This window comes from Megascapheus bottae, chromosome 17, assembly GCF_031878675.1.
Source record: "Megascapheus bottae isolate mThoBot1 chromosome 17, mThoBot2.hap1, whole genome shotgun sequence".
NCBI lineage: Eukaryota > Metazoa > Chordata > Mammalia > Rodentia > Geomyidae > Megascapheus > Megascapheus bottae.
Window position 1 is genome coordinate 11,632,819 of NC_143525.1, and position 268,254 is coordinate 11,901,072.

The following is a 268,254-nucleotide window of genomic DNA, read 5'->3' on the forward strand; positions in this document are numbered from 1 at the left end:
CCTCTCCCCAGCTGTGCATCGGTCCCCAGGTGTCTTCCTGTCTCTCCGCATGATAGAATGTCTTGGAGGTAACTGTCACAGGGACTATCTCCACTCCTCTTCCCTCTTGTCTACCCACCTGTACCCCTCGATGTAGGTGTCAGGGGTACTCTCCCTCGGCTCCCTTGCCCCCCTCACACATACAGCCCTGCCCCATTCTTGGACCCCCTCCCTTTCTCAGTAGGCCCTGTTGCTGGGCTCTGTGTTGCCATAGTGACGGTTGCCAAGTCCCTGAGGCTGATAGCCAGCGATGGGGCTGTCGGCTCCATCCACGCGGGAGTCTGAGGGGGGCTTCCCATTGTGTGGAGAAGGGGATGTTGCCAAGACAACCAACCCCCACTAAGGGCCAGGGACCAGCCCTTACACACACACACACACACACACACACACACACACACACACACACACTTTGAGCCTCCCCATCTCGGGCAGCTCCAGTGTGGGCTAAGAAGGAAAGAGTAAATTCCAAACAGCCCAGTACCTGGCCACCCAGTGTTCAACTCCTCTCCTTCAATGTCTGCACCCCTCAGGACTCAGGTCTTTCTCTTATTGAGATGGGGGGACAGGGTCCCAATGAACAGAGGAAGGGAAGGGGGACCCCTTGACCTCCAGGCAGATGGGAGACAGCAGGAGGGGACCTAAAGTTAGGGGAGGGATAGGAAGGGCAGAGGTTGTGACCCCTACTGACTCGCTCCAGTGATGCTCCTGACGGCTGCTTTTGTGGTTGGAGAATGGGGTTGAGTCTAAGGAGCTGGGCACCTGGGTTTTTTTGGTGGGAAGAGCCTGGATTAGGGGAGGGGGTGGGGGGAAGGCAGCCAGGAAATAAGCACTTGACACCCTGGCCCTTGAGTCTTCCCTAAATTCTCCTGATCAGTTCAATTCCTTTTTTTCCTTGCGCCCCCAAGAGCAAAACTGGAGTTAGAGGTGCCTTGAGGAAAGGTGGTAAAGTGGAAGTTAACTATGACATGTTTTTACTTTGTTTCCTAATTTCAACTTGCTTCCTCTCCCAGGTGTTTGCTTTCTTATTCTCTCCACACATCCTCATCTGAGGGTTCTGTCAGCCCCTCCTGCCCTCCTGAGTCTTTTCTCTTCATCCATGATCCCCTCCCCATGCACTGCCCCCCCTCTCCACCATCCCAACCAACCTCTATTTTCCCATCCCCTCTGTTTCATGTGATCCAGCCCTCAGGTGGAAAGCCACCGTAATCACAGATTCATGCCCATTCATGCTCCAGCCTTTTCATCGTTCTTAGTTTTGTTGGTTTTTTTTATTTCTTTTTTGTTTTTTTGTTGTTCAAATTTCCCTTTTACAGTAAAACTATTGAGGTGACGGCCATACCCCGCCACCTCCCCCATGGCAATATCAACTTCCTGTTCCCCGGAAGGAGCTGGGAACTACAGCACCAGAGAGATGATTTGATCTCTGGTAGACAAAGCAACCATCTTGGCTGGTGATTGAGGTGGCCAACTTGGTGCCCGAGGGCAGCTTTGATCTAATAAAACGGAGCTGGGAGGAAACTGAGGCAACAGCTGATTGTGCACTAGAGAGCAGGAAGAGGTATAGGCTGGTCACTATAAAAACAGTGGCCCTTGCTAAGTACCACTGTCAGCTAGACCAGTTGGTAAGCCACCATTTTGGTTACTAAGAAGGGAGCTGTTTGAGTTTGAAGGGAGAATAGGATGAACAAGACAGCCATGTAGTCACTGGGGGAGAAGACATGGGCTCTTGGGGGGGGGTAGTCCCATTGATCAACAGAGATTATACTGGGGCACAGGAATGGAAGAACAAGACAAAATGGGCCTGCCACAGTAAATGGTAGCCATCTTAGTTGTCCTAAAACCACACAGAGCACAGGGGAAGGGAGATTTGGGGGGAAGTGCCACTGAATAGTAGGAAAGTTCAGTCCGCCTCTGTCCTCTCACAGTCATTAAGTTCCAGCTTCCTCCTGAAACAGGAAGTTTGTCCCCTTTCTCCACAGGGTAAGAACCATCTACCTCCCACCCCTCCCAAGTCCCCAGACTAAGCCACTTGGAGTTCCAGCCAGACACCACTTCCTGTTTCAGAAGTGCTACTTCCTGTCCTGGATGAAGGCACTTCCAGTTCCTGCTGCACTGCTTCTGCCACTTCCCAGGCCATTTCTGTCCAGGCCTGGTCACTTCTTGTCTGGACGGAGAAAGTCACTTTCTGTCCCAAGTGGCCCATTCAGCATCAGGCCAAGTCCATCATGTCCCCACCGGTTCATTTCTTGCTATCAGCCACTGGATAAAACAGGACACTTCTTCCCATGGTAGCTGTCGTGACCCAACCACCCCAAATGGCTGGAGTAAGTATGTAGAGGCCAGAGGCAGGGCAGAGAAGAAGGGCCTCTGCCCATACTCTGAAGCTGGGGTGGAGTCCCACAGCCTTCCCTATAAGGCCCCCATGTTAGGTGGACTGAGGGGAGCAGTTGATATGAAAGGTCAGAAGGAGGGGCCAACAGCTAAGGGGGGAAATGCTTTGGCACCCCACCCAGGAGATGGGAGAGGCACAGGTTAAGAAGCCGAGAGGGTAAAAGGAGGTGTGAGGAGGAGGATGCTAGGGAAGAGGAACAGAACAGACCTAGAAGCAGGAGAGAAAGAGAGAGAGGGGGAGAGAAAGAAGGAAGAAGAGATGGAGACAAGAGAAAAACTGTGAGAGGCAGAAAAGACAGAGGTGTCAACCAAAAGACAGACTGTTCCCATCCCTACTCTGGATGGGGGAGGGTGACAAGGGGCTCTGGGCCACGATCAGAGAGGAGGCTGAGCCTGTGCCCCTCCCCATAGGTTAGAGATAGCCAGACGGGAGCGCAAGGGGGTACAGTGGTACTCTTAAGGGATCCTAAAAGTTGAGACAAGGGCAACAGCCAAGAGGAACACAGGAGTTGGTGGGGCAGAGGGGCCCGAGGAGATGCCAGAGGTGTCCTCACACCACGAATTAAACTGGAGGAGCACCCCCAAAGAGGGCTGGATTCAGGAGAGCCGGGAGGGAAGAGCCCTCATACCTTATAGTAAATGTTTGGAGGGCTCTGGGGAGGCCCATCCTGCACGATGTAGACAGGATGCCCATAGTCCCCACTCACCTTCTCATAGTGGGGGCAGAAGGGAGGATCTGCAGCCCCACTGCCCCGCAGAGCAATCCCTAGCTCCCCAGGCTCAGCCTCCCGAGGTCCCAGCCCCCCTCCACCCCCCAGACCCAAAGACCCTCCCCTCCCAAAGGAGCCGGGACCAGGGTGGCGACTCTCCGAAGGCTTGGCCCGCCGTCTCCGCCAACACATGGCACCCCCAGCCCCTGCCGCGCCCAGCAAGAGCAGCGCCAGCCCCCCAGCTGCCCCTGCCACTGCAGGCATGCTGGGAGGGGGCAGGGGGCCTTCAGCACCCCTGGAGGTTGCATTGCTTGTGGGGTCACCTGGCAGGGAAGGGGTGAAGGAGGAAAGAGGGGGAGGGGCTGAAGGAGCAACCTGGACATCTGGATACCCAGCCCTGGGGGGGGGGGTCCCCACAGTCTTCCCCAGTAGTGCCCGGCCCCTTGGGAACCCCATGTCCCCTCCCAAGCCCAGCTCAGAATCCAGGTGTCCAGCCTGCAGCTCCCTGCCACGTCCTCCCCACTTCTCTGACAGCGCTGATTGAAGCACTGACTTGGCTAATTAGTTCTAATTGAGTCTTTTCCTCATTTGGCTCCCATTCCCTTCCCACCCTCCCATCCTCTCTTCTCCTCTTTCCTGTATCACCGCCCCCAAAACAGGAGAGGGAAAGAAGGGAGCGGGTGCAGGCAGGGCAGCTGGGGTCTGAGAGCGGAAAAGGCAGGGCCTGGCTCCCCAGTTCCTACCTGGCATGCTCTCCTTCCCAGGGTCCAGGCTGTGGGCTGCCCCTCGGTCTCTCTCCATGGGCACTTCAGACACAGGTTTGCGGGGAAGAGTCCCTCCTCTGGGACCTGGACCCAAAAGAAGAGGGGTTGAGACAACGGCTCCTCATCATGCTGGCATGGCTGGTGACCCCCTGACCAGCCTGGCACTGCTGTGCCTCCCTCAGCCCCACTCACTTTGTCCCACTCGGAGAAGCACCTTCATGCCTCTGGTTAGGCACACGCCTCCCTGCAGGCTTTCCAGGCCTTCCCGAGTCCCATCTGAAGTGGCTGGGAGAGAAGAGGAGAAGGAAAAGTGGGCATTCAGAGGTCCGGCCCTTCTTCCTTCTGTCCCCACACCCTGGCATAGGTCCCCATTGCGGCCACCCTGCACCCCAGGGATAATGGCCCTCTTGCCCCAGCCCAGCAATACCAATTATGTAGTAATCATGATGTGAGCGGAACTCATGGCCCCAGAGGTTAGGGCTGTACTCCTGGAATTTGATGGTGAAGCGGAGATCCAGGTCTGGCCGGTCACAAGTAAGAAGGAGGTTTGGGGCAGGGGGTGCCTCACAGCGCCGGCCTTGGGCACCCCCTACCAAGTACAGCTTGTAGAACTCATAACTAGGAGAGGAGTGGGGGCCAGGAGGCCGGGCCCGGGGACAGAGCAAGTCTAGCCTGTCTCCAATCTGAGGGTAGAGCACATAACCACCCTCTGCCTGGAACCTAGAGGGAAATGGGCAAGGGAAACAAGGAAGATATGTCAGGGGTGTGGTACCTAGAGCCAGCCCTCCCTCGCCCACAACAATTCTCAGCTCCCACCCAATGCCTTTGTCTGGGTGGAAAGTCGGTTCTGTGAACACAGGCACCAAGGGCTCTGGGCGCTCACATCAGAGGCTGTAGGAGGCCAGGCTCAGAGGTCTCTTGCCCCTTGGTGTGCCCAAATGCACTCTCCAGTCCGCCCTCACCACATGCACACTGCCATCTCCCGCTCCATCAACGGGCGCCGTTGTCATGGCAACAGGATGCCAGTTACCAAGGAGCTGGCCTCTCTGGAACCACACAGCCCACCCCTCCCAGGTGATTTCACTATTCCATGGCAGTCAACCATAGGGACACATACTCCCCTTCTCCCCTCCTCCTACCAAATCTCGGGGGCTTGGAGGCAAAGAGGACAAGAGGGTGGGGGAAAGGCGAAGAGGGTGAGCAGTGCCCCAAGTTAGCCAGGTGATGAGAGAGGAGAGAAAAATGACCATCAATGGAGCTGATGAGGAGCCAAGGTGTAGGGAGCAGTGCCCAGCTCGTCCAGGTCATCACCTGCCACTCCCCTGCCCCCAGACTTCTCGTGAAAAGTGTTCTATTGCTTTGTAGTTGAAGTAGTTGACTTTCTCTAACCACAAACTGACAAGCAGCATTTCCTTGGCCAATGGGCCTGAACACTCATGGGTCTAACACAGCCTCCATTTGCTAACAACTGCATTTCTCCCTGCACATTCATAACAGATAGGATCCCAGGGGACTGCTGCCAGGTACCTTCCCAGACTTCCAAAGACCTCCCCCTCCCCTCATCTTCTAAAAAAGCCCTAGCATGTCAACTCTATCCAAATAAGCCGATTTTATGTGTGGATGGCATGCGTATCAGGCCACATCTGATACTAAACTCCAAGCCAGGAGTTGACAGGTGGGAGATATGGGAGGGAGAGAGGAATGCCGGACAAGGATGTAAGAGAGAGGCTAAGATTAAGAAGCAAAACGAACAATAAGTCTGAGTCTCCTGTTGTGAGTGCATCATCGCCCAGGCACCTTACCTCTAATCCTCATTCACACCTGTAAGAACTGAGGATACAAACTCAGAAAGGTTAAGTGACAAACCCTAGGCCACGCAGCTGAAAGCAACAGACACAGGAGTAAGATCAAGGATGGGCTAATCTCAGAAGTCCACTCCCCTTCCATGGACTCCCCCCGCTTTCTCAGAAAGGGGGAGAAGGTAGAAAGTTTTCAAAATGCAAGAAATCTTTTCTGCTAATGGGAATAGGAACTACATGGAGGTCAGGGACCCAGCAGACCTCTCAAAGGTCCTGTCCTATGCTGTGAGGCTTGAAATTCCATTTGACCCCTTGGCCTCTTTTCAGAGCAAAGCAAGCATGTCACAGGGCAGAGGCCCTGATGGAAGAGTATGCAGAAAAGAAGGGGGTGGGGTAGCAACAGAGTCCTGAGGACTTGAGGCCAGAGGGAAGGAAGAAGGCTTGCCAGGGACTCAAGACTTCTTCCAGAAAGAAGTCTCCAAGCCAGGATGGTAGGAATATGCTCTGGCTGCAAACTTGTACAGTCAAGGAGTCATACATCCTCTGGCTGGAAACAAATAGTGAAGTTGTTCCCAGCCACCCCCACTCCCCAAACAGAGTCCCTGCCCTCCCATCACCAACACCAAGTCCTTGTTGGGAGAGAGGCACCTAGCCTGTCCCCTCATCGCCTCAGCGGCACCTACTCAGCGGCTCTCTCCTGAGAGCTGACAAGAACCAGGCTCCCTTCAAGCCTGACACAGGTCTCCCACAGATCCAAATAACCACCCCACCGCCCTCCTACTACCCGTGAACTTTTCCCATCTGCCCCTTTGGGGTCTCCAAACTCCTGACACATGGCCATCACCACCCACCTCCGGCTATGTGGGACCCAGGGCTCTCAAGATCACTGCTCCATAGGAAGCAGGCACTGCACCCCCACGTCAGGGCTCCATCCCTCTCCCTGCAGGCCTCCTCCCTGTCCAGAAAACCCAGGCCCCTCGTCCCAAACCCTTCCACACCCCCCCCCAACCCCAGGAGTGTCTGGGGTCTCCCCAGCCTCAGGCCGCTCACCTCTTATTCGCCGAGTTCCAGTAGACAGGCTCCAGGCTGAGCCCAGACACCAGCCCCCAAAACCCCAGCAGCAGCAGGGCCCCGACTTGCACGCCCCCCGGCCCAGAATGGGGGGCCCCCATGACCCCGCCAAGGCCTGGGGGGCGGGGCACCAACTCCCCCAAAGTCGCTCACCCCCCCCAGGGGTGACTCCCCTCCGGCTGCCTGGCTGTTGAGCCGGATCACCCCAGTGGGTGACTGGCGCCCCCCAACTCCCACGAGGAGCCGCTTCCCGCTCTGCCCGCGCCCGGGGTTCCAGAGCGCTCAGAGCCCTTCCCGGGGCCGTCTGCAGGCGCCCTGCGCGCCCCTGGCCCGTGCGCCAGCACCCCGGGATTCGTGCGCTAGCCTAAGTAGGAGACTGGGGGGGCCGGGGGCCGGACGGGGGCGACATGAGGCGCCGGGCTCGGGCGCGAGGAAGGGGGACGCCGAGCCGGAGCCCCAGCCTCGCCGGGATTGAGGGCAGCGGGCTAAGGGAGGAAACCAGTCCCGAGCCCAGGAGGGGGGAGTTAAAGGAGAGGCGGGGAGGGGGAGAGGATGGCGGAGGGAAAAACCGGAGCTGGAGCTGCGCCGGAGCGGGCGGCAGCATCCCGGGCCCACGCCCCCCACATCTCCCTCACCTCGCGCACCTCCCGCCCGCGCGGCCGCCCCGCCTCGCCGCCTGGCGCGGTCTCTCGCGCCCCCTTTGTCTCTCCGAGCGTGTCTCTGGCTGCGCGTGTGCCTGTCCGCCTCCAGCCCTCCGATCGCCCGCCCGAGTGGCTGCATTCCTCCTCTCCCGAATCCTCGGAGGCTCTCGCCCTTTCCACCCCGGGGACGCCCCCCACACACACACCTCGCTCCCGCAGCCTCCGCCTCCTCCCCCCACTCCACACCGCTGGCGCCCCCGGGAAGGCCAGGCACCCCACGCGCAGCTCCCCTGACAGGAGAGACCACCTGTGCCCCAGCCCATTGTAGTGATGGGGAAACCGAGGTTCAGGGAGGCCCCGGCTGATATGCCCAAGGTCAAGCGGGGAGTCTGGGATACAGTCACACACCAACCCTGGGTTGCTCAACCTCAATTCCTGGGGTCTCTGGTTCACCGGTCCTGGACCTGTCTGAAAGGCAGACTAGGGAATCAACTTGGGCCTTAAGTGCTTGTTGTGAGAACTGGGTACCTACAACCCTAAAGCCGCACTCTGCCTGAAGGGCTGTTTCCAATTATCCTAGGGGAAGGGAGGAGTGGCCTTTTTGGGGTCTAAGAACACAGGCTTTCAGCACCTCCCAGCAGGGGCGACATTCCTCTCCTTCCAGCACCAACCTCCACAGGCCTTTTCCCTTCCCTTTGATTGTGAGGTCCCCATCACATCTCCTGCTGACAGCAGCTCTTCAAAGTCCCCCTTCACAGTTCTTGGCAAGGTGTGTGGGGCGAGGGAAAAGCAGACAAATGGAGAAGCAGCAAGACCAGCACCAGCTGTGGAATGAGCACTCCTCTCGCCCTGCTCCTGCATCTAACAGGAGACAGACAGTGATCACTGTATTTTTTGGCACCTGTGTGTCCCTAACTGTGGCTACTGGGTTGTCTATCTCTAGGGGGAGAGAGTCCAGGGGAAGGGAAGAAAGGGGAGTGCTCCCACCCCTTCCCCAGAGCTGAATAGTGGTCCCTCTGCTGCTGGATGATGGTAAATAGTGTGGAGTGAGCGTGTCTTGTCTGTCACTGTCTGCACAGTCTCACGCGGTCACACCCAACAGTCTGACACAGAGCTCATACCACTCTTGCTCAGCCCTGCTCACCCTGACCCCTGCTGCCCACCTTGGAAGTGAGATTGCAAACAGGTTTCCCCCCCTTCAGTTTACCTAGTTGCCTAGCAACCAGCTAGTCAATGGCATGAGGGCCCACCCCCACTCACTTGACTTCACACCAATCTCCCATTGGCTCCTGCCTGGTCCCACCTCTCAACCCCTGGTTTCAAGAACAATATGCCAGTCCCTGCCACAGCTGGACAAGGGACCCCTCCACCCTTCCCCCCACCCCGGCCTCCAACCATCATGTGCCTCCCTAGACAGACAAAAAGACTGGAATATCACATAAAGCCTTTTATATAAGCTCATCCCCAATGCCTTCTGTCCCTCCTTGTCCCTTCTGGCCCTGGTGATCATCAGGGCAGCTGGGATCTGGCCCCCTCCCACACCACCAGAGCTGCAGGTGACATTCAAGGTGGCTATGGCGCAGGGAGAGCAGGGGAAGGTCTGCCTCCTGTTCCCCTTCATCCTCACTGGCGGTGGGCTCAGGAAACACACGTTGACCGGAAGCAGTGGCCAGCAGTGGCAGGCTAGGGTGCAGGCTGGAGGAAGAGACATGCAAAGTCTATCAGCCGCTGAGCCAGGATGCTTGCTCCCCAGATCGCTCACCTTCCAGCCCCAATCCCAAACTCCAGAAGTTAACTGAGGACCTCACTCCGTTGGTACAGTCTTTCTGGGGCAGAAAACTCAGCACAGGCTCCGGCTTCCCATCATCACAGGACCCAGTGATGTCCCACACGGAGACGACCCCATTGGTGCCACCGCTCACTAGGAACTGCCCGCTCCTGGGAAAGAGACGCCTTGTGGGCTGAGAGGCATCACCCCTGGGGCAGAAGTCTCTCATGTCCAGGGCCTGGGACTCGACAGGGGCAGCAGGGTCTTAGGCCAGAAGGGGTAACAGTCACTCACGGGTCGAGATCAAAGTAGATCCGCTGATTGGTGGTTACCTCCCGATTCAAAGACCATAATGGGTGGCCAGGCTGCCGGAGATCCCAGCAGAGCAGCTCAGCATCCTGAACACACAGAAACAAGGGCCTGGAGTGGCTGTATGCCCTCCCTCTCTTCCCCCTGACTCATATACCTCAACATCCCTACCACCCTCAAGCCTGGTATTTCCCAACACATTGTAGACTACATTCCCACTTGCACCTAGAGCCCACCCACCTGAGTTGGGCTCTCAGTATGTGACCCTTACCTTTCGGGCTCCAGAGAAGAAGCGGTTGCCATCTGGGTGAAAGCAGAGGTGAGTGATGCCCCCTTGGTGCCCTCCAAACAAGGCAAGAGGTGTGCCATCCTCCCGGGCATACAGGCCCAGAGAGCAATTATAAGAGCCACAGGCGTAAAGGGGCTGGGTTGGGCTGAAGGCTATGCAGGAGATGATGCCACTCTGACCTTGCTTTTTGGCTAGAGAATGAACAAGGAGAGGGTGATGGGTGATGGACTCTGTTATTACCTAACTAAAGACCTCTGTCTGCTACCTCAGCACCAGCATTCTGGGACTCCACAGCTCACCCTGTTTCCATAAGCGCCATGAGGACTTTTGATATTTCTTAGACCCTCAGAGCCCCCAAAGGACCCAAATATCCAAGGTCCCCTTCTTCCCTCTCAATTCCAGATTTTCCTGGTAGGGACAGAGAGCTGAAGAGCTATGGAAAATGGACTCAATTCACCACAACTTTTCTACAGGAATGGTAGAGTGCAGTGATAAGAGTGCTTGCCTAGGGCTGGGAGTTTGGCCTAGTGGTTAAAGTGCTTGCTTAGCATGCACAAAGACCCGGGTTCTATTCCTTGGTACCAATACATACAAAAAAGCTGGAATTGGTGCTGAGGCTCAAGTGGTAGAGCTCTAGCCCAGGACTGGCCCCCCCCCAAAAAAAAAAGAGTGCTTGCCTAGTCGGGTGACAGGGGCTCCAGCCTGCAATCCTAGCTACTCAGGAGGCGGATATCTGAGGATCAAGGTTCAAAGCCAGCCTGGGCACAAAAGAACCTAAGACTCTTTATCTCCAATTAACCTCTAGAAAACAGGAAGTGGAGCTTGGCTCAAGGGTAGGGCAGTAGCCTTGAGCTGAAGAGCTCAGGGACAGCACCCAGGCCCAGGCCGAGTTCAAGCCCCGTGGCCTACCAAAAAAAAAAGAGTGCTTGCCTTCTGGGCACCAGTAGCTCACACCTATAATCCTAGCTACTCAGGAGGCTGAGATCTGAAGATCGTGGTTCAAAATCAGCCCAGACGGGAAAGTCTGGGAGACTCTTACCTTCAATGAACCACCAGAAAACCACAAGTGGCTCTGTAGCTCAAAGTTGTAGAGCACTTGCCTTAAGTGAAAGAGTTCAAGGATAGGGCCCAGGCCCTGAGTTCAAGCCCACAACCAAAAAAAAAAAAAAAAAAAGTGTTTGCCTAACACAAGTTCCAGGTTGTTAATCCCCACCACTACAAAAAAGAATACTGCTGGAAATCAAAAGGTACACATCTGACAGGGAGCAATTGAGTTCTCTAGCCAGCTGACAGACCCTGGGACAATTTTGTCCCTACTTTTTTCTCCTGTACAGCCAGATATACCATGTCTCCCAGATCTACACTGAGGATGAAGCAGAACCCCAGAGTGGCCCTGGGTCTCAGAAGGCCCCTTGTGAGTGATAACCCAGCTCTTCCTCCCTTGGAGGCACAGAGGCTTACCAAACGTGGCCCGCACCTCACAGTCTCGGCCAGGCCTGGAAGTAGAGAAAATCCGCACAGTCCTGTTGAAGCCACAGAAGAGCTGGGAGCCATCCGGGGAGAAGCAGAGTGAATGGGCTGCTGTTAGCTCATCCTAAGGGCAGAAAAGGACTGGGAATAGGCCTTGCAAAGCCTCAGCTTTCCTCAAAGGAGGAGAACAGGGCTAGAAATGGTGCTGGGCTGGATGGGAAGATGGGTACCAGGTGGTTGTAGGCGCGAAAGGAAGCTCGGAGCTCTCCAGTGAATGCATCCCAGATATGGATTGGGTTCTCCCGACTGCTGCTGGCCACGCTGAGAGAAACATGGACACTGAGGTCCTGGTGCTGTCAAAGGAATGGGAGGAAGCCAACTGACCAGCCCTCTCAGCTCCCATCAAAAGGGCACAATGACCTCCTTTCTTCTCCCAATACCCCCAGCAACCCAAGTCTCAAGAGAAGTCCTTTCAAAATTGAAGAAAGAAGCCCAGCTGGTGGCTCACGCCTATAATCCTAGCTACTCAGGAGGCTGAGATCTGAGGGCTAAGATCTGAGGATCAAGGTTCAAAGCCAGCCCGGGCACAAAAGGACCTGAGACTCTTATCTCCAACTAACTCCTAGAAATCCCCCAGAAAATGGGAAGTGGGGCTTGGCTCAAGGTAGGGTGGTAGCCTTAAGTTGAAGAGCTCGAGGACAGTGATCAGGCCAAGTTCAAACCCCAAGACCCCTCCCCCCCAAAAAATGGGGAAAGAGGCCAGGCACCAGTGGCTCATGCCTGTAATCCTAACTACTCCGGAGGCTGAGATCTGAGGATCACGATTCAAAATCAGCCCCCGCAGGAAAGTGATGCTGTGGATTAAAGTAGTCAAGTGCTAGCCGTGGACAAAAGAGTTTAGAGACAGCTTGAGGTCCCAAGTTCAAGCCTCATGATTAACAAAAGGAAAAAACAAAACAACTGGGAAAAGAGAGTGTCAGCAAAGGACATTACTTACTAGGAGGTGTCTGGCTGGGCTGAGGACATCAGAGAATACCAGCAGTAATCATAAATGGTGTCACCCTCCATCATTCGAAGGACAGGGGCCTGGACAAAAGTGTGACCATGTTAGTGTCACTAATAGGAGAAAGAAATCAGAGGCTCATGTTCCCAGAATCACCAGCTAGGAGAAGGCAGATAGGGTATATATAAAGACAGAATGGGGCTGGGAAGGTGGCTCAGTGGTAGAGTACTCACTTTGCATACATGAGGCCCTGGGTTCAATTCCCCAGGACCATATACACAGAAAAAAAAAGCCAGAAGTGGTGCTGTGGCTCAAGTGGTAGAGCTCTAGCCTTGAGAAAGCCCAAGGACAGTTCTCAGGCCCTAAGTTCAAGCCCCACACTGGCAAAAAAAAAAAAAGATAGAATGACGATGATAACATTATTAGTTTAATTAGTTGGGAGAGGGATTCATTGTTACCTTTCCACATATTTACAATGTATTCTCACTCCCTCTCTTACTTCCCCCTTTCTAAAACAATTTCAATACATTTTCATTGATCCATTTTCATAGTTGCAAATAAACTATTTCCACCTAATCCAACCTTTTTCAATTTTCAAGTCAGCCTGAGTCCCTCCCTCACTAGCACCCCCCACAAAGACTGTCAACAAATACATGCTAATATGGATGTGTTTTTATATGTATACACACACCAAAAAACTGAGTGTATCTCAAGCAGTGTACATCAAGTAATATAGCTTTTGCCCAGTGTCTAAAGCCCTGGGTTCAATCCCAAGTCCTAGAAACAAACAAAAGACATAAACAAACAAAAGAGTTCATAATTTACGTTTTGTTTTTTTTTTTAGGAATATATTCATACAGAATGAAGCAGTATAATATAGCTGGGTCGTAGTAGCTCATGCCTATAATCGTAGCTATGATCTCAGCCTCCTGAGATCTGAAGGTTAAAGTTCAAAGCTAGCCTGGGCAGGAAAATCCATGAAACTCTTATTTCTAATTAACAAACCAGAGTGGAGCTGTGGCTCAAAATACTAGCGCACTCTAGCTTTGACCAAAAATAAAACAAACAAATAAATAAACGGCTCAGGCCCTAGATTCAAGCCCCACAACCAACCATATACATACACACATACATACATACATACATACACATATGTATATGTGTATATACACATACATATACATATGTGCATCTGTATACAAATACGTGTGTGTGTGTGTGTATCCTTATATTGTTTGACTTTAAGTTTAAAATTAATGGAATCACATTGAATGCATCTCTGACCATGGTAAGGATCACGACACATTTTGTTCTAATTCACACAATGCACAGCTGCACAGAACTCTGCTTTTGAATATAACTAGATTGATCTCACCCTCCTGCTAAGTTATTATTATATCGTTTATTATTATCTACTTTGTGTACTTTAAATTATTGATGTCAAATTTGTTTCTAAATTTTACCCATCCAATGACAGGGAGTAAAAAAAAGTGCCTGGTGTTCTTTCTCCTCTTGGGCATTGCCAAGACTTTTAGTTGCCCTTTTTTTTTTTGGTGGTACTTGTGTGCATGCAAGGCCAAGTGTTCTACCACTAAGCTACACTCCTAGCACACTGCCAAAGTTCAAATTCTTCTCAATCTCAAGGCTGTGAAATAGTATTGTGTTATAGCATAAATAAGCCATTTCCTTCATACTATTAAGTAAAGGTTTTACAGTTTTTCATTGAATTTGCTTGCCGTAAGACTTCCTAATTTTTGCCTACTTTTCTACTAGATCTTTTTCTTAACTGGTATGTGGAACCTTCAGTCTGGACACCGGCCTTCACTGGCTATTTCAAGGTGATGTCATGCAGCCATAACTTTACTCTAAATCTGGCATAATCCACAGGCACCTCACGCTCAATTTTTTTTTTTTTTTGCCAGTCCTGGGACTGAACTCAGAGCCTGAGCACTGTCCTTGGGCTTTCCTCAAGGCCAGTGCTCTACCACTGTAGCCACTGCACCACTTCCAGCTTTTCTATAGATGTGGTACCGAGGAATTGAACCTGGGTCGTCGTGAATGCTAGGCAAGCACTCTACTACTAGGCCAAACTCTGGGCCCCTGTTTGTTTTTTAAATAACAGATGCAACTGCTGCTGCTGCTCCTGGCTCCACATTTTTAAGTTTAGAGTATGTACCCCAAATCTTTACCTCCAGTCCTCTCCACTCCTGGCCCAACCCAATCTGTCAATTCCTCCTCTGGGTTTCCCTGGAGTCTGTCCTCTTTCCATCACTCCCCCTCCTACAAAATCTCACCACAGGCCAGGAGTGGAGGCCAGTACTCACTACAGCACCCCTAGATGACAAGGGAAGACTCTTGTCCTCCCGATATCTAATGTACCATCAGCAGTCAGTAAATGTTTTCATGAGCAAATGGAAACGGAAATCCATTTCTGTAACATGAGGTCCAAAATATTAGGACCTTGAATTAAAGTTGTGGAATAGAATGAAGTAGGTGGATTAGAAAGATTAAGTAGACTTAATGAGATTTAGTAATTAATTGGATAGAGGGGATTAGGAAACAGAAGCTGAAAGAATGAGATTCAAGCTCTGGCATGAATACCTGAAGCCATATAAATGGTAAGACTAGGGGAACACAGGCTATGAGGTGCCAACATCCTCGATGTCAGAATTAGACAGCAAAATCCTTGAAAGAAAACATTTTGTAGCTGGGCATGATACGGCATTCCTGTAATCCCAGTGCTCAGGAAGTAGAGGCATGAAGATCTTAAATTTCATGCCAGCCTTGACTATATAACGAGTGAGAGGCTCACACCTGAAATCCTAGCTATGTAGAAGGCTGAAATCTGAGGATTTCAGTTTGAAGCCAGCACAGACAGGAAAGTCCATGAGACATCTCTAAATAACCAGTGAAATGCATGAAGTAGAGCTATATAGTTCAAGTGGTAGAGCACTAGCCTTGAGCAAAAAAGCTAAGGGACCCGAGTTCAAGCTCCAGTATCCATTAAAAAAAAAAATTCAGATTTTATAGAGATGAAAGACTGCCTGGCTCTAGCACTGAGCACCTCAACTCTGAGACATGATGGGCACATAGCTCATAATTCTACTCTGGAGGGAACAGAGGGCAACAAGAGCCACAAGGCAGTGTGAGGACTGAGGGAAGAGGCTAGAAGTTTAAGGAGTTCTCCAGAAAGTTTTATGAAAAGACGAAAGAGAATCGGCACCAGTGGTTCACCCCTGTAATCCCAGCTACTTAGGAGATTGAGACAAGAAAGCCTGTGAGATTCTTATCTCTTATCTCCAATAAACTACTCAGAAAAAGCAGGATATGGCACTGTTGCTCAAGTGGTAGAGCACTATCCTTGAGCAAAAAGGATCTCAGGGACAATGTCTAGACTCTGAGTTCAAACCCTAGGATGGACACATGGGGGAAAAAAAAAAGATATTGGGAAACTATGCTAGGAAGAGGATGTAGTTCACACAGTAATCATCTCTCAGTATTAAGGGGTAGTGGTTCTAGGATCCCCTACACTGACACATAGATATCAAAATCTGCAAATGCCCCAACTCCTTGTGTATGATGTAGTATTTGCACAGAACATGTGTGTACCCTCCCATACAACACTAGTTACTGATTACTATTATTTACAATTCCTAACACAATGGAAAACCCAAGAAAGCAACTGTCATACTACAGTTTAAAAATTTTTTTTTTTTTTTGCCAAACTGGGATTTGAACTCAGAAATCATGTTCTTCCAACATTTGAACCATCAAGAGGGAAGGGGGAGGGAGGAAGGGGAAGAAACTTTCAAAATACATGAAGAATTTTTTTTTTTTACTTTTGTTTTAGGTTACGATCTCACCAAGTAATCCATCTGGCATCCAACCCTTAAACCCCTTGCCCTCCAAAGGCAAAGATTACAGACACAGACTACCACTTCTGTCTGAAGAATAATTTATGGTATTAACAATCCTGGAAACATTCAAATGTCCAAATGGGAGAAAAGGTTAAAAAATAATATATCAAAAGCACTCGGGGCCAGGAGTTTGGCCTAGTAGTAGAGTGCTTGCCTAGCATGCACGAAGACCTGGGATCGATTCCTCAGCACCACGTACATAGAAAAAAAAAGCCAGTAGTGGTGCTGAAGCTCAAGTGGTAGAGCTCTAGCCTTGAGAAAGTCCAAGGACAGTGCTCAGGCCCTGAGCAGGCCCAGGACTGGCAAAAAAAAAAAAAAAAAAAAAAAGCACTCAACGCAATATCACACATCATTAAACACAACAACTATGAAGACTAGACCACCATGAAAACAATTTAGGATATAATTGTTCAAAGGGAAAAAAAATCAGGAGACAAAAATATTTCCTATAAGATTAACCAGTGCATAAAAAGCTTCAGTACTCGCTCCAGGGTTAGGGCAGTAGCCTTGAGCTGAAGTGCCCAGGCCCAGAGTTCAAGCCCTATGACCCATCAATGGAAGAAGAAGAAGAAGAAGAAGAAGAAGAAGAAGAAGAAGAAGAAGAAGAAGAAGAAGAAGAAGAAGAAGAAGCAGCAGCAGCAGCAGCAGCAGCAGCAGCAGCAGCAGCAGCAGCAGCAGCAGCAGCAGCAGCAGCTCAATACCTGGACAGAGCTTTGGAAAGAATTTTTTTTTTTAATTGAAAGGACTTAACTCTGGAGTGTGGTGGCACTGCAGTTTCTCCAAAATACTTTTTACCTTCCTGCATTTCCAGAGTCTGTTCTAACCCCCGCCCCCCCCCACACACACACACATTTTTTTTTCCTTTTCTTTCTGTCTCTCTTCCTTTCCCTCCCTTTCCCCTCCTCCCTGTCCCCTCTTTCTTTTAGGCAGTACTACAGTGTGAACTCAGGGCTCATACTGGCTACTTGAGCTATTCTGTTAGCCCAGTTAGCATGCTTGTACATTGTTCAGTGTATATTTTTCCTTGTTTCTAAATGACGATGACAATAACAGCGTTGCCATGATAATTAAAAAGAATTAATAATGCATTCATATACAGTACTTAAAACAATGCTTGGCAGATATTCATGTAGTCTTGGCATTAGTTACATACACAGGAGGATGTCAGCTTGGGGTTTGCAAGGAGAGGAGAGACAAGAATTTCTTTTTCTTTCTTTCTTTTTTTCTTTTGCAGGACTGGGATTTGGACTACTTGGCTGCACTGTTACCACTTGTGTGCTGTATCACTTCTAAACTGCCTTCTTAATGATTATTTTGGAAATGGAGTCTAGTGAACTTTTCTACCCATACTGATCATCTTCAACCGATATCCTCCATATCTCTGCCTCTTGAGTAGCTAGGATGACAACCACGAGCCCCTAGCACCTGGCTTATAAATGTGTTTCTGGTGAAGCTGAATAATTATAGTGCGGGAAGCAATAAAGCAAGTGAACTGGATGGATTGTAGATGGTAACTGGAGGCTAAAATTGAGACAGGCTGTCTTGGTGATGACAGCCCAGGGCTAACCTGTGCAGGAGGTGGCAGAGGCAGGCAGAAGAAAACGTGATTGCTGAAGAAGTAAACAGGTAAGATAGGCCCAGGTGTTGAATGGAAGATGGATCTATTGGTTCCTTTAGCAATTTGATCATTGCTTTTTTGGGGGGGGGATGGGAGGTGGGGGTTTAACTCTGATCCCAATACACATTAGGCAACCACTCTACCACTGAGCTTTGCTTTTTGTGTTTGTGATGAGGTCTGGGGGTGTTGCCCAGGATAACCTCAAACTCCTGGGCTCAAGCAATCCTTCTGAGTAGCTGGAGCTTCCTCAGCTGGAACCACAAGTATGACCACTGTGCCCAGCTAGCTCACTGTTTTTGTTAAGCACGTGCAGTCAAAAAGAACTTGTTTTAGGTACAGAGGACAAATTTGGCATAAAATAAGACAAAATTTGGGGCCAGGAGTGTAGCCTAGTGGTAGAGTGCTTGCCTAGCATACAAGAAACCCTGGGTTTGATTCCTCAGTACCACACACACAGAAAAAAGCCAGAAGTGGTACTGTAGTTCAAGTGGTAGAGTCCTAGTCTTGAGAAAGCCCAAGGACAGTTCAAGCCCCAGGTCTGGAGAAAAAAAAAAAAAAAAAGGCAAAATTTCTTGTCCTTATAAAGCTTATATTCTAATACAAAAAACTAAAGCATAGCCAGGTACAGTGGCTCATGCCTGTAATCTTAGCTACTCAGGAGGCTGGGATCTAAGGATTGCCGTTCAAAGTCAGTCTGGGCTAAAGAATGAGAGACTCTTATCTCCACTTAATCACTAGAAAAACAAGAAGTGGGGCTGTGGCTCACTGGGGCCTTGAACTGAAGAACTCAGAGACAACACCCAGACCCAGAGTTCAAGCCCCATGACCACGAAAGAAAGAGAAAGAAAGAAAGAAAGAAAGAAAGAAAGAAAGAAAGAAAGAAAGAAAGAAAGAAAGGAAGGAAGGAAGGAAGGAAGGAAGGAAGGAAGGAAGGGGCTAGTCGGTGCAGTGGCTCACGCCTGTAATCCTAGCTACTCAGAAGGCTTTGATCTGAGGATCAAGGTTCAAAGCCAGACGGGACACAAAAGGACCTGAGACTCTTATCTCCAATTAACCCCTAGAAAATGGGAAGTGGGGCTTGGCTCAAGGGTAGGGTAGTAGCCTTAAGCTGAAGAGCTCGGGGACAGCGCCCAGGCCAAGTTCAAGCCCCATGACACACCAAGAAAGAAGGAAAGAAAGAAAAAAAAGAAAGAAAGAGAGAGAGAGAGAAACTAAAGCATATAATCTTAGCTATTCGGAAGACAGAAATCGAGGAATAATGTTTTGATGCCAGCCTGAATATTAAAAAATAAAAAAGGTCCTAAGACTCTCTCTGCCCTTCATCTAAGGGATGGCACAGTAGCTCACACCTGTCATTCCTGTCACAAACTGAAGAAGTGGCACACACCTTGTTCCAGCTACTCAGGAAGATGAAGCTTGTAGGGTCACTTGAGCCCAGGTACATGGGCAGCCATGTCTTTAAAAAAACAGGGGGGAGGGGGAGAGGGCTGGGAATGTGGCTCCGTGGTAGAGTGCTTGCCTAGTATGCATGAAGCCCTGGGTTCAATTCCTCAGTACCACATAAACAGAAAAAAAAAAGTCAAAAGTGGTCCTGTGACTCAATGTTCAGAGTATTAGCCTTCAGCAAAAGAAGCTCCAGGGTTGGGGCCGGAGAGAGCGGGGCCGGAGCGAGCGGGGCCGGAGCTAGAAAGGGGGCCTAGCCGGGCCGGAGCGAGCAGGGCCGGAGCGAGCGGGGCCAGAAAGAGAAAGGGGCCAAAAAAAAAAAAAAAAAAAAAGAAGAAGCTCCGGGGCTAGGAATGTGGCTCGGTGGTAGAGTGCTTGCCTAGCAATGCCTCAGGACCACATATATAGAAAAGCTGCAAGTGGGTACAGTGGCTCAAGTGGTAGAGCTCTAGGAAAGCCCAAGGAAAGTCCTCAGGCCCTGAGTTCAGTTCCCAGGACTGGCCAATAAAAAAAAAAGAAGCTCAGGGACAGTGCCCAGGCTCTGAGTTCAAGCCCAAAGTTGACCAAAAAAAAAAAGAAAAAGGAAAAAAAAAAGTCTGGGGTACAGTTGAATTCTCACTGATAGAACCCTTGCCTAGCACAGAAGAAGCTCTATGTTCAATCCCTAGCACCACCTACTACATATGCTGCTTTAAAAAAAAAAAATCCAGCCAGGTGCTGCCCCTTGCTCACATTTGTAATCCTAGCTATTCTAGCTACTCAGGAGGCTGAGATCTGAGGATCATGGTTCAAAGCCAGCCCAGTCAGGAAAATCCAAGAGACTTATCTTTAATTCACTAACAGAAAACCAGAAGTGGTGCTATAGCTCAAAATAGCACAGCACTGGCCTTGAGCAAAAAGAGCTCAGGGACAACACCCAGGCCCTGATTTCAAGCCTCACAATTAAAAAAAAAAAAAAAAAGAAGAAGAATCCAAACAACACCACCAACCTGGTGGACACTGAGCAAAAAATAGCAATATAGACTGTCCCTTATAATTCAACGCTGTGTCTTGCCACCACACAGACCCTCTATCATCAGATGACAACCTCTTTTTATACTTCACTGAATTAGATGTGTGGCTCAGGCAGAAGAGTACCAACCTTGAGCAAAATTGCTAAGCAAGAACAAAAGGACTCAAGTTCAAACCTTAACTCTCTCTGTTCCTCCTTTCTGTCTCTTGTCTCTGTCTCTCTCTCTGTCACACTCACACACACACACACACACACACACACACACACACACACACGGAGAAAGAAGACCCAAGTTGATGCATTCTTGCCATATGAAATCTTCTGTTAGATTATGCCATAGATTAGTAAAATGCAGCTCCCTGGTCTTGAACTTTCTAGTCTCTGCAACTAAGAAATAAATATTTTCTTTATGAATAACCCAGCCTCACATATTCCGTGATGGCAACACAAAATAGACAAGCTAAGACAAGGATCAATTCCTTCCTCTGCCAGGAATATCTGACATCATTAAAATGCCTAATCAACTCTTCTTTGGCCCCAAACTTCCTCTGGTCACATTTTTTTAGTTCCTTTCACAGCAAGACTTCTCAGATGAATTGTCCACACTTTTTCTTCTACCCATTCTAATGGCTTCTGCCTCCACTGTTCCTCTGAAAGTGCTCTTCTCCAGTCCACCAGCCCTTTGGGTCCTTCTCCAAGTCTCCCTTACTCCATCCCTTTGACAGCATCCACCTGTTACTTCTCTTGGATCCTAATCCCAGATGGTGATGAACTCAAGGCCTTGAATGCACCTTCTCTTTCTCCATCTACACCCTCTACTGAGGCTGAATCCATCCTCAAAACATGCTATTTCATCTACAGCTCTAACACTTCCCATGGATATTTCCAACCCTAATCTTTCCTCTTAGCTTGACACTGCACATTTACCATATTTAAATCCCCAACTTCTATGCCAATACTTCTTCATATCTGTTTCCTCTGTGCATAATCTCTTCTCCCATCTATCCAGATGCAAACATCTGAACATCATTTGATTATTTCTGTCCTTACACTTCTACATGCAATGGATCCCCAAGTCATATACAATATATTTCAAACCCATCTATATTTCTCAGTCTCTCCACAAAGCTCCTCATGCAACTCGCTATTACCTTTCCCCTGGCCTGTGATGAATGCGTCCTAACACCTCTCCCTGATTTCACTCTTGCTCCACAATCCCTTCCCATGGCTTCTCAAACTCCTCCACAAGTCTCTGCCCCAGGACTCCACAGGATGTGGCTACAAGTCACCTCTCCATCCTTACCCTATTTTTTCCACACTGGTGTTCTTGCTGTTCTGCAAATATAGTCATCCCTGTGGTTCACTGACTGCAGCTTCACCGTATTGCCTGTTTTGTTTTTTAATATGTAAATAGTGATCGTTCACCTTTGGAAGGAGTTAGGTTCCAGAGACGCCTGCGATAGCCGAAAATCTATGGATTGGCTGTAAGTGAACTACGATGCGCTGCGATTTTGCAGATTTTCAGCTATTATGGGGTCTCTATAACATAATTCCCACAATAGATGAGGGATCACTGTATATGAAGCTCTTTTCCTAGATATATAACTGTGCAATATTATTGCCTCTTCCTAGAAGGCTCTTTTCTTTCCATGTCTTTTCATGGGACTGATCCATTATTATTCCTCATCACCTCAAAGGTCTGCTTCATAGAGCATATTTCAAATGGAATTTTCCAGTCTTTTGTCATTCTGTTTGTTTTCTTCAGAAAATGATTTTTATTTATTGAAAAAACTGTTGTTTGAAACATCCTTGCTAGGGCCCATCATTTGAGCTATGCCTCCAGCTATGTTTTTTGCTGTTTTTTTGTTTTCCAGTCCTAGGACTTGAACTCAAGGCCTGGGTACTGTCCCTGAGTATCTCAAACTCAACACTAGCACTCTATTACTTAAGCCACAGTACCACTTCCAGCCTTTTCTGAGTACTTTATTGCAGATAACAGTCTCACAAACTTTTCTGCTCTGGCTGGCTTTAAGCTGTGATCCTCAAATCTCAGCATCCTGAGTAGCTAAGATTATATGTGTAAGCTATTAGGACCAGGCTTGCTTTTTTTGTGTGTATGCGTGTGGGGGCCATGGGACTTGAACTCTGGGCGTAGGCGCTGTACCTGACCTCTTCAACTCAAGGCTACCGCTCTACTCCGGGGCCTGGGAGTTGTCCTTGAACTCTTCAGCTCAAGGCTCCTGCCCTACCCTTTAAGCCACAGCACCACTTCTGATCTTCTGGAGATAAGCATCTCATGGTCATTAGTGTGCGGCTGGCTTTGAACCACGATCCTCAGATCTCAGCCTCCTGAGTAGCTAGGATTACAGACGTGAGCCACTGTGCATGGCTAGGCTTGTTGGGTTTTATTGTTTCTGTTTTGTTTTTCTTTTTGACAGGGGTCAGTCATTGGGTTCGAACTCAGGACCTGGGTGCTATCCCTGAGCTTTTTTGCTCAAAACTAGCGCTCTCCTACTTTGAGCCATTGTTCCATTGCTGGTTTGGGGGTCATTCATTAGAAATAAGTCTCCAAGGCCGGGAGTTTGGCCTAGTGGTAGAGTGCTTGCCTAGCATGCACGAAGACCCAGGTTCGATTCCTCAGTACTACATACATAGAAAAAGCTGGAAATTGTGCTGTAGCTTAAGGTAGAGCTCTATCCTTGAGAAAGCCCAAGGACAGCACTCAGCTCTGAGCTACTGGCAGAAAGAAAGAAAAAAATGAGAGAGAGAGAGAGAGAGGAGGAGGAGGAGGAGAGGGGAGAAGAGAGGGAGGGAGGGAGGGAGGGAGGGAGGGAGGGAGGGAGGGAGGAAGGGAGGGAGCGAGGGAAGAAAGGAAGGAAAGGGAAAAGGAAAGGGAAAGGAAGAGGGAAAAGGAAAGGGAGGGAAGGGGAGAGGAGGGAAGGAAGGAAAGGAGAAAAGAAAGAAAGAAAGAAAGAAAGAAAGAAAGAAAGAAAGAAAGAAAGGTCTCCAACTATACAGCTTGTGGGTAAAAAAAGAGGGGAAAAACTGGGAGACAGGAAAGAAAGGGGAAATGTATTCTTTGTCCAAAATGTACTCTTTGCCTGACTTATATAACTGTAAACCTTCTGTTTAAAAAGGATTTAAGAGGGGGGAAAAAGTCTCATGGACTTGCCTGCCTGGTCTAGCTCCCAACTGTGATCCTCAAATCTCAGCCTCTTAAGTAGGGATGTGAGCCACCAGCACCTGGCCTTTGCTGGTTATTCAGAAGACAGAGTCTAGCAAACTTTTATACCCAGGCTGATCTGAAGTGAAATCCTCAGATCTTTGCCTTCTGGGTAGCTAGGATTACAGACGAGTCACAGGTGCCCAGCTTGTTCATTTCTTCATCATTCCAGCACCAACCATAATGAGTCATGTTGGAGTCACTCAATAAATATCCAGAAACACCACTGCCACAAAAAACAACAGTTTGTTTCCTACAGAGATCACAGTTCTGACTAGATAGAATGGAACCCAAGACTTTGCACGTGCTGGGCAAGCACTCTATCAGAAGGCTAAACTTCTGGCCCTGACATTTTTTTTTTTTTTAAGTTCAGAATCGGGGTAGAAAATGCTACTACATGTAAAATTCACATTGAAGAAAAGTACTGTAGCACTGTTGGTGAAAAGCAAACCTGTGGACTACATACTCTCCATCTACTCAAAGCACTTACATATGCAATGTGTGACAAAGGGGCAGTTAGCTCCTACACTTACCATTTCTGCATATTCCATCTGATTCCCATCATGGTAGAGCTCCGGAGGCAGATTGTAAATCCGCAGAATGTTATCCGCACTGTTAGTCAAGATGCAGGAACCATCAGGAGCCCTAGAGAAACAGCAAACAATTAGAATATATATACACCCACGTCCTCCAGGTGTAGGCAAGGATTATCTCTGTGGTAGACATGTTCTTGAGAGAAGACAAAAGTCTTAATAAAACAAGCTCAGCTCAAACCAGTGGCTCACGTCTGTAAGCCTAGCTACTCAAGAGATTGAGATCTGAGGATAGCAGATCAAAACCAGCCCTGGCACTGAACAACGTGAGAGTCTTTTCTACAATTAACCACCAGAAACTGGAAGTGGGTCTGTGGCTCAAGGGGTAGGGCAGTAGCCTTGAGCTGAAGAGCTCAGGGACAGCACCCAGGCACAGAGTTCCCATGACCAACAACAACAGCAACAAAAAACAAGCTCATGCCCAGCACAGTAACCCCTGTTACTGTTGGAGCTGTGGCTCAAGTGGTAGAGCATCAGCTCTGAACAAAAGAAGTTATGGACATGCCCAGGCCCTGAATGTAACCCCCAGAACTGGCACCAAAAATAAAGTAAAAAGCTGAGCACTGGTGACTCATGCCTTTAATCTTAGCTAGGATCTGACAATCCTGGTTAGAAGCAGACAAATGAGATTCTTTGGTTAACTAGCAAAAACTTGATGTGGAAATGTGGTTCAGCTGGTAAAATGGCAGCCTTGAGTGGAAAAAGCTAAGTATGTGACGCACTGAGTTCTATCCCCATGTGCATGTGACACACACAAAGACTGAGGCCATACCTCAGCAGTGAGCCCTCATCTAGCATAGTCAAGACCTTAGATTCAGTTTTCAGTACTGCAGTGAAAAATCCCTTAACTACCCTCTTTATGGGGGCTCTTATTCCTTTGTCCACCTCTGTTGAATACTTCTCTAGATAAGGGGAATGAAGATTTTCTTTTTTTGTTGTTGTTTTCTTTGTCTTTTCTGCCAGTCCTAGGGCTTGAACTCAGGGTCTGAGCACTGTCCTTGGGCTTTCTCAAGAGTTCTACCACTTGAGCCACAGCACCATTTCTGGCCTTTTCTATGTATGTGGTACTGAGGAATCGAACGCGGGTCTTCGTGCATACCAGGCAAGAGCTCTACCACTAGGCCAAACTCCCGGTGTGAAATTTTCTTCTCAGAAACAGGATCTCATAATATGGCCAAAGCTGGCCCATGAACTTCCTATCCTCCTCCTGCCTCGGTTTCCTATGTGCTGGGATTACAGGGGTGCCTCACCTAAGTTGTCCAGAGAAGTGTGGCAGTTTAAGGTGAAAGCAAGGATGGTTATCTCCCTGCCCCATTGCTCTTACTTACCACTTACATCCTTTCAAGAAGTTCTCAGGTTGGGCACTGAACTCAGACCAGGAACCACTGAGAAACTGAGGTGGCTGGCAGAAGCTGTAGTTCCAAATGCTGGAAGGAAGATGAAGGAACAAGCCTGGGTCTCCACAGCAAATGGGAAACGGGCCTAGAGAAATGGGGCTGAGGACTGATGTATCAGGCCTGTGTCACACCTCCACTCTCAAATTCGAGTCCACTTGCCACTTACGTGTCTCCCTCGCCGTCTGGAGTGGGTTCCTCAGCCACACCTTCCAGGGCTTCTTCAGTCTCCATCTCTGGCAGGTCCGTTTCTTCTGCAGGAGGGCTTGCATGTTCAGAAAGTTCCTGCTCCTCGATGGGAGGGCTCGACTTCCCCAGAGTACTAAACTCCGCCACCGGGGGAGTGGGGAGAGAAGCGGCGTCTTCCTCCCGGGGCTCCTGAGACTCGGCTAAAGCCGTTATGGGATCTGGGGACACCCCGGGCTGTCCATCCCCATCGGGTGGCGGTGGCGTCCCTTCGGGATCTGTATTTTTCTCCCCCGGGGAACCCTGGGGAGGGAGAGGCACTGGATCGGGTCCCGGGTCTGAAGAGAAGCTGCTCGGAACCAAGAGTTGCTCCTCCGACGTCTTCATGCTGCATGGGGAATCGCAGCAAACATTGGCCTCGGCCTGGCAGCCCTCTTCACCTGGCCAGGAAGGTTTCCCAGTTCTCAGCGATCCGGATCCAGAACCAGAGACCCACCTGCGCCTTCTCCCCTTTTCCGAGAGGAGGCAGAAGATTCCCGAGAGCAGAGCGGAACCCCGAACGCACCGCGCTCCTCAGCGCCTCGAGCTGGGACGCTCCACTGGCTCACGCGAGAGTTAGAGTCCTCTTCCGATTGGATCACATTAGTAATGGCGGGGCAGGAAGGAACGAGTGACGTTTCCGTTCCCAAATGCGTCTAAGCGCTTCCAGTGATTTCTGGGAGTTGTAGTCTGAACGCTCTGCCTTAGCGAGAAGTGCCCGAGCGCCCCCTACAGTCTCCCGAGGTAATTTTTTTTTCAGCACTGGGGGATGGAATCTGCCTGAGCCACGCCCCTCTGCCTTCGGCGGTAATTCGACTCTGCCTTGCCTGCAGAGGGTGCTGGATTTTTACAGATTTCGCACCTCTATTGCAACTTAGTCGCCAAATTCCTCCGACTTTTTTTTTTCTTGATTCATTGAATAAACATTTTTCTATCGAGCTCTTAAAGTCCTACTAAAGCACTGTAGAAGTACTGGGGAAGATGACAATGAATAAATATAGTTTAGAAGTTCCCTATCCGCAATAAGGTTTTCACTGCAGTGTACTGAAAGCAATGAACACATCTTTTCAGATAGTGATTAAGATGTTGCCGGAAGTTAAACAGGGCGCTGTGATATAAAGAGCGGCCTAAAGGAACAAGTTAAATTGAGATATTAAGCCTTAGGAAAGCCTTCCTAAAAGGTGACATTTTTGCAGGGGGCTAGTGACTCACTCAAGAGGCTGAAATCTAGGGTTCAAAGCCAGTCCCTGCAGCAAAGTCCCGTGAGACTCTTATCTCCAATTAACCACCAGAAAACCAGAAATGGAGCTGTGGCTCAACGTGGTTCAGCGCTAGCCTTGAGCAAGAGCAAGAAAGCTCAGGGACGACGCCTAAGCCCTGAGTTCAAGTCTCATAACCGACAACAACTAAAAAAGGGAGACGGCCGGAAGTTTGGCCTAGTGGTAGAGTGCTTGCCTAGCATGCACGAAGACCAGGGTTCGATTTCAAGGTACCACATACATGGGGGGGGGGAGGAAAGCAGGAAGTGGTGCTGAGGCTCAAGTGGTAGAGCTCTAACCCGGAGAAAATCCAAGGACAGTGCTCAGACTCTGAGTTCACGGCCCAGAACTGGCCAAAACCAAACAAACAAAAAAAAGTGACATTTTCGCTGCTGAAAACCGAAGGTGATTGGGGGCGTGGCTTAGCCAATGAGTGAAAGTGTCAGGTGCCTAGTTCAAGTCCCGATCTCGGACCTAAAAAAAAAAAAAAAAGAATACAATCGAACCAACTAAAGGGCAATATTCCCAGTCGAGTCGACAACAGACGCAGCAGCTTTCTTCCTTCCACCCTTTTTTACTTCAATCAGAAGTAGATTTCCAAAATGGTTCCCACCGACTCTGCCCTCGCGGCTCGGTCCCCGCAGTGCTTTCCCAGCCCTTAACAATAACTCCTCCCCCAACTCCATTCCTTTCGCCTCCGCCCGAGGCGAATGACTTGCCCTTACTTGTCATGGCGACCGTCCAGCTTTGTGCCAGGAGCTTCGCGAGGGTTGCTGGGATTGGGACTTTCCCCTCCCACGTGTTCGGACTGGCGCTAAAAGTTTTGAGCAGCTCAAAAGTCCGCAGGCACCATTGTAGATACAGGGTGGTGTCTGGGCTCTGGGGGGCCCTGGCATCCGGGTTCGGAGCATGCTTCCTGGGAGAGTGACACGCTCCCCCGAGGACCAGGTAAGCTCTTGACGATGCCTGAGACGTCCTGTCTGAGTGACCGACTCTCGATTTGCAGCTCGGAACAGTTTTGGGGTTTGGGGGTGGAGCAGTAGGGACGTAGCCAGTTTCGGTGGGGTGTGTGGAGGGGGAAATGGAAAGCTTGGCTGGCGGGATAAACGTAAGAAAACAGTATTAGAAGGCTTGGGTATAGATGGTAGGGGTGTTAGCACAAGGCAGATTAACAAGCCGAACGCCCCGGCAAGGGATTGAGACTTCTGGGGACCTTCTCTCGGCCTAAGGCACATCACACACACACACACACCATCACGATCTACCTAGATCTACCTAGTGTTGGGTGGTGGAAGCCCCTGTACGGACATGCACAACGCCCTGAGTCTGAGACTTGGGAATTCCTCAGTCGAAATTGTAAGAGCTATGGGATCCCAGGGAAACCACGGCTCCATTACGAAATTAATTGGGGGCAATCTGAAAAACCCTTGCTCTTAAGGTCCCACAACTTCCGGACCTTTGTCTTGTCCGGAGTGATCAGGTCAGCCGGTTGGTTCCCAGCTCCGCTAGATGGAGAAAACCCAGTTAAGGACTATCGACCTTGCTAGCCGCAAGTGCTCGACCAGAGGTCGGCCTGTGCTAACCCGCGGCCCGGCCCGGGTCGGGGACGCGGCTGCCGGGTTATTGTTTGGCCGCACATTTACATTTCTTAGCCTCTTGCAGCCCCATTTCCGGTTTCTCTTTGTCGGAGCAGCTCACCGTCCACCCGAGCGGAGGGGAGTTCAGAAAGGCAGAAAGATGTCTTAAAATGATCCCTCTTGCTGGCCTGGCCGAGCGTGGCGAGGGCTATTATCCTCCATTCCGTTTCCTTTTCTGGACTTCTCGATGTGTTGTTTTTGCCCGGGAAGGGATGTTTGTTTTGGTACAAACCCCAATCCCTCCCCTTCGGAGTGGTGTGCTCCACCCCTGGGTCTTCTGCTTCCTTTTGGACGCAGCCATTGCGGGGGTGGGGGGGGTGATAGTGGGGAGGGTACACCAGGCGAGGCTGGGGTGGCCTGGATCACGGACTCGTCTGCGAACCAAACTAAAAATCGAGAGTGCAGTGGTGTGTGTCGTTTGTTTGTGTTTAGAACACAGCTTCCCCCAGTATCCGGTGTGGGGCGAATCCATTCCAAATCCGGACGCAGAGTAAACGTCCTGCAAGCGGAAGAGGCGGGGCTTGGTGGGGGCGGGGCTGGGGCGGGGGGCGGGGCAAGCTGCCCCGGGATCCTCGGTGCAGCTCTCCAGTCCGGACCAGTTCTTTCCAGCGGGAGGCGGCTGAACCCCGCCTAGCACCCGAGTCTCCCTCTCCATCCTTCCTTAACGCAGTGATCGCACACCACTCTGGATGCATCCTACTTTTGTTTTTATCCACACACTGCAGGGAAGTTTAAAGTCTCTTGTCCCTCCGAAGGTTCCATCTCGCATCCACCAAATGCACCATAGATCGACCAGGGGAAAGTTAGCATTTTATTAGCAAGCTGCGTGTGAGTGGTATTGCATAGCCACACCTCAACAGTGTAGAACTCAAAGCCGGGCTAAATCGAGTTCATTTAAAGCTAAACAAAAGGCTGTGGGCGGTTGAGGCCCCGAGGGCGCACATAAACTCTAGGTAACAGGCACGTGTGTTGTCTGGATTCTAATGTCAAAAATCTCAGTCTCAAAAAATGGCCGGGCTGGCGGCTCTCACCGGTAATCCTAGCTACTCAGGAGGCTGAGGTCTGAGGATCGAGGTTCAATGCCAGCCTGACACTAAAAAGTCCCTGAGGGGCAGGAAGTTTGGCCTGGTGGTAGAGCGCTGGCCTAGCATGCACGAAGACCAGGGTTCAATTCCTCGGTGCCACATACGTAGAACAAAAGCCAGAAGCCCCGTGAGGCGGCTCCCGCCTGTGATCCTAACTACTCAGGAGGCTGAGACCTGAGAATCACTGTGGAAAGCCAGCCCGGGCACTACAAAGCCATGAGACTTACCTCCCATTAATCCCTAGAAAACGGGAAGTGGTGCCGTGGCTCGAGTGGTAGAGTCCTAACCTTGAGAAAAGCCCAAGCACAGTGCCTAGGCCCTGAGTTCAGCAAACTTTCACACTCACAGACTTTCCTTACCAGGCTGGCTTCAAACCACAATCCTCAGATCCCAACCTCTTAGATAGCTAGAGCTACCAACAAGCGATCCTGGCATTTGATGAATTGGAGATGGAATTTCAGGAACTTTTTTTTGTCGGTCGTGAGACTTGAACCGTGGGCCTAGGCACTGTCCCTGAGTTCTTCAGCTCAAGGCTTCTGCCCTTCCCCTGGTGCCACAGAACCACTTCCAGTTTTCTGGTGATTAATTGGAGATAAGAGTCTCTGGGTCGGGCCGGGAGCTTGGCCTAGTAGTTAAAGTGCTTGCCTAGCATGCACAAAGACCCGGGTTCGATTCCTTGGTACCACATATATAGAAAAAGTAGAAAGTGGTGCTGAGGCTCAAGTGGTAGAGTTCTAGCCTTGAGAAAGATCAAGGACAGTGCTTAGGCCCTGACCTCAAGCCCAGGACTGGCAAAAAAAAAAAAAAAAAGAGTCTCTGGGTCTTTAGTGCCCGGACTGGCTTTGAACTCCAATCCTCATATGTCACACCTCCTGCTGCTCTACACAGCAAAGGCTTTCCTAGGAAGTTGACCAAGAAGTGGTTTTGCTGAGGAGTTAAAATGTGTGTTTTTAAGTTTTACCAGACATTGCTCTGTTATACTCTAGAATTAGAAATTTTCCTGATTAGGTAGCTTTCATTTGAAAAATGTTGGCCCAGCACTCTACCACTGAGCTACATTCCCAATTCCAGAAAGGGTTTCTCATCCAGGATTCAGTGAGTGGTTAAGAGAATATATTTCATATTTGAGTAGTTTTTGTTGTTTATGTTATTGTTTTTTGGCGGTGACATTCCCTGCACACACACAAACTACTGGGATTTGAACTCAGAACCTCAAGCCAGACTCTCTGTTACTTGAATCATACCTTCATTTAAGAGTAGCTTCAATCAGGCCAGTTCATCGCTGGGGAACTTTTAAGAGAGTAGGTAAATAACTAACTTCCTTGAACTTGCAGTTACTAGTCTGCTAATACTATGCTTAATTTTTCTGGACTTATTCTCCCCTCCCTCCCACCTGGGGCTTGCCTGGCCACTGTCCCTGGGCTTCTTTTTGCTCAAGGCTAGCACTCTACCACTTGAGCCACAAAGCCACTTTCAGCTTTTCTGTTTATGTGGTACTGAGGAATCAAACCAGGGCTTCATGCATGCTAGGCAAGCATGCTACCACTAAGCCACATTCCCAGCCACAAGATAAGAGTGTCATGGAAACATTGGCTTCGACTCTCAATCCTCAGATCTCAGCCTCCTAAGTAACTAAGATTATAGGCATGAGCCACCACTGCCCAGCTTTGTTTTTGTTTTGTTTGCTTGCTTTATAGGATGGGCAGGGAGGTGATCGTCAAGATTGGGGCTTGAACTCAAGGCCTGGGTGCTGTCCCTTAGCTTTTCCTGCTCAAGGCTGACGCATACCACTTGAACCACAGCTTCACTTCCATGTGAAGTGTCTACTTTGAAAAAGGTTGTTAAAGGTGACTTTGTTCATATGTGTGTGCATGTGTGTGTGTGTGTATATGCTCGCACTTGGATGCACAAGCATGATCACATGTGTGTGCACATGTGTGTGCTGGTCCTGGGGCTTTAACTCAGGGCCTGAGCACTGTCCCTGAGCTTTTGCTCAAAGCTTGTGCTCTGCCACTTGAGCCACAGCTCTGCTTCCTGTGTTTTGCTGAGTAGTTGGAGATAAGAGTCTCATGGACATTCCTGCCCAGGCTGACTTCGAACCGAGATCCTCAGATCACAGCCTCCTCAGTAGCTAGTGCTACAGGCACAAACCACCAGCACCCAGCTTTGTTCTCTTTAAGGAAATTTTGGAAAAATAGTTGCTACTGTAGACTTGAGTGGTAGACTGATACAGTTGGGAACCCTACATCTGTGGGTCTCCAAGTGGGGGGTGATACCTTGGACCTCATCTCTGAACAAACCTCTTTCCTTCCCCCACCCCCCAGTCACTGAACAGCATTCCCTAGGAGGTGAACTTGCATCAGTGGGGTAGAAGACAGTATCACAAAAACTGCACTAGCTCACAGTCATAAAGTAGTCTCTAAAATAACAAAAATAGGACAGATAGCCAGTGACTCGGGCCTGTAATCCTAGCTACTCAGAGGCTGAGAGCTGACTATTTCAGTTTGAAGCCAGCCCGGACAGGAGAATGAGGTAGGTATTTATCTCCAATTAACCACTACAAAGCCAGAAGTGGTAGTGTGAGTCAAGGAATAGAGTGCCAATCTTGAGTGGAAAAAGCCAGGCAAGCACCCAGGGCCCTGAGTTCAAGCCCTAGTATGGGGGGGGTGCACATGCACTCTCTCTCTCTCTCTCTCTCTCTCTCTCTCTCTCTCTCTCTCTCTCTCTCTCTCTCTCTCTCACACACACACACACACACACACACACACACACTTTGCCATGAAAGGAATGGCCATAAATTGGAAAGGAAATGGAGGGAATGGGTCAAAAACTACTGTATCCTGGGCCCAGAGCATGGCCTAATGGTAGAGTGCTTGCCTAGCAGTTATGAAGCCCTGGGTTCAATTCCTCAGTACCACATACATAGAAAAAGCCAAAAGTGGTGCTGTGTCTCAGGTGGCAGAGCACTAGCCTTGAGAAAGCCCAAGGACAGTGCCCAGCTCAAGTTCAAGCCCCATGACTGGCAAAAAATAAAAGAAAGTAAGAAAAAAAGAAAGAAAATTACTGCATCTTTTTTTAACAGGAAGGAGGGCAGAAGTGGGGGGCAAATTTTGGAAGACCTGTAGATTTTGTGGTGTGATTTTAGAATTTTTTTTTTCTTTGTGGGTCATGGGGCTTGAACTCTGGGCCTGGGCACTGTCCCTGGGCTCTTCAGCTCAAGGCTACTGCCCTACCCCTTGAGCCCCAGCCCCACTTCCCATTTTCTAGTGGTTAATTAGAGATAAGCGTCTCACATTCTTTAGTTAGTTCTCCATGCTGGCCTTGAACTACAATCCTCAGATCTCAGCCTCCAGAGTAGCTAGGATGACAGGCGTGAGCCACCGCGCCGCACTGAGTTTAAAAATTCTTCTCTGGTTATGTTCCTCAAAGAAGTATATGGATGGAATGTGTAGGCAGGGCTACTCTTTTTTTGGTCAGTCCTAGGGCTTGAACTCAAGGCCTGGGACACTGTCCCTGAACTTCTTTTACTCAAGTCTAGCACTCTTCTGCTTGAGCCTCAGCACTATTTCTGTTTGTTTGTTTGTTTGTTTTCTGTTAATGTGGGACTGAGGAGGAATTGAACCCAGGGCTTCATGCATGCTAGGCAAGCATTCTACCACTTAGGCCATGCTCCTGGTCATAGGGCTACCTTCTTGAAAGCAGAGGAGCTGTTCTGTTTTCCTGTTTCCCAGAAGTGGCTGTGTCCCCATGTGTCACAGGTCTTCAGGCTGGGTCCCAGGCTCACTGCTCCAGTGTGCAGGATGTTTCACCCGGTCCTCTCTTTTCTCCTCAGAGCAGCCAGACTGCCTTTGTGGCTACAGTCATGGAAGACCTACAGTCAGATCTTAACATCGAACTCCCTCTGAGTCAGGAGACATTTTCAGATCTATGGAAACTGTGAGTAAACCTCATGGCAAGTACAGGCTTGCCGCTACCACTCCACGAGTACCCTCCCTGCCCTGTCACCCCGGTACCCAGACCCCTGTCACTTAGTAAAGGCCTAAGGGAAGCAAATATCAGTAACGCTGACTCTATGCTCTTCTTTTTCAGTCTTCCTGAACAAGCCGTTCTGGTAAGAATTGGGCGGGAAGGGATCGGAAGGAACTGTGGACTTGCTGCCTTAGAAGGCTGGGACCCCAGCCTTACAATACTCTTTGTTTCTTTCCATCCAGACTACCCCAGTCTCTTCTCCCATCAATGATTTCTCAGACGTCGTTGTAAAGTGGTTAGAAAGTCCAGAGGAAGCTGCGCAGACATCTGCAGATCCTACTCTGGAGGCCTTGGCCCCCGTGGCCCCCACACTTGCAGCTCCTGTACCAGCCACCTCATACCCTCTGTCATCCTCTGTCCCTTCCCAAAACACCTACCGTGGCGATTATGGCTTCCGCTTAGGCTTCGTGCAATCAGGCACAACCAAGTCTGTCACATGCACGGTTAGTAGCCTTGAGGAACTGGCTTTCCTGTGATCTTAGGATACCTGGCCATATTCCCCTGGGTCTTTCTGTCCAGAACTAGGGGGAGGCGGGGGATTCCTTGACAAAACCATTGTATGTGGTACTGAGGCGTGGAACTTTAGCCTTCATGCATGCTAGGCAAGCAGTCTACCACTAGGCCTACCTCCTGGACCCTACTTGTGGCTTTTGGCTGGTTAATTGAAGATCCTCAGATCTCAGCCCCCTGAGTAGCTAGGATTATAGGTGGGAACCACTGACACTTGCCTTCCCCCCCCCCTTTTCTTTGTCTTGCTTTGTTTGCCAGCTGCTTCCCTGACTTTCTTCTCTCTCCTCCCTACTCCACAGTACTCCCCGACCCTCAACAAGCTCTTCTGTCAGCTGGCAAAGACCTGCCCAGTGCAGCTGTGGGTGGACTCTCCCCCTCCACCTGGCACACGTGTCCGCGCCATGGCCATCTACAAGAAGTCACAGCACATGACAGAAGTTGTGAGGCGCTGCCCCCATCATGAGCGCTGCTCTGATAATGACAGTAAGTCCTCACGGCCGGTGAGGGGGGGTCTGGGTAGAGCTAGCTGCCCAGGGTCTCCAAGCCTCCTGACTTGTCACTCACGCTTGTAGGTACAGCACCTCCTCAGCATCTTATCCGGGTGGAAGGGAACTCGCATGCCGAGTATCTGGATGACAGCTACACTTTCCGACACAGCGTGGTGGTGCCTTATGAGCCACCTGAGGTCTGATTACACACCTGGGTCTCTAGGCGGTGTCAGTAGCCATCTAGGTGGGAGGTGAAGGGAATGGTCCAGGGTGTGTGTGTGTGTGTGTGTGTGTGTGTGTGTGTGTGTGTGTGTGTGTGTGTGTGTTTGCGCGAGAGGCATATGCACAAGCGCACTGGGGTAGGACTATGGGGTGATTGGCTTCACTCCATAGTTAAAAAGCAACTGAAGCTGCCAGATACCAGTGCCTAGCTACTCAGGAGGCTGAGATCTGATGATCACAGTTCAAAGCCAGGCTCAGCAACATCCATGAGACTCTTACCTCCAATTAACCACCAAAAAACTGGACGTGGCACTGTGGCTCCAGCACTAGCCTTGAGTGGTAAAAGCTCAAGGACAACACCAGGCCCTGAGTTCAAACCCCTTGACCAACAACAACAACAAAAAGGCTTCATCCGGGCCTCTGTCCTCCCCCAGGTTGGCTCTGACTTTACCACCATCCACTACAACTACATGTGCAACAGCTCCTGCATGGGGGGTATGAACCGGCGGCCCATCGTCACCATTATCACACTGGAAGATTCCAGGTAGGGAGCTGTTTGCCACCCTTCACCCTGGCATGTTCCTCCTTAGCCTTTGTCTGGCCCTTTTCCCCAGACCCCACCCCTATCCACACCACTGCCCCTCCTAGCTCTTACCTGTCCCTCTAAGAAGACTCTCCTCTGCTGTTTCCTTTCTGCTTTTTGGACTTCTCTTACCTGTGGCTTCTCCTTTGTCTCTGGAGCTGGAATTTAGGCTCCCAGACAGAGGTGGGGAGCAGGTAGGCCCTGGTTATATAGAACGGTGTTCGGAGGGCCCATTTCCTCACCAACTGCATTTTCTGTCTTCACTGGGGTAGTGGCAACTTGCTGGGACGCAACAGCTTTGAGGTGCGTGTCTGTGCCTGCCCTGGAAGAGATCGGCGCACAGAGGAGGAAAACTTCCGCAGAAAAGAGGGGCCTTGTTCTGAGCCTCCACCTCCAGTGGGGAGCACTAAGCGAGGTAAGCTAGTGAATGGAAAGGAGGGGTGGAGGAGGGAGTGGGAGGAGGAGGAAAAGGAGGTGCCATTCCGTCCCATATTGACCCTTTTTGCTTTTCCTGGTCTATTCCCCAGTACTGCCCACCAACACTAGCTCCTCCTCTCCCCAGCCAAAGAAGAAGCCGTTGGATGGTGAATATTTCACCCTTAAGGTACCAAGCTCGGGACAGACATGTGCAGTCTCTTGCATATGCTAAGTAGGGTGGGAAAGGGGGAGAAAAGATATATCCATTTTTTCTCACAGTTCACGTCTCTTAACTATTAGAAAGTTCATAATACCAGATTGAAAGGTGAAGTCTAACATTCAGTGCTATGTTGTTTGGGGCTGCTTTGGGTAACATTTTAGACATTAGCCATCTGTAGGCCTTGATGACACAGAAGCAATGGCTGGGGCTGGGCATGTGGCTTTGTGGTAGAGTGCTTGCCTAGCATGCATGAAGCCCTGGGTTCCAGTCCTCTGTACCACATAAACAGAAACAAAAAAAATGCACAAGTGACACTATGGCTCAAGTGGTAGAGCGTGAGCCTTGAGCACAGAGAGGCTCAGGGACAGTGCCCAGGCCCTGAGTTCAAGCCCCGAGATTGGCAAAAGAAACAATGACTTCTGGTTTTACTGAACTTAAGAACATCAGTCTGTATCAGAATACAAGTACTCCTCCACTGAACATGATCACATCTCAGTGAAGATCCTAAGTTGAGAATGTGAATTGAAAGCGTAATTTGGGCTGCTAACTACTGAGGAGGCTGAGATAAGTAACTGTGCTGGTGGGTCACAGCTATAATCTTAACTACTGAGGAGGCTGAGATCTGAGGATCATGGTTCAAAACAAGCCTGACATATCTCTCAAATGGTAGAGCATCAGGGCCAGGAGTTTGGCCTAGTGGTAGAGTGCTTGCCTAGCATGCACGAAGACCCGATTTCGATTCCTCTGTACCACATGCATAGAAAAAAAGCCGGGAGTGGTGCTGTGGCTCAAGTGGTAGAGCTCTAGCCTTGAGAAAGTCCAAGGACAGTGCTCAGGCCCTGAGCTCAAGCCCAGGACTAGCAAAAAAAAGAAATGGTAGAGCATCAGCCTTGAGCAAATGGAAAAAAGCTCAGGGACAGTGTGCATGTCCTGAGTTCAAACCCTTAGAACCAGTTTAACCCCCCCTCCTAGTCCTCCCTCCCCCCAAAAAAAAATATTTATTAAAGGGCTAGAGGTGTAGCTTAGTGGTACAGTGGCATGTCTCATGCACCAAGCCCTGAGTTTGATTCTTAGCATCACAATAGTAAAATCAATACATTTGCTCCATCTAACCTACTGAACACGGCTAGCTTAGCATCATTGGTACCCTGTAGGATGTCATTTGTTCCCTTCGTGGTTGTGTGGCTGCAGCTCACTGCCGCCGCCCAGTATCAAGAGTGTCACCACATAATCCCTAGCTGGAAAAGACCCTAATTCGATGTATGCTTTCTACTGAATGCCTGTCGCCTTCAACGCCATTGTAAAGTCAAACAATCCGTAAGTCAACAAATCGGCAACATCTATGTGCTTAAGGACCCTTTTTCAAGAAGCTAATTGTTAAAAAGCATGAAAAGTGGTTTTGTGACTGTGCCCAATTCCTCTGTCCCCCTCGACAGATCCGTGGGCGTGAGCGTTATGAGATGCTCCGAACGATAAACGAGGCCTTTGAATTCAAAGATGCTCAGGCTGAAAAGGAACCAGAGGAGAGCAAGGCTCACTCAAGGTGAGTGACCTGGACCTGCTTCCAGCCTTGCCCCTGCCTTCCTGGGATAAAAAACCCTTAATACTCCCTTCTAGTCCTGCCTTCTGTGAGTGCTGACCCTACTCCATGTTCTTAAGTCATATCTCACAACCGCTTCCCTGCCTCAGGGCTCCCAAAACCTGGAGATGAGTAGATACTTTGGAATTTGAGGTTACTCAGCCCTATCCAGTATCGACGGGTCCTATGTGGCTTTATTACTCCTCTGAGGCTCAAGTTCCTCATTTTAAAAAAAGGAGTAAGAAAGAATGGGGGGGTCCGATGGCTTCCACTTGTAATCCTAAGTACTCAGGAGTCTGAGATCTGAAGATTGCAGTTCAAAGCCAGCGCAGGCAGGAAAGTAGGAGAGACTTCAAATAACCACTGTGAAACCCGAGGTAATGCTGTGGCTCAAAGTGGTAGAGTGCTAGCCTTGAGCAAAAAAGCTCAGGGAGAGTGCCCTTAAACACCAGCTGTAGGTGGTAGTCACCACCTTAACTTATATTCTCTTTGTTCCAGCTTTAGAACCTTTTTAGGCCTTGATCGAAGAGCTTTTACATCATGTCTTCTTCCTTGTGTCTCCCCTACAGCCACCTGAAATCCAAGAAGGGGCAGTCTACCTCCCGTCATAAAAAACCGATATTCAAGAGAGAGGGGCCTGACTCAGATTGACACCTTCTGCCTCCTCTCCCCACAAACAACCCCTTCCCCTGTCCTCTTTCCCCCGGGACTCAGGTGCTTGCCTCCCTGCTTGGCATCAGTGTGACTCAGAGATACCCAGAACCAAGAACTCTGCTGTTTCCCGTGTCGTGGGACCCCAGTGCACTTGTGTTTTGGGGGTGGCAGTGGGAGCTAGGACACACCAGCTTAGCTTTTAAGGTTTTTAGCCATGAGGAATATTTGGGAGAAAAGAACATGTAAGGGTTAGGGTCCTGGTAGCCCAGATCTCCTGTGGAACTAATCACAGAGCTAACTCACGTTAGTTTAATTTCTCCTAAGTTGTAGGAAACACTGCTCATTGTGCCTACCTCACAGGGTCTTGTTGTGAGGATTAATACAATATGTGGCTGGCCTTGAGCCACCAGTTACCACTTGGTAACTGGGGCTTCCTCACCCCCCTCGGAGGTGCTAGTTTCAGGGATGGGCTGAGAATTTCCAAGACTGGGCAACTAGTTGAGAGGGAGATGTTGCCAAGATTCCACCAGCCCAGCCAAAAGCTGCTCAGTCTTCTGTTGAACTTTGGCAGTAGAAAAATGTCACACGCAGGAGAGCTCCATCTTGGGCTTTATGTAGGGTCTGGTGAATCTACCAAGACCCTTTTTTTTACTTCCCTCACCCACCTACGTGTTCAGGGTCCACTTCTTTTTGCATTCTGCAAGGCACATCTGCATTTGTCACGCCCCCCCACACACACACCCCTTCTCCCTTTTTATATTCCCTTTTTATATATTGGTTTCTTATTTTACAATAAAACTTGATTACCCACCTGTGCCTATGAGGGGTGGATGCTGGCTCAGACTTGCTGAGTTCCCAGGTGCAGGGATGAGTAAGGAGGTAAAATTGGGAGGCAGCCACCTGAATCTATAAGCAATGGGGGGGAGGGGGGAGGAGGGACAGCGTCCCAAGTTCCAGAAGAACAACAAAGGCTTTGGGGACTGGGCCAGTCTGTGGACTGCATGACAACAAGGAAAAGGGGTGACTCCATTCTCCATTCATAACTTGGGAACCAACTGTCTCTCCCCCCCACACCAGGGCTGGCACACAGTTCCTGCCTGCCCTTGTTCTATGGTTGGGCTGTCCCCTGGGCAGCCTCTCCTAGGATTATGAGATTTAAATGTCTGATTTAGCAAGCCTGAGCCTTTCTCCTGTGGCCATCTGCTTCACAGCAAAGTAGCTGGGTACCTAGGTCCCAAGGGGAAAGGGGGTGGGTGCTACTACTGGATGAAGACGGGCCTGTCAGCTGGGGTCCCAGGAAACTGGGGGCAGCTAAGGTAAGGGTTGGGGCCTTCCCAGCATCCTCCTATCCTGGGCCTCATGCCAGATTACTGAATGAATTGAAGCTTACGCTGCCAGAAAACGGGGGTGGGGGAACCCTTTGAAAGGGCTTCTTGGGATAGGAAGGAGACTTAGGGTTGGAGAGCCCAGCATCCCCAGCCTACCCTACTACTCAGTGCTGCCAGCTCTCAGAGAGGTGGGGCTGAGCCGGGGCTCTCCCCATTGCCTGCTGTTGCCTGAGTGGGTGCCAAGAGGGAAGGCCAGTCACTGGGCATGTGGCTTAGCCTTGTCTCCCTTGTAGTGGACACAGAAGGACTATGATCCACAGGAACTTTGGGATTTCAATCCTCAGCCTGTCAACTAGGCTTAGAAGTGACAGCAAGAGACCCTTCGCCTTGTCCCCTAAATCCCAGAAAGCCTCTGCCCTCAGAACCCCATGGTTTTCTTGCCCATTAGGAGGAAACAAATGCTCTCTCAGGAGACTTCTGTCTTCTTGTCCAAACCACTCATCTTGTTTCATTTTTGTGGTCAAACCTAGGCTTTACACATCCTAGGCACATCTCCAGCCCCATAATAGACCCTTCATTTACTCATCTCCCCCTAGCCACCATAAACGGGCAAAATGTGCAACAATCCAGTTTCTGAAGTATAATTCCTATTCAAGGCCCACAAATTAAAGACCAGCCTGGGCAACATAAGACCTGTGAGAAAGTGTTTGGTTTTTTTTTTTGTGGCACTCCTGAGGCTTGAACTCAGGGCCTCAACACTATCTCTCTGAAGTACTTTGCTCAAGGCTAGTACTCTACCCGCTTAAATCATTTCTCTACTTCTGTTTTTTGTTTTGTTTGTTTTTTTCAGTGCTTAATTGGAGATGCTTACTAAATTAATAGTGCAATTTGTAAAGTTGTAAACAAAAGCTGGATTGGTGTGTGTGTACCCACATATGAGTTACAGGTACACGTGTGCCAGTCCTCAGATTTGAACTCTGCATATGTACGCCCTGGGGCTCGAATTCAAGGCCTGGGTGCTTTACTGTCTTTATGCTGTGTGTGTGTGAGTACATGTGTACATGTGTGCACCAATCCTCAGGCTTAAACTCAAGGCCTGGCCACTGTCACTGATATTTTTTTTTTGCCAGTCCTGGGCTTGAGTTCAGGGCCTGAGCACTGTCCTTGGATTTTCTCAAGGTTAGAGCTCTACCACTTGAGCCTCAGCACCACTTCCGGCTTTTTTCTATGTATGTGGTACCGAGGAATCGAACCCGGGTCTTCATGAAGACCCGGGTGCATGCTAGGCAAGCACTTTAACCACTAGGCCAAACTCCCAGCCCTATCACTGATATTTTTTAGCTCAGCGGTAGCATACTTGTGCTACCACTTGAGCCACAGCCTGCAGATACGAGCCTCATGGACTTGGCTGACTGATCTGACTTTGAACTATGATCCTCACATTCAGCCTCCTGAGTATTACAGGAGTGAGCCCCTCACACCTATTGTGTGTGCCAGTATTGGGGCTTGAATTCAGCTTTGTGCCCTCCCTCCCTCAACACTGGTGATCTAACACTTGAGCCACAATTCCACTTCTAGAAAAGCTGTTTTTGACTCTTAACTCCTTCCTATCTCAGCCTCCCAAATGTAGGAGTTACAAGCATACAACATGATGCCTAGCAGAAAAATGTGCCTTTTGAACGATGGTCCAACACCCCTAGCCTTCACCATTTCCTTAGATTATGTCCTTAGCTGTTTTACTGCTGTAATCCAGAAAACAGATCCACTCTAAGGCCATAATTAAGCCCTTTCTGAGTTGATAAGGCACTGGACTGAGGCTATCAAGGCTTGGAAGCTGAGTGCCAGAGGCCAACGCCTGTAATCCTAGCTACTCAAGAGGCTGAGATCTGAGGATTGTAGTTCAAAGCCAGCCTGGGCACAAAAGGACCTGAGGCTCTTATCTCCAATTAGCCTTTAGAAAACAAGAAGGGGAGCTTTGCTTAAGGATAGGGAAGTAGCCTTGAGCTGAAGAGCTCAGGGACAGCTCCCAGGCCTAGTTCAAGCCCCTCCCCCCAACAATACATACATACATATGTGTGTGTGTGTGTGTGTGTGTGTGTGTGTGTGTGTGTGTGTGTGTGTGGCTTGGGTCTGGAGGCCTGCTCTGCTGTGAGCTGTGTGACTCTCCATGAACTGCTCTCCCCTTCGGTTTCCCTTATTGACTTTCTTCCCTGTATTCAGTCAAGTTCACCCAAGTAGTCTGCTGAATTCACAGGTTCTTTACCAGGCACTGGTAATCTATGGCAGATAGGATCTCTGTTCAGCTCTGTCCCATGATAGGCTAGATAGGGTGGAATCAGATTCCCAAATTTCTTCATGGTTCTAATCCAGGTTTACAATTTACAACTTTTCCATCAAGTAAGTGAAACAAAATCAAACTGAGAGCTGAGGATGGACAGTTCAGCAGTAAAGTTCAGACCTACTACATATGAGGCTTTGGGTTCCAGCCTCAGTGCCAAAGAAAATTATGCTGGCTTCATTAATATTAAAGGCTTTAAAGACTTTTTTTTCATCTAGAAACTCAGGACGATCCCAATGATGTAACTCCTCTGAACAATCAACTTACCATCTAACAAAATAAATACCAGGAAGCGGGGACATGTGCAGTGGGAGTCAGGGGAGGGAACAAAAAAGATGAATGGAGAGAGAAAGGGAAGGCAAATGCAATCATTATATTCAGAATGGAATCATGTAACTTGAAGGTATGGATGGGGATGGGAGAGTAGGGAATGATAGAAGAGATGACATTGAACAAGATGTACTTAGAAACTGATTTGTCAAATTAAAACTCCTTTGTATAGCTACTTAAAGACAATATTTTAAATCCAGAAATAAATTTTTAAATAGAGATGGAACATCGTTAGAATATCAGAATACATTGCTGATTTTTCTTTTTTAAAAGAACATTACGCTAATCCAATAGGGGTTTCTTCCAGGAGCACAGAGTTGGTTTAATAGCAGAATCTACCAACGTAATTCATTATATTAACAAATTAAAGAAGAAAATCATGATCATATCAACAAATACTGAAAAGAATGATTAAGTTTCAGCTGGCATTCCTTTTAGGAGGAAAAAAAAGGAGGGAGTGTTCATTAAAAATACACTAGTAGTGGAATACCAGTAAGTCAATGTTATCCTAGTTAAACACACAATTAAAATAAAAACTAGGGCTGAGAATTTAGACCAGTGGTAGAGTGCTTTCCTAGCATGCACCAAGACCCAGGTTCGATTCCTCAGTTCCACATACATAGAAAAGGCCAGTAGTGGTGCTGTGACTAAAGTGGTAGAGCTCTAGTCTTGAGGGAAAAAGCTCAAGGACAGTACACAAGCCCTGAGTTCAAGTCCCAGGACTAGCAAAAATAAAAATAAATGAAAATGAAAATAAATAATAAAAATAAAAAGTACACAGGATGGTGATTAGTGTGGATTTTAGTGAATTCAAGAGGACCAAAAGAGAAATCACTGACTTAGAGAAACAAAAATAAGGGCTGGGAATGTGGCTTAGTGGTAGAGTGCTTGCCTGGCATTCATGAAGCCCTGGGTTCAATTACTTATTACCATATAAACAGAAAAAGCCAGAAATGGTGCTGTGATTCAAGTGGTAAAATACTAGTCTTGAGCAAAAGAAGCTCAAGAACAGTGCCCAGGCCCCGAGTTCAAGCCTCAGGACTGACAAAAAAGCAAAACAAAACAAAATAAAAACACCTAGGCAACATTGGTTCACTGTACTCCTAGCTACTCAGAAAGCTGAGATCTGAGGATAACCCCAGGCAAGAACGTCCATGAGGCTCTCATCTACAACTCACTAGCAATCTAGAAATGGAAATGTGGAGTCAGGCACAGTGGCTCACACCTGTTATCCTAGTTATTCAGTAGGCTGAGATCTGAGGACCGCAGTTCAAAGCCAGCCCAGGCATTAAAAACTGAAACTCTTCTCTCCAAATAACAACCAGAAAACCAGAAGTGGCCCTGTGGCTCAATGGGGTAAGGCGATAGCGTTGGGCTGAAGAGCTCAGGGACAGCACCCAGGCCCAGAGTTCAAGCCCCATGACCAACAAAAATAAATAAAAAAATAAATAAAGGAAATGTGACCCAAATAATAGAATCTTTAGTGGAAAAGCCAACCAAGAGTACTCAGGCCTAATGTCAAGTCCCAGTACCAGCACAACTTTTCCCCCTTGAGAAGTGTGGCTTAGAGCTTCACGAATGCTAAGGATGTACCTTACCACTTAACTATACTCCTAAGCAAAGTTATAGGTGATAAGTGCCCAAGAATAACTACTTCTGGATTTTTGCTTCTTCTTGTCATTGTTTTAAGGAATGGAGGCTAGAGTTGGGCGCTAGTGGCTCACATTTGTCTTCCTAGCTACTCAGGAGACTGAGATCTGAGGTTTGAGGTTCAAAGCCAGCCCAGGCAGGAAAGTACATGAGACTCTTACCTACAATTAACCACCAAAAAGCCATAATGGAGCTGTGGCTCATGTAGTAGAATGCTAACCTTAAGCAAAAGAAGCTCAGAGACAGCACCTAGGCCCTGAGTTTAAGACCCAGGACTGGCTCGCGCGCGCGCACGCGTGCGCACACACACACACACACACACACACACACACACACACACACACACACACACAGAATGGTGACTGGGCATATAACTCAGTTCTACTCATCTAACATGTATAGATGTACAGAGCCTGGACTCCATCCTAAGTTTTGAAAACAGACAGGTTACTATTTGCTTGCCAGAAATCAAACATCAGAAACTTCTGGACCAGATAGATCATTATGGCCTGGAATAGACAAGTTAGAAGAAAAAAACAAATCTAGGAGTAACACCATGGGCATATGGGAATATCATTATATGGCTAATGTCAGCATTTTGAGTCAATCAGAATACATCATAGGGTTTTTATTTTGTACCAGGCCTGGCACTTGAACTTAGGGTATGACTACTATTCTTTAAGGATTTTTTTTTTTCTCAAGGCTAGTGCTGTACCACTTGAGTCACAGCTCCATTTCTGGCTTTTTGGGGGTTAATTGAATATGAGTCTCATGAACTTTCCTACCTGGCTGGCTTAAAATCTCACATTTCTGAGTAGTTTCAGGATTATAGGCATGAGCCATTGGCACTCAGCTTTAAAAGTAATTTTTTAGCTGGGTGCGGTGGCTCATACCCCTTGACCAAAGGGGGGATAAAGTTGTTTTTGTTTTGTTTTATTTTTTGCCAGTTCTGGGCTTGAGCTCAGGGCCTGAGCAGTGTCCTTGGACTTTCTCAAGGCTCTTAGCCCTATGTATGTGGTACCGAGGAATCAAACTCGGGACTTCATGCATGCTAGGCAAGCACTCTACCACAAAGCTAAACTCCAAGCCCTGAAAAAAGTTTTTTAATTAATGAATCTTGCACAACTGCAAAAGAAAATACAGTATAAAAGCAGACCTTCCCCCCTCCCCCCCCTGCACAGTGGCTCACACCTCTAATCCTAGCTACTCAGGAGGCTGAGATCTGAGGATTATCATTGTGGTAGGGTGGTAGCCTAGAGCTGAAGAGCTCAGAGACAGGGCCCAGTCCCAAAGTTCAAGCCCCACAACAGATAAAAGGAAAAAAAAAAGGAATGAAGGAGGGAGGAAATAAATCTGGTTAGTGCCTTAAGTCAAGAGGGAAATATGGCTAAGGAAAGTTTTGCTGTTCAGAAAGTTGATGCTGAAATTGTCAAGTAGTTCCAACAAATTCACAAAGAAGTACCAAGCCCTTGTGAAAACAGGAAAATGAAATATTATGCCACCATTAAAAATGAATTAGCAGCTAGGCACCAGTGGCTCAGGCCTATAATCCTAGCTACTCAAGGGGCTGAGTGAAATCTGAGGATCAGTTTGAAGTAAGCCCAAACAGGAAAATTCCGTGAGGCTCTTATCTCCGATTAATCACCAGAAAACCAGAAGTGGAGCTGTGGCTGAAAGTGGAGGAGTGCCAGCCTTCAGCAGAAGCTAAAGGACAGCAGGTAGTAGGCTCTGAGTTTATGCCCAGTACAGGCACCAAAAAAAGAAGAAGAAGAATTTGCTCTCTACTAGTTGAAACAGACACATGGAATTTATTTTGAGTGGACAAAATGTAAGATGTACAGACATGTGCAGTGTAAGATCCCCCAAGCCAGGCATTTTCTTATTTATAAGATGATATATGTGTGCATGTGCCTATTATAAACTTAAGGTTGTATATGTATATGTAAGTTTATTTTTCAAAGCTCATACTAAGAATACCTTATCATAGAAACAGAAGGCAAAAATTAACTCCAAAAAGAAAATCAAAATTAGCTCTCCATACATTCCTCCCATATATCACAATAAACATATATATCCACCCATCCTTTATTTTCCATCCTTGTGTATTTTTTTTTATAAAATTAGAATCCTATAGTTTTCTTATTTTGAAATCTGATTTATTTATTTATTTATTTATTTGCTAGAGCCTCGACTTATATCCAGCCTGGCCTTGAACATAGATTTTCCTGCCTCCGCTGTGTCCTGAGTGTTGGGAGTCTAGGAATGTACTAGGCATGCCCAGTGTTTTGAAATGTTCCTTTTGAACAACTTTTCTAACCTGTCTGTAAGCATTCAAAGTTGTTTTCTCCCAAACCATCCCGTTGTCCTTTAAAACCCAACTCTGATGCTGCCTCCTGCACAACTTTTTCTTGAGCAGAGGAAGGAGAGGTGCAGAGAGATTCACTGGTGCTGGGGCTTGAACTCAGGTCCTGGGCACTGTTCCTGTGCTATTTTGCTCAAAGCTACTGTTTTAGGGCCAGGAACTGGGGACCTGTAATCCTAGCTACTCAGGAGGCTGAGATCTGAGGACTGTGGTTAAAGTCAGCAAACGCATGCAAGTTCGTTAGACTCTTATCTCCAATGAATCACCAGAAAACCGGAAATGATGCTGTGTCTCAAAATGGTAGGTAGAGTACTAGCCTTGAGTTGAAGAGCTCAGGGACAGTGCCCAGGCCCAGAGTTCAAGCCCTATGACCGACAAAAAAAAAAAAAAAAAAGAGGGGCCAGGAGTTTGGCCTAGTGGTAGAGTGCTTGCCTAGCATGCACAACACTCTGGGTTCAATTCCTCCATACTGAATACCCTGAAAAAAGCAGGAAGGGGTGCTATGGCTCAAGTGGTAGAGCGTTGGCCTTGAGGAAAGCCCAAGGATGGTGCTCAGGCCCTGAGTTCAAGCCTCAGGACTGGGAAAGAAAGAAAGAAAGAAAGAAAGAAAGAAAGAAAGAAAGAAAGAAAGAAAGAGAGAAAGAGAGAGAGAGAGGGGAGGGAGGGAGGGAGGGAGGGAGGGAGGGAGGAAGGAAGGAAGGAAGGAAGGAAGGAAGGAAGGAAGGAAGGAAGGAAGGAAGGAAGGGGAGCGGGCCCTTCTGAACGTGGTCACCATCAGCTTCCCCTTCCATGAGGCACATCTCAATCTACCCTACGCTCTTCATTCATCTTGTTAAAGTGGGAACTCCAGCAGGAATCTTTCATACAGGTCTTCAAGGTGCCTAGAATGCTAGAATACACACCGTAGGCACTTTGTAAGTCTCCCTATGCAAAGAGGATATAAGCTTCTCTCTCTCTCTCTCTGTCTCTCTCTCTCGCTCTCGCTCTTTCTCTCTGCCAGTCCTGTGGTCTGAACTCTGGGCCTGGACACTGTCCTTGGGCTTTCACTAGGCTAGCGCTCTACCACTTGAACCACAGTATCACCTCTGGGTTTTTCTGTGTATGTGGTACCAAGGAATCAAACCCAGGGCTTCATATATGCTGGGCAAGCACTCTATCACTAGGCCACGCTCCTAGCCCCTCACACTCTTTTGTGCCAGTACTGAGGGTCCAAGTGCTGTTCCTCAGCTTGTTCACTAGAAATGAGCCACAGCTTCACGTCTGGCTCTTCGCTAGGTAACTGGAGATAAAGATCTCACACTTTCCTGAGTGGGTAGGCTTCAAACATCGATTCTCAAACTCAGCCTCCTGAGCAGCTAGAGTTCCAAGCCCAGTAGCTTCTTGCTGCTCGCATACTGAGTGATCTCAAGATACTTTATGTTCAATTAGTTGAAGTGAAGCGAGTGGATACGTGGATGCTGAAAGGAAGAGATCAATACTGAGGAACAATCCCCCACTCCCCCAAACCTCAGTAACCCATGATTTACCCCAATCCACACTCCCAGGGTTCTTCCAAATCCTCAGAAAGGAACAACTAGCACACAGGGCTCTGTGTATGATATATATTTATATATATAATTGCTCTCATTTCTTTCTTTTTTTTTTTTACAGTAGATCTGACACAGGCATTAAATAACTGTAGAGAAAGAGATCGCTGGAGAGAAGAGTGTATAGGAAAAGAGGGTATAGGAAGAGACACGGTTCCAGTGAGTGGAAAAAGGGAAGGATCTATTGCGGATGGGGTGTGAGAAGGCTGAAGCATTGAAAAAAAAATGGGTGGTTAGATAGGTCAAGGAAGAGAATCAGAGGAGAAAGTTAAAAATGCCTCTATAACTAAACTGTACTCACAGCAGGAGGCCCCTCATTTGACTTTCTATGGGCATTATTTTATTTATTTTTAAAGGCAAAAGGGTCTAAAGGAGGTGGAGCAAAAAAATTCAGAGGCTAGACTGAGGAGGGGATGGGAAATATTCAGGCTGGCATGCAGAGGAAAAGGGAAGGAGTTAATGATCAGTCGGTAACTTGCTAGTAGCCAGAGAGAGGATGGTGGGGGCAGATGTGGGCTCAGGAGAAGGAGGTGGACTAGTCCCCCAGCCAGCTGACGTTTCCAAGGTGGCCACTGGGGATAGAGCCAAGATGGCTGCCCCTCCCCCAGAGCTCCCTGGGAAGTGGAACTTGAAGGATATTCTCGGAAGGCAAGTGGGGGGAAGGGAGTCATTGGAAAAACAAAGTACATAGTCAGCCTAAAGCCAAGCCCACCTCTCTGAGTAGTGACTATTGGGATGACAGAAGGAACCCAGAAGGAAGTGGAATGTGGGGGCACTACCGAATTCTCTGGAAGAATACTTCTCTTCTAGTCCTTCATTTCCCACTTGATGGAGTCACCATAGGGGGAGAAGCAGGATGTGCCAGGAAAGAGGGAAAAGACCACAGAGCCAACTTGTACTCAGTGACAAATGACTGCCTTTCAGAAGAGAGAATAGGGATGGGCAAGAAGAGGGATGGTGGACCCAGAAAAGCCAAAGCCACCAACATAGGGGCTGTAGAGATGGACAAAAGGAGAAAGGAAAACAGAAAGGTACAATGGCTGGAGCTTGGGAATGAGAGAAGAGAATCAAATCTGAGAACTGTGTGTGTGTGTGTGTGTGTGTGTGTGTGTGTGTGTGTGTGTTCACTCACTTTCTATAGCTCTCAGAAGATGGGCAGGAGAAGTGCAGGAAGGGGCTGTAAAAACATGTCCCTTTCAGCTAAACCCAGACTACAAAGACTCCTAACTCCTCTGTAGCCATTTTGGTTGCTCATTTCTGTCTCTGGCTGGGAGAGGGTTGGGAGAAGATGGCAGAAAATAGGTGCAGTCAGGAATCACAGTGCACATCAGGCTGGGTCGAGAAGTCAAGGAAGAGGGTGTGAGGAAGACAAGTCATAGCTCTGTTATAAAAAATACCTTTAGGGCAGGTGAGGGAGGGATCAGGCAGGGTCAGGGACATTCCAGAAGCATCCACAGGAGAGTGGTGGGGGGAGGAGGAAGGGGCCTCAGGTTTTGTTGATTCGGAGTTTGAAGGCCACACGGCCGGCGAACTTGTCTCGCTCATCATCTGTGGCAATGTTGGCGGCATTGATGCGGCATTCCACGTTCACCTCCACATTGGGCGTCACATTCAGGAACTTCACAGCCACCAGGGGCTGTGTGTAGTTCACCTGGGCCAGAAGAGGGTGAAGATCTAGGCCAAGGGCAGCTACACCTCCTTCCCAAGAACCCCACTGTGCGCCTCAGGAAGCCATCATGCCAGCCCTCCCATGGGATTTACACTTACATGGAACTTTTTGCCATAGTAGGGGAAGTACATGAGGTCAATGTTGCCATTAGCAGGGAACATGACGTAGTGGCCGAGATTCTCGGCGTCTTCATCTCGCTGCAGAGGGGTGCAGGAAGGTAAAGAAGGGAGCGTGTTAGACAAGCCAGGTACTCAGTGGCTCACAAGACTTCTCTTTGTACTTCCTTCAACCCCCAAATCAACTCCACTCGCAAATGTAATCAGGAGGCCTGGGAGTTTGGCCTAGTAGTAGAGTGCTTGCCTAGCACGTATAACGCTCTGGGTTCAATTTCTTGGTACCACATACATAGAAAAGCCAGAAGAGGTGCTGTGGCTCAAATGGTAGAGCACTGGCCTTGAGGAAAGCCCAAGGCCAGTGCTCAGGCTCTGAGTTCAAGCCACCGGACTGGCAAAAAAAAAAAAAAAAAAAAGTGCCGGTGACTCACACCTGTAATCCTAGCTACTCTGGAGGCTGAGATCTGAAGATCACCATTCAAAGCTAGCTGGGGCACTAAAGACCCTGAGACTCTTATTATCTCCAATGAACTACCAGAAAATCAGAAGTGGCTCTGTGGCTCCAAGAGTAGGGCAGTAGCCTTGAGCTGAAGAGCTCAGGGACAATGCCCAGGCCCCAGCCCCATAACCGACATTAAAAAAAAAAAATGTAACCAGGAATCTCTTCAGCCATATGTGCATGTGTGTGTGCACTTGCATGTACGTGTGTGTGCATGCACGTGTCTTCCATAAGAAGGGGAGTTCTGAAGGATGCTAGTACGATCCTCCTACTCCACTAGCTCTTACCCTGTCCTTGGGAATCGGTCTCTGGAGCAGAGCCAAGAGAGAACAGATAAATAGTGAGAGCTCCGTAGGAAGGAGGAAGAGAGTGAGTGGGGAGGGCCAGCATGTTTCTAGAGGTCAGAGTGGGAAGCAGAGTGCTATGCACAACTTAGTGGTAGATGGTGTTAACCCAACAGCAGCTACCCAGATGTCTAAAGGGAACTGAGGAGGGGAGGCAGGCGATATGGACAATCAGGGGCACAGGAGTTGTAGAAGGCATAAGGGGAGAAGCCAGGGCTTTGGGACCCAGGAAGGCAGCATTCTGTATCTAGAGAAAAGCAAGAGGGCTGGAAGCCCCATAGAATTCTAGCCACATTAGAGCCCATTCTTACCCCCTTGTCCCTATAGTGTTGGAGTTTCTAAGAACAAGAAAAAAAAAGAGAGCAAGAGGGAAAAATGGATAAATTACATGGGGAATCATGAGAGACAAAGGGGTGGGCAAGACCCCTAAACTCACCTTCCCAACACAGGTAACATTCATGCTCTGGTTTGCTCCTGCATAGAAGTTGATGACCTAGAATGAGGAAGGAGGGACGTGAGAGCTGGGAAAGAAGTCCTATCCACAGGCCATCTAGTCTTCCAGCTACAGAGCTGAGTTTCCCACAAGCCTATCTCTTTTATTCTTCCACCTTCTCAAACAACCAAAAAAAACTCCAAAAATCTCTCTAATGGCCATTAACCCCCAGTGGAAAGACACATCCTTAATAGAGGGTGGCCCCAGCTCCCTCCCCCGCCCCCTGCACTGGGGAACAAGGTCATGGGTACCCGGTTCATCTTGATGAAGACACAGGGCTGTCCAGTGCTGTAACCATAGTGAGTGGGGTCCCCGATGCCAGAGCAGTTGCCCAGCTGAGTCCGGTTGAATTGGCAGGCACGTTTTGGATAGTTGAGGACCCCGTTATCTGGCTGTTCATAATAACGCCCAGGGCGGCAGATATCATTCTTTTGGGCTTGGATGGAGTCGTTGTAAGCTAAGGAGTGGGAGGGAGAGAATCACAGGCCTGATGTTCCATTTCCAGGGGCCTCATTCCCAAGGTCCCACTTCCCAAGCTCCTGGACTAACATACTGATAGCCCCAACACTCACGCTCCAAAAACTTGTTGAGCTTCTGAACATGCTGATCCCAACTTTCTGTGTCACTCACGTTAACAATGACATCAAGGTTCTCCGTCTTAGGGCGAATCATCAAGCCTGTAGCCAATATGTGCAAGAGTAGGAGAGGCATAAGTAAATAAAATTATTAGGACAAAGGACCAGACACAGAGAGGGAAAAAATGGTTATGGGAACACCAAAGTGAGGGGTCTTTATAGGAATGAGCTTCATATCTGACATTTTCCTGGATCACATAGCTCTCGGGCCATGAGAAGAAAGACAGATCCAAGAACTTCCTACTACGTAGTGTTTTGATCATCAATGCCCATCTGAAAAGAGCAGAGTTCCTTCAGAAGGCTGCAGGATCCAAAGGCAGGTAGAGTGGCAAGGAGGAGGAAAGCTCGTCACTTACCTGGGGTGGCCAGTCGGTCCTGATACTTGGGGGTATGGTCAGAAACAGTCTGCAACATCACCCACATGGTGAGGGTAAACATGGCCGTGAGGAAGCCATAGAAGACGAGGTAGAAGAGGAGGATGAAGGCTATGGAGGAGGAAACACAGTCAGCAAGTCAGCAAATCTCCTGTCATGAGCTCACCTCTCTTTCCCTCTCCGAAGTTCTCTATTGGGATAAGGCCACACAGCTACAGGATGTCTCATCACCTTCCCCTGGGATCCAAAGGAAACAAGCAGCAAACAGACAGCGTCCAGCTTCTAGCCCAGCCTCCCAGCCTCCTAATCCTAGGGCAGACCTTGCAGAAGCCACAAGAGACCTAAACTCTTGTTGCTGGGACAACCCCAAGAATAGGCCACTGTCATTGTGCCTCTAATTACATTTCCAACTTCTCAACCACACATGGTCCTAAAAGGGCACAAACATCTGTGAACCTTGCTTTGGTACTCATGCTTAAAGCTATTGTAGCCATCCATCAGTCACACCCTGCAGTCTGGACCCTCATACTCGAATGGCAAGATCTAGACTCTCTAGTGCCCTGCAAGAAGCCAAACCTTGAAGTAGCTCTTAAAATGAGGAGCCTGACCTAGCTGTGAAGTCGCAGAGACAGACGTTAGACGTCAAGAGTCACCATGTTCTCAACTCATATGCAGGACCCTGAGCAGAGATCTGGAGAAAAGGTAGAATTCCTCACAGCTTTTTCTTGACACAATCTCACCATTTATCCTCTCAGCCTCTAGTAGAGACCTTTCCCTCCCAGCACCCTGACCTGTCAATCCTTCCACCTCAGAAGCCAGGCACAGGTAGCTCATGCTTATAATCCTAGCTACCTAAGAGACTGAGATCTGAGGGCCCCAGTTCAAGCCAGCCCAGACTGGCAAAGTTCATAAAACTGTTATCTCCAACTAACCACTAAAAAGTCACAAGTAGAGCTATGGTTCAAGTGGTAAAGCAGCAATCTTGAGAAGAAGAAGGAAAAAAAAAAGCAAAACAGGGAGAGTGCCTAGGCCCTGAGCTCAAGCCCTAGTACTAGCAGACACAGAACACTTTCCCCTTTGGCATCTCAGACTGTGCCAGGCATTCAGATCCCTCACATGGCAGAGGATGACCCTCTAGGACCCTGAGGACAAGAACAGCATTAGACCCCCTTCATGAGTCCTTTAAATGAATGGACTGACGGGACAGTGTCCAGTCGGTGCAGATAACTTGTAAATTATGTCACACCGTGTCCCCAGTGCTTCATCTCCCCAGTTTGACAATCTTATTTGGAAGAAATCTACCTCTCATCTCACCTGCACCCAGTCATCAGATCCCAGCCACATACAGGTCCCTCTACACCCGCCATGATAAGGGTGGGAAGGTTTCCCAACCCATCAGAGTCCCAAGACACACCCGGCCTGATGATGTATCCATCTCACCACAGTGACCACTCCTCCCGGCTCGCTGACATCGGATCAGAACATTCAGCCAGGAAACCTCAGTGTCCCCCCCCCTCCCCAGCAGCCCCCACCCACAAAGCAACCACAGGAGGCTCCAAACCCCCGATGGTGGAATATAGACAAACAACTTCCTCTGTGAAGGCCACCCCCCCCAGTCCCCCCTCTCAGACCCGCCCCCTCATGAATGTTCCCAGGGTCCAGGGGGTGGGCGCGAGCTAAAAATAGAAGGGGCTGGCTAGCTAGTGGGAGCCGAAGGGAGGGCGGGTGCACTCTCCAGAGGTGGAGGGGGTGATCGTGCGCAGTGGACAGGCCCCGAGGCGGAGCGGGAGCTCCTTGGCGCGGACACGCGCGCAGAGCCCGCGACCCCCCGCCCGAGGGGGCTCCGCGGGGGGCGGGAAGGCGGCAGTGACCTACTTTCTCCGCCTCCGCAGCGGCCAGCCTGGAGATTAGACCTGTGATTCGGCCCCCTCCCAGCCCCAAGCCCGACAGGGGAGGGCCCCGGACGCCAGGGACCCAGCGGGAGAGCTGGGGCCCCGCCAGCGGGACCCTGCGCCCCCAAGCCACGCCAGGCAGCCTCCCACCGCCTTTCCCGCGTCAGCCCCGCGTACCCCAGCTGGTCCCGGTGCGGCCCATGAACTGGTGCGTCCTCGGGTTCCACACGAACTCCTTCCACTCCTCAACCACCTGCCCGCAGCTCTTCTTCTCTTTCTGGATGACCATCTTGGCGGCGAGGGCCGAATCCCCGGGCGAGGCGAGGGGCTGCGGAGAAGCGGGGGCGCTGCGCGCTTGAAGCCCTCCGCGTACCCGAACGCGCGGACAGCGAAGGCAGCTGGAGCTGGGGGGGGATCCCGCTCCGTATGCAAATCCCGGGGTGCACGGCCACACGCTGCGGGGTGCTGGCGATGCGACTGGAGGTGCGTGCGCCAATACTAGCCCCCCACAAGTGCGATGAAAAGGGGGAGGTGGGTCAGAGCAGGGGATGAGGGGAAAAGGGTGCGGGCACAGCTTTACCCCACAAACCGACTAGAAGCACAACAAAAAGGAGTGCAAAACAGACGGCGGCAAAATCCGAGCGAAACGCAGAAGAAAGCGGGGTGCAGAGCAGCAGGGAAAGGCAGGGGGTGGGGGGGTAGAAGGAGCAGCCCCGAAATCCGAGAAGCAAAAAGGATGTGGAACGGCAGGTGGCCGCTCAAAGCTCCTCCGCCCAGCAGAGACCACCGGACCACCGACAGCCCAGCCGTGGGGGCTGGGGCGGGGACGCGCAGTTGAGGGACGGCTAGGAACTGGGGTCTCCCCGGCGGAGGCTCCGCTCCTCGGCAGTGCAGGGCCCGCGATCGCCGCGCGCGGTCTTTATACTCGAGACTCTCAGGGTGCCCGCCCCGTTCCCACCCCCAGAGGCCCCGCCTCCTCGGTGCCGGCCCCGGCGACCTCATGCATATGCAAATATGGGTATAGCGACTAGCCCCGCCCCCGCCTCTTGAGAACTAGGCGGTCTCTTCCCTACCCCCACCCCAGGTACTGGTCTGGAAACAGGGTGGGAGGAGGGGACAGAGGGCTTGTCTGGGTGAAGGAAAAGACAGGATTTACCCACTCAGAGAATCAGAGACTAAAAAAGATGATGTATACTCAAAGGTGAGGACCCCAGCAGGAGGTTAGCAAGAGAGCAAGCCAGAGATGCTGAGAAAGCCTCTCTGGTACAGACATGGCAGAATCGGAGAGAAATAGAAAGAGTCAGAGACAAAAATAAATAATGAAAAAGAGCCTAAGGATGCTGAACCAGTGAGGTTGGAAGTTACCTAGATGTACATACAGAAGCCATCACAAAAAAGCATACTATCTCCAGTTCTGCAGCTGGCATCCCTTTCACCTGGTTCTCTCTGCACATAGGGCTTTCCATCTTTCCCAAACATACCTTCCTGAAAACTTTCCAGTACCACATCCCCAGCTCCCAGCATTATCCTGAAACCCTAGCCCTACAATCAGTTCTGCTCTGTATTAATTGTACCAAAGAGGTTCACCATGGTCATTCACATGTACACCTATTGCAACTTAGTCAGCTTAACTCCACTTATTGCTCTTTTCTCTTTCTCCTTACTCCTTTATGGTTGATACCCTTCAGTAAGTTTTCTCAGGTCATATTCATACATAGGCATCCATACATAGGCAGGGAACGGGGCCGGGAATATGGCTTAGTGATAGAGTGCTTGCCTGGCATGCATGAAGCCCTGGGTTCCATTCCTCAGTACCACATAAACAGAAAAAGTGGTGCTGTGGTTCAAGTGGTACAGTGCTACCCTTGAGCTAAAAAGAAGTTCAAGGAATGTGCTCAGGCCCTGAATTCAAGCCCCAGGGCTGGCCAAAACCAACACACACACACACACACACACACACACACACACACACACAAAAAAAAAAAAAACAGCACAAGTGTCAGGTGTGGTGGCTCACACCTGTAATCCTAGCTACTCAGGAGGCTGAGATCTGAGCATCAAGGTTCAATGCCAGCCCCGGCCACAAAAGGACCTGAGACTCTTATCTCCAATTAACCTCTAGAAAATGGGAAGTGAGGCTTGGCTCAAGGGTAGGGTGATAGCCTTGAGCTGAAGAGGCCAAGTTCAAGCCCCATGACCCACCCCCCCCAAAAAAAAATCGCAAGTGATTGTGAGGGGAACTGAGGGCCAAAGGAAAGTCTTTTATGTTACACTGCCTTTAATGAGATTATTTTCCTATGAGCAAGAAGCTACACATTTTCATTTTGAACTAGGCAGTGAATCTTATACATCTGGCCCTGCTTTCTCCTATTCTGCAGCAAACTCCTAATTCATTTTCTCAAAATACATCTTTAATTAGGCCATGCCTCAGCTCAAGGCCAGGCCTTGAACTTTCTTTGTTACCTAGTAGCATGGAATCCTGTTTTCTCAATATATTCTATAGGACACTCCACAATCTGTATCCAGCCAGCAAGTTGCTTGTGTACCCAACCCACAAGTTCTCTGCTGGAGCTGAGCTGGCCACACCTGCGACCACGCTGCATATCCCTGACCCCACACTTTCTCCATTTCTTTCCATCATCTCAGAAGATTGCCCACCCTCAGGAGGCCAACCTCTACCTCCATCCACCTATCAATGTGAATCTAATGAATGCTTGCCTAGAGCAGGAACTATTCTGATCCCTGGGCTTCTGGGGGTCCCATTCCAGCAGAGAAGAAAAATAAACAAGCAATGTAAGTTATTTTTCGCACTATAATAAAATGGGATGATGTACTGGAAAATGTTTGGTTAATCAAAGATGACCTTTCTAAGGAGGTAACTTGCAATACAGAACATTAAATTCAATATGTCAAGCATACTTGATATTAAACTTTCACCCATCTCTTGTTATTTATTTATTTATTTACCAGTCCTGGGGCTTGAACTTAGGGCCTGAGCACTGTCATTGGGCTTTCTCAAGGATAGTGCTCTACCACTTGAGCCTCAACTCCACTTCCAGCCTTTTGTGGTTAATTGGAGATAAGAGTCTCAGGACTTTTCATGCCCAGGCTGCCTTTGAATTGCAATTCTTAGCTCTCAACCTCCTGAGTAGCTAGGATTCCAGACATAAGCCACCAGCTCCTGGCTTCACTTGGCTTTTTCACTCAAGTTTTGTGCTCCACTGCAGCTCTACTTCTGGCTTTTTTTTGTGTGTGTGCCAGTCCTGGGCTTGAGCTCAGGGCCTGAGCACTGTCCTTGGACTTTCTCAAGGCTAGAGCTCTACCACTTGAGCCTCAGCACCACTTCCGGCTTTTTTTTCCATGTATGTGGTACCAAGGAATCGAACCCAGGTCTTCGTGCATGCTAGGCAGGCACTCTACCACTAGGCCAAACTCCCGGCCCATACTTCTGGCTTTTTGCTTCCTAACTGGAACTAAGAGACGCACAGATTAATTTTGAACTGGTGGAATCCTCAGATCTCAGTCTCCTGAGGAGCTGGGATTACAGGTGCAAGCCACCAGTGCCCAACTGAGTCAAAAGTTGAGCAATCTCATTCAACATAATGAGACAGGGGCCCATTACATGGTTTAGACTGAAATCAAACTGTGAGCCTATTGTTTCCATATCCCCAGTGCTGGGATTACTGGTTTGGGCCATCATATCCAGCTGATTGTTTAATTTTAACCTAGATACAATGGAAGTAATTCTATGGTTTGAAACTGATGACATGATTATGTTTAATGGAAGTAATCCGTCATGGTAACATGTACCTGAAATCCCAGATCTGTTGGAGGTGAGGCAAGAGGAACATTTGAGCCCAGAGCTTTGATCAGCCTGGGCAAAATCGCATGATTCTAAGTAAGAAAGTTTAAAAAAAGGAAAGAAGGAAAAGAAAATAAGAGTGTGATGGTTTGTGGCTATGATCTCAGTGTTTGACACTTAGAAGGCTGAGGCATGAGGATTACAAACTCAAGGCCAGCCTGGGCTCAAAAGTCAAACCAAGCCAGGCACCAGTGGCTTATGCCTATAATCTTAACTACTCAGGAGACTGAGATCTGAGGATTAAGGTTCGAAGCCAACCAGGGCACTAAAGTCCATGAGATTATCTCCAATTAACCACCAGAAAACTGGACGTGGCACTGTGGCTCAAAATGGTAGATCACTAGCTGAAGAGCTCAGGGACATTGCCCAGGCCCAGATTTCAAGCCCCACAACTGACAATATTAATAAATAAAACCAATGGCTTGATGAAGTGACATACATCTGTTCATCTAACTACTCAGGAAGCTGAGATCAGGGGGATCAAAGTTCCAGACCAACAAAGACAATAACATATTCATGAGATTCCCATCTCAACAGAAATAGCCAGGCATGGTAACATACACTAATTGTTCCACTTAGAGTAGGAAGTGAAGTTGGGACCTCGAGAATTAAGACCAATCAGGAGGGCTTTGCAACAAGCAATCCAAAAATGTGGCTGGCTTGACAAGTGTAGCAGAGTAGCAGGAGGAGACAAGAGTAGAATCTGGATCTATTTCAGAAGTAGAATGGAGTAAAACAGGGCCAGGAGTTTGGCCTAGTTGTAGAGTGCTTGCCTAGCATGCACAAAGACCCAGGTTCAGTTCCTTGACACCACATACATAGAAAAAAGCCAGAAGTGGTGCTGCGCTCAAGTGATAGAGCTCTAGCCTTGAGAAAGTCCAAGGACAGTGCTCAGGCCCTGAGCTCAAGCCCAGAACTAGCAAAAAAAAAAAAAAAAAAAGAATTTCAGAATGGAGTAAAACATAGGAATGAGACAAAGAGAGGAATATAGGCTGTCACCAAAGTTGTTCTCCTGAGCAACTGGATTAGAAACTTACTGTGAACTAGGCATTGCTGGTTCCTAGCTGCTTGGAAGGCTGAGATTGGAAGGCCATGGTTTGAGACCAGCCTTATATATAAGACCCTTTTCAATTAATAGCTGGGTGTGGGGTACATGCCCATCATTCCAGGGTAACCCTAAAATAAGAGGATTAAGGTCCAGACATGCAGAAAGCCAATGTCTATCTCAAAAATGTTCAATATAAGAAAGGACTGAAACCAGGTACTGGTGGCTCACACCTGTAATCCTAGCTACTCAGGAGGCTAAGGTCTAAGGATCTCTGTTCAAAACCAACCCAGGCAGTAAAGTCCATGCAACTCTTATCTCCAATAACCTACAAAAAAAAAAACAAAAACAAACAAACAAACAAAAAACAAACAAGAGTTGAGCTGTGGTTCAAGTGGTAGAGTGCTAGCCTTGAGCACAGAGAGGCACAGGGACAGAGTCCAGGCCTTGAGATTGACCCCCAGGACCAGCACCAAAATAAGGATGAAGGCATGGCTCAGCAGTAAAGCAACTGCCCAGTAAGCATGAGGCCCTGAGTTCAAATCTCAGTACTGCCAGAAAAGAAAGAAAGAAAGAAAGAAAGAAAGAAAGAAAGAAAGAAAGAAAGAAAGAAAGAAAGAAAGAGCGAGCTGGGTATGGTGGCTCACGCCTGTAATCCTAGCTACTCAGGAGGCTGAGATCTGAGGATCAAGGTTCAAAGCCAGCCCAGGCACAAATACACCTGAGACTCTTATCTCCAATTACCTGTAGAAAACTAGAAGGGGCTTTGCTAAAGGGTGTATTAGTAGCCTTGAGCTGAAGAGCTCAGGGACAGAGCCCAGGCAGAGTTCAAGCCCCATGACCCACAAAAGAAAGAAAGCAACAAGAAAGAAAGAAAGAAAAGGGGGGCTGGGAGTTTGGCCTAGTGGTAGAGTGCTTGCCTAGCATGCATAAAGAACCAGGTTCGATTCCTCGGTACCCCACATAAATAGCAAAAAGCCCGAAGTGACGCTGAGGCTCAAGTGGTAGAGTGCTAGCCTTGAGAAAGTCCAAGGACAGTGGTCAAGCCCTAAGCACAAGCCCAGGACTGGCAAAAAAAAAAAAAAAAAAAAGAAAGAAAAGGAGAAAGGAAAGAAGGAAGGAGAAAAAGGGGCAAGGACCAGAAGTATGGCCTACTGGTAGTAGAATGCTTGCCTAGCATACATGAAGCCTGGGTTCAATTCCTCAGGACCACCATACCCAGAAGACTCTGGAAGTGGTGCTATGGCTCAAGTGGTAGTATGCTAGCCTTGAGAGTAGAGAGACTCAGAGACAGAGCCCAGGCCCTGAGTTCAAGCCCCAGGACTAAAGGAAGAAAGAAAGAGAGAGAGAGGGAGGGAGCACATGCACACGAAAATTGTTTTAAATCTTTTCAACTATCATCTAAGGTTTTTTTTTGTTTTGTTTTGTTTTTTAAATTTCTGCAGAACTGAGGATCAAAGCAGCTTATGTGAGCCTAGCACTTTACCTCTAGGCTACATCCTAAGTTCTAGACTCTAAGCTTTTTTGCAAGCTTTGCCTTTGTCTTGAAACTTATACAGCCTCCATAGCCAAGCAGCCCATAGAGAGCTATCAAAAGTAATGCTTGGTTGCTGAATTCGTCTCTAACAGAGGCTAGCTCCTTCTGCAGGAAACCCCAGGGAAGCAGTTTACTCCACCCGCAGCAGGAGAGAAGCCTTGAAATGGTCCAACCTCCATCTGGAGCCAAGAGACCCTCTCACACCCAGCTGGGTAAACACCACCTAGGGGTAGCCTCCAGCTTCTTGGCTCAGCCTCTACTCTGTACCCCAGGCTCATTGGGAAAGGAGAGTGGGAAGGTCTTTGGTGCACTGTGGAGAGATTGTGGACTAAAAGTACAATATCTATCACGCCCTTCCTTGTGTTTTCTATAGATTAAGAGGGTACAGTGGGTGGGAAGAAATCTTTTTTTTTGCCAGTCCTGGGCTTGAGCTCAGGGCCTGAGCACTGTCTTTGGATTTTCTCAAGGCTAGAGCTCTACCACTTGAGCCTCAGCACCACTTCTGGCTTTTTTGTATGTATGTGGTACCGAGGAATCGAACCCGGATCTTTGTGCATGCTAGGCAAGCACTCTACCACTAGGCCAAACTCCCGGCCCCTGGGAAGAAATCCTGAAAGAAAGGTATCATCAACTTTAAAGGAGAAATAAGTAAAGAAAGGGTAGACTCAGAAAGGGCCTCAGCACTGTTAAAAAAAAAAAATAAAATGAGACAGAAGAAGAAAAGAAGGAGGGAAGGGAAAAGAGGAGAAGGAAAAGGAGGAGGAAGAAGAGTCTTTGGACTGTGTGGTAAAAGTCTTCGTGTGTCCTGCTGGGAGTTTGGACTCCATCAGTGCTGGAACATCTGTTTGATTTTGCTTTGTTTTGTTGGTGCTGGTGATCGAATCTGGGGCCTCATGCTTGCAAGGCAGGCACTCTGTTTATCTGAGGTATAAGATGATCTTCACTATTGTCACGTTCAATGGCAGAAGTAGAAATATGGCTCAAGTAGTAGAGCATCCGCCCTGAGTGAAAATACAAGCAAGCGCACAGTGCCCTGAACTCAAGCCCTAGGACTGGCACAAAAATAAATTTGTTGTTGTTGGTGGTGTTTGTATGTGATTTTTCTTCTTCTTTTGCTTCTTAGAGGAGGGGAAAGGGGGGCAGAGAAAGAGAGGGAGAAAGGGTGAACCAAGCAATTGTGGTATTCAGTGGATACTACGTGGAAAATGAAGTATGCAACTTGTGGGCAGGGATGGGAGGGAAACGGGAAAGGTGAAGGAAGAGATGACATGATCGAAAAGAGAAATGCATGCATTACGTGAATTGTGAAAAGATAAGCCCTTTGTACAACACCCTAATAATAATAACATTGTTTTTAAAAAGTAAGTAAAAGGCCAGGAGCAAAGCCTAGTGGTAAAGTGCTCATCTAGGTGCATGAAGCCCTAAGTTCGATGCCTCAGTAACACATGTACAGAAAAAGCCAGAAGTGGCACAGTGGTTCAAGTGGCAGAGCACTAGCCTTGAGCAAAAGTGTCCAAGGACAGTGCCCAGGCCCTGACTTCAAGCCCAGGACTGGCAAAATAAATAAATAAAAATAAAATAAAGTTCAGTGTTATCATGTTTATCCATGTGTTATACAACCACCATCACCACTCATTTACAGGATTTACTACCCTTTCTGCTGGTACTGGGGCTTGAATTTAGAGCATCAGGCTTGCTCTGCTTGCTTGTCTACCACTTGAACCATGCCTCCAGGCTGGCTTTTTTCTTGGTTATTTTGGAGATGAAGTCTCCCATAAACTTTCACAGCAACCCTATGAGCAGAGTAATCTCCCCATTTTGTAGGTAGGAAAAGTGAGAAAGGGATTTGTTCTACTTGACACATCTAATAAATCATCTCTGATGATTCTTGGCTGAACAACTAAGTCCTTAGTGTTTTCTATTAAAACTTTTCTTTTTCCTTATTTCTTTTTTTAGGCCTGAAACCTGGACTCAAACTGATGCCTTTGCTCATTGCTACTACTCTGTACTAACTGAGCCATGCCTTCAACCCTGTGAAAGCTTTTGTACATGTCTGTCTCTCAAGACACAGACACCCCGAACCTCATTCTCCAGGGCTAAAATACCAAGTCTCATTCATTCTTACAGTTTCTATGCTAGCACAGTGCTTGGCATACTGTCAGCACTCAATAAATGTTAGTTGAAAGAAAGAGAGTAAGGACAGGGGCCTGAGGGATTGAGGGAAGAAGAGAGGGAGAAAGGGAGGGAGCGGGCAGGCCAGGCCCTGGAGACTGCAGGGTGTGCTGCCAAGCTCTGTAAAGTTTTTGTGGGGGTGTGGGGGAAGTCAGGGGACATTGGACAGGCATTGTAGATGCCCTTGGTAGAGGACTGGCAAAGTTTGTACCAGAGACAAGTCAGTCTTAATGAAAGAGTGTAGACAGTTCTGGATGGTAATCAGGAATTGTGGAATCTAGGGCAGGCTGCAGAAAGAAAGGTTGGAGCATAATGTCCTAGAGAGGGGCAGAGTGGAGAGAAGAGAGAAAAACCAACCCTGAGAGATTCTAAGGCCACAAAACCAGGACGCTGCTACTCAGAACAACCCCATTGGTGGAAGCCCAGGTATATCCAGGCTCATTAACTTCCTTCCATTTCCCTCAGACAGAAGGGCTTCCTTTCATCATTTAGGTATCTAAATGACATCACCTCAGAGAGGCCTTTAGCCATCACCCGACCTCCAGACTAGTGTTATCCTTTGTCTCATTCTGTCTGCGCTCCACCTCCTCCCTCCACCCATACAAAAGCTTCAGTTCAGGACCTTGAACTCTTGCTTCATGTTTTTGCTTCGGGATGGAGCTCTACCTTCTGAGCTACAACCTCCACTTCCAGCTCTTCTTTGGTTGGTTAATTAGAGACAAGAGTCTTTTAGAGAGCCTGGCACCGGTGGCCCCCACCTGTAATCATAGCTACTCAGAAGGCTGAGACCTGAGATTTGCAGTTCAAAGTCAACCAGGGCACAAAACTCCAATGAAGGACCAGAAAATCGGAAGTGGTGCTGTGGCTCAAAGTGGTAGAGCACTAGCCTTGAGCTGAAGAGCTCAGAGATAGGGCCCAGGCCCAGAGTTCAAGCCACACAACCAACCAACAAAACAAAACAAACAAAAGTCTCTTTCTGAGCTGGCTTCCGACTGGGATCCTCAGATCTCAGCCTCCTGAGCAGCTAGGATTACAGGCTGAGCCACCATGCCCAGGCTCCTCCTTCTTTTATAGCACAAGATTATATTCCCTTTGTAACACCAATTACTATCTGCAGTGATGGTGCTTATTTATTTTCCTTATGGTGTGCTCTCTCCCCCCATAGTGTAAGACGTGTAACAGCAGGTGCTGTGTGTGTTTTGTTCACCAATGCATCCCCAGTGCTCAGAACAATAGTGCTCCAGACATAACATTTGAAAGAACATACCTAGCCTAGGTTGACCTCAACAGGGACCAGAGTTGACTTCAGGCTCCTTGCGGCCTCTCCCACAAACCCTAGTGGCTGGGTGGTAGCAGCTGGAGACCCCAAGAGGGTCTACAGGGTCAAGATCAGGAGGTATCCAAGAAAAGGTCTAGAATCTGTTTCTGTAGGAAGTGGTGCTGTGGCTCAAGGGGTAGGGCGGTAGCTTTAAGCTAATGAGTTCAAGGACAGCGCCCAGGCCCCAAGTTCAAGTCCCCTGACCAACTTAAAAAAAAAAAAAAAAAAAGAATTTGTTTCTTTCACCACAGAGACTCTCCTGAGGCCCTCTTTGCCTCAGGTCATTTAAGTACTGGATGATCCTGCAGAAGGGGACAGAGGACTCTAAGAATGACACCAATTACCTGGATAAGTCGTAAGCTAACTAAACCAAAAACTCACAGTTAAAGGTAGACACTGGTGGCTCATGCCTGTAACTCCAGCTACTCAGGAGACTGAGATCTAAGAATCATGGTTCAAAGCCAGCTCTGACAAAAAAGTATGCAAGACTCCATTTCCAATTAACCATCAAAAAGTCAGAATGGGGGTATGGTCAGCTGTGATCAAAAAAAGCTGAAGGAAGAGCCGGGCTGGGTGGCTCACACCTGTAATACCAGCTACTCAGGAGGATAAGATCTGAGGATGGAGGTTCAAAGCCAGCCCAGGCACTAAAGTCTGTGAGACTCTTATCTCCAATTAACCAGTAGAAAACCCAGAAGTGGTCCTGAGTCTAAAGGGGTAGGGAGGTAGCCTGGAGCTGAAGAGCTCAGGGACAGTGCCTAGGCCCAGAGTCCAAGCCTCCTGATCCACCAAAAAAAAAGGAAATAATGCTGTGGCTTCAGTGGTATAGTGAGTGCTTGCCTTGAGCAAAAGAGACTCGAGAAAAGAGAGCCAAGGCCCAGAATTCAAGACACACACACACACACACACACACACACACACACACACACACACACCAGGGCCAGGAGTTTGGCCTAGTGGTAGAGTGCTTCCCTAATATTCATGAAGACCCAGGTTTGATTCCTTGGTACCACATATATAGAAAAAGCTGGAAGTGAAGTCAAGAGAGGGGGCTAGGAATGTGGTTTAGTATTAGAGTGCTTGTCTAGCACAGTACCATAGAAAAAGCCAGAAGTGGTGCTGTGGCTCAAGTGGTAAAGTGTGAACCATGAGTGCTCAGAGGCTCAGGGGCAGTACCCAGGTCCTGAGTTCAAGCCTGAGGACTGGCAAAAAAAAAAAAAGTTAAGAGAATTTGCATGAGGCCCTAGGTTCAATTCCCAGTACAAACAAGAAGGGAGAATAAGGAGGAAAAAGAGGAGGGGAGAAGAAGAAAATAACAAGGAGGGGCTTGAGACACTGGGATATTGGGAGTTGGGAGACAGTTGGATATGAGTTAACTTTTGGAGAGGGATGAGGATGGAGAGCTAGAGACATTGGTCCAGAAGTCTCACTACACCCCTGCAGGCTAGGACAGCTGAACTCCAGGAACTGGGAGCAAGGAGCAGGGGCTTGTACATGAGGGTTCCACAGAGAGGGTGAGGGGCACCAGAACTCTCCAGAGCTTTGATAACTTAAGGGTGGGTTGCCATATTTTCTGAAAACAGAGCTCTTCTTGAATATGCCTGTTCTTCCCAAATGGGACCAACGCAAACCAGTTCTTGTTTAATGGAGTAGAGATCAATTTGTCTGGGACTGCAACAAGGACAGAGGTGAGATGAGGCCACTCTCTCCCTCTGCTCCCCTCTCTTTTTCTTTCCTTTTTTTTTTTTTTTTTTTGGTAGTGCTGGGGATGGAACTGAAGGCCTCACACACTCACACATGCTAGACACTCCACCCTGGAACTACACTACCAGCTCCTTTCCTTTTTCTTTTTCCTTGCATCCACCCTGTGTGACCCTCTCATGCCCCCTGCTGCCCCTTTACAGAATAGCAGTGGCCATACTAAGGACCAGAATGGCAGACAACAAAATGTCATTCTAACATGAAAGTCAGGAAGCTGGAGTAGATGCTGGAAAAGAAGAGTGGCTCTTGGCTTTTTGAAGTGTGTGTGTGTGTGTGTGTGTATTTTCTGTCACTGGAATTCACTTTAAGTTATCACCTCAGGGAGGGAGGCCCTCTTTCTACCCCTGCTTCCTCCTCTACACATGTTAACACCTGTTTTCCTCTATAACAACTGGTTTTTATTTTTGATGCTGGTACTGGGGCTTGAACTCAGGGACTGAGTGCTGTCCGTGAGCTTTTCATTGAAGGCTAGTGTACCACTTGAGCCACAACTTTACTTTCAGCTTTTTTGCTGATTAATTGGAAATAAGAATCTTATGGACTCTTGTCTGGGCTGGCTTCAAATTAGAATACTCAGATCTCAGCCTCTTGAGTAGCTGGGATTACAGGCACGAGCCATCAGTGCAAAGCACACTCTCATAATTTTTTTTTTTTGGCTGGTTGTGGAGCTTGAACTCAGGGCCTGAGTACTGTCCTTGCTCTTCAGCTCCAGGCTAGAACTCTACCATTCTGAGCTACAGCACCATTTCCGGATTTCTGATGGTTTATTGGAACTAAGAGTCTCATGGACTTTTGTGCCCAGGCTGGCTTTGAACTACAAGCCACAGAACTCAGCCTCTACAGTAGCTAGGATTAAAGGAACTGGTGCCCAGCTTGTGTTTGTTTTTAGTCTTTTTTCTTAATTATTTAAGTAATAAATTTTTTGTGGGTCCTGGGACTTATCTCAGGGCCTGGGAGCTGTTGTTAAGCTTTTGTGCTCAAGATTAATGCTCTATTACTTTGAGTCACAGCTTTACTTCTGATCTTCTAGTGGTTAACTGGAGATAAGACTCTCTGGGGATGGGAATGTAGTTTAGTGGTAGAGTGCTTGCCTAGCATACAGGAAGCCCTGAGTTCGATTCCTCAGTACTACAGAAAAAGCCAGACATAGTGCTATGACTCAAGTGGTAGAGCGCTAGCCTTGAGCACAGAGCTGTTCAGGGACAGAGACCAGGCCGTGAGTTAAAGCACCAGGGCTGGGTAAAAGAATCTCATACTTTCTTGCTTGGGCTGGCTTTGAATCACAGCCCTCAGATCTCATCTTTTTAAGTAGTCAGCATTACAGGCATGAGCTACCAATACCCAGCCTTTTACAACTTTCTGATTGCTTTCTCATAGTGATTTTCAATGATCACCTTTGTGAATAATTGGGATTTATGGACACCAAGAAGGTAGAAACCAGGTTTGTTTTGCTCTTTAATACATATCAATGTTTGACATACTGCCTGGTCCATTGACAGTGCACAGCAAATATTTGTTGACTACATGAGTGAAAGGGGGGTTAATGGGAGGTGTCAGAGCCATTGCCTGGGCTCTGGGGGCAGCTGTGAGTCCAGATGTCCTGGCTTCTGCTTAGAGCCCGGTCTATATCCACTCTCAGCCCTTGTGCCCAAAGGCCATCCAAGCAAAAGGAGGCAGAAGAGTTTTCTCCTGGAAAAACATAGCACAGTGATGGTATTAGAGCATTAGAGTGACTTGGATCCAGAAATTTCTATTCTCTAACTTGTATTTCTCCAACCCCTCACCTGCCACTTTCTTTTTCCTGCAGTGCTGGGATCTCAAGCATGCTAGACAACTCCACCACTGAACTACATCTCAGCTACATCTCTTCCCTCTTTTTCTCCTTTTCATATTTTGTAGTACTTTTTGTTTTTGTGTTGGCACTGGGGCTTAAACTCAGGACCTCATGCTCTCACATGGCTTTTTTTTTTTTTCTGCCAGTTCTGGAATTCAGGGCCTGGGCACTTTCCTTGGACACTTTTTCCTCAAGGCTAGCACCCTGCCACTTGAACCACAGTGCTACTTCTGGATTTTCTGAGTATGTGATACTGAGGAATCAAACCCAAGGCTTCTTGAATGCTAAGCAAGCACTCTACCACTAGGCTATGCTCAGCTTTCTCACATGGCTTTTTCACTCTATGCTGGTACTTTACCTTTAAATCACACCCTCACATTGGGCTTTTTTTAATGCTTAATTGGAAATAGTCTCTTGGACTTCTCTGTCCAGATTGACCCCAAACCACCATTCTCAGATCTCGGCTTCCTGAGTATCATTAAAAAATGTGAGCCACTGCACCTATAGTGAGTGTGTGTGTGTGTGTGTGTGTGTGTGCACGCGCACATGTGCGTGCACAAGCCACTTTAGTGCCCAGTTCTTCTTCTTCTTTTCTTTTTTGTGGGTCATGGGGTTTGAACTCTAGGCCTGGATGCTGTCCCTGAGCTCTTCTGCTCAAGGCCACTGCCTACTCCTGGAGCCACAGTCCCACTTCCGGTTTTCTAGTGGTTAATTGGAGAGAAGAGTTTCATGTTCTTTAGTGCCCAGGCTGGCTTTGAACCTAGATCCTCAGATCTCAACCTCCTGGATCATTTCTTTTTTTTAAAAACAAGGCTTTGTACATGGTAGGCAAACACTACCACTTCAGCTATGCCTGCCTGTAGTCCTACATCTCATCTCTCCCTGTGGCCTTTTCTTCTCCCCTCCTAAAGATTTCCTTACTCTCAAAATGTGTTCCCTACCTCAATTCAGCACTGAGCTGAGAAACCCAAAGCACATGCTCTTACCTGGTAAAGCCCCCAGAAAGAGACGACCTTGATGCTGGTGCCAGAGGTTAGGGAAGGGACCAAGTTCCAAAGGAGGCAGAGAGAGGACCTGTGATTTCGACCCCTGGCTCAAAACCACTCTAGAATCATTCAACTTCAGCTGAAGAGGGAGTCCCAACACCAGAGGCATAGCCAGCCCAGGACCCTCACCGGAAGACAGCACCAAGGTGTTCTGCAGTGGGTAAAAAGAGATAAGAGAAAGGAGGAAATAATGAGCTTGGGCCCCACTCTAGCTTCCTTAATTTTGCTTCCCAGCCACAACTCTATCCAATTTTCCTTGTTTGATCTTCTATGTAACAATACCCTTTTATGCAATATCATAAACGCTATTTGCTTGCTGTAGGTAGCTTTAAGACAGGCCCCTGATCTCCCATCTCAACTTGAATACCACTCATTCGTCTTTTGAATAGTGAAATATAGGGATCCCTGTTGATTCCATGGCTCCCAGCCTCCACAGAAAACACACAATGACCCCCCCCCTCCCTTTACTTGATCTTGGAGCTGAAGGCTAAGCCAAGAAGAGTTCTCTGGTGCTGCGAGAGCAAGGAGGTGGCCTGAGCCTGCTGCCAGCTTAAATCCCAGGTCCAGAGAGAAGGTCCAGGGGTCTGCATGAGGCTGGGAAATGTCTGTAGATTAAGATTGGGATTTCATGGAGAAGAAAGACCTAGTGTTACAGGGATACAGAAGAGGGCAGAGCTGGCTATGGGGGTGGAAAGAAACTTTAAGTCTACCTTGGAGACGGAATTCTGCATGAGTCCCTGGAGGGAAGAAGAGTCCGGGTTGCAATTCCATATCACAGTTTGTTAGGCTAGTAGGGACAGACACTAGGGACTGAGCTACCATGCCCAGCCAAGTGTCATGGCGTACACAGCCATCCAGGGTAGGGACCAGCTAGAGGAGTGAAAGGAAGAAAGGAGAATAAAATGTCAGAATCAGGACAGCTGAGCCCCAGTATACTGTCCTTTGAGATCCAATCATTTCACTCATGCAACTCCCATCCCTCTCCTTCCTCTCAATTCCTGCCCCTGTGATATAGTTACCGGCAACCGAAGTTTGGACGTGGGGAAGAGCAGTCCCCCCAATGCAATCCTCATGATGGGCTGAGGTTTGTTGGTCAGGGGCCCAGAGACCTGCCTCAGGCTCAGCTTCTCCTCCCCATCCACCCACAGCAGCAGGGAGTCTCCATCAATCTTCACTTCCACCTGTAGGAGGTGAGAAGCAGAAATATCAGAGATCCTGGGCCCTGTCCTGGAATGCAGCCTAGTATGGTTAGAAGAACATGCACTTTAAGACATAGCTAGTGGGGCTGGGACTGGGGCCTAGTGGTAGAGGCTCACTTAGGCCTTGTCACTCATATACTCACTGAGGCTCAGGATTCCCATCTGGAAAACAAAAACAAAAACAGGACTGGAAAAAAAGAAAAAAAGAAAAGAATCCCTGTATAAGCCAGGCACCAGTGATTCACGCTTGGACTCCTAGCTACTCAGGAAGCTAAGATCTGAGGATCAGATCTGAGCCAGCCCAGGCTGCAAAGTCCATGAGATTTATATCTCCAATTAACTACCAGAAAACTGTAGAAAACTAGCCTTGGCCAAAAAAAAAAAAAGGCTCAGAGACAGTGCCCAGGCTGAGGTCAGTCCCTATGATTGACCGGGGGGCAGGGAAGAATAGCGACATAAATCGATCATATAAAATAATATTTGGTGGGGCCAGGAGTTTGATGTAATGGCAGAGTGCTTGCCTAATGTGCATGAAGACCCAGGTTCCATTCCTCAGTACCACATACATAGAAAAAGCCGGAAGTGGTGCTAGAGTGCTGGTCTTGAAGAAAGCCCAAAGACAGTGCTCATGCCCCTGTGTTCAAGCCCCAAAACTGGCAAAAAATAAAAAATAATAATGACAATATTTGAGGTTGGGAGTATGGCCTAGTGGTAGAGTGCTTACACAACATGCACGAAGCCCTGGGCTCGATTCCTGAGTACCACATTCATGGAAAAGGCTAGAAATGGTGCTGTGGCTCAAGTGGTAGAGCACTAGCCTTACAAAAGCCCAAGGACAGTGCCCAGGCCCTAAATTCAAGCCCCAGGACTGGCAAAATTTGTGTGTGGGGAGGGGTGTTCATGGGGCTTGGATTACTGGGCCTGGGCATTATCTCTGAGCTCTTCAGCTCAAGGCTACCTCCCAACTCCTTGAACCACAAAGTCACTTCCACTTTTCTAGTTGATAATTGGAGATAAGAGTCTCAAGGTCTTTAGTGCCCGGCTTTGAACCGTGATCCTCAGAACTCAGCCTCCTGAGTAGCTAGGATTACAGGCATGAGCCACTGAACCCAGCTTAATTTTTTTTTAAGGGCTGGGAGTTTAGCCTAGTAGTAGAGTGCTTGCCTAGCATGCACGAAGACCTGGGTTCAATTCTTAGCTACCACACACATAGAAAAAAGCCAGAAATGGTGCTGTGGCTTAAGTGGTAGAGCTCTAGCCTTGAGAAAGCCTAAGGACAATGCGCAGGCCTTGAGTTCAAGGCCCAGGACTGGCAAAAAATATATTTTAATAAATAAAATAATATTTACTGAAATGAACTCCCGAAAATGGAAACAAGAAGTTTTCTTTCCTTTGTTGAAAAACAATAACAACAACCACAGCAAAACACAAATAGCTGCATAGCTGGAGGCTGGTGGTTCACATCTGTAATCCTAGTTATGAGAAAAGCTGATAGAACCTGAGCACTACAGTTCAAAGCCAGGCTGAGCAAGAAAGTCTATGAGAATCTTATGTCCAAATAATCACCAAAAAGCCAGAAGTAGTGCTGTGGCTAAGGTGGCAGAGCACCAGTTATGGTAGAAAAACCTAAGGGACAGTGTCTAGACCCTGGGTTCAAGCTCTAGAACCAGTAAAAAAGAAAAAGAAAAAAGAAAAAGAATAGCTACTTCATGTCATCTCAAGAAGATGAGATGACAATGGCAAAAGGAAGACCCATAATTTATTGTTCTTTCTCAGAGCAGCTAAACACATCCCACCCTATGGAACAAAGCTCACTTACCCGGTGCCATCTCCCATCATTCAGTTTAAGTCCAATCCCCACTGTCAGCTGGGCCCAGAGATTGTGCAGCTGGATCTCAGGCCTGCCATCCCGAAGCCCCAGCATGAACCAGTCATCTTCACTGTTGGTATCCCCATAAAAAATCACTCCTTCTGGATCCCACGTTCGAAACTCAAAGGAAGAGGAGGGTCTGGAAGGATACAGAGGAAAGAAAGACTATAGGTAAGAGGACTAAGGGTGGTAGCCCTCAGGGAGCAAGGACAGAGAGAGTGAAAGAGAGACAGGGAAAAGGAAAGAGAGACAGGAAAAGGTAGGTGCGAGATCTGGGTCAAGAAGATAGGTGAATCTCATACTTTGTGATCTTGGTGAGGTCAAATGTCATAACGGCAACTGGCTTTTGTCCCGGGCCATTGCTGAGGTGTCTAGCAGGAGGATTCTGAGCACTCTGTCAAAAAGAGAAAATAAGTAAGCTAGCTGATGGAGACAGCTGTCAGAGACAGCGGAGACCGGCAATGCTACATAGCTAGAAGAGGAGAGAATAGGAGAGGACTGAGTCAAAATGCAGCTCCTTTAGACTCACATGGACAGAGAATCCCATCCCCCTTCTGTACCTGGGTAGGGAGAACAAATCCTAGGGCCTGATCCTGGTGAGTACAAGGTGGCAGCAGCAGAAGCAGCAGATGCACAGTGGCCCATGGGCTTTGGTTCTCCATAGTCAGCTGCAGTCCACACTGTGGCTCAGACAACACTGACAAGAATGTGTGGGGGTAGGCAGCCTTGCGCATGGGTGTTGGAAGGTTAAAGGTTGTTCCGGGGGGAAGAAAGGGGGAGGGCGGGAGATAGGGACACTGACCCTGCGGGCCCCTCTGAAGGCAAATGGAGTGAGGGACAGAGTTCCTCCGTTACCTTTCTTCACACAACTGAGAGATTGTTAAGCAAGAAGAGGTCATTCCATCTTGGGTAGGGTGTCTTACAGTCCTGTCCTGCTCAAGTGGCATCTTCCACCAGAGCTAAAAAGAGGACAAGGGATCTGAAGTGCTTACAGTGATCCTGAGAAGCTTACTGCATCTTTGGGTCTTAATCTATCAAATGAGGAAAGGAATCTGTTCTTAGCTAGGCCCTGGTGGCTCATATCTGTAATCCAAGCTACTCAGGAAGCTGAGATCTGAGGATTGTGGTTCAAAGCCAGTCTAGGCACAAAAGTCTTAAGACTCTCCAATTAACCATCAGAAAACCAGAAGTGGCACTGTGGCTCAAAGTGGTAGAGCATTAGCCTTTAGCTGAAGAGCTTAGGGACAGCTCCCAGGCCCAGAGTTCAAGCCCCATGACCCACCAAAAAAAAAAAAAAAAAAGAAAGAAAAGAAAAAAGGAAAGAAAAAAAAAGAGAGAGAAGAAAAGAAAAGAAAAAAGAATCTATTCTTTATGAGATTACAGTGAATGAGGGTTCACTGTGATGAAGTGGGCACAGTACCCAGTATGGTATCTTATCTGAATTTCTCTCTCAGTTTTCCCAGGGCTTCTGACACTTACCTCACAAAAGGGCACTGTCTTTAAGTATGATTTAGTGGATACTTCAAGAAGAGATTGGCCTATAATCCCAGCATGCCAGCAATCAAAGCAGGAGGATCAAGGCCAGCCTGGACTACATAGCAAGGCAGATACTCCCCCAAAACATACTGTTTCAAAGGAAAAAAGAACAGAAAGAAAAAGAAGGCTCTGTTCCTATTCCCAAGCATGTGCCTTATCCATTTATTTCAGAGCCTAAAACTCAACAGCAGAAATGTACCCTCTCCCTGACCCATTTTAAAATACAAATGTCCCCCAAAGGAGAAACATATGGAACCATGAATAGCAGTAATCATAGGACTGAGTGCTTAGCTCCGTCATAAATTGTGCATCTGAGGGGGGCACTAGTGGCTCATGCTAGCATTCTAGCTACTCAAGAGCCTGAGATCTGATGATGGAGGTTCCAAGCCAGCTCCTGGCAGGAAAGTCTGTGAAACCCTAATCTACAATTAACAAAAACCGTAAGTAGAGGTGTGGCTCAAGTGATGAAAGTGTTAACTTTGAGCTAAAAAAAAAAAAAAAAGTAAGGGACCGACTCTAGGTCCTGAGTTCAAGCCCCACACAATGTTGTAGGAAATACACAGCAAAGGTCCTGAGACTCATCCAAGGCCTAGGCTGTCGTGAATGGGTGCATGAGGGAGAAAGAAAGCTAAAACAGAGAATATACTTGAATTAATGAAGTGAGAGGCCAGGTGCAGTGGTTCAAGCCTGTAATCCTAGCTACTCAGGAGGCTGAGATCTGAGGCTCAAGGTTCATAGCCAGCCCGGTCACAGAAGGACCTGAGACTCTAATCTCCGATTAACCTCTAGAAAAGAGAAGTGGGGCTTGGCTCAAGGGTAGGGTGGTAGCCTTGAGCTGAAGAGCTCTCAAGGGCAGCGCCTAGGCCGAGTTCAAGCCCCATGACCCCCCCCCACACACACACACATACAAAGAAGTGGAGGTGAGCCAGGCACCAGTAGCTCACGCCTGTCATCCTAGCTACTCAGTAGGCTGAGATCTGAGGATTGAGGTACAAAGCCAGCCTAGGCTTAAGTGAGACTCTGATCTCCAATGAACCAACAGAAAACCTGAAGTGGTGTTGTGGCTCAAAGTGGTAGAGCACTAGCCTTGAGATGGAGAGCTCAGGAACAGGGCCCAGACTCAGTGTTCAAACCCCAATGCAGCGGTGGGGGGGGAAGGAGGGAACGGGGGCGGGGAGGAGAAAAGGAAAAGGAAGCAGGAGGTGACTTTTGAGCCTGTGGTCACAGCGATCCGATGAAGGCTGGGATAGAAAGCTTTGACCCCTGCGCTGGGCCCAATCCCGAGACCAAGCTGTCGGAGGCGGGGCCAAGGCGGGGCCAATGCTCCCGTTCTGCAAGCTGATTGGCTGGACAGCGTGCGCCAGCGGGGAGGAGGGGGGTAGAATTTCGGGGCCACCCTGCGGCTCAGGCCCACCAGGCGGAACCCCGCTTGCCGCTCGGTCCGGCCGGCTCGGGACCGGGAACCTGTAGCACCTCTACTACCTTTTTCTCCCAGCTGTTTTTCGGAGCCGGATTTGTCGGCCCTTGGCTCCCGCCCTGCAGGACGGAAGTGGGGCTTGTCTTCTTCGGTCCTGCGCGTGGGAGTCGGGATGGCCTCCGTTCAAATCCGAGAGGCCCTGGAGGGAGACTGTGGAGATATACTAAGGATGATTCGGGTGATGGTTGTGGGATTCCCCCCCCCCCCCGAAAAAAATCTAGACTTCCAGAAGGGGCCCGGGCAGCGCACATGAGCCAGGGAGCGGGAGGTGTTGGGGGCGAGCCCCTAGGCCCCTGCCCCTGGGGAGGGTGGAGGGGGCTCCTGCCCTAATCCTGCCTCTTGTCCCCACGCGGTAGGAACTGGCCAAATACGAGAAACTCTCGGACCAGGTGAAGATCAGCGAAGAAGGTGGGGCTCAGAACGTGATGGCGGCTGGGGACCCACTGAGGGAGGGCCGGTTCCCAGGGCGGCAGCTCTTGACCGGGCAGGCACTCCTTTGTCACACCTCCAATCTGCAGACCTGAGAGCGGATGGCTTTGGAGAGAATCCTTTCTATCACTGTCTGGTGGCAGAGATTGTAGCCCCAGGGGAGCCACAGGGTAAGAGCACCTCTTTGGGCAGCCGCGGGGTGTCCCTGTATCTTGGTTTTAAGAGACTTTACTCCTATCTTTGCTTCCTTTTCAGGGCCCCGTGTGGTGGGTTATGGGCTTTACTACTTCATCTATAGCACATGGAAAGGACGAAACATTTACCTGGAAGACCTTTATGTGATGCCAGAATATCGGGGTACAGGGCAGGGGGAAGGGGCTGGGGTGGACATAGCAACCCACAGTCCCATGACCAGCCCCTCCCTCCCTCCATACCAACCTAGGGCCTCTTCTGATTCTCTTCAAATAAAATAGTATTTCTTCTTGCCTTTCTCCCCACAACAGGTCAAGGGATTGGTACCAAAATAATTAAAAAGGTGGCGGAGGTAAGGAGAGGGGTGGGAGCTACAAAGTAGGCTTAGTAAACATAAGAATATAGAGAGCCCCAGGCCCAGTGGCTCATGCCTGTAATCCTAGCTACTCTGGAGGCTGAGATCTGAGGATCGAGGTTCAAGCGAGTCCGAGCACTAAAGACTGTGAGACTCTTATCTCCAATTAACCACTAGGAATGGGAAGTGAAGCTGTGGCTCCAGGGATAAGGCAGAAGCCTTGAGCTGAAGAGCTCAGAGACAGCGTCCAAGCCCAGAGTTCAAGCCCCATTACTTACTATATATATATATATATATATATATATATATATATATATATATATATATATATATGTGTGTGTGTGTGTGTGTGTGTGTGTGTGTGTGAATGAAGGAGTAAGAAAACCTTTTCCTGCCCATCACTAGTGGCTCACACTGTAATCGTAGCTAGCTACTAAAGAGTCTATGATCTGAGAACTGTGGTTTGATGCCAGTCAGGTTATGTGGTTAACCAACAAAAGGCTGGAAATATGGAAGTGGCTCTGTGGCTCAAAGGGTAGGGCAGTACCCTTGAGCTGAAGAGCTCAGGGACAGCGTCCAGGCCCAGAGTTCAAGTCCCATGACTGACAAAATATCAAAACACAAAACAGTTAAAAAAAAAGAAGAAAAAGCTGGAAATAGAGCTGTGGCTCAAGTGGTAGAATGGCATCCTTGAGTGGCAAAGGTAAGGGATAGCTCCCAGCGCACAGTTCAAGCCCCAGTCCACACACACACACACACACACACACACACACACACACACACAGGAAAGGAAGAACCTTTTCTTTTTTCATCCCAAGACAAGTGAGTGATTTCTTCTCCCTCAGGTGGCTTTGGATAAGGGTTGTTCCCAGTTCCGCCTGGCAGTTCTGGACTGGAATAAAAGAGCCATGGACTTGTACAAGGCCCTCGGAGGTCAAGATCTGACTGAAGCAGAGGGCTGGCATTCCTTTCGATTTGAAAGAGAGGTGATGAAGGAGTTGGCAGGAAGGTGACACCATCACTTAGAATCTCCTTGCTGGAGTGTCTCTATTCCTATCTGCTCAAACACTCGTGAAACACATCTGCACAGATCCTGACCCTGAAGAAGGAAGGATGTTGTGGCTGATTCTTGGAATACAAAAAGAGCAGAATTGAAAAAGACTGGCTGTTTGGAGTGAAAAATTAAAAAAAGGTTATATCCTGGTGTATTGGGCAGAGGAGTTGATCATGCGTCAGCCACATCAAGATCCTTGTTATTTGTGTCGTAAGGTCAGAGGATGTAGCTCTAATGGAGGTTGGGACAGCCAAAAAGATAGGAGTAGTAGGCTCAAAGTGACTCAGAATCAGGCTCTGGACTGTGAAATATAGAGAAAAGAAGAGTTGGTGGCAGGTAGTCTTGGTACATAAATCTTGTCCACATTTAGGATCTTCACTGAGTTGTACTGAATCAAGGACTGAAGCAGGCCTGCAAACTCAACAGAGACAACAGGCTGCCCCCTGGTGTCTGCATTTCAGAGGTCACTGGGAAGGATTACTTGTGCCCTTTTAACAACTAACAGGGCATGGGAGCATGGTACCTAGTACTGAGGAGGCTGAAGTAGTAGACTTTTTTTTTTTTTGTCAGTCATGGGACTGGAACTCTGGGCCTGGGTGTGGTCCCTAAGCTCTTCAGCTCAAGGCTACCACCCTATCCCTTGAGCTACAGCACCACTTCTGGTGTTCTGGTGATTAATTGGAGATAAGAGTCTCATGGACTTTAGTGCTGGGCTGGCTTTGAACCAGAATCCACAGTTCTCAGCCTCCTGAGTAGCTAGGATTACAGGTGTGAGCTACCACGCCTGGCAGGAGACTCTCTTAAACACTGAAGTTCAGGAAAACAGTGAGATCTCAAATGTTCAATAATAATGATAAAAAAAAAAAAAGCAGCAAGTATTGGTGGCTTTTTTCCTGCCATCCTAAGTACTCGGGAGCCTTAGATCTGAGGACCAAAGTTTGAAGCCAGTGTGGGAAGGAAACTCTGTGAGACTCCTATCTCCAGTTAACCACAAAATAGAAGTGGAGCTGTGGCTCAAGTAGTTCAGCCTTGAGTTCAAGCTCCAGTATCAGCACACACACACACACACACACACACACACACACACACACACACACACACACACACAGCTAGTTAGTGGGCATTCCCTTTCAGATTTGTAATTGTGAGGTGGGGAGAGGGTCTTATATATCCCAGGCTGGCCTTGAATTCACTATTCTCCTACCTAAGACCTAAGACTCTCACGCGCTGAAGCACATACTGTCCTGTCTGACTGCTTTTCATTTTTTCTTTTTTAAACATTTTTTGCTTGTCCTGGAGTTTGAACTGAGGGCCGGGCTCTGTCCCTGAGCTTCTCTGTGCTCAAGGCTAGCATTCTCCCACTTAAGCCACAGTGTTACTTCTGGCTTTTTTTTTTTTTTTTTTTTGCAAGTCCTGGCTTTGAACTAAGGGTCTGAGTAGTGGCCTTAAGCTTTCTCAAGGCTAGAGCTCTACCACTTGAGCCACAGCACCACTTCCAGCTTTTTTTTTTTTTCCTGCCAGTCCTGGGGCTGGAACTCAGGGCCTGAACACTGTCCTAAGGCTTTCTCAAGGCTAGAGCTCTGCCACTTGAGTCATAGCACCACTTCCGGCTTTTTCTATGTGTATGGTACTCAGGAATTGAACCCCGGTCTTCGTGCATGCTAGGCAGGCACTCTACTAGGCCAAACTCCCAGCCCACTTCCAGTGTTTTCTATGTATGTGGTACCGAGGAATCAAACACAGGTCTTTGTATATGCTAGGAAAAAATTCTATCACTAGGTTAAACTTGAGGGCCCAACTTCTGGCTTTTTACTTTTATTTTTAAAATTTTTATTAATTTTTTTGGGGGGTGGGTCATGGAGCTTGAACTATGGGCCTGGGCCCTGTCCCTGAGCTCTTCAGCTCAAGGCTACCATCCCACCCTTGAGCCACAGTCCCACTTCCCATTTTCTAGAGGTTAATTGGAGATAAGAGTCTCTGGCGTAGCCTGGCTTGGTAGTTCACACCTGTAATCCTAGCTATGCAGGGGCTGAGATCTGAGGATCAAGGTTCAAAGCCAGCTGGAGCACAAAAGGACCTGAGACTGTTATCTCCAATTAACTTCTAGAAAACAAAGTGGGGTTTGGTTCAAGGGTAGGGCAGTAGCCTTGAGCTGAAGAGCTCAGGGACAGCGCCCAGGCCGAGTTCAAGCCCCATGACCCACCAAAAAAAAAGTCCCTTGGTTTTGTAGTGCCCGGGCTGGCTGGCTTTGAACCGTGATCCTCAGATCTCAGCCTCCTGAGTAGCTAGGATCACAGGCATGAGCTCCTGGCTCCTGCAAACATACTTCTTTTTCTTTTTCTTCTTCCTCTTCTCCTCCTGCCCCTTCTGCCAGTCCTGGGGCTTGAACTCAGCCTGGGCACTATCCTTGAACTTCTTTTTGCTTAAGGCTAGAGCTCTACTACTTGAGCTACTCCACATCTGTTTTTACTTTTTGATAGCTCTAAGCAGAGTATTTACCTAGCATGCTCTAGGCTCCAAGGCTGATTTCCTTAAAAATCACATTATATGCACACAAATTACAAAGTCTTTATTTTCATTCTGGCATTTCTCAGAAAAGAATGCAATAGGCTGGGCATGGTAATATAAAAGATACATGGTAGACTCGGCTGGAGGTTTGGCCTAGTGGTAGAGTGCCCAGAACTGGGAAAAAAAAGTCAGGCGCTGTGGCTCACACCTGTAATCCTAACTACTCAGGAGGCTAGATTTGAAGATGGCAGTTCAAAGCCAGCTTGGGCATACAAGCCTGCAAGATTCTTATTTCCAGTTAACCACCAGAAAACTGGAAGTGGCACTGTGGCTCAAATGGTAGGGCACTAGCCTTGAGCTGAAGAGCTCAGTGACAGCACCCAGGCCCGGGGTTCAAGCCCCACAACCAACAAAAAAAGAAAAAGAAAAAAAAAAAAGAGAAAGAAAGAAGAAAACAGGTTTATTTTCCTGTCTCTCTGCCTACCATCACTGAATTTCACAGTATTTTATTATGCAAATATTGTAAGCTTGTACAAAAATTGGAAACGGATATATAAAAATAGAGGAGCTTCAAGTATGGGGTTTAGTGTCCTCAGTTCCCTTGGTTGAACTCTCTGTGCTGGTAGGTAAATAATGATAACCATTAAAAATAGCATCCTTAGCTAGGTGCTGGTGGCTCATGCTTATAATCCTAGCTACTTAGAAGGCTGAGCTCTGAGAATCGAAGTTGGGTAGGAAAGACCATGAGACTCTTACCTCCACTAAACTACCAAAAAGAAATAGAACTGCAGCTCAAGTGGCAGTACATGAGCCTTGAGCAAAAAGCTCAGAGACAGTTCCTAGGCCCTGAGTTCAAGCCCCAGAACTGACATCCACAGCCTTATTTACATAATCACCACTAACCCTTTGCTATTGTTTTTTCAGACTTTGTGCCAATTCTGAAAACAAATTTGCTATGGAAATTCATTTGGTATTGAACAGTCAAGAAAGGAAAAATAAGACCATAGCACAACACTGATCTATACTTGGTATAGTGATAGATGGTATAGAACTTGAACTCCAGGCCTCATACTCTTTCTTCACTGATATTCTACTGCTGGTGCCAAACCTTCAGTCCCAGTTTTTGCTGGTTAGCTAGATAAAAGCCTCCTGGATTTGTCTGCTTGAGCTGGTTTTGAATATTTCAACCCTCAGTTCTCAGCCTCCTGAGTAGCTAGGATTATAGGTAGGAGCCACCAGTGTCTGACTTCCTTTTTTTTGTTTTTTGTTAGATAGTTGGGCTTGAACTCAGGGCCTAGGTGCTATCCCTGAGCCTCTACCAATTGAGCCACAGCTCCATTTTTTTGAGTGGTTAAATGGATATAATAGTCTTATGGGCAAGCTTCAAACCTTAATTCTCAGATTTCAGTCTCAGAAGTAGCTAGGATTAGCAGGGGCGCAATGGTTCACGCCTGAAATCCTACCTACTCAGGAGGCTGACAGCTGAGGGTCTTGGTTCAAAGCCAGCCAGGGCACTAAAATCTATGAGACTTTTATCTCCAATTAACCACCAGAAAATTAGAAGTGGTGCTGTGGCTCCAGTGGTAGGGCAGTAGCCTTGAGCTGAAAAGCTCAGGGACAGCACCCAGGCTCTGAGTCCAAGCCAGAAGAAGAAGGAGAAGGAGGAGGAGGAGGAGGAGGGGGAGGAGGAGGAGGAAGCAGCAGCAACAGCAGCAGACATGGAGTCCATAAAATTCGTATCTCCAATTAACCTCTAGAAAATGGGAAGTGGGGCTTGGCTCAAGGGTAGGGTGGTAGCCTTGAGCTGAAGAGCTCAGGGAGAGCGCCCAAGCCTTGATCCCCACACACACACGCATAAAAAAAAAAAATCTCACGACTTTAGTGCCTGGGCTGGCTTTGAACCATGATCCTCAGGTCTCAACCTCCTGAGTAGCTGGGATTACAAGCATGAGCCACTGTGCCCAGCTCATCCTTTTTGCCAATTATTTTCCAGATAGAGTCTTGAGGATTTTTCTGCCTGAGCTGGCTTTAAACTTTGATCTTTTACATCTCAGCCTCCTGAGTAGCTAGGATTAAAGTTGTGAGCCACCGGTGCCAGCCTGTCATCATTTTATTTTCTTTGTACCTGTACTCAGGCTTGAACTCAAGACCAGGATGCTGTCCCATAGCTTTTTTTCTCTAGGCTGGCCCTCTACCATTAGAGCCATAGTTTCACTTCTGACTTTTTTTTGGTGATTAATTACCTCCAAAATAATTGGTGGTACGCAGCATGGATTTTCCTGCCCCAGTCGGCTTTGAACCTTGATCCTCAGATCTCAGCCTCATGAGTGCCTAGGATTACAGGTGTAGCCACCGGCACCCAGCTATAAGTACTGAGTTCTAATCCCAGGACCGGCACAAGACAAAAAGCCAAACAGTTTTACAGCAGGACACACTCTATTTCAATTGCTTTTACATTATCTGCCTGCAGAGGGCATCAGATCCCGCAGGTTGAAGTCTCCTTCAATCAAGTTCCAAGTTGTTTCACCTTTGTCCTACTGTGACTAGCCCCACCCCAAAGCTACTTATGGGCTACCTGCATCTGACCCATTAACATACAAAAGACATCACTTTGGGAATTCTAAGGATTTTAGGAATTGTATCCTAAGAAACAACGATGGAAACCAATTATATATTTTATATCACACTGCCCCTTGTAACTGAATTTTCGAGGTTGCTAGGAAAAGATCTTTTCTTATTCTTCTTGCTTAGGATAATGAAGCTGGTTTCCTAGGGGAAAGTCAATTTGGGAATTATCTTTTAAACATGAACAATTTAGCTGGTTTTGGCATTCTTAAGTTTGAAAGTGAATGCAGGATAGATTCTTTCTAGAGTGACACACAAACAACAAGGAGTAGCGCCATCTGAGTAGAAGACACCTATAGCCAAAAAAAAAAAAAAAATGCCAGGTGCAGTGGCTCACACCTGTAATCCTAACTACTCAGGAGGCTGAGATCTGAGGATCTTGGTTCAAAGCCAGCCCAGGCACTAACGACTATGAGACTCTTATCTCCAATTAACTATTAGAAAACGGGAACTGGGGTTGTAGGGCAGTAACCTTGAGCTGTAGAGCTCAGGGACAACGCCCAGCCACAGTGTTCAAGCCCCACAAAAAATTATGTATATATATATATATATATACATACATATGTATATACACACACACACACACACACACACATATATATATATATATATATATTAGTGCTGTGGCTCACACCTGTAATCCTAGCGACTCCTAGCTACTCAGGAGGCTGAGATCTGAGGATCAAGGTTCAAAGCCAGCCTGGGCACAAATGGACCTGAGGCATTTCCAATTAACCTCTAGAAACTGGGAAGTAGGGCTGTGGCTTGAGGGTAGGGCATGGCTCAAGGGTACAGTGGTAGCTTTGAGCTGAAGAGTTCAGGGACAGTGCCCAGGCCCAGAGTTCAAATCCCTGCGACCTACAAAAAAAATGTTCCCATGTGCTACGTTGGACCTTTTGAGTGTCATGTCATGTCCATCTATCACTTCTTTCCTTCCTCCCTCCCTTCCTTCCTTCCTTCCTTTCTTTCTTTCTTTCTTTCTTTCTTTCTTTCTTTCTTTCTTTCTCTCTCTCTCTCTCTCTCCTTCTTTCCTTTTCTCCCTCCCTTCCTCCCTTCTTCTTTTCTTGTGTGTGTACTGGACCTTTACTTCTTGGCCTTGTTGCAATCCCTTAGCTTTTTTATTTTGTCCTTTAAATTTTTTTTTCTCTTTTGTGCCAAGTCCTGAATACTTGAACTCAGGGCCTGGATGCCGTGTCCCTTAGGTGTTTTTGTTTGTTTGGTTGGTTGTTTGGTTTTGTTTTTTAGCCATTCCTTTGGCTTCTTGCCACCCTCTCACTCCACTCCTTACTTCACAGCTGGGCCCTCTACCACATGAGCCACAGCTCCACTTGTGGCTTTTTGCTGATTAACTGGTGTAAGATTCTCTTAGGGCTGAGAATGTGGCTTAGAGGTAGAGTGTTTGTCTAGCATGGAAAAACCCTGGGATTTGATTCTTCAACACCACATAAGCAGAAAGAGTCAGAAGTGGTACTGTGGCTCAAGTGGTGGAGTGCTAGCTAGCCTTGACCAAAACAAGCCCAGGGACAGGGCCAAACTCCTGTGTTCAAGCCCCAGGAATGCCCCCCCCCCACAAAAAAAAGGCTCTTAGAAGCTGGGTGCTGGTGATTCATACTTGCAGTCCTGTCTACTCAAGTAGCTGAGATCTGAGGATTGTAGTTCAATGTTAGCCCTGGCAAGAAAGATTATGAGACTTTTATCTTTAACCAAAAAAAAAAAAAAAAAAGCCAGAAGTAGAATTATGGCTCAAGTGGTAAAGCACTAGCTTTGGGGTGAGGGTGGAGAAAGCCAGGTGCCAATGCCTCATGATTATAATCCTAGTGACTCACAAAACTGAGAACTGATCATCATGGTTCAAAGTCAGCCTGGGGCCGGGAGTTTGGCCTAGTGGTTAGAGTGCTTGCCTAGCATGCACGAAGACCCGGGTTCGATTCCTTGGTACCACATATATAGAAAAAGCCAGAAGTGGTGCTGAGGCTCAAATGGTAGAGCTCTAGCCTTGAGAAAGTCCATGGACAGTGCTCAGGCCCTGAGCTCAAGCCCAGGACTGGCAAAAATAAATAAATAAAATAAAAAAATGGACTGGGAGTTTGGCCTCATGATAGAGTGCTTGCCTAGCTAGCATGCATGAAGACCCGGGTTCGATTCCTCAGTACCACATACATAGAAAAAAGCTGGAAGTGGTGCTGTGGCTCAAGTGGTAGAGCTCTAGCCTTGAGAAAGTCCAAGGACAGTGCTCAGACCCTGAGCTGAAGCCCAGGACTGGCAAAAAAAAAAAAAAAGAAAACAAAGTCAGCCTGGGCAGGAAAATACATGACACTCATATCTGCAATTAGCCACTCTAAAAGCTGAAATGTGGTTCACCTGGTAGAGTGCTAGCTTTGATCATAAAATGTCAGGGAGCTAGGAGTTGGTAGCTCACGCCTGCAATCCAAATTACTCAGGAAGCTGAGATTTGAGGATCATAGTTCAAAGCCAGCCCAGGCATTAAAGACCCTGAGACTCTTATCTCTAATTACTCACAATTAACCACTAGAAAATTGGAGTGGCACTGTGGCCTCAAGGGTAGGGCAGTAGCCTTGAGCTGAAGAACTCAGGGATAGCCAGCGCCCAGCCCCAGAGTTCAAACCCCACAAACGACAAAGAAAAAAAAAATAGCTCAGAGACAACAGTCAGGCACTGAGTTCAAGCCCCAGGACTTGACACACACATGCACACACACGCACATGTCTCTGATTTATCTGCCTGAGCAAGGCTTTGAATCTTGATTTTCAAATTTCAGCCTCCTGAGTATCTAGGAATTATAAGCTTGACCAACTGGAGCCCAGTTTGATTTGATTTTTTTGCTTGTCCTGGGGTTTGAACTCAGGGTCTGAAGCACTGCCCCTGAGCCTCTTTGTGCTCAAGGCTACTGCTTTACCACTTGAGCAACAGCACCATTTCTGTCTTTTTCTGAGTCATTTATTAGTGATGAGTCTCTTGAACTTTCTTGCCTGGGCTTTGAACCTTGATCCTCAGATCTCATCTTCCTGAGTAACTAGGATTTCAGGCATGAGCTACAGGCACCCAGCTTCCCAGCTTGATTTTGTGTTGTGTAGTCACCATTTATTGCCTCTCGTTTTGGACCACTCATTATTTCATTAGCCTTATATAATCCAATGGTGATGGGGAAGAAGCGGTAAAGTGTTCCGATCTTCCTCCCTCCTTTCCTTTCTTTCCTTCTTTCTTTCCTTCCTTCTTTCCTTCCTTCTTTTCTTTCTTTCTTTCTTTCTTTCTTTCTTTCTTTCTTTCTTTCTTTCTTTCTTTCTTTCTTTCTTTCTTTCTTTCTTTTGTCATGAGGCTTGAACTCTGGGCCTGGGTGGTGTCCCTAAGCTCTCAGTTCAAGACTACTGCCCTACCCCTGAAGCCACAGCCCCATTTCTGGTGGTTAACTGGAGATAAGAATCTCTCAGAGATGGCCGGGAGTTTGGCCTAGTGGTAGAGTGCTTGCCTAGCATGCATGAAGACTCGGGTTCGATTCCTTGGTACCACATGCATAGAAAGAAAAAGCTGGAAGTGGTGCTGAGGCTCAAGTGGTAGAGCTCTAACCTTGAGAAAGTCCAAGGACAGTGCTCAGGCCATGAGCTAAAGCCATGACCTTAGTGCATGGGCTGGCTTTGAACCATGATCCTCAGATCTCAGCCTCTTGAGTAATAGGATTAGAGGTGTGAGCCACTGTGCCTGGCTGAGTTCTGACCTTTCTGGAGAGAGCCTTTTGGAAGACAGTTTTGGTGCTAAGGATCAAAGCCAAGGCTTTGAAAGTACTACCATGGAATTCCACCCCTGATCTTATCTACCTGTGGTGAACCCCTGTGCATTCAGGCTCCCACATCTACCTCATTCCTACTTTTCCTATTGAGCTATAAATTTTAAGGCAAATAAGGGACATTTGATTATGGTATCCTTTATACTCTCTCTATAATGATTTTACTAAAAGTTAATACCACCATTCAATACAAAATCAGGGTTTTTTTTTTTAGGCCCCAGGACCAAACTCTAGTAGTCCTATGTTAGGTCTGGCTAAATAGACAAAGTAAAAGGTAGAGAAAGACTTATTACATGGCAACCATGAGAAGACAGCACTTTATTTTTGTTTTATTTTTTTTGCCAGTCCTGGACTTGAGCTCAGGGCCTGAGCACTGTCCTTGGATTTTCTCTAGCTCTTGAGCCTCAGCACCACTTCTGGCTTTTTTCTATGTACGTGGTACCGAGGAATCGAACCCGGGTCTGCATGCATGCTAGGCAAGCACTTTAATACATCTTCAGGGGTCTGCAGGGATACAAACACTGGCCTCAGATTAAATAGAGAGAATTAAATGCAAGGAGTAAGAAAAGCTTGTTAAAACAGTTCCAAGTCATGGGTGTGTCCAGTTTGGCCCTTATCTCAGTTTCTCAGTTTCTCTCTCTAGGCCTGGTGGGGGATCTGTAGCTTTTGGCTGTTCTTTTTTTTGTGGGGGGCGCAGTTTGTGTCATAATGCTTCTTGATGAATTCTGTCCTGCCTGGAGTTCAAGGTGACTGGAAAGTGACAATGGGAGGGAATAGTTTAGATCTGATTTAGGGGCACAGATACATAGGGAGGGGGTAATTATCCAACTTTTATGCTACTTTTAATTTTCAGGCTCAGCAAAATTGCCTTTTAGTCTTTTTTTTTTTTTGCCAGTCCTGGGCCTTGAACTCAGGGCCTGAGCACTATCCTTGGGCTTTCTCAAGGTTAGAACTCTACCACTTGAGCTTCAGCACCACTTCTGGCTTTTATCCATGCATGTGGTACCGAGGAATTGAACCCAGGTCTTCATGCATGCTAAGCAAGCACTCTACCACTAGGCCAAACTCCTGGCCCCCTTTTAGTCTTTTTTTTTTTGCCAGTCCTGGGCTTGAGCTCAGGGCCTGAGCACTGTCCTTGGACTTTCTCAAGGCTAGAGCTCTATCACTTGAACCTCAGCACCACTTCCGGCTTTTTTCTATGTATGTGGTACCGAGGAATCGAACCCGGGTCTTCATGCATGCTAGGCAAGCACTTTAACCACTAGGCCAAACTCCCGGCCCCCCCCTTTTAGTCTTCTTATAAGTAGAATATCCAAACTTCTAGCTAGGTTCTTTGGTCCCTCAAGTGCAATGTACTCCGGTCTCTGGAACTTCTACACATGCCAAACCCCTGTTTAAAATGTTATCTGAGCCTAGTAGTAGAATGTTTGCCTAGTATGCAGGAAAACCCGGGTTTAATTCCTTGGTGCCACATGTACAGAAAAAGCCAGAAGTGGTGCTGAGTCTCAAGTGCTCTAGCTTTGAGAAAGCTCAAGGACAGTGCTCAGGCCCTGAGTTCAAGCTCCTGGACTAGCAAAATAATAAATAAGTAAATAAATATGCTATCTGCTCAAAGCTATCCTGGGCAGAAATTTCCATGAGTGGTATCTCCAATTAACCACCAAAAAGCTAAAAGCAGAGTTGTGATTTCAGTGGTAGAACACCAGCTTTGAGCAAAAACAAAAAAACTCAAGGACAATACCCAGAACCTGAGTTCAAGCCTCATTATTAGCACACGCGCACACGCTCTCATACACACACACACATACACTCACTCAAGTTGGTTTTTTTTTTTTGCCAATCCTGGGCTTACTGTCCCTGGGCTTTCTCAAGGCTAGAAGCTCTACCATTTGAGCTTTAGCACTACTTCCAGCTTTTTTTTCTATGTTTGTGGTACTGAGGAATCCAACCTGGGTCTTCGTGCATGCTAGGTGAGCACTCTACCACTAGGTCAAACTCCCAGCCCTTCAATTCAGTTTTTTTTGTTGTTGTTTTTTGGGTCATGGAGCTTCAACTCAGCCTGGGCCTGGTCCCTGAGCACTTCAGCTCAAAGCTACTGCCCTACCTTTGAGCCAAGCCCCACGTCCCATTTTCTAGAAGTTAACTGGAGATAAAGAGTCTCTGGTCTTTTTTGTGGCTTTGAATCTTGATCCTCAGATCTCAGCTTTCTGAGTAGCTAGGATTACAGGCATGAGCCACCAAGCCTGGGTTCAACTCAAGTTTTAATACTCATGATAATCTCTTTCACTACTTAATTTCTCTAGACTCTTTCAGAGTCATTGTTGATAATGATAATCTCTTACTTTTCTGTAACCCTCAGACACTGTACCTGAGCTTCTTTTGCTAGTATTCTACTACTTGAGTCACAGTACCACTTCTGGATTTTTCTGTTTATGCATTGAACCCAGGGCTTCATGCATGCTAGGAAACCACTCTACCACTAAGCCACATTCCCAGACCTTGGAGGAACTTTTAATTTTTTTTTGTGCCAGTCATAGGGCTTGAACTTAGAATCTTGAGCACTGTTCCTGAGCCATTTTGCCCAAAGCTAGCACTTTATAACTTCTGGCTTTTTTTTTTTTTTTTTTTTTTTTTTTGCAAGCCCTAGGGCTTAAACTCAGTTCCTGGGCACTGTCCTTGGACTTTCTCAAGGCTAGCACTCTACCACTTGAGCCATAGCTTTTTCTATGTATGAGGTACTGAGGAATTGAACCGGTCTTTGTGAATGCCAGACAAACACTTTACCACTAGGCCATACTCCCAGCCTTTTTTTGGTTGAGTTTAGAATTCATCATTTCATTCCACATTTTCGTGTGTGTGTGTGTGCTGGTTTGTGTGCACATGCTAGTAATGAAACTTAAAACTCAGAGGATTGAAGACTTGAGTCATTCGTCCAATTATGGCTACTTTCCCGTTAATTGAAAATAAACTGTATATCAGGTTTGTCTGCCTGCATTTACTTTTCCCAATGTATTATAAATTCCTTCAGAGCATCTCTTATCTTTGTATTCCTTCCACTAGCCAGTGAGTGGAAATTGGGGAGGGCTAAATACTTGCTAAATCATTTAATGTGTGTGAATGAAATTCCTGTACTATTTTATTCCTTTCTCCTAATCTTCATTTTAATTATTTCATTTCTTCTCTTGGTGCAAAAATCAGGAAGTTGGCTGGGTGCAGTAGTAGCTCATTCGTAGAACACTTGCTTAGCATGCAAAGGATGGGGGGGGGGAGGAAATCTTCAATTTCCCTGCCGTTGTCCTTAACTCCAGGACCATTTTTCCTGTTCTGATTTCCTGAGCATCCACATAAAGAACCTTATTCAATTTGTTTTTCTTCATTACACTTAAATTATTTTCTCCCACCTTTAGTTAGCGCATATTAATTATGCTATGTGAGGGGCTTCTTTATAAGTTTTCTTTTTTTTTTTTTCATTTTAAGCTAAGAACTGTGACTCTTACGTAGCATAGGTAGAGGCGCTTGAGGTTCCGCACAGGCACAAGGACCACAAAGCTCGGCGCATGCGCATTGGTCACCTTTCGCCTTTCGACTCCTCCTCTTCTTCTTGCTCGGAGCCTGCGCACCAAGAAAGACAAAGGTGGGGAAAGTGACCAAGCAGTCGTTCAGGCGCATGCGCATCCTCCGCTCGCCCAGGTTCGGAGGGGCTCTCCGGGGTGGAGAGGGTGGGGCTTATCGAGTCCGGAGGCGGAAGTCCAATCCTAGGGCGTGAGCTCGGCCCCTTCCTCCCCGCAATTGGCTCGCTCTCCGTGTTGTGGGGCGGGGAAAGGAAGTAATGGAGCAGTTGGAGGGGTGGGGTGGCGAAGAGATTGAGTTTTCCCAGTTCTGCGCAAGTGTCGGGAGCGGCCAGAAGAGGGCGTGAGAGAGCGGAAGAGAATGTGGAAGCCCTGATGCGCTGGCCAGCGCGAGCTGGGGAGCCAGCCTTGGCGCCTGCGCCTTGGAACCTTGGGCTCCGCGCGCGACGGGCGGGTGCCCGGTGCGCCTGCGCAGTAGGCGGCGGCACGGGGAGGTGGAGGCCGTGGAGGGGCAGCGGCAGCGGCAGCAGCGGGTCCCGGGACTGAGGCAGCAGCGGGGGCGCCGGCGGGCGGAAGCTGAGGTGACGAAGGCAGCGGCGGCGGCGGCCGTTTCCCTCACGGTGGCGGAGACCAAGGCGGCGGCGGACGGGGAGCGGCCCGGCCCCGGCCCCCTGCTCGTTGGCTGTAGCAGGGCCGCCGTGGGGCCGGCCCGGCTCCCGCCCCCCGCGGCTCCCCCTCCAGCTCCTCCTCCTGGGAGACGCCGGGGGCCCGGCCCGGCCCGCACTCAGAGCGCCGCTGCCGCCACCGCCGGGGGAGTCGGAGGCGGCGGCGGCGCCATGGGCGGCCTGGCCTCCGGGGGGGATGTGGAGCCGGGACTGCCCGTCGAGGTGCGCGGCTCCAACGGGGCCTTCTACAAGGTGAGGCGACGCGCTGACCTGGGACCCCTGGCTCAGCCCCCTCCCCCAGCCCCCGCAGGAGAAAGTGGGGCGGGATCGGGCTTCTGCAGCTCAGTCCCGACCCTTAGAACCTTCGGCCCGCGGCCCTCCCCGGGAGACCGTGGGAGTTAACCTTCTAGCTCTTTCTCGCGTTTGGACCCTTGTGTTACACCTGCTTTTACTTCCAGCTCGGAGAGCACGAGCATAAGGGCATTATTGTGCCCGGATTGGCGCTCACCGCCCCCAGGAGAAACCCCTTTGCCTACTTACTAATTGACTTTTCCTGTTTCTTAGTGCAAGACATACCTTCAGCCCTTAATTATATCTTCCTTACAGTTCAAGCACATGGAGAATTCTCTTTCTTCTCCCACATGACCCCCTTGGGAAGACCCACTGGCCCGTATTAGAGCCTTTAATCTTCCTCAGGGAGGCTTCTGCCTACTGGCTTTAAGCTCTCACCCCACTTTCATTTTATAGTCCAGCCTAAGGAGAAAATATGACAATCCATTTATGACATTTTGGCCTCTTTTACTTCAGGTTGTGTCAATCAAGTCGCCCTTGGCCTGCCATGAAGTGGATCCTTTTCACAAGTCTATGACCCCACCATACCCTTATCCCGAGGCCTACTGGTCTGCCATTCTTTTCTTAGTGAGAGATGGATTTGTACTCCTTATCTAACTTTGACCTCTGCGATACATTTAGTTCATTCCAATGGAGGCTTTCTCTTGAGGAATGTAACCTTCAAGTTCAAGATCTCTAAAAGGGAGGCTCATCAGGTTTCCTTAGGTTATCTTCCTACAGATTTCCACTTGAAGACTTTTGGCCCACTCTTGATTCCAAATCTGACAGCATTTTTTGGTAGGACAAGGGAATTTCTACATTTTTAAGAATTCGTGCTTATTTCAGGTCTCATTTGCCCAAGATTTGGTTCCATAAAACCTCTTTTGCTACCAGGTAGTTTATCTGCTCCGACTCCATTTTCTGGGACATTTTTTTCCCTCCCATTTAGGTTAAGATATATAGATCTATTGAGATCTATCTATCTTGCCTCCCAGGTATCTATCTACCTTTGTGTGACATAGAATTCTGAATCTCTTGGACTTCATGCTTGTATTTTTCCGATTGTCTCATTCTTCTGGCATTCTTTTATTTCATCCTAAGGAGCATGAGGAGAAAGAAGTCCTCATAACTTCACATGTGAGAAGATCATTCTTTTGTCCTCACTATATACCTTTCTACTTTCTCATATTCTTGGGAACTACTTTTTCTTTTTATATCTTTTTGTGTGTGTGTGCACCTGTCCTTTAGCTTTGCTGCTTGAGGCTGGCACTGTACACCTGAGCCACAGCTCCACTATGGACTTTTTAGTTGTTAATTGGTGGTAATAGTCTCATCCTTTCTGCTTGAGATGGCTTTGAATCATGAAATTCAGATTTCAACCTCTTGAGTAGTTGGATTACAAGTATGAGCCACCAAAACCCAACTTTTTTTAGGTGCCAGTCATAGGGCTTGAACTCAGAACCTGGATGCTGTATTTATTTATTTATTTGTTTATGTCATTGGGCTTGAACTGTGGTGCCTGGGCATTGTCCCTGAGCTCAGGGCTACCACCTTACCACTTGCTCTGCCACTTGAGTCATAGCGACACTTCTGGTTTTCTGGTGGTTAATTGAAGATAAAAGTCATGGACTTTCGTGCCCAGCGATCCTCAGATCTCAGCCTCCTGAGTATAGGATTACAGGCATGAGCCACTGGTGCCTGGCTTTGTGCTTTTTTGCTCAAGGTTAGAGCTCTACCACTTGAGCCCCAGCTCTTCCAGTTTTTGGGGTTTTTTTGGTAGTTAACTGAAGATAAAGAGCCTCCTAGACTTTACTGTCCAGGCTGGTATTCAGCTGTGATCCTCAGATCTCAGCCTCCTGAGTTTACTGGCTTGAGCATCCAGCACCCAGATTTTTTTTTTTTAATGTGTTTTATATAGATGGAAAGGGTCTTGCATTTTTCCCTTTGAGTACATGGTTTCTGCCCCCGCTTCAGCTGATAAATTTATTGGCTTTTACCCATTTAAATGCCAACCCATGTTTTTCCTTTCCTAATCAGATTTCTTTATCCAGTACCTATTGTACACATATCTACTTCATTATCCTCTCAAGTCTTTTGTCTTTTTATCCTAATATTTTTGTATTCCTGTGTAATTCTAGAATCTACCTTTTCTGTGTCTTACTGACAAAAGCTCTCAGCTGATCTTTTTTGTCATTTTCCAAATAACCCTTGAGACTTTTTCTTCGAGCTTGCTTCCATAACATTCTTGTTTTCTTTGGCAAAAGTTGCTAATTCTTTTCTGGTTCTCATAGAGCACATTTGTCTTTATATCCTTTCTTCCAAACTTGCATCATTCTTGAGATGCCCTTTGACATGCTAGTCCTATTCCTCCCAGGATCTTGTCCTTCTACATCCTTTCCCTCTCAAAGTCTGTGTTCCAAGGAAAATAATTGTGAAGTCTGAGATCAAGACAAGATGTTCACTTTTTTTTTTTCCTAAGAAAGCTGGGAGTCTTGCACAGCTGGGCAAGATTGGTATCCAGTTCAAATTAACTAAGAGAGGAGAGAAAGGGAACATGTGAATATGTTTCCTTTTCTACATCAGAATGTCCAACAGAATGTCTGAATTTTTCCCTTTTTACCTGTGGGTTATGGCACTGATAGACTTGAGTGAGTGAATGGTATCTGTGTGGAAGAGGGCCACAGGAGAGTTAAGTTAGAGTTGAAACAACAGCCCAAGTTATAAGGATGTTTTCTAGTCACTTCAGCATTTTCTGTTCCATGACTGAGTTTAAGACATTGAATCCTTAACACTAGACTAATCTTTCTTCACCTCTCAGTGCCATATAGACGTTTATCTATCTACTCTGACTTTGCTATTGATTTCATATTCATGACTCAGCAAACTAGAATGGGTCATGGAGTTTTTGTTTGTTTTTGTGCTAGTACTGGGGCTTGAACTTAGGGCCTGGGCACTGTCTTTGAGCTTTTTTTGTTCAATTCTAGTACTTTTACCACTTGAGCTCCACTTCTAGCTTTTTTGGTAGTTAATTGGAGATCAGAGTCTCACAGACTTTCATTCCCTGGGCTGGCTTCAAACCATGATCTTTAAATCACTCCTGAGCAGGTAGGATTACAGGCATGAGCCACCTGTGCTCACCTTCAAAATGGTTTAGATTGTCTCTGGAACTAAAAATTTGGAGATCCCTTTCTCCTCCACAATTGAGTACTGTTTTGTTTTTCTTTCAGGGCAGGTATTAGATCTGAGACCTAAGTTATAATTATCCCATCAAATTTTCTCTTTTGTTGCCTTTTTTTGCGGGGAGAGGGGATATAGGGTCTTGCAATATAGCCCAGGCTGGCCTGGAACCTGTACTGTAGCCTGCAGCTTTGAACTCAAGATCCTTTTAGGATTACCTTTGTAGTGTATGCTGGGATTACTGGCATTCACTACCATGCACAGATCAATGCTTTCTACCACTCCCCTACCCCTTCTTTTTGAGACAAGGCATCACTGAAGTTTGGCACTTATTGTATAGCCCAAGCTGTCCTTAAACTTGAGATCTCAGCCTCCTCCTGAATTACATGTGCCACTGGGTCTAAATCTTTCCTTTTTTTATTTTATTTATTTATTTATTTTTGTGGTATTGGGGTACTGGGAATCAAACCCACAGTGTTAGGCAGCTCTCATTCTGTTAATGAATGGAGTATCATCAACGTTAACATGGAGTTTGTTTTGTTTTGGGAGGGTTGTACTGGAGTTTGAACTCAAGGCCTCAAGCTTTTATTGAATGGCTTTTCATTTTTACCAGATGACTCTGCCCAGGCTGGCTTTGAACCTTAATCTCAGCCTTCTGAAATAGCGAGGATTATATTGTGACACTATCATATCACCTAGCCAAGTTTGTTTTGTTTTCTGTGTGTGTGTGTGTGTGTGTGTGAGAGTGGGAGAGAGGGGGGGAGAGAAAGAGAGAATATGAAGATGAGTATGTGAGTTCTGGGGCTTGAATTCAGAGCCTAGGTACTGTGTCCCTTAGCTCTTTTGCTCAAAATTAGTGCTCTACCACTTGAGGCACAGCTCCACTTCCAGCTTCTTTGGTAGTTAATTGAAGATAAGAGTTTCATGGACTTTTCCTGCCTAAGCTGGCTTTTAACTGGGATCCTTAGATCTCAGTTTCCTCAGTCACTGGGATTACAAACATGAACCATCAGTGCCCAGCTGGCCAACTTTTTCACCAGATGTTTTTCTTGCTTGGCTCCTAAAACCTCTCTCCCTCTCTTCTTCTCTCTCTCTCTCTTTTGCCAGTCCTGGGGCTCAAACTCAGGGCCTGGGCACTGTCTTTGAGATTTCTCAAAGCTAGCACTCTAAGACTTGTGCCATAGCACCACTTCTAGCCTTTTCTGTGTACATGGTACTGAGGAATGGAACCCAGGGCTTCATGCATGCTAGGCAAGCACTCTACCACTAGGCCACACTTCCTGCCCTAAAATTATCTATTGAGAGCTCAGAGTAGTAGATAGGGACAAATGGAAGTATCTAGAAACCTCTCCTTACATTGACATTGCTAGGCCTCAGGCTCAAGCCAGGATATGATATGGCTGTTAAATAATCATTTAATGTTTATTTGCTCATAGTGATAACTTGATCTTTGATTATATTTGATAATTTAGTGGTTATTTGATAATAATTGTCTGGATTTAGATGGCTTTCTAATAGTTTACACTCCCACTATCCTTTTCACAGTGAGCATAGACTAAATAAATAGAATTTGGAGTTTAGTTTCAACACTAGTATTCTCCAAGGAAAAAATTTATTTGGGGTGAATGGGTAGAATTAAGGAGGACAGACAGGATTGGAATATGAAGTCTAGGAGAGAGCGTTGGAAAATATTTGAATGATAAATATTCTAGAGGTAAAAGGATGAGTGACATTGTATTATAGTGCAGTGTGATATAAGGGAGGACTCCATTTTGAATCCTGCACTTCTGCCTTCAAATTAGTTGGAAAAATTAATATCAAACTGTACATATGTGTGTATATGTATGTATATATACATATACACACACAGTTAAACAGCATTAGAGCTGGAAAAAACAGTGTTGCTATTCACCTAGTGTGGCAGGGGGGGGCAACCCTACCAACATGGAGGAGAAATGGATTAGAGCCATAGATTCATAGTCTTTATGAATGAGTGTATCTAGTAGTGGGAATGTCTTCACAAAAGAGACAAGCTTCAGATACCAGTGGCAAGAAAGTTCATGTCTCTTATTTCTACCCACTAAAAAGCTAGTAGTAGAGCTTGAACAACAACAACAACAAAAACTAAAGGAGGGTACCCAGTAGTTCTGTTCAAGCCCCAGTACTAGTATACACACATATGTACAAAGGCAAATATGTGATTCTCTTTATGCTTCATGCCTAACAGGCTGTTGTTGTTTTTAAAATTTTTATTGTAAAGGTGATGTACAGAGGGATAACAGATAACAGGTAATAAATACATGTCCGTATGTCCGTCCTTCCTTTCTTTCTTTCTTTTTTTTTTGGTGGGTCATGGGGCTTGAACGAGGCCTGGGCACTATCCCTGAGCTCTTCAGCTCAAGGCTACCACCCTACCCTTGAGCCAAGCCTGTTTTTTTTTGTTTTTGTTTTTGTTTTTGTTTTTGTTTGCCAGTCCTGGGCTTGAGCTCAGGGCCTGAGCACTGTCCTTGGACTTTCTCAAAGCTAGAGCTCTACCACTTGAGCCTCAGCACCACTTCCGGCTTTTTTCTATATATGTGGTGCCGAGGAATCGAACCCGGGTCTTCATGCATGCTAGGCAAACACTTTAACCACTAGGCCAAACTCCCGGCCCCCCAAGCCTGTTTTTTAGAGGTTAATTGGAGATAGTCTCAAGTCCTTCTGTGCCCGGGCTGGCTTTGAACCTTGATCCTCACATCTCAGCCTCCTGAATAGCTAGTAGTATAGGCTTGAGCCTCCACGCCCGGCTTTTTTTTTTTCCTGGCCATTGGGCTTGAATTTAGGGCCTCGGCACTGTTCTTTGCTCAAGGCTAGAGCTCTACAAATGAGCTACAGTGCCATTTCAAGGGGACAAACATTTCTGAGGGAAGAGAATGTCGAAGAAAAAACTCAGGTAAGGAAAGAGCCAGAAAATACTGTACAATATGTGCTCTAAGAACTTTTAACAAGTTTCTCTAAAAAAGAGAAAAATGGCTTGTGTCAAGATTAAAATTCAGGTTTTAGTTTTCCTACCATAAGGAAAGAACAATATGTTTAATTGATCGGTTTTGTGAGGTATAAACTGCATTCTCCAGGTATTTTTTGTCTTTGTTTCTCATAAATATATAGCCTTTTTTTTTTTTTTAAATCATGGGGCATGAATTCTGGGCCTGGCATGGTCCCTGAGTTCTTCAACCTTACTCCTTGAGCCACAGCTCCACTTCCTGTTTTCTGGTAGTTAATTGGAGATGAGTTTCACGGACTTTTTATGTGTGTGGGGGGGGGGGTTTATGGGGCTTGAACTGGCCTGGGCACTGTCCCTGAGCCAAGCCCCACTTCCCATTTTTGAAGTTAATTGGAGATAAGAGTCTCAGGTCCTTTTGTGCCCAGGTTGGCTTTGAACCTTGATGCTCAGATCTCATCCTCCTGAGTAGGTAGATTACAGGCATGAGCCACCACTCCCGGCTTCACGACTTTTTTAGTGCCTGGGCTGGCTTTGAACCGCTATTCTCAGATCTCAGCCTCCTGAGTAGGTAGGATTACAGGCGTGAGCTACCTCACCTGGCTCAGCCATTATTTTTAGTCACAAAGGTTAAGAATAGTTCCTGTGTATGTCTTTTGAAGCCATTATTATTATTTTTTTTTTAGGGGATTGGACCCAGGACCCTGTGCATGCTAAGCATATGCTAAGCTGTGCTCTAGCTAAATCCCTAATCTTTAATTAGGTAATTAAGTAATTTTTTGGTCATGGGCTTGAACTTAGGGTCTGGTTACAGTCTCTGAGCTCCTCAGCTCATAGCTAGTGCTCTACCACATTGAGCCACAGTGTCACTCACTTCCTTAAATTTTTTTCCCCTTTGAAACAGAGGCTTACTATGTAGCCCAGGCTGTTCTCTAACTGTAGTTTAGAGCTGAAGATGCTCCTGCTTTTACCTCTACTTTCTTTCCTCTATCCTGAGTGCTGTACATACTTAAATGAAAAACAAAACTGTGAAACTTCTAGAAGAAGAGGTAGGAGGAAAATAGTGTTGGACTAGAGAGATTTATTAGATATAAACCCAAAAACAGTCCAAATAAAAGTGGATTAATGAATTTGAACTTATCAAAATTAGCAGTCCCCGTGTGGAAAAAAAGAGAAGTCAGAAAAATTGGGAATGTAGGGTTGAGTACACACTTTGGCTTCATTAGTGAGGATAATTAAAAAAAAAAAATAGATGGCCCATCTTTTTCGTATTTTGATTTTGGTCTTCTATACTTTTATTTATTTAATTATTTATTTGTCAGTCCTGGGGGTATAACTCAGGGCCTGGACACTGTCCTTGGACACTTTGCTCAAAGCCAAGGCTAGCACTCTGCCACTTGAGCCACAGCACTACTTACAGCTTTTTCTGTGTATGTGGTTCTGCAGAATTGAACCCAGGGCTTCATGCATGCCATGTGAGCATGCTACCACTAGGCCACGCTCCCCACACTCTTCTGCAGATTTTATTCTTTGAAATTAAAACCATTACTTTTCTAGCATTCAAAAATCTGACATCTTTTTTTTTTAAACTAGTCCTGGGCTTGGGCTCAGGGCCTGGGCACTGTCCTTGGGTTTTCTCAAGGACCACTTGAGCCATAGCAGCACTTCTGCTTTCTTCTATGTATGTGGTACGGAGGAATTGAACCTGGGTTTTCATGCGTGCTAGGCAAGTACTTTACCACTTGGCTAAACTCCCAGCCCAAAACTCTGACACCTTTTAAATCTTCCTGCTTTTCTTTTGTAAATTGTGTTTATTGTTTTCAACTTTTCAAGATTATTTTCCAAGAATCCCTGTGTCAGGGTACCAAGTCTGCTCAGGTCTCTTGCTGGTTTTGGGTAGCCTAGACCTTTGTCTGTCTTGGCAGATCTTGGTGTCCTCTAGGTGTTCCAGGATAACCTTTCACTGCCTCATGGGATATTCTTAGCTTTGCTGAATGTTGTTGGTATTTTAATTGAACTCTGGCAGGCTGCTCTGCATAACAGTAGACAGATAGGAATCCCTGTGGGAATCAGAATAGACCACCAGCTTTCAAGCTGTTCTGTTGTTGCAGGTGGTACTTCTCCTTTGTACTTAGTTCCCATTCTGTATTCTGAATTTTCCCACATCTCTTTCCAGTATCACTTTCTTTATCTCTCTGTTACCAGGTCTCATCTCAATACCTGCTGCTTTTTGCTCATCTACCAAATGAGCCATGCCTTTTAACTCCTCCTTTATCTTTTTTTTTTTTTTTTTGCCAGTCCTGGGTCTTGAACTCAGGGCCTGAGCACTGTCCTTGGGAGTTCTCAAGGCCAGCGCTCTACTCCTTAAGCTATAGCACTACTTCAGCTTTTTCTGTGTATGTGGTACTGAGGAATCGAACCCAGGGCTTTGTGCATGCTAGGCAAGCACTCTTACCAGTAGGCCACACACTCCCAGCCCACTCTCACTGTTCTTTTTTTTTTTTTTTTTTGCCAGTCCTGGACTTGAGCTCAGGGCCTGAGCACTGTCCTTGGACTTTTCTCAAGGCTAGCACTCTTCCCTTTGAGCCTCGGCACCACTTCTGGCTTTTTTCCTGTATATGTGTTATTGAGGAATTGAACCCAGGTCTTCGTGCATGTTAGCAAGCACTCTACCACTAGGCCAAACTCCCAGCCCCTACTTTCACTGTTCTTACCTATCACCACAATACACCCTCCGGGCTCAGTCTTTATTTAGACTGTTTGATTCCCCACCTAAAACTACTTTGAAGATTTCCAATATCTCTGTTCCTGATGAATTATCATTTTATATTTTGTTTTGTTTCTAACTTTCCTAATCCTAAAATCCATTCTAGGGCTTTGTGAAGGATGTCCATGAAGACTCTGTTACCATCTTCTTTGAAAACAAGTAAGACCTTGGGAATAGAGAATCCAGCATACTAGGTCCTAGAAGGAGAGTGAAGAGGGGGCGGCTGAGTTCTATGAGGCATGTAAAGGTGGGGGAGAGCTGTGGGTTTGGGTGGGTAAGTCCTCTGCTGGGAATCCAGAAGAAAAAAGGATAGATAATTTAGTGAGGGTGGGGACTTTTGGTAGATTCTAACAAGAGATGGAAAACACTAATATGGAACAGGAGCTTATTTACCAGGGAGTGTGGAAGTTTCCCATCTGAATGAACTAACTCCTTCCTAAACAAATGAGCATTTACACCAATCTGAGTAGCTTTCATATCATATTTTACAGCTGGCAGAGTGAGAGACAGATCCCTTTTGGAGATGTCCGGCTACCACCTCCTACTGACTATAATAAGGAGATAACAGAAGGTGATGAAGTAGAGGTATGGGCTAGAAAGTTTATTGTTGTGCTGTTTTGTCTGGGGCTTGAGTTTTAGGTCTATCCTTTACTTTCTTCTTTTTCTGGTTGGTTGTGGGGCTTGAACTCTGGGCCTGGGTGCTATCCCTGAGCTCAAGGTTACTGCCCTACCACTGGAGCCACAGTGCCACTTCCGGTTTTCTGGTGATTAATTGGAGATATGAGTCTCACAGCTTAGCCAGGTGCAGTGGCTCATGCCAGTAATCCTAGCTACTCAGGAGGCTGAGATCTAAAGATCAAGGTTCAAAGCCAGCGGGGGCACAAAAGGACCTGGGACTCTTATCTCCAATTAACCTCTAGAAAATGGAAAGTGAGGGAGCCGGGAGTTTGGCCTAGCGGTAGAGTGCTTGCCTAGCATGCATGAAGACCCGGGTTCGATTCCTCGGTACCACATACATAGAAAAAAGCCGGAAGTGGTGCTGAGGCTCAAGTGGTAGAGCTCTAGCCTTGAGAAAGCCCAAGGACAGTGCTCAGGCCCTGAACTCAAGCCCAGGACTGACAAAAAAAGAAAATGGAAAGTGGGGCTTGTCTCAAGGGTGGGGTAGTAGCCTTGAGATGAAGAGCTCAGGGATAGCACCCAGGCCAATTCAAGCCCCATACTCTCCCCCTACACACACACACGGTGTTTTTTTTGCTCAAAACTTAGTACTGTACCACTTTGAGCCACAGCTCCATTTTTGGCTTTTCATTGGTTAATTGAAGATAAGAGGCTCATGGATTTTTTTTCCCTGGGCTGGCTTTAAACCTCAGTCCTTAGATCTCAGCCTTCTGAGTGGAATTACAGGCATGAGCCACTAGTGCCTAACCACACACACACACTTATATTAGGGTTAGGAATATGTATATTGCCAGTCCTGTGGCTTGAACTCAGGGCCTGGGCACTGTCCTTGAGCTTTCTCAAAACTAGCGCTCTACCACATATGCCACAGTGTCTTTTGTGTGTGTGTGTGGGGGGGGGGGACTTGAACTCTGGTCCTGGACACTGTCCCTAAGCTCTTCAGCTCAAGGCTGTCACCCTACCCTTAAGCTAAACCCCACTTGGCATTTTCTAGAGGTTAATTGGAGATAAGAGTCTCAGGTCCTTTTGTACCTAGGCTGGCTTTGAACCTTAATCCTCAGATCTCAGCCTCCTGAGTAGTTTGGATTATAGGCATGAGCTACTGTGCTCGCCTTTTTTTTTGGCCAGTTCTAGAGACTGAACTCAGAGCTTGAGCACTGTCCTTGGGCTTTCTCAATGCTAAATCTCTACCACTTGAGCCACAGCACCACTTCTTTTCTATGTATGTGGTAATGAGGAATCGAACCCTGGTCTTCATGTATGTTAGTCAAGCACTCTACCACTAGGCTGTGCTTCCAGTCCCACTTCTGGCTTTTTCTGTGTATGTGGTACTGAGGAATAGAACCCAGGACATTCTACCACTAGACCATATTCTTGGCTTCACAGCTTTGGGAGTTTTTGTGACAGGGTTTTGCTGTGTAGCTCAGGTTGGCCTAGAACGTGAGCTCCTCCTTCCTCTGCCATCATAAACAGTGGGATTACATGGCATGAGCCATCACATTTGGCTGGAGGTCACCCATTTTAAACATCATTTTTTTTCTCAGTATCTTAGGCTTTTCTCTGGTTTATTCTTGTTTTATTTCCTGAGTTGCCACATAGTCATGTAGTGTGTGGAGAAGTAAAATGCACAATTCATCACTATTTTTTATTTTATTTTTTGTCGGTCATGGGGCTTGGACTTTGGGCCTGGGCTGTCCCTGAGCCCTTCTGCTCAAGGCTACCACCCTACCTCTTGAGCCACAGCACCACTTCTGATTTTCTAGTGGTTAATTGAAGATAAGAGTCTCCCATTCTTCAGATCTCAGCCTGCTAAGTAGCTAGAATTACAGGTGTGAACCACAACACCCAACTTTTTTTTTCTTCCTCCTCCTCCTCATCTTCCTCATCTTCCTCTTCTTCCTCTTCTCCCTCTTCTCCTCTTCTCTTCTCCTCCTCCTCCTCTTCTTCTCCTTCTTCTCCTCCTTCTCCTTCTTCTCCTTCCTCTTATTACTAAAAGATGGATGCTTAGATTGCAAACATGCCTACAATCTAGTTATGCAGGACGATGAGATCTGAGGATCTTGGTTTAAAACCAGCCCAGGTAGGCCTGGAAAGGCCCAGGAAAGGTCATGAGACTTTATCTTCAATTAACTACCAAAAATGGAGCAGTGGCTCAAGTGATAGAATGCTGGCCTTGAGTTATAGAAGCACAGTGATAGTGCCCAGGCCCTTTGAGCCCCAAGACAAACACCATACAAACAAAGAAAAAGAATGGTCTAAGTGGGTTTTTGTTGTTGTTCTGTTTTTTAATTTTGGCAGACCTGGGGCTTGAGCTCTGGGCTGGGGCACTGTCCCTGAGCTTATTTTTGCTCAAGGCATGTGCTCTACTACTTGAGCCACAGCATCACTTCCAGCCTCTTTGAGTAGTTTATTGGAGATCAGAGTCTCATAGTAGGATAACAATGTTTTTTTTAAAAAAAAAACAAAAACAAAAAAACATACTTATTACCTTATTTATATAACTGTGACCCCCTGCTCATTATCTTTTCAATTAAAAAAAAATAACCAAAAACAGTATCTCATGGACTTTTCTGCCCTGGCTGCAATCCTCATATCTCAGTATACTAAGTCACCGGGATTACAAGTATGAGCCACCAATGCCTGGCCTAAGTGCATTTTTTTTTTTTTTTTTTTTTTTGCCAGTTGGGGCTTGGACTCAGGGCCTGAGCACTGTCCTTGGGCTTCCTCAAGGCTAGAACTCTACCACTTGAGCCTCAGCACCACTTCTTGCTTTTTTTCTATGTGGTACCGAGGAATGGAACCTGGGTCTTCATGCATGCTAGGCAAACACTCTACCACTAGGCCAAACTCCTGGCCCCGCATTTTTTTTTTCTTTATTTTAATTTTTTTTGCTAGTCCTGGGCTTGAGCTCAGGGCCTGAGTACTGTCCTTGAACTTTCTCATGGCCAGAGCTCTACTACTTGCTTCAGTACCACTTCTGGCTTCTGGGTTTTTTTCTGTGTATGTGGTACCTGGGTCTTCGTGCATGCTAGCAAGCACTCTTATCACTAGGCCAAACTCCTGGCCTGGCCTAAGTGAATTTTAATGTTTCTTTCATTCTTGCTGTTTTGAGATGTCTTAAATATCTCTTATTCCAACCTTTGTAGGTTTATTCTCGAGCCAATGAACAGGAACCTTGTGGCTGGTGGCTTGCCCGAGTGAGGATGATGAAGGGAGATGTAAGTGACTGAAGACCTTTGGAGGGAAAGATTGGAGATAGATGTTCAGGTCATCCATGCTTCTTTTTTTCCTACCAGTTCTATGTCATTGAATATGCTGCCTGTGATGCCACCTACAATGAGATTGTCACACTGGAACGACTTCGGCCAGTTAATCCTAATCCCCTTGCAACCAAAGGCAGTTTCTTCAAGGTTACCATGGCTGTGCCTGAAGATCTGAGAGAGGCGTGAGTGTTGGGGGGCAGTTGAGAATGGGAGACCCTGTGTGTGTGTCTATGTGTCTATCACGGGGCTTGAACTCTGGGCCTGGGTGCTGTTCCCTGAGCTCTTCACTCAAGGCTACTGCCCTACCACTTGAGCCACAGCACTACTTCCAGCTTTCTGGTGGTTAATGGGAGGTAAGAGTCTCACAGACTTTCATGCCTGGGGCTGGCTTTGAACTGTGATCCTCAGATCTTAAGCTCCTGAGTAGCTGGGATTATAGGCATGAGCCACTGGTGCCTGGCTTTGTGCTTTTTTTTTTTGCTCAAGGCTAGAGCTCTTCCTTTGAGCCACAGCTTCACTTCCACTTTTATTGATAGTTAACTCCCACTTTTTTGTTGTTGGTCATGGGGCTTGGACACTGGTCTTGGGGGGGGCACTGTCACTGAGCTCTTTAGCTCAAGGCTACTGCTCTACTCAGGAGCTGGAGTGCCACTGTTGATTTTCTAGAGGTTAATTGGCGATAAGAGTTTATAATTCTTTAGTGCCTGGGCTGGCTTTGAACCACAGTGCCCAGATTTCAGCCTCCTAAATAGCTAGGATACAGGCGTGAGCCACCACGCCCAGCTCTACTCTCACTTTTTAGTCTCCTCTGTTCACTTGGCCCTGTGGGACCCTAGTTGCTGATGTATCCTAAGCCCCTTTATTTCCCACCTATGTTATGTAAATGCTGTCCCTCCTCTCTTATTTTCTTGGCTCCCACTCTTTCTACCTGAGCCTCTCACTGCATTCTGAGATCACTTTTCTCTTCCCTGCAGCTGCACCAATGAAAATGTCCATAAAGAGTTCAAGAAAGCGCTGGGAGCTAACTGCATCTTTCTTAACATCACGAATAGTGAGCTCTTTATTCTGGTGAGTTTGTTTTTCCTTCCTTCCTTCCTTCCTTCCTTCCTTCCTTCCTTCCTTCCTTCCTTCCTTCCTTCCCATTTGTTATGGTACTAGGATTTGAACTCAGAGGCTCACACTTCCTGGGCAGGAGTTTGTGACTGATCCACACCCCAGTCCTCTCTCTTAATTTTCACATAAGTTTTTCACCAATTATTCCTCTTCCTCCTCCTCCTTCTTCGTCGTCATCGTCCTCCTCCTCCTCCTCCCCCCCCCCCCTCCTCCCCCCTCCTCCTCCTTCCCCCCTCCTCCTCCTCCCCCCCTCCTCTTCCTCCCCAGCCCCTCCTCCCTTTGTGTTGATCCTGGGGCTTGAATTTGGCACTGTCCCTAAGCTTTTTTTTTTTTTTTTTTTTTTTTTTTGCTTAGCACTCTACCACTATTTCTGGCTTATTTGGAGATGAGTCTCACAGACATCACCTGGGCTGGTTTTGAACCACAGTCCTTAGATCTCAGCCTCCTGAATAGCTAGGATTATAGGCCTTAGCCACCAGCATCTGGCCAATTATTCCTTTCCCCCTTTTTAATCCCTGTGTAGAAAGGGAGGAACTAAATTATGCTCACATGTATTTACTCTTGACCCATATGGCCTGTGTGGCTCTAGTTTTTAGTCTTCTTTATGATCTAAATTTTCTCCCACTCCTCCTGTTCAGTTTTGAATTCCTGATGTTACAACCTAGGGTCTTGCACTTTAAATCTTTCTTATGACCTGAATCTATTTATCTATTTTCTGTCTGTCTGTCTGTCTGTCTGTCTGTCTTTCTTTCTTTCTTTTTCTTTCCTTTTGTGGGTCATAGGGCTTAAACTCTGGGCCTGGGCCTTGTCCTTGAGCTCTTCAGTTCAAGGCTACCACCTTACCCCTTGAACCACAGCATCATTTCCCATTTTCAATTAATTAATGTCCTGAATTTTCTATCCCTCCTTATTTTGTATTCCTGAGGATGGAACCCAGGGTCTTGTACATGGTAGTCAAGCACTATACCAATGAGTTACATACCTGACAGTCATTTCATAATCTGGGTTGATGACCCTTCCTTGGATATTAGACCTTCAAAATATAGACTGATGCTGAGTGCAGGTGGAAAGCTTCTAACTCTAGCTACCCAGGAGCCTGAGATTTGAGAATTGCTGTTGGAAGGTAGCCTGAGCCTGAGGATCTCTTGAATTAATCAGGGAAAACCTGGAAGCACTCAAATACTTGAGTGCTAACCATGAGTGATAAAACAGAATAAGCTGGGCGCAGTGGCTCACACTGTAATCCTAGCTACTCTGGAGTCTGAGGTCTGAGGATCAAGGTTCAAAGCCACCCAGGGCACAAAAGTACCTGAGACTCCAGTTAACCTCTAGAAAACAGGAAGTAGAGCTTGACTCAAGGGTAGAGCGGTAACCTTGAGCTGAAGGGACAGCACCCAGGCTGAGTTCAAGCTCTATGACCCACAAAAAAAAAAAGTCAATGGACTTTCCTGCCCAGGCCGATTTTGAACCTTGATACTCAGATCTCAGCCTCCTAGTAGCTACCATTTACAGACATGAACCACCAGCACCTGACCAGCTTTTGTTGGAGACAAAGTTTTGCTGTGTAGCCAGCCCGGCCTACTCTTAAACCCATGATCCTCTTACTGCTTCAGCTGCCTAAGTGTTGGAATTCAGGTGAACATCACCACTTGGGTTTTGTTTTGTACACCACTGCTCTCAGCTTGTTTTGCTTGATTGTTTCGAGACAAGGGCTCACTATGTAGCCTAGGCTGTCTTATACCTCACAATCCTCCTCTACCTCTTGAGCGCTAGGGTTACAGGCATGTTTCACCATATCATGCTTTAGCTTAATTTCATAACTCCTGTCCTTGTCTAGGGATTTAAACATTTTCATGCTTAGTCCTTAACTCTCCTTAGCATTTATTTGTAGTCAGTGTTAATGTCTTTCCCATTGGTTTCTTCCCAGTCCACCACAGAAGCCCCTGTGAAGCGAGCATCTCTGTTGGGTGACATGCATTTCCGAAGCCTACGTACAAAATTGCTACTAATGTCCCGCAATGAAGAAGCTACCAAGCATCTAGAGGTCAGTTTTGGCTCCTCTTTTTCCTGCTGAATGTTATTGTGTTCCTTCTTTCTACCCCATCCTCCATTCATGTTCTTATATTTAATGGAGCAAAATGACTAAGGCTTTTCTAGTCAATAAACAAAGATTGGCTGTTTTATCTTCTCCAGGTGACAGAACTCCTTTATATTATGGAAGTTTGTTTGTTTGTTGTTTTGTACTGGTCCTGAGGCTTGAAGGCCTGGAAGCTGCCCCTGAGCTATTTTTGCTCAAGGCTGGCGCCCTACTGTAACTTGTGCAGCCGTGGCTCCACTTTGTGCTTTTTAGTAGTTTATTGGAGATGAGTCTCACAGACATTTCCTACCTAGACTGGCTTCAAACCACCATCCTTAGATCTTGAGTAGCTAGGATTACAGGCGTGAGTCACTAGTGCCAGCTTGTTTGCTATTGTTTTTCTCCCTCATTCCCTGACTCTTTCCATTCTTCCCATTCTCTTAACCCAGTTGTTTCATCTTCTTTTTGACTGTATTGGGGTTCTATTTCTGGTCTTTACACTTGCTAGGCCAGGTATATTACTAACCACTTTAGCCACACCCTCACTTCTGTTATTTCACTGATAGGATCTTGTGTTTACCTGGGGGCAGCCGACACTGATCTTCCTAGTTATGCTTTCTGTGTAGCAGGAATAATGAGTGTGCATCACCACCCAGTTGTTGGTTAAGATGAGGTCTAGCTAACTTTTCGTGTACTGGTGTTGAGCCTGATCCTCCATATTACTGTCTTCTGTAGTAGCTAGACATAAACCCCCAAATTATTTTAAAATATTAGATGACTAAAACACAAAAGCAAAAACCCAGGATGACTAGGGGGTGTGCTTACCTAACATATAAGAGACCTTAGATTTGATCCTTGCCATTGGGGGTGGGAGGAGACTATTGTAACCAGCTACTTAAGGATGCTGAGGCAAGAGAATCATTTTAATGCATAAATTTGAGGCTAGTCTGCGTAACATAGATGTCCATATTAAGAAAAGTAGGTGTGGGGAAGATATCTACACAAAGGATAAAAAGCTAGAGACCACCAGGCACTGGTGGTTGATACTTGTAGTCCTAGCTACTTAGGAGGCTGAGATCTGAGAATTGCAGTTCAAAGCCAGCCCCGCAGAAAAGTCTCTGAGAGTAGCCACTCAACATCAATTAACCTCTCAAAAACTAGAAGTAGAGCTGTGGCGCAAAGTGGTAAGATGTTAACCTTGAGTAGAAAAGCTCAGGGACAGTTCCCAGGCCTTGAGTTCAAGCCTCATAACTCAATGGGGAAAAAAAAAAAAAAGCAAAAACAGATACCTTGCCAGGCACTGGTGGTTTGTGCCTGTAATCCTAGCTACTCAGTAGAGTATTAATGGTTCAAAGCCAGACTAGTCAGGAAAGTCCATGAACTATCTCAAATAAATTACCATAAAAGCCACAAGTAAAGCTATGACTCTAATTAATGGTAGAATACTATCCTTGAGTTCTCCTAGCACTCAGGGACAGTGCCCAGGCCCTGGGCTCAAGTTCCAGAACCAGCAATAAGAAACAAGCCTGGATGCCAGTGACTCATGCCTGTAATAAGACTGAAGCAATGGGATCTCAAGTTCAAAAACAGCCTGAACTTTATAGTAAAATTATTTTGCCTTAAAAAGAAAAATCAGCTGAGTGCTGGTGGCTCACACCTGTAATCATAGGTACTCAGGAGGCTGTGATCTGAGGATCACAGTTCAAAGTCAGCCTGGGTAGGAAAATCTGTAATCCTCTTATCACCAGTAAAAATTACTTAGAAAAACAAAACTGTTAGTGGAGCTGTGGCTAAAATGGTAGAACGCTAGAACGCTAGCTGTGTGCACAAAAATACTCAGGAATAGAGCTCAGGCTCAAGGAAAAGCCCCAGGACTAGCAAAAATATTAAAGCCGGGCACTGGTGGCTCATGTCTAATTTTAGCTCCTCAAGAGGCTGAGCGTTGAGGATCATGGTTCAGAGCCAACTTGGGACAGTCTGCAAGACTTTGTTGTTGTTGTTGTTGTTGTTTTTTTGCCACTCCTGGGAGCTGAACTCAGGGCCTGAGCACTGTCCTTGGGCTTTCTCAAGGACAGAGCTCTACCACTTGAGCCACAGCACTACTTCTGGCTTTTTGTCTATGTATGTGGTACTGAGGAGTTGAACCCAGGTCTTTGTGCATGTTAGGTAAGCACTCTACCACTAGGCCAAACTCGCAGCCCTGCGAGACTTTTATCTCCAATAAATTACCCAAAAAGCCGGAAGTGAAGTTTGAGGAAAAGAAGCTTAGGGACAGTGTCCAGGCTGAGCTAAAATCCCAGGACAGGCAAAAGTAAAAAACTGAATAAGCCAGGCACTTGTGGCTCATGCCTATTATCCTAGCTACCTCCCTGTTAGAGGGTTTTATTTTGGGGAGAAATTGATAGTCCTTTAAGGTAAGAGAGTATTTTACACCTGCAGGAGCCAGGAACCTTGTGAAATGTAGGGGTTTTTTTTTTTGTTGTTGTTTTTTTTGCCAGTTCAGGGCCTGAGCACTGTCCTTGGACTTTCTCGAGGTTAAAGCTCTACCACTTGAGCCTCAGCACCACTTCTGGCTTTTTTTCTTTGTATGTGGTACCGAGGAATTAAACCCTGGTCTTCGTGCATGCTAGGCAAGCACTCTACCACTAGGCTAAATTCCCGGCCAGGAAATGTAGTTTTAATTCTCTTGCTAGTATTAGAATGAGGTAGGTCTGGTATAAAGACTTAGTAGTCGATGTAGTGTGTGTCTTGTTTAGGATCATACAACTAGGTAATACCAGAGCCAAATCCAGAACTGTGGTGGTTCCCAGCCCAAGCTGCTCTCCTTCTGCCCCTCACCCCCAAATGATTATTAGTATTTAAGACTTCCTGGATTTGATAAAGCAAAAACTCCAGGGTGTTTTTTTGCTTTTTTTCCCCACATTTTTCCTACAGTGATGCAGTGGGTTAGGCCCTTGAAACAGGTGCTCTGAAATTCCACCACCATGATTCCTGCAGTGTCTTTTTCTTTTAGACAAGCAAGCAGCTGGCAGCAGCATTCCAGGAGGAATTCACAGTGCGAGAGGATCTGATGGGTCTGGCAATTGGGACTCATGGTGCCAACATCCAGCAGGCCCGGAAAGTACCTGGGGTGACTGCCATTGAGTTGGGTGAAGAGACCTGCACTTTCCGCATCTATGGGGAGGTCAGCAAAAGATCTGTCTTCTGAGTGTTTTAGGGGATAGAGAGAAGTGGAACTGAGGTGGAAACGTATCTATGTACTGGTGACCTCCACTTTTCCTCCTCTAACTTTGGTGACAGCCTGGTTCTCCAAAGTCAGAGAGTGGCAAGAGATCCAAGTCTGCTGTTTCAGTAGCAGTTCTCCACTCTTCTTCCCACAGACTCCTGAAGCGTGCCGACAGGCTCGGAGCTACCTAGAATTTTCTGAGGATTCTGTGCAAGTGCCCAGGAATCTGGTTGGTAAGTTGGGGTGTGTATGAAAGAGAATAGTTAGAGGCCAGATGTGAGAGTCTTAAAAGTGATGAAGGGCTGGGAGTTTGGCCTAGAGGTAGAGTGTTTGCCTAGCATGCATGAAGACCCGGGTTCAATTCCTCAGTACCACATACATAGAAAAAAGCCGGAAGTGGTTCTGAGGCTCAAGTGGTAGAGCTCTAGCCTTGAGAAAGTCCAAGGACAGTGCTCAGGCCCTGAGCTCAAGCCCAGGACTGGCAAAAAAAAAAGTGATGAAGATCTGCAGCTGGGATTGACACCATTCTGCAGACTTTCATTTTCACAAGAACGGAGCCAATAGTTTGTCCTAGTAGTGATAAAAACAGAATACATTTGTAGAGATTACAGTATTTGATTCCATGAAACCTTCTTAGAAATCTAGCTACAAAGAGAGATGAGGCTGGAAGACTGTTTTATTCTTTTCCTTACAAAAGAGGGGGAGGGGGATGCCTGATTCCTTTTTTATTTATTCAGGCAAAGTGATTGGAAAGAATGGGAAAGTGATCCAGGAGATTGTGGATAAATCTGGTGTGGTGAGAGTTCGTGTGGAAGGTGATAATGACAAGAAGAACCCCAGGGAGGAGGTATGGCATCCAGTCTTAGAGATTGGTTCCCACAGATGGGAGGGGTGTTTTCTGAGGTCTAGGGACTTCTAGAAACTTGTTTAGCCTAGTAGTAGGTTGTAGTCCCACTGGATGGTGTTTTACTGCCTTTTCTGGTGTTTGGCTCTGCTCTACAGGGAATGGTTCCTTTCATATTTGTTGGTACCCGAGAGAATATCAGCAATGCCCAGGCACTGCTGGAGTATCATCTTTCCTACCTGCAGGTAGGCTGTGCGGGAAGCCTGGGAGTGGGACAAGCTATATATAGCAGGGGGTGAGGATCACTGGCAGAAAGAAAGAAAACTTTGGGTTTGTGGTGCCTAGTTTGTCTCTTTGTAGAACAAGAGCCATTGGTGAATGTTTTAAGTGTGGAGTTGAATCCTGGGATTTTCCTTCAACTAGTATCTTCCTTCTTGCACTCCTGAGAGGTTAGCCATGTAGTGATTATCACCCATACTGTTTCTCCTTCTGTATGGACATCTATCTTTTCCCAACCAGGAGGTGGAACAACTTCGCCTGGAGAGACTGCAAATTGATGAACAGCTTCGGCAGATTGGTCTGGGCTTTCGCCCTCCCGGTAGTGGACGGGGTGGTGGTGGTGGCGGCAGTGACAAGGCTGGCTATACCACTGATGAGAGCTCCTCCTCCTCCCTCCACACGACAAGAACCTATGGGGGCAGCTATGGAGGCCGGGGTCGGGGCCGGAGGACTGGAGGTTCTGCATATGGTGAGATAGCTGTGGGGCCAGTGGAGGAAGCTTGGAAAACTGATGATGGTGAAGAAATGCTTGGCTGGCTTATGAATGAGAAGGGAACACTTGTTTGAGAGGGTGGGTGTTGGGACAAGATGAGCGGCCCTGAGTAAAGCCTTCTGTGTTCTTTAGGCCCCAGTTCAGACCCATCCACAGCATCTGAGACAGAGTCAGAAAAGAGAGAAGAGCCAAACCGAGCTGGGCCTGGTGATCCCCAAAGTCGAGGGGAAGAAGGCCGGAGGCGGGCAATGGGGGGCCGGGGTAGGGGCCCACCACCTGCCCCCCGCCCCACCTCAAGATACAACTCTTCATCTATTAGCTCAGGTACAAAAAAGCTGGTGCTGGGCCGGGACTTTGGCCTAGAGTAGAGTGCCTGCCTAGCATGCACAAAGACCCAGGTTCAATTCCTTGGTACCACATACATAGAAAAAGCCAGAAGTGGTGCGGTGGCTTAGGGTAGAACACTAGCCTTGAGGAAAGCCCAAGGACAGTGCTCAGGCCCTGAGCTCAAGCCCCGGACTGGCAAAAAAAAAAAAAAAAAAAAAAACTGGTGCTGTAAATGTGGGCCTCATAGAGAGGCTTGACTCCCAACTCTGCTCTCTAATCTTAGTGCTAAAGGATCCAGACAGTAATCCCTACAGCCTACTGGACACATCAGAACCCGAGCCCCCAGTTGATTCAGAGCCCGGGGAGCCTCCCCCAGCAAGTGCCAGGCGTCGTCGCTCTCGCCGCCGCCGCACTGACGAGGACAGGACTGTCATGGATGGAGGCCTGGAGTCTGATGGGCCCAACATGACAGAGAATGGCCTGGGTGAGGGGCGTACATAGTCTGAGAAGTAGGAAATGGGTAATAATGAGGGTTGAGGGGGTGAATGTTTGCCTTGTTTTTCTGCACCCACAGAAGATGAATCCAGACCCCAACGTCGTAATCGCAGCCGCCGCCGCCGCAACCGTGGTAATCGGACAGATGGGTCTATCAGTGGGGACCGCCAGCCAGGTCAGCTGAGAGTGGGGTGCCACACACCCTATGAGAACCCAGCATGGGTTCATGGGAAGTTCTGGGGTTGAATGCATTGATTCCTTCTGAAATTTTTGATCCCCTGCTTTCCCAGTGACTGTGGCTGACTACATCTCACGAGCGGAGTCTCAGAGCCGGCAGCGGCCGCCTCTGGATCGAGCTAAGCCCTCAGAGGACTCTCTTTCCGGACAGAAGGTAGGCTGGCAGGATACAGTTCACTCTACTCCTTTCTTACCATTGTGGAGCAGGAGGTACAAAAAATAACCCCAGAAAACTCTTTAAGTGCGTAGGTGGCTATATCTGGAGTTGTTAGAACAGAAAGTTGGGGGGCATGGTGCACTCCAAGAGAGATGAGCGCTGCCGCAGGAGCAAGCAGCCTCTGACCTCCACGTGAGAAAATGCCTGCACTTAATGCTGACCAGCTGTTTTCCTTCCTTTCCATTTTCTTTGTTTCCTCCGTAGGGTGACTCTGTCAGCAAGCTTCCTAAGGGGCCCTCAGAGAATGGGGAGCTCTCGGCCCCCTTGGAGTTGGGTAGTTTGGTTAATGGGGTTTCATAAAACCTCTAGCCCACATCCCTCCTTTCTCCATCTCGCTTGCTGCCCACCACCATGGTCCTCATGGGCCCAACTGACCTGCGCTGGAGCTGCTCTTATCTAGGGGGGGAGGGGGGTGGCACAGCAGCTTGGGTCCCCCCCAACCTCCAGGAGCTAGTGGAGGGGTGTGTAACAGGGTCATACACCCTCCCTCTTGTCCACCCTACCCCCGGGGTGAGGGGAGCCTCCCCTTCCCCATCAGACTGGATGTGCCTTTATCCTCTAATGCCCCAACCTCTGAGTACCCTCATTCTCCGCCTGTTGGTGGGGGTGCTCCTTGACCCACCCGGATTCGACGGTTCAGGGGGGCTCCCCTGCTATCCCTCCTCCCATCCTGTATCCCCCGTTTCTGGGGCCTCATCACTGTGGAAGACGGGGATAGTATGGGTATCCATGGGTGGGAGGCATGGGGAAGGTTTTGGAGTAAACCAGGGGTGCGTATGGGGGGGGTGACAAGGTCCCCTAGGGGAAGGGGATCTAACCTTGTGTGGTGGATGAGAAGGCGTATTTATTTTTCACTGTACAGTATTTAAAAAGAGAATAAAAAAAATCCAAATGGTTCTGTGGTTCCTGTGCTTTGCTTGTCCTGCCTGGGCCTTTGAGTCTCCAGGATTGGCTGCCTTTTACCTGACTTTGATCTGTTCCTCCACACTTGGCTGCTCTTCCCTCTCTGAGTGGAGAAGATGGTCTTCTGGGAATTCCTGACATTCTGTGGGGCACGTTCCCCGCTCCCCGTCCAGGGACCCCGCTGGTCCAGCGCTGGGTGGCTGAAGGCCTTGTGGCAGCTTACTCCCCTGAGTGCTGGTAGGTTGTTGGAGTTGGGCCACTCCTATTCCCTGAGTCATGGTGGGCTAGGCTGCCTGCTTAATCCGATTACAATTACCTGAAGCCTGGGGCATAGGTTGGGCCTTGGACAGGGTGAGGAGCTGGGCTCAAGGCCCAGGGGGTCCAGCCCACATTTCCCAGCCTGAGTGTGGCTCCAGCATCCACTTCAACATCACTGGCCTCCCAACTCCAGGCAATTGTGCTGGGTTTTCTGGCTTCCTTCATACTAGTGTTTAAAGATAAAAAACCTGCCATAATTTACCTCAGTGGAGTTAGCTCTTATTGGGGACTGGGGCTGGAAGGGCTTGTTTTCTCACCTGGAAAAAGATTGATTCACCCACCAAACACCTGTTGGAATGACTCAGAAAACAAAAATGGCCTTCCCTCTGCCTTTTCTCGCTGCAGGGGCTGGTCTAGAGTTTTAGAAGTAGTTCTAGAGAACTAAACACTGGACTTGGGAGTGGGACCTACTCTTAATTCCTCTCAGGCCACTCACCCTCAGGGCAAGTTTGATGCCTCTCCACTTATCCCTTTGTGCAGAGGCATTGACCTTCAATTGCCGGCACTAGAGAAGGGAGGGGAGCTCAGCCCTGAGTTTAGGCCTTGGGTGGAGAGAGGGGGCGTGGTGCCTCTGAGGAAGTGTTGGGGCTGCTGAGACCGGGACACCTGGGTTTGCCTAAGGGGGGTGGGGGGTGGGTGCTGGCTCGGCCTCCGGGAGGGAGTGGGGAGGAGTCTTTTACAGGCTGTTCCCAGGCTGGCAGAAGCCAGCCACAGACTGAGCTGAGCTCCAGTGCGAGCCTTGTGGTGCTGTGTGCCTTGCAGCTGCCGGATCTCCGGAGCCTCGGCAAGGGCTGGGTTCTCGGCAGAGGTAAAAGGCAGCTGGGGTTTGGAGGGAAACTTGGAAGCAAAAGAAATCGGAGGAAGACAACCCCAGGCTAGGGGTGCCAGAGGATTCTGCATTCAGCCCTCGGAAGCGTGCCGAGGGGGAGCGAAGGCGCCTTTGTCAAGACCTCTGGGCTTTGGAAGATTCCTGCTTTCTGAGGACCCCCGTTTCCCTGCCACAGCTCTTCACTGGGAAGACACTGCACTGTGAGGGTCCCAGCCTACTTTTGAGGAGTGGGCTCTCCGGACGCTCTCTTAAGGCTTCCCTTCAAAGCATGGCGCTACCGGGACCCTCACAGGCCCAAGCCTGGAGCCTGGAGCTTGGGACTCCTAGAGCAGACACCCCCTCTTCGGGACCCCAGGAACAGGAGGGCGCCGCGAGCCTCGCGGCCTCCGGGGCCCTGCCCCCGGAGAAGGTGAAGCGGCCCATGAACGCGTTCATGGTGTGGAGCTCCGCTCAGCGCCGCCAGATGGCGCAGCAGAACCCCAAGATGCACAACTCGGAGATCTCGAAGCGCCTGGGCGCGCAGTGGAAGCTGCTGGGTGAGGAGGAGAAGCGGCCCTTCGTGGAGGAGGCCAAGCGCCTGCGCGCCCGACACCTGCGCGACTACCCCGACTACAAGTACCGGCCTCGGCGGAAAACCAAGAGCTCGGGTTCAGCGCCTCCCCACTATAACCAGGGAAGCTACAGCCTGGCCTGCGGAGGCCCGCTCTGGGAAGCAGGATACACAACCACCCAAGGAAGCAGAGGCTTCGGGTACCAGCCCCCCAACTATTCTACACCCTACCTGCCTGGCAGCTACAGGTAAGTGGAAATCAAGGAGGGGGCAGCGTCCGGGGCCACACCTAGCTGCCGCTGGATGGGAAGGGTCCCCCCGGCTCAGGTTTCCCCAGAGTGCCTTCCCTACTGAGCTTTGTGTGGTAGTTGCTGGGATGTCCCATTTCCCCGTTTCTGGCCTGTGTGTGACCCAGCTTCCTCTCCCAGCCCCCAGGGCAAGGAGAGGCCAAGCCCATCCTGCCCCTTCCTGGCCTTCTGCCCCAAAAGAGGAAAACAGCCCTGCAGCACGCAAGCCTGCTCCTGAGCATGCCCTGACAGGGCTCCCCTGCCCTCCTGAGCCATGCTAGGGTCTGGTTCCATGGCTGATATGCCCAGCATGGCTGGCTGGGTGGTGAGTTCTACCCTTGCCTACTCAGAACTGGTCAGACCAGTCCCCCACAAACAACCCAGGGAGTAACCTAACCCCTATGTTTCTCTTTGCAGCTCTTTTTCCCACTGTAGACCGGAGGTCCCCTCAACATGCTCTTTCCCTCAGAGTGACCCTAGGCTCCAGGGGGAGCTGCTACCTCCCTTTGCCCCCTACCTACCCCCAGGCTCTCCTACGTACAACACTCCCCTTGCTGGTGCCCCCTGCCCCTAGCCCACCTTGAACACAAAATGGAACTCTCAGTAACGACCACATCCTCTTTCCCTGCCAGAACCCTCTGAATTACGGTTCAGGGGCCTACAGTCCTCCCATGAATCAAAACCACACTAAACCCAGTTTTGTACAATTAAATCTTGTCTCGAGTCTTTATTGTCCCATATACCATCACTCCACAGCAGCAGGAGCCAGTGCCATCTCCACTCCCTTCCTCCTGGACCTGCCAGAGCAGGAAGCTCCTCACCCCACCCTAGGTCTTGACTCATTCTGTCCCTCTTCCCCCACTCCCAATACTGGGGTCTAAAAGTCCCTGCCAGGCACAGGCAGGGAGGCAGCCACAGGACTGCTAAACCAAGGCAAAAAGCTCTGTCTTCTAGAGCCAGAATGGAGGTGTATGTGTATAAGAAATTTTCTCCAATTAGGAAATAACTGGAAACTCAGCCAAAATGAGTAGATAGTACATGAATGGTCTTAGAAAAGGTTTACTACTTATCAGTCTGATTCCACTAAAAATAAACCCTGGCTCAGGAAGTTGCATTTGCCCAGGAATGGATGGTTAAAAGTCACACCAGCAGACAGGCTCACATGGGGGAACCCTAAGCTGAGTGGATGAACGGAACCAAGGAATGACTGCTCCAGTAGCTGGTCTGATCCACTGCTCAGCCCTACTGTTCCTTTTTCTGCTTGTCGGGAGGCTTTGAGTTCCAATAGAAGAGGACCTGAGCAGCAATGAGGCCGTTGCAGAGAGAGGAGATCACGAAGACTCCAGCCATGAGGGGGTCACCAGTTTCCTGGTAGTGAGAGAGCTAGAGTCACCTTTCAGCAAAGCTCAAGAAAGGTTAGTCTTAAGGACAAAGGTCCCAGAGGGGGCGCCTTTAGTCTCCATCAGAGTGGGGAGATGAATTTTTAGCGCCCTCTGGAGGGCAGAAGGCACACTCACCTGGATGGAAGTGAAGATCCGGGCCAAGGAGCCCCCAAACAGCAGAAACACTGTGATGGCCGAGAGTTGGCCTGTGTGTCCATTTTGGTAGTTTGTGGCCGCCTGGAGCAGCTAGGAGAGGAAGAGTTCAGACCTTTGGTGCTGTCAGCTGTCCCCATGTACTATCTATCTCCTTCCCTACTCCCCTGTCTGATATCCCTATCATTTGGGCTTCCACAGTGCCTGCTTGACCTTACCCCACTCCTAATACCCACCTTTCCCACCACCACAGCAGGCACATTGGAGGCCTGAAGTAGGGTGACTACAGCCAAAGGCACAAGTGGTGAAAGGAGCACCATGAGGATGAGGGCATAGCAGGCGAGGAAAGCAACTCCTGAAGGTCAGAAACAAGAAATTCTCGTTACCAATCTCGTGATATCTTCTAGCTTCCCCAGGCCTGAGCTTCGGGCATGCTTTCCCAGGAACCATTGGCCCAATCTCCCATACCTTTCACAGTTTGTCCTCTGAAGTGCATGACCAGGAAGCAGATGGTGATTGTTTGCAGTGTCAGGAACAGGGCTTCACCCCAAGAGCTGCAGAGTCAAGGGTTGGGAGGAAGAAAGGCAGGCAGGCAGGCCTGGAAAGAGGCAGGGAAAGCCTCCATGGCCGCTTCATCAGGGACACAGCTTTGAGTACCTTGTCCTCTCCAAGCCCTCACACATGACACTGACAAAGGTGTTTTTTTTTGTGTGGGGCTTGAACTCTAGGCCTGGGTGCTGTCCCTGAGCTCTCCATTTCAAGGGTACTGCCCTACCCCTTGAGCCACAGTGCCACCTTCCGGTTCCCTGGTGATTAATTGGAGATAAGTCTCTTGGACTTGTGCATGGGCTGGCTCTGAGCCATGATCCTCTGATTTCACCCTCTTAAGTAGCTAGGATTACAGGGGTAAGCTACCGTGCCGGCTGAGGGTGGGCATTTTTGAGATCTCATTACTCATACTCTGTGTTGCTATGGAAACTTCTGGAAGTGCTTAAGCTTTCCTACCCTTTTGCCTCCCTGAAACTTAATCTCCCACTAGATCTATACCCTTGGAGATAAAAGAGGGGGGTCCTCACCTGAAGGGGAAATTGTTGGTGATGCTGTAAACCACAGTCCCGGTCAACGCCACTAGCTCCAGCATTACTGACTGAAGACTCAGCCCTTCTGCACTCTTGGCTCCCAGAATTTTAAATATCTGAGGCAGCTTTACTAGGGAAAGGATGAGAAGGGCTAAGCTGAGGAGTCCCAATCCCTCAAAAGCACTATAAAACAGTTAAACAATGTGTTGGATAGGGACTGGGAGTGCAGCCTAATGGTAAAGTGCCTGCCTAGCATGCACAAAGCCCTAGGTTCAATTCCTTGGTACCACATACATAGAAAAAGCCGAAAGTGGTGACATTGTTCAGGTGGTAGAGCTTAGCTTTGGGAAAGCCCAAGGACAGTGTTCAGGCCCTGAGCCCAAGCCCATGACTGGCAAAAGCTAGCCTGGGCACAAAAGGACCTGAGACTTATCTTCAATTAACTTCTAGAAAATGGGAAGCGGGGCTTGGCTCAAGGGTAGAGTGGTAGCCTTGAACTGAAGAGCTCAGGGACAGTGCCCAGGCCCAAGGGTAGAGCTCAAGGACAGCACCCACCCAGGCCGAGTTCAAGCCCCATGACTCTTTCCCCCCCTCCGCAAAAAAAAGTGCTGGGAAGCATATTCACCTTATTTCTGTTAAGGCAACTACAAGATTTTGTGTGTGTGTGTGTATGTGACCGACCTCTAAGAGCTCCCACCGTTCCCAGTAGCAAGAAGAGAAGGTTAAGATACATAGATACATACCAAGAAGTGACCCAGCCACAATGCCTAGCCCCAAACCTTTGCTGAGGAGAATCTTGAGGCAGGGAACTGAGGAAAGAAAAAGAGCAGATTTCTGAAACCCGAACGGGCTATCCTCCCTTCCCACCTCACCCTGGCATGTCTACATAAGAAGCATTTTCTGGGGAAAGGCACAAGACACTGGTCCTTCCTACTTCAAATCATATGCAACTAAATGACTTTCTAAAACAGACTCATTTCCTTATTGCCTTCTCTTCAAATCCCCCTCTTCCCCAACAGGGTCCTGGGCCTAGGCACTGTACCCGGGCTCCTTTCGCTCAAGGCTGGCATTCTACATTTGAGCCACAGTGCCATTTCTGGCTTTTTCTGAGTAGTTTATTTGAGATAGGATGAATCTCCTAGACTTTCCTGCCCAGTCTGGCTTCCAACTGTGATCCTCAGATGTCAGCCTTCCAAACAGCTAGAATTATAAGTTTGAGCCACCGGCACCCAGCTTCCCTTCCAGTCTTAACATTCCTTACAGGGCTAGGAAGGCAGTAAAATGCTTGCTAGCATGTATGAAGCCCTGGGTTCCATTACCCAGCGCCACATACACAGAAAAAAGCCAGAAGTAGAGCTGTGGCTCAAGTGGTAGAACTCTAGCCTTGAGCACAGAGAGGTTCAGGGACAGCACCAAGACCCTGACTTTGAGCCCCAGGACTGGCAAAAAAAAAGCTAAATTCCTTGACTTTACTTCTAAGTCTCTCCATTGCTTCTGGGTAACAGAATTGCCCAAGAGCCCTCCCTTTTTCCTTCCTCAGAGCAGGAGTAACCCATCTCATATGTTTGATAAGTTTCCATTTATTCATCTGATTGTCTTACATCTGTAATTGTAGGTACTCAGGCTGAGAGATCTGAGAATCTCAGTTTGAAGTCAGCAGGGATAGCAAAGTAGTAGAGACTCTCAGCTCCAATTAACCACCGAAGAGCCATAAGCAGAGATGTGGCTCAAATGGTAGAGCGCTAGCCTTCAGCCAAAAATGCTAGGGGGTAGCACGCAGGCCCTGAGTTCAAGGCCAAGTTCTAGTGTGTACACACAGGAATGCTATGATTTTGGTGCTAGGAGTGCTTGCCCAGCAAGCAAGAGGCCCTGAGTACTCTGGGAGTGGGTTCACGGGAGGGGAGGTTAACAGTGAACTGATTAGAGAGAGTATGTGGGGGATGGGGGACGGGGAGATGACCAAGTTCCTAAAAGAACTAATGTCCAGGGTGAGCCTTGTGCAGTAAGAATGCTTCAAAACAGAAAGAAGGGAGAATATCCCCAAATTAAGATCATGAACCTATGTGAGGACTGGAAGTAAAGAAAGTAGATTATCAGGAGTCTTTGGGGTGAAGATGAAGAAAGGACTGATTCAAAAGAGGTTCAATCTCAACAGAGGTTTCCAATTAAGTCTGATCTTGCCAGTGATCCAATAAAGGCCAATTTTTTTTTTTTGTAGGTTGTGAGTCATGGGCCCTTGAACTCTGGGCCCAGGTGCTGTTTCTGAGCTCTATTTTTGCCCAAGGCTCTACCACTTGTACCACAGAACCACTTCTGATTTTCAGGTGGTTAATTGGAGATAAGAATCTTCCTGGGCTGGGAGTTGGTCTAGTGGTAGCATGGTCACCGAACATGAACAAAGTCCTGGGTTCCATTCCTAGGTACCACATACACAAGAAAAAGAAAAAAAAAAAAAAAAGCCAGAGTGGTGCTGTGGCTAAAAGGGGGTAGAGCTCTAGCCTTGAGAAAGCCCAAGGGCAGTGCTCAGGCCCTGAGTTTAAGCCCCAGCACTGGGGAGGAAAAAAAAAAAAGGAATCTCCCAGACTTTCCTGCACGGCTGGCTTTGAACCTACACCCTCATCATCTCAGCCTCCTGAGTACTGGGTAACAGGTGTGAGCCACCGGCGGGCAGAGGCCAAATTGGCTTGGTCCGATTTTTATGTTTCTTTCTTTTTTTTTAAAAAGTCAAATGTAAGCCAGACGCTGGCGCTCACGCTAGTAATCCTAATTACTGAGACCCGAGGATGCCGGTTCGAAGTCACATCCGGGGCAGGCAAATCCGAAAGCCTCTTCATCATTAACCAGCGTAAAGCCAGAGTTGAAGGTGTGAGCGAAATGAGAAACCACAGCTTGGGGGTGAGCTCTCGCTCCAGTCCCGGGACTGCAGCACACACACACACTCACTCTCACGCTGTCGCACGCGCCTGCGCGCGCACGCGCACACACACGCGCGCACACGCGCGCACACACACACACACACACACACACAGACGCACGCGCACGCACACGCGCCACACTCCGGGAATTACCAGCACCGGTGTTTCCCCCCCTTGCCCAAATATAGCAAACATGGCGCCCCCCCCCCCAGCCTAGCCCAGCCCAGCCCAGCCCACTTCCGCCCTCCTCAGAAGCGCCTTCCGCCTAGGTCCCGGTGGGAGCCGCCGCTGCTCTCACCTAGCCGCCAGTCTCGCCCTATTTCAGGTGCAAGATCGGTCAAACGCAAGACTTTAATTGGAGGATAAATAAAACTCACCATGGAGCAAGTCCCACTGGACGAAGAGCTGGTCGTAACATTTCTCAGGTAAAAGAATTGGCACCAGCGCCCGTTTGAGCGGTCCGCCTGCCTCAGCCGCCATGTTGGAACGCTGACTTCCGCCAGTTTCCACAGCCCGCCATGGACTCGCAGGACGCATGCGCGCTCAGCGCCCCGCCCCCGGCCCGCGCCCCGCATCTCCCCGCCTTTCAGCCGCTTCTCCGGTCCCAGCACCCGCGGGGTAAAAGAGGGCTGGTCGGAAGGCTGCGCTTCGCCTGTGTCCTGCCACTCCAGCCTGGAGGCGAGCCAGAGACGCACGCCTGCGCAGTCGCCCCTCTCGCGCCTTTGTTCACGCTTCCATTTCGGAAACCGGGTTTAGCCCTTTGCCTTTCTCCGCCCCTTCCGCCCATACGCCATCTTGTCTTCTTCCAGCCAACTTTACACTGCTTCAAGTTGAGAAAAGAAGTACCAGTCCCCAAAATGGCGTTGGGGGTGTCTCTGGAGTTCTCACCTCCCCCTTTTTAGGCATTTCCAGGGGGAGCAGGCCAGTCTCCTCTGGCCAGCCCGCATGCTTTGCCTTGCTCTGGTATGTGCAGCTGCTAATGCTGGGGATAGGAGTCATGTAGAAGAGGAGGTAGCTGGAGGAGGCATGGGCTCTGCTTCAGAACAGCCTCGTTGCCTCGTCATGCAGGGCCCCAGATCTGGAAGCTTCTGTTAAGGCAAGGCAGGAATTCCCATAGGGATGGCACCAAGGCGTGGCACACGCAGGGCAAGAGTCTTAAGCTGGAATAAGTGGGCCTTGGCATGTCTGCCTGAGGAAGGGCACCTTGGCATGCTACCAATGGAAGCTGATAAGGGTACAGCCTGTGCACCTCTCGGTTGGGTTCCAGACTCTGAAATGGCCTCTTGGGTTCCTACAGCTGGAGGGTGTGTATGTTATTGCAGCAAGCTTGTACTCTTGTAATGATGGTGCAAGGCATTGTCTCATGAGGACATTTGTCCACACGTTGACACTTTCATCTGTTCTTGCCAGCTGTCTTTGGTTCCCTGTTAATCAACCACAGAAAGGCACTTGACAAGAAACATGATTTTTAATTCTGGCAAGACAAAAGAAACCAAGATAAAGATTGGAGTATATTCTCATGGGGAGCGGGGAAAACCTAACACATATAATGCACTCTTCCTGCCTCCCTTCATTGCAGATCTCTCATTTTGTTCTTCTTTTGAGTTGGTGGCATGGTGAGGAATTGAGGGTGCCACCTGATACAGAGGCGGGGGAGGGGCAATGCTCAGAGGGGCTCATAGGTGGAAGGGCGCCGTCGGATGATGCAGAAGGCAACAAGTACCAGGGTGAGGAGGCCGAGCAGGATCAGGCCAATGATGAGAGGCAGCAAGATGGATTGGTCACTGGGGCACAAGAAACCTAGTAGAAAGAAAGGACAAGTAGGCATTGTTGCTGTGGTGGCTGGGGGGGGAGGGGCGGGAGATGGGGAGCAGGGAAAAAAAGAGAAGGAATGTGAGAATAGTGGAATTATGTGGATGATAACACAGCAGTAATAGGTAATTTACAGAATATAGGACAGTTGTCCAACAGGTATAGCAAACCCACTCACCCACTGGGGAAGCTGGGAAATTAAAAAGGGGAGACCTAGAGATAGGTGGGGGTGGGAGAGAATGTCCTTTCTGTGTAATGGAAGAATTCTATAATCTAATTGGTAGTTCTTACTTGGCCCAAAGACACCTGAATGGGGCAGCTGAGCAGCCTGTATTCTCAGGGAGAGCAGATCAAGATGAATAGCTGGAGAAACAGCTATGCTCGCATTTCCACAGCTAAAGCTCCGGCCCAGGGGTGCTTGGAGATCTTGAAGGGATGCATTCTGAGCCACGAATGTCCACTCTGAACAGATGAGAGAGCAGGTCCAATCTACCTTCCACTCCCAGCCCAGCCATCTAGTAGTGCTAACAATGAGAAAGGGAGGGAAGATTGATACTCACTTGTGGCCTTGGGGAAGGACACGTTGTATTCTACTGCCATATAGTTGAGGTAGACCACACTCTGGCTCTGCTGCAGGTCCTGAGAGGTGAATAGGAAGGATCAGGGCATCAGGCGGAGTGACACTGCTATCTTGAGAGCAAGGGATGGGGAGGAGATGGGTACTGGGAAAGTGAGTGAGTGATGGTCAAATGTGGAGCTATACCTGCTTGAATCCAAAGCTGAGCTGTCCGTATGGAAATGAGAGAAGCAGGTGGGCATGAGCACTCTCACAGCCCCCTTGGGCCTTGGTTTTGTTTGGGTTGAGTACAGAGATACCCCAGGCCTGTGTAAGTAAAAATAGTCTTGAGACTAAATGGATCTGCCATCTAAGCTTTTATCTTCTCTACTTGCCCTTCTCCCCCGCTCCCCATCCGTTTGGTCTGGGGCATGAACTCAGGGCCTGGACACTGTCCTTGAGCTTTCAAAGCTAGCACTCTACCACTTGAGCCATAGCACTACTTTATGCTTTTTCTGTTTTATGTGATAACAAGAAATCGAACCCAGGGTTTCGTACAGGGCAAACCCTCTACCACTAGGCCATACTCCTGCCTCCTCCCTCCGCTTCTTCCCTCAACATAACCACCCCACCCCCACCCCATGTCCCTGCTGTTTTAACCTTACCTCTCCTCCACCTTGGATTGGATACCGGACTCGAATCTGTATTTGGGCTTGGAGCTGAACACAGGGCTGGGAACCATTAGTCCATGTATAATTTCCAATAGTAGTCTTGGATCCTGAGCTAGGACTTGGAGAGGGTGGAGGTGGTTTTGGGTGGGAGGGACTGGTGAATCCTGGAGTGGTAGCAGTGCTATTGCCTGTGGTAGGGTGGATGGTAGCATTTCCAGGGCTGGTGATATTGGCAGGATTCAGAGTGACAGCTGTAGGCCCAGGGCTGGTGGTAGTGCTATTGCTTGTTGGATGAATGGTGACATTCCCATGGCTGGTGGTAGTGGGTCCATGGCTGGTGGTAGGTCTTGCGGTGCTTGCAGTAGTGGTCATTGTGAACGATGGCAGCAGAGTGGCCGATTTTTTGTGAGGACAGCCATTCTCAGGACAACCATTTTCCATTCCCTGGGCTTTCAGACTGGTTAGCAACCTAGCAATGGGCTCCTTCCCAGGGGATTCCCTCCCTCCTGGTATCCCCTCTTACCTGCTAGCAGACCCAGCAAAGCCATGGAAAATACCAGCAGCATCATGCCAGACTAGTTTCAGGCAGTCCTGCTGGGCTGTGCAAATTCCAGGGGATCTAACCTAGTTCCTCTGCTTTTTCTCGTAAGAGGAAATGAAAGCCTGAACTTCCTGTAACCAGACCCCACCCACCTGACTCAGGCATGTCTCCCAGCCTTGAATGCAATTCTTAATGTCCCATTGGATCTGCCTCAAGCGGGAAGTGTCAAGAAGTCACATCACATGAGCAGAGGGGAGTGGCTGACTCAGAACCCTTTGGCCTACCTCACCAAGGCCTGACCTCCCGACAGTGGGCTTCTCCAGGGTTTCCACAAAAATGAGCTCACAAGGTCTTAGAACTGTATTTGCTCCCCTCCCTTCTTGACCCCATCACTTCCTCTCTGAGACACATGAGAAACGTGTGACAATTTGTACCCAACCCTGGAAAGGTCACACTAGCTGTAGGAAGGCAACAGAGTCCCCTAGTGTAGGGCAAGCTGACAAAGCCAAGTATGAGGGAGAAGAAAAGAGAAACCCAAACAGGCACTTTCCAAATCATTTTATTCAGAATTTTGTGTTTTGTTTCCTGAATCAATAAATACTATACAAAACAATGTAAAAATGGCTACCATTTTCTCTCCCTCGCTCCCCCTACCTAGGGACAAGTCCCGTGGACCTCATGCAGGACTTCCCCCTGCTTCAGTCCAGGAAATGAGGTTAAGGTGACATGTTATAACCCCTTGAATCACTTTCAGAGGGATCCAACTGGGATGGGAGAGCCTCTGGGATCAGGAGGTGACTAGGTTGAGGAAATGGATTAGTGTTTTTGGGAGGAGACGGCGCCTGGGGCAAGAGCCTACCCCAAAGAAAAGGGTGTCTAAAATGTTCACGTTTCCTTCTTTTGCCTCAAAAAGTGACATTTATTCAAAGAAAAAAAAAAGGAAAAAAAAAAAGACAAGATGTCCATCCCTCGGCTCCCCTTCCCACCCCCTCCAGCTGCTCCTTAGCCTGCCAGGGTTCAATCCTGGCAGGGGCCAGGTAGCACGGACAGCCCCATTCAGATGAGGTCAGCAACATTGAGGGGCATCTCTTCAATGGAGGTGTTGTAGAAGGTCTCGATGTCTCTAAGAGTCCTCTTGTCTTCTTCTGTTACCATATTAATAGCCACACCCTTACGGCCAAATCGACCACCACGACCAATTCTGGAAAAACAAGGACAAAGGAGAGGGAAAAGGAATGAGCCAGCAGACACTTCAAGCACAGGGAGGGCAATGCAGCTGGACCAGTCACCAGAAAACACTTGCCTGTGGATATAGTTCTCCCTGTTGGTCGGAAGGTCATAGTTGATGACTAAAGACACCTGTTGCACATCAATGCCTCTGGCCTGTATCAAGAAAGACAAATGAGAATGCCATCTATCCAGAGGCTTAAAGTGTATGTAGGCAGCCTAAGGAAGGTGAAGGAAAGTATCATCCCCTGTTCCCTGGAACAGTTTAGGCATGCCAGATTTTCTTCCAAGTTGCTACTTTCCTGAGAGGCACTAACTGGCCCCTTGGAGAGGGAATCACCTTGGATTTTCTTCCCACTTTTATTGAAGTCTTTACTCACCAGCAGGTCAGTAGTAATCAGTACTCTGCTAGAGCCAGACCGGAACTCCCTCATGATCACATCTCGTTCCTTTTGGTCCATATCTCCATGCTAGAAAAGAGACAACTCAACCTGGAGCAGCAGGTAGGCACAACTACCATCTGACACACGCCTTGTTGAAGAAGGCAACCTACCATGGCGGAGACAGTGAAATCTCGGGCATGCATCTTTTCAGTAAGCCAATCGACCTTCCTTCGGGTGTTGATGAAGATGACAGCCTGAGTGATGGTCAGGGTTTCATATAAGTCGCATAGTGTGTCAAGCTTCCATTCCTGGAGATGGGAGAAAAATCAGTCAGGGGCTACGCCCCACAACTTACTATCAGGCCTGCCACCTGCACTGGCCCCCACCTCTCGTTCCACATTGATGTAGAATTGACGGATACCCTCCAGGGTCAACTCTTCCTTCTTGACAAGGATCCGAATGGGCTCCCTCATGAACTTCTTGGTCACCTCAAGCACATCGGAAGGCATTGTCGCTGACAACAAGACCACCTAGTAAAAAAATTACCCTTTAGGATGGAAGAGATGTCAGGCTTGTCCCTAGCAACGTCTAAAAGATGCTAAAAAAAACTTCAAAAAAATAAGATAGTACAGTTCATACTGTTCCCTTGGCACTTGCTATGCTTTACCCCAATCATTCCATAACGTATAAACGACTCATAATCTCTTACCTGGGTATTGCTGTTGAGCTTTTGGAATATATCATAGATCTGGTCCTTGAACCCACGGCTTAACATTTCATCAGCTTCATCCAGTACAAACATCTTGATGTATTTGGGAGCTACAAGGCATTAATACCAATACCACATTGTTACCAGAAAGTGTGAAATATGTTTATTTCCTGCTAACTAGAAAATTGATAGGAAGCCTGCTCTCAGAATTCAAGGACTGATCCTTTGCCCAGGAATTCCCTGACAGGCCAGACAGCCCTGGGAAGTAAAACACTAGCAGGGCTAAGACAGCAAGGGAAGCCAGGCTCAGATGACACGCATGGGATTCATCACAGAGCATCTCCTTGAGATAAAGGAAAACACGTTCCTGGAAAGACTTCTGAAAACAGCTTGAAAAATGAACATGTGATTCCGACTGAAAAATACTCACATAGGTATCTCCGATTAAGCATGTCAAATACACGGCCAGGAGTACCCACGATGATATGGGGAGCTTCCATCTGCAACTTCTGCACCTCAGCACGTACATTGGTGCCACCAATGCAGGCATGACAGGAGGCACCCATATAATCTCCTAATGCCATGACCACTTTTTGTATCTGAACTCAGAAAAAAATAGGCATGTATTAGTTTTGACTGTAACAAGATACCTTAAAGCTTTCCATGTTCTCCCATACACTTATGAGACTGAGCTAATTTTTCCTTTCTACTTCACCTTTTTTTTTGTAGGCTGTGGGGCTTGAACTGAGCATGGACTGTCCTTGAAGACTTACTGCTTAAGGCTAGCACTTTTGCCACTTGAGGCACGGGGACACTTTTTCTTTGTACATGGAACCGAGGACTTGAGTTCAGTACTTCTTGCATGCTAGATAAGCACTCTACCATTAGGCCACCCTCCCTGCCCCACCTTAACTTTCTCTGTGGGTTGTGGGGCTTGAACTCAGGACCTGCACGCTGTCCTTGAGCCTCTTTGTGCTCAGCGATGGGGCTCTACCCCAAGCTACAGAGTTTTGTGGGACTTTTCTCCTAGGCTTTGACCCGTGATCCTTTCAGATCTCAGCCTTCTGAATAGCTAGGATTACAGCAGGCTTAGCCACAAGTGCCCAGCTAAGACACCTTACCGTTCTGAAAAGTAATTGTAAACCATTTAAGTCTTAATACTTCAACTTTGACAACATACCTGTAGAGTTACACATTTGCTAAAATAATGCTAGCTAGGTGACCTTTACTGTAAACCAAGTTCAGGGAAATTCTTTTTTGAACCACATCAAATACAAAGTCTGGTGATTACTGTGCCCTAGGCATGAAATAGCTTTGGCCAGGATGTAGGCATCAAGCTAGGATGAACAAAGGATTATCACATGTTCTTCCCCTAACTGATATAAGAGAGACCACCACCAATGAGGTGCCTCTTTGCCCATTGCCAGGGGGTTCATTTACAAAGTCATCACCAAACTCACCTGGCCAGTTGGGCTCTACCCAGCAGCATTCTCACTTGACTCAGGAAGTGGTTTATGTTTGGGTAGGAAACAACTTATAATTAACCCAAAAAGCTCAACAAGTAGGAGTGACTCATTTCTTACCCAATTATCTCTTCATCCCTCAAAACAGTGCAATTCTTTTGTAAGAATGATGCCAAGTTGTCTTTTATAAACTACTCCTTTGACAAAAATAAAATACTCACCTGCTGAGCTAATTCTCGAGTGGGGGCCAAGACCAAGGCCTGAGTGGCCTTTAGATCTAATTCAATCTGCTGTAAAATCGATATGGCAAATGTGGCTGTTTTCCCAGTCCCAGATTGGGCTTGAGCGATCACATCATAACCTGAATAGCATAAAACATTAATTAATCCCTGGACATAAGGCCCAACCTCAACCACGAATGAATAAACATCAAATGAATGCTTTTCAAACGTTGAGAATAGCTTAGAAAACAGGCTAACGCAATGGCCATGATCTGACCTTTATAAAGCCAACAGAAACACATGTATCCACGGCATGAACCAGACATTGGCATAAAAGCCACGCTGGGATAAACATGGGATTGTTTTGCCCCTGGCTGATGTAAGATGAAAACACCATGAAGTTGATGCCACTTTGCCCAGAACAGGGACTGTTTACAGCTTATTTTGTTGGGGTTAAGTGCCTTACCCTTGATACAAGGAAGAATGGCTCGTTGCTGGATGGCAGAGGGCTTTTCAAAACCATAGGCATAGATGCCACGGAGAAGAGACTCCGAAAGGTTCATATCATCAAAGCTGTCAACAATTTCATTCCAGTTACTCTGTAGGATGCAAAGATATTAAAAGCTAAATGACTTCAAACTTTTACAGACCCTCCACTCTGGTAAAGAAAGCCAACTGGTTTTACATGTAAAGCCAAAAGGCAGGCTGCAGTATTACCTCGATGACACCTTCTGGCTCCATCCCATCGGGGCCATTGTCTCTGGATCTGTGGATTCAAAGAGTAAGTTTTATCCCGGGCTTTCAGAATCATCTCAGCAAAAGGGCGTGCATTAGGACTAGTAGCTTTCAGTCCCTCAATCGAACACTAGCAGTCCACAAGATATTCAGAGCCACTTAAGAAAAAAATCCTGAGAAGTGGCCATGTGCACAAACTAACTTGGTCAAGTGGTAAGCGTATCGCCACATCCAGTCCCCGGATGTAGTCCAGCCCACGTGTACTGCGCCTCACCATTCAGGGGCCAAGCGCCAGCACCTCCTTTCACGGCACAAGTCCGCCGGAAGTCCCGCCCTTCAACTCCCAGACCCGAGGATAGGACATCCTCTTCCCCACACGTCATCCCGCCCACGCCCTCCCCCGACTTCCTCCAGCCGACTCCCCGCCCCCCCCGCGGTGCCCGGATGTGGGAGGCCGCGGGCGGTGGCGGCCTCGCGCACAATGAGCCCCAGCCGAGCTAGCAAAGGGGGGATTGCACAACCTTTAGAAGCAAAGCAGACGGGGGGGAGGGGAACCCCTCAAGCCGCCATGTGCTCGTTCCGTCGCCCCCTCCCGTCGACTCCTCCCCCCTCCATGAACAATCCACATCCCGCCCGCCCCGTCGCGAAATGGCGTCGCCCTCCCGTACCTCAGGCCGCTCACCCCCGAAGTAAAGTGGACCTGCCCATCCGCAGTTTGCCAATTGCTCAGCTTGTGCGGCAAAATGGACCCGCCCGCCCGACGCCGGGTGGGCTCCTGGCGCCTCACGCGGCCGCTCCTCGGGTTTAGGCTCAGTCCTGGCCGTCAAGAAAACCAGCACACTGTTCCGGCCGGTTTCTTCTCCCCCGACCCACATCTCGACGGCGGCAGAGCGGCTGGCTGCCGACCCGGGCTCCCCCGCCCCTCGCGGGTGGTGCCGTCAGAACCCTCCGGCAGCCCCGCGCGCGAGCCCGCCCCCGGCGGCGGAGCAGTGCCCGGCCGGCTCCGCGACACGCAGCCGCCACTCTCCCACGCCAGGTCGCGACCTCGTCCGGCCACTCAGAGCCGGGGCTCCGCGCACGGGACTGCCGTAACACGAGACGGCGAGACGTCCCTGGCCCGCTCGGCCCCAGCCAGGCCGGCCTTCCCTCTGGGTCGACCCCCGTGGCAACGTCGGCCGTGGGATCGCCCCCCTCGGCCCTTTGGGCGGTTTCCCCCGTAACCCCGGTGGGCCTGGGGCGGTAGGCTGGGCCCCGGGAGGGCCCTCAAAGGGAACGACCGGGTAAGTAGCCACAAGCTCTTGCAAACGCCTATTCTTACCGGGAATCCTGACTCGCAGACATGATCCTTAGAAACTAGGGCGGAGTGCCCGCCTATCGACAACTTATAGAGCCCCCCGACCCCGCCCCAGCCATCGCATTGGCTTGGCCACCTCGGCCCCGCCCGCCGTCCCTCTGCAACTCGGCGTGACGTTAGTTCGTAGACGCTAAGATTCGCAGCTACCATTGGGTAGCTTGGGTGCCTATCAAGTTAAAGGCCCGCCTCGTAGCCTCATTGGCTAGCGGGCCCGCCTCTCTCGCCGGCACGGAAGTGACATATAGGAGTCTGGCCTCGAGGCCTGGCAGCCATCTTGGGGCCCTGCACCCTTACACGTGCGGAGGCGATCGTGCCCTAGTCATGTGGCTCGGGAGGCCCTATCGCGCAAAGGGGGCGAGGCCTTAAGCCTTCAGGGACTTCCGCGCTCTCGGGAATGTCACTTCCCTTTACCTCAGCGCCAGCTTTTCAAAGTTTTGTTCTCCCTAGCAGCAAAGGTAAAGCCGAGATGGCCCAGGCTTGTAAGTGTAGTGGGGATGGGGTAAGCAGGAGCCCTGGGCCCAAGAACTGGGAAAGTTCCCCTGAGTGGTGGGAACTTTTTTGGCTTAAGAGCAGCTGTCCTTCACCTTGGCCATCCCCTGTGTCCCTGGTCCCATCCAGCCCAGGGTCTCTTGTTCCCCAGTTTTCCTCTTAGTCTCCTTCATTTTTTGTCGGTTGTGGGGCTTGAACTCATCATAAGTGCTGTCTCTGAGCTTAAGCTCCCTTATTTTTGAGATTCAACGCCCCTTTCTCCTTACTCTTAACCCTTGGCCGGGGGAGCTGTTTGGGAAATGAGGCTAGTAGGCTGTTGGCACTGAGTCAGGTATGGAAAAGTAGCTTCTAACGTCTTAAGACCCCAACTTAAGACCCCAAAATGGGTAATAAGCAGTAGGTGAAAGACCCGAGGTAGAGCACACCCACAAATTTGAAACCTCTTAAGGAAGACCACCACTACGTATCTCCAAAGGATCCTTTATTGACCAGAGCAGGACCATGGCATTTATATATATCTTTATATATATATATAAAAAAAAAAGGTTTGAAGATCTGGCAGGCAGTAATCCCTTTGCTTGCCCACCACCCCCACACTTTTTTCCTGTCCCCTGAACATGGAAGGGAAAGGGGGATGACTGCTCCACGCAGGCCACAAGGCAAAGTTCCCCTTACAGAGAGGTGAGAAAAGGGCTTATCCATGGCCACGCCCTGCTCATCAGAAATCAGTATTCTCTCAAAAAGGGGAAAAAAATACAGAAGTCAATTTAAACATTTAAATATGAAAAACAAAACAAAACCAAAGGGAACTGAATTGGAACTGGAGTTTCTTGGGAAAGATCTCCCATGTCCCCCTGCCCGTTAATGGGCTCAGGGCATGGGGTAAGACGCTCACACAGTGAGTTTGCAGTGACACAGCTCCTTGTAGATCTGCCGACGGAGTTTGGGCATGTCCTGCTGGGTGAAGCTGAATGGCTGAGACAAGGCCAGATGCTTGCAGTACTAGGTGTTAAAAAAGTAGGCCATGAGAATCAGCTACTGAATGAATATCCCTCCAAAATGAAGACCTATGGCTATACCTTTAAAGTTCCAGTCTTTCAGAGAATATTCTCATATGGAGAGAGAGAGCACCAAGATTCCAATAGCTAGGCTTATTTAAGCTTGGTTCTTCTAAAGCTTTTCTTACTAATATACCTCAGTATTCAAGTGAAGGAAAATAGACTGCGTCAGATTTAGGCACTTGTATCAAAACCAGAGCCTGGAGAGGATCAATGAAATCAATGTTTCTGTGTTCTAACACATGTGGATACTCCTTACTCTACAACTGGTTCTGGGCTAAATGAATCAACAGTCTCATAGCCGCCTTTAACTCAGTAACCAATTCCAAAGCTCGGGAACCCGATGCACTTACCTGCAACACAAAGGCGCCACAGTCGCTGTCATTATTCTGCCTGGCCACATTCTAAAAAATAAAAAGTAAACCCATTCACCTCCAGCTGCCCAAGGATATACCCTCAATATCTGCCCTTTACCCCCTGCCCTCTACCATGCTATTCTTCCTGCTAACTCACCATTTTGAAGTAACCTTTCCAACCCTGGTGGAAATCCCTTCGGTCTTTCTTCACTGCCTCGGCCTGCAGATACTTGGCAATATGCTATTTAGACAGGGAAAGAGAAAGTGATGTGTTTCCTTCCTCAAATGAATCCAGGGTATGGTGTTGGCAAACAACATTCAAGTTACTCCTTAGAGACTGAAAGCCACCATTTTTTTGAGAAATGCCTTGCCACTGTATCTCCCACATTCTATCCATCTTCCCTCAATCCCGTCAGACCTTAGGGCAGCGGCGGTTTAGGGTGCGCTGTGAGTCAAAATAGGTGATGGTACGTTGCCTCACATCAACAGAGATAAGGGACCAATGCACTTCCAGGTGGATAGGGATTAACAGTAGCTCCTTATTGAAGATGTCCACCTTGAAAATAAAGTGCTAGAAGTCAGGTACAAGATAAGGGCAATGACAATTGTCCTGAAAGTTCTAAAGAGAAAAAAGAAACAACAAGAGAACCCATTGGAAGAATATAGGTCCTGCATCTGGGCTAGGCAGGCAGGAATAGGAGACAATACCAGAACACACAAGTGCAAGGTGCCTGTCACACACTAAAAGAACTGCTTGTAGGATTCTGGAGCCAGACTACTGAAGTTGAAAATCAATGCCCCCACTTAGCAGAACATGATGATAGCTAAAGTATTTATTGTTACCAATTTCCTTATCTCTAAGAGGGAGAAAACAGACCTACACTCACCAGGTTGTTAGGAGGAGTAGTTAATACTCATACTTAATGCATGGCCTGAAGTAAATCCTCAGTTAATGTTAACAATTTTTTGGTTTTATTGTTTTGGGGGCTTGAACTCAGGGCCTGGACCCTGTCCCTGAGCCTCCCTGTACTCAAGGCTAGCACTCTACCACTTGAGCCACAGTACCACTTCTGTTTTTTGGAGTGCTTAAATTGGAGATAAGAATCTCATAGGGACTTTATTGCCCAGGATGGCTTTGAACCAAGATCCTTCGATTTCAGCCTCCTGAGGATTACAGTCATGAGCCACCAGCACCTGGTTGTTTTACAATTCTACCACATGTTCTACTTAACAGATGAGGAAACTGTAAGATGGAGAAATAGAAGAACTTGTTTAAAGTCACAAAGCAAAGGAGAGCCGGGAGTTTGGCCTAGTGCCTAGCATGCACGGAAGGCCCGGGGTCAATTCCTTGGTATTACATACATAGAAAAAGCTGGAAGTGGTGCTGTGGCTCAAGTGGTAGACAGCTCTAGCATTGAGAAAGCCCGAAGATAGTGCTCCGGCCCCGCATTCAAGGCCCAAGATTGGCAATAAATAAACAGACATTGGGGCCAGGAATTTGGCTTAGTGGTAAGAGTGCTTGCCTAGAATGTACAAAGCCCTGGGTTCAATTCCTAGGCAACATATACATAGAAAAAAGTCAGCCCAGGGCCAGGAGTTTGGCCTAGTGGTAGAGTGTTTGCCTAGAATGCACAAAGACCCGGGGGGTTCAATTCCTGGGTACCACATACATAGAAAAAGCTGAAAGTGGTGCTGAGGCTCAAGTGGTAGAGCTCAAGCACAGGACTGGCAAAAAAAAAAAAAAAAGGAAAGAAAAAGAAAAGCCAGGTGTGGTGGTTCAAGCCTGTAATCCTAGCTACTCAGGAAGCTGAGTTCTGAGGATCAAGGTTTAAAGCCAGCCCAGACACGGAAGGACCTGAGACTCTTATCTCCAATTAACCTCTAGAAAACGGGAAGTGGGGCTTAGCTGGAGGGTAAGGTGGTAGCCTGGAGCTGAAGAGCTCAGGGACAACACCCAGGCTGAGTTTAAGCCCCATGACCCACAAAAAAAGAGAAAGAAAATACAAAAGAAGGAGGCCGGGAGTTTGACCTAGTGGTTAAAGTGCTTGCCTAGCATGCATGAAGACCCGGGTTCGATTCCTCGGTACCACATACATAGAAAAAAGCTGGAACTGGTGCTGAGGCTGAAGTGGTAGAGCTGTAGCCTTGAGAAAGTCCAAGGACAGTGCTCAAGCCCTGAGCTCAAGCCCAGGACTGGCAAAAAAAAAAAAAAAAGAAAATACAAAAGAAAAAAGTCAGCCCGATGTGGTGGCTTACCCCTGTAATCCTAGCTCAGGAGACTGAGATCTAAGGATCAGGGTTCAAAGCCAGCCTGTGCAGACTCTTATCTCCAATTAACCACTAGAAAACTGGAAGTGGCACTATGCTTCAAGGAGCTTCAAGCTGAACAGTTCAGAGACAATGCCCAGGCCCAAAGTTCAAGCCTAGCAATGGACAAAAAGAAAAAAAGAAAAAAGCTGGAAGTGGTGCTGTGGCTCAAGTGATAGAGATCTAGACTTGAGAAAAAAAGAGCCCAGGGACAGTGCTCAGGCCCTGAGTTCAAGCCCTAGGACAGGGAGGAAAAAGGTTAACTCAGTTACACAGAGAGCTAAATTTGTTTCATTGTATGTCACCCCTATCTCTACTGGAACAGGTCCTTGAGTAAACTTAACAGAAACTAATTTTAGGGCTAAGAGTGTAGTTTAGTGGTAAAGTGGTATATCCTATAGTCCCAATTTATTTGATCTCAGGAGTTCCAGTCCTCTGTGGGTAGGGGAGATTGAGTAAGGGTGGGGAAGGAAGGAAGGGAAGGTAGATGCTACAGCAGATGTTCCTATAGCACTATACAGATTTATTGGGCCTTTTCAGTAACAAGGTAGAAAAACCTATAGTGAAAATACCTTGATTCTTTTCTACTTATTCCTTTCCTCAATTTCTCTTGTCACCTTAACCAAATATCTAATTATTATCCTCCATACCCATCTCTTTTATTTCTCACATCAGCCTGTCAGAAGAGCTCACTGGTTCTACATGTGATACAAAACCCTGAATAAACCTAATTGGCCTCTCCCCTCAGCACTCTAGTGCAGCTATCTCACCCAAACCACTGTGTTCTTCACTATTATCCTCTTTCATTTTATTTTTATTTTTTATTTATTTATTTTTTTACCAGTCCTGGGCTTGAGCTCAGGGCCTGAGCACTGTCCTTGGACTTTCTCAAGGCTAGAGCTCTACCACTTGAGCCTCAGCACCACTTCCGGCTTTTTTCTGTATGTGGTACCGAGGAATTGAACTCGGGTCTTCATGCATGCTAGGCAAGCACTTTAACCACTAGGCCAAACTCCTGGCCCTCCTCTTTCATTTTATAAGTGGAACTGAAGTTTAAAACACGATGAGTCTCCAGCCTCCTTAAGATTTCAATGATTTCTCAGTACATATAATGCTATAACATTACATTGGAATTTGTTTGCAGGATTTAACACTACCTGAAATTTAGCTTATTTATACTCCACAAAGCCAAGTTTTGCTTTTTATGCCTGGCATACATGTGATGTTTAATACAAGACTGAATAGGGTTGGGGAAAGAGTTCATAGAAAGCAATACTCTTAACTGGGGGCCAAGTGCATATCATGTACCTGGATTCAATTCCTCTGTACCACATACATAGAAAAGCTGGAAGTGGTGATGTGGCTCAAGCGGTAGAATTCTAGCCTTGGGAAAGCCCTAGGACAGTGCTCAGGCCTGAGTTCAAGCCCCAGGAGTGGCCAAAAAAAATAATAATAAAAAAAAAGGGCAGGAGGGGGTGGGGTGCTGGTGCACACCTATAATCCTGTAATCCTATCTACTCAGGAGGCTAAGATCCAGTGAGGATCACAGTTCAAGGCCAGCCGTGCAAGAAAGTCCATGAGACTCTTATTTCCAATTAACCACCAGAAAACTGGAAGTGGCGTTTGTGGCTCAAGGGTAGGGTGGTAGCCTTGAGCTGAAGAGCTCAAGGGACAATGCCCAGGCCAAGATAGAGCCCCATGACCCACCAAAAAAAAGTGCCTAAGGACAGTGCCCAGTCCCTGAGTTCAAGCCACAGAATTGGGGGGGAGGGGGAGTAAAATTCTTAATTTCTTAAGACATGAGGTATTATAAAAGTGAATTCATAACTCACGTTTTTGGTCCACCTCTTCACCCCATCATAACCCTTGGTACGCAGTTTATCATAGAAGAAACTGTTGAAGAAATGTACCTGTGCCAATAACACAAAAGAGCTGGATAAAATTAAAACATTTTGGAGCTTCCCACTAAGTTTCCCACCACACATAATCTTATTTCATAAGTCTAATTGATAATAAAAACTTTTTTAACTCCTTATATATAAGATCCCAGCCCCATTCTTGGGGCTAACTATAGGGGGGAAAAAAAGCTTCTGGAGGAAAATAGTTCAGAGCCAAGCCTACAGATTTTAAATTAATAGATTACTATTCACTACTATCTCCCCAGAGATCCTACTTATTATATGAAATGGAAGAGATGAAAAATGCTTAAAATTAACTGCAAAAATGTTTTTAGGAACTAAAGAATCTGGTTGAGACTAGCTTCATCCCTGTAAATCTTAACTGGGAGATAGAGTCTGAATAGCTGAAGTGGGGTATAGAGATAGTGAGGAGCAGTTCTTGAGACCCCATCTCAACAGAAAAGCCAGCTGTCTTAGCTATGCCAGGAAGCATAAATAGGATGGTGGTCCAGGCAAGCCCATACCAAAAACAGCAAGCTTCTTATCTTTAAAAAAAAAAAAAAAAAAAAATGCAACAACCAGGCTACATACATGGATCAAGCAGGAGTGCTCTTGGATAGCAAGCTTGAAGCTCTGAGTTCAAGTCCCAGTACCGCCAAAGAAAAAAAGGAATCTGATTGAACATACCTTTTCAGGGACCGTGTCCATGACCAGGTCTCCATACATGTTCATGACCTGGGGTGAAGATGGGAGGCAACTTGCCATGGAGGGTGTGGCACAATAGGGCTCCCCCATGCAGAGGCCCCCAGAAACCCTACTCCCTGAATCCCCTCTTAGATCTATTTATCTACTTCCTCTCACCTGGTCATTGAGCCAGTTCTGTCCATACAAGGTCCCCAAGTCATCCATAGTTAGCACATGCCGCTTGTAAGATACTCGAAAGCCCCTCACCATGGCATTGCCCGGCATCCGCTGGTATGACTGGATCAGCTGCAGTACCAGACCCTTCCTGAATATGCCAAAAGTACAATCACACAAGAGATGACAGAGCTGGCACATATAGAAATAACCATTACTTAATCCCACCACTCAGAGCACACTGAGCAGGAGTCCAAGGCCAGCTTGAGTTACATAGCAAACTCCAGACCAGCTTCAGCTATATGAAAGACTGCCTCAAAAAGCAAAACGCCAGGGCAAGGAGCGTGGCGTAGTGATAGAGTGCTTGTCTAGCATGTACAAAACCCTGGGATCAATTCCTTGGTCCCACATACACAGAAAAAGCCGTGAGTGGTTCTGTGGCTTAAGTGATAAAGCGCTAGCCTTGAGAAAGCCTAAGGACAGTGCCTAGGCCATGAGTTCAAGCCCCAGGATTGGCAAAAAAAAAAAAAAAAAAAAGGCAAAACACCAGAACCAGAAAGAAAGACTATTAACTGTCTAAGAGTCTACAATGACGTTTTCTTCCTTTATATAAAAGTCCTTTTGAGGCTCTGCTAGAAACTCACAAAAACAAGTACAGGAACACTCAGGGTTCCATCTAAAGACCCAGTAGTTTATAGGGATATGGCACTTTGCCTGCCATTTCCTCCCCTTCAGCTCTATCTTCCAATTCTCAAGACTATCTCTGTGTGAGAAAGTACTACAGCATTCTCTTTCCATCCCTTTGGGACATCTGTCAAGCCTCACCTGGAAGGTGAAGAAAACTCCTGCTGGAAAATGTCCTCCAACTTCTCTACTACCTCGTCAGTGCTGAGGGGGATGAGGCTACCGTAAGTTTGAAGGAATTCATCCAAGATGCCTAAGTGAAGGAGAGAAGAACAAGTTGAGGCCTCCAGACTCTGATCTAGGAGCTGGCTGAAGGAAGCAGTCTAGGTCCTCTAGGGCTTACTCTGCACACAGGTCACATGTTCCTCCCGCAAGGGGCTGTGCTGGCCAGCTTTCTCCCCAGGTCGCTCTGTCTCTTCCACAGTGCCCAAATCAGAGCCCTGAAAAAGCTCCTGAGACCCATGGTCCCCAATGCTGCACACATTGCTGATGAGTATGCTGGCATCAGGGGGTGCCAGGCTGCGTTCTCCTTCTGGCCCTGGTGGCCCCCCAAAGCCATTGGGCAGGGCACAGGAGAGGAGGCCTGTAAAGAAAGGGAAATAGGATGAAGATGAGAAATGGGCCATGTAAAAGAACAGGGGAATAATTAACTGATGCATAAGAATACTAAGACCACAAGAAAGATAGATTGAAGCAGATCTACCAATATAACCTCTACAGCATGGAGACTCTACAAGATAAGGATGTCTATGAGGTTCTAAAGGGAAAGAGGGGAGATCCAATTCATAGGAGGCAAACAAAGACTAGAATCCATAGTGATGTAAGTCTCAGGAATATCTGTCTCTACGATATGCTTAACACAATACCCAGAATACATAATGTGGTTGGGGTCTGCTAAAAGGAAAATATTTCACAGATAAATGTACCAATAATGTACTCCATTCCTGGGAGAGGTGCCACTCCACCACAGTTAAGAATGGTGCCCTGTGGAAATGTACATATGGGGACTCATGCTGAGAGGAGAAAGAAGGATTTGGAACATACACGACTGACTTTTCTAGGCCAGGCATTGGTGGCACATGCCTGTAATCCTAGCTACTCAGGAAGCTGAGATGTGAGGATCACCGTTTAAAGCCAGCCAAAAGTCCATGAGACTCCAACTAACCACCAGAAAGCTGGAAGTGGTGCTGTAGCTCAAAGTGGTAGAGTACTAGCTTTGAGCTGAAAAGCTCAGGGACAGCACCCAGGTCCTGAGGTCAAGCCCCACAACCAAATTAAAAAAAAAAAGAAAAAAAAACTTTCTAAACCACAGCTCCTTTTCATCTATCCAGTCCTGGGGCTTGAACTCAGGGCCTAGACACTGTCCCTGCCCTTTCTCTGTGTACGTGGTACCAAGGTATCGAATCCAGGGTTTTGTGCATGCTAGGTAAGCACTCAATCACTAGGCCATATTCTGGGCACCCCCATAGCTCCTTTTCTTACTTACAGGTTTTGTTTGGTAGCCCTGACAGTCTTCCAGGCAAAGGTATTTTTTTCCTACTAATAATAAGGCTTATGCTTACTGAAGATAACTCACAGCTTGTCTGGAGCCCATTGTGCTTTCACTGGCCGCACTTTTCATTACAACAGATTTTTGCTGCTCCAGGCTTTAGTCCTCCCCCACCCCTAACCCCTCCCCTTTCCCATCTTACCCGAGTCAGGGTCCAGAGGAGACTTTGGAGTCCACCTTAGTCCATCTTCCTCCATGGGGGGCCCAGAGGTCATTGGTAGAGACCCTCTCACCCCATCCTCAGCCATGAGAGCACCTAGCAAACCCAGCCGGGGTGGGGGTGGTCCCCGGGGGGAGTCAAAACGACAGCAGGGGGATGGCACCTGTGGCGTTACACCCCCTTCCTGGGGTGAGAGATGGTTCTTGGGGTGTGCAAAACTTCGCCGCCGGCCCCGATGGCGCCCCCAAAGCTTCCAGTGGAATGTCAACGAGGTGCTTTTTGAGTAGAGCAGCATCTGGAAAGCTCTCAAGGCTCTACGACGGCGCTGTGAGCAGGTTTTTCTATGAGTAGGGCGGGGAGGGCGAGGCCTCTGGGAGGCTCCCAGTTGACCCCATCTAGGGGGGAGCCTCCAAGCTGCCACTTCCTCCTCCTCATCTTCATCCTCCTCCTCCTCCTCTTCTTCCTCCTCTTCACTGACTGACGCATCGAAAGATGGCCGAGGGACAGGGAGGCGTCTGGCTGGCACTGTGGTCCCTGACCCAGGATCAGGCCCAAACCCTCCACCTGACTTGAGCCGGGGTTTAGGGGGTAGAGGCCAACGAAGACGCTCCCGCCTAGGGCTTGAGAAAGCTGTACCAGGTCCAGGAGGCTCAAGCCCCCATGACCCGGTGCCTTGTATAGTCTCTTTCATCTTCTAGCACCCTGCAAAACAAAGATTACAATTTCAGAATGCAATCATCTCTCCCCTACCCGCCCCCCCCCCCATCTAACCATAACTGTCCCTTGTCCAAGTACAGGCAAGGGAAAATGGTTAAATGGTACAGCTCGTGTTTTCGCGTTCTGTGTCTCTATTTTAATATCACCAAGGATATCTTCTGAAAGAACAGTAATTTTCCTCAGAGATTGCCTGGCACAGGAATGACAACTCGAGAAGACACAACTTCGAAAAGGAAACTGTTTCAGAGTGTTAAGACTGTTCTCTCACACGGGAACAAATGCGGGGGAGGGGGCTGTGGACATGCTGAGGTCATCTGAGGTGGGAATAAAATGCCAGGCTATGGCTCAGGAAGAGGAGTGATGAAAGGGAAAAGGTTTTGGAGGACATTGAATCAAAGCGCAGGGCCAGAAGCAAGCAGCCCAAGCCACGCCGACCCAGCCCCGCAGCCTGGCCCATCTCCGGGGACCTGAATGCGTCCTAGCACCAGTATGGTTGTACAAGCTGGGTGGCTTCGGTGCATACGGCTCCTTGAGAAGCCCCTTCGAGGGCCTCCAAGCCAGGGTTGGGTGGGAGCGAGTCCTAGGAGTGGAAGACACCACGCAGGGCTGGGGGAGGGGAGGGGGCGTCCTCACCGGGAGCGGGGAAGCCGGGCGGACGGGCCCAAGGCGTGCGTCTCCGCCTCAGGCTTCCCGGCTCATCTCTCCGGCGACGGTGGCGGCCCCGCCACTCCTGCTGTCTTCAAGCGGAGCCGTCTCGATTCAGGGTTTCAACGCTCCTGGGCCGCGCGCCGCGCCGCGCCGCCCCGCCACCGTCGCCGCCCCTTGCTCGGCTTCAGCCGCTACCTCCGCCTCCACCGCCAACACTACCACCACCACCTCCCCCTCCTCCTCCTTCCCCTCCCGCGAGCCCCAGGCCCACCGGCGGCGAGGGCGCACGATTAAGACGTCACACCCGGCGAACGGCGCCGGCGCGGCTACCACGCGCCTAGCCCCGCCTACTCGGCAACGTAGAAACCGTGGGGTCTGCCCCGCCCCCCTCCGAGCTGCGCCTGCGCATACCGCCGTCCGGGCCACGCGTGCGTGGCGGCCGCACCGCGCGCCTCTTTGCGCCTGCGTGTCCTCCACCCCCACCCCACCCCCCCTCCCCGCCGCCTCACGCCCTGCGGCCGGACCGCTGTAGTCTTCCGCTCCGGTGAGCCGGAGGCTGGGAGCTCAGTGAGGCGCTGCAGAGCGCAGAGACGGGCCTAAAGCGGGGTGCTGAGGGACGTGGAATTAGCTGTCAGGCTTGATAGGATTTCTCAGATGAGCCGGGCACAGCCGGCTGCGGATTCGCCGGCCACCCCTCGCAGAGGAATGCTTAACATACGTCTGTGGAGATAGTGACGGGAACTGGAGCCCCCCCCTCACACCCAAAACGAAGAGACGTGAGGCCGAGGGGAGAAGCCCACACTCCTCGGAGAGAGGTGTGGCTTAGGGAGCTGGGGGCGGCTCGCAGTCGCGCTGGGCGGCGGGCGCGCGTCCGCGCTCTGCCGCTAGGTGGCGGCGCGGCTCTGGATGCGTTCCAGTGAGCCGGTCCGGCCCGGACAATGCCTGGCACCGGCGGACCCCCGCCCCCTACGCGCGCAAGGCTCTAGGGCTGGAGGGGAAATTAGAAAAACAAGCTCTTCTACCTCTTTAGTACCTATCAAATCAAAGCGGTGAGAGTGGGAGAGGAAAAGGGAGCAGACGATGAAGTCAAACCTAAATAGAGGCTTTGTTTCTACTCATTCCTTGTCCTTTGTTTAGCCAGCCCTTGGCTGCCTTCAGTGTCTTCCCACAAATATGTACTCACACTGGTCTCAGTTCAGAGCCACCTTTTATTATCACAATCACAGTTTCACAAAACCTAGAAAGGTTCCGTGTGGAGAGAGGCTAAGTTTGGCCTTTGCCCGAGGAATTCTGACATGGACAGTATCCCCTTGGTGTAAATGGAAGACACCTGAGAAAAGAATATGGATGTTAAGTGAATCACAACTATCTGCATACTCTTGTTTTCCCCTGCCTGTTAGAGCTTGGTCTTATCTGTTTCCCGTGAAGACCTTAGCATTTTTGTCCATTCCTCAGATTTGCCTTTACACCAGACTCCAGCCTCCCACTACAAGTCCTCATACCACTACCCCAAGTCATTTGCTCAACCCACTCTCCACTGCCCAAACGGCCCTCACCAGAACTGTAGCAGCTATTATAGGCCCGGTCAGGGTCAGAGGGCATACTGTGTATGCATCGGAAAAGAATCTCCTGCTTTCCCTGGCCTTCCCGAGATACCACCTGACCCATGGTGAAGGTCACATCGTGAAACAGGACCTGGCAAGAAAGGGAGGAGATGTTGAAGCAAACCAAGTTGGTGAGGCTCGGTTCTGGGAGATCTTGGGAGCCAGGGGAATGAAGAAGGGTCTTTTAAGTGTTAGATGAGCAGAGAGATTGGTAATCCTTAGTATTGAACATACAGACTTGGAGAGAAGAACAAAAAGTCAGCCTCCAGGCCCCTATTGTGAGATTTGGGATATGTCTAGGGTTACCTGGCTATACAGCAGATAAATTCCAGAGTCCCAGACTCGGACACTATGCCCTTGGGCCTCCAGGCCTCTCCCACGCTGAAGAGCAGGTTGCCACAGCACCTCTGTCACATCAGAGTCCTCTGAAGGAGAGGAGTGCAGCTGGTCAGGATTTCTTGTCACTCACAGACACTGAGCAGCTTTCCCCTTTCCACTTGTGATAGTCTCCTGAGCCCACCTGCCAGCCCCAAAGTTCCTAGTTTGTGTCCCTCCCCAATGCCATTATGTAAAATATTGCTCACCCTTGGAGGTGATGTTAATGGGAACAAGGTGCAGAACTGAGTGCTTCTCTGAGGAGAGAAGGAGGAAATCTCAGCAGTGTCCACCTGTTCTAGATGCCCTAGTGTCCCCTCTCCACCCTCAGTCTAGCAATCTCCCTACTGTCCCTCCCAGACTCACTTTTCTGATTATGGCTGAACACTGCTCTCCTTCTCCGTGAATGCCACCCATCCTCCCCGGCTTCCAAGGTATCAAGGCTCTGCTTATAAAAAGAGGCACAGAGTTAGCTGAAAGATTCAGGGGCCCCAGAAAGCTTCCTTCCCCAGCCCTCCCAAACACTAGGTACACCTCAGGCCTCTTATGTGCTTTACCCAGCCCCCTGTATCTTGGTGCTGGCTGTCCTCCAGGGTCTGTTAGGTACAAGAAGCATTAATCTTTAACAATTTCTCTTCCTGGAATGGCCACTCCCTTGACTTCCAAACCCAGACCTCTTGCTTGAAATTTTGCAGACTGGAAGATCAGACCTAGAGGTCAGAGACCACCTCCCCCCTTCCCTCCCCCCACCGCTGTCATTCATCCTCTCCCAGCCCTGTCTCTATCTACTTCACTTACCTGTTCCCGGAGGTTATGCCAGAAATATTCTTCCCCCTTCTGGGAAGACCCTCTGCTCCTCTGTAGCCGGCTCATCTCCCTCCTTAGGTTTTGCAGCTCTGTTTGTTGGGTCAGCAAAGCAATGGCACAAGCCACCACCCCTAGAGCTGCCCACCAACTCAACCAGAGAGCAACTGAGAATGCCGGCTCTCGGGCTGGGCCACCCATGTGGCCTGGGGGCGCTTTGGGGGCTAGCAAAAAAGGAGGCGCAGCTATCATAAGCCAAAGACCCTGAAAACACCTGTGGCCTCGGAAAAGGGATGGTAAGGAGGTGATAAGGAGCAGAGGTACAGGCAGTAGTACAGAGGGAAGGTGGTATTACATAAAGGAGAAATAAAAAGAAACAAGAATTTGAAAAAAGAAAAAGAAGCAAGCTAGGGGACTGTCTGTGCTCCTGGTACTCGCTGTGAGACTAATGTCGTAGGGAGTCCCCAGTCTCAGGAGAATTTGGTGTTATTCTTTCTAAGGAGGACTGGGCAACCAGTGACACCCAGGAAGAGCCGCCAGAGCTCAGGGACCCAGGGGCGGCCCCAGAGTTGAGGGAGGGAAGGTTGGCTGGCTATGGGGCATGGTGCCAGGAGCAGGGATGGAGGCAAAGCTGAGCAGTGATGAGGGTTGGTTTGAGGAGGGGGGCGGGTGAGAAGGTGAGGGTAGAAGACCTGGGGGATTGGACATGGGTGAGAGCTCTAAGGAAGTTTTCTGGTTGTGACTTGAATGTGGGGGGGAAAAAGAGCATAGGATCAGTAGGGTTAGAGAACCAGAGACAAGAAACTGGATGGGTGCTGGGGTTAAGGCCCTGCTGGGCGTGTTGGAATGAGGCCTGCACTACTCCCTGTGCTGAACTTGGCAAGCAGGACTTCCTGTTTCTCAAGAAAAGCTCTTACATAAGGCTTTGGACAAAGAGACAGAAAAGCAGCCCCAAGCCCCTCCAACCACTACAGGACACCTCCCCAGGACCCAGAGGCTCAAGAACCCATGTGCCTAGACCCCGATATCCAATATACTGACTCTGAACACCCCTGCAGGCCGGCTCCCACCCCATCTCACAGCCAGGTCCTGTGCCAGCACCTGCTGAAAGTCCCCAGGTGCCAAGAGGAAGGGCCAGCTGGCTCCTCCCAGCTAGGGATTCCCCCTCAGGAGGAAGTCCGCCTCCTAGGGAAATGAGGCTGCTTCCACACAACCTTGCGATGGAAACTGGCTTTACCCCTAGGCTCTATGCCTTTCCACTCTGCTCACAAATGCAGCTTGGAGCAACAGCTCTGTGTTTCCCAACACTCAGACTCCATTCCCATGCCCCTCAATTACCTTGCTCTCAAATAAAGAGAAAGGGGGCCGGGAGTTTGGCCTAGTGGTAGAGTGCTTGCCTAGCATGCATGAAGACCTGGGTTCGATTCCTCAGTACCACATATATAGAAAAAAGCCGGAAGTGGTGCTGAGGCTCAAGTGGTAGAGCGCTAGCCTTGAGAAAGTTCAAGGACAGTGCTCAGGCCCTGAGCCCAAAGCCCAAGACTAGCAAAAATAAATAATAAATAAATAAAAATAAAGAGAAAGTCATCACTTATCCTCTTTAATATCCATTTATCAACATTTTGTTACAATAATCATAAAAAATAATATCTGTTTTCAAAATCCACAGGAAATGATCCAGGGAGGAGCTTGTCTTGGGCTCTGACCCCTCACCTTTGGGAACTCCTGGCCAAGTCCCAGGCTCTTTGGCTTCCTGCCACCAGGTCCAGCCCCTCTTAGTACCTGAAGGACCAGGTGAGTCTTCTGGACCCATCCTTGCCCACAGGGTCAGTAAACAATGCCCTGGGGAGTTGGGGCCAGGTAGAGCCAAGGGATAAATGGGAGCATGGACAGATCAGGGTTTTGGGGAGCTAGTGAAGGAGAAGAGGAGGGCTGGAAGAGAAGAACAGGAATATGTGGGCCAGGAAACACGTGAACAAGCCTTGGCAGCTGTCAAGGGGCAAGTGTGCATCAAGAAGTGGGCACAGAGCTAAGTGAGGAAGAGCCTGGGAACTCTACTGCGAGACCAGGACTTCTCAGTGAACTTGGAAGAGTCCAAAATAGGTGAGGAAGGGAGCAGCCTTGAGATGGGCCCAGGGGAGAGTGCGGATCCGCAGGGAGGATCCTGGCCGCAAAGGTAATAGCCCAGACACCTGGCAGAGGCGAAGCTGGGGCCCTGGGGAACTGGCTGCTGTGGCTGAGAACTCCTCCAGGCATCGAAGGGTCAGCACCTCATCCACCAGCAAGTCCAGCTTCAGGTAGACAGCCTTCCCCTCATCAAAGTGCACCTGGGGTGGAAGAAATGCAAGGTAGTGTGCAAGAGAGACCTAGGCATCCCATCCCTTCCCAAACCCAAACAAGCCTTTAGCTTATCCCCTTCCTTTCGTCCTTCCCCTAAACCAAACCTTCTCTCTACAGTTATGGCTTTGTCCACAGAGCCAGGTGGGGCTTACCTGACAGTACAGGTAGTAGAGCCCAGCCCTGGTAACTGTAAATTCCCCAATCTGGCGGTCATAGCGTAGAGGGCTGGAGCTGTTGATTTTGGCTTCTTCCCAGCCACTCACTGTCCCATCCACACCTGAATGTGAATGTTCAGATAAGGAAAAGGACCTTTAGTGGACCCACACACTCGCCACGCGTTCATTGAATGTATACATATGGACTCTACCTTATATATCAGTGACCAAGACTAAGTGAAGAGCCAGGCCCTATGTAACCCACAGTGTAATAAGATGTTACATGAAGAAATCTAATATATATGATCAGAAATATTCAGGCAAATAGTCACCAGTGGTTGCTTCTGGAAAAAAAAAGTGTAGGATAAAAGAAACGTGGGGGGAAGGGGTTGGCCTAGAGGTAGAGTGCTTGCCTAGCATACATGTTTGAGTCCTTGTGCTGTGGCTCAAGTAGTAGAGCTCTAGCTTTGAGAAAGCCCAAGGACAATGCTCAGGCCCTGAGTTGAAGCCAGGACTGGAAAAAAAAACATCAAGGACAGTGCCCAGGCCCCGAGTTCAAGCCCCAAAACTGGCTAGAAAGAAAAAAGAAAGAAAGAAAGAGAAAGAAAGAGAAACATGGGGCCTTTCACATTTTATTTTATCTGTGCCTCTCTTGTTTCCCTCTTTTATGCTAAAATTGTTTGATTCATTAGAGTTTAAAAGAAGAGCTGAGGGGGGGTGTGGGGGGGGGGGAAATGGGTACCAAGACATGTGAAAGGGTATCGATGTATGTGAATTAATGCACCTTCTATCTGGCAAATATCATGTAACCCTTTTACTAATTACAATAAAAAAAATTTAATAAAAAAATAATAATAATAAAAAAGGAGAGCTGAGATTTGAGGATTTCAGTTCCAAGCAGCCCAGGCAGGAAGGTCTGTGAGACTCCTACCTTTAATTAATGACCAGAGAAGCTGGGAATGAAGCTGTGGCTCAAGTGTTAGAGAACTAGCCACAGTCAAAAGCTCAGGGACACTGCCCAGGGCCTGACTTCAAGCTTTAGTACCAGCACAAAAAATAAATAAAATAAATATAAATATAAAGGAATAAAGTACTTGCAGATTAACTTGGAAAACATTATGGCAAATGAAAGAAGCCACCATGTGTTACCCATGTAATAGGTAATATCTGGAGTAAGCAAATCTATAGAAACAGGAAGTAGATTATTGGGAGGTTAGGACTAGGGAATGATGGGAAGAAGAATTTATGGCCAAAATGTACAGGACTTCTTTTTCTTCTTATTTGTTTATTGTGTGTTGTTTTTGGTAGTTTCACCATGCAGCCCAGATGTGGCCTTCCTGCCTCCTAGTATATACTCCTGCCACTCCCAGCTTCATGGCTTCTTTTTGAGATGAAAATATTTTAACATCACTGTGATGGCTGGGTTCTGATGACTCATGTTTACAATTCTAGCTATACAATCTAAGGATTGTGGTTCAAAGTTAGCTTGTGCAGAAAAGTCTAAGTCTAAGACTCTTATCTCCAGTTAACTACCAAAAAGCTGAAAGTAGAGCTGTGGGTCAAGTAGTAGAATGCCAGCCTTGAAACGAAAAGTCAAACAAGATCATGAGGCCTAGAGTTAAAAGTCCCAGTACCAGCACAAAATAAATCAATTAACCGGGTGCTGGTGGCTCACACCTGTAATCCTAGTTACTCAAGAGGCTTAAGATCTGAGGATCATGATTCAAAGCCAACCCAAGCAGAAAAGTCAGTGAGATTCTTATTTCCACTAAACTACTGAAAAAGCTAGAAGTAGGGCTGTGGTTCAAGTGCTAGCCTTCAGCAAAAAAGCTCAGGATAGTGCACAGGCCTGAGTTCAAGCCCCAGGACTGGCACAATGAAACAAAATAAAAAGTAGAATTAGGGCCGGGAGTTTGTCCTAGTGGTAGAGTGCTTGCCTAGCATGTATAAAGACCTGGGTTCGATTCCTCGATACCACATACATAGAAAAAGCCAGAAGTGGTACTGTGGCTCAAGTGGTAGAGCTCTAGCCTTGAGAAAGCCTAAGGACAGTGCTCAGGCCTTGAGTTCAAGCCCTAGGAATGGCACCAAAAAAAAAGAAAAAGATGGAAGTGGTGCTGTGGCTCTAGTGGTAGAGCACTAGCCTTGAGAAAGCCCAAGGACTGTGCTCAGGCCCTGAGTTTAAGGCCCAGGACTGGCAAAAAATTAAATTAAATCACTATAATGATTGATGATTGCACCAATTGCACAAATGTACAAATAGACTGCAAGCCATTGTGGTTGAAATTTTAAATGGGTAAATTATATGAGATGTGAACTAGATCTCAATGAAATTGTGTTTTACACACACACACACACACACACACACATATATATATATATATATATATAGAGAGAGAGAGAGAGAGAGAGAGAGAGAGACAGACAGACAGACAGACACAGACAGAAAGAGAGAGAGAGATTGAAGGCTATAGCAGAGTTACTTGCCTAGCATGCACAAGGTCCTGAGCTCAATCCCCAGCACCATATAAATATACAAAAAATAAATTATCACAAATTAAATAGCCATAGAGCCAAGTATCAGGTGGTTCCCAGGTTCCCTGTGGCCCTCAAGCCATACCTCTCCAATCAAATCTCACATACTCTATTTTTGCCCTGGTTTTTTTTTTTTTTTTTTTTTTTTTTTTGCCAGTCCTGGGCTTGAGCTCAGGGCCTGAGCACTGTCCTTGGACTTTCTCAAGGCTAGAGCTCTACCACTTGAGCCTCAGCACCACTTCCGGCTTTTTTCTATGAATGTGGTACCAAGGAATCGAACCCGGGTCTTCATGCATGCTAGGCCAGCACTTTAACCACTAGGCCAAACTCCCGGCCCTCACATATTCTATTTTTGTTTTGTTGTTGTTGTTTTTTTTTTTTTTTTTTTTTGCCAGTCCTGGGATTTGAAGTCAGGAGCTAAGCACTGTCCTTGGGCTTTTTCCTCAAAGCTAGCACTCTGCCACTTGAGCCACAGCACCATTTCTGGCTTTTTTCTATGTATGTGGTATTGAGGAACCGAACACGGGTCTTCGTGCATGCTAGGCAAGCACTCTACCACTAGGCCAAACTCCCGGACCCTCACATACTCTAGTAATGGCAATCCTTTGCCATTCTGTTGTTTTGCCAGTTCTTGTGCACCAAGCTCATTTTTCCTAAGGGCCTTTTAATGTTCTTGCTTCTTCCCAGGATTACTCCCTGACTGGTCCTTTCTGCTATCTTAGACTACTCCAGTTTAAAATAGCCAGTCCATGGCTGAGAGTTTAGCCTAGTGGTAAGAGGGCTTGCCTAGCATGCACAAAGACCCAGGTTCAATTCCTCAGTATCGTATACATAGAAGAAGCCGGAAGTGGTGTTGTGGCTCAAGTGGTAGAACTCTAGCCTTGAGAACAAAGGACATGCTCAGGCCCTGAATTCAAACCCCAGGATAGACAAAATAAAATAGCCAGCGCAGCTAGGCTTTGGTACCTCATTCCTGTAACCCTAGTTACTCTGGAGGCTGAGATCTGAGTATTTTGGTTCAAAGCCAGCTAGGGCAGACAGAATCATGAGACCCTTATCTCCCCCTATTAACCACCAAAACAGCAGAAGTACAGGTGTTGCTCATGTGGTAGAGCACCAGCTTTGAGTAGAAAAAGCTAAGAGGAGCCGGTATGGTGGCTCATGCCTATAATCCTCGCTACTCAGGAGGTTGAGATCCGAGGATCAAGGTTCAAAGCCAGCTGGAGCACAAAAGGACCTGAGACTCTTATCTCCAGTTAACCTCTAGAAAATGGGGAAGTGAGGCTTGGCTCAAAGTTAGGGTGGTAGCCTTGAGTTGAAGAGCTCAGGGACAGTGCCCAGGCTGAGTTCAAGCCCCATGACCCACAAAAAAAAAAAAGAAGAAAAAAAAAAAAGAAAGAAAGGAAAAAGAAAAAGCCAAGAGAGTTCTTGGACCACACCATCATTGTGTTTTTGATAGTTAACTGGAATAGAGTCTAATGGACTCACAGTGTAATCCTTAGCCCTGTACCAGGGGCTCATACCTGTAATCCCAAATACTCAGGAGGCTGAGACTGAGGATCAGGCAGGAAGGCCTAAGAGATTTGTATCTCCAGTTAACTACCAATAAAGGCAGAAGTGTATTTGCAGCTCAAGTGTTAGAGCAGTAGTCTTAAGTACAAAAGTTCAAGGACAGTGCTCAAGTCCTAAGTTCAAACCCCATGACTGGCACAAAAAAACAAAACTATAATCCTCGGTGATTAATTGGAGATAAGAATCTCAGGATCTTTAGTACCCAGGCAGGCTTTGAACCTTGATCCTCAGATCTCAATCTCCTGAGTAGCTAGGATTATAGATGTGAGCCATCCGCTTGGCCTGCTCTGGTCATTTTTAAGAGTGGGTCTTACATTTTGTCCTTGCCAGTGTGGACCTGGATCCTTCTATTTACATTTCCCACCAACCTGGGATAACAGGCTTGTGCCACCATATTCAGTTTAAATTGTTGAGATGTCGCCTCTTGAGTATTTTTGCCCTGACTAGCCTGTAACATGAATCTTCTTGATCTCATTTTCCCATAGAGCTGGGATGGCAGGTGTGTCCTACTGTGCCAGCTACTTCCTGTGAAGTTTTTGCCCAGGCTGAACTTCAGTTGCCATCCTCCCAATATCCACTTCCTGAGGTCAGATTATAAGTGTGACAGTGGGTATTTGGCCATATTTATTTTGTTTGCTTTAGTGCCAGTCCTAGGGCTTGAACTCAGGATCTGGGTGCTACTGTTCTAAGCCTTGTCTGATCAAAGCTAGCACTCTGCCACTTGAGCCACAGCTCCACTTCTGTTTTTTGGGGGTGGTCAATTGGAGATAAAAATCTCATGGATTTTTCTGCAAGGGGTGCTTTTGAATTTCCATCTTCAGATGTCAGCCTCCTGCGTAGAGGATTATACATGTGAGCTACCATGCCTAGCCTAGTTTTTTTTTGTTTTCTGGTGTTTTTTGTTTGTTTTATATTCGCTGGTATCGGGGTTTGAATTCAGGAGTTTATACTGGCTTGGCTTACTTGCTTGCTTACTTGGCACTCTAAACACATAAGCCATGTCTCTAGCCACATTTTTGTTAGTTATTTTGGGGATAGAGTTTCATGAACATTTCTGTCTGGGCTGGCTCTGGACCACTGTTCTTCAGATCTCGGCCCCTTAAATAGCTAGGATTACAGGTGTAAGCCCCCAATGGCCAACCATGTTACTTTATGATGACTAACTTAAGAATGATTACAAAATTTCCTTTCTGACTTCACTTTTGGCTTCTGCTTTTTCACGTTACCACTCTGTTCCTCTAGCACTTTCTGCTTCAACCACACTGACTTCTTGCCTCCTCCAGCCTCTTGGCAAACCTTGTGCTTTCAAAACATGGCTCCTTTCTTCGTAACGTCCTTGGTGCCTGGTCCATCTTATCAGGCTTCAAGGACAGTGAAACCTCTTTGTGCTAGAAGGGAGTCCCTGATTCCTCTGTAAGATGGCTTGTCTTCCTGTGTGGTGCCATGCATGTTGGGCTACCTTCATTATCACTCTTGTTGCATGGCACAGTAATTACACATGTGTATACTACTTCCTGTCCTCTGCAGTGACTCCTGGAGCTTTCAGGTCCAAGTGTGACTTGCTGAGAGCTCCTAGGCTGGTCCCTGGCAAACAGCATGTTCCTAGCGCATGTATGTTGAGTCATGAATGAAGGCATGCCTGAGGAACTACCAAAACAAGTGGTCTTTTGTGTGTATGTGTGTGTGTGAGAGAGAGACAGAGAGACAGAGAAACAGAAATAAGAGTATTGAACTCAGGGCCTGAGCACTATCCATTAGCTTTTTTGCTCAAGGCTGGAGATGTACCACTTGAATTATAGCGCTACTTCAGGCTTTTTGATGGTTACATGGAGATAAGATTGTTATGGGGTTTTCCTGCCAAAGCTGGCTTTAAAGCATGATCATCAGATCTCAGCCTCCTGAGTAGCTAGGATTACAGGCGTGAGCCACCAACCCTGGGCTCCCCAGAGGCTTTATTGCTAACTAGTGTCTACAGAAAGCAGAATCATCTTGGCTATGAAGGGGAGCCTTCTGCTGGCCCTCTAGCTTCCATAGCACCACATCATTGTCAGGCTTCAAGCTCTGCTGGGAGAAAGGAGGCAAAAGTCCGAACTTCCTGCTCAGCCTCTTAGCTGACTATTGCCCTAGGAGAGAAGAGGATATCCCCAGCTGCAGAAACAGCTGAGGCAAAGAATGGTTGTGGCCCAAGGGCACAATCCAGCATACCCTAATTGGCTTCAAATCTGACCTCAACCAAGGGGCATAATATCCATCTGTTAAGTGGAGGTAACTAGAATGTCTTCCTGTTAGAACTACTGTGGAGATTAGACAAGATAAAACATGACCTTCTGTGGTGGCACACACCTATAATCCCAGCACTCAGAAGACTGAGAGTTCAAGGCCAGCCTAGACTACACAAAAGGCATTTAGTCACTTATTAGCTAAAGTGAATACATATATTCTTGCTAAAAGGACTAAACTTATTCTTGATCTATATCTACCCTCCACCTCCTACTCGCCCATTTCTCTGCTCCTTGTCACAGAGAAACTTTGGAAGTATTGTCATTGTCCCAACTTCCTTACTCCTTGATTTCTACTCAATGCTTAGCAGCCTCCATCCTAACTACACCACTGAAGCTATCTTGAAAAGTCACTAGTTAGCCAGATGCTGGTGACTCACAGCTATAATCCTAGCTAGACAAGAAGTTGAAATCTGAGGATTGAGTTCGAAGCGGAAAAATCTGTGAGACTCTTATCTACAATTAACCAGCAAAAGCCAGAAATGGTGATGTAGCTCAAGTGATAAGAGTTACAGCCTTGAGGTAAAATAATAAATGAAGAGTGTGAGGCCCTGTGTTCAAGCCCCACTACTGGCACACAGACATATAGACACACAAAAAGTCACTATCTCATGTGACCTCCCAGCTGCTTCCACCCAGACAGCCACATCCTGAAACAGCGTCTGTCTCTGGCTGCTTCTCAGTCTCATCAGCTGGCCCCACTTCTAGATGGACAAGGGTCAAAAACTTTAATTCTTCGAGCCTTTCAGTCCCCTGGTATCTCATGCAATCCTGTAGCTTTAAATAACATCCACATGACCATGACTTCTGTCCTTTGTCATCCTCACATTGCCTGAGCTAATCTATGTCCAGTCAGTCATCTATTGGTGAAATTTACTGACGTTTATCCACTTTTTTATTATTAAATATTTAAAGTTACTATCAAGTCATCCCATCCTATTTCTTCCATGGTCAACTTCTGTTAGGAAAGAGTATCATCACCCCTAGAGATATCCAAGTTAAAAATCTAGAAATGAAGCCTGGTATAGGTGGCTCAGTCCTGAGCTACTCAGGAGGCTGAGATCTGAGGACTGCAGTTTGAAGCCAGCTTGGGTAGGAAAGTCAGTGAGACTCTGACCTCTAATTAAAGAGTAAAAAGCTGAAAGTAGAGCTATGACTCAAGTGGTAGAGTGTCTGTCTTGAGCACAAAAGCTCAGGGACAGTACCCAGGTCCTGAGTTCAACCCCTGGGACACACACACACACACACACACACACACACACACACACGATCTAGAAGTAAAATAAACCAGACAAAGTGGCACACGCATGTAGTCTAAACTACATGGAAAGCTGAAGCAAGAAAATCACTTGAGCCAAGAAGTTTCAGATCAGCCTGGACAACACAGATCCCCATCTCAAAAAATATGTCTATATTACATGACACTGTGAATCCATTCTTGCTCTTGCTCTTACCCATACATAAGCCACATTCAACCCATCCACCTCTGTCCATCTGCTGCTAACACCTCCGACCAAGCCACTCTCATATTTTGCTCTCTGGTGTTCATGATAGAAGGGCATTCCAGATGTAGGACTAACATGTTCAAACTCCAGAAAAGGTACACTGGGACATAAACTCATCAGGCATGGTCCATGCATAAGTGGATGCCAGAAAGTGGATTGGAGATCCAACCACAGAGCAGCTATAGACCAAGGAGAGGTGTGACAGGATAATAAAATAGATGGGTTTTGTGAGTGGAGGGCCTTAGCTTTGGCAGCAGAGGTATAATAGAGCAGGTGGGGAGAGCGAGGAATGAGGATGGTGCTGGAGTTGGGTTTGGAGTTCAGAGATCATGGGGTAAGGATGGAAAAGCTGAGCAGACTACATGTGTCGAGGAGTACAGATCAGGGCAGGAAGCCATGTGGAGTTCAGACAGAAAAGAAAAGGAACGAATCATAGCTCTTCCTTGGAGAACAGCACGGAAGGAGAAAGATAGGGCCACTGGTAGGATGGTGTTCCTGGCCTGGCTTTTGTGAAAAGAAGTGTCTTCTGGGGATCCCATGTTTGGAGAGAACTAAAAGAAAGAACTAAGCACTGAGACCTTCAGGAATTGTCTTCTGGGATTCCTCAGTGGAAGGCAGGGAAGGGGTTGGGAAATCAAAAGCTTGGGACCCTTTTCTCTACAAGCCATTGCTGTGGGGGCCAAGGGACACATCGGAAGTAGAGATGAGGTCTCACCCGCCTGTGCTCCGTCTTGTCCCGGTTGTGGATGAACTGTAAGACACCAGGGAAGCGTTGATGAGACATGCCTCTCTCCTGTGCCACCCCTCCTCTGAGCATGCTCACCTATCACCCACCTTCATAGTGGGCTGCAATCACTCTGCGAGCCCGTGCTTTCCGGCCTTTAGGGGCTGAAAACCAAGCAAAGGTATATGAGTAGAAAAGACATTTCTCAGGAGAGGGGGAGGGAGGGTCTAGGAACCAGTCTCCAGCCTGGCTGCTCTTAGGACTTGGCATCCTCAGTTTTGTCCAAGCCTCTTAGCTAAGAAGCCAAGCCCTTAGCTGGGCACAGGTGGCTCAAGTCACCAATCAGTCCTACCTACTCAGGAGGCTAAGATCTAAGGATCACAGTTTGAAGCCAGCCCTAGACTCTTAGCTCCAATTAACCAGCAAAAAGCCACAAGTGGAGCTGTGGCTCAAGTGGTAATGTACCAGTCTTGAAAAAAAAAAAAAAAAGCTCAGTGACAGCACTCAAGTACTGAATTGAAGCCCCAGGACCTGCACCAAACAAACAAGTCATACCAAGATAACAGGCTTAGGCCGAAACAGTCTCACTCTACAAACATGAATACATGGTCATAGGACTACTCCAGTCATAAATGTCTTTGCTTACTGCGACTCAGTCTGACTCCCCCATCCTCATGAGGGCTCCAGAGTCATTCTAACCCATTTGGGAGATGTTCCGGGGGAGGCAGTTTCATGTGATCAAAGGAGCTTCTGAGGGGAGGGTTATCATCCCCGGGTTCCAGTCTTAACTGGTTAGCTGTATGACTCATTTCACGCTCTCTCCTGTTTCTATGTAAAGACGATGGTTTTATTCTGTCCACTCTGTCTGGTCACTTGTCACTCCTGAGGATGAGATAGAGGAATGCTCACCACTCCTGCGTGGCCGGACAAGTTGTTTCAGGAAAGGCATGCCATCCTGGCTTTCTTCTGTCTGGGAATTCAGTTCCTAGGGGAATTAAGATCAGAACTCAACCAGGGCCTCTCAGAAACGAGACTCAACCCAGCAGGGCCTGTCAAGAGCCACCAGTCAGCAATAGCCATAGAAGTCCAAGGGACCGCCAGGTGCCTATGGCTCACACCTGTTATACTAGCCACTCAGAAGGCTGAGATCTGAGGGTCTCAATCCAAAGCCAGCCCCAGCAAAAAGTCAATGAAACTCCAATTAATCTCCCAATTCACCTCTGATTAACCAACAAAAAGTTGGAGTGGAGCTGTGGCTCAAGTATGAGCCTTGAGCAGAAAAGCTAAGGGACAAGCACCCAGGCCTCTGAGTTCAAGCCTCAGTGTACTGGTACACACACACACACACACACACACACGAAAGACCAAGTCCTAGGGACTCATCAATCAAGTGTGTAAATCAGGCCTACTTTTCAACCCTTTCTGGCAACTAGCCAAACTTTCCCAGCCCTCCATCCTTAATCAGCATAGACCCTGTGCTCTGCTGGTGTGTTGCACACATGCCTACAGTCAGTCAGCATGCACAGGTGGTACACACCCTTCACACAACAGCATCCACCTCCTTGTGGCAGGTTCTAGCAGCCCCATTTCTCCCATAGCCAATCAATGCTTCCCATTAGATGGCACAGCTCTGGGACTCACTTATTCCACACAGTGGTCACTCTCACACACACACACACACACACACACACAGACACACACACACACACGCACATGCCATGCATGCTGGTGCACCCTTTTCCCTCACAGAAACACACACCCTGGCATGCAAGTCTTCACAACTGTGATTCATGTGTTGGCACACAGCTGATACAGCCTGCACGCCCTGCAGCCCCAGCTCTACCACATTTCCCCTACCCACAGCTGGCACATGGCACCCACACCTACTCACCGGGGGCTCCAGATCCTCCTCTGTCACCAGCTCCTCCTGGGAAGACTCCTGCTAGGAAGAAAGCAGCGTCACCCTATCCTCCACCTGACTTCTTGTCCCCTGCTCCTCTGCCAGTGCCCTGGCCCTCTGCCCACCCGGCGCCCATCTGCTGCTCTGCAATCTCGGCTCCAAATGTGCCCGGGAAGGGGTGTGCTGAGGGCCTCACCTGGGCTGCGAGCGATGCGCGGCTCCCCAGGCTGACCACGGCCAGCAGGAGGCCAAGGCAGGCCAGCGCCAGGCCCAGGCCCAGCACGAGTGGGGCCAGCAGGGCGGTGCCAGGCTCCCCCCGGCGCCCCCTCCGCCTCTGGCTCCGACGGGCGGCCATGGGGGCGGGGGGCTGTGCCTGCCTCACCGCCCCCCCATCCCTGGACCCGAGGGATGGGGGGAGGGGGAGCCGGCGGGCGGATCGGGTTGGGGAGAGGGAGGGGCCAGGGAAACGGGGCGGGGGGGGGAGGTGGCGGATGAGGACAGGAAGCCGGACACTGTTTGTGTGTGATTAAACTCCAGGCCTCCACCGAGCGCCCTGCGCCGCTGGAACGCGCACCGCCCGCCCCAGCCACCCGGGCGCCCCTCGGGGCCCGCGGAGCCCAGGCGGTGCACGCGGGCAGCCCGGGGAGCATGTGCGCGCCAGGGCGGCCCCTCCAGACAGCCGGAACACGCTCCACGGCCTCCAAGACAGGGCGAGATCAGAGCTGGGCCTGTGGCCCGGGCGAGGGGACCCGGCCTGGAACGCCAGGCTGGTCCTGTCCAGATCAGAGGAGCCCAGCGCTAGACAGTGTGTGGTCAGCATGTCAGAACCATCGCCCGCCAGGGTCACTCCGGGATTTCATCAATGACACCAGAGGGCAATTCCAGGAGAAACAGGGAAGAGGGAGAGCCTGCAGACAGCCGTTCACTTGGGCCGCGTTGTTTCCCCCTCTCGCAGTCAAGCTGTGAGCAGGTAGTGTAAATGCCTCCCGCAGCCGGAGAGGGCAAGCCGGAACAGTGGGGCTTCCCCCGGCAGCTTGTTTCTCTGGAAACCCCAGTACTATTTCTGATATCATAGAGCAGAACAGTTCCTAAAATGAATTGGGTAAATCCTGGGGGTTTTGTTGGTTTGTTTTTGGTTTTTGCTAGGAAAACAGTTTTGTAAAGCAAGCAAGGTTTTCAAAGTTTCATTTAAACCGTACTGTTCATTTCTGCACATTGGTGGTGCAAAGGATTATAAAACAACTCTATTGCAAGACCAATTATGGGGGAGGGGGGAGAGAATACAGGGACTGTGATTCACGACTGCAATCCTGGCTACTCAGGAAGCTGAGATCTGGAGGATTGCAGTTCAAAGCCAGCCAAAAAGAAAAATCTGTTAGACTAACCAGCACAAAGCCAGGTTGGAGGGGTGGCTCAAGTAGTAGAGCAAGAAAGCTGAACAAATGTCAGACCCTAAGTTCAGGCTCTGGTACTAGCACACACACACAATAATAATAATAATAATAACAACAACAACAATAGCAACTAAGGTGAAGCTGTGAATCTGAACAAGGTGAGGACATGGACAGCTGCCAGTTGTACCCAGTCCCTGACACACACACACACACACACACACCCCCCGGTGTTTACATTCAGTGCAGAGGTTGCATAAGAACAGTATTGGGACCCACAGACCTGCACAGCAGGACTTAGGAAAATTCTGATGACTACTGATTTCATCGATTTGCTGGGCTCTTCTGTATTAGGTCTTGGGGGAGCAGGCGCAGATATAGCAGGGACCTATGCCTGTGTGAGCCACTCCGGGAGTATACCTCAATGTAGAACATGATTTGTAGTCATTATAATTTTACAAATTACATCTCCAACACAAAGGGAAGGATCTTCTGATTTCACACCAGCAGTCATTTGTCAGGATTTCTACTAATCTTACTAGCCTTTGGCTAGTAAACTTTTATAGACCTGATAAACCTTTATCAGAGAGTCTGAGGGGGTGTTAGTGCCTCACACCTGTAATCCTAGCTACTCAGGAGGCAGAGATCTAAAGATGGAGGTTCAAAGCCAATCCCTGCATGAAAGTCTATGAGATTCTTATCTCCAATTTACCACAAGAAAACTGCAAGTGGCACTGTGGCTCAAAGTGGTAGAGCACTAGCCTTGTGCTGAAGAGCTCAGGGACAGCACCTAGGCTCAGAATTCAAGTCCTGTGACCAAAGAGAAGCATGAGTAGCTAGCCAGATATAAATGACTGGCCACGCTTATTACTTTAGGTATAATGTCCTTGGTCACACATATAACTTCTTTTGCTACTTTTACTGTCACCCTAGCCCATAACATTCACACTAGCCATGCAGTAAACCTATTGGCTCATAACGTGTTCCAAATCTTTGAGATATAGGTTGATTTTGATTCTAGGATTAATGCCAGACTAAACATTCTAGAACAAACGGTGCTTCTATTAGGCAATGAATTGGATGCTCTAAGTAAACAAGCTTTCCTTTGCCATGAAGGGCTAAAATCTATTTCTGTAGCCAGCTTTCATTATAATGGGTCGCTGTACAATTGGTCACAAATGCAGGCTCATTTGCAAGGAATCTGGTCAGGCTCTGAGACCACCTTGATTTGAAAAATTTATTCAGTTACAAAAGAAACATGTAGAAGAAGTTTCCTCAGCACATAAGTGGCACAGTGATTTTTACAAGAATTAAAGAGCTAACTGGGCACTGGTGGCTCACACCTATAATTCTAGGTAATCAGGAAGCTGAGATCTGAGGATTTTGGTTTCAAGCCAACCCAGATAGAAAACTGTGAGATTCTTTCTCTTTTTTCTCTTTTTCTTTTTGCCAGTCCTGGGGCTTGAACTCAGGGCCTGAGCTTCTTTTGGTCAAGGCTAGCACTCTACCACTTGAGTCACAGAGCCACTTCCAGCTTTTTCTGTTTATGTGGTATTGAGGAATCAAACTCAGGACTCCAAGTACATTCCACTAAGCCTCATTCCCAGCCCTTTCCTGAGATTCTTATATCCAATTAAACACCCAAACCCACTAGAAGTGAAGCTGTGGTTCAAAGTGGCAGAGCACTATCCTTAAGCAAAAGGGCTCAAGGACAGCACCGAGTACTCTCATTCTAGCCCCACAATCAACATAAATAAATAGATGGCATTAATTTCATCAACATCTTAAAACCCTCTGCATGGTAATTGTAATTGGACAATTCTTTTTTTGCGGGGGAGGGAAGGGGGGATTAGGTCATGGGGCTTGAACTCTGGGCCTGGGCGCTGTCCCTGAGCTCTTCAGCTCAAGGCTAGTGCTCTACCACTTAAGCTCCAGCACCACCTCCAGCTTTCTGGTGATTAATTGGAGGATAAAAGTCTCAATGAGCTGAGTGCCGTGGCTCACGCCTGTAATCCTAACTGCTCTGGAGGCTGAGATCTGAGGATCAAGGTTCAAAGCAGCCTGGACACAAAAGGACCGGAGACTCTTTTTTTTTTTTTTTTTGCCAGTCCTGGGCTTGAGCTCAGGGCCTGAGCACTGTCCTTGGACTTTCTCAAGGCTAGAGCTCTACCACTTGAGCCTCAGCACCACTTCTGGCTTTTTTCTATGTATGTGGTACCGAGGAATCGAACCCGGGTCTTCCTGCATGCTAGGCAAGCAATATAACCACTAGGCCAAACTCCCGGCTCCGGACCTGAGACTCTTATCTCCAATTAACCCCTAGAAAATAGGAAATAGGGCTTGGCTCAAGGGTAGGGTGGTAGCCTTGAACTGAAAAGCTCAGGGACAGCACCCAGGCTGAGTTCAAACCCATGACAAAAAAAAAAAGTCTCACTGATTTTTGTGCCCTGGCTGACTTTGAACCACAATCCTTAGATCTCAGCCTCCCGAATGGCTGGGATTACAGGCATGAGCTACCAGTGCCCGGCTGACAGTTTCTTTCTCTCTTTCTTTCTTTCTTTCTTTCTTTCCTTTTTTGTTGTTATTGTTGGTCATAGAACTTGAACTCTGTGCCTGGGTATTGCCCCTGAGCTCTTCAGCTTAAGGCTACCACCTTACCCCTTCAGCCACAGTGCCAATTCTGGTTTTCTGGTGGTTAATTGGAGATAAGAGTTTCACGAACTTTTTAGTGCCTGGGCTGGCTTTGAACTGCGATCCTCAGATCTCAGCCTCCTGAGTAGCTAGGATTATAGGCATGAGCTAACACGCCCAGCACCGGCTGACAACTCTTTTTTTTTTTTTTTTTTTTTGCCAGTCCTGGGCTTGAGCTCAGGGTCTGAGCGCTGTTCTTGGGCTTTCTCAAGGTTAGAGCTCTACCACTTAAGCCTCAGCACCACTTCCAGCTTTTTTCTATGTATGTGGGACCTAGGGATGGAACCCAAGTCTTTGTGCATGCTAGGCAAGCAGTCTACCACTAGGCCAAACTCCCGGCCCCACTGGCTGACAATTCTTATATGTTGTTCTTACAATCATCAAATTTGCAGTTGGAAGAGGAATTGCTGGATTAAAGATTCAACATCCTCGAGCCAGGAGCATAGCCTAATACTAGAGTGCTCACCTAGCATACACAAAGCCTTAGGTTTGATTCCTCAGTACCACATACTTAGCAAAAGCCGGAAGTAACACTGTGGCTCAAGTGGCAAAGCCCTAGCCTTGAGCAAAAAGTGTCTAAGGACAATGCCCAGGTCCAGAGTTCAAGCCCCAGGACTGACAAAAAAAAAAAAAAAAGATTCAGCATCCTCATCTTTGGCTAAACAGCCAACAGCAGCTTTTTTTGCCCAGTCCTGGGGCTTGAACTCAGGGACTGAGCATTGTCCTTGGGCTTTCTCAAGGCTAGAGCTCTACCACTTGAGCCATAGCACCATTTCTGGCTTTTTTCTATGTATGTGGTACCAAGGAATCAAACCCTGGTCTTTGTGCATGCTAGGCAAGCACTCTACTACTAGGCCAAACTCCTGGCCCTACAGTAGCTTTAAGTAAAGAAAAAAAGGGGGGATGTGGGGAGCCAGAGACACAGCACTTAGCACAACAGTCCTGAGCCTTGTCACCCCTGTCTGATCAACAGATGATCAGTCCAGAGGCATAGAAAGAGAATGTTTTTGCAGTCTCAACTTTTAAGCAAGACACTGTCTATAACTGCCTTTTGGTTCCTGTTTTTGTTAAAGCCACTAGTGCCTGCTAAATGCAACTTGGCACAAACATCTTGATCTATCCCTGCCTTTCGTTGTGCCCAAAACACTGTAGAAATAGATGTGCCAAATAAGAATCTGAGCTGCTTTACTCTCCCAGATCTCGAGGTGCTAACAGTCCATAGCTCTAGCTTTCTGTAGATTGTGTTCCTCAGTCTCTGTCCATCTTCCCTCAGATGCAATTTGACATGGATGGCTAGGCTGTTGTTGTCCTTCTATGAACTAACTTTCTGAGGGAAATTCAGGCTTCTAGTATGAAGGGAGCAGTCCAGAAAACCTGTTCCTTATCCTAGCATTTGGAGTTGTTGGAATTGTATTGGGATATTACAGTAGAAATGAGGACACCAATATGAAAAGAACTCAGCAAGGAACAATTTTACTTTTGCATCAGGGCATGATATTGACAGGAAGCTAAGTATATGAGTAGCTGGGTAGGCAGTCCACCAGGTTTTATCCCTAACATGATTGTCCCTTGCTCGATTGATTCAAACTTGGGTTCACAATCTTGTGCAATGGGTGAGTTTAAAGGAGGTTAGGAAAATATAAGATGAGGCTTGAAAGATGCTGAACACTTTTAAAATGGCAGTGCAATTGCTTTAATAGAAAATATTCTAACTTCTGCAAGGTGATCTGTAGTTCACCAGTTGACGTCATCTTTTCAAACTAGTCTTTCTTATATCAGTTAGTCCCAAAGTTTCTAGGCAGAATTTCCAGCTAGATGGAACCCTAGAGGAAAAGTAGTACAATATATACATCAGCAGGGAAAATCTAGGACATTTAGGTAATTTTTTAATTAAATATTACCATAGGGGAAAAATGGTTCCCTTAACCATCTTAGAGTCCCTAGCTGCATCTGAAAACTGACAAAGACAGATCTTAACAAGTGAGAAGAATATACATTCAATTTTTTTTTTTTTTTTTTGCCAGTCCTGGGCTTGAGCTCAGCTCCTGAGCACTGTCCTTAGACTTTATCAAGGCTAGAGCTCTACCACTGGAGCCTCAGCACCACTTCGACGTTTTTTCTATGTATGTGGTACTGAGGAATCAAACCTGTCTTCATGCTTGCTAGGTAAGCACTCAACCACTAGGCTAAACTCTCGGCCCCTGTAAATTTAATTTATAAAAGTTTTTTGTTTTTTTTGTTTTTTTTTGTTTTTTTGTGGGTCATGGGGCTTGAACTCAGCCTGGGTGTTGTCCCCGAGCTCTTCAGCTCAAGGTTACCAGCCTACCCTTGAGCCAATCCTCACTTTCCATTTTCTAGAGGTTAATTGGATATAAGAGTCTCAGGTCCTTTTGTGCCGGGGCTGGCTTTGAACCTTGATTCTCAGATCTCAGCCTCCTGAGTAGCTAGTACTTACAGGCATGAGTCACTGCGACCGGCTATAAGTTTTTATGTGGTGGGGCCGGGAGTTTGGCCTAGTGGTTAAAGTGCTTGCCTAGCATGCATGAAGACCCGGGTTCGATTCCTCGGTACCACATACATAGAAAAAAGCCGGAAGTGGTGCTGAGGCTCAAGGGGTAGAGCTCTAGCCTTGAGAAAGTCCAAGGACAGTGCTCAGGCCCTGAGCTCACGCCCAGGACTGGCAAAAAAAAAAAAAAGTTTTTATGTGGTATGGGAGCCTTCAGAAAATAAAGAACAAATAGAAACCAAAGACAAGACTGGATTTCAATCAGTTGTATGCAGTGGAGTCTCAGGAAACTAGCCCAGCTTGGGAGAAATTAGTATTTACCAACTCTGTGTTTGAGGTGACTTTACAGTACATAGCTACTATGAATGGGAAGAATCAATTAAATTTACATGCTTTATTTAAAAGCTTTCAAACCTCCCATCCATTATTATAGATTGGAGTTTATATCATAAGTGTGTCATTCAAATCCCTATCTTTATACCCTAATTTTTGAAAAAAAAATGTATGGTTATTATAAAGGTGATATACAGAAGGGTTACAGTTACGTAAGTCAGGTAAAGAGTACATTTGTTTTGACCATGTCACCCTTTCCCTTACTCTCTCAGTTCTTCCCTCCTATCCTCACCCACAAGTTGTGTAGTTCATTTCCAATGTAGTGTCTAATGAATAACATGGCTGCGTCCTCGTCCCTCTGTTCCCTGCCCCCCCCAGGCAGATAAACAAACAAGACAAGGAGAAAAGAAAACAAAGTAAAAGAAATTTTTTTTCTTGCTGGGCACTGATGGCTCATGCCTGTAACCCCAGCCACTCAGGACGCTGAGATCTGAGGATCACAGTTTGGATCTACAATTAACCACGGAAGTGGTTAATTAAAAACAGAAGTGGAGTTGGGGCTCAAAGTGGTAGAATACTAACCTTTAGCAAATGGAGCTCAGGGTAATTCCATGACCAACTTAAAAAAGAAAAAAGAGTAGAAAAAAATCCTCTTGTTTCCATTTCCTGGAGTTGATTTTTTAAAAATATTGTTTTGTATGATCAGATGCACATAGGCATTGTACCTTTATGTCCTTCTAAGAGTATCCTCCTCTGGTCTCACTGTGTGAACTAATAGTTTTTTAATCTTTATTCCTAGTGTAAACTTTGGTGACTGAAAAAGATTCTTGCATGGCTGTTAAAAATGGAAATGGTTCAAATAAATACCTTTGTATCTGTCAAAAAGAGAAAAAGAAAGTGAAGAACCAAAGAAAGGGAGAAACTTGTACATTTATTTACCCTAAGTTCAATGAAGAAATGGATAATAATAGAGAAATACACTAGGCCAAGGAATATGCTCTAAGAGTCATAAACCGAAGGAATCTTGTACAACGAGTATATTCAGATTCTTCTATTTGTGAGTCTTGAGAGATAAGGATGTTCCAGGCCTCCAGGGAGAACATTTCTCCCAGGAGAGTTTTGTTTCTTGTTTCAGGGAAAAGGGTGGAAAATTCTATGGCCTAGTGCAGGCAAAGGGAGGCTCTGCTGTTCAGAAATTCCTTCAGCCAGTCTGCCTTCCTTAGTTTGGCGAAGGGTGCTCTGAGCTTCATCATTTCCAGTGCCTTCCATGCAAGGGAGGAGGACCAGCAGCAGACAAAAGAAAGATAAGTCAAGATTAATAAACAGGGGTTGGAGGCATGATCCAGTTGATAGAGCACTCACCAATGAGTGAAAGTGTCAAATACCAAGTCTCAGTCTCAGACCTATAAAAACAAAAGAAGCCAAGTGCTGGTGACGCATGCCTCTGAGGAGGCTGAGATCAGAGGATCACGGTTCAAAGCTATCTCAGGCAAGAAAGTCCATGAGACTCATCTCTAACCACTAGAAAACCAGGAGTAGAGGTGTGGCTCAAAGTGATAGAGTGCTAGGCTTGAGCAAAAGAACTCAGGGTCAATACCCAGGCCCCACGTTTAAGTTCTATGACATATCGATCTAGATCTAGATCTGAAAGATGACATTGAGGAAACAGACAATTTGTCACAAAAACAAAACATTCATTGAATCAGAGTTATTATCCTATATGAAAAAGAGAACTTTTCTGAGAAACATGTATTTCTGGGAAGTAGTAGTTCATGCCTCAAGAAGATGAGATCTGGAAGATACCAGTTCAAAACCAGCAGGACAGAAAAGTCTGTGAGACTCCATCTCTGAAATAACCAGCAAAAAGCAGGGCTAGAGAGGTGGCTTAAGTGGTAGAACACCAGCAGTAAGCAAGAAAGCCAAATGATAACATGTGAGGCTATGAGTTCATACACCAGTATAGACACTAATATTACTTATTTATTATTTTTACTAAATAACTGAAAAAGAAAAAGGGCTGGAAGTCGGATGCAGTGGCTCACGCCTGGAATCCTAGCTACTCAGGAGGCCGAGATCTGAGCATCAAAGTTCAAAGCCAGCCCGGGCACAAAAGGACCTGAGACTCTTATCTCTAACTTCTAGAAAACAGGAAGTGGAGCTTAGCTCCAGGGTAGGTTGGTAACAAGTTGAAGATCTCAGGGACAGTGCCCAGGCTGAGGGGTAGGGTGATAGCCTTGATGAGCTGAAGTGCTCAAGGACAGCACCCAGGTCGAGTTCAAGTCACAAGACCCACAAAAATAAAAAGATGAAGTAAAAAAGAAAAGAAAAAGGGCTGGATGTATTATGGGAGGTGCTGCTCCTCTCTAGACAAGCCCCTAGCACTACAAAGACAGACAGACAGACAGACAGACAGACAGAGAGGTACAATTCAAGAAAAATTTCCAAACAGAATAGCCGGGCACTGGCTTATGATGCCTGTAGTCCTAGCTACTCAGGAGACTGAGATCTGAGGATCACAGTTCAAAGCCAGCTTGAGCAGAAAAGTCTGTAACGACTCATTTCCAATTAACTACCAGAAAACCAGAAGTAATGCTGTGACTCAAAAAGTGGTAGAGCACTAGTCTTGAATGAAAGAGTTCAGGGACAACGCCCAGGCTCTGAGTTAAAGCCCTACGACCAATAACAACGACCAAAAACAATAAATTCATGACTTAAACGAGAGGGGAAAAAAACCCTATAGGATTATAATAACTTGATAGGACATCCATCAAGGGCCTTAATGCTTGACATATTCTCCTAGGTGTAACAAGTAGATCATGGGACTGAGTGCTTGGAGAGTGTTGTGGTTCGAAGCGTCAATAGCGTACATTTGTAACCAATGCTATCTACTCAGAAGGTGGAAAACAGGAATATTGTAGTTTGAGAGCCTACTCTTAATCAATAGCTGGTTATTGTGGAACATACCTGTTTTCCCAACTACTTTGAAAATATAAATAGGAGGATTGCAATCTAGGCAGACCTGGGCAAAAAATAGTTCCTTTTTTTTTTTTTTTTTTTTTTTTTTTGCCAGTGCTGGAGCTTGAGCTCAGGGCCTGAGCCCTGTCTTTGGGCTTTCTCAAGGCTAGTGCTCTACCACTTGAGCCACAGCACCACTTCTGGCATTTTCTGTGTATGTGGTACTGAGGAATTGGACCCAGGGCTTTATGCATGCTAGGCAAGCACTCTACTAAACCACGCTTACGGCCCAAAAAGAGAACTCTTATCTGAAATATAACTAGAACAAGAAATAACTAGGCACCTATGTAGCCAGGCCCTAGGATCAAACCCCAGCACTACTAAGAAAAAAACAATGTCAAAGTTTGAACCTCAAGTTCCTGCCCTCTCACTAGGCTCTTATATTGAAAGTCTAATATTGGTGTGGCAAATTCAGAGGCGGGGCTCTTTGCAAGTGATTGGATCCTGAAAGCCCTGCCCTCGTCAATGGATTAATCCTATTTGAATAGACCACTAGCATGTGGAAGGTGAAAGGTGGGATCTGATTAGAGGAAGTAGGTCATTTTTTTTTTTTTTGCCAGTCCTTGAGGCTTGAACTCAAGGTCTGAGCACTGTTCTTGAACTTTCTCAAGGCTTAGAGCTCTTCCACTTGAGCCACAGCACCACTTCTGGCTTTTTCTATGTATGTGGTACCGAGAAATTGAACCTGGGTTTTTGTGAACGCTAGCAAGCACTCTACCACTAGGCCAAACTCCTGGCCCTGTAGGTCACTTTGAAAATGGTTTTCCCTGGCCAATGCCACCTATTCAAAGTCATAACATTCTACCTTACCACACACAGATCCAGATAAAACAAAGGCAAGTGACTATAGATGGATTGAAACCTCTGAAACAAAGTTGATCTTTCCTCCTTTTAAGTTTTTTCCTCAGGTATTGGTCACTGTGACAAAAAAACAAAAATCTGAATAACACTGGCAATATTTTGGGCTATGTTCACATGATCATGAAGGTTACTGTCCATTGGATTTCAACTTTTAGAGTCACCCTTAGAAGAATCCAGATTCGGCTGTGGTTGTAGCAAAAGACCATACTTGGGGAGAGTCAGTGGCTCCCATCTGTAATCTTACCTACTTAAGAGGCTGGTATCTGGAGGACTGTGATTTCAGACAAACCTGGGCAGAAAACATGAGACTCCATCTCCCAAAATAACTAGCAAAAAGCTAAGCTGGAGTGATTGGGGATTTAGCTCAGTGGAAGAGCACTTGCCTAGCAAGTGCAAAGCCCTGAGTCTAAGTTCAAGCTTTGGTATCAGAATAAAAAAAAAAAAAAACAATCTAAACTTTTGCAAATGTGAAGCTGAGAAGAGACTATATAGGGGAGTGGGCCAAAAAGAGGAATTATATAGTTATCACAGCTCTTCAGAAGGGAGAACAGGTCATAGAAATTTACTAATATAACCAAAATAATTCATATAATATATAGTCATCATTAGGAAGTGGTTCACACCTGTAAACCTAGCTACTTAGGAGGCTGAGATCTGAGGGTCACAGTTTGAAGCCAACCTGGGCAGGAAAACACTAATCTCCAGTAACTACCAAAAAAGCTGGAACTGAAGTTATGGCTCAAGTGATAGAGGGTTGCCTTGAGAGAAAAAACGCAGGGACAACACCCAGGCTGTGAGTTCAAGCCCCAGTACCAGCACAGTCTCAAGCTTTCCTGAACTTGATTTTTTTTTTCTAGTCCTGGGGTTTGAACTCAGGGCCTGGGCACTGTTCCTGAGCTTTTTGCTCAAGGCTAGCACTCTGCTTAAGTCACAGCACCACTCCTGGCCTTTTCTGTTTATATGGTACTGAGGAATCAAACCCAGGGCTTCATGCATGCTAGGCAAGCACTCTACCACTAAGCCATATTTTCAGCTCTGAACTTGAGTTTGTTATCAGGTGAATACAGCTTTTCACTGGAACAAAGAAGAAGAAAAAAAAGTGTTAAGCAAGAAGCTTTGGCAAGGAGTAAGAATCATTACCTGCCTTTGTCAGGCAAGGAATCACACCTACTAATGGAAAAAAACAGAATTGGACCCTTGGAGACGACAGATCTCATAACTTTGCTTGAAAAATTAATTCAATACACTTAACCTTTTTGTTCTTGGTTTGCAGCCAAAGTTAAAATTGACTTGTACATTTTAGGACACTGATCGGAAGTGACTTGGGAAATATGTAGGAAAAATACTGAAAGAAAATCTGCCAGGTTTTTTTTTCCCCTACTCTCTTATACTTTTAAATTTCCTACCATAATACCGAAGGAAAAAAGACATTTTCTTTTCTTTTCTTTTGTTTAGAGGCCTAGTTTGACTATGATCCATTCTATGAAAAGAAGGAAAATTTCCTGCAACTTGTACTGATAGAGACTGTATACCTTTCTGACAAGTGTGCTGTCAGGACCAGCTAAGGTTTATGGAGGAATACATACAGTCTGAGCTCTCCAGGCCAGCAGGGACTAGCAAATAATAGATGACAATCACAGCCTAGGAGTAGATAGTCATGACTCCAGCTTGCTAGCAACGAGGGCCTTCCAGGACAAGGACCTTTTTATGTCTAAACCAGGACAAGACGGGAGACCTGGTACCATGCTCAGGCCTAGGCCATCACACTCACTTTGGGTCATAATTAGTAAGTGCGCTTAGTTCAGTAAGTTTATCAGTAGATCAGCTCAACGTTTGGTCCTGGGTCTCTTCTTTCTTCACCCGTGCTTGCCTCATTCACCCAGACCAGCTATTTATTATACTAATGGATTTCCTCCCTTCCTCTCCCACTGAACAGCTTCCCCAGGCCTCATTTTTACTGAATCTCCTACTCTTAAACCTCAAGCCTTGTTTCTTTTTCTTCCTTTTTTTTTTTTTTAAATTTCTTTTTGTGTTCAAACTGGGGCTTGAACTCAACATCTGGGCACTGTCCCTGAGCTCTTTTGTTCAAGGCTAGTGTTCCACCACGTTGAGCCACAGCACCACTTCCAGTTTCTGGTGGCTAATTGGAGGTAAGACTCTCATGGACTTTTCCTGTACTGGCTGACTTTGACCTTGTGATCCTCAGATCTCAGCCTCCTGAGTAGCTAGGGTTGCAGGTGTCACTAGCACCCAGCTTCTCAGCGACTCTTACAAAGGATAAAAAGCACCTGGGATTTGTCTGCTTGCAGACAATCCTCATGTCTCAGCCTTCTGAGTAGCTAGGATTACAAGTGTGAGCCTCCTATACCTGGCAGGTCCTTCTTTTTTTCTCCTTGGACTCCTACAAAGAAAGCCTGGAGGGCCTGCCACTTGAGCCGTGCCTCCAGCCCATTCTTTCTCTAGCCATATTTCCTTAGCCTCTGTTGCCAATAATACAATATCACACACTGGGGTTGTTTAACAGAAAGAGCTTTGTTTTGGCTCAGAGTTTTGAGGGAGGAGGGGTCACATCTGGTTATGATCTTCTTCCTGACAGCCTTGCTGCACCTGACAAGAGACCAGAGCATGTTTGGATGTGTGTGTGTGTGTGTGTGTGTGTGTGTGTGTCCATGTACATACATGAAGACAGACAGGATACAAAAATAGTAAACAGCCAGGTGCAGGTGGCTCACACCTATAATCCTAGCTGCTCAGGAAGCTGAGATCTGAGGATGGCAGTTCGAAGCAAGCCCAGGCAAGAAAGTCCATGACTCTTATCTCTAATAAACTACTCAGAGAAGGCCTGAAGTGGTGCTGTGGCACAAGAGGTAGAACACTAGCCTTGAGCACAAGAAGTTCAGGGACAGCCCCAAGGCCCTGAATTCAAGTCCTGGGAATGGCAAATAAATATATAAATAAATAAACAACTTACAATTGTGTGGGGAAGGTTACAATAGTGTAAAAGCTATACACACTCACTAGAAATTGTACTACAGTGTTTGATTTTTTTTTTTTTTGCCAGTCCTGGGCTTGAGCTCAGGGCCTGAGCACTGTCCTTGGACTTTCTCAAGGCTAGAGCTCTACCACTTGAGCCTCAGCACCACTTCTGGCTTTTTCTATGTATGTAGTACAGAGGAATTGAACCCAGGTCTTCGTGTATACTGGGCAAGCACTCCACCACTAGGCCAAACTCCCGGCCCTAAAGTGTTTGAATTTTGAAATTTTCTTTTTCCTTTTTCTTTTGGCCAGGACTGGGGCTTGAACTTAGGGCCTGGGCACTGTCCTTGAGCTTTCTCGAGTGCTAATTCTCTACCACTTGAGCCACAACACCGCTTCTGGCTTTTGTTTCTATGTATGTGATACTGAAGAGTTAAACCCAGGGCTTTGTGTATGCTAGGCAAGCTCTCTACCACTGGGCCACCCTCGGGCCCAAATGTTGATACTTTTCAAGGTTTAGTAGTGCCATGAAATTGGAGCCTCCCTCTTTCTAGATGCTGGCAGTGGCAGTGAGTTGTAGCTTCCAATGGGCCCTGCAATCTTGAAGGGCAGGGGAAGGGGGATGATGAGACCACATGGGGATAACATAGGGGGTGGGGCTGGGGGGGCAAGGATGGACAATAGGAAAATAAAGCCCACATCTATTGTGGTAAATTAGATGGATAAGTGCTATGGGACTCATTGTGATTCATGTTACGTCTAGTTCATCAGAACTTACAAGAGTATGTATAATAAATTTATAGCCCCTCTAATCTGGCCTACCCTCCCAAAGTCCTGCCTCACTGTGGTTTTCCCCTACCATGTTATTTCCCATCATAACATCATGTGTTTCTGTCATCTCACTGGCCATCATTTATATCGCTGGCTGCTTCCCTTGCTCCTTTATACAGCCCAGTGAGTACAAGACTATCTCCTTGTGAATCTTTACCACTCTGAGTTGGGCTTGGTACCTGGCACATAGTAAGCAGTTTATGCAGTGTGTGTGTGTGTGTGTGTGTGTGCCCTCCAGCACTGAGCTACATGCTCAGGCCCATTGATATTCTCCCCCCCCCTCTTTCTCTTTCTCTTCTTTCAGGAACCAAGGCTTGAATTTAATCTTATGCACTCAATAGGATATATATATATATATATATATGTATATATATGATATATGATATAGGCTATAGGACTCAAATAGAGGTAAGAGAGATTATCCAAAGTGCTTTAGTTGAAGTACTTTTTCTCCTACAAGTGGATACTTAAAGCTGGAGGGGAAATTTTTTTTTCCACTCCTGGGGTTTGCACTCAGGGCCTGGGCACTGTCCTTGGGCTTTCCTCAAGGCTAGTGCTCTATCACTTGAGCCACAGCACCACTTCTAGTTTTTTTGTTTGCTTGTTTTTTGCCAGTCCTGGGCTTAAGCTCAGGGCCTGAGCACTGTCCTTGGATTTTTTTCAAGGCTAGAACTCTACCACTTGAGCCTCAGCAGCACTTCTGGCTTTTTCTAAGTATGTTGTACCAAGGAATCAAACCCAGGTCTTTGTGCATGCTAGGCAAGCACTCTACCACTAGGCCAAACTCCCAGCCCCTACTTCTAGTTTTTCTATGTATGTGGTACTGAGGAATTGAGCTTGGGTCTCCATACATGCTAGGTAAACACTCTACCACTAGGCCAAACTCCCAGCCTGCCAAGGGCAAACTTTTTATGTATGCATATGTGCCAGACCTGAGGCTTGAACTCAGGGCCTGTGAACTGTCTAATAGCTTTTGCACTAAAGACTGGCACTCAACCACTTAAGTCACGGCTCCACTTCCAACTTTTTGGTGGTTAATTGGAGATGAGTCTCAGGGGCTGGCTTTGGACTTGGATCCTCAGATGTCAGCCTCCGATATAGCTAGGATTATAGTCGCAAACCTTGTGGCTACAACTTTGGTGTACAACTGAGTTACTAGAGAAAAATCACCCAGGGAGCCCAGGCTCAACCCTGAAACTTCTCCTTAGCCAGTTACATCCTGGGACTGGCATTTGCATTTCAGATGCTGCAGTCCAGGCCTTCTGCAAGTCCTGCTGGAGGGAGCCTCTAGGTAGAGCTGCACCCGAGGCTGATACCTAGCCAACAGGTACACCAGGCACTCTCCCTGCTGTCCTTTGTGCTCTGGGTGAGTGCTTTACCACTTGAGCCACAGCTCTACTTCAGCTTTTTGTTTGTTTGTTGTAGTTTTAGTGGAGATAAGAGCCTCATGGACTTTCCTGCTCAGGCTGGCTTTGAATCACGATCCTCAGATTTAGTCTCCCAACTATCGAGTCATCTCTTTGAACCACTTGTAGGACAGAACAAGTTGGGAAGATCGGGGTGTCTGTGGCCTGCCTTGAGGAGGGCATTGGAGGCAGGAACTGTTAACAAGATCCAAAATGTATATATTCACCACACGCCTTGCTGTGCTTGCAAAGGGTGATACGGTGACAGTCCTAGGCTGGGTGCTATTAAAAAAGAAAAACAACCTACAGATTCTGGGTGCCAGTGACTCAGACCTATAATCCTAACTACTCAGAGGAAGCAGAGGTCTGAGGGTCAGGGTTCAATGCCAGCTCGGCAGGGAAGTCCATGAGACTCTGATCTCCAATTAATCACCAAAAATCCAGAAGTAGAGGTGTGGTTTAAGTAGTAGAGCACCAATCTTCAGTGAAAAAGCTAAGGGGCAGGACCAGGTGCAAATACTGCACCAATACTGTGCAAAACAAAACAAAATCCTACAAATGGAGTAGCTTTTAATAGGCTCAAGAGGCCAGCATAGTTGATGGGGCGGGGGGTTCTGGTTCAGAGATGGTCTTTCTGGTTACATCATCCCAAATAATGGAAGGTGCAGTCCCGTGCCCCAGGGTCTCATTATGAACACATTAATCCCAGATGAGTAGAAGACAAATCGACTCCGTCCTCACAACTCTTTGGACACATATCAAGGGAGGTTCCTAGGAAATGTCCCCATCCTATATACATCTTTAGACCCCACATTCAAAGGACAGGGATCTCAAGTTAGTTCTAGCCACTCAACTCCATGTGCCAAATGAGGATGGTAAAGGGCAGAGAAAGGATATTTATTCCATGGCAGCCACGGGGAGACAGCACTTCAGCACAGTACCTCAACTGTCTTCCACTAATCTCTGGGTTAGGAGTGTGGCCTAATGGCAGAACACTTGCCAAGCATGTACGAAGCCCTGGGTTGGATTCCTTGGTATCTATCACATATACAGAAAAAGCTGAAAGTGGTGTTACGGCTCAAGTGGTAGGGTGCTAGCTTTGAGAAAGCCCAAAGACAGTGCCCAGGCCTCGAGTTCAAGTCCCAGGAGTGGCCAAAAAAAGGGGGGGGGTTATGGTCTCAGATTAAATAGAGAGACTAGGAGAAAGGAATGAAATTGGGAACTTTTGGCTGATTTACAGAACCCAGAAAAAGCATCTTTATTTTATTTATCTATCTGTTTGTTTATTTATTTAGTCATTTGGTTGTGGGCGTGGGAGCTGTCCTGGAGCTCTTTTTGCTCAAGGCTAAAGATCTACCACTTTGAGTCTTAAAGCCACTTCTGGTTTTCTGCTGGTTAATTGGAGATAAGAATCTCAGGGACTTGCCTTCCTGGGCTGGCTTGGAAGCACAATCCTAGGATCTCAGCCTCTTGAGTAGCTTGGATTACAGGCGTGGGCCACCAGTGCCCAGCAAAATCATCTTTAAAGTTGCTTCTTACCTAAACAAATAAGTTGCAAGGATGTACTTTGGTAAAGGCAAACCTGGTGGTTGAACTCTGCCCTCATTACCGAGTGCTCGAAGCTTGAGCTAGGCCCAGGGCTGTGTCTTAAGAGAACAAGAGTCATCCAAGATGCTGAGCAAGAAGTTCTGCCTCCTGTTTCCTTCTCTCAGCAAGAGCTTGAACCCTGATAATGACTTCTTGCTGTGGTGGCAAAATGGCCACCAGTTCCTACTGACTGGTTAAGCTGAGTCTGCTTCCTAAGGATGAAAGACTGGGGAGCCCGGTGCTGGTAGCTCAAGCCTATGATTCCAGACTTCTCAGGAGCCTGAGATCTGAGGATCAACCTTCAAAGCCAGCCTGGGCAGAAGATTTTATAAGACTCTTACCTCCAATAACAGACAAAAGCTAGAAGTGGAGGTGTGGCTAAGTGGTAGAGCACTACCTTAAGTGATAAAAGCCAAATGAGTGTGAGACCCTGAGTTCAAGCCCTTGTAGCCTGGTAGTAATGTGTGTGAGCATTTGCACACACACACACACACACACACACACACACACACACACACACACACACACACACCTTTTGGAGAAAGTTGAGAATAAGAACTCAAGTCTTGGGCCAGGAGTTTGGCCTGGTGGTAGAGTGCTTGCACAAAGACCCAGATTCAATTCCTCACTACCACATACATAGAAAAAGCCAGAAGTGGTGCTGTGGCTCAAGCGGTAGAGCACTAGCCTTGAGAAAGCCCAAAGACAGTGCTCAGGCTTTCAGTTCAAGCCCCAGGATTGAAAAAAAAAAAAGTATAGAAAGTATCACAAGCTGTTGGCTCACAGTTATAATCCAAATTACTGAAGAGGCTGTGATCTGGGGACTCACCAAGGCTTGAAGCCAGTCCAGACAGACAAATCCTAGAAACTCTTCTCTACAATTAACCAGCAAAAAACTTGAAGTAGAGGTTTGGTTCAAATCTCATCAAAGATAAAAAATATACAACACAGGACTGGTGGCCCATTCCTGTAATCCCAGCTCTGCATTACACTGGCAAAATATAGTGAATTCATGACAAGCAGCCCATATAACCAGCCCTCATGAGAGACAGACAGACAGACACAGGGAGAGGGAGGAGAGGGTGAGAGAGAGAATAAATAGAGGCCACCTTGGAGATAATCCCAAAGTTGGAGTCATTTGACAAATATTAAGATATTACAACTATTGTCATTGAAGTAAAGAAATATACATAATCTGTCAATGAATTTTATTTTATTTTATTTTTATTTTTTGCCAGTCCTGGGCTTGAGCTCAGGGCCTGAGCACTGTCCTTGGACTTTCTCAAGGCTAGAGCTCTACCACTTGAGCCTCAGCACCACTTCCAGCTTTTTTCTATGTATGTGATACCGAGGAATCGAACCTGGGTCTTCAGGCATGCTAGGCAAGCACTTTAACCACTAGGCCAAACTCCCGGTCCCTGTCAATGAATTTTAAATATAGAAAATCTCAATAGAGAAAGCAAAAAGGAAAGGCAGACAGTTAATTCATTGTGTTTGTGAATACTATCTTTGCATATTTGCCTACTTTCTAAAATTTCTTTGTAGGTTTAAAGACCTTTTAGTTCTTTGCAAATATGTGCAGAAAGGCAAAATGTTTAAGTCACCTGAGGTTGAGCTGATAATGTGGCTTTTTTAAAAAAAAAACTCATACTTTAAACAAGTATCTTTTTCTGACTCTCTTAGTTACATATTTTCCACATATCTGTGGGGTTTTTGTTGATTTTTCTCCTTAAAATGCCTCCCCCTAAGAAAAAGAAAAAAGACACAGTTCTCTGGCAAGATGGCTAGGTAGCTAAGAGAACAAAATACAAAATAACATAGGATGCGGTCCAGAAATAGCAGAAAACTAGTAGAACGCTAGCTAGCTTTGAACAGAAGTTCAGAAACAACATCCCGGCTTTGGGTTTGGGGTCTAGAATCAGCATTTTAAAAAAAAGAGTGAAAGCTTGGCATAGTGGCTCACACCTGTAATCCTAGCTACTCAGGAGGCTTAGATCTGAGGATCATGGTTCAAAGCCAGCCTGGGCACTAAAGTCTGTGAGACTCCTATCTCCAATTAACCACCAGAAAATCAGAAGTGACCCTGTGACTCAAGGGATAGGGCGGTAGTGAGGGGGGTGGGAGAGCAGGAAGAAATTGAATTTATACATATCCATCTTTCCACAACAAAAACACATTTCTTAAAAGAAATGTTTCTGGGGCCGGGAGTGTAGCCTTGTGGTAGCATTTGTGCCTAGCATGCATGAAGCCCTGGGTTTGATTGCTCAGTACCACATACTCAGAAAAAGCCAGGAGAGCTGTGGGTCAAGTAGTAGTGTGCTAGCCTTGAGCAAAAAGTGTCCAAGGACAGTGCCCAGGCCCTGAGTTCAAGCCCCATCACTGGCAAAAAAAAGAAAAAAAAAAGTTTCTTCATGAAATGTAATATTTACGCACAATAGGGTCATTTTAGCAAATGCGATGAAAAGAACAGTTCTTTGATAAAAGTGTCTTTTAAGAAATGACCACAGCACACATAATACTTCATGGTGGGATAAAGGATTCTTTTTTTTCCCTTTTATTTGACACATATGTAATAATTATACAAGGAAGGATTCTTTTTGCAAGATTGAGAACAAAGATGAATTATTCTAGTCAAGTTAACTCAAATTCATCAGTACAACAAACTTTCTTGTTTAAAAGTTACAAGACAGAAACAAATTTGGCATTATGTGCATGCAATGTGACTATGCAAAAAACAAACAAGCCTACTAGTAAGGAAATTCATCTTTTTTTTTTTTTTTTTTTTTGCCAGTCCTGGGGCTTAACTCAGGGCCTGGGCAATGTCCTTGGACATATTTTTGCCCAAGGCTAGGGCTCTGCCGCTTGAGCCACACTGCCACTTGTAGCTTTTTCTGTGTATGTGGTACCTAGGAATCAAGCCCAGGGCTTTGTGCATTCTAGGCAAGCATTCTACCACTAGGCTACGCTCAAGGCTCCAGGATTAATCTATTGTAATACTGATGTTAAAAGATTTCATGGGGCCAGGAGTTTGGCCTAGTGGTAGAGTGTTTGCCTAGCATGCACAAAGACCCAGGTTCAATTCCTTGGTACCACATATATAGAGAAAAGCCAAAAGTGGTGCTGAGGCCCAAGTGTTAGAGCTCTATCCTTGAGAAAGTCCAAGGACAGTGCTCAGGCCCTCAGCTCAAGCCCAGGACTGGCAAAAAAAAAAAAAAAATTCAGCTGTGTACCAGTGGCTTATACATGTAAATCCTAGCTACTGAGGATCAAGATTCAAAGCCAGCCCAGGCGGAAAGGTCCATGAAACTTGATTCTGTCTGCCTGCGTGCTGGTACTGGGGCTTAAATTTAGGCCCTAATCTGCCGGGGCTAGCCGGCAGGGAATGAAGATTCCTGATTTGGGGGGTGAGGACTTGGAAAAGAAGACAAAAAGATGGGGTTGGGAGGTGTTTACCGCCTAAGTCAGCAGCCCAAGACTGCAGCCTAAGGTGAGTTAGGACTACAGCTGTGAGCTTAAGACTGTAGCCCCTTTATTTCTTTGTTCCAATCTTACATACTTTTCTTAAAACCAGGAAACTGCCAGGTGTAGCATTCATACAAAACAGCAATCAGGTCTTGGATATGTGAAACAAGAAGAGATTAACATAGCCCAAAATCATGCTAATAGCTCATTTCCTGTGTACTCAGCTGTGCGGGTCCAAGGTCACTCTGACCCCACGCTTGACCCCCAACACTAATCGCTGTCCCTTTTCTTTCTTTCAAGTCTGTGTTTTATCACTTGGGCCAGGTCTCTACTTCTGCCTTTTTGCTGGTTAGTTGGAAAGAAGCTCTTGGATATTTTCTGCTCAGGCTGGCTTCAAATGGTGATCCTCAGATCTCAGCCTCTGGGGTGGCTAGAATTATAGGTGTGAGCCACAAGTGCCTTGACTGTTTCATCCTCCTGAGGGGACAAATAATGTCCTCATATCGAGGAAGGTGAAAGGGCAGGAAGAACCGTGTTTTCACATGGCAGCAGAGCAGTAGAGTAGGAAAGGTAAATTGTGAAGCCTCTATTTTTTATCCTTATTTTTTGGTCAGTTGTGGGGCCTGAACTCTGGACCTGGGCACTGTCCTTGAGCTCTTTAGCTCAAGTATAGCATTCTACCACCTGAGCCACAGCATCACTTCCTATTTTTTGATGATTAATTGGGGATAAGTTTTGAAAGACTTTTGGGCTGGGGCTGGCTTGGAATGGTGATTCTCAGATCTCAGCCTCCTGAAGTAGCTAGGATTACAGACATGAGGCATTGGCGCGGGCTTGAAGGCTTGTTTTTATTTATTTTGTGGGTCACGGGGCTTTAACTTTGAGCTCTTCAGCTCAAGGCTACTGCCCTACCCCTTGATCCACAGCGCCACTTCCAGTTTTCTAGTGGTTCATTGGAGAGGAGTCACATGTTGTTTAGGATGACAGGCGTGAGACACAGCACCGGGCTTCGAAGCCTCTATAACAGCACATTTCCTTCACAAGAGCAGACCCCTCCTGACAATCACTCCCCCAAAAGATTCAGCTCCTCATACCAGCACAATGGGGATTCGTTTCAACATGACACTTGGAAGAGGAATACATTAAAACCACAATGCTATATAATCATTCACCATTTTGTTTTCATAAAGAATCTTATGCTGGGCACGGTGGCTCACACCTGTCATTCTAGGTAGATTACTAGCCATGAAAAAAGCCAAGAGCAAGAGATCCTGAATTCATGCCCCATTCACGGCAACAAAAGAAAAAGAAAATAGTTGCTAAGTCAGGCACAACTGTGCTCACATCTGTAAGTCTAGCTCCTGGGAAGACAAAATGGAGAGGATCAAGGTTTGCAGCCAGCCCGGGTCAAGTTTAGAGTGCATCACAAAGTTATGTGTGATGATCCAAAGCTGGTACCCAAACTATTCTAGGATCATCGAATTTGGTGAGGCTTGAGTCTGGGCAATAAGAATACCAGTGCAACGAATGATTAGAGCTGGGCGTGGTGGCTCATGCCTGTAATCCTAGCTACTCAGGGGGCTGAGATCTGAGGATCATCATTCAAAGTCAGCCCGGGCAGGGAAATCCAGACTCCAATCAACCACCAGAAAACTGGAAGTGGCATTGTGGCTCAAGGGGTAGTTTGGTGGCCTTGAGCTCAGGGACAGTGCCCAGGCCCAGAGTCAAGGCCCATGACCTGCCACAAAAAAAAAAAAAAGATTGAACAGGTAACTCAGTAGTAGAGTGCCTCCCTAGTAGTTAAATTCAAAAAGAAGAAAAAAAAAAGCTAATTGGAACTAGGTGTAGTGGTACACACATCTGGAATCCCAGCACTAAAAGGGCTGAGGCAACTAGATCTTGAGTTGTAGACTTGCCTGTGCTCCTGTGGACACCCTGACTAAAAAGCACTGTTGAGGCTGGGGGTGTGGCTTCGTGGCAGAGTGCTTGCCTAGCATGCATAAAGCCCAACATTCAATTCCTCAGTATCATATAAAGAAAAAGCTGGAAGTGGCATGGTGGCTCAAGAGGTAGAGTGCTGGCCTTGAGCAAAAGAGCTTAGAGACAGTGCCCAGGTCCTGAGTTCAAGCTCCAGAACCAGCAAAAATAAGGTGTTAATAGGTACTAGTCAAAGAACAACAAATGGCAGCTAGGTGCTAGTGTCTTGGTTACTCAGGAGACTGAAATCTGAGGGTTGAGGTTCAAAGCCAGCCCAGGCAAGAAAGTCCATGAGGCTCTTATCACCAATTACCTACTAGAAAACTGGAAGTGGAGCTATGGCTTACGTGGTAGAGTGCTAGCCTAGAGCAAAGGACCTCAGGCACAGCACCCTGTCCCTGAGTTCAAGCTCCATAACCAAAAAAAGAACAAGAGTAGTCAACTGAAAGCAGCCAACTATTTTAATTCCTGCATCAAAATATATCCATCCTTCATTTTTCATCTGAGGTGACTTTTTTTTTCTTTACCCAGACCTAGGGTTTGAACTTAGGGCCTGAGCGCTGTCCTTGGGCTTTCTCAAGGCTAGAGCTCTACTACTTGAGCCACACCACCACTTCCAGCTTTTTCCATGTATGTGGTACCAAGGAATGGAACCCCCGTCTTCGTGCATGCCAGGTAAGTGCTCTACCATTAGGCCACGCTCCTGGCCCACAATAAATTTTTTTTTTGGTACTTTGTGGAAGAACCTCATTTACTATACAAAAAAAGAAAAACGTGCCTCCTAGTGGCGGGATTAAGAGAGCTGTTTCGCTGCTGGGTACTAACCCCTGATACACTTTTCCGGGAAGGACACAGGGACCAGGACATGTGTGCCTCACCACAACCCCAATTAAGCACTTCACATACTTTTGGTCAAAATTTGTAAACTTTATTTAAACTTCAAAAAAAATAACAGAGAAAAGGCAGCATAAGCTTTTTTTCTTCCCAAAGACCAGCTGTATGATCCAGAGCAGAACTACCCCATGAAGTTAAAACACCCTCAACTCCAGCCAAGCCACAGCTTGGGGTAGCAACCACAGCTAAGTCAGAGTTCAGAGACAGCACAAGTAGAGAACAAGACAAAAAGCCCCATCCAAAATGGGATCCAGAACTTCCAACAGGGAACTACCACAGGGTTATGTACAGGGAGCTGGGCTCACAGAAGCAAGAGGACCGCAGCGCTCTGCAGGCTGCCCTGGCCTTAGCCAGCTGCGGCTGGGCCCTCCTCACCCTCAGTTCTCCTCATCACTGTCATCCGGGCTGATGGCTGGGCTGGTGAGGCTGTACGTGGGGCTGGTGGGAGAGTAGCCAGGAGAAGTGGGAGAATAGGTGGATCCTTTGGGGGAGGTGGGAGAGTAGGTGGGAGAGGTGGGCGAGTACTTGGGGGAAGTTGGGGAATAGGTGGGGCTGGTTGGTGAGTACTTGGGGGAGGTGGGGGTGTAGACTGGAGAGGTTGGTGAGTAAGTGGGGGATGTTGGGGAGTACTTGGGGGTGGTGGGTGAGTAGGTAGGGCTTGTGGGTGAGTACTTGGGAGAAGTAGGTGAATATTTGGGGCTGGTGGGAGAGTACTTGGGAGAGGTTGGGGTGTACTCTGGCGAGCTGGGGCTGTAGGAGGGGCTGGTTGGGGTGTACTTGGGTGAAGTAGGGCTGTAGCTGGGAGAGCTGGGGCTGTAGCTGGGAGAGCTCGGGGTGTAGGTTGGAGACTGTGGGGTGTACCGTGGACTTGATGGGGAGTAGCTGGGTGAAGTCGGGGAGTAGCTGGGTGAAGTCGGGGAGTAGCTAGGAGAGGTTGGGCTGTAGTTGGGGCTGGTTGGTGTATAATTGGGGCTAGTAGGTGAGTAGCTGGGGGACGTTGGGCTGTAGCTGGGTGATGTTGGGGTGTAATTGGGACTGGTTGGAGAGTAGTTAGGGCTGGTGGGTGAGTAGCTTGGGGAGGTTGGTGAGTAGCTTGGAGAAGTGGGGGAGTAGCTGGGCGACGTGGGGGAGTAGCTGGGCGACGTGGGGGAGTAGCTGGGCGACGTGGGGGAATAACTGGGAGACGTTGGAGAGTAGCTGGGAGACGTTGGGGAGTAGCTGGGTGAAGTCGGGGAGTAGCTGGGCGATGTGGGGGAGTAGCTGGGTGAAGTCGGGGAGTAGCTGGGAGATGTCGGCGAGTAGCTGGGAGATGTGGGGGAGTAGCTGGGGGATGTGGGCGAGTAGCTGGGGGATGTCGGCGAGTAGCTGGGAGAGGTGGGGCTGTAGTTGGGACTGGTTGGAGAGTAAGATGGGGAGGTGGGAGAGTAGGAGGGTGAAGTGGGGGAGTATGAAGGGCTCTGGGGCGTGTAGCCCCCAGGGGAGCGAGGCTCATAGGCAGGGGATGTGGGAGAGTAGCTGGGAGACATAGCACCACCTGTGGGAAAGAAACAGAGAGGGAAGTGATTTGAAGACTGGCTGAGCAGAAAGGGGCTAGGAGGAAATCAGGAGTGGTCACTCACCTGGTGAGGGGATATACGGGCTTGAGGGGCCTGGGGAGCCTGGGGAGCCTGGCGTGGGAGACCAGGCAGGAGAGTAACCTGGGCTGAAGCCGCTGGCATCAGAAGCAGCACTGGGAGAAAAGCCAGCTGCCCCTGGAGTCATCCCACTCCCTAGAAGGGAAGAGAATCAGGGTAAACCCAAGCTGGCTTTCGACACCCCCTTTCTTCAGCCTCACTCCCCTGCCCTGACTGTCCACCATTCCAGCCCAGCCGCTTCTGGATGGCCCTGAGAGCTTTCTTCCTAGACCAGGACACTCACCGACACTCGGAGACCAGGCACCATAGGCTGGAGTTGCACCCTGGTTCCAGGGTGTCATGGCAGGAGAGATTCCTCCCATGGGGCTTGGGGCTGAGCCAAAGAACATGCCGGTGGCTGTAAAGAAGCGCAGAGTAATTCATGAGGACCAGCACCCCAGGACCACGTGCACCCCGGGCCACAGCCTGCCTCCCCCTCCCCCCAGACTCGTGCGCAGCGTGCAGCAGAAGCTGTTCTACTCACGTCCAGCAGCCCCCAGGCCGGGGATATTGGTGGGGATCTCCATCCCGTACTTGCACTTCTCTGCATCAAGCAGGAGGTCAAAACAGCCGGTGCCAGCCGGGGCTAGCTGGCCCAGCATGATATTCTCAGAGACGCCCTTCATGGGGTCGCTTTCCCCATGGGCAGCTGCTTCCATAAGCACGTCCACCTAAACCACCAGAGGAGGACAGGCCCGTTAAAGCCCTCCACACACAACCCAAGACGCCTCCACCACCGAGGGGCAACCCAGCCTTCAACAGCCAAGAGCAGTGCTAACGGCCCCCAGCTCACTCCCGTTCCCAGTGAGCTCCTGCCCCCCCATCTGCTCCCAGTCTGCAATTACCGTTTCCTCAAAGGAGCATTTCATGAGAGGTCCTGTGTCCTGGCGGTTGACTCCATGTCGAGTAATGGCCATCAAGTGGCCACGACAGGTCATGGTGTCACACAAGAGAGCCAAGTGCCGGTAATTAACGTAAGAGCCATCAAAGGAGATGACGTGGTACAGCTCCCGTTCCAGGGCCTTCCGCACGGCCTCAATGCCCAGCACCTACAGTGAAGGGTGAGGTTAGGGCTCTCCCCCCAGATCCATAGGCAGTGGAGTCAGGGTCAGTGCATCGCATGCCAAAAAGACTCAAGTGGAAATCCGGGCCGGTGGAGAGCAGCGAGGGGCGTGGGGCGAGTCCTTGGAAAGGCCGCAGGCCACGCGCGCTCGAGACTCACCGTGAAGATCTCCACGATGTCGTTGGATGTGGTGCGCACAGGGTCCACATCCTTCTCACTCAGCACGCGCATCAAGCTAACACCGTCTGTCTCCAGGATCCACTCCTGTAGGGCCTTGAACTCTCCATCCTCTGTGATGATGATCTTCTTCTTGTTGTCTGTCTGCGGCAAGTGCATGTACACCTGGGGGAGAGAGCTAGTTCTAGTCAGGCAGGGCAAGCGGGGGAGGGGGAGGAGGAGGGGGAAGAGGAGGAGGAGGAGGAGGAAGAGGAGGAGGAGGAGGAGGAGGAGAGTAGCTAATGGGGAAAGGCTGACCTTGCTAATTTGCTCAATGCCCTGCAGGGTCATGTCCGTCAGCATGTTAGACTCAATGCAGCGCAGAAAAACATCATCATCCATCTTGTCCACCACCTCTTCTTCCTGCAGTGAGAGTCAGCTCAGCAATCGTTGAACCTCTAGTCCCTGCACTGCTCCACCCCAAATGACAGCTCTCAAGGGCCTCAGCCACCAGCCATCAGAGCATCACCTTGGCTCCAGTAGGACAATAGCCTTTTGTGTCATGATTACAACAGTGACAGAAACCTAGGAAGAGGCACCTATACTCCGTTATTCCAACAGCTAGTAGTGGTGGGGCTTGAACTCAAGACCTGGGCACTATGCCTTAGCTTCTGTCAATGCTAGCATTCTATTACTTGAACCACACCTCCACCTCTGGCTCGTCTGGTTAATTGATTGGAGATAAGAGTCTCCTGAACGTTCCTGGCTTTGAACCTCCATCCTCAGATCTCAGCCTACTGAGTAGCTAGGACTATAGGTGTGAGCCACCAGTGCCCTGCTGCTGCTGCCTCTGCCTCCCACTTCTTCTTTTTTCCCCTCCTACCCTTCCTTTCTTTTTGTCAGTTGTGGGACTTGAACTCTGGGCCTGGGCTCTTCAGCTCAAAGCTAGCACTCTACTACTTGAGCAACAGCATTGGTTCCAGTTTTCTGATGGTTAATAGGAGGTAAGAGTCTGGACTGGCTTTGAACTTTGATCCTCAAAGCTTGGCTTCCTGAGTAGCTAGGATTATAGGCGTGAACCATGGGTGCTGCCAGGCTGAATTTTTCTTCTTGACAGCTATCTATCACCTGGTTCCTCATAAATATAAGGGCGGTAACCAGACTAGAACATTCCCTATTCTGCTTCTGGTAGTCAGCCTACTGCTTGCCTAACTCACACAAATTACAAAGTACTTCTTTTGTAGCCAGGTGCTGTGACTCACAGCACACACACCAATTGCTTCTTTTGTGATAGAGGAGGGAAACACTGGAATACATTTTTTCCATTGAAGTGCCATAATAAAATCCCCTCTTATACAATTAATTCAAATTAATACAAAAAAAAATGGAGGAGACCCTCTTCTAAGTCTATCAAGTATATTATGTAATATAATAATATTTTCTTGGGGTTTGAAATCAGGACTTTGCACTGGCTAGGCAAATACCATGAGTCATTCATGCCAGGTCTAATATTTTGCAAACTAGTCTCTCTGAAGGTAGCAGGCCACCAATCATACTGGCACATGCCTATAATCCTAGCACCTAGAAGGCTATATCAAGAGCTTGAGGGGAAAAATTAAACCTCTGAGCTCCAATGAAGTGGCCTAGTGAATGCCAGGCCGGCCTGAACACAAACATGTCTAAAAAAAAAAAAAGCAACAAGCAGCAGGCATCTCCATGTACAAGTATAATGTCTCAGGAGCTAAGCCCAGGGTCAAAAATTGTCACAACTGTTATTCCCAGAGTCACACTACTTTCCCAAGGACACAGTAATTTCTCTTGCCCAGTGGGCCCCAACCCATCTTTTTCCTGCTAGCTGAGATGTGTACGTACTGCTTTAGAACGCCAACTGCAAGATTTCCTGGAGAAGGAAGGCTAGCTGACAGTGCTATGAAAAGAACCCTTCCCAATGCTATCTTTTTGTCTCATGGATTTCATCGATTCTTTCTCTTTTTTTTGGGGGGGGGAGGGGTCATAGGGCTTGAATTCAGCCTGGGTGCTATCCCTGAGTTCTTCAGTTCAAGGCTACAAGGCTACCACCTTACCCTTGAGCCAATCTCCATTTCCCATTTTCTACAGGTTAGCTGGAGATAAGTGTCTCAGGTCCTTTTGTGCCCAGGCTGGCTTTTGAACTCAGCCTCCTGATTAGCCACCACGCCTAGCAAATTTCTTAAGATTTTTTTTTTTTGTTGCTATTTTTCTTCTTTTTTGGCCAGACCTGGGGCTTGAACTCAAGGTCTGGACACAGTCCTTGAACACTTTTGCTCAAGGCTATTAGCACTCTGCCACCGGAGTCACAGCATTATTTCCAGCTTTTTCTGTGTATGTGGTGCCTGGGACTGGAACCCAGGGCTTTGTGCATGCTAGGCAAGCACTCTACCACTAAGCCACACTCCCAGACTCTGCAGCTATAAGTTTTTTTGTTGTTGTTGTTGTTTTTCCAGTCCTGGGCTTGAGCTCACGGCTTGAGCACTGTCCTTTGACTTTCTCAAGGCTAGCACTCTACCACTTGAGCCTCAGCACCACTTCGGGCTTTTTGCTATGTATGTGGGGTACCGAGGAATCGAACCCGGGTCTTCGTGCATGCTAGGCAAGCACTTTAACCACTAGGCCAAACTCCCGGCCCAATGCAGCTATAAGTTTTAATAATCATTATTAACCATTATTTCCTATTCCTAAATTAGGTAGGTACAACCGGACCTTCAATCTATCTCCATTTCTTTGGTGATTACTCAGGATTTAACAGCTAAAATGCCTCTTTTATCTTGGGTCACGTTTACCTCTTGCATCTTGTTTTCATCACTGTTCATAATGCGGATACGAAGGACCAGCTTCTCTGCATTATCATCATTAAAGATGCAATTCAAGTCATCTCCAAAACCTAGTAGGGAGAACAATGAGCCATGAGAAGGATCCCCTGGGGCAGGACTTGCTTCCCTATCACTGCCCATTTCCAGTTCTCCTTGTATGAGTATTCTGGCTAATCTACCCCAAAAAACTTTCTGTAGATTCCCTCTAGGAATAGAGAAGGGGCATACTTGAAAAAGTGAGTGCAGAAGAGATGTAGCTGTAAGGTGAGAAATCCACTGGAGAGCAGAGCTCTCCACCACCACACACGTGGTAGGCCTAGGCAGGACTCCTAAACTGGACGTACCAGCATTAATTTTTTCTGCAATCTGTTCCATGGTCAGCTTCCTGTCAGTCATATGCTTCCGGTCCAGCTCTACACGCAAAAGCCAGGGAGATATTCGGGCCACATCGAAGTCGGGCATCTCATAGTAGACATTCACCCACTCCTGGTCCTCTGCCACCACAGTGCTCTGAGGGTTGGGGTCATAGTAGATGGCTGTGTTGGCAGTCACCTTCCTCAACGTTGTATGCTCCAGGCGACACAGAATGTCCTGGGGGAGAGAAGGACTCATGGCATAGGCACTGGGGCAGCTCCAAAGGTCTTTTGATTCTAAGGGGAGGTTACGGTTTATGGCTCTTACCTTGGCCCTCTCTGCATCTCGAGCAGACTGGCCCAGCAGGAAGACAGTCAGAGAAGGAGTCTTTGGCTTCTTGGAAATGTTGATGAGCTCCTTGAGTCGGGGCACACCCAGAGTCACATTCTTGGCAGACACACCAGCATAGTGAAAGGTGTTCAAGGTCATCTGGGTGGCAGGCTCCCCAAGAGATTGCGCAGCCAAAGCTCCAACCATTTCCCCAGGATGGGCCTAAGAAAGAGCTACCGTCAGACAAAGCCAATTCCACCTGCCTTGTGAATAAGACCGACCTTGGGCAGATGAGTTGAGCAAAGGCAGAGTAACTTTGCATTATACACACACACACACACACACACACACACACACACACACACACACACACACACACGTACATACATACATCAATCAATGTTGTTTTGTTGTTGTTGCTGGTCGTGTCCCTAAGCTCTTTATGCTTAAGCCTAGTGCTCTACAACTTTGAGCCACAGTTCTACTTATAGTTTTCTGGTGGTTAACTGGAGATAGAGTCTCATTGACTTTCTTGCCCAGGCTGGCTTTGAACCTTGATCCTCAGATCTTAGCCTCCTGAGTAGCTAGGATTATAGGTCTGAGCCACCAGTGCTCAGCTTGGGTCTTCCATTTTTGCCTTTGATTGTAATCCTATCTCCCATGTAACAGAATCACATACACATATCATCATCATACCTAGCTTACTGATTACGACAGAGGTCTTACTATTTTGTTCAAGCTAGCCTCAAACTATGATCTACCAATCTCTGCCTCCCAAGTAGCTGGAATAAGAGGTGTAAGCCTCTTTTCTTTTTCTTCAAACAGGATCTTACTATGTAGCCCAAACTGGTTGAACTCTCTTCTTAATCTTCCTGCTTCCACCTCCCAAAGATGATAGATTTAGATTACCATGTGCAGCTATATGTCTGTGCTATCATATTTTCAGTTCTTTCAGGCACATTCCTAGAAGTGAATTGTTGGGCCATATGTTTAACCTTCTAAAGATCTGCCAGAATGTTTCCCAACGCAGTTATACCTTTCCTAACTACAACAAATGGCTCTACTTCTTAACACTTGTTATTGTCTGTCTAGGAAGACTTTAGGAAGACTAACGGGGTGGGGGAGGGTTCCCACTTACTGCTAGTGCTTTACCATCTGAGCAACACTTCTACTTCTAGCTTTTTGCTCGTTAATTTGAGAAAAAGAGTTTCTTGTATTTGTTTGCCCAGGCTGGCTTTGGACTTTTTTTTTTTGTAGGTGGGGCTTAAACTCTGGGCCTGGGCACTGTCCCCAAGCTCTTCAGCTCAAAGCTGTCACCCTACCCCAGGAACCACAGCGCCACTTCCAGTTTTCTAGAGGTTAACTGGAGATAAGAGTCTCTCGGACTTTAGTGCCTGGGCTGGTTTTAAACCTTGATCCTCAGTCTCAGCCTCCTGAGTAGCTAGAATTACAGGCGTAAGTTGCCATGCCCAACAGGACTTTCTTATATGTGAGCCACTGGAAGTCACTGAGTTTTTTTCAAAGGTGTGTTGTTGTACTTCCTAAAAGATCTAATAAAACTTATGACTAAATTTGTATCAATTCAGAGGTATGCCTGTAATTATGATTTCACCTCTTTCAGATATTCTGAAAAATCCTTGAAAATAGTGAAAACATATTCTAATATCACAACTCTTTTCTACTTCCTCCAATTCCTTCTACCTAAATTGGAATTCTGCACATAAGAACTGAAGAGTGGCTGGAACGTGTTTCCTTAAGTTCAACCCATAGTATTCAAACCACCCCAGACTTCCCCTCTACTACCAAACAATACCAAAAGAAAACCCACACACCTCTGCACGTAGTCATGGGCATTTTAGGAAAATAAATACTATTTCATACCCTAGTCATGACAATTATTTTCTGTATGGCTATCAGATGATATAATCACTCTGAGCCTCAGCTTTATCTCTGTCACACTGGACTGAAATCCTCATTGGAGGGTCACTTCAAGGTTGCTATGGTACAAAGGCAAAATGCACCAATGCAGCTGGTATACAGCAGCCTTCCAAAGAATGAGAGCTATTATTTCAAAAGGGGAAGCAAGACAAACCAACGAACACAACGAGAAAAACAAAGGCAAGGAGAGAAGTACAACACTCACAATGGCTTGGTTGAACTTGGACTCTATCTCCCCAAGCAGCCAGTCAAAAGCCTCTCCACTAAGCCGGAACTCCTCAGCCATACGACGGGAACACAGTGTGGATCGTAGGTGGATATTGAAGAGCAATGTGGCATTCTCCTGAGCCTGCCGACTTAGTGGGTCATCCCCATTCACAATCACTAGCTTCTTGCTCAATTCCTTGACACCTAGGACCCAATGTGTAATAAAGAGATCATCAGAACAAGACCATACTCCCATCCCCCAGACTATCTCCAGACTAGTCTGGAGACCCCCAAAGGAGTTACTCACCCTCTACCACCTTGATGGGGTGCAGGTCAGAGGGAAGACGAGGGTTGATGTGGAAGATTTTCTGAGCATTCCAGATCATGCGCAGGAGATTACAGGGAAGGACAACCTAAGGAGGGATTGGAAGGAGGACTGGGAGTCAGGGGGCAGCCACGCAGCAGACCATGTCTCCAGCCTAGCACTTCTAATCCACACATACCTTGCTGTCACCAGTTGGGAAGATAACCCTGAGCACTTCTCGGTCCTCACGCATCCGTTCAAATTCTCGTTCCAGCTCATTTTGTATATGTGCATTGCTCAGCACATCCTTTACCAGATCCTCCTGCAGAGTGCGCCGCAGGGCCCTTTCATTGGTATAATCAAATCGGAACCTGCAAATGGGAGGGGGACAGGTGGGTTCCAGGGTCTTAGCCTTATAGCAGTGTAAGGTGTCAAAAGTGCACAACTCAGGGATCTGGAGGCAAGAAACTTGTCCAAGGACTGCCAGTAAGACCTGAGCATGGGCTGGGAAAGTGCCTTAGTGGTAGAGTGCTTGCCTAGCATGCATAAAGCCCTGGGCTCGATTTCTCAGTACCACATATACAGAAAAAGCCGGAAGTGGTGCTGTGGCTCAAGTAGTAGAATGGTAGATTTGAGCAAAAGAGACTCAGGGACAGTGCTCTGGGCTCTGAGTTCAAGCCCCAGAACTGGCAAAAAAAAAAAAAAAAAAAAAAAAGACAGACCAGAGTATGTACCTGTCCCTATGTTGTGTCGTACCATCACTAGGCCAAGGCAGGAACAGATCTGAAAGCTGCCTCCATTTCCCCTCATTGAGCAACTGTTTTAGATGGGCGGGGAAATGTGCTAAAAAAACACACTTCAGGCCACCTCTTTAGGGAGAGGAAGAGGGAGGAAAATCCTATAACTCAGGCCCTAAGACCCGGGGGAATGAACTACCCATTAGATGTCTCCTTACTTCTTCTCAAAAGCCTTGTTAGAAGGCTTAAGCGTGGCCAGGTTCTGGAACTCAACACTCTCGCCTGCCAAGCCATCCTCGCCATAGCGCAGCTGCACAACCTGGTTAATGGAGTTCCTCACAGTTGCATCATATTTTACCATCACAGACTCCATGGATTTGATCAGCCGCCGCTGGATATAGCCTGTAAAGGAGAGGATATCAAAGGATGGAACCAAGGTAAAAAGAATAATGCTCAAAGATCCAATCTGGTGCCTAAACTCACCTGGTTCTCAGATCTCAGCTCCTGAGTAGCCAGGATTACAGGCATGAGCCACCGTGCCTGGCCAGTTTGGGTTTGTTTTGGTGATTAATTAGGGGTGAAAGTTGCCTGGACTTTCCTGCCTAAGCTGGCTTCGAACCATGATCCTCAGATCTCAGCCTCCTGAGTAGGATTATAGGCATGAGCCAGCAGGGCCCAACTTCCATTCAAGGCATTTTGGCATTTTGACTAAAACATGCTACTACCCAATTGGATGAACACCTTGCTTCCGGTAAGAACTATCTACCTGTGCTATGTAAGCCAGGATCTATCCAAAAGAATCTAACCAAGGGTTTTTGCCTTTCTTTTGCAGTACTGAGTTTAAACCCAGAGTCATACAAGATAGACAAATACCCTAGCATGGAGCTATACCCTCCTAGCTCAACTAATTCTTGAGCTTTAGTCTCTAAACTTTCCGAAGAGGCAATATATCACCTCTGGAAACAGAAACCTTTAGCCTAAGAATCTCCCCTCCCCGGGCGTTTCTCAGCCAGGCATTAGAGTACCCTGAAGAAGGCCTCACCAGTCTCGGCAGTCTTGACAGCTGTGTCGATGAGACCCTCACGCCCTCCCATGGCATGGAAGAAGAACTCAGTGGGGGTGAGGCCAGCCAGGTAGGAGTTCTCCACAAAACCACGGCTCTCAGGCCCATAATCATCCTTGATGAAGTGAGGCAGAGTCCGGTGCTTGAATCCAAATGGGATCCGTTTGCCCTCCACATTCTGCTGCCCAACAACAGCAATGACCTAGAAAATAGACAAGGTGGGCTGCATCTAACACTCTGAAGGCCTTGAGAGTAGGAATTCCACTGCAAACTAGATCTAAAATGCAAATATGGGGCCCAGGAGCGTGGCCTAGTGGTAGAGGGCTTGCCTAGCATTCACGAAGCCATGGGTTCAATTCCTCGGTACCACACACATAGAATAAAACAGAAGTGGCACTGTGGCTCAACTGGTAGAGCTCTAGCCTTAAGAAGAAAAAAAGAAAACAAACTGAAGGACAGTGCCCAGGCCCCGAGTTCAAGATTGGTATAAAAATAAAATAAAATAAAATAAAATAAAATGCATGTATTCATGATAACACATACAGGTTTTGATACGTTTCCATATAAATAGACTGGAGATTATTCTTAGGGGAAGAACTCAAAGTGTAACTCCGCTGAACAACTAAAATACTATTTATCAAAATAAATAGCAGAGGGGCTGGGAGTTTGGCATAGTGGTAGAGTGTTTGCCTAGCATGCATGACGACCCAGGTTCAATTCCTCAATACCACATAAATAGAAAAAAGCCAGAAGTGGTGCTGAGACTCAAGTGGTAGAGCTCTAGCCTTGAGAAACCCATGGACAGTGCTCAGGCCCTGAGTTCAAGCCCTGGACTGGCATGCATGCATGCATAAATAAATAAATAGCAGAAAGTAGGGTTTATTTGGGGGGGTGTAGGGTTGGGGGGGAGGAAGGAACACAGGAATGGAGGGAAGAAGGGTGAACAAACAATCATATGTAATGTACATGATGTAAAAATAAACTATGTAACTTGAGGGTAGAGATGGGAAGAGAGAAAATGGGGGAGAACAAAGGCAGACCAAGAAGCATGGTAACCTGACTTACAGATTGTAATCCCTTTCTACAAATACTTGATTTAGAAAAGAAAGACTTCCCAACTTCTGGGTTCAACCCCTAGCACTCCAAGCAAATACTAATACTTTCTGTCTTCCCGTATACACATTCCGCTGTCTGGAGAAACATGGTTACTCACCTGGGAGATGTTGATCTTGGAACCTTTAGCACCAGACACCACCATAGACTTAAAGTTGTTGTACTCAGACAGAGATTTCTGGGCAGAGGAGCCGGTTTTATCTCGGGCATCATTGAGAATGCGATTCACCTGATTCTCAAATGTCTGACGCAGTGTATTCCCCGGAGTGGGCTCCAGTTCATTGTTATGAGCCTTTTCGATGACCTGGAAGCCAAATATTTAGTGAGATATCAATCCTTGCTCTATCCCCTTACTTATTTCAAATACATTCACTCTGCTTTTTGTTTTTGTCAATCCTGGGGCTTAAACTCAGGGCCTGGGTACTATCCCCCTCAGCTCTTTTGCTCAAGGTCAGTACCACTTTGAGCCACAGCACCACTTCTGATATTCTGGAGATTAGTTGTAGATAGTCTCATAGACTTTCCAACTTAGGCTGGCTTTGAGCAGTGATCCTCAGATCTCATCCTCCTAAGTAGCAAGGATTAGAGGTGTGAGCCACCAGTCCCCAGCCCACTCTGCTCTTACTAATGTTAAATTCAAAGTCCTTGACAGCCTCTTCTCTTCCCAGCCTTTCCTCTTACCTCTATGACGTCCTGTTTGGCCTTCTTAATAGTGTTCTGAATGTCTTGGTAAGTCTTAGAATCAGCAATAGAGTCCCCAATGCCAATGGTATGACCTAGAGAGAACGGGAAACATCAGTACCATACTTAGACTCGTAAGCAATGAGATAAAGGGGAAAGAAAGGAAAGAGAGCAATGGAAAAAATGAGAGTAAGAAAAACTCCAGAGAGAGGACAAAGAGAGAACAAGATAGAGCCCACCATACTTGCCTTCAATGAGGAGCCAGTTGTTAATGACAGTCTGAATGTTGGAGTAGAAGAGGCGAGTGATATCATGACCCATCTCTAGGTAGGAGATGTGGACCAAGGAGCCAGCTGAGGTACCAAGAGACTTCTTACACAGAATTCCCATGATCAGCTCCCCATTCTCCACCACAACCTGCAGAGAAGCACCAAAGATTTATTCTGGTTTCTCATGTCCCAATCAAAATCCCCACATATCCAGAAACCAGTCCCTACCTTTGTATCCCCAGGAGAGATATGTTTATACGGGCCACTGTCTTCATCATCAGGATGGGTGCTGTGGGTACGGATACAATTGATGTGGCCAGGTATGATGAGGGAGAAGATCTGTTTGCCTGTCCATAGGGGCCGGGGCTTGAGGATAGCTGGCTGTGGAACCTTCCCATCCCATGTAGACAGGAACATTAGGAGGTTCATCACTTCACCCTAGGAGACGAATATCAAGAAAGATACAGTCAGACTGCGGGTCTCACAAGTGAAAAATATTAGGAAGATTCCCTGCCCAAGGAAGTAAACCAACGATGGAGCTAAAGGTGCCAGAACGTGTCTCCTAAAAAAACAAAACAGTCACGCCTGTAATCCTAGCTACTCAGGAGGCTGAGATCTGAGGATCAAGGTTCAAAGCTAGCTCAGGCACAAATGCACCTGAGACTCTTATCTCCAATTAACTTCTAGAAAAAAGGGAAATGGGGCTTGGCTCAAGGGTAAGGCAGTAGCCTTGAGCTAAAGAGCTCAGAGACAGTGCTCAGGCAGTTTAAGCCCCATGACACACACACACACACACACACACACACACACACACACACACACACACACAAAAAAAAAAAAAACCAACAACAACAACAACAACAAAAAAGTCAGGCTAGTAGTTTGGCCTAGTGGTAGAGTACTTGCCCAGCATGCATCAAGACCCAGGTTTGATTCCGAGGTACCATGAGGTATAAAAAAGCTGGAAGTGGTATTTTGGCTCAAGTGGTAGAGCTCTAGCCTTGAGAAAGCCCAAAGACTGTGCTCAGGCCCTAAGTTCAAGCTCCAAGACTGACAAAAACAAAAGTCAAAATATCACTGTTTATACAATTAACACATGCTAATTAAAAAAAAAATCATTGCTGGGTACGTGGCTTACATCTATAACCCTAACTATTCAGGAGTCTTAAATTTGAGGATCAGGGTTCAAAGTCAGTCAAGACAAGTACATGAGACTCATCTCCAATTAGCCAATTAACCACCCCTTCCCCCCCTCCAAGTGGTATAGCACTAACCTTGAGCAAAAAAAGCCCAGAAAGAGCATCCAGGCCCTCAGTTCAAGCCCCAGGACTGGCATACACAGAAAGAAAGAAAAGGAAGAAAGGAAGGGGGGGCCGGGAGGTTGGCCTAGTGGTAGAGTGCTTGTCTAGCATGCACAAAGACTCAGGTTCGATACCTTTGGTACCACATACATAGAAAAAGCTGGGAAGTGGTCTTGTGGCTCAAGTGCTAGAGCTCTAGCCTTGAGAAAGCCCAAGGACAGTGCTCAGGCCCTTAGTTCAATTTCTGGGACTGGCAATAAAAAATAAAATAAAGTAAGAGAGGGAAGAGGGAGGTAAAAGTAAAGAAATAGACTGGGAAGCCAGCCGTAGTAGCTCTCACCTGTAATCCTAGTTACTCAGGAGGCAGAGATCTGAGGATCACAGTTCAAAGCCAAAGCCAGCCTCTGCACTAAAGTCTGTGAGACTCTTATCTCCAATTCATCACTAAAAAATGGGAAGTGGGGCTGTGGCTCAGGGGTAGGGCGGTAGCCTTGTAAAGAGCTCAGGTACAGGGCCCAGGCCCAGAGTTCAAGCCCCATAACCCATTAAAAAAAAAAAAATAGACTGGGAGCACAGCCTAGTGGTAGTGTTCACCTAGTGTGCATAAAGCCCTGGGTTTGATTCCTTGGTACCACATACACAGAAAAAGCTGGAAGTGGTGCTGTGGCTCAAGTGGCAGAGCACTAGCCTTGAGTAAAAACTATCCAAGGACAGTGCCCAGGCCCTGAGTTCAAGCCCCAGGACAAGAAGAAGAAAGAGGAGGAGGAGGAGGAAAAGGAGAAGAAGAGGAAGAAGAGGAAGAAAAAGTAGAAGAAATAAGATCAGCAAAATCTTAACAAAGGTTCATGAAATTTCAAAGAACTAAACGGGGAGCTAAAGCCATACACTGTTTTTGACCTCTGATCTTTCCTAAGCACTTTTAATTCTTGCCAGCTAAGTCTCATTTACAGTTCAAAATAGGTTGAATAAGAAAAAAAAATTACAGTTCTTCTTCTCTGGCCTCCCCTCACCACCCCAGAGAGCCCTCTTTGACTGCCTACCCACTCTGACAGTAAGACTACACACCCGCTCCAGAAAGACGTCTCTCTTTGTGAATTTTCGTACTGCCGTGAGTGTGTCCTGCACAATACCCATGACAGGTCGATTGCTTTGGGGGGTAACAATCATTCGAGGCACCATGGCTAATTCCTGGATCTCTGCCCGAGTCTCCAGAGACTGTGGCAGGTGCAAGTTCATCTCATCTCCATCAAAGTCTGCATTGTATGGAGTTGTCACACTGCAGCAAAAGAGAGGATGAACTCAGAGTTGAGATATCTTCAGTGACATTTAAGGAGCAGTCAGCTCCCATCCCAGCTCGTTTCCCTCAGCCAGATACTGACCTAAGATTCAGGCGAAAAGTAGACCAGGGGAGGATGCGAACCCGATGCCCCATCATGGACATTTTGTGCAACGTTGGCTGACGATTGAAGATAACAATATCTCCATCACACATGTGCCGTTCCACCTTGAAGTACAGAAAAATGGCATCATAGCACACACCTGTAATCCTAGCCCTTAGGGATCTGAAACAAGATCCTAAGTTGAAGGCCAGCTTGGGAAACAGTGAAAAACTGTTTCAAAAGAAACACTGAGCTAGACACCAGTGACTTACACCTGTAACCCTAGCTACTGAAGGGGATGAGATCTGAGGATTGCTGTTCAAAGCCAGCCTGGGCAGGAAAGTCTATGAGACTCTCATCTCCAATTAACCACCAAAAACCAGAAGTGGTGCTATGGCTTAAAGTGGTAGATTGCTAGCCTTGAGTATAAAAACTCAGGAATGGCACCCAGGCCTTGGTTCAAATCCCTCAACCAAAACAAAATACAAACAAAAAAAACCCCACACTGGGGTTGGAGGAATAGCATAATTGATAAGAGTGCTAGCCAGCGAGCAAAAGCACCCAGTAATAAGTTCAAGTTCCAGTCTTGGATCAAAAGTAAGAGCTCAGTGAAGAATGGATGCTAAGAATTAAATGACAATGGACTTGAGTTTCTCCTAGATTGAAAAAAAAAAGATACTGTGATGTTATGCTGTTATGCCACTTGAAATACATTACAGACACCTCCCCTCCCCCTTTGGGCCAGACATTAGGTTATCATGGGTAGTAATAAAATGGAATACCCAGGGCCGGGAGTTTGGCCTAGTGGTTAAAGTGCTTGCCTAGCATGCATGACGACCTGGGTTCAATTCCTTGGTACCACATACATAGAAAAAAGCCAGAAGTGGTGCTGAGGCTCAAGTGGTAGAGCTCTAGCCTTGAGAAAGTCCAAGGACAGTGCTCAGGCCCTGAGCTCAAGCCCATGACTGGCAAAAAAAAAAAAAAAATAAATAAATAAAATAAAATAAAATGGAATACCCAGCAATCTCAAGGAACTCAGTCTGAGAAGAAGACAATGAGCATGAAGTGTATGGTTCTGCATGGGCCCCTGCTTCCCTTGCCCCTGGGTTGATGGAATTCTCACCCTGATGCCAGTAGCTAGCAATTACAACACATCTGGGACAGTAGGAACCTTTTAAAAAGGCATTCAACAAGTCTAGATCCTAATGAGCAGTAGTCACAGATGGTTGGCTCTCATTCCAGAAAGTCTACTGCTTCAGTGACTAAAAAGACCTGGCCTAAGCAAGCCTCTGGTGGCTTACTCCTGTAATTCTAGCTGCTCAGGAGATCTGAGGATCGTGGTTCAAAGCCAGCCCAAGTAGAAAAGTCTATAAGACTGTTGCCTCCAACTAACCATCAAAAAGTAGAGCCGTGGCTCAAATGGCAGAGTACTAGCCTTGAGCTAAAAATTTCAGGGATAGCACCCAGACCTTGAATTCAAACCCCAGGACCAGCCCAAAAACAAAAACAAAAAAATGTGGGATATGGATATGTGATTTCAGTTGTAGAGCAGCAGCCTAAAGTGAAAAAGCTAAGCAAGAGTACAGTGGCCCCGAGTTCAAGCCTTATTACTGACAGCACACAGAGAGGCACAAGACCTGGTGCTACATGCCTTATAGCCCGTCTGCAGGTGAAGGTCACTGGGTTTGGGGTGGAAACGCAAGTCAATTCGATCCCCATTGTCTCGGATAATGTACTTGGCTCCTGGGTACTGGCTGTTCCCCCTGCGAACTAGTTCCTGTAGTCTAGGAAGAAAAAAAGCATTGTGAACAAAATGATTCCCAAAAGCCATTGCTGTCCTCCTCACCTTAAAGCCCCAAGTGGGGCTTCAATATACTCTTCCTCACTCCAAGTCCCCGCCCCCAGATGAAGGTCACATTCTACTCCTCTCATAGCTGCACTGAGGCCACTGGCTCCACCCCCAACGCCCACCACACTGGGCAGGGCTTTGGACTGGGACAAACCTGTCAATGTTGAAGGGGGTAACAATCTCTGCGAAGGTCATGTTGGCAGCAATGGAGCGGGGCACGCCAACCTGGTCAATGGACAAGTTGGGGTCGGGAGTGATGACAGTGCGAGCTGAAAAGTCTACTCGCTTGCCCATCAGGTTCCCTCGCACCCGGCCTTCTTTGCCCTTTAATCGCTGCTTCAAGGATTTGAGGGGACGTCCGGACTTCTGCATGGCCTGTGAGGAAACATGACCAGGAGGCAACCCAGCAGTCAGTACTGGGCCTTCCTCCAGAGCTCTCAGACCTCATGCTGCGCCCACCCAGGCAGGAATGTGCAGACGTACACGGGGCAAGCCAGGAAGCTCATTGTCCACCATGGTGGCCACATGGAACTGAAGGAGCTTCACGTCCTCTGCGATGACATGGGCAGCTGCTCCGTTCTGCTCATTGCGCCTCAGCTGGTTGTTGATCTTCACAATGTCAGCCAGTTTGTGAGTCAAGTCATCCTAAGGTAGGAAGTCAGAATTGTCAGAGTGTATCCACCACCAACTGGGTTTTTAAGCTGGCATCTGCAAGCCACATACTGGAGCCTTCCTCCTCATACTATACTGGGAGTCGGGCAGGTCTGCTCACTCTCATTTTACTAATACAGAAGCCCCCCTGGAAGCTTTAACCATGCTAAGGGCCTTCTCACACAGTTAACAGGTGGCAGGGCACTTATTTTCCATGTCAGATCCATCCACCTTGCAAGGATCTCTCCCCTTGGATTCCTAACCATCGACCCAAAAGCCAGAGTCCTAGAGCCACTGACCTGGTTTCGAGCAGAGCCCTGCATCACCACAGCAGGCCGCACAGATAGAGGGGGCACTGGCAACACTGTGACAATCATCCATTCAGGCCGGGCGTAGCGGGGCTCCATGCCTAGTACAAAACACTCTTCATCTGAGATGCGCTTGAAGATCTCATGCACTCGCTCTGGACTCAGCAAGATCTTCTTCTCCTGAGAGTCTTCATTAACGTGTTTCCATTCAGCATACAGCTCCAGGCCTGAGCGCCGAATTCGGGGCTGGTACCGCCCACAGCCACCATGGCCCTTCAGAGACAAAAGGATCATCAGTCCCTCCATGTCCAGCCACTTTTTGCCATACTAGGCCAACCCTTTCTGCTCTTCTGTGTCCTTCTGGCTTCTTGTCCTTTCTGCAGAGCAATCTTGCCCTCCTTCAAGGCCTCTAAGATCTCATCCAGCCCTCTCCTTCCCCAGTGTGTCATCCCCAGTCACCTTCTCTTTGGTCAGATCTTCATCTCCCTCAGGCTGCTCCACACCGAACTTGTTGTCCATCTCCTCCCCACCCTCGCAGATGTTTTTGCCCTTGCAAAGGTCGTAGACATGTGTGAGCCGCTTCTTGGGCTGTCCCTTGGACTTGGCAAGAATGTCCTTGATCTTAGGATTGTTCTGGAGGCAAAGCAAAGTATGGGTTGGTCCCCTTGTTCCCTCTGCCAGTAGACTTCCTCCCCTAAGCAAAAACCTATGCCCCACTCACTGAGTCCACAAGCAGTTTGGAGCAAAAGAAGCAGACACAGCGCAAGACCTTCATTGTCTTCACCAGGAAGCCCACATGAAATACAGGCTTGGCCAGCTCAATGTGGCCAAAGTGACCAGGACACTCTGTCATGTTTCCTATGAAAACACGTATCTTGTTACTTTCCTCCTAGCTTCCCCTCACTCCAGGTTTCCAAACCAGCCCATTAATAGCCAAGCCTCTATCCTTCATTTGGGGATCCTTTTGGCCCCTGGCATTTACCTGCACATGTCTGGCAACGGCCAGTCCGCTCAATCACTCCTTGCCTGGGATCCATCAGCCCCCCAAGTTTGGGACGGCCTCCCTCGGTGGTCTCTGGATATTTTATACCACCTTCTGTCACAGACATCCGTTTCTGTTTGGAAAAAAAAAATAAATAGGATTTCCAATTTCTTTCTAGCCTTCATAGCTGAAGCTCTAAGAAAACTCCAAACTAGGGTTGGGAATGTGGCTTAGTGACAGAGTGCTTAATGGGGTAGTGAGTTTGGCCTAGTGGTAGAGTGCTTGCCTAGCATGCAGGAAGACACGGGTTTGATTCCTTGGTACCATATACATAGAAAAAGCTAGAAGTGGTGCTGTGACTCAAGTGGTAGAGCTCTAGCCTTGAGAAAGCCCAAGGACAGCGCTCAGACCCTGAGTTCAAGCCCCAGGACTAGCAAAAAAAAAAAAAAAAAAAAGGGTAGACTACTTGCCTAGCATTTATGAAGCACTGGGTTTGATTCCTCAGAAACAGATGAACAGAAAAAACTGGAGATGGCACTGAGGTCCAAGTGGTAGAGTGCTAGCCTTGAGTAAAAGCAGCTCAGAGACAGTACCCAGGCCCTGAGGTCAAGCCCCAGAACTAGAAAGAAAAGCCGCAAGTGGTAGAGCTTTATGCAGCCTTGAGAAAGGGCAAGGACAGTGCTTAGGCCCTGAGCTCAAGCCGAAGACTGGCAAAAAAAAAAAAAGAAAAACTCCACACTACTGAGTGATGGTGGCTCTTGCCTATAATTCTAGCATTCAAGAGGCTGAGATCTGAGGCTCAAGGTTCAGAGACAGCCTGGGCAGACAAACTGCAAGACCTGACTCATCTCCAACTACCCAGTGAAAAGTCAGAACTAGAAGTATATCCCAACCAGGTACGGTGCCTCACACTTGTGACCCTAGCTACTCAGGAGGCTGAGATCTGAGGATCAAAGCTTAAAGCCAGCAGGGGCACAAAAGGACTTGAGACTCTTATCTTCAATTAAACTCCAGAAAATGGGAAGTGAGACTTGGCTCAAGGGAAGGGAAGCAGCCTTGAGCTGATGAGCTCAGAGGCCCGGGGGTAGGGCAGTAGCCTTGAGCTGAAGAGCTCAGGGACAGCGCCCAGGTCAAGTTCAAGGCCTATGACCTCCCCCCCCCACACACACACAAAAGATGCCAAGTGGTAGAGCACCATCAGTGAGAGACATCAGTGAGAGAAGAAAAAAAAGAAAGAAAAAGAAAAGGCTAGGCACACTGGTGGCTCATGCCTGTAATTAAGAGGCTAAGATCTGAGAATCAGTTTGAAGCCAACTCAAGCAGGAAAGTCTATGATATGCTTATCCTAATTAACCACCAGTAAGTAGTACAACACTAGATGAGCAAAAAAAAAAAACAACTCAAAACAACTCAGGGACAGTGCCTAGGTACTAAGTTCAAGCCCTAGGACCACAGGACCAACACACACACACACACACACACACACACACACACACTAGAAAGCAGAAAGAAACCACTAAATTACTTATAAAAGAACTGTGTAGGGCTGGGAGTTTGGCCTAGTGGTAGAGTGCTTGCCTATCATGCATGAAGACCGGGTTTGATTCCTTGGTACAACATATATAGAAAAAAGCTGCAAGTGGTGCTGAAGCGCAAGTGGTAGAGCACTAGCCTTGAGAAAGTCCAAGAACATTGCTCAGGCCCTGAGCTCAAGCCCAGGACTGGCAAAAAAAAAAAGAACTGTGTTTAACTTGGAATGAAGAGGTGAGTGATGGTATACTTATGCCTCTGGAAATGCCAAAGTTCAGTATCAAAAAGCCATTTCTCCAGTCACTATGTACTTGGAGAGAGGGAATTATATCCTGAACTCTATAGAAAATTGCCTATCTCTACAACTGGAACCCCAAATGTCACTCTAGGATAAACTCTAAGTTATGGATGTATCTATCTATCCTCCCCCCACCGTGTGTGTGCGTGTACGTGTGCGTGTGTATGTGTGTATATCTCTACACACATAATTTTTTTTGGGGGGGGTCAATTGTGGGACTTGAACTCTGAGCCTGGACATTGTCCCTGAGCTCTTCAGCTCAAGGCTGCCACCCTACCCCTTGAGCCACAGTGCCACTTCCAGTTTTCTGGTGGTTAATTGGAGATAAGGACTTTATTAGTGCCAGGGCTGGCTTTGAACCCCATCCTCAGATCTCAGCTTCCTGAGTAGCTAGGATTACATGTGTGAACCACTTTTTTTGCTAGTCCTGGGCATGAACTCAGGGCCTGAACACTATTCTTAGACTTTCTCAAGGCAAGAACTGTACCACTTGAGCCTCAGTACCACTTCTAGCTTTTTTCTATGTATGTAGTACTGAGAAATTGAACCCTAGTCTTTGTGCATGCTAGGCAAGCACTCCACCACTAGGACTAACTTTGGGCCCCCCAGGCATCAATTCTTTTTTTTTTTTTGCCAGTCCAGGGCTTGAACTCAGGGCCTGAGCACTGTCCTTGTACTTTCTCAAGGCTAGAGCTCTACCACTTGAGCCTTGGCACCACTTCCAGATTTTTTTTTTCTATGTATGTGGTTCCGAGGAATCGAACCTGGGTCTTGGTGCTTGCTAAGCAACTACTCTACCAGTAGGCCAAACTCCCAGCCGCCCCCCCCACCCCTGCATCTGTTCTTAACATCTTTGCCTCCCATTAAGTTTTGAGTTGTTTTGTATACAGGGTCTGGCTTTGTAGTTCAGCCTGGCCTTGAAATAACAGTCCCTTTACTTCAGCCTCCCCATTGTCCCCAGTTTTTCACAAAGCAACCACAGAAGAATACATTTGTATGTATAAAGTGTGTCTAAGTTGTTGTCTCCTACTTGTAACTGTCCAATAACTGCAACACCCATTGAACTTCAGCCACCCTGGCCTTTTCCACCCCTCTATAGCATACCAACCTAATGTCTCCTTTTAAACTTGTTTCCCCCACCAAAAAGAAAAACACAAACTAAAAACTATTGCCCTAGAATATATGGCTACTGTGATTAGCCGCTTCTTACTATTTGGATAATGACAATTTCTCGGGCCTTCTCAGACTTTGACACCATCTCATTTAATGTAGTCTCATTAGTGGATGTGGGATGTGGGTGAGGGAAGTGAGTTTGAACAAGGTACGTTGTATGCACATACAGCTATGTGAAAACGAAATTCTCTTGGTACAATCCATTGATGCTTTAAAGAAACAGCAAAGTTAAAAAAAAAAAAAAGGAATAGTTCCACCCGAGTGATGTTCCATGACATTATCTCCTTTTGTTTTATTCAAGCCTTAGCCATTAACTGTTTTGTTCATTTAACCTTGTATATTGTCTGTCTTTTCTTCCCCTTTCCCATAAGGGTTCTAAGAGGCAGAGTCCTAGTCTGTCTTGTTTAGCTGTGTATCTATCCCCTGCCCCCCAATCACCTGTTGTGTTAACTGGCCGGCTCTGTTAACTGTCACATAGGCAATCAACAAATATTTGTAGTGGGAGGAGGGTAAAACCTGAGGTTGGCTTCCTAATGAAATCTGTACAGGGCCCGAAGGACTTGACACAACTCGTTGAATGTCGACTGTTCTAGAAGAAAGAAACGGCAACCACATCTCGGTGCCCTAGACAAACCTTGGGCAGGGGAGCCCAAACGTTAAATCCTTTTTATCGTTTTAACTCTGGCAACCCCGAAGATAGACCTCGCAAGGCCTCGGCGCCATCAATCCAATCCGCTCCGCAGCAGGTCACCCATAAGCAGCAAGAAGAGCCAAGTTTCCCAAGACACGGTGGGGGAGGGAGAGCAGCGAGGCGGCACGGCTTACCAGCTCATCGGGACTCAGGACTCCGAACTGCACTCTCTTGATGGTGCGCAGCGGGCATGCGCTGTCCCCGGAGGGGGGGCCACCCCCGTGCATGGCGATGCGGGCGCGGTGCGCAGGCGCAAACCTCGCTACAAAAAGCCTGCGCCACCGCCGCCTAGGTACTCAGATCCCGTCGGGCGGCCAGCGGGAAGGACCTCCCCGAGAAGGGAGGAGAAGGCCGGAGAAGGGAAGGGGGGGAAGGGTAGGAGGCGGAGAAACGAAAATGAGCGAAAGGAACCCTTCTACCCCTTTGCGAAGGTTTTTCAGCTCCGAAAAAGGAAAACAAACAAAAAAAAAGAGCGGGGAAAGGGAGGAGGTTTTGGGGGAGGAAGGAGGAAGAGGAAAAGGGGTAACGAATAAATAAGTAACCGGGTTCCTGAACGGCAGAGGTTACGGCAGTTTGTCTCTCCCCCTTCCGGGAGCCGCCTTCTTCTCCAACCGTCCCCGCCGCGCTCTCGGCGCTTCTGAGGAGCGAACTGGCCGAGTGACGCCTTTTATAGACTCGCCCCTGCCTTTCCCCCGCCCCTTCCTTTCCCGCCCTCCCTTGCGCTACGGGGCCGACCGCGCCTGCCCGCACGGAGCGCGCGCTGGAGTCGTTGGTCCGCCCTCCCGGGCTCCCGGGGCTGGGAGGTAGTTTGAAATGGTCGGAGGGGAATTCTCCTAATCCCGCCGCTTCCCCGCTCTGGCCCTCATTTAGCACTGCCATTGACGATCTGAAAAACCGAGGATAAAGTTAAGCCGCCTTTATTCTATTTTGGAGTAAGGTTTCATTTTTCAACAAAAAAGAATCATTATTCCCCACCCCCAGGTAGAGAATGGTCTGTTCCGCGAGTCGGTGGAGGAGGCGAGGCCGGTCGGGTCCTCTCGAGTGGCTCCCGGGGGGGCGGGAGCCGCCGTTGGTCATGAATATTCAGTCTTGACGCTGAATATGCATAAGCAGATCAAGATGGCGAATCCAACTGCTGGTCCGGAAGTAGCCGCTGTGTGTCGAGTGACCTCCGGGGCGATAAGTGGACATCTTCTGGACTCTACTGGTGTGCCTGTGCCGAGCCCTGGACCCAGATCCCCCAGCCTGAGCCGCTCTGCTCAGGCTGGAAGGAGGGCTGGCTGCCGTCCGGGGAGAGATCACGGGACCGCCGCTACCCGGGGGTGGGGGTGGGGGCACAGACTAGCGGTGGGGCGGGCTACCCAAGTCCTAGGAACGTTTAGGGCCCGGGAATCCGAACATTTAGGAAATCCTTGTGGAATAGTTTAGACACAAACTGGGAGGCGGGGATCCCAAGGGATTCTCCAATCAGAACGATGTAGGACTTCCACTCTCCAGGCAAAGCAGAGATGACACCCACGGTATAGACAAATAGCCAGTGATCCTTGTTTGATGTTAGAGTCACGTCACCACCCCCACCCCCGGGGGGGGGAGCACCACCACCAGGGAAGGAAACCGTCCTCCAGGGGGAAAAGCAACGCCCCCCCTTACCCCCCCAGCAGCTGCTGCCTTGTTTGCCTGATCACCTGCACACTCCAGCCCCATTGCTCTTCTTTCTGCTGCCCAGGGAAATTCTCCCCAGGGCCCACAGCTAGCCTGCCTCATCCCCTTGTATCTTAAGAATACTCCTTACTTATGTCCTGATTCCCAAGGCCCGAACGAGATGGACTATCCCTTGGATCCCATACTTGTTTTCCATCTTCTAGGTAATCCCTCTCCACCAAGTCCCCAGTCACGCTTGAATCCCCATATCAGTTCTTTTCCAGTCACTTGTTCTCCCATGTTTGTATTCGTCTCTCCTATTTACCCCTGCCCCCCCAAAGTCCCGACACTCTCAAGTTCGATCTCACTCTTCCACCTGCCCTTGCTTCTCACAGCTGAGATTCTGGGCGGTGATGATGGCAATGCTACCCAACACAACTCCTGCTCCCATGATGTCAGAAGGTGCCACCGTCTCATAGAGCACGTAATACTGCAGCATGAGGGCCACCACTACCTCAGAGTGCAGGACAGCACACACTAGAGCCGGATGGGCCTTGGTGACCGCATAGCTCACACACACAAAGGAGACCAAGGCAAGGATCCCTACTGCCCCCACACAGCTCCAACTCAGAGGATCATTAGGTAGCACGGGGGTCTGCAGCACAAACAGTCCTGGCACACAGCCAATTAACCCCACCAGGCCAAACAGAAAGGCCACTGTGGGTAGGCAGGAGGGGAAGTGCAGGGAGCGGTAGACCAGAAGCCCCAGCGACAAGGCCAGCCCTCCCAGGAAAGCCAGCACATAGCCCAGGGCTGTGTAGAGGCCCGTGGTCCCCTCTTGCAGTGTCCCTAGTCCAGGTCCCACAATAATGATAAGTCCCAAAGTACTGCCCAACAGGCCACACCAGTCATAGCCGCTGAGACCCTGGCTCTCGAGGCAGAGTGCGAGGAGGGCAGAGCACACGGTGGAAGAACCTTTGCGAACTGTAGCGGCATTGCCAGCAGGCACCACCTGAACTGCACTGTAGGCACATCCGATGCTGAGGACATTGAGCAGAGCATGGAGGAAGGCCCGCCCCCGGAAATCAGGAGGTCCTAGGAGAGGGTCACCACGAAGCTTAAGGAGCAGGGCAATGGGAAGGTGGAAGAGGCATCTACAGATGAGCAGCTCCAGTGAGGGCAAGTGGGAAGCCTGGTAAGCCATACGGGAGAAAGGACCCACAAAGCCAGCAGGCAGGCCCCCACCCAGCAGGGCTACAAGCAGGCCCTTGGTGGCATCAGAGGGCCGGCAGCGCTGGTTTGAAGGGAGGCTGGGCGGACTGGAGGATGGTGATGGCTGGGTGAAGTCAGGCAGGTTGAAGTAGGGGTGACTGCCAGCCTGTTAAGGAAAAAGGAACTCAAGCATGAGGGCAGCTACAGTCTGGGGGAGGGGGGGGTTATGGTGGCTTACATGCTAGACTGTGATCTGAAATTCTGTCTGTGGGATAGAAGAGGAACTTGTAGAAGTTAGAAAGGGCCTGACAAATAGATGACACGGTACAATTAAGCATCTTGGAGGAAATAGGGAATGAACAGTCCTGGAGCATCATGGTTTGTTTGTTTTTTTCTGGGCAGGTTGTTCCTGAGGTGGGAAAAACACAATAACCAAACATTCTGTTGGTTTGAGCAAGTGGGGAGAGCTTGAGATGTTATGCATCTGTGTGATAGCATAAGTGCTAGAGATTTCTGGGTATTGCACTTGTGGGTATCTCTAAGTTTTCTCTTAAGTTTTAGGGGAGAAGGAGAAAGAAGGATGATGAGGATCAATGTTGCCTAGCTATGCCCTGTGTTCCCCCATACTCACCATCTTTCCTTGGACTTCCTCTCTCCTCCTGGCTCAGGGGGCCTGAGCCCCTCAGAGCTCCAGCCATTGTGACCTGGTTGGAGTGGGGGTGGGGTTCTCCCCCTAGAACCTTCCTGAGGGGTGTGGGCCTGTTTTCTCATTCATTCTAACTCTGTGTGCCTTATATCTGGCCCTGTGACTTCAAAGTTTGTCTTATTCTTTTTCCCTTCTCTTTATGACTACTAACAGTGATGAGACTTCTTTGGCTTTCAATTCGTTTGTCTCACCTTATTTCATAAAGATTTTTTTTTTTTTTTTTTGTGGTGTGCCAGTCCTAGGGCTTGAACTCAGGGCTTTTTTGTTCAAAGCTAGCTAGCACTTGGCCACTTAAGTCGCAGTTGCACTTTTGGCTTTTTGCTAGTTGATTGGAGATGAGGCTCACAGACTGGCTTCAAACCAAGATCCTCATATTTTAGCTTCTTAACTAACTAGGATTACAGATGTGACCCATCAGTTCCTGGCATGGTTTTAAGAAAAGTTCTGAGGGGCTGGCTCCTGAGTTTTTAAGTTTTCCAACGTCAGAGAGGAGTCCTGAGATCTGTCACTCTGGAGCTTCAGGAAAGTTTCTTTTGAGTCTACATCCTGCTGGTGTTTTGCTGGTACAAATAGGCCACACCAAAACATCTGTATTTTTGTACACGGATATAGATAGATGTGGCTATTTCCATCCATGGAGGCAAATTACTCAGTTGCATGTTTATCTGATCTGGTTGTCATAGATACGTGCTTCACTATGTAGGGTTAAGGTCTTCTTGCCTGTGGGCCCAGTGACATCCCGGCACATTCCATTCGTGTGTGTGTGTGTGTGTGTGTGTGTGTGTGCGCTCGCGCGCGTGTGTGCAGGCCCAGGGTGGCCCGGCTTCTGCGGATCCCTAGGGCCCCACTGCGAGGCTGCCATGTTGTGCATCTGTGACCCTAGAGAATGCAATGCATGTTTGTGCTCTGACTAGGTGTCACCGGAGTGAAGGGCGCACGGGGGTGGAGGGGAGGGGGGGAGCCCTTGCCGGAGTGGGTGGTCATGAGCCCCCTGGGGCACTGCTCCCCAGCCTGCCCCGCGCGGTGTGCACCCTCTCCGTGGGCCTGCGCCCTTTCCGTGGGCCTGCACCTCGCGGCTACCCGGGTGGGATCGGCCGGGCCCAGGCCATCGGACGCGGGAGCTTGGTGCCGCCGGTGCCGGCTGCTGCGCTGCGCCGGCCTCGTCTCGGCGGCGGCGGCGCTGGGGGTGGGGGGGGACTGTTTCCGGGGGTGGGGGTGGGGGTAGGACCGGGGCGGGGGGAGCCGATGATGTCAGCGGCGGCGGCGGCGGCGGGGCCGGGCCGGGGCCGGGCGCTGGGGGGGCCAGGGCCGAAGCCAGAGCCAGAGCTGGAGGCGGGCGAAACCGGAGCGGCCGGGGGCGGCCACGGTGATGAGCCGGGCCTGGTGGACGCGGCGCCATCGCAGTCAGGTGGGCCCCGGGGCGAGCCGGGCAGAGCCAGGGCGGACCGGAGCCCACTGCCGGGACCCCTCCCCGCTGCCCGGCGCCGCGGGGGCCCCGGCCGCGCCCCACGCCCAGACCGCTCCCTTTTGGAGTTGACCTGGGGGCGCTGGGGTCGGGGGCTGCGTAGGCCCCGCCCCCGGGAGCGCACAGCGCTGGGGGGGCGACCCAAGGAGGGCCCTGGTATGGCTTCCGAGGGAGCGGTGGCCGGGGGACCCAACTGCCCGGGACCATCAGTGGGGGGGCGCCCTCACCCCTCTTCCGAAGGGTTAATTTCTGCAGCCTCACGTCCCCCTCCCTCTGTGGGGCAGGTTGGGGGTGGGGTGGGGCGGGTGTGAGCCCGGGCTAATGCTGCAAACTGCTGGGAGGGCGATGGCGTAGGAGCCAAGCAGAGAGGGGGGAGGGGTGGGCCGCTGAGCGCCCCAGAGTTGGGGTGTTCGGGGGTGTGCATTGGCAGCAGGGGCCCCCAGCACCGCCAGCCTGTCGGGGCAGGGTTGTAGCTGGGAGTCTTGGAGATTGTATCTCCTGCCGTGTTGTGGGGCAAGGTAAAGCGCCTCGGGCACCACCGTTTGCTCTTCTAGCACCCAAGGGTCCAGGTAAGGCCCTCAACTGGGCCACCGAGATAGAAAGAAAGCCAGGAAGGGTGTCCAGTGTTGTGGAGCAGAATTACAAGATATGGCTCTGTGGCTCTGGGTGACAGACCTTCTAAGCCCGGCACAATACCTTGAGGACAATTTGTTCATGTATGTTTTCTTGCACACATGTCTTGTGTTGCACATAGGAACTGTTTATGTAAACAGTTGTTCTCTGAGTAGCAAGCCAGGCGGGTGGTTTACAGGTTATGGAGGGCACCAGGATGTGCCCATTTGAAGGGGCAAGTTGCGGACCTTTGAGTCAGAAGGGATGTCAGGGTCCTATTTCTGTAGCTCTTCTGAGGTGTGGGGAGGACAGGCTGATGGCTAGGTTTGTGTATGTGATGAGCGACTTGCAAGGGGATTTGCATATGTGGAACTCAAATCCCACGGATCACAAGGGAAGGGAGAAAACCTAGGGTGTGTCTTGGGTGCCTATGGGTCTGCTGGCACCTAGTGTGAGGGGCTCTGGGTGGGATATACAAGTTGTGAGATCATGCGCAGTCAACCAAGGAATAGGCTGTGTGTTTGCAACATCCTCCACAGGATTCTTTTGTGACGTTGTTTGTGGGGGCCCGTCTGGACTGTCCGTAGGGTTGGGAGGCAATCAGAAAACACTTGTGGGGCAGGAGATGGCATGACAAGGGCAATGTGGGCCTCAGATCCAGAACCCAGCCATAGCTGTGCGTGCCTACCTTCCGGGTGCTTAACTGGTGGTGTGGGATTGCCAAAGGAATGTTTCAGAAAGTCTGGGACATAAATATGGGCAGTGTAGGAGCGGCAGGCAGGGAGCCTGGGGGGGGATACAGCTTGTCTTTTTACAGGGTCTGTGGCTTGTCCCTCACCCAGCATGTCACTGGGAGGGAGAGTCTTGGCGCCTGCAAGGGAAGTGAGCTTAGACAGAGTGGCTCCTTTGCCGTGTTTATGTAAAGGTCGGGTGTGACTTTTGTCACTAAAATGGAAAAAAAAGCAATGTGAAGTTTTTAGTCTCCTCCCGTTCGTTCACTCCGCTCGCTCTTGCTCACTCATCCTCTCCTCTTTTCCTCCTTGCGGGAATCTCTGACGCACCCTGGGCACCGATCCTGTGACTAGCAGGGCCTCAGACAGAATTCGCTCAGTAGGCAGATTCCTCAGAACAGGTTTTCTCACCTTTGAGGCCTGGGCCCTTCAGTAGGGGTGTGTGTGTGTGTGTGTGTGTGTGTGTGTGTGTGTGTGTGTGTGTGTGCATGCATGCACACAGACATGCCTGCTTGCTCCAGTTGTGTGCAGCGCCTGGCTTGTGGGAGGATGTGTACAGACAAGGAGGTCGGAGGGCACCTTGGCCGAATCCTCTGTGTGGAGAGGGAACTGACTGCTGTGAGAGGCCTGAACAGCAGGTGTGAAACAGTAGCCCTACAGTGCAATGAAGAGTTATGGCAGCTCTGCATCTTCCTTGCCGGCATTTCCCTGAGCATGTCCTCAGTTCCACACCTGTAAAATGGGTCTTATTGGCTGACCTACCAACCTTCCAACAGTGCATAGGAAATAGACTTCAGAAACAGAAACAGCCCTTGTCAGCCCTCTGCCATGACCAAGAATTCCCTTCTCCTGGCTTTGCTAATAACAATAACCATCAGATTTGGTTTGGGCCTGCTATTTACCAGGCACAGTTCCCAGGGTTTTACATCCCATTGCCTATCCAGTCTTCATGGTAGGTACTCAGATTACCTTGCTTTTTCAGGTGAGATAACTGAAGTTCAGAGAAGTTATTTAGCTAGTTATTTAGCTGGTAAGATAAAACTTGTTTTGAACCCAAGCAGTTAGGTTAAAAAAAAAAATCTGTTTTTGTTTGTTCGTTTTGTGCCCATACTAGGATTTGAACTCAGAGGCAAGGCACTGTCCCTTAGCTTTTTCCGCTCAAAGCTGCCACTCTTACCATATGAGCCACACCTCTACTTCCTTTTTTTTTTTTTTTTAATTAGCTTGAACTCGGCCTGGGCTCTGTCCCTAAGCTCTTTAAGCTCAAGGCTAGTGTTTAACTAATTTGAGCCACAGCACCACTCCTGGTTTGCTGCTGGTTAATTGGAGATAAGAGTCTCATATATGGTCCTGTTTGGGCTGGCTTTGAACCACGATCCTCAGATCTCAGCCTCCTGAGTAACTAGGATTGCAGGCGTGAGCCATGGGCTCCCAGCTCACTTCTGTTTTGTTTTGTTTTTGTTTTGTTTTGCTAGTTAACTAGAGATAAGAATTTCATAGACTGTCCTGCTTGGGCTGCCTTCAAACTGAAATCCTCAGATCTCAGCTTCCTGAGTAGCTAGGATTACAGGTGTGAATCACCTGCACCTGGCTGAGTGTGAATACTGTCCTCTTGCCTTTCTGAGCCTCTTCCTGCACTCTCCCACTTGCACTCATTTCTGCATCTCGTCACTCCATTTTCAAAGACCACTGTACTCTTGGGAATCCCAGCGCAGGCATGAGAACCCAAGTCTTTGCTGCTATATAGTGTGGGTCTTGGCCACAAAATGCTGATGAATCAGAGGCAGAAGAGATTGTCCTTGTTCTATGGGTCTGGAAGGTTCAAGGAGGAACTTGCATTTGAGTTAGATCTTAATGTTTTGGAGTGTATTGAGAAGAGATCAGGAAAGGGCATTGATGGCAGGAAAGCCCCTTCTCCCCTAGGCAAAGGCATAGAGGTGGGCATGCAGGAAGGCATACAGGGTGAGGATAGAATGGCACAGACAAGATTAAGGGAACTGGCTGGGAGTATTGCCTAGTGGTAGAGTGCTTGTCTGGCATGCATAAAGCCCTTGAGTTCAATTCCTCTGTACCTCATACACAAAAAAGGCCAGAAGTGGTACTGTGGCTCAAATGATAGAGCATTAGCTTTAAGAATGCTCAGTGGAGCCAGGCACGATAGCTCACACCTGTAATCCTAGCTACTCAAGAGGCTGAGATCTGAGAATCGCAGTTCAAAGCCAGTTCGGGCACTAAAATGTCCATGAGACTCTTATCTCCAATTAATCATCAAACAGCTGGAAGTGGGAAAAGTATATAATAATAAAATAATTAAAAAATAAAAAAGTTTCTAGGCCACCAGGCACTGGTAATCCTAGCTACTCAAGAGGATGAGATCTGAGGATAGAGATTCAAAGCCAACCTTGGCAGGAAAGTCTGTGAGACTCTTAGTTCCAATTAGCCACCAGAAAACTGGAAATGGAGCTGTGACTCAAAGTGCTAGCCTTAAGTGAAAGAGCAGAGGCGTGGCTCAAGTTGTAAGGATACAGCTTTGAGTGGAAGAAGGTAAGGTACAACACTCTGGCCCCGAGTTCAAGTCCCTGTACCGGCAGAAGGAAGGAAGGAAGGTAGGCCAGAGAAAGAAGGGAGAGAGGGAGGGAGGGAAAAAGGAAGGAAAAAAGGAAAGACTAAGGGATTAAGAGGAACCTGGAGCTCAACCAGATCTTCTGAGTGCCTATTAGAGGAATTTTTGAATTTCACTGTGGCTCATGGGGATCTGGGATAGCTTTGAGCTCTGGCCTAATGGCCTGGAATCACCAGTTAGTAATTCTGACTCCTGATGAGGGAAAGCTGAATGGAAGAGGTAAACCTCTAGGCAGGGAGCCTATGGTTTTGAACCATGAGTGTTATGGACTTGAACTAGGTTGGGGGCTCGAAGGAAGTCGAGGGCAGGGCTTCCAGAGCCATTCACAGTTTGAGCCAGTCTTGGAGACAGCTAGATTTGGGAACAGAGGGAAAGGGTGAAGTCAGACATGACACATTTAGCACTTTGCATGTGAGGCTTTGTGTGATTGGTACAATCAGTTGGTCCACCATCTGCCCTTCAGGACAGGATCCAGCTGTATGGCCAAGAGAAGTATTCACGTCTGGGGCAGCTAGGCCTGAATGCAAATCTTACAGTGCTACTTATAAGCTGTGTGACCTTCAGCAATGTACATCCCTTTCTGAATCTCAGTTCCCTCTTGTGTAAAATTGGGAAAATATAACTTGTTGCCAGTGGCATACTTCTGTAATCCTAGCTACTCAAGAGGTTGAGATCTGATGGTCACAGTTTGAAGTCAGGCCAGACAGGACAGTCTGCGAAATTCTTATCTCTACTTAACCACCAAAAAGCTGGAAGTGGATTTGTGATTCAAGTAGTAGAGTGCCAGCCATGAGAAAAATGCTAAGTACAGTTGCTAGGTCCTGAGTTCAAGACCAAGGACCAGCTTACAAAAAAAATTAGATGAAGCCAGGTGTGATGGCTCATGTCTGTAATCCTAGCTACTCAGAAGGCTGAGTTCTGAGGTTCAAGGTTCAAAGCCAGCCTGAGCACTACAAAGCCATGAGACCCTTATCTCTAATTAATCACTTGAAAATGGGAAGTGGGGCTATGGCTCAAGGGTAGGGCAGTGGCCTTGAGCTGAAGAGCTCAAGAACAGTGCTCAGGCCCAGAGTTCAAGCCCAATGACTCACAAAAAAACAAAACAAAACAAAACAGGATGAGCCAGGCGTGATGGCTCATACCTGTAACCTGTAATCCTAACTACTGAACAGGCTGAGATTTGAGGATTGCATTCAAGCCAGCCAAGGCACTAAAGACTGTTGAGACTCTTTATCTCCAATTCATCTGTAGAAAATGGGAAATGGGGCTGTGGCTCAAGGGTAGGGTGGTAGCCTTGAGCTGAAGAGCTCAAGGACAGTGCCCAGGCCCAGAGTTCAAGCCCCATGACCCACAAAAACAAAACAACAACCAAAAGAACACTGGATAAGGGTCGGGAGTTTGGCCTAGTGGTAGAGTGCTTGCCTAGCATGCACGAAGACCCAGGTTTGATTCTCCGGTACCACATACATAGAAAAAAGCCAGAAATAGTGCTGAGGCTCAAGTAATAGAGTTCTAACCATGAGAAAAAGAACCCAAGGATGGTGCTCAGGCCCTGAGTCCAAAAGCCCAGGACTGGCAAAAAAACCCACAAAAAACAAAACAAAACAAAACAAAAAAAACACTGATGAGGCTGGGAGCATGGCCTAGTGATAGGTTCAATTCCTTGGTACCACATGCACAGAAAAAGCCAGAAGTGGTGCTGTGGCTCAAGTGGTAGAGCTCTAGCCTTGAAAAAGCCAAAGGACAGTTCCCAGACCCTGAATTCAAGCCCCAGGGCTGATTGAAAAGCAAAACAAACAAAACAAAAAACTCTGAACCTACATCAGACAAACTGTGAGTGCCAAAATGTCATCAAGCTATAATCATTATTCTCAGTTAATACTAAGGATAGTTTCCTTCCTTAGAGGAGATTATACTCCCCTACCCCCCGATTTTTTTTCCCATCCTGGGGCTTGAACTCAGGGCCTGAGCACTGTCCTTAGGCTTTCTCAAGGCTAGAGCTCTACCACTTGAGCCACAGCATCACTTCCAGCTTTTTCAACATATGTGGTACTGAGGAATCCAACCCAGGTCTTTGTGCATGCTAGGCAAGCACTTGTCCACTAGGCCAAACCCCTGCCTGCCCTCCCCCCTTACTCTTTTTATTTATTTATTTTTTTTTTAAATTGAAACAGGATCTTGTTATGTAGCCCAGACTGGCCTTGAACCATCATTTGTCTGCCTCAGCTTCCTAAGGGTATATGTCTTCTTGTATATTATAGGTACCCATCTTCATGCCCAGCTTCCAGTCAGATTTTGAAGACAAATTCTTTCATTTGCCAGTTTTTGTTTGTTTGTTTTTTGATGTGGTTGTTTGGTTTTCTTGATGCTGTTAGTAGGGCTTGAATTCAGAGGCCTTGTGCTGTCATTTAGCTTTTCCTCTCAAGGCTGATGCTCTATCATTTGATCCACACCTATACTTTTGTCTCTTTGCTACTTAATTGTAAATAAGGGTCTCCTGCTTTTCTGCCCAGGCTGCCTTCCAATCGGGATCCTCAGATCTCAGCCTCCTGAGTAGTAGTACAGGTGTGAATCACCAGCACCTAGCTCCAGGATTATTATTATTGTTTATATCAGTACTGGGGCTTGAATTCTGTGTCTTTATGTGTGGGGGGAGGGGGGTCATGGGGCTTGAACTCGGCCTGGGCGCTGTCTCTGAGCTCTTCACCCCAAGGCTACCACCCACTTCCCATTTCCCCATTTCTAGAGGTTAATTGGAGATAAGAGTCTCAGGTCCTTGATCCTCAGATCTCAGCCTTCTGAGTAGCTGCTGCTGCTGCTGCTGCTGCTGCTGCTTCTGCTTCTTTCTTCTTCTCTGGTCCCGAGGCTTGTCCTTGAGTGTTCTCAAGGTGAGTGCAATACCACATGAACCACAGCACCACTTATGGCCTTTTCTTTGTATGTGGTCCAGGGGAATTGAACCCAGGGCTTCCTGCATGCTAGGCAAGCACTCTACCACTAGGCCACACGCCCAGCCCATCCCTGAGCTTTTTCACTCATGATGAGCACTCTCTATCACTTTAAGCCACAGTGCCACTTCAGTGTTCTGGTAGTTAACTGGAGATAAGAGTCTCACGGTTCCTGTCCAGGCTGGCTTTGAACTGTGATCCTCAGAACTCAGATCCTGAGTAGCTCGGATCACAGGAGTGAGCCACTAGTGCCCGGCCTTTTCAATATTTTTTAAACCTTCATCGTGTGTTAGGCACTATTCTCAGAACTGGAGATACTTTAGTGAACAAACAAGAAAACATTCTTATCTCTGCCCTCCTGGAAGCCTACATTCTAGAGTTAAATGAACAGTATATTTTAATAAGTGACAAGGTTTAAAAATAAAGCAGAATGGAGGATATGGTGTTTTCAGAGGTCAAGAAGTATCCAGGGAAGCCTTTAGGCAAGGTGCCTTTTTTTTTTTTTGCTTGAGCTCAGAGCCTGAGCACTGTCCTTGGACTTTCTCAAGGCTAGAGCTCTACCGCTTGAGCCTCAGCACCACTACCAGCTTTTTTTTTTTTTTTTTTCTATGTATGTGGGACCGAGGAATCAAACCTGGGTCTTCATGCATGCTAGGCAAGCATTCTACCTCTAGGCCAAACTCCCGGCCCCCAAGGTGACTTTTGAATCAAGGTTTAAATGAAGTGGTCAGTGAAGCTTATGTCTGTTTGGAGGAAAGAACATTTTCATGTGGAGGCAACAGCTTGAGGTTGAGCATGTCAGATCCCTGCTTCAGTGCCCTCAGAGGTCACATAGGCAGTCAAGAGTAGAGAACAAGCAGTGTGCCCGTGCCTCATGCCTGTATCCTAACCTACTCAAAAGGATGAGATCTGAGGACTGAGGTTCAAAGCTAACCCAAAGCAGGAAGCCTGTGAGACTCTTATTTCCAATTAACCAGAAAAAAAAAAGCAGGAAGTGAATCAGTGGCTCACGTGGTAGAGCACTAGTTTTCAACATAAAAGCTAAGGAACAGGGGCCGGGGAGTGCTTGCCTAGCATGCATGAAGACCCAAGTTCAATTCCTCGTAACACATACATAGAAAAAGCCAAAAGTGGTGCTTTGGCTCAAGTGATAGAGTTCTAGTCTTGTGAAAGCCCAAGGACAGTGCGCAGGTCCTGAGTTCAAGCCCCAGGACTGACAAAAGCAAAAGCTGGGTACACTGGCTCACATGTAATCCTACTCAGGAGGCTGAAATCTGAGGATCGAGATTCAAGGCCAGGCCAGGCATAAAGTCTTATCTCCAAATAACCACCAGAAAACTGGAAGTGGAGCTGTGGTTCAAGGGGTAGGGTGGTGGTACCCTTTAGGTGAAGAGCTCAAGGTCCTAGACAGCGCCCAGGACCAGAGTTCAAGTCCATGAATGGCCAAAAAAAGAAAAAAGCTAAGGAACAGCACACAGGCCCTGAATCCAAGCCCCAGTACCAGCACATACAGGAAAAGTAGAGAAACGGAACAAATTAAAAATTTAAAACTGGCCAGACAATTATGGCTTTTGCCCATAATCCTAGCTACTCCGGAGGCTGAGATTTGAGGATCACTACTCAAAGCCAGCCCAGGCAAGAAAGTCTGTGACTCTTCTCTTCAATTAGCTATCAAAACACAAAAGCCAGAAGTGGAGCTGATTCTAGTGGTACAGTGCTAGCCTTGAGGAAAAAAAAAATCTTAGGGACAGTGTGCAGTCCCAGAGTTCTAGCCCCAGGACTGGCACCAAAAAAATAAAAATAAAGAATAAAGACAAAAACTTAAAACCACAGAGTCATTAAACTGAACCATGAAACCCATTTTTACTTCACCACTACCCTCTCCATTTTCCAGAATTGAATTATAAGACCAGATACTGCTTTCCCTCTGTGACCATGGGAGATCTGGTTCCAGGATGCCCTACAGATACTAATATCCTTGATGTTCAAGTCTCTTTATAAAAATGACATAATTCAAGAAACCTCCCCACATTCTCCCATGTGCCATATTTTGCTTATGCCAGGCATCTGAGGATCACAGTTCAAAGCCACCCTAGTAAGGAAAGTCTCTGAGACTCTTGTTCTCAAATTAACACCAAAAAGTCATAAGTGGAGCTGTGGCCTTGACTGAAAAGGGACAGTGCCCAAGGCCCTGAGTTCAAGCTCCAGGACTGACACACATACATAAAAATTATCTCACTTATAATACCTAATTCTACATATATATCACAGAAATAGTTGTTATACAGTATTGTATAGGGAATAATGATATGGAGATATGCCTTATATGCTCAGTGTTGCAGCAACTTGTTTCCCCCGAGATTTCTTTTCTCTCCTGAAGCCATCTTTATTGCAATTCCATAATCATCCTTGTCCCATCCTTAGACAAGGCAGCTTAGGTTCAGAGAAGTAACTTTCCTAGGATTATGTAGCTAGTATCTTCTTAACGTCCTATAAGCCCTTGCAGGCAGGGTCCAGTGATGAGGCAGATGAAACCTAGATAGCTGGGTCCAAACCTGAACTGGGTTAGCAACAAGGCCAAGGACCAATCACTCCACCACTACGTTCTCTGAAAATGGGTTGAATGTTTAACTTCCTCATTATATCATTTTGAGTGTTGAAATGAGATGATGCAGATCAAATACTTTGCGCAAAAGTATTTCACAAATTGCATCTACAAAGACCATGGTAATGCCCTGCACTGGTGGCTCATGCCTGTCCTCCTAGCTACTCAATCGTGATCTGAGAATCACAGTTCAAAGCCACCCCGGGCAGGAAAATCTGTGAGAGTCTTATTTCCAACGAACCACCAGAAAACCGGAAGTGGTGCTGTGGCTCAAAGTGGTAGAGGTCTAGCCTTGAGCAAAAGAGCTCAGGGACAGTGCCCTGGCCAAGTTCAAGCACATGACCAAAAAAAAAACAAAACAAAACAACAACAACAAAAAGACATGATGAGGATTCTGGATGATCTGTGTTAGTCCAGGTCTGGCTCTACATGGTCCTAAGAAATCCTGAGAGTGCACACCTAAATATTATAGCAGCCTTGTCAGGAATTTGGCCTAGTGGTAAGAGTGCTTGCCTAGCATGCATGAAGACCCTGGTTCGATTCCTCAGTACCACATACATAGAAAAAAGCTGGAAGTGGTGCTGTGGCTCAGATGGTAGAGTTCTAGCCTTGAGAAAGCCCAAGGGCAGTGCTCAGGCCCCGAGTTCAGTCCCCATGACTGACAGAAAGAAAATAATTAAAAAAGAGATGATAGCAGCTTATTTATTATTCAGGGTCCCTTTCACCAAACTTGCAGCCTGGTCATTTTTCAGAAATGAACTGGATAATTGTTGTTGCTTTACATTAATACTGGGGCTTGAGTTCAAGGCCTCAAGTTCTCGCTTGGGTTTTTTTGTTTTCTGTTTTTTGTTTTTTTCCCTCATGGCTGGCACTCCACTATTTGAGCTATGCCTCCAGTTGCAAGAACTAGGTAACCTTTGACCAGTTTCTTGGTTTCTGTCTGGCAGTTATGGCTGTTAAAAGTTAAAACTTTTGAATACCATCTATTTACCATCTTCTTCCCATCCAGGAGAGGTTGTTAGAGCCATCTTCTGGGAAGAAGGGCATTTAGGCAAGTTAATATGAGCCATATATGGGAAAGGAACCTTTTTTTTGAGGGGGGTTAAGAATTGGATAAGGAACTCCTGATGCAGAATATTTCTGAGGATATATGTAACTCGGGACATTTGGGAGTGATGGTCCACAAAGAGGCTAGAGTTCCCAGAATGCATAGAGGGAGAATGAGGGCAGCTGGAGCGCTCAGGTCAGCAGGCTTCACTTATTTCCGGCTGTGTGAATTTGGATACTTGTATGGCCCTGGAAGCCAGATCTTCAATTGAAAAATGAGAACCCAGGACTCTCTTGTGCCTATGGGGGACTCAGCTGTCATGTGCTCGCTGGCTGATGAGTACCATAACTTGGGCTTGGTCACCTGCTATTCCTTTTAGAATATTCTGGCAAAAGGAGAGGCGAGGGTTGCAAATTTTCCCTCATTTAATCCTGAATCTGTATCAGAGATACATATCCCACTAAATATCATAGTAACAAGTAAGACCTGGGTCTCCTCACTGCTGGCTTGGTGACCTTTCCAGTGCCTTCTGGAGACCAGAGTAAGCAAAGTCCTATGTGTGCACCAGTGGTTACCTGGCACTGGGTCCATAAATCTTCTCTAAGATTTATAGAACTGGAAGTCTGTGAAAGAGGCCCTCTCCTAACTTGAGTATCTAATAGTTTGGTCCAGTTAAAAATAAGCTTATTTTGATATGTAAACTCATTGTGATAAAAGACAACATGCAAATCTTTGATTTGTCCCAAGACTGAGCCAAGTGCATTTAAGAGTGATTTGTCAGGCTTTCCTGTACCAATGAGGATTACAACTGTGCTGCTGTGTTGTTGGAGATGAATTGAGGATATGCAAATTATCTTGTTGCTATATTTCTCCAGGGCCAACAGAGCAAGACTGCAATCATCTGTATGACCTCTGAGGTCTGATTGGATGTGGCGAAGCAACCTGACTGACTCTTGGGGGAGATCAGGGTCTGCAGCACAGCTGGTGGGGTGGGGGGGTCTTTGACCCTGCCAGCTCCCCAGTGCCTACTTCCTGGGATTTCTTCCTTTCTAGTTCCATCCTGACAACCCTTTCCCTCTTTGTCCACACAGTTCCTTTGACATGGTTTCTGTTTCTTCACAGGAGGAGGCTGGGCAGAAGGGACTCACTGAGCCACCCCCCACTCCACTCCATGTTGACTGTGTTCTCAGGTGAGAATGCTGTGGGGACTGTAGCTAGGAGAAATTAGACCTAAAGGAACAAGCTCTCAAGGGCATCCATTTTATCCTGGATGGGGAGTGACAGGAAATGGTTATGGGGAGCTTTTCCTCCTTCCAGTGACAGGTTTACATTGCACTCATCTGTGACTTTGGAGGATAGAAGGCCTTCGCCTTCACCATGACCTAAAATATCACTGGACTTTTCCGGTCCACATATTAGACATTCTGATTTTGGACAATGGCCAGACTTGGGTTAACCCCGGACATGGGTGACTCAGATTTCCACCAGAATCTGACCAGCAGCCTCTAACTTCCTCTCAGTTCATCTCCTGGTCTCAGAAGCCCCTGCTGCACCATGTCCAGTCTTTGACAGTCTCCCTGGCCTCTTTCTTCCCCTAGGCTGGCGCCATGCCACCCCCTGCAGAGGTGACGGACCCATCCCATGCCCCTGCTGTCCTGCGCCAGCTCAACGAGCAGCGGCTCCGTGGCCTTTTCTGTGATGTCACCCTTATAGCTGGAGACACCAAGTTCCCAGCTCACCGCAGCGTCCTGGCTGCCTCCAGTCCTTTCTTCAGAGAGGCCCTGCTAGCTTCGGCCCCACTTGCCCTCCCACCAGTTACTGGGGGCTCAGCTCCCAACCCTACAACCACCACAGCTGCCTCTTCCTCTTCCTCTTCCTCCTCCTTTTCCACCTCTTCTTCCTCTTCCTCTTCCTCTTCTCCCCCTCCAACCTCCCCTTCTGCTTCATCCCCACCCCGGATCTTGGAGCTGCCAGGGGTCCCAGCAGCTGCCTTCTCTGATGTCCTCAACTTCATCTACAGTGCTCGGCTTGCTCTTCCTGATGGTGGAGGGGATGGGGCAGCTGTAGCAGAGATTGGCGCCTTGGGGCGACGACTGGGCATCTCACGCCTGCAAGGCCTAGGGGAGGGAGGCGATGCCTGGACGCCTCCAACTCCAGCCCCTGTGGCCACTTCCCAACCTGAAGAGGACAGCTTTGGTTCTGGGCCTAGGCCAGATGGAGAATGGGAGGATGACAAGATGGAGACCTCCGACTCACAGCCTCTGCTGCCCCGGCGCTCTCTCCCCTGCCCTCGATGTGGAAAAAGCTTCATCCATCCCAAGAGGCTGCAGACCCATGAGGCTCAGTGTCGACGGGGAGCCAACTCCCGGGGATCCACAGGACTGGGAGCTGGGGGCCCTGGCCCTGGTGGTCCTGCAGGAGTGGACGCCTCGGCCCTGCCTTCACCAGTGGGCTTCCGAGGTGGCCCTGAGCACTTGGTGAAGGTTGTGGGTGGACATGTGCTCTACGTGTGCGCGGCCTGTGAACGTTCCTACGTGACCCTGTCCAGCCTGAAGCGCCACAGCAATGTGCACTCCTGGCGGAGGAAGTACCCCTGCCGCTACTGTGAGAAGGTGTTTGCTTTGGCTGAATACCGCACCAAGCATGAGGTGTGGCACACTGGGGAGCGCAGGTGAGTGGCCAGGCCTGTGAATGGGAGGAAGTAGGGAAGGACCAAGAATCAGGGTTCAGAGGACAAGGGAGGGAATCGACAAGCATAGGGCCTAGAGTGCCCCCAAGTGTCTTGACCCTGCTCACTCGCCCACCACCTAGCTGTCTCCAGCCCCCAGTGCCTTCAGCTGGTGTTTATCAGCATCTGCTTGTGTAGCCTGCTTGGTTGCTATGAGGAAGAAAGGAAGAGACAAGCTGGGTGCTGGTGGCTCACACCTGTAATCCTAAAATGAAGAGCTCAGGGACAGCGCCCAGGCCCCAAGTTCAAGGCCCCACAACCAAAAAAAAAAAAAAAAAAAAGGAAGGAAGGAAGGAGAAAATTTGCCCTCACGGGAAGGACTCTGAGAGTGCTAATATGCCTGCCAGTCGTTATAATACTCCAAACAAAACTGTGCCTGGTATTTCCATAGTGTGTCCTAAGTCATTTATTTGCCCATTCTGTCCTTGGTGCTTTAGAAGAAGAAGGCTTTGTGAGTTAGAATGTGTGATTATTCCCAATTCACAGCCAAGGCCAAAAGTTACACAGGCTAAGCTGCTGAGCTGGGGCTGGTGCCTCACCTGAGGCTGGCAGGGCTGCATGAAAGGAACATGAGCAGATGGTTGTAAGGGGTACAGAGGATATGGGAAGCTGAGCCCCTAGTTTCAGAGCCTCTGATAGCTTACTCTGTTCCTGCTCTGACCCAGGTACCAGTGCATCTTCTGCTGGGAAACCTTTGTCACCTACTATAACCTGAAGACCCACCAACGAGCCTTCCATGGCATTAGCCCGGGCCTCCTAGCCAGTGAGAAGACACCCAATGGAGGCTACAAGCCCAAGCTCAACACCCTCAAGCTGTACCGCCTGCTCCCCATGCGGGCAGCCAAGCGGCCCTACAAGACCTACAGCCAAGGAGCTCCTGAGGGCCCCCTTTCTCCAAGCCTCCACACACCAGCTCCCGTGACCGTGCCCTCCAGCCCCCCACCCAAACCTCCACCAGCCCCAGAGCCTGGTCCGCCCCCCTCGGTCATCACCTTCGCCCACCCGGCTCCCTCGGTCATTGTGCACGGGAGCAGCAGCAGTGGTGGAGCAGGGGCTGGGCCGGCCAGCACCGGAGGCTCCCAGGCCGCCTCGGTCATCACTTACACTGCTCCCCCGAGGCCCCCCAAGAAGCGGGAGTACCCACCACCTCCCCCGGAGCCTGCAGCCACACCCACCAGCTCAGCCTCCACCACCGGCAGCCCAGCCACAGCTGCAGGGCCGGCCGCGGCCACGGAGGAGACCAAGAGCCGGAACCCTCGGGCCGGGCGGACGCTGACGTACACGGCCAAGCCCGTGGGGGCGGTCGGAGGGGCTGGGGGCGCCGCTGCGGGCTCGGGCCGCGGCTCCTCGCAGCTGCCCGGCCCGCCCCCGCTCTGTCAGATCACTGTGAGAATTGGAGAGGAGGCCATAGTCAAGCGCCGCATCTCAGAAACCGATCTGCGGCCCGGGGAGCTGAGCCGAGACGAGGTGGAGGAGAGTGAGGAGGAGGAAGAGGAGGAGGAAGAGGAGGAGGAGGACAATGAGGAAGAATCCAAGGCCAGCGGGGAGGATCAGCTCTGGAGGCCCTACTACTCGTACAAGCCTAAGCGCAAGGCTGGAGCCAGCAGTTCGGGCAGCAGTGGGGGCGGCGGGGTCCCCCGAGGTCGAAGAGCACCGCGCTGGAGGCAGAAGCCGGAGCGGAGGGGCTGGGAAGAGAGCCCGGCCGCCGCCGCCTCGGGGAGCCCGGGCGGGCGCACGCGGGGCGAGCGGAGGCACCGCTGCGGGGACTGTGCCCAGACCTTCGCCAACCCGAGGAAGCTTCGGAAACACCAGGAAGTCCACGGCTCCAGGACGGGACGGAGGCCCGCCCGCTTCACCTGCCCGCACTGCGCCAAGGTGTGCAAGACGGCAGCCGCCCTGAGCCGGCATGGACAGAGGCATGCGGCCGCCGCCGAGCGCCCCGGGGGCACCCCCACCCCTGTCATCGCCTACTCCAAGGGCCCTGCTGGCACCCGGCCCGGGGCCATCAAGGAGGAGGCCCCCCAGGAGATGCAAGTGTCCTCCTCCAGCGGCGAGGCCGGCGGCGGGAGCGCGGCCGCCGAGGAGTCTCCGGAGACGGCCTCCGTCCAGGACCCTGTCATCTCGGGGGGTGAGGAACCCCCAGGAGCAGGGGGGGGCAGCCATGGGTACCCACCTGTGCAGGAATTCCCACTGGCCTTGATAGGGAGCGGCCGGGAACCTGGTGGTGGCAGAGGGAAATCGGAGGGTGAGGGGCCAGTGGGGGCTTCCGAGGGGGACCGGATGGAAGCTGCGAAAGTCACCTTCTACCCTGAGCCCTACCCGCTCGTCTACGGCCCCCAGCTCCTGGCTGCCTACCCTTACAACTTCAGCAACCTGGCTGCTCTCCCAGTTGCTCTCAACATGGTCCTACCTGATGAGAAGGGTGGGGGGGCCCTTCCCTTCCTGCCAGGAGTCTTCAGCTACACGGTGAATCCTCAAGCAGCTCCTCCCACCCCCCCCACCCCACCCCCCCCAAGTCTTCCTCCCTCAGGCCCTCCCAAGGGAGAAGGGGAAAGGGCAGGAGTTGACCGAACCCAGAAGGGAGATGTGGGGTGAGCCAGGATGTGGGAGAGGATCCCGTCTCACCGGATGCCACCCTCCCTGAACCCCCACCGCCACTGCTAGCTCCCTGGCCCCCTTTGCCCCTTGGGAGCCCCACCACACTTTTGTGCAGGGACTCGGGGGTCCCTGGAGCTCAGGGGTCAGGCTGCTTTGTGTGAGCTCGTAGTTTTCCCACCTCCTGGGAAGGGATCTTAAGTTGTTCCCCTCTCAATCTTCCTCCAGGGAATGGCCCCATGAGGGGCAGGGCCAGCTTCCCATCCTTTCTCCAGCCCTTGGGGCAACTGAGCAATATACTTATCTGAATCTCTACTCACAGCCCCCACCAGCTCTGAATGTCTAACCTGCTCCCCACCTCCAGAAGCCTAGGGGAGAAACATCGCTCTCACCCCATTACCTTCACTCTTTCTAGAAGCTTTGTAAGTCCTTCCCCAGATGCTTCCTAGCACATTCCATTCTGTGTGGCCCAGGGCCTGGACCAGACCATTGTGATCCCGACCCCCCACCTGCCTGGAGCATGGCTTCCGATTCTGTTCTTCCCAACGGTGGGCTTTGCTCTGTCCTTGTTTCCCTCCCCTCCAGATGCCTTGGCTTTCATGCCTTTGGATCTTCCATATTTCTTCCTGGGCTCCTAGACTGTGGAGGTGGCCTTGCCCAATCCAGGTTAAAAGGAGGTGTTGGGGGGAAAGGATACACCTCTTCTCCATGACTGAGCACTTTTTCCAGTCCAGGGCAGGGAAATCTTGGTTCCCTACCTTGACTTTCAAACCTAGTGACCCCTAAGATTCTTCCAAGGCAAAAGAGGTGAATAGACCATGCCTCTTCTTTACATACGGCCTCTTCAGGGCTACCCCAGATTTGAGGGCCAAGAAAGGACACCAGATGGGATGGGGAAAATAATCTATGTTCTCCCTGCTTTCCCCCTCATGGTTTCTCCCAGACTAGACCAAATAGCCAAGAAAAAAACAAAAACAAAAACAAAAACCTATGGGGGTTCAATGAGTGGGTAAGCCCAAGATTTGCACATGACCTTCCATCCTTACCTTTACTCCCATCTTCCCCAGTGTTGCTGTCCTCACCAGTCACCAGATGGTTTGGGGGGGGACCATCCTACTCCCCTGGTGGGCTATGGGGTATCCCCACCAACTTTCCCTCCAAAATAGCACCTTATACCCCATCTTTGACTCAGTTCCCCACACCCAAAGATCCCACTCTAGGGAAGGGGTGCAGGGACTATAAAATAGTCCCTAATCCCTAATTTGCACTAGTTAACCCTGGTCAGGGGTCCATTTTTCCTTCCAGTGGGGAGATGAAGAAATGTTTGCTCTTAGTTCTTTTTGAAAACAGAGCCTCCTTGCTCTGTAATTGGATAAGTATTTCCCATCCCATCCACCTCCATTCAAGGGCAGAACCAGTTTGGGGGAGCAAGTTTGACAAATGGGAATTAGAGGAGTGCAGTTTAAAAAGGGAGAAAGGTTACTGTCATCAAAATGGCAGCATTTCTCTCAGCTACTGTTTTCTTTTTTTGTTTGTTTTGCCAAGATGGCTGCCCTCTCAGCAACTACAGAGAGGACAAGATCATGGCTTTTGGAAGAAGGTGAGTTTGAGTTTAGAAGTCCAGGAGTAGCCTTCCACCCTACCAGCATATAGGAAGGGGGAGGGAAGGATTTTTTTTTTTTTGGTCACTTGTGGGGCTTGAACTCAGGGCCTGGGCACTGTCCCTAGCCTCTTTTGCTCAAAGCTAGTGCTCTACCACTTTGAACCACAGCTCCACTTCCAGTTTTCTGGTGGTTAATTGGAGATAAGAGTCTCACAGGGACTTTACAGCCCAGGCAGGCTTCAAACTGTGATCCTCAGATCTCAGCTTCCTGAGTAGCTAGGATTACAGGTATGAGCCACTGGCACCTGGAGAGAGAAAGTTTTTGACAGGCTCCCTGAATGTTAAATACAGAGGAGTCACTCCATTTCTCCTCTGTCTCTTTGCACTTTTCTTGGTCTTGGCCATAGCCTGCGTGAAGAATTTCCTACTGAATGTAAAAAAAGTACCAATTTTTAAAAGAGGAAAATTTCAAATGGAAAAATGCAAAAAAAATTACTAAAAAGTCCCACAGGTCTTGTTTCTGGCACTTTAGAAAAACTACGAAAAATACATAATAAAGAGTACATATATATACATATATATATATGAGATCTACACACAAATTATATATATATCTATATATACAGGAGAGACTGAGGAAAGCATGGAGGCAGGGGACAGATATGGTACCAGTCACCCGACTCCTCTCACTGCACTCCTCTGAGGAAAACAGGCACAGGAAATGGAAGGGGTTGAAGATGGAGAGAAATTTGAATTTCAGATTAGGTCAAAGTTCTAAAGCGATGGACCTTGTGAAAGAATTGAGATTACAGACATTGGGGGAGGACAATATGACTAAGGAAAATAGCTTCCAGAATTTAGAGGTCCTGGACAACAAATGAGATTATGGCAAAGTGGAGATTAAACTCTATGTATCTGCGCTTGGGAATTTGAATATCATGATGCACAGGTTGGAAATTTGTGATTTTGCAGTTTTGTCATTTAGGAATGATCCGGTCTTGTCCATTTGTGCCCACTTTCCCCTTGTCTCCAGGGAAGAGGGTGATGGAATGGGAAAGCCACTGGTTCTGTGCCACAGCACACAGGATTTAGAAGTCTACAGACTCTAGCTGTATAAGTAGTGAGGACCCTGATTTAGAGAAACTGACCAATATTTATCTCCGCATTTGTGTGTGTGTGTCCAACTCTCTAGGCCAATAAACCAACAAGACAAATGAACTGTGCTCCACAGTAGGATGCCAAGTGCAATTATTTGTGTGGCTGGTGAGTCTGGGAAACAGACATGCTGTCTCACAGGGATCCAAAGACTTGTAACTCTTAATTCTTCCTCCTAAGACAACTTCCTGCAAATGAATAGGTCTGGGACTTGTTGACTCCAGCTGATTCAGTTCGTTGTTGGAGCCCCTAAGTTCTAGCTGACTGGTCTGATCTCCAGGCAGAAACATTCACTAAGTCCACGTCACACAACCTGCTGGGCATAAGTCTGGGTGCAAGTTCTGTGTCTCTGAACAACCCTATCAAAGATTCAACCTGTTTTCCAGTTTGAAAGTACAGTGAGGCAAAGGATATGTGTCTTGTTCATAAACATGACCTTTTTCTAGTCCTTCCTCTTGGTATCAACTCTGCCTGCTATCCCTTTCCCCTAAATTATCTATCTATCCATCCATCTATCTATTTTTATTTTGGTCATGGGGCTTGAACTCAGGCCCTGGGTGCTGTCCCTGAGCTTTTCTGCTCAAGGCTAAGGGCTCTACCACTTTGAGCCACAGCTCCGTTTCCTCGTGGTTAATTGGAGATAATAGTCTCAGGGACTTTATTGTCCAGGTTGGATTTGAACTGCGATTCTCAGATCTCAAACTCTGAGTATGTAGGATTAGAGGTGTGAGCTACCAGCACCCAGCCCTTCCCTTAATTTTTTTTTCTAGAGTTATGGAGGAATGGGCAGGTAAAGTGAGTGAAACTATAACATTGTGGAATTCTGGCATAATTCCCTGACTAGAGTGGGTAGAAACTATAGCAAGTTGCTGACAACAGAAGTATCAGGTCTAGTGTTATTACACATAGTTGTTTTTAAAATATTGAAGAGAAACAAGAAATCCAGATATTTCAGTGAGACATTGAAATTTTAAAGTTAAAATTCAAATTTAAAATGGTATAGGCCAAACACATAGAAACAACTGTCTTGCAAATTCTGATAGGTACTCTGTATGTGCTTGTGTGTGTATGTGTGTTGTGTGTGTGTGTGTGTGTGTGCATGCTGGTACTGTCCACTCTACCACTTGAGTAATAGTTTCACTTTTGATGGCGACTGGATAGAAGACTCTCATGTACCTTTCTGTCCAGGCTGGCTTTGAACCATGATCCTCAAATCTCAGCCTCCTGAGTAGCTAATATTACAGGGGTGAGCCACTGGCACTTGCTGTTGCTTGAGCGGTCACTGCTTTGTCATTCATGATATTTAGAATGGGATATGTACTATTAACTTCAATTTACAAGTATGGAAACATATAGAGCAGTTCAATGGTTAGAACATCAAAATAACAAGCTAAGTACATTCAAAATGTGTTTCTTCTTTTTTGGGGGGGGGGTGGATGGTGGGGCTGGGACAGCTCAGGGTGCCCAGAGCTTTTCAGCTCTAGGCTAAGGCCCTACCCTTGAGCCAAGCCTCACTTCCCCTTTTCTAGAAGTTAATTGGAGATAAGAGTCTCAGGTCCTTTTGTTCCTGGGCTGGCTTTGAACCTTAACCCTCAGATCTCAGCCCCTTGAGTGGCTAGGATTACAGGCATGAGCCACAGCGCCTGGCTTAAAATATGTTTTTCTTTCGTCACTAATATAGCCATTTGGGCCAGGAGCATGGCCTGGTGATAGAGTGCTTGCCTAGCATGCATGAAGCTCTGGGTTTGATTCCTCAGTACCACATAGACAGAAAAAGCCTAAAGTGGTGCTGTAGCTCAAGTTGTTGAGCGATAGTCTTAAGAAAGCCCAAGGGCAGTGCCCAAGCCCTAAGTTCAAGCCCCAGGGCCAGCAAAAACAAAAATAAACAAAAAACAAATACAGCCTTTTAAAAACAGCTTTTTTAAATCATAAAGGTAGTATTCATTACACAAGATAACAGAAAAGTAAAACCAGAAAATTAGTCCCACCATGCAAATGTAGGCACTATTAAGTGCATCTCTTTTCAGATTTTTTTCAACAAATGTTAAGCAGTATGATTTATGTTTGTTGAAGTGCTGAGCACATTACATAGAACAACTTTTTCTGCTATCCTAATCAAGTTTTGACATTCAAATGGCACTTCAAAAACTAAGAGAGTAAGTAAGCTGATAAGTATTTCAGGTAGGTCTAAAGCATGGAGCTTAGTAAGCCCTCCATCTCACTTCAACGCCCAGAAAGGAAATCAGAGACCTAATTCCTATTGAAAGTGTAGAAAGCAGAAGTATAGAGCTTTAAGAATACCCGATAGGCAGCTCTCAGTTCAATTGACCTTTCAAACTTCAAGGAAAGGGGTTCTCAGGGGGTAAATGATACGTGGCATCCAGAAAAATGACCAGGGTTCCAACGCTTGTGAAGATGATGAATGTCCACAGGAAAAGGCGATCCACTACCATGGCCACAAACTGCCAGTCCTCCTTCAGCTGAGGATAGAGGAAACCACGTAAGGCCCAGGCTCAGATCTTCCCTTCCCCCGCCCCCCAGCCTACCTCCCCGGCTCCCTGCCTGCATCTCCCAACCCTGTTGGGTCTGAGATAAGAACTGGAAAGTGAGACCAAACCAACTGTGATGTGAGAGGAGAGAACCAATCGGGAGGCAGGGGGCGGACCAAACGCAGCATATTTCCAATCACAAACTGAAGCGAGCGATAGGGATGGAGCTTGGATAGGAGGAGGGGTGAAGCTAGGGCCTGGGGATCCCTGCCCTGCTCCCGGCTAGGGGGGGGGGGGGGGCGGTGTCTTACAGCATCGTAGTCCTCCTGTTCCTGCAACTGCCGGGCTATGTAACTGATGGAGGAAATAACCTCTCGTAGTTCCTGAGGTAGGCCCACAGCCCGGCTGGGACCATCGATAAGTCGCCGTAGATCCGGGGCGGACAGTTCAGGCTGGAACCTTGTACAAGAAGTGAGACTATTTGAGCTCGCAACAGGGGAAGAAAAGAACAACCGGAGCCAGTGACCTACACCCTATTTCAGCTTTCTCCTGTGACCTGTCATTTCTCAAAACCTTTCAAGGCCTTTCAGGATCTCCTTTCCAGGAGATAACTTCTCCCGAATCCTCTAAGCTTTATAAAAATGCTATCTTCTCCCAGAGGGACTGGCAGAAGGGAAACTACAACTCCCATGATGCTAGAGCACGGGCCACAGCCTGATGGGAATTGTAGTTCTCCCTCACTTAAGTGGCTGAGCTGCTACCTGTTGGGTTTGGGGAAGAGAAAATCAGCCGGCGGCTTCCGGATGAAATATTCATCTGTTCCCCGACCCCAGCCACTTCCTGGAGAAGACTGTTGGGGTTCCGGAAACTGGTCTCTTTCAGGTTTGGGCCTCTTCAGTCCTAGGTACCCAGGGAGCTTGTGAATGAAGATCTGTAAGTAAACGAGTTTGTATTAGGGGACTCTCACGTCTTCAGAGCCATCTACCCTATTCCATGCATCTATTCCCGTGCATCTCTCTGCACATGGTAGCCAGTGTTCAACAGACCAGGCAATGAGCTTCAGAGCTTATCCACGTCCCCACAGCCGCCCTTTGGTCCTGGAGATTGAACCCAGCCTGGACTGTACTTGACCAGAAGTCTACCACTTCAGCCATACCAGAAATTTATTTTTGTTTGTTTTGTGCCTGCCTTGGGACTTGACTAGAACTGTGCACTGTCCTTGAGCTTTCTTGCTCAAGGCTAGGATTTACTACTTGAGCCACAGCTCCACTTTCCACTTTTTGGTAACTTCACTGGAGACAATAGTCTTGCGGGACTTTCTTGCCAGGGCCGGCTTTGAACCAACAATCTTCGGATCTCAGCCTTATGAGTAGCTAGGATTACAGGCTCCTGGCTCACAAGCCCTTTTTATTTTGTATTTTGATTTTAATATCAGATCTTGATAGCTAACCTCAAATACATGAGCCTCTGCCTCCTCTTCCTACCAGCCTAGGCTTATAAGTGTAAACCAAGCTCAGACTACTTAGAGGCTCTTTAATTGGTTAGGAAATATCCTGGGAAGAGAAATTCTGAGATCTTGACAGTACATGCCCTTCAGAATGTTTCTCAGGGACCCAAGATGAGCAGTATAAGAGACTATAGGATCTAAGAAATGATAATGATAGAAAGGGACTATTAAGAAAGGGAGGGGCCTGGAGTTTGGCCTAGTGGTAGAGTGCTTGCCCAGCGTGCAGGAAGACCCAGGTTCCATTCCTCCGTACTACATACATAGAAAAAAAGCTGGAAATGGTGCTGTTTGCTCAAGTGGTAGAGCTCCAGACTTTAGAAAAACCCAAGGACAGTGCTCAGGCCCTGAATTCAAGCACAGGGACTGGCAAAAACCCAAGGACAGTGCTCAGGCCCTGAATTCAAGCACAGGGACTGGCAAAAAAGAAAACAAGAAAAGAAAAGAAGTAGAGTTGGTAGGAGGGAGGAGTGATATCTGGACAAACAGGAAGTAACACAGGTCCAGGAAATCTCATACCTGACGAACCCAAAGGGGCATTTGGTGAGTGTGGGGTGAGCGGTGGTGCAGGTTGAGGACTACTACGCTAAGGATGACTGAGAAGGTGACGAGGATCATGGTGAACATGAGATACTTGATAATAATGGGGACCGACAGGGACGTCTCAGGTACTTTGTCTGCCAGCAGCAGCAGGAACACAGTAAGGGTTAGCAGGGCAAAGATGGAGAGTCCCATCTTTTCTCCTAGGAGGGGAGAAAGGCAGAAGGATTAGGCTTTGTCGGTAGGAAATCACTATAGAATAGTTAACGGCCCTGTTCTCAGCCTCCTCAAAAGATAAGCTTTTAGAAAGGCCATCTGTATGCAAATCACTCCTACATTTTCTTCTCTAGCCTGCACTACTATGAACTCCTGACTCCTGTCCGGATGTCTATTCAAACTCATCACTTGGATAGCCTGTGGGCAACTAAAACCCAATTCTCTCGCCTCTATGGTTTCCTCTACCTTATAAATGACAATTCCTACTTTTCCTGTGGTGGTCTCTCTCCCACTACCTTTCAGAATATATTCTGAAACTGATCACAAATACCACTCTGGCCCAAGTCACTATAGCATGTTGTTGAAATATAAAGCAGATTATAGCATTCGTTTCCCCTAAACTGTCTCGTGATACCTCATCTTCAGCACAAAATCCAAGTCTAATCTGGGTGTTATAGTATGTAGTTACAGCACTCAAGGGACCGATGCAAGAGTATAAGTTAGAGGATGAGCTACATTGTGAAGGGGGGGGGAGCGGAGGGAGAGGGAGACAGGTGCTGGGAAGGGAAGGAAGGAAAATAGAAAAAAAGGGGGGGGGCTGAAAATGTGGCTTAGTCATAGAGTGCTTGCCTAGGATGCATGCATGAAGCCCTGGGTTTGATTCCTTAGTACCACATGTGCAGAAAAGGACAGAATTGGTACTGTGGCTCAAGTGGTAGAATGCTAGCCTTGAGCAAATGCTCAGAGACAGTGATCAGACCCTGAGTTCAAGACCCAGGACTGATAAGAAATAAAAATTTAAAAAAAGAAGAAAATAGAAAAAAATACTATGTTCTACAAGGCTTGCCTGTTGGTTTTCTGCCTTCATCCTGTCTTCATCTTATTTATTTCATTCATTTATTCAGTTACATTGACCTCTTCCATTTCTTGAGTATATAAGACACCTTCCCGTTGAAGAAACTTTGTACTTAACTGTTTCTTCTGCTTGGCACATTCTTTCCCCAGACACATGCCAGAGTCTTTCTTTCTTCCTGCAAGTCAAATAACCCTTTTTTTCTTTTTTCTTTTCTTAGACCTCTTCAGTTCAAGGCTGCTGCCCTACCCCTGAGCCACAGCCCCACTTCCCATTTTCTAGTGATTAATTGGAGATAAGAATCTCACATTTTTGGGGGGAGGGGGGAGGGAAATGGGGACCAAGACATGAGAAAGGGTATCAATGTATGTGAAGTAATGCACCATCTGGCGAATATAATGTAACCCTTCTATTAATTACAATAAAAAGCATGAAAAAAAAAGAATCACATTTTTTAGTGCCTGGGCTGGCTTTTAACCTCAATCCTCATATCTCAGCCTCCTGAGTAACTAGAATTACAGGCATGAGTCACTGCCCCTAGTTTAAATAATCCCTTTTCAATTAGGCATTTGGTGGTATCTTGTTTGTAATTGGTTGTGCTGATTCATTTTTGCAGTACTAGGAACTGAACACAGTTACTCTTGCATGCTAGGCAAGTATCTTGCCACTGAGCTATACGTCCAGCATAATATTCTGTTTTAAAACTATGATCTCTATCCTTATAGTCATTTTCCCAACACCTTTTCTCACTTCTAACACTTGTTCTATTCTAGTATACTACCACATAATAAACTTAATACACACAATAAGGAACACTTTTTTGGGGGGGTCATTTGTGGGATTTGAACTCTGGGCCCCAGTGCTGTACCTGAACTCTTCCGATTAAGGCTACTGCCCTACCGCTTGAGCCACAGCTCCACTTTCAGTTTTCGTTTTCAGGTGGTTAATTGGAGAGAAGAGTCACATGAACTTTCCTGCCTAAGCTGGCTTTGGCCTGCCATTCACAGATCTCAACCTCCCGGGTAGCTAGGTGTGATCCACTAGTGCCCAGCTCTAGTCCTCTTTTTTTATTTTTATTTTTGCCTTGATTACTTTCAAGGAAAGGTCTCATTTTATGCCAGAATTGGCCTAACCTTTGATCTTTGTTGTGGTTCTCTATGTTGTTAGGTGTAAAAGGTACATGCCAATGCATGCAGCCATTGGTTGAGATGAACTCTGTCTGTCTGTCGGTGTCTGTCTCTCTGTCCTTGGGCTTGAATTCAGGACCTGTGCACTCACTGTCACTGAGCTTTTTCACTCAAGGCTGGTAATGTACCAGTTGAGTCACAGTTCCAATTTTAGCTTTTCCTTTTTTCTTTCTTTTTTTTTTTTTTTTGGCAGTCCTCGGCCTTGAACTCAGGGCCTGGGAACTGGGCTTTCTCAAGGCTAGCTCTCTACCACTTGAGCCACAGCACCACTTCTGGCTTTTTCTGTGTAGAGTGCATCTAGGCAAGCACTGTACCACTTCCTGGCTCCCCGTTTTAGCTTTTTGCTGGTTAATTGGAGATAATAGTTTCATGGACTTTCTTGCCTGGGCTAACTTCAAACCACAGTCCTCAGATCTCAGCCTCTTTAGTGGCTATGATTACAGTTGTAAATCTTTGGTACTTGATATGATAGAGACTTTGTGTGTGTGTGGGGGGGTGTCTTAGGGCTTGAACTCAGCCTGGGCACTGTCCCTGAGTTCTTCAGCTCAAGGCTACTGCCCTACCCTTGAGCCAAACCCCACTTCTCATTTTCTAGAGGTTAATTGGAGATAAGAGTCTTTAGTCCTTTTGTGTCTGGCTGGCTTTGAACCTTGTTCCTCAGATCTCAGTCTCCTGAGTAGCTAGGATTACAGGTGTGAGCCACTGTACCTGGATATCTTTTTTTTTTTTTAATTCACCATTCATGCATTCATGAATGCCCAGTAAATTACAGATTCTCAACAAATATTGCATGAGTGGATGGACCAACTTCTGTAGCTTTTTTTTTTTTCTATGTATGTGGTACCGAGGAATCGAACCCGGGTCTTCATGCATGCTAGGCAAGCACTTTAACCACTAGGCCAAACTCCCAGCCCCATTCTGTAGCTTTTTCAGAGATTAGTTAGCAATAATGTCCTATAGAGGATCAAAAAATAAAACATTAGGGGCAGAGAGTTTGGCCGAGTGATAGAGTGCTTACCTTGCATGCATGAAGACACAGGTTGGATTCCCTGGTACCACGTACATAGAAAAAAAGCTGGAAATAGTGCTGTGGCTCAAGTAATAGAGCTCTAGCCTTGAGAAAGCCTAAGGACAATGCCCAGGCCCTGAGTTCAAGGCCTGGGACTGGCAAAATAAAAATAAAAAAGAAACAGTATACAAGGATATTGTATACCATGAAGCAGTATATACAAGATACCTTTTTCTTCCTATAGCAACACTAGAGACACTGCAAACAGGATAGTAGGCCTTTGAAATAAAGGCCTAGTTTGATTAAAGGCCTAAATTAAATACCCTGACATTAGCCAGAATAGCATTAGTAACTCTCTGTGTGTGATGTCCTGGGGCTTGAACTCAGGGTCTGAACACTGCCCTTGGGCTTTCCTCAAGACTAGAACTCTACCACTTGAGCCACAGCACCACTTCCAGTGTTTTCTATGTATGTGATACTGAGGAATCAAACCCAGGTTTTTGTGCATGCTAGCCAAGCACTCTACCACTAGGCCAAACCCCTGGCCCCTGATGTCAAGATTTAAATTCTCAGCTTCTGTCCTTCTCTGTAAAATGAGAATGACAGTTGTATACTTATCTTGAATGGTGATTGTAAAAATTAGAATTAGGTTAATACATATAACATGTTAATTATAGCACCTTAAAAGTAAGTGTTCATATGTATATGTATATATATTTATTTATTTTTATTTTTTTGTCGGTCATGGGGCTTGAACTCTGGGCCAGGGCACTGTCCATGAGCTCTTCAGCTCAAGGCTAGTGCTCTACCAGTTGAGCCACAGGTGTACTTCCTCAAAGATACAGTTTTAAAACCCAATTAAACAAACAAGAAAGACATGTATCTTACTGAGTAGCATAGGTGGTGGTTGTTTGTTTTGGTTTTGATGGGACTGGAGCTTGAGCTCAAGAACCCATGCTCTCCCTTAGCTCTTTTAGCCAAGACTGGTGTTCCACTATTTTTTCTACACCTTTACTTCCAGCTTTTTGTTGGTTAATTGGAAATTAGAATTTCAGAGACTTTTCTGCCCAGGCTGGCTTCATACCTTGATCTTCAGTTGTCAGCTTGCTGTATAGTTACTATTACAATAGAGCCTAGCCAAGCATAGTTTTTTGTTGTTGTTGTTGTTGTTTTAGTTTTGTTCAGACATATTTTTTTTTTTTTGCCAGTCCTGGGCTTGAGCTCAGCACCTGAGCACTGTCCTTGGACTTTCTCAAGGCTAGAGCTCTTCCGCTTGAGTCTCAGCACCACTTCTGGCTTTTTCCTATGTACGTGGTACCGAAGAATCAAACCTGGGTCTTCACGCATGCTAGGCAAGCACTTTAACCACTAGGCCAAACTCCCGGCCCCCAGACATAATTTTTGTTAATTTAAAATAATCCTTTGCAAAGAGATAAGATTTGTTCCCATTTCCAGATGAGACTAAGGAAAGATCCCCTGAAACTACAATGTTTCTAGAGAAATGTTAACTATTATTTCTCAGGGAGATTGAGAGCATGAGTATGTGTCTGAAAAGTGGAGAGAGGGAGGTTTCTAGGATTCAGAAAAGGAAACAGTAGTGTTGGTTCAGCCTGAAATTTGGTTGATCAGGGAGATGGAGGTCCCATGAATAAGAGGCTAGGACTGTTCAGGGAGTGAGGGAATATAGAACTCGAAATTGGGTCTACTTAGTAGGATTGCTGAGATCCAATCCTTGATGGTTCCTGTTGGCAGGAAAACTCAGCCTAGATTACAGAAGAAGGGAAAGATGCTGAGCTAATAATAGGACAGACGGGCCCCTTCCCCCTCACCTGCATCTGGTGGCAGGTAGAAGACGAAGATGGCCAGGAGTGTGATGAGGATGCATGGAGCAATGACATTGACCAGGTAGAAGAGAGGTTTCCGTCGGATGATGAGATAGAAGGTAACTTCCTGACGCTGTCCTTCCCTTCCTCCCCTTGGGTCCCCTGGCGGATGGACTAGGCGAGAGGGCTTGTGGATAATCTCCCATTGGCCATTCTCTGGAGGAGTAAGTGGGGAGAAGAGAAGGGCACATTGATGTGGGAGCTGTCCTGGCCAGGGCTTGGTATGGAACATTGTGTTGGGAAACCTATCTTGACTAAGAATGAAGGCTCAATTTCTTTTTTTTTTTTTTTTTTTTTGCCAGTCCTGGGCTTGAACTCAGGGCCTGAGCACTGTCCTTGGACTTTCTCAAGGCTAGAGCTCTACCACTTGAGCCTCAGCACCACTTCTGGCTTTTTTCTATGTATGTGGTACCGAGGAATTGAACCTGAGTCTTTGTGCATGCTAGGCAAGCACTCTACCACAAGGCCAAACTCCTGGCCTGAAGTCTCAATTTCTTTTTTTTTTTTTTTTGTGGGTCATGGGACTTGAACTCTGGGCCTGGGCATTGTCCCTGAGCTCTTCAGCTGAAGGCCAATGTCCTACCCCTGGGCCTGGGCATGTCCCTGGGCTCATCAACTCTAAGCTACCACCCTACTACAGCCCCACTTCCCCTTTTCTAGTGATTATTTGGAGATAAGCATCTCATGGTCTTTAGTGCCCAGGCTGGCTTTGAACTATGATCCTCAAATCTCAGCCTCCTGAGTAGCTAGGGTTACAGGCGTGAACCACTGCACCTGGCTATATATACTTTTTGTTGTTGTTGTTGTTAGCTGTGGGGCTTGAACTCTGGGCCTGGGCACTGTCCCTGAGCTCTTCAGCTCAAGGTTACTACCCTACCCCTTGAGCCACAGCCTCATTTCCCATTTTCTAATGATTAATTGGAGATAAGAGTCTTACATTCTTTAGTGTCCAGGCTGGCTTTGAACCTCGATCCTCAGATCTCACCTTCCTGAGTAGCTAGGATTACAGACATGAGCCACCATGCCCAGGTCAATTTCCATATTTGTAAAGTGCAGGATTACATTGAATATCACTGGCAATATATGGTGGAGACTGGAATTCAGAAAGTCTGTGGATTAGGGAGCCATAGTCACTCACCAATAAAAGTCCCCTCATGAATGTAGATTTCCTGCCGTTCCTTTCCATCCTGATCGAGGCCCGTGTGCAGGCTGACCTCTGAGCTATCATAGCTGTAGGAACTAAACACCATGGTGCAGTTCTGCCAGTCAAAGGGGAAGTAGGTGACCTGGAATGGGAGAGAGGGAGAGTCACTGAAGGTGCCTATAAGCAGGTTAGGGTTAGGGCTGCTGTCAGTGGTGAGCATTAAGGAAATGGGGATCACTAAAGGAAATGACAGGTAAGAAGGTTGCAGAGGAATCTGAGCGTTATTAAGGGGGGATGGAGGAGGATCACAGTAGATTAGAAGTCAAGGAAAGCATGTAAGGGGTAGCAGGAAATCAGGACAAACAAGAAGGAAGAGTCATGGGGATAGTGAAGGAGGAGAGGGTCACTGGAGAATTAGAATGTCTGAGAAGAGGTGAAGCCTGGAAACCTGGATGCTGCAGCTGCTTCGATAGATGCCAGGGGGCTGCCAGCGCACCGTGCCATCGGAGGACACCACGACATTAATATCCAAAGCAACATCAAAGTTCCCGTCATTGCTGCAGAGAAGACATCATCTCATCCAGGATAGGGACGCATCCCTTGGAGGCCCCGCCTCTTAGAAACCCTCCCCTCGGAAGCCCCGCCCCTCGGAAGCACCACCTTCCCAGGGTTTGGAAAGATCCTACTTGTTCAGCAGCACCACGTCGGGGAGCCACACGGATTCAGGTGTGATTCGAAGCAAGTCGATGCCATCGTGTTCCGCAGGGTCCCAGCTCAGTCTATAATCGGTCCATTCCTAGGGAAGAAGTTGAAGGGCTGTTCGTGGCTAGAGGCCAGAAAAGGACTTGAAATGTCTGAAAGGAAGCCCAGGAAAGAAACTCAAGTGAGGAGACCCACAGTAGAAATGGACTGTGGTGAAGAGTTGTGGGTTCTGGCAGTGGCTCTGCTTTCACTCACTGGATTTCCTATTTTTAGTGTTAAACCAAGAGGTGTACTAGCTTTTCTGTGTCCAAACTGCAGTTGATGGTTCTTTGGTGAATGGGAATTCAAACTGGTGGCCCCAAACCTATTGTTTCTTTGTTTTTGTGTACTAAGGCTTGAGCTCAGGGCCTGGGCAATATCCCTGAACATTTTGGCTCAAGGCTAGTAGTGTTCTACCACTTGAGCATAGCACTACTTTCAAACCTGTTTGTTTTTCTAATAGAATGAAAATTGCATCTGTCTCACTTAGGAATTGTTGACTGAAATTTCTTTTGCATTTACAAATGTGTTATGTATTTTCTGACACAATATATGTATATATGTGTGTATTATATGTGTATCTCTATACTTCTATCTATATTATATATAATATATTCCAACTGGACTGGGACATTATAAGAAATTGTACAAGGAGTGGAACATCCTTCCCTACTCCAGGAGATCTCCATACCAGGTCTAAGTACACCTTTGTGCTCATCTCTTCATCTTTCTCGTTCTAGAAAGGAAAAATAGAAAGGATAGAGGTGAAGGAGGTGGAGAGAAATGAGCGGGCTGGATAAATAAGCCTCTCCCAGGGAACTCTGCCTCTTTCTGAGGCCCACCAATGTAAGTCCAAAACTCATCTCCTAAAAGGCCAAAATTCGCCTTCAGAAATATTCTCACGACCTACTTTCGGCCTTATTACGAGCCTACTAGCCTCTCATCTGGCTCTGTTCAGGGCCCTGCCCACAGTTTAGAATCCACCCAACCTCGGTCTCCGCCTAAGGCTGTTCATTGACCTGTCCAGCACATAGCCCCGCCCACTGTCAGAACTTTATCCGGTCCTGCCTCAAGGGCCACGCCCTCTACGTCAAGATCCGCCCACAGGCCGGTCCTGTAGCTGGGCAGCTCTCCTTGGGGCCGGCCAAGCGGCCACGCCCACGAGCTTGTTCATTGGCCCGATTTCTATCCAATCTCCGCTAAGGGCTTGTCCAGAGTTTGGCCTCAGGTCCCGCCCCGCCCAGGCTGACCATCCCTCTGGCCTCGCCTAAAGCCACGCCTCCCCAGCCGGTCCGCCCGTCCAACCTCAGCCCTCGGCGGGCGCCCTCACCAGGCTGATGAGCTGCGCCAGGATGAGACCAATGCTGACCCCGACGCGATCTCCCACCTCCCGCGCCGGCCGCACGGAGCTATCATAGCCCGAGAAAAGCTGCTCGCGGAGTCGACCCTCAACCTCCGAGCCAAGGGCGCCTGCAGGAGGACAGCGCTAAGTGAAGCCCTGGTGCCCGGCCGCGACCGTTGTCACTGCCATTGGGGAGACCTAGATTTACCTGGGGCGAACGGCGCCCCCAGCACCCCACAAAGCAGCAGCAGCAGCGCTCTGGAGACCATAACCCGGCTGCGTCGCTCCGCGATTTCGCTCTGAGAACCGCTGGAGCTGTCAGAGCAGGGGAAGTGACGAGGCGCCCAGGAATGTGCACCTGTTGCTGGGGGGGCAGCTGCCAGCCCACCGGCCCCGCCTGCCCTCGAGGCTTAGTCCCGCCCTGGCAACTGCTGTCACCCCCCACTAGCACATGACAGACAACACTTCGGTCGTATAAATCGTCTTTAATTGAGAAAGCGTGGAGGCCTGGTTCTCTGGGAGCAGAGCCAGGAAATGAGTGGAGTCTGTGCGGGAAAGTTATAAGGGGGGGGGGGGAGGAGGGGCGTCTTTTGCAACAAGCCAGAGGTAAAAGAGCCTGAGAAGTGACCCAGCCTCGGAACATACCCAGGGATCCTGCCCAAGTTTAAAGTGGCTCAGGAAACTCCTTCTAAATTCATTAATGGGGTTCCCAGTCTTTCCTAGCTAGGTCTGTGCCTACCTCTGTTTTGGTTTTGTTTTTCCCAGAAAAATCAAGTCCTTTGGGGGTACCTAAAACCAGGCTGAGGTTATAAGCTGTAAGGTAAAGCAAGTTTTATTCAGAAGCTCTGGAGGTGTATGAGGTCTAAAGCCAAGGAAGTTCTCACCCTCCTTGGCCTGATCTGTAGGGAGGAAGAGGTGGAACATACTGCTTAATTGGGGTTTACTTACTGGGGAATGTCAAGGCTGTATCCCATCTGTCCTTTTTTTTTACTCTAGACTCATCCTTAAAAAACCTCAGCTGTAAAGGGGACCTAGAAGGAATTCCTGCTGAGGTAGCTAAGTGTTCATGTCCCCCCCCCCACACCCCCAATTAAAAACAGGTTCAATTGAGCTATGGTTTTGGCTTCTTCTCCCTCCCAAATATAAGCCAAGGACCACTCCACAACACTATTTCCCTTCCCCAGACTATTTTCCAGGCAGACTCTCAGCTAGGACGCAGGAACTAGAAACAGTATGTAAAAAATAGGGAAGAATAACATTTTTTTAGAAAATTATCTAGGAAAAACAAGAAGTGGTTCTTGATTCAACTAGAACTAATAACTTGTTTATTGATTTTTGACATAGAATCTTGCTATGCATGTAGCCTAGGCTGGCCTCAATTTTTTTTTCAATCTCCTACTTCAGCCTCCTGAGTGCTCATATTACAGGCATTCACAACCATGCCTGGTTCAGAACTAATTAGTGCTTTATGAATCATAACTGTGTCCTTTGTCAGAGTTCATCTTTAAGGGATATTATTGAAGGTGGGAAGGTGGGACTAGAAATTACTCTAGAGCAATAATATGGCTATATAGGCCCTAATTCCATCCTGGAGAGAAGGGCTGAGAGTCATGGCCTATGTTTTAGAGCTGAGATTAAGGAGGAAGTATGGCTCCAATAAAGGACTAGAACACCATGCTCTAGTATTGAGTGTCTCTGGGATAAGAAGGTTAAATCTCTGGTGATTGAGACTGGTCCCAGCTCAGGCCAAGGCCAACAGCTAGACAGGGCTCAACTCCAGTCTTTTTCTATTTAGAAGCTAGGGATCCATCTGGGTCAAAGAGAGAAGTCTGGTGGATCCAAAACAGACCTTGGTAGTATGAGCTCCATCAAAGAGCCCTAATGCATAAATGGCCTTGTCTGGGGTGTCTGGTGTACAAGAATCTGCCCAGACCAAGGCAAAAGGTAGAGTGGGGACAGAAGGAAACCAATCCTGAGCTCCTGAGGGTCTATAAATCTATGGCTCAGTGGCAATGAAAAGAAGTATAGAGCTGAGCTGGGGAATTTTGCTTTGTTTTCCCAGTCCCAGGGCTTGTATTCAAGGCCTGCGCACTGTCCTTGGGCTTTCTCAAGTCCAGAGCTCTACCACTTGAGTCACAACACCACTTGCAGCTTTTTCTGTGTATGTGGTACCAAAGAATTGAACCCAGGTCTTCGTGCCTAAGCAAGCACTCTGGCACTAGGCCAAATTTTTGGCCCAAGGGGTGGGGAATATTTTTGTCCTGGCTTGTTAGTTTTGGAACCCCCAGCACCATCTCAGGAAAAGGCTTTGGGGGTTGTGAGTGTGTGGGGGGAGGAAAGCAAAAATGAAGTGATCAGCCAGGACAATTTTCAGATATCCCCTTCTCTAAACCTCTCAGGGACCTAAGGCTCTACAAGTCTCAGCAGCCAGTCCCTAGGCTTCTTCAGGGTGGAGCACCTCGTATGTGGGAGTGGCTGCTCAGGGCATGTGTGTGGCAGCAGGGGTGGACAGCAGGGCCAGGAGCAGGGCTGAGAGATAGGCTGTAGTGGTGGCTGGTTTGCTTGGAGTCCAGGGACTCTCCAATCCAGGGTTTACATCTCAGGGGGCAGCGGGACTGCAAGGGGAAGTCTCAGGGACACTGTGGAGAGAAGGCTCCCGGTACATGGCCACTGTGAAGGGGAGAGAGAAAGGGGCAGGAAGGAGAGTTAGGCACTGGGAGACCGTTTACAAGAGCTCCCTTCCTTTTCCCTTTCTAAGTATCCCAACCTAGAGAGCGTCCCAAACCCCTGAAGTTCAAAGTCTTCCTGTCTTGGCCTGTTACAACAGTGTCCTCTTAACATTCACAGCCACTAAATGTCCATGTGAAGGTCAATACCCTCCCACAGGACCCACATTTTCTTGAGTCTATACCCACCCTCCAGGAGCTTGGGCACAAAGTGGGCAGCTGCCTTGGTCTTCTTGACTCGGTTTCCCTTCATAACTCGGCCTTCCTTGTCTAGGCCTAGGTACCAGGCCCGGCCAGAACGGCGTTGTCGGTAGAGAGCAGAGGCATAGAGGACATAGTAATTCTCAAAGACGCACTCCTTAAAGCGACACTCGGCTGTGAAATGCGGCTGAGGAAACAAAGACCCAGAAAGGCATACACAGAGGAACAGAAAAACACATCACTGGCAGAAGGAAGATCTTCAGAAGAATAAGCCAAATTATAATGGGGGGGAGGCCCTCAACGGGCAAGAGGGAGGAAATTACTTCCTTCCCATGTTGGGACCACAGCAAAAGTGAGGGCAAGGAAGAGCTGGGTGAGCCACTAAGGGTTCCAACCCAGATTTGGGTGCTGGGCTGAAATGAGATCCCTTCCTCACCCCCACCCCCCACCCTCACTCTCTTTCAGTCCCTATCCAGAATGACTGAAGAAATGGGGAATCATGGTCTCCAGGCTGAAAGTTGAACTCACAAGGAACCTGAGGGTACGTGGCTGGTTGGGCAAGGGGCTAGGAATTAGATACACCTTAGGGGAGGAAATCTGGGGTAGGTAGTGATGGTGATCAACCAAAACTGGAGGGGGGGGGCGGTCCTGAAAGCAAAATCTATGTAGCTAAGGAAGGTTGTATAGATTGGAGTGTCCCCAGTCCCCCAGCCTCATTGTCTCACCGAGCTGTACAGCAGCCCCTCCGCATTCATGGCCATATAATGTCCCAGCTTAGCACTCTGAATGGTGACCACTCGCAGCCCCACAGGGATCAGGTTGAAGTGAGCTGGAGGAGGGAGGAGTACTTAGAAGCCTCACTTTCCTCTGAGCTGCTCCCCACCCCCCATCTTGGCTCTGCTGCTTGGGGGGGATATGGGGGGTGTCAGGGCTGTGGACTGAAAGCAGCAGAGCCTGGAAAGGGAATAGGATTGCCCTCCTCTGGCCCCTCTTCCGGCTGCCCACCCAGCAGCTGGCTTCCCCTCTCACTGAAGGAGCTGGTGTCCTCTGGCGTGCCCTGGATGCTCCCGTCGGGATTCGCCTGGAGGTAGAAACCCTGGCGGCAGAACAGTTTGGTGACGATGCCTTTGAGCTGAGGCTCTGGAGAGAGGGGGGGGGAAGCATTCATCTTTGAAAATGACATCTCTGTTCCCAGACACATACCTACACCTTGGCGGGCTCACAGGAAGGAAAGAAGGCGAGGGTCTCAGGGCCCCAGCTCCCTTTTTCCTTCCAAGGAAAGCTCTCTCCCGCCTCTCTGGCCCCAGGGGATTGGCTAGGGTGAATGTAGGTCCCTTCGGATTCCTCTAAACAAGAGCTTTCAGTTTAATTTATTGAAATTTATTTCAATGGCTTAATTCCCACTCTACAGCTCCACCGGAGGGGAGGAGGGGAGGGGAAGGAGGGGGAGGAGGCGGAGAGATCCATCAAAAGACCGGAGAGATGAGCGGAGCCGCCGAATGGGCCGCGAGTTTGCGGAGGTGGGGTGGAAGACGTCAAGGTGACCACCGAGAAGGGGCTCCCCCTCGGCAGGGGGGGTGGCACCCGGCCTGACGCTGACTCAGCACCTGCTGCTGCGGCGCGCGCTGGGTTGGCGCGGGCCTTGCCTTGGCCCAGCGCCGGGTCTGTCTGACACTGACCCATCTGTCTGTCTGTCTATCAGTCTGTGTTTCTGTCGGTCTGCCGGCTTGCGGGGGTGGGGTGTGGTGGGGGGGGAGGATCAGTCTCTCCTCCCTCCTCCACCCCTTCAGTCAGGTAACCTGCCTGGAGTAGGGGACCTTCAGACCACAGCAGGGAAAGGGGGGAGGGGGCCGGCCAGACGGAGAGGCGGGCTGAGTCACGTGGGGGCCGGGTCCCTCTCGGAGGGTGGGCTGCGGACCGTACCACTGTGCAGGGCCGGTGGAGGGGGCCCGGGCGCGAGGGGCTGCCTCGGGGGGGACCCGGGCGCGGCCCGCAGCGGGCCGGAGGGGACTCCCTGACTGCGGGACCTGGACGGGGACCCCAGGCGAGCCTCGCCGGCGGTCCTCCCCGGCCGCCGGCTCGCCCCCCCCCTCGTAGCTGGTACGACCCCCCCTCCCCGCCTCCCAGTCTCCGCGCCTTTCTCCAGAGGTGAACTGTGTGGTTTGAGTTCCTCCCGACTCCGGTTCTCGGGGCCCGTGGGGCCCGATTTTCTGAGTCTCTCGGGGGTAATGGGAGAGGGTGTCGAGCTCCCCCCTTGAGGCCGCCCAGGGTGTGTGTGTTGGAGGGGAGGCTGCAGGGACGCCCGGGGGAGACCGGGACCCGGAGGGGAGGACGGGGGGGGGGAGGAGCCGGAGCGGGGGCGGGGCGGCCCGAGCCGCAGAAGGTCTCCAGGTGACCCCGCGTCCGGAAACCCCCAGGCTCCCGGGCGCTGGCTTGGAAAGAATCGCGAGAACCAGCACGTAGACCGAGCCTGGTGGGGGTGGGGACTCCTCTCTGGGGAGGGGGCCGGGGCTGCGAGGCGTGGGACGCCAGATCTAGCCCCTCAAACCTCCCCCCACCGCTTGCCCTCGAAAGCAAGGAGAGTCGGCATTTGGGGACGAAAGAGGAGGGAAGTCGAGGCACGGTCCGATAGACTTTGTCGTCCTGATCCTCCCCCCCCCCGCCCTCCCGCCTGGCACTTTCGGGGACCTCCCTCGGTCGGGTGCCATTCTCCGGAGTCCCCGGCCCTCGGCTCCCGCACGGAGACCGCTGGCCCGGAGACCCCGCCCCAGCCGCACTCACCCGGGCCGCGGTCCTGCCGCGCGGGCCGCCCCCCGCACAGCCGCACCTTGGACAGCAAGATGAGGAGCTGCTTCTGGCAAAGGGACTTGGTGCCGCGGGGACACACGCGCCGCTGCGCCGACACCGGCCGGCTGCCCCCGGGCTCGCGGACCTCCCGCTTCTGCCGGATCAGGCTGCTGGCCAGCGCCGCCATACCGCTTCGGGAGGAGACACCCCCAGACCGCCAGGCTCCCCGGGAGGAGCCCTCTCACCGGGGCATGGTGTGGATGTTCGGGACCCGACTCAGCGCCCCACCCACGGGACCCGAGCCGAAGCCCCAAACTCTCCCACCTGCCCTGTGCTGGCTCCCGCCGGGCCAGCCGCCGGTGCGCTCCGGAGCTGACCTCACCCACGAATTGTGTCTCCTGCTGGAAACTCGCCTCCTTCGTCCTCTCCAGCGTCTTTGTCCTTACTTTCTCTAGCCCAAAGCCAAGACCCCCAAATGTCTTAAGAGATCGTCCCAATAACCTCAGGCCCCTTCCCTCCCTATTTTGGGGCCCCACTCCTGCCTGATTCGCGTTTCTGACCCGAGGGGTGTGGGGTCCTTGGCTCACTCCACCCTTGTGGGGCGCCTGTCAATGTCAACCTTGGTGCCTTTGGCTTTGGCTTGGCTGTGAACCGCCCAGTTGGTCTCGGAATCTCCAGGCTGTCCAGTTTCAGCAAGAAGTGGTACCCAGACTTTCTACCTGGGCAATGCCTCTGTTCACTGTCCCCCTCATTTCTAGTGGCACAGATTCCAGCTCAAGACCCTTTCCTTTCCTCACCTGTCACCCACGGCTCCTGTTCAAGTCCCCCTCCCAGTGCCTGTACAGGCCAGGTGGCTATCTAGTCTAGAGGACCCTGTCACACCAAACAGGGAGCATCTCCCTCACTCTCTCCCCTTTAACTGCCTCAGGAACAGCTGGTGCTGTTTAGATCCCACGCCCTCCAGTCTAACCAGCCCCTCAAAAGAGGAGTGCACCCACGTTGTCACTACTTCCCAAACGTGAACAGGCCCCCAGTAAGTCAGAACGCCTCAGAGCTTCCCGCGAAGGGCTCCCGGGACTGCCTAGAGCACCCCTCTTCCTTTCCCCGACGCCCCTCAACCTGTCCTGTCCTGTTGATCCGGAAGATGGGGTGGCGCTGGCTCCAGCTGCAGGCTCCTCCCTCTCTGTCCCCCGCGAGCGGAGATTCCCCCACGCCGGGCTGGGCGTCCCGGACCCCCGGGAAAGAGTACGGAAGTCTCCGCCGAGCGCCCCGGTCCGGCCAAGTCAAAGCACTGGGCCTGGCGGCCGGACCAGGCTAGCGGTGACAGCGGCGGCGGCGGCAGCGGTGACAGCAGCTCCCCCTCCTCCGAGCCAGCCCGGGGGCGGGGCGGGGGGCGGAGACGCTGGGGAAGAGGGGGGTGAGTGGGGCGGGCGGAACCCTGGGGTTCCTTGGAACCTCAGAGGCTGGCGGTACAGCCGAGACCAGGCCGCACGTCTCGGGGTTCAGAGGAGGAGGGACGAGAAATGCTCCAGAACCGAACCCCAGGTGGGGGAGAAGTTAGGGAGAGGTTAGGCTTCAGGTGAAATAACAGGGACAGCGACCCCAGCGGGGGTGGAAGTGAGGCTGAAACTGGGTGAAGAAAGTGGGGGAAGTGGAGGAGTTGACCCTGGGATCCAGCCTGGGGGCGGGGGAGGGGACTCTCTGCCTTTATTTATTTTGCTGGTCCTGGGGCTTGAACTCAGGACCTGGGCCTCAGGCACAAAAACTCAAGAACAGCTCTCTATTGCTTAAGCCACAACTCCACTTCTGCATTTTTGTGGTTAATTATGGTTAACTGGAGATAGAAGTCTCATAGACTTTCCTTCTCAGGCTGCCTTTGAACTACAATGCTCAGATGTCAGCCTCTTTGAGTAGCTAGGATTACATGCATGAGCCTGGCAATAGTTCTTTTTTGGGGGTGGGGGAGGGGGTCAGGCGCTGTCCCTGTGCTCTTTTTGCTCAAGGCCAGCACTCTACTCTGAGCCACAGCGCCACTTCCGGTTCTCTGGTAGTTTATTGGAGATGAGAGTCTCACGGACTTTCCTGTCCTGGCTGCCTTTGAACTGCGACCCTCAGATCTCAGCCTCCTGAGTAGCTAGGATTACAGGCGCAAGTCACAAGCGCCAAGCAATCTCTCTCTAATGCATGTTAAACTGATCATATTCCATACCTCTCTTCCTTTCCATATTTTGTCAGCAAGTACATTTCTCCCATCCCTATTGACTTGGAAAGAATCTGCAGGAGAGGCAGCATGTGTTTGGAGTGTTGGGGGGCTTGGGTGGGAGGAGAGAATGGAAGAAAGGGCTGGGAGGCCTCCAGGAAGACAGACGTTGGGCCCAGGGCACACAGTGTGTACTCCCATGGGACAGGCCAGCCATCTTCGTCGCGCTCCCCAAAGGAAACACTTTCCACTGGGATAGCAGAGTCTTTAATGGGCCCCGCTTCCCATCCCCGCTAAACCACCCCCCTTGCGGGCCACCTTGGCTTCCTCCACCGCTGCTCGCAGGGCCTGGGCAGGGTCCCCGCGAAGCTGGGCCAGTGCTGCCAGCAGGCCCACGGAGCTGGCCCCCGCGTACAGCTTCCGACCGTTCAGAAAATAGTGAGGCAGCGACCCGGCCTCGAGCGCGCGGCCCAGCTCATCCAGCAGCCCGAGGCAGCAAGCACCCGCATTTTCCGGCCGTGCCAAGTAGAGCGCGGGCAGCCGCTCGCACGCCCAGTACAGCAGCGTCCGCAGGAGGTATGGCGCCGCGGTCCGGGTGCCGGCCACCAGCGGGCGCAGCAGCGCCTGGGCCGCCGCGTGCGCTTGCAGGAGCGGCGCTGGGACGCGCGCTTTGAGCGCCAGCTCCTGGCGGGCGAAACAGAGCTGCCAGCGGGAGGTGCCCGGCGGCTCGCCGCCCCCTCCCGGCGCCAAGTAGAAGGAAGGCGTCTCGGTGGCCAGAGGGCCCGCCCACGAGTGGCTGCGAGCGCCTTCAGGCCATCCTGTGACCGATACCACGGGGATCAGGTCAAAGAGCAGGAGGCGGCGAGGGGGCCCGGGCGTGGTCAGGAGGATGGTGGTGAAACCCGCGTGGCGGGCTGCGTGTACCAGGCGCGGGGCGGCCGGCACCGGTGTTAGGGACTTGGCCACCTCGGCTAAGGTAGCAAAGAACCAGGCGGCCACCTGGGCCGGGCATAATGTCGGCCACTCTTCCCGAGCTTCCGACGGTGTGGGGATTGGGCATTCGGCCGCCGCCGCCTCGGGAATGTCACTACGGGGAGACCCGTCGTCGGGGACGTCGGTTCCTGGAAGGTCTCGGGGTGCTTGTCTCAGACGCTCGTGCGGCTCGGGCTCAGGAACGGAGCCGTGCGGCGGCGCCACCGAGTTTCGCTGTTCTCTGTCATTGGCTTCGCTACGGGTTTGAAGAATCCAATCGCGTCCGTCGGGGGCCGGGGGTCCCAAGCAGTCCTGCCAGGCGCCCCGCTCGGGGGCTTCGCGCACCAGCTCCGGAAGGCGGAGCCACGCGGAACAGGACTCCAGATCCAGCTGCAGCTCTGGCCCCGTGCCATCCAGAGCAAACACCGGCACCAGGAGGGTGAAGCCGGCGTCGTAGTGGGGCCCCCGGGTGTAGGGACCTAAGGGTGCATGCCCCAGATCCAGGGAGCCCTCGCGAATCCCCCCGCGGAGCAGCAAGAGCTCGGCCTGTGCCGGAAATCGGGGATCCCGGCGATGAACGAGACCTAAAGGAAAACGCCGTCGTCCAAAGCCGGACCGGGGTGTGGGGGGGGGGGGAGAGTGGGTGAAGCCGTGGGTTGCTTGTACCTCCAGGCCATCGGGGTTACTTACCCAGCAAAGAGAAGACAAAGTCCTTGGCCCGGAGGAGGTCGGCCCCGGGCTTGGGCCCGTCACTCCAGCTCTCCTGCACCCCCAGCTCCTGAATTAGCTGGGTCAGTTCCTGCAGCTGTGCGCCCGAGCAGAAGTCGACGTCGGTGAGCGGCCGAGCTGGAGCTGGGGGCGGCGGGCCCCACCACGCCGCACTCCCCCACACCGCCGAAGCCATATATATATATATGTTGTCTAGGAAAAATATTTTCAGAACCAACCGGAGGTTCCCTAGACGTGTCTATGTCTATCCTTTTCTACCAAAAACGTCGACGATCCGGTTCTTCCCTCTTTTCAGGGCCGAGCAGATGCCCCTCCCCCGTCTACAAATGGGCCTGCTGCCACTGAGTTCTGAGTTTTCAAAATGAAAAGATGAATGCCTCCTTCGTCCTGGCCCTTTTCTTATAAGCAGGATCCCTCCCGCCGCTCCAGAACTGGCTCACCTGACTCAGCAGGTGACAAGAGTAGCTATGGGGCTCTTCCTACCGACTGCAAGGGCCGGTCCTCGCCGCGCTCCTCTCCCCGCTCCCCTCCCTCCCCTCTTTTTCAGAAGAGGTTTCTGGACCTGCAGCTTCCCTTCTAGGTAGCTGCAAAAGTGGAGAAGGAAAAGGAAGGACTCAACAGGTAACTCCTTCCTGATGCCCAGAGGCCACGCCCCTCCGTGTAGACCACGCCTCCTTCTGGAGGTAGTCCGGGCGGCTTCGGACTGGCCCCGCCTCCAGGGAGCGTTCAGTCTCGCCTTGCATCTCTCTCACGTCCCGTGCTACCCTGGGAGTTGTAGTTTGTGTCTCCTGCTTAACATGGCCCTGGAGCCACGCCTCCATATCTCGCCCCCCCCCCCCCCATTCAGCTGAAGAAGTGCCTAATGAAAGTTGTAGTTCCTATGATGGTTTACTATTCTGGGGTTAGTTTATCCTCACACATTTGAGTTGGAGTAGAGAGGTTAATGGATTTGAACTAATGGAGGGTATTTTTCTATATGCCAAATGTGAGTAGAGGTAACCTGGTCACTTAGACATGAAAGTTCTTCCATGACAGAATGACTTCCTCATGCTAGAGACTGCAACTTAGGTTACAGGTGATTTGAGAGGCTGAGGCAGAAGGATGCAAGTTGAAGACCAGCCTACCCTCTCTTCAACAAAAAGTTGGTTCACACCTGTAATCCTAACTACTCAGGAGGCTCACATCTGTTCAGAGCCAGCCTGGGCATGGAAAATCCATGCAACTTTTTTTTTGGGGGGGTCATGGGGCTTGAACTCTGGCCTGGGCACTGTCCCTGAACTTTTCATTAAAGGCTACCGCCTCACCCCTGGGCCTGGGTGTAGTCCCTGAGCTCTTCAGCCCAAGGCTATGGTCCTATCCTAGAGCCACAACCCCACTTCCCCATTTTCTAGTGATTAATTGGAGATAAGATAAGCACTCTAGGGGCCGAGAATTTGGCCTAGTGGTAGAGTGCTTGCCTAGCATGCACGAAGACCCGGGTTCGATTCCTTGGTACCACATATATAGAAAAAGCCGGAAATGGTGCTGAGGCTCAAGTGGTAGAGCTCTAGCTTTGAGAAAAGTCCAAAGACAGGGCTCAGGCCCTGAGCTCAATCCCAGTACTGGCAAAAAAAAAATTAAGAAAAAAAAAAAAGATAAGCACTCTACCACTAGGCTAAACCAACTTCCAGCTTTTCGATAGTTAATTTTGGAGATAAAATTATCCTGGAGCCCGGAGCCTGGCCTAGAGGTAGAGTGTTTGCCTAGCATGCACAAAGCCCTGGATTAGATGCTTTGGTACCACATACACAGAAAAAGCTAAAAGTGGTGCTGTGGCTCTAGTGGTAGAGCTCTAGCCTTGAGATAGCCCAAGGACAGTGTTCAGGCCCTGAGTTCAAGCCCCAGGACTGGCCAAAAAATTATCTTGAGATTCCTGTTCTGGCTGGCTTAGAACCACAATCCTCAGTTCTCTGAGCAGCTAGGATTCAGGCATGTGCCACCAGCTGCCAGCTTGGAGATGATACTTTGTTCAATTCAGTGATGGTAACTTTAAGGTAGGAACAGATAGGTGATATTGTAATGGACATGTGTAATGGAAGAGAGACATACTCACAACACCCACCTCAGCCATGGAGGAGTCATGATAGGGAAAACACTTCCAAATTTCACAGTTATTTGTACACAGAAGAGTTATCAGGCTGAAAAAAAGAGTCCAGAGAAAACACTCAGCTTGGCTAGGTCAGAGCAATGAAATGTAATTAAGGACAGGAAATTGCTTTCAATAACCTAGGCTACCAGGGTCCAGAATAAGGGGTTAAAATTGGCTCCAACACAGAGAGAAACCAAGAGCCAGGATAATGGGTTAGAAAAATAGAAAACTACTAGCAGGTTTATAGATCAGAACAATCCATTTGCTGGGCTGCACTTTTATTTCTTCTTCTGCCTATAATCTCTCTTTAGAATGGGACAGGCTTAAATATTTGGGCATGAGAATTAAGCAGAGGGCTGGGAGCATGGCCTTGTGGTAAGACTGCTTGCCTAGCATGCATGAAGCCCTGGGTTCAATTCCTTGGTACCACAGACACAGAAAAAGCTGGAAGTAGCACTGTGGCTCAAGTGGCAGAGCACTAGCCTTGAGCAAAAAGTGTCCAAGGACAGCGCTGAGACCCTGAGTTCAACTACCAGGACTGGCAAAAGAGTTCAAGTCCCCGGACTGGCAAAAAAAAAAAAAAATTAAGCAGAGACCCTTGAAAAATTAGAAACCTATAAAGGAAGACCTGTAAAGACTATAAGAGCTGGGAATATGGCTTAGTGGTAGAGTGCTTGCCTAGCATGCACGAAGACCTGGGTTCGATTCCTCGGTACCACATACATAGAAAAAAGCCGGAAGTGGTGCTGAGGCTCAAGTAGTAGAGCTCTAGCCTTGAGAAAGTCCAAGGACAGGGCTCAGGCCCTGAGCTCAAGCTCAGGACTGGCAAAAAAAAAAAAAAAAGAAAGAAACTCAGGGGCTGTACCCAGGCTCTGAGTTCAAGGCCAAGGACTGGCACAGACACACAAAAAAAGACTATAAGAACTGTCAGTTTGGGAAACCTACACCTCAGTGGTCCCACTTACTGACAGAGAGGCTCCACTCAGACGCTAGCTGTGGGGAACTGAAATCACCAATCCACACTCAGATCAGCCCGGTGCTAATGGCTCATGCTTGTGATCCTAGCTACTCAGGAGGCTGAGATCTGAAGATCATGGTTCAAAAAGCCAGCCCACGCATGAAAGACATCTCCAGTAACCATCGAAAACCGGAAGTGATGCTGTGGCTCATAGTGGCTAGAGTGCTAGCCTGCTGAAGAGCTCAAGGACAGTGCTCAGGCCCGAAGTCCAAGCCTCAGGATCAACCAAAAAGAAAAAGAAAGAGGCTTGGTCAGGAGAACTAAAGACTAGGTACATTCTTAGACAAGGGTAAGCAGTCATCAGCCATCCCTACATCTTACCTCCTCCCTAGAGGAGGATTTCTGAGCTACCCTAAAAACAACAAGGTTCTCTGGGCCCTAGGAGAGTCTTGAAAATGTTTTGGGATGGTTGACAATGATGGGGAAAGCTTCATCAACTCTAAATCACTGCTCTCCAACGCTACTTTTCTACGATGGAAAGATTTTGAATCAAAGCTTTCCAATGCAATAATCACTATCCACATGGAGCTGTCAAGCTCTTGGAATGTATATGAGACTAAAAAGAAGATAATTTTTTTTCTGTTGTGGTGCTTGAACTCAGGACCTGGGCTCTGTCTCTGAGCTCTTTCTGCTCAAGGTTAGCACCCTACTACCACTTTGAGTCACTGTGCCACTTCTGGTCTTTGAGTGGTTAATTGGAGATAAGAGTCTTATAGGAACTTTTCTATCCAGACTGGCTTTGAACTACGATCCTCAAATCTCAGCCTCCTGAGTAGCTAGGATTACAGGTGTGAACCACCCAGCACCTAGCCTAAAATAATTTTTTTGAGACAAGTGCTTGCTATGTGCCCAAGCTGGTCTCAACCTCTGACCCTTCCACCTTAGCCATCTAAGTGCTGTGATTACAAGCATTTGCCACCACACTCAGCTCAGAATTTTAAATTTTAATCGACACTAGATGCATTTGGCTAGAAGCTACTATATTGCAAATGCAACTCTAGAGCCTGAAAGATAATGGACTTGACTATGGAGCGATGGAGAAAGAGCAGGAACAAGGTATTTCCAGTCTTTAGCAGGCTCTGTGGTAGGCCATCAGGGTTGGAGCTGAGGTGAGTATCCTCAAACAACCACAGAACATTTCTCTTGTCTCTCTATTCCCGATGCACATTTGTCCGCTCTTTTTGCAAGGTCCTCATCACATTCTTATTTCCCCACTCCTTGAGGTTCTCGCCTGAGTTGCTGGGTGATTCTTGGTAAAAGCGCCTGGGAGATAGAGCTTCACACTTGTCCCTTCCCACTGCTAAGTGTTTTTGGCGGGCATCAAAAACCACATGCCCTGCCCGGGTGCCTGGTCCAGGGCAGTGGGGCCTCCAGTTGTTTTTTGGAGGCATAGGTATCCGGCGATAGTTCTGGCAGGCAGAGGGAACTGTTCCCATGGAATGGTATACCCAATCTTGGCTGCCTGTCCGCCACGATGATGGCTTCACCTCCACTAATACAGGTACCTCGGAGAAGGTTTGCAGGTTAGGGGTGATCGCCTGGGTATTGGAAGGGCAGGGATTTGGATTGTCTGGAATAGACCAGGATACGTGCTGTTCTGTTTCCTCCTTCTGAAGAGGCATCTCATAAGCACCTGACTTCACTGGGGAGGATATTGGCTTCTGAGTCTGATGTGAACTCAAAACTTGGGTAGAACTCATACCTGGAAGGCAGCTTTGGCTTTTGTGGAGGCTAGGATCTGGAACAAAGCATGAATCTCTGTGGAGGCCTGCTTTCTGTGTAAGGCCGAGAGGCTGGGGGTGGCCAGAATTTTGCACAAGTGCCAGTTCCTTATAAGGTTCTTTATGAGGACATTTATTTATTTCTGAACATTTGTGGAGGTTCGAGTTTTGGCTACGTTCTTGGTTCCTATAAACTCCAGCATCTTGAACACAGTTCAATCTTTTCTCAACTTCGCTGGCTTGAGTCAAGTCCACACTCCTGTGGCAATTGGAATCTTGGGTAAGACCTGGCATCCTGTAGACTCCTTGAGGGAGGACTGAATTCTTGTAATCCCCAGAGTCTTGGATTTGATTTGAGCTCTTATGGAGGCATGATCTTTTGACAAAGCCTGGGCTCTTGTGGGGACCAGATTCTTGGGCAAGTTCTGAGCTCTTGTTGACTTCAGAGTCTTGGATGCAGCCTGAGCTCTTCTGTGGCCTAGAATCTTGGACACAGCCTATATTCTTATAGACTCCTGGATCTTGGGTATTATTTACCCTCTTGTAACCTCCAGAATCCTGAGAACAGCCTGGCCTTTTAGGGTCAGTTGCTGAGGAAAGATCTTGACTTTTGTAGATGGCAGTGTCTTGGTTTAACCCAACATTTCGATAATCCCTAGAGTCTTGCATACAGCCCTGAAGTCTAGAAGTTTGGGTAACTGCTACGTTTTTGCAGAGGCCAGAGGGTTGGGGATGACATGGAGTCTTCAAGACTCCAGAATCTTGAGTAGGACCTAGACTACTAAGCAGGCCAGTCTCTTGATTTGTGTGTGACTCTGGATTTACGTGAAGCCCAGAGTCCTGGGAAAGAATTGGATTCTTGCAGAGGTAAGGATCTTGAATAAGGCTTGGCCTCTCATGGAGGTCTGGATTTTGTGTAGGGCCTGGGTTTCTGGCAACTCTGGAGTCTTTTGAAAAGCCTGAGGTCCTTTGGAGGCCGTGGTTTGGAGTATTGGTTTTACTCTCAGAACATTGGGGTTGGAGCAAGAACTGGGGCTTGGTAGAGAACTGGGGAGGAATAGGGAAGTGGGAAGCAGGAACCGATAGAGATGACTTGGAGGCTGGAGTCTGTGTTAAGTTGGAGGGCTTCGGATGGTTGCTCGGTTGAGGGAGGACAAAGGTTCTGGGAGGAACGAGTGGCAGAGAAAGAGTACATGGTGGAGGAATGGTGGGCACTGAGTTCTGGGTAGTGCTTGGAGAATGCAAGCAAGGTTTCGAAGCAGCATCTTGGGTGAAAACCAGGAATTTGGGGTAGACTGGCACCTGCACATCTGTGTTTTTCTTCTCAGAACTGCAAGGATGGAAGCTACAGTAAGGGAAGGTTTGGGGCTGGCAGGACTTGTCTTTGGTATCTTCTGAGATCTTCCATTCCATGTTCCCCAACTCCAGGTAGCCCAGTATGGATCCTGAAAGAGGCTCAGGCTCAGTGCTGTCTCCACCATGTTGCTTTGATGTCTTCTCAGATGTACCAGAATTTACCAGGCTCTGCCCCTCTTGGGGCCTGGAGGAGGTACTCAACTCCTTTCTAGAATACCCAGCATTCTGGGGATCACATTTATGGATCATATTCTGCTTTGCCCTGCGGGCATCATAGACTACATGACCAGTGGAGAGGCTAGAGCCAAAGGTCTCCAAGGTGGGAGGAATATGAATCAGATTGGGGTTAGGAGCGGTGCCAGAGACAGTAGGAGTGGTCGTGTCATCCTTAGCCAGTGCTGAGCCATTGGCTGGGGTAGAGGTTAGAACAGGAGAAGGAGGAGTGGCTAGGGAAAAAGTTAGGTAAGGCTTTAGGGTAGAGGATGAGGTACAGGCTGGGGTGGGGCCTGGGATGGGAAAAGTTGGTGCAGGGGCTAGGGGCTGAGCAAGGGAATGAATTAGACGAGAAGAGCCACACACTGGGCCTTGGGTCGATGTCTGCTCAGGGCTGTGAGTTTGGGAGTGGGTCCAGGTCTGGGCTGAGGTATAGATTGGATGATGGCCCTGGGAGTGGGCTGGGACATATGCAGGGGCCTGGGCTGCGGCAGAACTTCGGGCTGGGGTAGGGGCAGAAACCTGGATTGGAAGAGGGGCTTGTGTACTGGTCTGTTCTTGCACTGGAGCAGGAGTTGCAAGGGAGGTTTGGCTAGGAGCATGGTCTGGGGTGGGGGATGGAGTAGGGGGTAAAGTTGGGGTATCAGCCAGAATAGGGGCTGAGGCATGAGGTGGGATGTGGGTATCACAGTGGGGTGGGGTAGGTTCTGGGATGGGGACTGGGACAGAGGCGGGTTTGGGGCGAGCTGAGCTATGTGGAAGAGCCTGCACTTGGGCTGGGTTGTGTTCTGGAGTGTGGGTGGTAGGATGCTCAGTGCTGTGGGTTAAGGGGTAAGGTTGGGTCTGAGTAGGGGCAGGAGCAGAGGGTGGGGCAAAGTCTTGGCCTTTAGTCTTGCTGTCTTGAGGTAAATAAGGCAGAGTCCTATCCAACTTGTTCATCTTTGGGAATTGGGAAGAAATCTCTGGCCTGGCATTGGAAGATGCTTGGTCCTTCAAGTTTGTTACTCGAAGGGCCTCTCCAGTTCCCATCATCCCCTCCTTCCATAGTCCCCAGGAAGCCTCTGTAGGAGCCCCAGCATATACACATTGAGGTGGGATCCAGCAGCACCTAGAAACTATCTCATCATTCCTGTCCGCTTCCCAGGAGTCATGGTGATCTGTTGGCCCGAGAAAGAAGCTGGGCTGACGAGGAAAGCGCGAAGGGACTCTGGAGTATAAGTTCTTGGGATCAGCAACAGTGCAGCGTGTGCACACAGATCGGCTACTTAGACTGCTGGGTTGCTTGTCTGCAAAGAAAGAGGAATGAGACATGGCTTGGGTACTCAAGAAGCGTGGGCATGGGAAGAGAAGAAAAGGGACGGCCATGTTTCCAGGAGTCCATGGCAGGGTCCACTCACCTTTGGGGAAAAAATGATGGAAAAGAATCCGCAATGAGCTCTTTAGATGCCTCCAGAGCTGAGGGAAGCAGAGAAAAGGGCAAGAGTCCAGAGTAAGGTAAGCCTTGAAGTTCAATCTTTTTTTCTGACCACATCCTCCTACTTCAGCCCCTTGAAGACTGGAGAGACAGCTGGGTGCGGGTGGCTCCTGCCAGAAGGCTCAGATCTGAAGATCTGGGTTCCAAGCTAGCCCAGGCAGGAAAATCTCTAAGACTCATCTCCAACTAACTACCAAAAAGCTATATATGAAGCAGTTGCTCAAGTGGTAGAGTACCAGCCTTGAACAAAAATGTTCATGGATAGCACCCAGATCCTCTGGCATGCACGTGCCCCCCCCCACAGGACTAAGGAGTCCTGGTGAGACACAATGGTGCACACCTGGAGTCTCAGCAGTCAGGAGGCTGAGACAGGAGAATTTTAAACCAACATGGACTACATAGCAAGACTCTCAGAAAACAAACAACCCCCCCCCAAACAAACCAAATAAAACAACCCCCCCAGAACTCCCCCAACCCTGTTGCCCAGTCCCTGTCCTAACCAGAGTCACCACATTGATCCCCACGTTGAGCAAGATGACGCTGCCCAGAATCAAAAGAATTGAGTCTCCCAAGTCCTGACACTTCCTGGGGTTGGTGCCAGAGCATCCGTGGGCTCCATTGTAGGATGGCTCACCCATAGCCTGGGGTCCCAGGACTACCTGGGCCCCTTGGCTCCCACATACCCACCAGGACTCCTCTGGTGGGGGAGGGGAGGAGGACTGCCTCATAATGGTTGGGATCATAATGAGGGAGATGGAGGAGGATGGGGAGCTAAGGTGGAGCTCCCTGGTAACCAGGCTTGAAAACCTAATCATTTCCCCAGTGTTGATTTGTTTGGCTTGTTCAAATAGTCCTCATTCGTCCATTCTGGCAGTTTCAACTGAGCATCTAGAATCCTTCACTGCTTGGGCCATTCCTGAAAAACCTTAGCATCAGAATCCTGGTTGGAATTGAGAGCCTCGGTCCTTTCCTTGGTTACACTGGACCACAGACAGGCCTTGATCTGCTTACTACTCCAAGGTCTTGACTATGTGTGTGTGTGTGTGTGTGTGTGTGTGTGTGTGTGTGTGTGCACACGTGCGTGCACACATGTACACGGCAGTCCTAGGGTTTGAATTCAGGGCCTGGACATTGGAGCTTTTTCAGTCAAGACTGACTACTCTGGTCACAGTTCCACTTCTGGCTTCTTGCTGTTTAACTGAAGATAAACCTCATGGACTCATCTCCAGTTTCTGACCTGTTTCATGAGCAGAGCTGAGCCACTGAGCCTGCTTTGGATCAGAAGGGCCAGAGTAATGATGCACTCTCAGAGGCTCATGGTTTAGATCTGCAGCTGTTTAAGGAGAGTACACAGTAGAGAAGTATAGGGCAGAAGGATGGCCACTGGGCCTCATGTCAAGAAGGGGATAGTACCAGACATCCATGGCTACTCAGGAGGCTGAAATCTTCAGACTGAGGTTCAAAGCCAGACGAGGCAGGAAAATCTGTGAGACTTTCAGCTCCAATTAACCACTTAAAAGCCCAGAGTAGAGCTGTAGCTTAAGAGGTAAGGCACAAGCTGGACACAGTGGCGCTTGCCTATAATCCTAGCTACTCAGGAGGCTGAGATCTGAGGATCGCAGTTCAAAACCAGCCCAGGCACTCAAGTCTGTGAGACTCTTATCTCCAATTAATCACTAGAAAACCAGAAGTGGCACTGTGGCTCAAGGGGAGGGGGGGGGTTAAGCCTTGAGCTGAAGAGCTCAGGTACAATACCCAGGCCCAGAGTTCAAGAGAGGGGTGGTGGTGGTAAGGCACTAGCTTGAGTTTAATCTAGAATCTGGGTTCAAGCCCCAGTTATAGGTGCATGCGTGTGTCTGTGAACGCACACACACACACACACACACACACACACAGTGTGATAGGCTGACAGGAGAGGCACTTTCAAACCACACAGGAGGGCACAATTTTCGCAACTTTTTATTCTTCTTCCCATGCTCTGCCTCACCACCCACACTGGCCTTCAGATCAGCTAAGTTTCCCAGTCTTGCTCCTGTGTAGAGAGGGCCTGGAAGTGGTGGTGGAAGGCGGTGGCAGTGAGTTGGCTCGAGCCCTGCTCTCTTGCACCTGCCGCTTCAGCTCCAGGCTGTCGTACACCTGGTAACCCGCCTTGCCACCGGGGTTCCTACTGAGGGGGGTGAAGGTGGCGGGGGGAGGGCCGGGGTCAGCCTGGGCCTCCTCGGGCGGGGAGGAGAAAGGGGACTGGGCAGCCCCAGCGGCTGGGGCCCGCGGATGGGAGGCCTCACCCAACACGGTAAGGGAGGTGGTGGTCAGGGGGTGCCGAGGGGGCGGTGCGTCGGCCCAGTCGGCCGCCCTGCCCCGGCGCACCTCATGGGAATCCCGGGAGCCGTAACACAAGTGTCCCACGGACGGGTGCGGGCTGCGGTTGGGCTGGGCGTGAGCGTGGGCCGCCAGGCTGCGGTGGTGGGATGGCCGGGGCAGGGAGTCCCGGGCGCCCGGGCTCTCCAGCCCACGCCGGCGCTGCTCCCACGCGTCGTACAGGATCTGGCCCCGGGAGGAGTAGGGGCTGTGGCCCACGGAGGAGGCCCAGGTGGGGTTGGGGGGCAGCCGGCGGGGGGGCTGCGGGGAGGGGACCCACGGCTCCGTCTCCACGTTGCCCCAGATTCGGGACTGCGAGTAGCGCGGCGCGAAGGCCTGGAGCCGCAGCTCGGACTTGGCCTCCACGCGCTTGGGCAGGCGCCGCAGCTCCGGGGACAGGTAGAGGGAGGGCGCGGGCAGGCTGGCCAGGATGCCGCCCTGGCGGCCCCAGAGCCCCACCTTGGAGGGCAGGGCCATTTGCTTATACAGTCTCCCGCAGGCCTTGCGGGGGCACGGCGGGTAGGACGGGTCCTCCTCCCCCGAGCACGAGTCCCGGTCCTCCAGGTCATAAAAGGGCACTGGCATCTTGCAGAGGCTCCGGGGTTTGTGACAAGGGACGGGGCGGCTGCGGAAGAACTTGCTGGCGTTCCGGGGCTTGGGCTGGTGGCCGCAGGCCTGGCGGCGGGGGTGGCGGCGCGGGCGGCGGCGCGGGCGGCGGCGCTGGCTGCAGTGACTGCGGAGATGGTGACAGGAAGAAGAGGAGCAGCGTGTGGGCTGGGCCATCTTGACCTGCACGGGGTCCAGAGTGCAGCGAATGTGAACGTCCTTGTTGGTGGCTGGGGGATCTTTGGGAGGACACTTAGTGGCCTGGACTTCACCTGAGGGAGACAAGAGGTCGTGAGAGAGCAGAAGTGGGGCGGGCTTTTCTGCCCTCCCTTTCTTTTCTTTTCTTTCTGTCATGGGAGAGTTGAAGTCAGGGCCCCCTGGGCACTGCCCCCCCCCAGCAGTTTTGCTCAGGGCTGGCACTCTACCGCGTGGAGCCACCGCTCCACTTCCAGTTTTGGTTTGGTTTTTGAGTGGTTAATTGGAGATAAGAATATCTCAGGAATTTTTCTACTCAGGCTGGCTCCCAACCGCCATCCTCACATCTCAGCCTCCTGAGTAGCTAGGGTTACAGGTAAAAGCCATAACACCCCGCCCGATAGATGGATGGATGGATGGATGGATGGATGGATGGATAGACAGATATAGGCATATATATGTTTACATATCAACATATATATTATGATATATGTAGCATATATATTATATATATGTTTTATATATACTTTTTTTAAACTTTTTTTTTTTTGCCAGTCCTGGGCTTGAGCTCAGGGCCCAAGCCCTGTCCTTGGACTTTCTCAAGGCTACCACTTGAGCCTCAGCACTACTTCCGGCTTTTTTCTATGTATGTGGTACCGAGGAATCAAACCCGGGTCTTCGTGGATGCTGGGCAAGCACTCTATCTCTAGGCCAAACTCCCGGCCCTTACATATACTTTTTAAAAATGATCTTTAAGTAGTTACCACCCAACAAAGCAGTTTACAAATACAATGCATCTTGATCATGTCACTCCTTTTGTATTCGCCCCCAGCCCTGGGGCAGGATTTTCTAGGGCAGTGGTAGTTACACCTCTAGCTGCAATACTTACGCTTGTGATTTATCCGATAGAACATCTTGTCTAAGGCATTCTGGAGCCCATGCCATATCTGGGGGTGGTGGGAGAGAAGGGACTAGAGATCAGGCTCTGCATCCTCACCCTGACCCAGGCGAGCCCCCTCCTACAGGTAGAGGTGGAAGTGGACGCCTGATCCCCTTCTGCTGAGCCCTCTTCACCCCTTGGGATGGTCCACAGCCATCACTGACCATAGCTGCCACATTGGCACTTATGTTCACAAAAATGATGAGACCCAGCAACAGGAATAGGATGTCCTCGGTATCCTGGGGGCTTTCTTGGTATTGGTTGCAGCACCCCAAGGCATCATACCATAGCTGGTTTTCCATGGTGGGGGGGTCCTAGGGCCACTTGGGCCACCCCCCCACCCGGCCCCAACCCACACTGCACTCATGCCAGTACCTGGAGATACCCATCAGGCCAGGGAGGGAGCCAGGTCATAATGAGGCAAGTTGGATAGAGTCACAATGAAGAGATGGTAACTTTTAGCCACTCTGGTGGCCGTTTATACAGCCATCTTTATCCTTGGCTTCTACTTGATGAAAGCCAGCCCCCAGATACTCCTGAGTTGTCTTGCCCTGGAACTCCACAACTGGTTTGTTCCTGATCTGCAAATGTGGTAGCTATATTCTTGAGATAATCTTCACAGGGCCGGAATCATCCACAGGGGCTTCCTCCATTTTACCACTCTTCAGATTTGCCTACTTTGGGACCAGCTTCTAGGGACTGATAGAGGTGTGACAGCAAGTTTGGGGAACATGCCTTTAATCTCAGCACTTGTGAAGCTGCAGCATGGTGGCAAGTTCTAGACTAACCTAGAGACCTTGTCTCAAACAAAAACTCTGCTCTAGGGTCACCTCTCTGTGCCAGTTTTTCCCCTTCTCCTGACCATTTCCTTTAGCACATATCCCTGCCCAGCCTTTCCTGGTCAGAGGTTTCAGCTCTAGGTGTTGGTGGGCCAGAAGTCAATTGGCTGCTTTGGAGACAGAAGTTCTCCTTGCTCAGGTTGTTGTACCTGTTCGTGAACAGCTACAGTTTCTGTTCTCCTGTTGATCTTCCCTTATTCTAAGTTGAAAAACTGATAGCTGTCACACTAAGGAAACTAGTCACAGGCAGAGGCAGGAGGAACTCAAGATCTAGGCCAGCTTGGGCTACATAGTGAGTTCAAGATCAGGCTAGGCTGTACAATAAGATTCTATCTCAAAAATTAGTCAACAGTCTGGGAATGTGGCTTAGTTGTAAAGTGTTGCCTAGCATGCATGAAGCCCTGGATTTGATTCCTTAGTACCACATAAACAGAAAAAGCCAGAAGTAGCTCTGTGGCTCAAGTGGTAGCCTTGAGTAAAAGCAGCTCAGGGTAATGCCCAAGCCCCGAGTTCAAGCCCGGGACTGGCAAAATAATAGTAACAACGACAACGATGAAGCATAAAACAGATGTAATTGTTGATATAAGGAGTCTTTTATGTAAAATAAGTTCATCACTGAAGTCTGACAATGGTATTCTCAGGATGACAAGTCATTCAGTAGAAATGAAGGACAGGCCAGTGAATATTTTCCATCAACTTCCAAATGCATAGCCAGCTGCTCGTCAGTCTCTCCTGTAACCCTAACACTCAGAATGCTAAAAATCTGAGGAGGAGAGTCTGGGAGACTCATCTCCAATTAAGCACCAAAAAGCTGAAAGTATAGGTATGGCTCAAGTGGTAGAGCACTAGCCTTGAGTAAAAAAGCTAAGGGATAACACCCAGGCCCGGAGGTCAAGCCCTACTTCTGGCACTGGCACACACACACACACACACACACACACACACACTCTCTCTCTCTCTCTCTCTCTCTCTCTCTCTCTCTCTCTCTCTCTCTCTCTCTCTCTCTCTCTCTCTCTCTCTCTCTCACAAACACACAAATACCCCAATCCATCGTAGATGCGCCAGATGTACCAAATGAATAGAGTCAGCTTTAAATGTTAATAACTTTAGTTGAAAATAAATGGATAAAGTAGTATGGGCTGGGAGTTTGGCCTAGTGGTAGAGTGCTTGCCTAGCACGCATGAAGACCTAGGTTCGGTTCCTCAGGACCATATATGTAGAAAAAGCTGGGAGTGGTGCTGTGGCTCAAGTGGTAGCAAGAACAGCGCTCAGTCCTTGAGTTGAAGCCCCAGGACTGGCAAAAAAAAAAAAGAAAAAAGAAAGAAAAGAAAAGAAAGTAGTAGCTGGATGCCAGTTGCTCACATCCATAATCCTAGCTACTTGGGAGTTTGAAATCTGAGGATCACGGTTTGAAGTCAACCCAGGCAGAAAACTCATGAAACTTATCTCCAATCAGCTACTCAGAAAAAGCCAGAAGTAGTGTTGTGGCTCAAGTTGTAGAATATTAGCTTTAAGCACAGAGTCTCAGAGACAGAGCATAGGCCCTGAGTTAAAACCCCAGGATCAGCAAAATAAAAGTGATTCACAGGTCTTATAGTCCAGAAATTCATCCAGTATGGAAGATAAGGCCCAGTTCCTTCAGGTTGGTTTTACTCACATAGCAACTTGTTTCCAAGATATATATATATATATAGATATAGATATATAGATATATCTATATCTATATATATATGCATAAAAACTCAATCTTCAGTCAGGCACCTGTGACTCATACTGATAGTCCTGCTCAGGAGGCTGAAACTGAGGATTGCAATTCGAAGCCAGCTCAGACAGAAAGGTCCATGAAATGCTTACCTACAATTAACTACTCAGAAAAAGTGAGAAGTGACACTGCTGCTCAACTGAGCGCTAGCCTTGAGCATAAAGAGGCAGTCCATAGGCCCTGATTTCAAGCCCCAACTGGCAAAGAAAAAAAGAACCCAGCCTTCTATAAGCCAGGTAATCCTAGCTACTCAGGAGGCTGAAATCTGAGGATTGTGGTTCAAAGCCAGCCCAGGCACTAAAGTCTGTGAGACTCGTATCTCCAGTTAACCACCAGAAAACCTCAAGTGGCTCTGTGGCTCAAGGGGTAGAGCGGTAGCCTTGAGTTGAAAAGCTCAGGGACAGTGCCCAGGCCCAGAGTTCAAGTCTCCCAACCAACAACAACAACAACAAAAGAGCCCAGCCTTCTAGGAGTAGGACAGGAGTAGACCAGGGATAGAGTTCCCTTGCTGCCCAGTGGGTGGAGTAGTCTGATGAAATCACATGATAATCTGTCTCAGGTGGAAGATTCTGGTGGGCTAAGCTGACTCCATGGCAATGGAAATTCACCAGCAGGAATGGGGACAGAGCATTTGGGGCCATGAATTTGATTCTTGTCTACATGATCATGAGCAAGTCACTTGGCCTCTCTGAGCCTCAACCTAGCTGCTCAGGAAGCTGAGATCTGTGGATCAAAGTGAGCCCAGGCAGGAAAGTCCGTGAGACTCTTCTCTCCAATTACTCACTAGAAAACTGGAAGTGGTGTTGTGGCTCAAACTGATAGAGGACTACCTTTGAGCAAAAAGAGTTCAGGGACAGTGCCCAGGCCCTGAATTTAAGCCCCATGACTGACAAAAAGGAAGGAAGGAAGGAAGGAAGGAAGGAAGGAAGGAAGGAAGGAAGGGAGGGAGGGAGGGAGGGAGGGAGGGAGGGAGGGAGGGAGGGAAGAAGGGAAGGAGGGAGGGAGGGAACACAGCTGAGAGCCTGGGAAAGGATCCAGGACAGGGCCTATGAGGGCAAGAGGTTGATGAGGGACCCAGCTCACACAGTCCCTTAGCAGCCAGGGATTCTGGGTTCTCTGTGGGTCTTGCCTCTTTCACACTATCACAAACCACCTTCTCTCTCTTTTTTTTAATTTTATTTCCCCCTCCCCCCATTACCTCCCTTTCAGGGAACGGTACACCCAGTCCTTTCTTTTCCCTTCTGCAGTGTTGGATCCAGAAGTAAAGGGGTAGCTGTGGGATAAGGCCTCTACTTCCTGAGTGAGTTCTCGAAGCCTCCGTCTCACATCTCGGGCATCATACACTATTCGGCCTGAGGAGGAGCGCCGGGAGATTTCAGGGACAATGGCAGGGCCCAAGAAGGTGGATGGGGCCGGTTGAGACTGTGCTTCCTCAGCCTCAGCACAGGCTCCTATCCTTACTCCATTATTCTTGTGGCTCAGAGCCTCTGGGCTGGGAGGCGGGGGGTTCACCGTGTATACATAGGCTTCTAGGCCCAGCTCTGATTTGAGGGGCCTTCCCTCCACGTTTGGCTGGAAGCGGATGGTCTGGGATGGTGGCTCCAGAGCCTCCTGAGTCCAGGATTCCCAGACTTCCTGAGGGGGTTGGAAGCCTTCCCAGTCCTGGGGGTCATCCCAGTGGTGGGGGCAGATTGCTCTGTGCTGAAGAGGGGGCTTCTCGTCATCACTTTCCGGGGCCCAAGTGACAGGTTGGTGGGCACGTCGTGCTGACGAGGGTCGATGGCGGCGGCGACGACGAGTGGGTGGGGGGGTCATGCTCATTTTCACAGGGTCCATGGTGCATCGAAGATGGACTGAAGGCTGGGTTTGCTTCCCAGGCGAGGATAATTTACTGGTTTCTGTGGATAGGGAAGAAGTAAGGCTGGTGGAGAGGTTGGCAGGGGAGAGGAGGGAAGGGGAAAAAGGGGAAATGGGGCCACTAGGGTGCCAAGAGGGGAGAGCAGCAAGAGGCCGAGAGAGAGAGAGAGAGAGAGAGAGAGAGAGAGAGAGAGAGAGAGAGAGAGAGAGAGAGTGAGTAAAAGCTCCGTCACTTCTGTCCCCCAGACCTGCTTACCATTCTCACAAATGATATGGAATATTCGGTGCAAGACGACACGGAGTCGGCTCCAGAGCTAGGTATAGAAAAATATGGTGATCCTTGACATACCAGGCTTGTCCCTAGCCATCCTCCCAGCACCCTCCCATTGTGTCCTTGCCCTAACCAGGGTCACCATATTGATGCCAATGTTAATGCAGATGACGAGGCCCAACAGCAACAAGATGGAGTTGCCCACGTCCTGGCAGTTGTTGGTGTTAGGGTTGTGATAAGAGGCCCACCCAGGCCGTGGCCGCTCAGCCATGGCCATGGCGGTCCCTAGGGCCACCAGGGCCCTTAGGCCCCCAGCCTACTGTGCCCACAGTGTCCACTGGCCTGCTTGTCTGACCCACAGGGTCCTGAGGGTGAGCGGGTCACAATGATGCTTGGGCCTTCCCTCATAATGTATCAAGGGGCTACTCTCAAAGTCTGGGGCCCACCCAGGATTGACCTCCAGTCTGAACCAGGTCTTGTCAGAGACCAAACCCTCCACAGTATATGCACCAGCCCATTCATTGGCTCCGACTTTTTCTGACTCCATCAGTCCCTCTTTTCTAGAACTATATCAGATTCTATCGTGTCTCTGCACAGACCTAGGTCATGATTGATTGATTTTTCCAGTTCTAGGGCTTGAGCTGAAGGCCTGGGTACTGTCCTTGGGCTTTCTCAAGGCTAGGGCTTTTCCACTTGAGCCAAAGCATCAGTTCGTTTTTTCTGTATATGTGTTACCAAGGAATCGAACCCAGCATGCATGCTTGGCAAGCATTCTACCACTAGGCCACACTCTTGGTCCAATTTTTTTTTTTTTTTTTTTTTTTTTTGCCAGTCCTGGGCTTGAGCTCAAGGCCTGAGCACTGTCCTTGGCTTTTCTCAAGGCTAGAGCTCTACCACTTGAGCCTCAGCACCACTTCCGGCTTTTTTCTATGTATGTGGTACCAAGGAATTGAACCCGGGTCTTCATGCATGCTAGGCAAGCACCTTAACCACTAGGCCAAACTCCCGGCCCCCTTTTCTTTCTTTCTTTCTTTCTTTCTTTTTTTTTTTTTTTAAGATAGTCTCAGCCTATAACTCAGGCTGCTTTCAAACATATAATCCTCCTGCTTGAGCCTCCTGAGTGATAGGTTTGCAAAATTGTGGGGGTTTTTTGTTTTTTTTTTTTTTTGGTCAGTTGTGGGGTTTGAACTCTGGTTCTGGGCACTGTCCCTGAGCTCTTCAGCTCAAGGCTACTCCCCTACCCTCTGAGCCCAGTGCTACTTCTGGTTTTCTGGTGATTAATTGAAGAAAAGAATCTCACTAACTTTAGTGCCTGGGCTGGCCTTGAACCCAGATTCTCAGATCTCTGCCTCCTGAGTAGCTAGGATTATAGGTATAAGTCACCACACCTGGGTTATGTGTGGGTTTTTGTTTTGGTGCTGGTAGTGGGGCTTGAACACAGGCCTAGGCACCATCTCTTAGCTTTTCCATTCTACTGCTGGAGCCACAACTGCACTCCTGGCTTTTTAGTGGTTAACTGGAGATAGACTCATGGACTTTCCTGTCCAGCCTGG

The 268,254-nt window shown here is 48.5% G+C and overlaps 22 protein-coding genes, 1 long non-coding RNA gene and 4 other non-coding genes across 42 annotated transcripts; 4 read left to right on the forward strand and 23 right to left on the reverse strand.

Moving 5' to 3' along the window:
• Positions 1 to 1,192: 1,192 nt before the first annotated feature.
• On the reverse strand, positions 1,193 to 7,298 carry Efnb3 (ephrin B3). The gene is made up of 5 exons (XM_090349647.1): positions 6,754 to 7,298; positions 4,332 to 4,624; positions 4,097 to 4,189; positions 3,884 to 3,988; positions 1,193 to 3,463 (listed from the first exon to the last, which is right to left on the reverse strand). Exons 1-5 carry the CDS (start codon positions 6,873 to 6,875, stop codon positions 3,054 to 3,056), a joined length of 1,023 nt encoding a protein of 340 aa, XP_090205773.1. The 5' UTR covers positions 6,876 to 7,298; the 3' UTR covers positions 1,193 to 3,053.
• A 1,551-nt stretch (positions 7,299 to 8,849) lies between these two features.
• Wrap53 (WD repeat containing antisense to TP53) lies at positions 8,850 to 26,707 on the reverse strand. The gene is made up of 10 exons (XM_090349648.1): positions 25,624 to 26,707; positions 25,389 to 25,487; positions 24,001 to 24,112; positions 12,249 to 12,337; positions 11,482 to 11,572; positions 11,243 to 11,375; positions 9,764 to 9,972; positions 9,478 to 9,581; positions 9,219 to 9,353; positions 8,850 to 9,110 (listed from the first exon to the last, which is right to left on the reverse strand). The coding sequence occupies exons 1-10, from the start codon at positions 26,025 to 26,027 to the stop codon at positions 8,864 to 8,866; spliced, it is 1,623 nt and encodes a 540-aa protein (XP_090205774.1). The 5' UTR covers positions 26,028 to 26,707; the 3' UTR covers positions 8,850 to 8,863.
• Positions 26,708 to 27,326: 619 nt separating this feature from the next.
• Positions 27,327 to 28,639, reverse strand: LOC150051016 (uncharacterized). Its single transcript, XR_016538279.1, has 3 exons — positions 28,395 to 28,639; positions 27,664 to 28,032; positions 27,327 to 27,412 (listed from the first exon to the last, which is right to left on the reverse strand). It is a non-coding gene; the product is annotated as an uncharacterized LOC150051016 (long non-coding RNA).
• On the forward strand, positions 27,798 to 39,172 carry Tp53 (tumor protein p53). 4 transcript variants are annotated; one of them, XM_090349652.1, is made up of 12 exons: positions 27,798 to 27,886; positions 31,358 to 31,507; positions 33,493 to 33,596; positions 33,750 to 33,771; positions 33,872 to 34,132; positions 34,499 to 34,682; positions 34,772 to 34,884; positions 35,344 to 35,453; positions 35,765 to 35,907; positions 36,020 to 36,096; positions 37,566 to 37,672; positions 38,278 to 39,172. In XM_090349652.1, exons 3-12 carry the CDS (start codon positions 33,523 to 33,525, stop codon positions 38,357 to 38,359), a joined length of 1,173 nt encoding a protein of 390 aa, XP_090205778.1. In that variant the 5' UTR covers positions 27,798 to 27,886; positions 31,358 to 31,507; positions 33,493 to 33,522; the 3' UTR covers positions 38,360 to 39,172. The 4 variants fall into 4 exon arrangements, with proteins under 4 accessions (XP_090205778.1, XP_090205777.1, XP_090205779.1 ...); XM_090349651.1 differs by having other exon boundaries at positions 31,358 to 31,497; XM_090349653.1 differs by having other exon boundaries at positions 31,358 to 31,497; positions 33,498 to 33,596.
• An 8,931-nt stretch (positions 39,173 to 48,103) lies between these two features.
• On the reverse strand, positions 48,104 to 54,861 carry Atp1b2 (ATPase Na+/K+ transporting subunit beta 2). Its single transcript, XM_090349654.1, has 7 exons — positions 54,153 to 54,861; positions 52,066 to 52,194; positions 51,647 to 51,751; positions 51,326 to 51,531; positions 51,018 to 51,074; positions 49,724 to 49,822; positions 48,104 to 49,607 (listed from the first exon to the last, which is right to left on the reverse strand). The coding sequence occupies exons 1-7, from the start codon at positions 54,262 to 54,264 to the stop codon at positions 49,443 to 49,445; spliced, it is 873 nt and encodes a 290-aa protein (XP_090205780.1). The 5' UTR covers positions 54,265 to 54,861; the 3' UTR covers positions 48,104 to 49,442.
• Positions 54,862 to 67,112: 12,251 nt separating this feature from the next.
• On the reverse strand, positions 67,113 to 73,983 carry Shbg (sex hormone binding globulin). Its single transcript, XM_090349657.1, has 8 exons — positions 72,180 to 73,983; positions 71,922 to 72,013; positions 71,569 to 71,758; positions 69,570 to 69,731; positions 69,261 to 69,420; positions 69,019 to 69,155; positions 68,491 to 68,701; positions 67,113 to 67,359 (listed from the first exon to the last, which is right to left on the reverse strand). Exons 1-8 carry the CDS (start codon positions 72,351 to 72,353, stop codon positions 67,211 to 67,213), a joined length of 1,275 nt encoding a protein of 424 aa, XP_090205783.1. The 5' UTR covers positions 72,354 to 73,983; the 3' UTR covers positions 67,113 to 67,210.
• A 670-nt stretch (positions 73,984 to 74,653) lies between these two features.
• Positions 74,654 to 113,449, forward strand: Fxr2 (FMR1 autosomal homolog 2). Of its 2 annotated transcripts, XM_090349656.1 has the most exons (22): positions 74,654 to 74,810; positions 74,989 to 75,040; positions 75,151 to 75,231; positions 75,317 to 75,418; positions 75,565 to 75,605; positions 76,454 to 76,594; positions 99,192 to 99,244; positions 99,577 to 99,670; positions 102,910 to 102,981; positions 103,060 to 103,208; positions 104,001 to 104,094; positions 106,067 to 106,183; positions 109,230 to 109,400; positions 109,597 to 109,675; positions 110,180 to 110,289; positions 110,445 to 110,531; positions 110,806 to 111,034; positions 111,191 to 111,382; positions 111,669 to 111,869; positions 111,960 to 112,055; positions 112,171 to 112,271; positions 112,539 to 113,239. In XM_090349656.1, the coding sequence occupies exons 1-22, from the start codon at positions 74,745 to 74,747 to the stop codon at positions 112,632 to 112,634; spliced, it is 2,424 nt and encodes an 807-aa protein (XP_090205782.1). In that variant the 5' UTR covers positions 74,654 to 74,744; the 3' UTR covers positions 112,635 to 113,239. The 2 variants fall into 2 exon arrangements, with proteins under 2 accessions (XP_090205782.1, XP_090205781.1); XM_090349655.1 differs by lacking the exons at positions 74,654 to 74,810; positions 74,989 to 75,040; positions 75,151 to 75,231; ... (1 more) ...; positions 75,565 to 75,605; positions 76,454 to 76,594 and adding an exon at positions 89,788 to 90,083 and having other exon boundaries at positions 112,539 to 113,449.
• An 827-nt stretch (positions 113,450 to 114,276) lies between these two features.
• Positions 114,277 to 115,933, forward strand: Sox15 (SRY-box transcription factor 15). The gene is made up of 2 exons (XM_090349663.1): positions 114,277 to 115,182; positions 115,639 to 115,933. Exons 1-2 carry the CDS (start codon positions 114,653 to 114,655, stop codon positions 115,793 to 115,795), a joined length of 687 nt encoding a protein of 228 aa, XP_090205789.1. The 5' UTR covers positions 114,277 to 114,652; the 3' UTR covers positions 115,796 to 115,933.
• A 331-nt stretch (positions 115,934 to 116,264) lies between these two features.
• On the reverse strand, positions 116,265 to 121,257 carry Mpdu1 (mannose-P-dolichol utilization defect 1). 4 transcript variants are annotated; one of them, XM_090349659.1, is made up of 7 exons: positions 121,128 to 121,255; positions 118,579 to 118,644; positions 117,833 to 117,965; positions 117,225 to 117,310; positions 116,993 to 117,111; positions 116,739 to 116,849; positions 116,265 to 116,589 (listed from the first exon to the last, which is right to left on the reverse strand). In XM_090349659.1, exons 1-7 carry the CDS (start codon positions 121,228 to 121,230, stop codon positions 116,464 to 116,466), a joined length of 744 nt encoding a protein of 247 aa, XP_090205785.1. In that variant the 5' UTR covers positions 121,231 to 121,255; the 3' UTR covers positions 116,265 to 116,463. The 4 variants fall into 4 exon arrangements, with proteins under 4 accessions (XP_090205785.1, XP_090205786.1, XP_090205787.1 ...); XM_090349660.1 differs by lacking the exon at positions 117,833 to 117,965 and having other exon boundaries at positions 121,128 to 121,257; XM_090349661.1 differs by lacking the exon at positions 121,128 to 121,255 and having other exon boundaries at positions 117,833 to 117,960; positions 118,579 to 118,629.
• A 942-nt stretch (positions 121,258 to 122,199) lies between these two features.
• On the reverse strand, positions 122,200 to 124,480 carry Cd68 (CD68 molecule). The gene is made up of 6 exons (XM_090349665.1): positions 124,313 to 124,480; positions 123,784 to 124,238; positions 123,326 to 123,445; positions 123,123 to 123,201; positions 122,854 to 123,024; positions 122,200 to 122,550 (listed from the first exon to the last, which is right to left on the reverse strand). Exons 1-6 carry the CDS (start codon positions 124,356 to 124,358, stop codon positions 122,417 to 122,419), a joined length of 1,005 nt encoding a protein of 334 aa, XP_090205791.1. The 5' UTR covers positions 124,359 to 124,480; the 3' UTR covers positions 122,200 to 122,416.
• A 734-nt stretch (positions 124,481 to 125,214) lies between these two features.
• Positions 125,215 to 130,487, reverse strand: Eif4a1 (eukaryotic translation initiation factor 4A1). The gene is made up of 11 exons (XM_090349664.1): positions 130,387 to 130,487; positions 129,051 to 129,099; positions 128,800 to 128,932; positions 128,334 to 128,473; positions 127,080 to 127,248; positions 126,650 to 126,759; positions 126,327 to 126,470; positions 126,111 to 126,248; positions 125,938 to 126,027; positions 125,634 to 125,713; positions 125,215 to 125,531 (listed from the first exon to the last, which is right to left on the reverse strand). Exons 1-11 carry the CDS (start codon positions 130,407 to 130,409, stop codon positions 125,387 to 125,389), a joined length of 1,221 nt encoding a protein of 406 aa, XP_090205790.1. The 5' UTR covers positions 130,410 to 130,487; the 3' UTR covers positions 125,215 to 125,386.
• Positions 125,764 to 125,904, reverse strand: LOC150051025 (small nucleolar RNA SNORA67). Its single transcript, XR_016538477.1, has one exon. It is a non-coding gene; the product is annotated as a small nucleolar RNA SNORA67 (small nucleolar RNA).
• LOC150051026 (small nucleolar RNA SNORD10) lies at positions 126,849 to 126,987 on the reverse strand. The gene has a single exon (XR_016538508.1). It is a non-coding gene; the product is annotated as a small nucleolar RNA SNORD10 (small nucleolar RNA).
• Positions 127,938 to 128,081, reverse strand: LOC150051027 (small nucleolar RNA SNORA48). Its single transcript, XR_016538500.1, has one exon. It is a non-coding gene; the product is annotated as a small nucleolar RNA SNORA48 (small nucleolar RNA).
• On the reverse strand, positions 128,632 to 128,763 carry LOC150051028 (small nucleolar RNA SNORA48). The gene has a single exon (XR_016538499.1). It is a non-coding gene; the product is annotated as a small nucleolar RNA SNORA48 (small nucleolar RNA).
• An 888-nt stretch (positions 130,488 to 131,375) lies between the features above and the next one.
• On the reverse strand, positions 131,376 to 141,395 carry Senp3 (SUMO specific peptidase 3). 2 transcript variants are annotated; one of them, XM_090349666.1, is made up of 11 exons: positions 141,132 to 141,394; positions 139,764 to 140,483; positions 138,416 to 138,655; positions 138,214 to 138,325; positions 137,392 to 137,539; positions 137,218 to 137,265; positions 136,465 to 136,542; positions 132,744 to 132,881; positions 132,483 to 132,566; positions 132,323 to 132,373; positions 131,376 to 131,913 (listed from the first exon to the last, which is right to left on the reverse strand). In XM_090349666.1, exons 2-11 carry the CDS (start codon positions 140,470 to 140,472, stop codon positions 131,803 to 131,805), a joined length of 1,719 nt encoding a protein of 572 aa, XP_090205792.1. In that variant the 5' UTR covers positions 140,473 to 140,483; positions 141,132 to 141,394; the 3' UTR covers positions 131,376 to 131,802. The 2 variants fall into 2 exon arrangements, with proteins under 2 accessions (XP_090205792.1, XP_090205793.1); XM_090349667.1 differs by lacking the exon at positions 137,218 to 137,265 and having other exon boundaries at positions 141,132 to 141,395.
• Positions 141,396 to 142,320: 925 nt separating this feature from the next.
• Positions 142,321 to 145,233, reverse strand: Tnfsf13 (TNF superfamily member 13). Of its 5 annotated transcripts, XM_090349673.1 has the most exons (7): positions 144,971 to 145,233; positions 143,924 to 144,021; positions 143,492 to 143,573; positions 143,335 to 143,382; positions 143,057 to 143,175; positions 142,703 to 142,841; positions 142,321 to 142,476 (listed from the first exon to the last, which is right to left on the reverse strand). In XM_090349673.1, the coding sequence occupies exons 1-7, from the start codon at positions 145,002 to 145,004 to the stop codon at positions 142,367 to 142,369; spliced, it is 630 nt and encodes a 209-aa protein (XP_090205799.1). In that variant the 5' UTR covers positions 145,005 to 145,233; the 3' UTR covers positions 142,321 to 142,366. The 5 variants fall into 5 exon arrangements, with proteins under 5 accessions (XP_090205799.1, XP_090205795.1, XP_090205794.1 ...); XM_090349669.1 differs by lacking the exon at positions 144,971 to 145,233 and having other exon boundaries at positions 143,492 to 143,570; positions 143,924 to 144,833; XM_090349668.1 differs by lacking the exon at positions 144,971 to 145,233 and having other exon boundaries at positions 143,924 to 144,833.
• A 261-nt stretch (positions 145,234 to 145,494) lies between these two features.
• Positions 145,495 to 157,375, reverse strand: Tnfsf12 (TNF superfamily member 12). Its single transcript, XM_090349674.1, has 7 exons — positions 157,136 to 157,375; positions 156,931 to 156,978; positions 155,949 to 156,024; positions 155,150 to 155,203; positions 155,031 to 155,066; positions 146,422 to 146,546; positions 145,495 to 146,256 (listed from the first exon to the last, which is right to left on the reverse strand). The coding sequence occupies exons 1-7, from the start codon at positions 157,292 to 157,294 to the stop codon at positions 146,005 to 146,007; spliced, it is 750 nt and encodes a 249-aa protein (XP_090205800.1). The 5' UTR covers positions 157,295 to 157,375; the 3' UTR covers positions 145,495 to 146,004.
• Positions 157,376 to 180,887: 23,512 nt separating this feature from the next.
• Positions 180,888 to 204,457, reverse strand: Polr2a (RNA polymerase II subunit A). The gene is made up of 29 exons (XM_090349675.1): positions 203,903 to 204,457; positions 200,077 to 200,209; positions 199,816 to 199,952; positions 199,554 to 199,727; positions 199,086 to 199,367; positions 198,619 to 198,780; positions 198,290 to 198,510; positions 197,938 to 198,070; positions 196,287 to 196,411; positions 195,973 to 196,183; positions 193,835 to 194,044; positions 193,586 to 193,754; positions 193,338 to 193,432; positions 192,757 to 192,960; positions 191,523 to 191,745; positions 190,699 to 190,882; positions 189,943 to 190,114; positions 189,747 to 189,852; positions 189,438 to 189,643; positions 187,292 to 187,516; positions 186,955 to 187,201; positions 186,581 to 186,681; positions 184,080 to 184,184; positions 183,765 to 183,947; positions 183,388 to 183,591; positions 183,027 to 183,213; positions 182,787 to 182,900; positions 182,489 to 182,638; positions 180,888 to 182,403 (listed from the first exon to the last, which is right to left on the reverse strand). Exons 1-29 carry the CDS (start codon positions 203,993 to 203,995, stop codon positions 181,247 to 181,249), a joined length of 5,913 nt encoding a protein of 1,970 aa, XP_090205801.1. The 5' UTR covers positions 203,996 to 204,457; the 3' UTR covers positions 180,888 to 181,246.
• A 940-nt stretch (positions 204,458 to 205,397) lies between these two features.
• On the reverse strand, positions 205,398 to 207,335 carry Slc35g6 (solute carrier family 35 member G6). Its single transcript, XM_090349676.1, has 2 exons — positions 207,253 to 207,335; positions 205,398 to 206,787 (listed from the first exon to the last, which is right to left on the reverse strand). The coding sequence occupies exons 1-2, from the start codon at positions 207,253 to 207,255 to the stop codon at positions 205,774 to 205,776; spliced, it is 1,017 nt and encodes a 338-aa protein (XP_090205802.1). The 5' UTR covers positions 207,256 to 207,335; the 3' UTR covers positions 205,398 to 205,773.
• Positions 207,336 to 208,587: 1,252 nt separating this feature from the next.
• Positions 208,588 to 226,910, forward strand: Zbtb4 (zinc finger and BTB domain containing 4). Its single transcript, XM_090349677.1, has 4 exons — positions 208,588 to 208,735; positions 220,482 to 220,549; positions 220,958 to 222,030; positions 222,753 to 226,910. Exons 3-4 carry the CDS (start codon positions 220,967 to 220,969, stop codon positions 224,680 to 224,682), a joined length of 2,994 nt encoding a protein of 997 aa, XP_090205803.1. The 5' UTR covers positions 208,588 to 208,735; positions 220,482 to 220,549; positions 220,958 to 220,966; the 3' UTR covers positions 224,683 to 226,910.
• Positions 226,911 to 229,341: 2,431 nt separating this feature from the next.
• Chrnb1 (cholinergic receptor nicotinic beta 1 subunit) lies at positions 229,342 to 240,669 on the reverse strand. 2 transcript variants are annotated; one of them, XM_090349678.1, is made up of 11 exons: positions 240,557 to 240,669; positions 240,337 to 240,476; positions 239,698 to 239,742; positions 238,952 to 239,061; positions 238,714 to 238,822; positions 238,260 to 238,407; positions 237,068 to 237,277; positions 231,953 to 232,176; positions 230,691 to 230,860; positions 230,241 to 230,388; positions 229,342 to 229,920 (listed from the first exon to the last, which is right to left on the reverse strand). In XM_090349678.1, exons 1-11 carry the CDS (start codon positions 240,615 to 240,617, stop codon positions 229,780 to 229,782), a joined length of 1,506 nt encoding a protein of 501 aa, XP_090205804.1. In that variant the 5' UTR covers positions 240,618 to 240,669; the 3' UTR covers positions 229,342 to 229,779. The 2 variants fall into 2 exon arrangements, with proteins under 2 accessions (XP_090205804.1, XP_090205805.1); XM_090349679.1 differs by lacking the exons at positions 240,337 to 240,476; positions 240,557 to 240,669 and adding an exon at positions 239,917 to 240,002.
• Positions 240,670 to 241,465: 796 nt separating this feature from the next.
• Positions 241,466 to 246,967, reverse strand: Fgf11 (fibroblast growth factor 11). Its single transcript, XM_090349680.1, has 5 exons — positions 246,057 to 246,967; positions 244,305 to 244,415; positions 244,001 to 244,104; positions 243,264 to 243,462; positions 241,466 to 243,018 (listed from the first exon to the last, which is right to left on the reverse strand). Exons 1-5 carry the CDS (start codon positions 246,247 to 246,249, stop codon positions 242,948 to 242,950), a joined length of 678 nt encoding a protein of 225 aa, XP_090205806.1. The 5' UTR covers positions 246,250 to 246,967; the 3' UTR covers positions 241,466 to 242,947.
• Positions 246,968 to 248,529: 1,562 nt separating this feature from the next.
• Positions 248,530 to 250,138, reverse strand: Tmem102 (transmembrane protein 102). The gene is made up of 2 exons (XM_090351595.1): positions 249,925 to 250,138; positions 248,530 to 249,818 (listed from the first exon to the last, which is right to left on the reverse strand). The coding sequence occupies exons 1-2, from the start codon at positions 250,136 to 250,138 to the stop codon at positions 248,530 to 248,532; spliced, it is 1,503 nt and encodes a 500-aa protein (XP_090207721.1).
• A 3,900-nt stretch (positions 250,139 to 254,038) lies between these two features.
• On the reverse strand, positions 254,039 to 258,565 carry Spem3 (SPEM family member 3). 2 transcript variants are annotated; one of them, XM_090349681.1, is made up of 3 exons: positions 258,374 to 258,565; positions 257,797 to 257,854; positions 254,039 to 257,685 (listed from the first exon to the last, which is right to left on the reverse strand). In XM_090349681.1, exons 1-3 carry the CDS (start codon positions 258,509 to 258,511, stop codon positions 254,261 to 254,263), a joined length of 3,621 nt encoding a protein of 1,206 aa, XP_090205807.1. In that variant the 5' UTR covers positions 258,512 to 258,565; the 3' UTR covers positions 254,039 to 254,260. The 2 variants fall into 2 exon arrangements, with proteins under 2 accessions (XP_090205807.1, XP_090205808.1); XM_090349682.1 differs by lacking the exon at positions 257,797 to 257,854.
• Positions 258,566 to 259,828: 1,263 nt separating this feature from the next.
• Spem2 (SPEM family member 2) lies at positions 259,829 to 262,319 on the reverse strand. The gene is made up of 3 exons (XM_090351596.1): positions 262,137 to 262,319; positions 261,922 to 261,979; positions 259,829 to 261,109 (listed from the first exon to the last, which is right to left on the reverse strand). The coding sequence occupies exons 1-3, from the start codon at positions 262,272 to 262,274 to the stop codon at positions 259,881 to 259,883; spliced, it is 1,425 nt and encodes a 474-aa protein (XP_090207722.1). The 5' UTR covers positions 262,275 to 262,319; the 3' UTR covers positions 259,829 to 259,880.
• A 3,408-nt stretch (positions 262,320 to 265,727) lies between these two features.
• On the reverse strand, positions 265,728 to 267,052 carry Spem1 (spermatid maturation 1). Of its 2 annotated transcripts, none has more exons than XM_090351598.1 (3): positions 266,844 to 267,052; positions 266,687 to 266,744; positions 265,728 to 266,471 (listed from the first exon to the last, which is right to left on the reverse strand). In XM_090351598.1, exons 1-3 carry the CDS (start codon positions 266,976 to 266,978, stop codon positions 265,768 to 265,770), a joined length of 897 nt encoding a protein of 298 aa, XP_090207724.1. In that variant the 5' UTR covers positions 266,979 to 267,052; the 3' UTR covers positions 265,728 to 265,767. The 2 variants fall into 2 exon arrangements, with proteins under 2 accessions (XP_090207724.1, XP_090207723.1); XM_090351597.1 differs by having other exon boundaries at positions 266,835 to 267,052.
• Positions 267,053 to 268,254: the final 1,202 nt, after the last annotated feature.

Bases quoted from the DNA above. Each gene is read 5' to 3' on its own strand.
- Spem1 (XM_090351597.1), bottom strand. From the start codon at position 266,978: ATGGCCATGGCTGAGCGGCCACGGCCTGGGTGGGCCTCTTATCACAAC. The intron at 266,745-266,834 runs GTTAGGGCAAGG...TTCTATACCTAG, and splicing joins GCATCAATATGGTGACCCTG to CTCTGGAGCCGACTCCGTGT. The intron at 266,472-266,686 runs GTAAGCAGGTCT...CCCTATCCACAG, and splicing joins CCATATCATTTGTGAGAATG to AAACCAGTAAATTATCCTCG.
- Polr2a (XM_090349675.1), bottom strand. From the start codon at position 203,995: ATGCACGGGGGTGGCCCCCCCTCCGGGGACAGCGCATGCCCGCTGCGC. The intron at 190,883-191,522 runs GTGAGGCCTTCT...TCTCCTTTACAG, and splicing joins TGTCAAGACTGCCGAGACTG to GCTATATCCAGCGGCGGCTG. The intron at 190,115-190,698 runs GTAAGGAGACAT...TCCCATTTGCAG, and splicing joins AACAAGGCTTTTGAGAAGAA to GTTCCGATTTGATTATACCA.
- Chrnb1 (XM_090349678.1), bottom strand. From the start codon at position 240,617: ATGGTCTCCAGAGCGCTGCTGCTGCTGCTTTGTGGGGTGCTGGGGGCG. The intron at 230,389-230,690 runs GTAGCAGCTCAG...TTCTTGTACAAG, and splicing joins CTCTTCCCCAAACCCAACAG to GTTCCAGCCTGAACTGTCCG. The intron at 229,921-230,240 runs GTAAGACACCGC...CTCTATCCTCAG, and splicing joins AACAGGAGGACTACGATGCT to CTGAAGGAGGACTGGCAGTT.
- Fxr2 (XM_090349656.1), top strand. From the start codon at position 74,745: ATGGCCTCCGTTCAAATCCGAGAGGCCCTGGAGGGAGACTGTGGAGAT. The intron at 110,290-110,444 runs GTATGGCATCCA...TCTGCTCTACAG, and splicing joins AGAAGAACCCCAGGGAGGAG to GGAATGGTTCCTTTCATATT. The intron at 112,056-112,170 runs GTCAGCTGAGAG...CTGCTTTCCCAG, and splicing joins CAGTGGGGACCGCCAGCCAG to TGACTGTGGCTGACTACATC.
- Spem3 (XM_090349681.1), bottom strand. From the start codon at position 258,511: ATGGGTGAGCCATCCTACAATGGAGCCCACGGATGCTCTGGCACCAAC. The intron at 257,855-258,373 runs GTTAGGACAGGG...TGCTTCCCTCAG, and splicing joins GGATCAATGTGGTGACTCTG to CTCTGGAGGCATCTAAAGAG. The intron at 257,686-257,796 runs GTGAGTGGACCC...CTTTCTTTGCAG, and splicing joins CCATCATTTTTTCCCCAAAG to ACAAGCAACCCAGCAGTCTA.
- Tnfsf12 (XM_090349674.1), bottom strand. From the start codon at position 157,294: ATGGCCGCCCGTCGGAGCCAGAGGCGGAGGGGGCGCCGGGGGGAGCCT. The intron at 155,067-155,149 runs GTGGGTGATAGG...GGTGTCTTACAG, and splicing joins GATTGCAGCCCACTATGAAG to TTCATCCACAACCGGGACAA. The intron at 146,257-146,421 runs GTAAGCCCCACC...CTTCCACCCCAG, and splicing joins TCTACTACCTGTACTGTCAG to GTGCACTTTGATGAGGGGAA.
- Efnb3 (XM_090349647.1), bottom strand. From the start codon at position 6,875: ATGGGGGCCCCCCATTCTGGGCCGGGGGGCGTGCAAGTCGGGGCCCTG. The intron at 4,625-6,753 runs GTGAGCGGCCTG...ATTTCCCTCTAG, and splicing joins TGGAACTCGGCGAATAAGAG to GTTCCAGGCAGAGGGTGGTT. The intron at 4,190-4,331 runs GTATTGCTGGGC...CTTCTCTCCCAG, and splicing joins TCATGATTACTACATAATTG to CCACTTCAGATGGGACTCGG.
- Tmem102 (XM_090351595.1), bottom strand. From the start codon at position 250,138: ATGGCTTCGGCGGTGTGGGGGAGTGCGGCGTGGTGGGGCCCGCCGCCC. The intron at 249,819-249,924 runs GTAAGTAACCCC...GTTTTCCTTTAG, and splicing joins CTTTGTCTTCTCTTTGCTGG to GTCTCGTTCATCGCCGGGAT.
- Wrap53 (XM_090349648.1), bottom strand. From the start codon at position 26,027: ATGAAGACGTCGGAGGAGCAACTCTTGGTTCCGAGCAGCTTCTCTTCA. The intron at 9,973-11,242 runs GTAAGCCTCTGT...TTCATTCTCTAG, and splicing joins TGAGGTGCGGGCCACGTTTG to CCAAAAAGCAAGGTCAGAGT. The intron at 9,354-9,477 runs GTGAGTGACTGT...TCTCTTTCCCAG, and splicing joins ATCTACTTTGATCTCGACCC to GAGCGGGCAGTTCCTAGTGA.
- Sox15 (XM_090349663.1), top strand. From the start codon at position 114,653: ATGGCGCTACCGGGACCCTCACAGGCCCAAGCCTGGAGCCTGGAGCTT. The intron at 115,183-115,638 runs GTAAGTGGAAAT...TTCTCTTTGCAG, and splicing joins TACCTGCCTGGCAGCTACAG to CTCTTTTTCCCACTGTAGAC.
- Tnfsf13 (XM_090349668.1), bottom strand. From the start codon at position 144,181: ATGATAGCTGCGCCTCCTTTTTTGCTAGCCCCCAAAGCGCCCCCAGGC. The intron at 143,383-143,491 runs GTGAGTCTGGGA...TTCTCTCCTCAG, and splicing joins GTTCAGCCATAATCAGAAAA to AGAAGCACTCAGTTCTGCAC. The intron at 142,842-143,056 runs GTAACCCTAGAC...CTTTCTTGCCAG, and splicing joins TTTATCTGCTGTATAGCCAG to GTCCTGTTTCACGATGTGAC.
- Tp53 (XM_090349650.1), top strand. From the start codon at position 27,848: ATGCTTCCTGGGAGAGTGACACGCTCCCCCGAGGACCAG. The intron at 27,887-33,492 runs GTAAGCTCTTGA...TTTTCTCCTCAG, and splicing joins CACGCTCCCCCGAGGACCAG to AGCAGCCAGACTGCCTTTGT. The intron at 34,683-34,771 runs GTAAGTCCTCAC...TCACGCTTGTAG, and splicing joins GCGCTGCTCTGATAATGACA to GTACAGCACCTCCTCAGCAT.
- Shbg (XM_090349657.1), bottom strand. From the start codon at position 72,353: ATGCGCAAGGCTGCCTACCCCCACACATTCTTGTCAGTGTTGTCTGAG. The intron at 72,014-72,179 runs GTACAGAAGGGG...TCTTTTTGACAG, and splicing joins GATTTGTTCTCCCTACCCAG to AGTGCTCAGAATCCTCCTGC. The intron at 69,156-69,260 runs GTAGACTTAAAG...CTTAATCTACAG, and splicing joins TGCAGAATTCCGTCTCCAAG to ACATTTCCCAGCCTCATGCA.
- Atp1b2 (XM_090349654.1), bottom strand. From the start codon at position 54,264: ATGGTCATCCAGAAAGAGAAGAAGAGCTGCGGGCAGGTGGTTGAGGAG. The intron at 49,823-51,017 runs GTGAGTTTAGGG...ACCCCTCTGCAG, and splicing joins ATGTTACCTGTGTTGGGAAG to CGAGATGAAGACGCCGAGAA. The intron at 49,608-49,723 runs GTAAGTGTAAAT...CTTCTGGCCCAG, and splicing joins ACTATGGCAAAAAGTTCCAT to GTGAACTACACACAGCCCCT.
- Senp3 (XM_090349666.1), bottom strand. From the start codon at position 140,472: ATGAAAGAGACTATACAAGGCACCGGGTCATGGGGGCTTGAGCCTCCT. The intron at 138,326-138,415 runs GTAAGCCCTAGA...TCCTTCACTTAG, and splicing joins ACATGTGACCTGTGTGCAGA to GCATCTTGGATGAATTCCTT. The intron at 131,914-132,322 runs GTAAGTGCATCG...TTTAACACCTAG, and splicing joins GTGGCGCCTTTGTGTTGCAG to TACTGCAAGCATCTGGCCTT.
- Mpdu1 (XM_090349659.1), bottom strand. From the start codon at position 121,230: ATGGCGGCTGAGGCAGGCGGACCGCTCAAACGGGCGCTGGTGCCAATT. The intron at 117,966-118,578 runs GTATGTATCTAT...TCCTTTCCCTAG, and splicing joins TGTGGCTGGGTCACTTCTTG to TAAAGCTGCCTCAGATATTT. The intron at 116,590-116,738 runs GTGAGTGTGCCT...TCTCACTACCAG, and splicing joins GGATCTTCACTTCCATCCAG to GAAACTGGTGACCCCCTCAT.
- Cd68 (XM_090349665.1), bottom strand. From the start codon at position 124,358: ATGATGCTGCTGGTATTTTCCATGGCTTTGCTGGGTCTGCTAGCAG. The intron at 123,025-123,122 runs GTGAGTATCAAT...TCATCTGTTCAG, and splicing joins GTCCTTCCCCAAGGCCACAA to AGTGGACATTCGTGGCTCAG. The intron at 122,551-122,853 runs GTAAGAACTACC...TCTTTCTACTAG, and splicing joins TTCAGGTGTCTTTGGGCCAA to GTTTCTTGTGCCCCAGTGAC.
- Zbtb4 (XM_090349677.1), top strand. From the start codon at position 220,967: ATGCCACCCCCTGCAGAGGTGACGGACCCATCCCATGCCCCTGCTGTC. The intron at 222,031-222,752 runs GTGAGTGGCCAG...GCTCTGACCCAG, and splicing joins TGGCACACTGGGGAGCGCAG to GTACCAGTGCATCTTCTGCT.
- Fgf11 (XM_090349680.1), bottom strand. From the start codon at position 246,249: ATGGCGGCGCTGGCCAGCAGCCTGATCCGGCAGAAGCGGGAGGTCCGC. The intron at 244,105-244,304 runs GTGAGAGGGGAA...TCCCTCCTCCAG, and splicing joins AGAGGACACCAGCTCCTTCA to CTCACTTCAACCTGATCCCT. The intron at 243,463-244,000 runs GTGAGACAATGA...TTGTTTCCTCAG, and splicing joins AGGGGCTGCTGTACAGCTCG to CCGCATTTCACAGCCGAGTG.
- Spem2 (XM_090351596.1), bottom strand. From the start codon at position 262,274: ATGGAAAACCAGCTATGGTATGATGCCTTGGGGTGCTGCAACCAATAC. The intron at 261,980-262,136 runs GTCAGTGATGGC...CACCACCCCCAG, and splicing joins GTGCCAATGTGGCAGCTATG to ATATGGCATGGGCTCCAGAA. The intron at 261,110-261,921 runs GTAAGTATTGCA...TGTCTCCCTCAG, and splicing joins CTATCGGATAAATCACAAGC to GTGAAGTCCAGGCCACTAAG.
- Eif4a1 (XM_090349664.1), bottom strand. From the start codon at position 130,409: ATGTCTGCGAGTCAGGATTCCCG. The intron at 126,249-126,326 runs GTGGGGGCCAGT...TCCCATCTCCAG, and splicing joins ACATCAATGTGGAACGAGAG to GAATGGAAGCTTGACACACT. The intron at 126,028-126,110 runs GTAGGTTGCCTT...TCTCTTTTCTAG, and splicing joins ATTTCACTGTCTCCGCCATG to CATGGAGATATGGACCAAAA.